At 45.8% G+C, this 268,989-nt stretch overlaps 1 protein-coding gene across 2 annotated transcripts; it reads right to left on the minus strand.

Annotated features, from left to right (window-relative positions):
* Nucleotides 1-23,792: 23,792 nt before the first annotated feature.
* On the minus strand, nucleotides 23,793-220,128 carry lasp1 (LIM and SH3 protein 1). 2 transcript variants are annotated; one of them, XR_010016496.1, is made up of 8 exons: nucleotides 219,829-220,128; nucleotides 179,367-179,461; nucleotides 146,831-146,915; nucleotides 100,263-100,370; nucleotides 54,480-54,591; nucleotides 41,759-41,853; nucleotides 29,597-29,729; nucleotides 23,793-24,303 (listed from the first exon to the last, which is right to left on the minus strand). XR_010016496.1 is itself a non-coding variant. In XM_063037182.1 (7 exons), the coding sequence occupies exons 1-7, from the start codon at nucleotides 219,895-219,897 to the stop codon at nucleotides 36,718-36,720; spliced, it is 738 nt and encodes a 245-aa protein (XP_062893252.1). In that variant the 5' UTR covers nucleotides 219,898-220,124; the 3' UTR covers nucleotides 34,701-36,717. The 2 variants fall into 2 exon arrangements, 1 of the variants encoding a protein (XP_062893252.1); XM_063037182.1 differs by lacking the exons at nucleotides 23,793-24,303; nucleotides 29,597-29,729 and adding an exon at nucleotides 34,701-36,891 and having other exon boundaries at nucleotides 219,829-220,124.
* Nucleotides 220,129-268,989: the final 48,861 nt, after the last annotated feature.

Raw genomic sequence — 268,989 nt, forward strand, 5'->3', positions numbered from 1 at the left:
CCAGTGCTGCAGTGCAGAAAAGTGAGATATGGTGCCCTCAAGTGGACAAAACAGGCAATGCCTCATTTGTCAACAGAGATCAGAGATGATATGAAAATCCACATCAGGATTTCCCTGTGAGATTCATCTTCAGGTCTCCTGGGAATAAAGCAAATGGACTTTGTCAGCAGCTCATTTCAGCTGCACCCCTTAACCTCACGTCATGTCCTCTGAATCTTTATTTGGACAAAACATTCTGCAGAGAAACTCCATGAAGGATGCAGAGGAGACAGGATCTCGCAGAACCTAGTAGCTACAGCATTCCACCTGAATGGTTTTGTTATATTCTCTCATGCGATGTAACCTTCAACTGCAAAGTCCTGGTTGTCTTTGACAAAGAGGTGGAGGGTTGAACCACCTTCTTCAACCACTACAATCCTTCTGGTGAATATTCAAAGTTCAAAGTAAATTGAGTACATACATGCCACCGTAAACAACCCTGAGATTCATTTCTTGCAGGTATTCACAGTAGATACAAAGAAAATACCACAGAATCAATGAAAAACTGGAAAGACTGGCCATCAACCAATGTACAAAAGAAAACAAACTATGCAAATACAGAAAGAAACATAATAAATAAATAAATGTACAATGTTCAAAGTACATTTATTATCAAGGTATGTATATACTGCCTTGAGATCCATCTCCTTACAGGCAGCCACAAAACAAAGAAATCCGACAGAACCCATTAAAACAGACTGCCAAATACACAACGTGCAAAAATAACAAATCATGCAAACAATAAAATGTAAGCAAATAACATTCAGAACTAAAGTTTACAAAAGTGAGTTTGCAGCCATGGAGCCAGTCATCACTGTAATAAATAACACTGAGAACATGAGTGGTAGAGTCCCTGAAAGTGACCCCATAGGTTGTGGGATCAGTTTACTGTTGGGGTGAGTGAAGTTATCCACACTGGTTCAGGAGCCTGATGGTTGAAGGGTAATAATAGGTCCTGAATCTGATGGTGTGGGACCTTGGACTCCCATACCTCTTTCCTGATGGCAGCAGTGAGAAGAAAGGTACTCTCCCAACCCCCTTCACCTGGTTTCTCCCTCTCTACAGTCTCCTCCCTCTGCTCCCACACTCCTCCCATCTGCCCACCATCTCGCCCTTATTTAGTTCCTCTACACTTTACTTTTCTATCATATTCCATCATCTGCTGCCCTTTGTTGTGTCTCCCAATCACTTTCCTGCCTCTGTTGCTATCTCCATCGCTCCCTCCCCCACCTGATCCCATCTGCCAATCAACCACTCCTCACCCAGATCCACCTATCACCTGCCAGCTCTTGATCCACCCTCCTCCTCTCCTCCTTATCCTGGCTAGATCCCCTCTATCTCCAGGAACAGGTATTCAGGTATTCAGCAACAGTTATTACTCTTCGACCATCAGGCTCCTGAACCATTGTGGATAACTTCAATCACCTCAACACTGAACTAACTTCTCTTTCAAGGACTCTACAACCTCATGTTGTCACTCATTCATTCATTCATTCATTTATTTATTTATTTCACCCAAGATGTGCCCTCTTCTCATTGCTACCTTCAGGGAGGAAGTACAGGAATTCGAAGACACACACTCAACACTTCAGGAACAGCTCCTTCCTTCCTGCCATCAGATTTCTGACTGGACAATGAACACTACCTCACTATTTATTTGCTCTCTTTTCGCACTGCTAAAATATATACTGTATAATATACCGCATATTTATAGGTTTTACGTAATGCACTGTACTGATGCCACAAAACAACAGATTTCACAACATACTAACAGCCAGAGGTCGTGGTACATATTGGTACCAGCAACATAGGTATGAAAAGGGAGGAGGTCCTGAAAACAGACCACAGGGAGTTAGGAAGGAAGTTGAGAAGCAGGACCTCAAAGGTAGTAATCTCGGGATCACTGCCTGTGCCACGTGACAGTGAGTATAGGAATAGAATGAGGTGGAGGATAAATGCGTGGCTGGAATTAGAGCAGGGGGCAGGGTTTCAGATTTCTGGATCATTGGGACCTTTTTTAGGGCAGGCGTAACCCGTACAAAAAGGACGGGTTGCACTTGAATCCGAAGGGGACCAATATCCTGGCAGGGAGGTTTGCTAAGGCTATTGGGGAGAGTTTAAACTAGAATTGCTGGGGGGTGGGAACTGAACTGAGGAGACGGAGGAAGGGGCTGTTGGCTCACAAATAGAGAAAGCTTGGAGACAGTGCAAGAGGGAGGATAGGCAGGTGATAGAGGACGGATACGCTCAGACCGATGGTTTGAGATGTGTCTATTTTAATGCAAGGAGTATCATGAACAAAGCAGATGAGCTTAGAGCGTGGAAGTACTTGGAGTTATGATGTTGTGGCCATTACAGAGACTTGGATGGTTCAGGGGCAGGAATGGTTACTTACAGTGCCAGGCCTTAGATGTTTCAGAAAGGACAGGGAGGGAGGCAAAAGAGTTGGGGGTGTGGCACTGCTGATCAGAGATAGTGTCATGGCTGCAGAAAGGGAGGAAGTTATGGAAGGATTGTCTACAGAGTCTCTGTGGGTGGAAGTTAGAAACAAGAAGGGGTCAATAACTCTATTGGGTGTTTTTTATAGACACCCAATAGTAACAGGGACATCGAGGAGCAGGTAGGGAGACAGATTCTGGAAAGGTGTAATAATAACAGGGTTGTCGTGGTGGGAGATTTTAATTTCTCAAATATTGATTGGCATCCCCCTAGAGCAAGGGGTTTAGATGGGATGGAGATTGTTAGATGTGTTCAGGAAGGTTTCCTGACACAATATGTAGATAAGCCTACAAGAGGAGAGGCTGTACTTGATCTGGTATTGGGAAATGAACCTGGTCAGGTGTCAGGTCTCTCAGTGGGAGAGCATTTTGGAGATGGTGATCACAATTCTATCTCCTTTACCACAGCATTGGAGGGGGATAGGAACAGACAAGTTAGGAAAGCATTTAATTGGAGGAAGGGGAAATATGAAGCTATCAGGCAGGAACTTGGAAGCTATAAATTGGGAACAGATATTCTCAGGGAAATGTACGACAGAAATGAGGCAAATGTTCAGGGGATATTTGCGTGCTGTTCTGCAAAGGTAACTTCCAATAAGACAGGAAAAGGATGGTAGGGTACAGGAACCACAGTGTACAAAGGCTATTGAAAATCTAGTCAAGAAGAAAAGAAAAGCTTACAAAAAGTTCAAAAACTAGGTAATGATAGAGAACTAGAAGATTATAAGGCTAGCAGGAAGGGGCTTCAGAATGAAATTAGGAGAGCCAGAAGGGACTATGAGAAGGCCTTGGCGAGCAAGATTAAGGAAAACCACAAGGATGTGACTAAACATAGAAAATAGGTGCAGGAGTAGGCCATTCGGCCCTTCAAGCAGGCACCGCCATTCAGTATGATCATGGCTGATCATTCAACTCAGAACCCTGCACCAGCCTTCCCTCCATACCCCTGATCCCTTTAGCCACAAGGGCCATATCTAACTCCCTCTTAAATATAGCCAATGAACTGGCCTCAACTGTTTCCTCTGGCAGAGAATTCCACAGATTCACCACTCTCTGTGTGAAGAAGTTTTTCCTAATCTCGGTCCTAAAAGGCTTCCCCTTTACCCTCAAACTGTGACTCCTCGTTCTGGGCTTCCCCAACTCTGGGAACAATCTTCCTGCATCTAGCCTGTCCAATCCCTTTCGGATTTTATACGTTTCAATAAGATCCCCCCTCAATCTTCTAAATTCCAGAGAGTATAAGCCTAGTCAATCCAGTCTTTCATCATATCAAAATCCTGCCATCCCAGGAATCAATCTGGTGAACCTTCTTTATACTCCCTCTGTGGCAAGAATGTCTTTGCTCAGATTAGGAGACCAAAACTGCACACAATACTCCAGGTGTGGTCTCACCAAGGCCTTGTACAACTGCAGTAGTACCTCCCTCTCCTGTACTCGAATCCTCTCGCTATAAATGCCAGCATACCATTTGCCTTTTTCACCGCCTGCTGTACCTGCATGCCCACTTTCAATGACTGGTGTATAATGACACCCAGGTCTCGTTGCACCTCCCCTTTTCCTAATCGGCCACCATTCAGATAATAATCTGTTTTCCTGTTTTTGCCACCAAAGTGGATAACCTCATATTTATCCACATTAAATTGCTTCTGCCATGAATTTGCCCACTCACTTAACCTATCCAAGTCACCCTGCATCCTCTTAGCATCCTCCTCACAGCTAACACTGCTGCCCAGCTTCATGTCATCCGCAAACTTGGAGATGCTGCATTTAATTCCCTCATCCAAGTCATTAATATATATTGTAAACAACTGGGGTCCCAGCACTGAGCCTTGCGGTACCCCACTAGTCACTGCCTGCCATTCTGAAAAGGTCCTGTTTATTCCCACTCTTTGCTTCCTGTCTGCCAACCAATTCTCTATCCACATCAATACCTTACCCCAATACCGTGTGCTTTAAGTTTGCACACTAATCTCCTGAGTGGGACCTTGTCAAAAGCCTTTTGAAAATCCAAATATACCACATCCACTGGTTCTCCCCTATCCACTCTACTAGTTACATCCTCAAAAAATTCTATGAGATTCGTCAGACATGATTTTCCTTTCACAAATCCATGCTGACTTTGTCCGATGATTTCACCGCTTTCCAAATGTGCTGTTATCACATCTTTGATAACTGACTCCAGCAGTTTCCCCACCACCGACGTTAGGCTAACCGGTCTGTAATTCCCCGGTTTCTCTCTCCCTCCTTTTTTAAAAAGTGGGGTTACATTAGCCACCCTCCAATCCTCAGGAACTAGTCCAGAATCTAACGAGTTTTGAAAAATTATCACTAATGCACCCATTATTTCTTGGGCTACTTCCTTAAGCACTCTGGGATGCAGACCATCTGGCCCTGGGGATTTATCTGCCTTTAATCACTTCAATTTACATAACACCACTTCCCTACTAACATGTATTTTGCTCAGTTCCTCCATCTCACTGGACCCTCTGTCCCCTACTATTTCCGGAAGATTATTTATGTCCTCCTTAGTGAAGACAGATCCAAAGTAGTTACTCAATTGGTCTGCCATGTCCTTGTTCCCCATAATCAATTCACCTGTTTCTGTCTGTAGGGGACCTACATTTGTCTTAACCAATCTTTTTCTTTTTAAACACATTGATGAAGGTAGAGTAGTAGATGTAATGTACTGTATATGGATTTCAGCAAGGCATTTCATAAGGTACCACATGCAAGGCTTATTGAGAAAGTAAGGAGGCATGGGATCCAAGGGGACCTTGCTTTGTGGATCTTGAATTGGCTTCCTCACAGAAGGCAAAGAGTGGTTGTAGATGGGTCATATTCTGCATGGAGGTCGGTGACCAGTGGTGTGCCTCAGGGATCTGTTCTGGGACCCCTTCTCTTCGTGATTTTTATGAATGACCTGGATGAGGAAGTGGAGGGTTGGGTTAGTAAATTTGCTGATGACACAAAGGTTGGGGGTGTTGTGGATAGTGTGGTGGGCTGTCAGGGGTTACAGCGGGACATTGATAGGATGCAAAACTGAGTTGAGAAGCAGCAGATGGAGTTCAACCCAGATAAGTGTGAGGTGGTTCATTTTGGTAGGTCAAATATGATAGAAACATAGAAACATAGAAAATAGGTGCAGAAGTAGGCCATTCGGCCCTTCGAGCCTGCACCGCCATTCAGTACGATCATGGCTGATCATCCAACTCAGAACCCTGCACCAGTCTTCCCTCCATACCCCCTGATCCCTTTAGCCACAATGCCATATCTAACTCCCTCTTAAATATAGCCAATGAACTGGCCTCAACTGTTCCCTGTGGCAGAGAATTCCACAGATTCACCACTCTCTGTGTGAAGAAGTTTTTCCTCATCTTGGTCCTAAAAGGCTTCCCCTTTATCCTCAAACTGCGACCCCTCGTTCTGGACTTCCCCAACATCGGGAACAATCTTCCTACATCTAGCCTGTCCAATCCCTTTAGAATTTTATAAGTTTCAATAAGATCCCCCCTCAATCTTCTAATTTCCAGAGAGTATAAGCCTAGTCGATCCAGTCTTTCTTCATATGAAAGTCCTGCCATCCCAGGAATCAATCTGGTGAACCTTCTTTGTACTCCCTCGGTGGCAAGAATGTCTTTGCTCAAATTAGGGGACCAAAACTGCACACAATACTCCAGGTGTGGTCTCACCAAGGCCTTGTACAACTGCAGTAGTACCTCCCTGCTCCTGTACTCAAATCCTCTCGCTATAAATGCCAGCATACCATTCACCTTTTTCACCGCCTGCTGTACCTGCATGCCCACTTTCAATGACTGGTGTATAATGACACCCAGGTCTCGTTGCACCTCCCCTTTTCCTAATCGGCCACCATTCAGATAATAATCTGTTTTCCTGTTCTTGCCACCAAAGTGGATAACCTCACATTTATCCACATTAAATCGCATCTGCCTTGAATTTGCCCACTCACCTAACCTATCCAAGTCACCCTGCATCCTCTTAGCATCCTCCTCACAGCTAATACTGCCACCCAGCTTCGTGTCATCCGCAAACTTGGAGATGCTGCATTTAATTCCCTGATCTAAGTCATTAATATATATTGTAAACAACTGGGGTCCCAGCTCTGAGCCTTGCAGTACCCCACTAGTCACTGCCTGCCATTCTGAAAAGGTCCCGTTTACTCCCACTCTTTGCTTCCTGTCTGCCAACCAATTCTCTATCCACATCAATACCTTACCCCCAATACTGTGTGCTTTAAGTTTGCACACTAATTTCCTGTGTGGGACCTTGTCAAAAGCTTTTTGAAAATCCAAATATGCCACATCCACTGGTTCTCCCCTATCCACTCTACTAGTTACATCCTCAAAAAATTCTATGAGATTCGTCAGACATGATTTTCCTTTCACAAATCCATGCTGACTTTGTCTGATGATTTCATCGCTTTCCAAATGTGCTGTTATCACATCTTTGATAACTGACTAGCATTTTCCCCACCACCAATGTCAGGCTAACCGGTCTATAATTCCCCGGTATCCCTCTCCCTCCTTTTTTAAAAAGCGGGGTTACATTAGCCACCCTCCAATCCTCAGGAACTAATCCAGAATCCAAAGAGTTTTGAAAAATTATCAGTAATGCATCTACTATTTCTTGGGCTACTTCCCTATTGGTGGCAGAATATAGTATTAATGGTAAAACCCTTGGCAGTGTGGAGGATCAAAGGGATCTTGGGGTCCGAGTCCATAGAACACTCAAAGCTGCTGTGCAGGTTGTCTCTGTGGTCAAGGAGGCATACGGTGCATTGGCCTTCATCAACCATGGGATAGAGTTTAAGAGCCGAGAAGTAATGTTACAGCTATATAAGACCCTGGTCAGACCCCACTGGGAGTACCATGCTCAATTCTGGTCACCTCACTACAGGAAGGATGTGGAAACCACAGAAAGGGTGCAGAGGAGATTTTCAAGGATGTTGCCTGGATTGGAGAGCATGCCTTGTGAAGATAGGTTGAGTGAACTTGGTCTTTTCTCCTTGGAGTGGCGGAGGATGAGAGGTGACCTGATAGAGGTGTATAAAATGATGAGAGGCATTGATTGTGTGGATAGTCAGAGGCTTTTTCCCAGGGTTGAAATGGCTAACACGAGAGGGCACAGTTTTAAGGTGCTTGGAAGTAGGTACAGAGGAGATGTCAGGGGTAAATTTTTTTATGCAGAGAGTGGTGAGTGCGTGGAATGGGCTGCTGGCGACGTTGGTGGAGGCTGATACAATAGGGTCTTTTAAGAGTCTCCTGAATAGATACATGGAGCTTAGAAAAATAGAGGGCTATGTGTAACCCTAGGTAATTTCTAAAGTAAGTACATGTTTGGCACAGCATTGTGGGTCGAAGGGCCTGTATTGTGCTGTAGGTTTTCTATGTTATATGTTCTATGTTCTATGTTCTATTAAACCTGATTCTGATTCTGATTCTAACCCACTGAGTTCCTCCAGCAGCTTTTTTTTATTTAAAAAGCTGTGCTGTAGGAACCTAATACTTCAGTCTGGTTTGAGATTTTAAATTATGACGGTTGTAACTCCATCATGTATGGTTCAGTGCATGGGCGTGAGAGAGAAAGAAAAAAAAGACAGAGACTCCTTTGAGAGTCCTGTGAAGAGAGCACAGCACTGCCAGACATGTTATTCTTTAAATGAGAAGTCAAACTGGGGCAAAGTTCAAAGTTCAAAGTAAATTTATTATCAAAGTAGATACACACCACTATATACAACACTGAAATTCATTGCCTTGCAAGCGTTCACAATAAATACAAGAAACACAATGGAATCAATGAAAGACCGCCTGCAACAGGATAGGCAGACAATCCATGTGCAAAAGACAATAGACTGCAAATACAAGAGGAAAGAAAAAATGTTAGGAATGAATATTGAGAACATGAGATAAAGAGTCTTTGAAAGAGTTGTGGGAACAGTGCAGTGATAGAATGAATGAAGCTGAGTGAAGTTATCCCCTCTGGGTTCAGAGCATGATGGTTGAGGGGTAGTAACTGTTCCTAAACCCGGTGGCATGGGTCCTGAAGCTCCTGTACGTCCTTCCTGATGGCATCAGCTAAAATAGGGCATGGTCTCAATGTTCGGGGTCCTTGATGATGGATGTCACTTTCCTGCTACAGTGCTCCATGTAGATGTGCTCAATGGTGGGAGGGCTTTACCCATGATTCTCTTAGACAAATGTAATAGATTTCATAGAATGAAATAAGAAAAAGTCTGTGGAATTTGTTGCCACAAGCAGCTGTGGAGGCCAAGTCATTGGGTGCAGAGATAGATAGATTCTTGATTAGTCAGGGCATCAAAGGGTTTGGGGAGAAGGCAGGGGAGTGGAGATGACTAGAAGAATTGGATCAGCCCATGATTGAATGGCAGAGCTGACTCAAATGGCCTACTTCTGCTCCTATATCTTATGGTGTTATGGTACTCATTTTCAAAATCAGTATGGCTTTGTGAGGGGCAGATCATGCCTCATGAGCCTGATTGCCACTTTACGGAAGAGACAAAACACATTGATGAAGGTCAAGCAGTGGATGTGGTGTATAGGGATTTTTGTATGGCATTTGATAAAGTTCCCCATGGTAGGCTCACTCAGAAATTCGGAAAGGAAAGTATCTTGGTAAACTTGGCTGCATGATTTCAGAATTGGCTTGCCCATAGAAGGTAGAGGGTGGTAGATAGAGTATATTCTGTCTGGAGGTCAATGACTGGTAGTGTTCGACAGTGATCTGTTTTAGACCACTGCTCTGACTTTTTTTTAAACGAAGGTTGGTGGAAGTGTAGATAGTGTAGCAGAGTGTTATAGGTTACAACAGGACATTGAAAGGATTCAAAGCTGGGCTAAGAAATGGCAGATGGAGTTCAATCCAGAGAAGTGTGAAGTGGTAAACTTTGGAAGGTTGAACTTGAAGGCAGAGTGCAGGGTTAATGGCAGGATTCTTAGCAGTGTGGAGGAACAGAGGGATCTTGGGTTTCAAATCCATAGATCCTCGAAGTTGCCACACAAGTTGATAAAACCATAAGACCATAAGATCATAAGATATAGGAGCAGAAGTAGGTCATTCGACCCATCGAGTTTGCTCTGCCATTCAATCATGGGCTGATCCAATTCTTCCAGTCATCCCCACTCCTCTGCCTTCTCCCCTTTGATGCCCTGGCTAATCAGGAACCTATCTATCTCTACCTTAAAAGCATTCAATGACTTGACCTCCACACCCACATGTGGCAACAAATTCCACAGATTTACCACCCTCTGACTAAAGTAATTTCTCCGCATCTCTGTTCTAACTGGACATCCTTCAATCCTGAAGTCATGCCCTCTTGCCCTGAACTCCCCTACCATGGGAAATAACTTCACCATATCTAATCTGTTCAGGCCTTTTAACATTTGATAATATTTGATGGAGTGGTTAAAAAAGTAAATAATGTGTTGGCCATAAATGGTCAGGGGATTGAGTTCAAAAGCCATGAGGTAATGTAGCAGCTCTATAAAACTCTGGTTATACCACACTTGGAATATTGTGTTTGGTTCTGGTTGTGTCATTATACATTTGGAAGGATGTGGATGCTTTAGAGAAGGTGCAGAGTAGATTTACCAGGATGTTGCCTGGACTAGAGAGCATGACTTATGAGGATAGGTTGAGCGAGCTAAGGGCTTTTCTCTTTGGAACGGAGGAGGATGAGAGGTGATTTGACAGAGGTGTATAAAATGATAAGATAAATAGATCAAGTGGATAGCCAGAGACCTTTTCCCAGGGCTGCAATAGCTAATACGGAGGACATAACTATAAGGCGATTGGGGGAGAACTTGGGGGATGTCAGAGGTAGTTTTCTTACACAGAGGGTGGTGGGTACTTGGAGTACACTACCTGGGATGGTGGTAGAAGCAGGTACATTAGGGTCATTTAACAGATTTTTACATAGGCACATGGATGAAAGAGAAATGGAGGGCTATGTGGAAGAGGAAAGCTAGGTTGATCTTGGAGTAGTGTCAAAGGTCAGTTCCAAAGAGTTTGCTGATGACACCACTGTCATAGGCTGAATTAAAGGTGGTGACGAATCAACATATAGGAGAGAGATTGGAAACATGTCTCGGTGGTGCCACAACAACAACCTCTCACTCAATGCCAGCAAGACCAAGGAGCTGATTATTGACTTCAGGAGGAGGAAATCAGAGGTCCAGGATTTAGTTCGCATTGGGGGATCAGAGGTGGAGAGGGTCAGCAACTTTAAATTCCTTGGTGTTATCATTTCAGAGGATCTGTCCTGGATCCAGTAAATGCCATTAGAAAGAAAGCATGGCAGCACCTTTACCGTCTAAGGAGTTTGCGAAGATTTGGCATGACATCTAAGACTTTGACAAGCTTCTGTAGATGTGTGGTGGAGAGTATATTGACTGGTTGCATCACAGCCTGGTAAGGAAACACCAATGCCCTTGAATAGAAAGGCCTACAAGAAGTAGTGGATATAGCCCAGTCCATCATGGGTAAAGCCCTCCCCACCCCCCCACCCCCACCACCACTCCATTGAGCACATACAGGAAAGCAGCAGCCACCTTCCTTACTACAGGGTTGAAAGGTTGTTTTTGGAGAAGGACAAAGATAGACCACTGAGCACATCTACATGGAGCATTGACACAGGAAAGCAGCATCCATCATCAGACCCTCATCACCCAGGCCAAGTTCTGTTCTGGCTGCTACCATCAGGAAGAAGGTACAGGAGCCTCAGGGTCTACTTCAGCAGGTTCAGGAACAGTTATTACCCTTCAGCCATCAGGCTCTTGAACCAGAGGGGATAACTTCACACCCCAACACTGAACTGCTCCTACAACCAATGGATTCACCTTCAATGACTCTTCATCTCATGTTCTCAATATTTATTGCTTATTTATTATTATTATTATTATTATTATTATTATTTTGCTGGAATGCCAACACCTTGGTCATCCAGGTGGATGCTCCTGATGATCATGAAGAAGAGTCATGCTTACCTGCAGGAGTGCTGGTGAGACTTACACTAGAAACATAGAAAACCTACAGCACAATACAGGCCCTTCGGCCCACTATGCTGTGCCGAACATGCACTTACTTTAGAAATTACCTAGGGTTACCCATAGCCCTCTATTTTTCTAAGCTCCATGTACCTATCCAGGAGTCTCTTAAAAAGTCCTGTTGCATTTGCCTCCACCACCGTCACCAGCAGCCCATTCCATGCAACCAGAGAAATCTTCAGCTGTGTAGGCAACCAGGATAATAATGATTATCAGGAACACCTCAAGAAGAGATGTTACCCTCAGAGGTGAGGTCCTGATTTCCCCTCTTTTTCCTGTGACAGTAGTGCCTAGTTTTCCGGGGGAAGTGGAAGAGAAAGTTTCCTAAATTGAGGAAGTCGACATCAAAGTCATGCAACTTTGGTGACTCACCAATGCCTGAGGAATGGAAAAGGAGATTAACCGTGAAGACGTTGGAACGCGAAGATGTCTTTTCTACTGACAAGTCTGATGTTGGTTGTTCCAAAAGTACTTGCCACACTATTAGAGTGACGGTGGACACCCCTTTCCAAGAGTTGCTTCAACAGTTATCATCCACGGAGGTTGAAGATGTCCAGCAGCACCTGCTTAAACTGAAGGAAGCTATGTTCAGTCATGGAGCAGGGGGACCTGAATTGCCGAAAGGTATGAGTGATAGACAGGAAGGGTCACAAGAGTGGTTGAAGCTGGAGAAGCTGAAGATGAGATAAGGAGGTCTCAGAGAGTCGGGAAACCCTTAGTTAGGCTGGCAGAGGATGCACCTGGGAAACAGAGTGTTATGTCCATTCCCACGGTGAGATATGTAACTTCTATTTACTAATGGATTGGGGGTCCTGAAATCACAAAATTCATTTGAATACTGTGTTATTAATAATGGTTTAATATGTTCCAAGTTCATAAGGACATGATTATTTTTGGTGGGAGGAGAGTGTAATGCCCTGGTTAAGATTTCTACTGCTATGCTGTGAGGTATTTTACTTACGCAAACGTGAGCAAATCTGCAGATGCTGGAATTTCAAGCAACACACATCAAAAAATGCTGGTGAACGCAGCAGGCCAGGCAGCATCTATAGGAAGAGGTACAGTTGACGTTTCAGGCCGAGACCCTTCGCTGGAGGACCTGCTGAGTTCCTCCAGCGTGTTGTGAGTGTTGCGTTCACCAGCATTTTTTGTGTGTGTTGCAAGTATTTTACTTTATCAGTTTTCTGTAAAAGCTGTGTCCTGCTGGTGAGAGTGTTTTGGCTTCAGCTAAAGATAAGGAGCCATGTTGTCCAATTTAGGAATGTTGTGTCAGCCAATCAGGATGGTGGAATTCTAGAGATTCTAGAGATAGCAGGGTAGAGAGAGATTTGTGACTGACAGTAGGCTGGTTCGGGGTCTTTCCCATGGGCGTTGCGGCAAGGACAGGAGGGAAGATGCCTCAGAATGTCGTGGGAAGGAGAGTACACATTGCAAGAAGTGCTTTGTGCTGTTGAGTGGCTCTAAGGAGGAAGGGCAATATCCCTGAGAGAGAGAGAGAGAGAAGGAGACAGTTTGCTTCAAATGGTTTTTGAAGGGAGTTCGAAAAGGCGGCAGGCGTTTTCACGCAGATCATGGGTCCAGCATGTGAGTAGGAGATACACCCCCAAATGCCCAGTTTCAGAAGATATGAGCTCCAACATTTATGTGCACATTTAGACTAGTTTAACTGGAATGGGCCCTGTTATTTCTTTTTCTTTTCTTTCTTTTAATAACTGTTTGATAAAGCTGAAAATGGTAAATATACTTTCTTTATAACTTTATGTGGTGTATGATTTGTTATTTCTTACCGACCAACAATTGTGTATGGGCAGTATTTATGCAGCATTCGCTCAAATCGAGGTTTCTTTAATCAGAACATCACAACGTTCCTGTTTGACTGAACTCCAAATTATAGCAACCCTAGACACGTATTGTTTGTGAAAGGTGGCATCCTCACCACTGAGTCACATAGCGTTAGCAGAGCCGGCTAACAGTCAGTGAGGGAGCTGCAGTTGTTTCTTTGTAGTTACTGTGAATGCCCACAAGAAAATTAATCTCAAGGCTGTATATGGTGACATATATGTACTTTAATAATAAATATACTTTGAATTTTGAACCTGCAATCACCTCAGGCCCCTGTCTCAGCATTCCCCTTCTCAGTCCTGATGCAGAGTCTCACCCCTCCATCAGATTGTTAGTGACAACTTGCATTATCTTTTTCTCCATTATTTGTATATGGAATGTAGCATCAAAGGTCAGGCCAGCATTTACTACTCATCCCTAATTATTCCTGAACTATGGCTGTTGAACTTCCAGTCAAGATGGTGCCTGCGTACAACGCTTCTTCGGTCGACATCTTCTGGATAGATCAGGAAACCATATATAAGCTCTGTTCAATGCAGATTGGCACTTCCATTGTACCCTGAATAATGGACTACCTGACTGGCAGACCACAGTGGTGTGGCTTCAAAGCTGTGTGTCAGACATGGCTATGAGCAGCACTGGAGCCCCACAGGAGAATGTATTGACTCCCTTCCTGTTTACCCTGTATACCTCGGACTTTAGATACAAGCCTGACTCATGTCATCTACAGGAATTCTCTGATGACTCAGCAATAGTTGGTGTTTAAAGGGAGGATGTGAGGATGAATACAGGCCCTGGTGAAGGACTTTGTCAAATGGTGCAAGCTGAATCATCTGCAGCTCAACATCAGTAAGACAAAGGAGATGGTGATGGACTTTAGGAAGACTAGATCTGCACTGCTCCCTGTTACTATTGATGGTGAGCACGTGGATGTGGTGAGGACCTACAAGTACCTGGGGGTGCACCTGGATGACAGACTTGAGTGAACCACCAACACAGAGGCTGTGTACAAGGAGGGTCAGAGTTGCCTCTACTTCCTGAGGAGACTGAGGTCCTTTAGAGTATGCAGGCCTCTCCTTCACATGTTCTACCAGTCTGTTGTCACCAGTACAATCTTCTATCCGGTGGTGTACTGGGGCAATGGCATCAACACAGGTGATAGCTGCAGACTCAATAAACTGATTAGAAAGGCTGGCTTTGTTATAGGAGTCAAACTGGACACACTGGAGGCTGTGGTAGAACAAAGAACCCAACAGAAAATCCTGGCAATTCTGGACAGTGCTTCTCACCCTCTGCATGCCGCCTTGTCTGAACAGAGGAGCACTTTTCGTAATAGACTGAGACAACTACACTGCTCCAAAGAGTGCTATATGAGGTCATTGTTACCCTTGGCCATTAGGCTCTAGGGAAGTGGGGAAGTGAAGTCCCCCTCCTGTTACACTGTTTGAGGTAATTTATTTTTTATTCTTTCTTTCACTTCTCTTCTAGTATTTGTATATTTATATATTTGTGCACTTGTAATGCTACTGTGATACTAATTTCCTTTAGGATCAATAAAGTATCTATCTATCTATCTATTTCATTTCTTTTATGTTTTTTACATTTGTTTTTCATCTTGGATGTGATTTGGGAACAGTTGGAGCCTGTGATTTGTGGTTTGGAGATCATTTGGGTGTTCCAACACTGCAATCTCTGAGAGGATTCCGGGAGACAAAGGCAGCGTGTGCAAACCTCATGCTGGGCAGGCTGCGAGCCGATGTTAGACTTCATTTTGCTGATTAAAGCTTCCATTGTTCACTGATTAAAGTGATGAGGGAGATTGAAACATCGAGGTGAATGAGGAAGATTGGAGATCGTTTGGGTGCTTAGCACTCAGCAATCTCTGACAGGATTCCGGGAGACAGAGGCATCTTGCGCGAATTTCATGGTGAGAAGGCTGTGGGATGGGGCGCAAGCCGTTGTTCGACTCCATTTCACTGTTTAAAGTTTCCAGTGTGCGCCAATTAATGCAACGAGGGAGATTGAAGCATCAAGGCGAGTGCAGAGGGTGAGTGCCAGCTGCCTATCTTTTGATCGCTGTGCTATGGAGAGGGAAAGGTCTGGCGCTGGGCCTGGAAAGTATTGCCCAGGTTTTTCTGCATTTTGGATGTAGACTTGAACTCTTGACTTTTTTTTCAGTCTTACAGTTTTCTTGTATTCTGTGTTTATCACCCAATCTTTCTTGTTTTTTATGCAGGAAGGGGGATTTGGGCGTTGATGTGCCTGTTCCATTTTGTTCATATTTTTATGCAGGACGAGGGATTTAAGGATTGATTATCTTCTCTTTTCTTTCTTGGTTTCATAGCTACCCTGAGAAGAAGAATTTCAAGTTGTATACTTTGATAATAAATAAAACTTTGAACCTTTAAAGAGAGCTGTGGAACTGGAGTCACAAACAGGCCCTATCTGAATTGGAACAGAAGACTCCTTTCCTTGAATGACATCAGTGAACCCATGATACATTGACAATCTAGTAGTTTTATGGACAACATTACTGATCCCAAAATTATTTATTTACCTGAAATATAATTCCACAGCAACTACATTCAGTAGCCACTTTATTAGGTACGTCCTGTATCTAATAATGTGGTCACTGAGTGTATGCTCGTGGTCATCTGCTGCTGTAGCCCAGGGGTCCCCAACCATTTGCGCACCATGCACCGGTTTAATATTGACAATATTCTTGAAGACCTCGCATGCTTTCAAGTTCAACAGTGGGCATGACAGGGAATGAGGAAAGGTGCAGATGACAGTTCATATCGCCAAATCATATCGTTTCCTCACAGCCTGGTAGCACGTGCTTTGCGCCCGGTGGTTGGGGACCACTGCTGTAGCCCATCCACTTCAAATTTTGACATGTTATGCATTCAGAGATGCTCTTCCACACACCACTGTGTGGTTATTTGAGTTACTGTCACCTTGAACTAATCTGGCTATTCTCCTCTGACCTTTCTCATTAACAAGGTGTTTTCACTCAGAGAACTGCCATTCACCTGGTGATTTTTTGTTTTTTGCATCGTTCTTTGTAAACTCTATAGACTGTTGTGTGTGAAAATCCCAAGAGATCAGCAGTTTTGAGATACTGAAATCATCCCACCTATGGTCAAAGTCACTTAGATCACATTTCTTCCCCATTCTGATGTTTGGTCTGAATAACAACTGAACCTCTTCTTCTTCTTCTTCTATTTCCAGCTGTTTAGACGCATCTCGGCGTATTACCGCCCTCCACAGGATGTATAATTAATTATAGAACTTCAAGGAACTCAATTTCTCGAATACAACCTCGTCTCACGTATAAACTGAATAATAGACTCTTCAATCAGATGTTGATTCTCTTGATAGCCAAACAAAGATTTAATAGAAAGCCAAAATAAATTTAAGCCAGATAGCCTCTTGAACAGCATGCTTCTTTCAATTTTGTGTTGATTTCAGCTCAGCAAAACATGCTGGACTGTCTCTGGACTACCACAGTCACATAATCCAGTAGGATGTTTTCCTATTATCTTTAAATAATAGTTTAGCCCACAATGCCCCAACCTAAGTCTTGTAAATGTCACCATATCTCTATGACTTAAAAGGTAACAGTCTGAGACCTTTTTAACTAGTGGGTGACTAGAAAAATAATGCCTGCCCCTTAATTCATTTTTCCAATCCTCCTGCCACTTCTTCGCGATACCTTTTTAAATCCTACTTCTCAATTCTGCTCTGCCTAGGGGAACTCTAATTTCTACTTGCCTGCTCTGTAAGGAAAACTTTGCAATGCCATCCACAATTTCATTTCCCTCCACCCCAGCATGCCCAGGTATCCATGAAAATCTAACTGCACAACCCATCTTCCCTACTCTAAACAACACTAAGAGAATCTCAATAACTATGTCAGGACGAGCTTTTGACTTACTCCCTTTTATAGACTCTAAGGCAGCAGCAGAATCCGAACAGATGATAACCCTACGTGGTCGAGAGTCTTCTATCCACCATAAGGCCCAGAGGATTGATAATAATTCTGTTGCAAAGACAGAAACACCATCTGAAACCCGGTGACCAATCTTAACTCCAAGTTGAGACACATACATCCCAAATCCTGCCCTACTGCTCTCTGGGTCCACTGAGCCATCACTAAAAATCTTCACAAGCACGAGGAATTCTGCAGATGCTGGAAATTCAAGCAACACACATAAAAGTTGCTGGTGAACGCAGCAGGCCAGGCAGCATCTCTAGGAAGAGGTACAGTTGACGTTTTGGGCCGAGACCCTTCGTCAGGACTAATCTTCAGATAAGATCCCCATTTATTATTTAAATATTAATTTGTGATCAACGCTGATGAAATTGCACTGCTTCCTTTAAGCTGAAAAGGGAGGAATAGGTCTACTTCTGGATCTGGAAAGAGCCAAAAAGGGGCGGGTGGCAAGCAAATTTGGTCAACTATGTCCTCCTCAGTGACTGAACCTCTTGATCATGTTTGCATGCTTTTATGCATTGAGTTGCTGCCTCATGGTTGGTTGATTAGATATTTACATTAATGAGCAGGCATACAGGTGTACCTAATAAAGTGGCCACTGAGTGTATGTTGGGATTCAAATCTTATCTCCCAGATAAATCATCCAGGTCTTTAGAAATTAGACCTTAATTTCGACATTACAGCAGGCTTCAAGTATCCATTAAGAAATCGGATGAAGTTCTCCATATGGAGTGAAGGGCCAACATAAAATGTGTCTTAACCTTCCTGGTCTCCACCTGTTATTTCTCTAACTTCTCCCAATTCTGATGAAAAGTCATAAGGACATACAGCATAGAGAAAGGGCCTTCCACTCACCTAATCTACACTGACCATCAGGCACCCATTGACACTAATCCAATGTATTTTATTCCCCATGGATTCCACCCAAGTTCCTGCAGAGGTGCTGTCACTCACCTACACACCAGAGGCAAAATACAGTACATCTTTGGGATGTAAGTGAAAATTGGAGCTCCCTGGGAAAGCACACACGAGGCTTTATTAGGCATTGTTCAGACTGTATTGTGAGCAGATTTGAGCCCCTAAGAAAGACTGTGCTAGCATTGGAGAAAGCTCTCGAGAATGATCCCAGGAATGAAAGGGTTAACATATGAGGAGTGTTTGCTGGCTCTGAGCCTGTACTCACTGAAGTTTAGAAGAATGAGAGGGGATCTCATTTAAACCTATCGAATAGTGAAAGACCTAGATAGAGTGGATGTGGAGAGGAGTGGGGGGAGTCTAGGACCAGAAGGCACAGCCTCAGAATGGAAGGAGCTCCCTTTAGAACAGAGATGAGGAGGAATTTCTTTAGCCAGAGGGTGGTGAATCTGTGGAATTTATTATCAGTCAACTATGGAGGCAAATTAATTGAGTATATTTAAAGCAGAGATTGATAGGTTCTTGATTAGTAAGGGTGTCAAAGGTTACGGGGAGAAGGCAGGAGAATGGGGTTGAGAGGGAAAATACATCAGCCATGATAGAGTGGTGTAACAGACTTGATGGGCCGAAAAGCCTAATTTTGTTACATAGAACATAGAAAACCTACAGCACAATACAGGCCCTTCGGCCCACAAAGTTGTGTGTTCTTGTGTCTTATAATCACAGGGAGAATGTGCAACCTGGTCCACAGAAGACTAGCAGCAGTTCTAATAATTGTATCGCCAAACAGTCCTTAAGCAGGCTTGTGCCACCTTACAGATATTACCCTACCTCCTGGGCATTTGTAGGTGGACAGTGATGATGACTTCCGGTCAAGATGATGCCTGCATACAACAAAGTTGCTGGTGAACGCAGCAGGCCAGGCAGCATCTCTAGGAAGAGGTATAGTCGACGTTTCAGGCCGAGACCCTTCGTCAGGACTAACTGAAGGAAGAGTTAGTAAGAGATTTGAAAGTGGGAGGGGGAGGGGGAGATCCAAAATGATAGGAGAAGACAGGAGGGGGAGGGATGGAGCCAAGAGCTGGACAGGTGATTGGCAAAGGGGATACGAGAGGATCATGGGACAGGAGGCCCAGGGAGAAAGAAAAGGGGGAGGTGGGGAAAAAACCCAGCGGATGGGCAAGGGGTATAGTCAGAGGGACAGAGGGAGAAAAAGGAGAGAGAAAGAAAGAATGTGTGTATATAAATAAATAACAGATGGGGTACGAGGGAGAGGTGGGGCATTAGCAGAAGTTTGAGTAGTCTATGTTCGTTCACCAGCAACTTTGATGTGTGTGGCTTGAATTTCCAGCATCTGCAGAATTCCTCATGTTTACCTGCATACAACGCTCCTTTGGTTGACATCTTCTGGATAGGTCATGAAACCATTTTTTTCACTTCTTTTATGTCTTTTACGTTTGTTTTTCATCTCGGATGTGATTCAGGACCTGTTGGAGCCTGTGATTTGCTGTTTGGAGATTATTTGGGTGTTCAGCGCACAGCAGTCTCCAAGAGGATTCCAGGAGACAGAGGCAGCGTGAGTGAAGCTTGTGACAAGAAGACTGCAGGATTTTTGACCCCATTATGGCTATTATAGCTTCCATTCTTTGCCGATTAAAGCAACAAGGGCAATTGAAACACCAAGCGAGTGCAGAGTTTGAAGATCGTTTGGGTGTTCCAACACTCCGCAGTCTCCGAGAGGATTCCAAGAGGCAGAGGCAGTGAGCGTGAACCTCATAGAGGGCAGGCTGCAGGATAGGACGCAAGCCGATGTTTGGCTCCATTTCACCAATTACAGCTCCCATTTTTCACCGATTAAAGCAACAAGGGAGATTAAAGCATCAAAGCGACTGCAGAGCATGAGCGCCAGCTACTTGCCTTTTGAGCAGTTGCTCTGTACCAGAGAGGGGAGAGCCTGCCACTGCACTCAGAGAGTGTCGCCCAGGTTTTTTCTACATTTTGGATGTGGACTTTGGACTATAGACTCTATTTTTCAGTCTTATGCTTTTTATATTGTGTTTTTTTGCCTGATCACGGGTTTTTTTGTGTAGAAAGAAGGATTTGGGGTTGATGTGCCGGATTCATTTTTGTTCATTTTTTTTGTGCAGGTGGAGGGATTTTGGGGTCATGTGCCTGATTCATTTTTGTTCGTTTTTTTGTGCGGGGAGGGGGATTTGGGGGTCGATGTGCCTGTTCTGTTTTTGTTCAGTTTTGTTTTGAGTGGGGAGGAGGGATTTGGTGGTTGATAATCGTGCTGCCTTTCTTTTCTTTCTTGGCTTCATGGTTACCCAAAGAATTGAAAAACTTCTGAGTTGTATACTTTGATAATAAGTTAACCTTTGAACCTTTGATGGCTATCAAAGCTTGCAGCAGGATCTGGACCATATGGAAAATGGGATGAAAAATGGCAGATGGAACTTAATGCAGACAAGCACAAGGTGTTGCACTTTGGGAGGACAAACCAAGATAGGACTTACACGGTGAGTGATAGGGCACTGAGGAGAAAAGTAGAACAGAGGGATGTGGGAATATAGATCCATAATTCCTTGAAAGTGGCATCACAGGGACAGAAAGAGAGCTTTTGGCACAATCAAAGTATTGATTTATGCAAGAGTGTCAAAGCTTTGACCAACAACCAACTGGGAGATTAGAAGCTTGAGAGCAGGGAATTTCACGCAGCTTGCTAATGGAGTAGAAAAAGCCAGCAACTTGAGGCAGTTTTTTTGGAGTTTTGACCAATCGCCGTTTAGGATTGTTTAGCAGGAGCAAATTTAAGGAAGGCAGGGGTAAGCGCAGAAGCCAATGTTGGAGTGGACAGAGTCAGAGTGGAGATATTGAGGCTTTAGCTTGAAAAGGCTTCAGTCAGAGAAGGCAAAAAAGCAGTAGGTAAAGGTTCCCTCCCCACCCCCCACCTTCTTTACATTTGATCAGTTCGGACAGTAGAGATGCCAGGCAGGATAGTGGAATGTTCCTCTTGCAGGATGTGGGGAGTCAGGGAGACCTCCAGTGTCCCTGACAACGACAACTGCGAGAAGTGTATTCAGCTGCAGCTTCTAATAATCCACAATAAGGAGTTGGAGCTGGAACTGGATGAACTCTGGATCATTCAGGAGGCTGAAGGGGTGATAGGACATGTAGAGAGGTAGTTACACCCAAGGTGCAGGTCACAGGAAACTGGGAGACAGTCAGGAAGGGGAAAGGGGTTAAGGAGCCAGTGCAGAGTTCCCCTGTGAACATCCCCCCTCAACAACACGTTTATCACTTTGGATACTGTCACGGGGAATGACCTAACAGAGGAAAGCCACAGCAGTCAGTTCCCTGGTACTGAGTGACTCAGAAAGGAAGGGGTGCGGGAAGAAGAGGCACACTGTGGTGATAGAGGATTTGTTAGTTAGAGGAACAGAAAGGAGGTTCTATGAGCAAGAATAAGATTTCTGGATGGTACGCTGCCTCCCTGGTGCCAGGGTCTGGGATATTTCAGGTTGAGTCCTCAGCATTTTGAAGTGGGAGGATGAGTAGCCAAAGGTTGTGGTCCATGTAGGTCCTGATGACATGGGTAGGATGAGTGACGAGGTTCTGCATAGGGCGTTCAGGGAGTTAGGTGCTAAGTTGAAGGGCAGGACCTCCAGGGTTGTGATCTCAAAATTGCTACCTGTTCCATGTTCTAGCAAGGCTAGAACTAGGAAAATTTACAGTTTAATATGTGGCTAAGGAGTTGGTGTAGGAGGGAGGGCATAAGATTTTTGGATCATTGGGTTCTCTTCCAGGGAGGGTGGGACCTGTACAGAAGGGACGGTGTACACCTGAACTGGAGGGGGACTAATATCCTAGTGACAATGTTTTTCAGTGACAATACATGCAAGAAGCATAGTTGGAAAGGCAGATTGGCTCAGGGATGGATCAACACCTGGAATTATGAGATTGTCGCCATTAGTGAGACTTGGTTGCAGGAGGGGCAGGACTGGCAGCTCAGTATTCCAGGTTCCATTGTTTTAGATGTGACAGAGCAGGAAGGATTAAAGGAGGAGGGTTGGCATTCAAGATGAGATAGTAAATTGTATTAGACATTGGCTTTGTGGGAGAAGCCAGAGAGTGGTAGTAGATGGTTGCCTCTCTGACTGGAGGCCTGTGACTAGTGGTGTGCTGGATCCTTTGTTCTTTGTCATCTATGTCAATGATCTGGATGGTAATGTGGTCAACTGGATCATCAAATTTGCAGATGACACCAAGGTTGGGTGTGTAGTGGACAGTGAGGAAGGCTATCATGACTTGCAGAGGGATCTGGACCAGCTGGAAAAAATGGGCTGAAAAATTGAAAAATGGCAGATGAGATTTGCTGCAGACAAGTGTGAGATGTTGCATTTTGGCTGGACCAACCAGGGTAGGCCTTACACAGCGAATGTTAGGGCACTGAGGAGTGCGGTAGAACAAAGGGATCTGGGAATGCAGGTCCATAATTCATTGAAAGTGGAATCACAGATAGATAGGATCATAAAGAAAGCCTTTGCTTCAGGAGTTGGGATGTTATATTGAAGTTGTATGAGACATTGGCGAGGCCTAATTTGGAGTATTGTGTGCAGTTTTGGTCAACAACCAACAGGAAAGATGTAAACAAGGTTGAAAGAGTCCAGAAAAAATTTACTGGGATGTTGCTGGGTCTGGAGGACCTGAGTTATAGGGAAAGATTGAATAGACCAGGACTTTATTCCTTGGAGCACAGGAGAATGAGGAGACATTCAATAGAAGTATACCAAATTATGAGTGGCATAGATAGGGTAAATGCAAGCAGGCTTTTTCCACAGAGGTTGGGGGAGACTAGAACTAGAGGTTATGGGTTAAGGGTGAAAGGTGAAATGTTTTAAGTTAACATTAGGGGGAATTTCTTCACTCAGAGGTTGTGTGAGTGTGGAATGAGCTGCCAGCGGAAGTGGTGGATGTGGATTCAATTTCAACATTTAAGAGAAATTGGATAGATACACAGAACGGAGGGGTATGGTCTGGGTGCAGTCAAATTAATAGTTTTGCATGGACTAGATGGCCCGAAAAGCCTGTTTCTGTATGAAAGTGAAATACCATAAGATATGGTCTTACCAAATTTGAGTCCCAAATCAGTGAGGATTGTATTGGGAGCAGCTAGCAAGTGTCGCCACACTTCCCGCAACAACATAGCAACACACCTCACTAACCATAACCCGTATGTTTTTTGGAATCTGGGAGGAAACCCACACAGTCAAGGGGAGAATGTACAAACTCCTTGCAGACAGCAGTGGGAATTGAACCCCGTCATATTATCTGTTATGCTACCATGCCACTTTAGATTAAATGAGACCAAGGAGGTTCATTTCTAACTCATTGATTAAGGTGGAATGGATTACAAGGGAAGTTCTGCACTTCTCCTGTGAAACTTTAATTTACACTTTCTCTTCACTACTAATTACACCATGGTGAAATATCTGCTGTACACAATTTTATTGTGATCTAACATTCTATTTGATCATAGATGTATCAGTGAAAGAACTACTTAAAAGGTGCAGTAATATGATGCATCTGAAAACCAGAATAACTTGAAACAACATCACTTTCTGAAGGAAAGAGATCATGGGATCAGTCTTGGGAATACACAGCTGTTCCTATTTGTCAGCAGTTTAAACACTTCATCCAAAGGCAAAGCTGTATCAACATTCAGAGGCATTCTGGCCAACATCACAGCACCTTCTGTAAAACTTGAGAGGGGATGAGCTTTTCTGTAAGACTCTGGGTGTCTGTCCACCTTCATGTCAGTGGACAGATGGAGCTTGGCAGTCTGTGGTGAGCACAACTCCAGCAAGGAGGCACATCTCAGGAAGATTTTCTTGTGTCCAACATGGGCCCTCCCATCTGTGCTGGATGCCAGCTGTGGAAAGAAATCCAGTATGACTAAATGACAGAGACCACTCAACTGTTTCAGATTTACTATAATTCTCATAGAAACAGCAGGAAATTCATCTTTGCAGTTTATTATTCTCTCAAGGATAATGAATGTACCATTAAGTATAAGAGGCATAGAATGAGTGGAAACATTTTCCCCAGGTGGAAATGGCTCATACTAGGGGGGCATAATTTTAAGGTGGTCGGAAGAAAGTATAGGAAAGATATCGGAGGCGGGTTATTTTTAAACACAGAGAGTGGTGAGTGTGTGGAACGCACTGCCAGGGGTGGTGGTAGACCAGACACATTAGAGACATTTAACAGACACTTAGGTAGGCACATGGGTGATAGAAAAATGATGGGGTATGTGGGGGGAAGAGATTAGATTGATCTTGGAGTAGGTTAAAGGGTCGGCACAACATTGGGAGCCACAGGCCTGTACTGTGCTGTATTGTTCAGGTATTGTACAGGTTAAGGAAATTATTACCCTTCAACCATCAGGCTCCTGAACCACTGAACACTGAACTGATTCCACAAACTATGGACTCACTTTCAAGGACTCTACAACTCAGGTTCTCAGTATTTACTATTTATTTATTGTTTTTTTTTCTTATTTGCAGTTTGTCTGGTTTTGCATATTGGCTATTTGTCGTCCTTGTAGTTTTTTAATGATTCTGTCGTATTCCTTTGTTCTACTGTGAGTGTCAGCAAGAAAATGATGACATACTGTGTACTACTACTTTGGTAATAAATTTACTTTGAACTTTGTTCTACATTTGATATATAGCATTAGAATTGTACCACATCTGCAGTTACCTCCTATAAGCTAACAACTGGATTCACACTCTGCTCATTTTGGTGTTACCACAAGATCAGTGGAATGAAGACTGGCCATTGAGTCACCCAGCACCTTGAAACAACCCACAGGAGGGGAGTATAAGTCATGAGAGGACATAATTCTAAGGTGATTGGAGGGGGAGGATATCACAGGTGCTCTTTTCACATAGAAAGTGGAAAGTTCATGAAATGCACTGCTAGGGGTAGTGGTGCTGGTGGTACATAGAACGTAGAAATCTACAGCACATTATAGGCCCTTCGGCCCATGTCGTTGTGCTGACCATGTAACCTAGAAACTGCCTAGAATTTCCCTAGCGCATTGCACTCTATTTTTCTAAGCTCCATGTACCTAGCTAAGTCTCTTAAAAGACCCTCTTGTATCCACCTCCACCACCATCGCTGACAGTGCATTCCACACAGCCACCACTCCCTGTGTGGAAAAACATACCCCTGACACCCCCTTGCACCTACTTCCACGCACCTTAAAACTCTGCCCCCTCGTGTTAGCCATTTCAGCCCTGGGAAAAAGCCTCTGACTATCCGCACGATCAATACGTCTCATCATCTTATACACCTCTATCAAATAACCTCTCATCCTCCGTCACTCCAGGGAGAAAAGGCTGAGTTCACTCAACCTATTCTCATAAGGCATGCTCCCCAATCCAGGTATTGAACTGAATTGGCTTTATTACTTACATCCTTCATATACACGAGGAGTAAAAATCTTTATGTTACATCTCTGTCTGAATGTGCAATGTGCAATTTATAGTAATTTATAATAAACAGCATGCACAACAGGACAGTCAATATAACAGAAATACAATTGTATCCGCATGAATTAATCGGTCTGATGGCCTGGTGGAAGAAGCTGTCCCGGAGCCTGTTGGTCCTGGTTTTTATGCTGCACTACCATTTCCCGGATGGTAGCAGCTGGAACAGTTTGTAGTTGGGGCAACTCGGGTCCCCAATGATCCTTCGGGCCCTTTTTAAACACCTGTCTTTGTAAATGTCCTGAATAGTGGGAAGTTCATTAACACCCTCAGATGTGCTGGGCTGTCCGCACCACTCTCTGCAGAGTCCTGCGATTGAGGGAAGTACAGTTCCCAGACTAGGCAGTGATGCAGCCAGTCAGGATGCTCTCAGTTGTGCCCCTGTAGAAAGTTCTTAGCATTTGGGGGCCCATACCAAACTTCTCCAACCATTGGAGGTGAAAGAGCCTCAGTTTCTGAGGTGAAAGATATATTAGGGACATTTAAGAAACTTAGATAGGCACATAGATGATAGAGAAATGGAGGGTTATGTAGGAGAGAAAGTTTAGACTGCTCTTAGAGAAGGATAAAAGGTCGGCACAATATTGCAGGCCAAAGGGCCTGTACCGTGCTATAATGTCCTATGTACTATAGGAGACATTTGTTAACCTTAGATTGGTTAATCCATTTAGGTGTGAGGAAGCAATGACAATAAATCTACTTCAAATAAAAACAACATAGTGGAAACACTCTGCAGTTCAGGTAGTATTTGTGGAGAGAGGAACAGTTAACTTTCCAGTCCTGATGAAGGGTCTCAGCCTGAAACGTTGAGTTTACTCTTTTCCATAGATGCTGCCTGGCCTGCTGAGTTCCTCCAGCATTTTGTGTGTGTTGCTCTGGATTTCCAGCATCTGCAGATTTTCTTGTGTTTGTAACTCTTCAGGTAAATGGAGGATGAGAGGAGGGAACTAAGGGGAAAGACTGGGATAGGGCAAAGGACAGGGGTGCATACATGACCAGAGAGCTGATAGCACAGGACTTCGCAGGCTGGTAAAGATGTTAGGAAGTCTAAAGAACAGAATGAGTAACAACTTTGGCAAGATGTCCAAAGGGTCTTTTGTACTCCTTACAATCTATTGGTTCCACATTCTCCTGCTAAAGGCTTTCTCAATTTAAATGGGAGGCCTCCCACTCTCCACCAAATCTCCAAATTATTTTAACAGCCCACCTAACTAATGCAAACAGTCTGATTAGACAATTGCCAGTTTACAAACTACTCAACTTATGGACACACCTACATAGAACTAGCTCCCATAATATTATTGAATTCAAATGTCCAACATACAGTACATTTGCTCATATCTATAACAGAACTAATTTCCTCTCTCCACTTCTAATAATTGTACTATCGTGTCAGTCTTATATGCTTTTGATGCGTTCGTTGCAAAAGTCAGAGTTATACAGCACAGAAACAGACACTTTGGTCCAATTCAGACCAGGAAGGGGCAGTGGTTAACATATAACACTATTACAGCACTAGCAACCTGGGATCAATTCTGCTGCCAGAAGGAGGTTGCATGCTCTCCTTGTGACCACGTGGGTTTCCTCCCACAGTCCAAAGATGTATGGGTCAGTAGGTTAATTGGTCACATGAATGTAACTGGCTTGTTGGGCTGGAAAGGCCTGTGACTGTGCTGTATCTCTAAATAAAAATAAAAGATACCCACCTAACTAGTCCTAGTTGCCTGCACTGGGCCCAAATCCCTCTAAATCTTTTCTGTCAGTGTACTTATCCAGATGACTTTTGCATGTTGTTATTATACCTACCTCAATCACTTCCTCTGGCAACTCAATCCATATACTCACCACCTCCTGTATGATGAAGTTGCACCTTAGGTTCCTTTTAAATCTTTAACCTCTCACCTTAAACATATGCCCTCTCATTTATATTTCTCCTCCCCTGGTAAAAACAGCAGTACTGCAGAGTGATGGAGATGCTGCCCGGCCTGCCGAGTTCCTCCAGCATTTTGTGTATGTTGCTCGGATTTCCAGCATCTGCAGATTCTCTCATTTGTGACTGGATTACTACTCTGTGGTCTCTTCCAGGGATGCCTACCCTGAAAAAGTTTAAATCTTCCCTTTGATTGGAATTCAGTGAAACCCTCTCACACTTCTCCCCCTCTGTAATCTCTGCCGCCTCCTATAGTCCTGCCAAACGGTGTCAGCCTGAAACATCGACTGTACTCTTTTCCACAGATGCTGCCTGGCCTGCTGAGTTCCTCCAGCGTTTTGTTTGTGTTGTTAGGAATTTATTCATGGTTATTATTCTGGATCACTCCTGCCTCCTAGAGGTGGTAGTGAACAGCATAAGGGAGAAGGTAAGAAAAGATATCAGTCTTCCTACTGACGCACACCAACCCAGAACCCTTCACCCACTCCCCCACCCTCCTCCCCCCAAAGCTTCCACGCAGGGGTGTCTGGGACCCCCAGATAGGAGAGGGATGAGTACGGCAGACAGAAGGTCTGGGATTTTCTAGATCAGTTCTAGAAAACTATTTTTCTTGTCAGTCAAATAGATGGTCCCATTCCTACAAACTGCACTTAGCTGTCAGGCTAGATGTTTGTGTTCAAATGTTTGCAACGCTACTTAATCTTAAAACTCTCTAGCTGACAAACCTGCAGGAACAGTGGTTCCAACACAAGTTATTTAGAAACTAAGTTGTCTGTCTGTCTGTCTGCATCTTGTTTTACGGCGGTTGGCATCCAGCTTAATGGTGCATTACTGCCACCCTCTGCTCCAGAATGTGCACTAGACATATATTCTAAATCCCTTCACCCAATCGCACACACACACAAACCTACACTTTACCCTCCCATCTTTGACCATCCCAGTACCCTATTCCTGTCTATCCGTCATATCCTATAAAAAAACCCCTGTACCGCTTAAAAACGTTAAAAATACCCAGACTTGTGCTCTCTCACCCATGCCCAGCAACCCTTCCAATGTGAATTCCTGCACCCCCAATTCCCTTAATTTAATTCTCATCATCTCTCTCTGTATCCCATACTTCCTGCAACACAAAACTACATGTTCTACTGACTCCTCTCCCTGACATTCCTCACACAATCCTGTCTGGTGTTTCCCTATCATTTTCAATGTTTTGTTTAATGCACGATGCCCCAGCCTTAACCTAGTCCACACAGTTTCCTCTCTTCTGTTTCCATTACCTACCCTAGTACCTGCAACACTCTTTTGTATTTGATATAAATGCCTCCCTTTCCCCTCCCTGTCCCATCTTTCTTGCCACATTCGGTTGACTTTTTCCCAGATTACACACTTAACCTCTGCTTTACTGATACTAATGTGCATTTCCACATTTTCTTTCTTTAACGCCCTCTTTGCCAACTCATCCACCCTCTCATTCCCCTTCACCCCTACATATGCTGGAACCCATAGAAATTTTACCTGACCTCCCTGATTTGCAATTCTTGTAACTAACTGAAGGACTTCATAAAGTACATCTTGCCCACTGTTTGTGTGAAAAGACCTTAAACTTGCTAGAACTGAGGATGAATCTGAACGTATCAATGCTTTGACTCGTCTGGCTTTCAAAGATGACCTAAAGAACTGACCAAGGGCTGAGAGACCCGCCTCCGCAGACAGGCTATTGGCTCTGGCGATAAAAATCTGACCTTTGAATTCGCAGCGTCGGTCATCGATTCCGGGTAGGATGAGTGACGTCCACGGAGCCAATATCATAAATTAATGCCTCTGGCATCAAAATCTTTAAACCCAGATCTGCAGTTCTATAGTAAATGGGTACCCCTGAAAAAAATAAACAATTCTAGGTTTATGTGGAATTCATTACCACACAACGACTGCGGGGACTGTCATTGGGTATATTTAAAGTAGAGGTTCATAGGTTTTTGATTATGCAGGGCATCAAGATGAAGGCAGGAGAATGGGGCTGAACGGTAAAATAAATCAGCCAGGATAAAATGGCGGAACGGACGATGGGCCGAATTGCCTAATTCTGCTTCTATGTCTCACGGCCATTTAAAGTACTCCCTTTGCAATAACGTGGGATAGTGCAAGCGTTTAATTGCATCGTTCGCCAGTAATGTTAACGCCGCTACTGAAAATGATGTGTTTGATACAAACCTCGTGGCGAATGCAATGACGGCCGACGCAGGAGCCAGCGCCCGCTACCCCGCATCTCTACTCCAGTGCCGCTCCCATCTCCTACAGGACGTAGATAATGTAGGAGAGAATTACCAGACTGACGATGGCAAACAACATCAGCAGGAAGACGTCCAGCATCGTAAACCGGCCGTAGCAGGATAGCGAGTGGAAAGGACACTGTGATGATTCGGCAACTGGTGTAGAACTGTGTGGTCCGGGGAAGCGGAGACGCACTGGAGAAAGTGAGACACCACGAGCATTCCAAGAGAAATGCACTTTACCACACTTGCATTTATATGGCGCCTCTCGGAATAGCTAGGCAAACATCTCAAGGTGTTTTACAGCTAATATTTTTTGTGAAGTGTATTTATTGTTATAATGCAATTAATTCGTGCGGAGCAAGTTGTCACGAACAGTGTCGTGTTTGTAACGTTGGTAACTGGATCAGTATTGTACTGAACTTATTTTTGAAGCAGGGTCTTTTATAAGCATTAGTAAGTCGGTTTCTTCTTGTACCGAGCTGCAGTGAAAAATTTGTTATAGAGTCACAGAGCGCTACAGCACAGAAACGGACCCTTCGGCCCATCTAGTCCGTGCTGAATTATTGTTACATACGCTTCATAGAGATAAATTCATTACAACAGTGCTTAGAGGTAGTACGAGGTAAAAACATCAGAATTCAGTGTAACATTTACAGCGAAAGGGCAGTGCAGGTAGCAGTAAGGTGCAAGGTCACGAAGAGGTAGATTGTGAGGTCAAGAGTCTACCTATTGTACGAGATAATTTTAATAGATACAGTGGACAGCCAGAGACTTTTTTTTGCCCAGGACGGAAATGGCTATTACAAGGGGGCATAATCTTAAGGTGATTGAAGGAAAGTATAAAGGGGATAATAGAGGTAGTGTTTTTTTAACACAAAGTATGGTAGGTGTGTGGAACCATAAGATTTAGGCCATTTGGCCCATCGGGTTTGCTCCAACATTTCAGCATGGCTACCCAATTTCCCTCTCAGCCCTAATTGCCCACCTTCTCCCCATATCCCTTTATGCATTACCAGGGCTGATGGTAGATGAGGGTCACTTATGAGACTCTTGGATAGGCATGTGCATGATAGAAAAATGGAGGGGTAAGTAGGAGGAAAGGGTTAGATTAATCTTAGAGTAGGTTAAAGGATCAGCCCAACGTTGTGGGCCAAAGGGCCTGTACTATAATGTTCTATGTTCTAAGAGATTTATTTAATAGACTTGCAGTTCTTGACCGTGGTGATGTGTGCTTTCAGGCTTTTGTATCTTTTGCCCAATGGGAAAGGGGAGAAGAATGCACAGGATGGGAGGGGATCTTTGATTATGTGAAAACAAAAGATTCTGTAGATGTTGGAATTCTTGAGCAACACACACAAAATGCTGGAAAGACTCTGAGGTCAAGCTGCATTTATGGAAAGGAATAAACAGTCCTGATAAAGGGTCTCGCCCCACAATATCAGCTGTTTATCCTCTCTCCATAGATGCTGCCTGACCTGCTGCATTTTGTGTTTATTGTTTGGAATAAGCCTGCAAGTGTATAACTGACCATAAGGTCTTCCACAGGAAGCTTAGCTAAATTAAACATTGGTCTATTAGAGAATGAGATTAGGGAATTAATTAACAGAAACAAGGAAATGGCAGAGACTTTGAACAAATAAATTTATGCATTACCACATTGTGATAAAAGCATTCCAACAATACAATGAGAGGGTAACAGTACTAGGCAAAATAATAGGTCATAAACTAAGCTGCAATGAGAACACTGAGAAGCTACAATGTAATGTTAAATATCTGGAATTGGAATGCAAGATAGAAAGATATAATTTGGCAGGCAGAGTTTTAAAAATGCACCAAAACAATGGTGGGAAATTGCAGATCTCTGAGATGGAAAGGGATTTGGCTGTTCTAAGGCATAATCAGAATCAGGCTTATTATCACTATTTTTATTTACTTTTTATTCAGAGATACTGTACAGCATGGCAATAGGCCTTTCCTACCGAAAGAGCCTACACTACACAATTACACCCAAGTTGTCAATTACCCTACTAACTCAGGTCTTTGGACTGTGGGCATATGTCATGAAATTTGTTGTTTTGTGACAGCAGTACAATGCAAGATGTAAAATTTACTGTTTCAAAACAAAATGAATAAATAGTGCAAAAGAGAAATTGAGGATTCATAGACTATTCAGAAATCTGTCGACGGAGGAGAAGAAGCTGTCCCTAAATCACTGAGTACGTGTCTTGAGGCTCCTGTGCCTCCTCCCTGATGGTGGTAATAAAAAGAGGGCGTTACCAGGCTGGTGAGGGTTTTTAATGAGGCATTGCCTTTTGAAGATGTCCTCAAAGGTTGGGAGGTTGTCCCTGTGATGGCGCTGGTGGCTGAGTCTACAACCCTCTGCAGCCGCTTGAAATCCTGTGCATTGCAGCCCTCGTAACTAGCAAGAGCTGCAACCAGCCAGAATGTTCTCCACTGTACAGCTGTAGAAATTTGCCAGAGCCTTCAGGATGTACCAAATCCCCTCAAAACTCATCATTAAGTATAACCTCCTTCATGATCGCATTATGTTGGGCCTGGTTTATAAATCAGGTTCAAGCAGTAAGCAGGAAAGCATAATGAACACTTTTGTTTATAGCGTGTGGAACTAAATAGAGTGAGGGAGATTGTTTTCATTTACAGGGGGTACTGATAAAAATACCTCTGGAGTACTGTGCTCAGTATTGGTATTATTTAAGGATGGATCTTAATTTGCTGAAGATAGTTTAGAGAAATTTTACTGGATTAATACTCAGAATGAGCAGCTTGTCTTAGACTGAGAGGGTTTGGTGTGTAATGACTGAAGTTATGAAGAATGACAGATGACTTGTTGAAACCTATAAGATCCAGAGCAGTCCTCACAGACGAATAGTGAAGAAGACACGTTTTCCTTGTGACCTTGTAGGTTTCCTCCAAGTGCTCTGGTTTTCTCCCACATCTCAATGGGCTGGTAGGTTAATTGGCCACTGCCTGTGTGTAGGTGGTTTATGGAATGAATCTGGGTGAAGTTGATGAGTGCTTATAAAACTGAGGCTTTATAAGGCAGTAGTCAGACTGCACTTGGAGTATTGTGAGCAGTTGTGGGCCCCTCATCTAAGAAGGGATGTGCATTGGAGAGGGTCCAGAGGAAATTTACAAGAATGATCCTAGGAATGAAAAGAGTTAATGTATCAGGAGCATTTGATGGCTCTGGGCCTGTGCTCACTGGAGTTTAGAAGAGGGGGGGGGTATCTCATTAAAACATATCAAATATTGAAAGGCCTCGATAGAGTGGATGTGGAGAGGTTGCTTCCAGTACTGGAGGCATTCTAAGACCAGAGGGACATCCCTTTATAATGGAGATGGGGAGGAATTCTTTAGCCAGAGGGTGGAGGATCTGTGGATTTCTTTGCCACAGACGGCTGTGGAGGCCAAGTCATTGGGTATATTCAAAGTGGAGTTTGATGGATTCTTGATTAGTAAGGGTGTCAGTGGTTACGGGGAGAAGGCAGAGATAATAAATCAGTCCTGATGGAATGGCAGAGCAGACTCAATGGGCTGAATGGCCATATTACGTTTCTATGGGGGGAGAAAAACATTCACCCCAGTTTTCTGCCCTACACACCAATAACCATCAAAAATAGATTATTCAGCTGCAATCTCATTGCTCATTAAACCTATGATGCTACTTTCAAGGAAGATTTTTCAAAACAATCTACAAGAAAGACAAAATTAAATAAATAAAATCCACATTGGTTCTCACCTTTAAGTTTATTGACAATTTGTCATGTAAAGATCATGCCAAAAAATACATTTTTCCTAAAAACTGCAAGCATGGTAATGAAGAATTCAGAAGAGCGAAAACATGCTTCATTTGATTCACAGATGTGCAGTATTTTATGCAGATAGCAGCACCCATTTTCCCCTCCCCTTCTTAATTTCCAAACTAACAACTGCCTTTGAAACATACTTAAGTTTTGTGATGGACTATGCAAAAGGTCATTTCTCAACCCAGGTTTACACAAGACAACTGGAGGCCATTTGCTTCACTGAGGAAAGTCCACTGATTGTAAGATACAACTTTTGTGGTGGTTGGGGAAGTGGGTACCGAGACGGACCTCTATTCTTCCACCCAAAGATGATCCAAAGGACTTCTCAGGAAAACAACACTTAAGGTCTCTCACCTATGGGATTAATTTGCCCAACACAACAGCATGTTTTGATGGAAAGGCAGCTTAGACATAACTGCTCCCTTTGTACAGAGTTGCATGTTAAATGAACAACTCAGAGACCTAAGTTAAGCTCAGGTGCTAACATTTCGCAGGTACACAGGGAAGCTCAATAGCATCCTTAGCAAAGCTAAGCTGAACTTGATAAAGCGCAACTTCAAAAAAACAAAAATTTCTAACCAATTAATTAGCAATTATAACTGCAGGTTTCAAATTAAACAGCATGCTAAGATGAAGCAGTTAATGTACTGATTCCATGGAATGTTAAGTCATTAATATTGGCACGCAGTGTCTGCACGTTTGTGCTTGTATACAAATCTTCAGTGGTCCAGTAGTATTGGTACCTGAATTTTAACATCACAGCTAGTTAGATAAGATTCTTGACAATTTCACAAGAGAAGTCAATTCCAGAAAAATGGAAATATGAGATCATAATCCAATCACTACAAAGCACAACTAAATATCAGTGCCTGGACCGGATTTGAGGCTAGTAGAATAAACACTGTTGCAATTCAGTAATTTATTGACTAAAGTACAGCTCTTTCATATTTATTCATTATAAACTGAAAATAAAACGTACACCACTTTGTGCCTTAAGAGGTTTTCAAAGTATGCAGAGTCATTTTCTGTAGATGAGGAATGCTGGTAGATCCAGTGTTGGACTGGATTTAATAAATGTTGTGCCAATGACCAACAGGAATGGTTCAGTTAATTTCTATAATTCCAGTCACCACAGTCACTGTTTGAATTAATGACTTCTTGATGTTTAAGAAAGTGTTTGTTGTTCCAAAGAACAGTCTGAACTTCTAAATGATCACTTAAATTGGAATAGTTAGCTAGGGACAGTTTTCATCACATGAGAAGGGACAAAGATTAGTAAAAAGATTCCAGGCCAGTTCCTAAGAGCCACTCAATGCCCAGACAGCATTCTGCTGTTTGTACAACTTTATAGAAAAAGACAAAAATTCCTCAGGAATTTTTTTTTCCCCCAGCATCAGGCTGTTTCACATTAGTTTCAATATTATATTAAAAGTTAACACACTCAAGAGTTTAGAAAGCTATGCAAATTAATCCCTGTAAAAGTCTTCCAGCTTTTCATCGAATTAAGTAGAGCTGTTAACTTAAGTCTTTGCAGGTTTCATTTCAATGACATAAAATGCTTATCCATTTTATGTACATTAGTTGGGTCTCATCTGCTTATGTGATTAAGCTTTGAAATAGTTCAAACCTAAAGGGAGAAGGAAGGCAGACAGCCACAAACTGTGCTTGACTGGGTTAAATATTCTTTTTACATGGATTTTACTGGAGTACTGATCTTATTATTAAATCTGAAATCTGCAGGGTATAGCGTTGCCAAACCAAAGCATGATTCCCACACCAACTCATAACACTGGAACATATTACTTCCATACCTCCTTCCTCCAATTTTAAAACTGACCCTATGTTGCTCTAGACTGACTTCTAGCACAGAAGCATGGTCACTATTGTACGTTATTACAAGGACTGAAGGACTGTTACAGAAGGGGATGGCAATGGCTGCCTTATCCACCAGCCTCCCCTGGAGAGTGGCTGAAGTCCTGTGGCAAACTCTGAAACAACTAGGATCTGATGATACTGATGAGGTATGGATGGCCGCAGGAATCCCTCTACTCTGACTTGCATTTCCTCATATTGCTTAAAGAAAAAAAATGGCAAGAGCATAAAACAATTTGATTGGACACAAAGGCTTGAGATTCCTGGGCCAATGAGAACTGGGTATTGATTTTCGTGAACTATTTGGCGAGAAATATTACTCCCAGAGCCAAGTGATGTCAATGCACTCACTAGGCTAACATCCAAAGAATGAAATGAGTAGAATTGAAGTGCCCTGACTGCTCAGGCAATCCAATCCTCACTGTGTCCAAACAGACACACTAGTTTACCCAGCCAGCAACAGAACGATCCTGGATGTTGCAGCAACTTGCAAGGTAATACTGATGTTACATTTCCCTGTATTGATGAGGGCTGCTTGGACACATCTGGCTATAGTAATCCAGAGACAAGAATTTCCTCTTCAGCATCTGCAAGGTGCAGTGATCAGAGCGGTCATTTAATAATTGGAGGAGTGAGGGGGGAGCAATACAGAGCATTAAATGGCTTTGCAAAATAATTATCTCTTATCCAATCTAGTTAAGCCAAAGAAAATTTGACTATATTCCAGCAACATGAAAAATAACAGAGAAAGCTATATTATGCATTTAGAATCACAATTTTAAATTTTTTAAAACCTAAATTTGTCATCAAATCATTGTTGGGATTCATACTGTTATTTTTTTTATATAATACAGAAAATCAAAGCATAAGCAGGCATCAATCTTGGCTCCGTTACACTGCTTCCACGTAGTTCGCTGGGAGCATGCCAGTGTCCCCTGTTCTCTCCACGGTACCATACATCCACCCTTCGTCAATCTGCTGAACATCAATGATCAAGTCGCCATCTTGGAATGAGATCTCATCATCGTCAGCTGCCGAGTAGTCATACACAGCTCGGAATCTCTTCTGCAAAGCAATAAAAGAGAATACACACAAAATGCTGGAGGAACTAGCAGGCCAGGCAGCATCTTTGGAAAAGAGTAAATAGTCAACATTTTGGGCCAAAACCCTTCATCAGGACTGGAAGAGAAGGGAAGAAGTCAGAATAAGAAGGTGGAGGGAGCAGGGAAGGGCGTGAAGTAAGGAGCTGGGAAGTTGATCGGTGAAAGAGATAAAGGATTGGAGAAGGGGGAATCTGATAGAAGAGGAGAAAAGGCCACGGAAGAAAGGGAAGGGGGATGGGCACCAGAGGGAGGTGTTTTTGTGGTGGACAGAGCATAGGTGCTCGGCAAAGTGGTCTTCCAATCTACATCAAGTCTCACTGATATACAGGAGACCACACCAGGAGCACCAGATACAGTAGATGATCCCAACAGACACACTAGTAAGGTGTTGCCTTATCTGGAGGGACTATTTGGGGCCCTGAATAGTTGTGAGGGAGGAGGTGTAGGGGCAAGTGTAGCACTTGTTCTGCTTACAAGGATAAGTGCCCGGAGGGAGATCAATGGGGAGGGACGAATGGACAAGGGAGTCACGTAGGGAGCGATCCCTGTGGAAAGCAGAAAGTGAAGGAGAGGGAAAGCTGTGCTTGGTGATGGGATCCTGTTGGAGATGGCGGAAGTTCTGAAGAACTACGTGCTAGATGTGGAGGCTTATGAGGTGGTAGGTGAGGACAAGAAGAACCCTATCCCTGGAGGGGTGGTGGGTGGATGGGATGAAAGCAGATGTGTGTGAAATGGAGGAGTTGTGGGTAAGGGCAGTGTTGATGGTGGAGGAAAGGAAGCCCCTTTCTTTGAAGAAGGATGACATAGAAGAGAATAAGTGCAGCCAAGAGTGTCTCTCTGTGTGCCCCTCTCTCTGGGTGTACCCCCCTCCTGAATGTGTTCTCTCCCCCCCACCCCTTCTCTTTCCCCTCTGGGCTCCCTCCCTCCCCTCCCCGTGGGTCTCTGCTGCACGGAAGTGTAGGCAGACATAGAAAAAGAAATCTGCCATAGAGCCCATGCCCAACATCATTGAGCCATATAGCACAGAAACAGGCCTGTCAGCCCAAGTGGTCCACGCTGACCAAGATACTATCCAAGCTGGTCCCACTTGTCCACTTTTGGCCCATGACTTTCTAAACCTTTCCAATCCATGTACTTGTCCAACTGTCCTTTAAAAGTTCTTATTACACCTGCCTCAACCACTTTCCTTGGCAGCTTATTTAACATACATACTGCCTTGACATTTAAAAAAAAGTTGCCTCTCAAGATCCCATTAAGTCTTTATTCTTTCTTGATTTCCCCAGTGCTGAGAAAAAGACTGAATGCATTCACTCTATTTATGCCCCTTGAGATCTCATACATCTCAAGGAATCAAGTCCTAGCCTGGCCAACCACCCCTATAACTCAATGCCTCAGTTACTGACAACATCCTTGTAAACCGTTTCTGCCCTCTTTCCAGTTTAATAATATCTTTCCTACAAGGTGCCCAAAATGGTCACAATACTCCAAATGCAACCTCACAAGCTTCCTGTATAATGGTACCATAACTTCCCAATTTTAATGCTCACTGAGAAGGCCAGCAAGTAAAAAGTCTTCTTCACCACCCTGTATACTTGTGACACCACTCTCAGGGAACAATGACCCTGAACTCTAAGATCCCTCTTTGTTCTACAACAACATTAGTACAAATTAAAAACAAAAGAGATTCTGAAGATGCTGGAAATCCAGAGCAACACACACAAAATGCTGGAAGAACTCAGCAGGTCAGGCAACATCTATGGAGAGGAACAGACAGTCAATATTTCAGGGCTGAAACCCCTCATCAGGACTGGAAAGGAGGGGGGAAGGAGGCAAAATAAGAAGGTGGAGGGAGGGGAAGAAGTACAAGCTAGAAGGTGATAGATGAAGCCAGGTGAGTGGGGAAGGGAGATGAAGTAATAAACTGGAAGGTGATAGGTGGAAAGGGTAAAGGGCTGGAAAAGAAGGCATCTGATAGTGGGAGGTGGTAGGCAGGCAAGGAGAAGATGTAAGAGGGGACCCAGAGTAGAGAACTGAAGAAGTGGGGGGTCATTTCCTCTACAGGGCTCTTCCCCAATCTTAATCTCCCTTCCCATCTGACATCATCCAGCCAATATCTTGGTCACACACTACTGAACACTTCACAGCTTTAAAGCCACCTGTTATAATACATCTGCTGTGCGTGATACTTAATGGCTCACAGTCTTCCAAAGTGGAAGACCCATTTAGTTAGGATTGATATCAATTTGAACAGGGAGTGTTAGAAGTTCAGAGGAGAATGTGATGTTGATTTCAAATGAAAATGAAAGAGAAGTAAAGGTAGTGTGGAGGGAAAAAGCTGGAACTGGTGCACCCAAGCATCAATAAACACACTCAATGAGTGTGGCAGGAAAACCAATATTCCTCCATTATGGTGAGAATAATTTTTAATGCAGTGATTGGATTAATTATTTACCTGGATTTTCAAGAAAGCACTTGAACATTTACAAAATAAAGGTATACAAAACTATAAGGGGTACAGATAGGGTAAGTGCAAGGAGGCTTTTTCCACTGAAGTTGGGTGAGACCAGAACTAGAGGTGATGGGTTAAGGGGGAAAGGTGAAATGTTTAAGGGGAACTTCTTCACTCACAGGGTGGTGAGAGTGTGGAACAAGCTGCTAGCAGAAGTTGTGGATGTGGGATTAATTTCAAATTTTAAGTTTGGACAAGTAAATGGATGGGAGGGGTATGAAGGGCTATGGTCCAGGTGTTAGTCAATGGGACTAAGCAAAATAACAGTTCAGCTCAAACTAAATGGGCCAAAGTGCCTGTTTCTGTGCTGTAGTCATCTATGACCTCACATTTTTCCACATGGTATTTCATCGGCTATGTCCTTGCCCATTCACCTACATATGTCTCACAGAAACTTCTCTGCATCCTTGCCACAGCCCACATTCCCACCTGACCACGACGTCAAATAAGGTCCTGTCTGACCTTTGCGTGCTTCACTGGTGACCTGGCCAACATTAATCCCACAACTAATCACTGGACAACAAAGATTTTGCTTCCTGAATACCTTTGGGTGTATCTTGTGGATTTTGGGCTGCTGATCATGAAAGACACCTTGAAATTTCCCTATCATGTGTCATTTTTTTAAAAATTGCCATATTTGTTGTCTCAATTCATAATTCAAGTCAATTAAAACGTTGCCCAGAATGCAAACTGAAATGTTTTCTATCTTGTTCAGGCCTACCTGGGCATGGTTAGGCAGGGTGGATGCTGCATGGCAGGGCAGGTTTTAGGAAGGCTGTAAAAGCATCACGCACTCACTGTTCTATGCATTGCGTTTGCATGTATATCAGTTTGCGATCACTTTGATGCGCATGCTCTATGCACATAGCAGCTTGTGTGTACTCATTATAATACAGTAATTGTATTTTCAAGAGTATTTGTGACAGCAAAATGTCTTGCCAATGTTGCAACAGCAGCAGCACTTTCTGTTATATTTGTGGCGAGTATACACTCAAGTCTCAAAGATGGAGCATGACTTCTCTTATTATGAAAGCCCATGACCTCTACTTAGGATGTAAAATTAGCGACCAAGACAAAGCCTGGGCTCCTCACTTCTGTTGCGCAACATGCACTGTTGATCTTAGAGCTTGGTTCACAGGATCTCGGAAGTCAATGCCGTTCACTGTACCGATGATATAACGAGAGCAGAAGGATCAAGTGACAGACCGCTACTTCAGCCTTGAGACCTGTGCTGCATGATGATAGTCTTCCAGTACTGAAGCCACCAGAGACATGGAGTCTAGAAGAGGCAGACGAAGATGCCATGATGCACAAGCCAGGAATGGAGAACGACACCGATGCTGATACAGACTTTGAGCCCTTTGTGTCAGGTAAGCATCAACTGATAACTCAGTCTGAGTTAAATGACCTGGTTCAAAGACTTGTGTTCATCAAAGGCAAGAGCAGAATTACTGGATTCAAAACTACAAGGATGGAATCTGCTGTCACCAGGCACAAAAATTCCATGAAGGATTTCAATATTTGACATGGATGTTTCCCAGATTATCTGATGCCAAGATTAAGGAAGGCATTTTTGTTGGTCCACAACTCACACAGGTCATCAATGACAGGCGATTCTGGTGGGACTAGAGAAAATCGCATGCAAGGCATCTCGAATGTTGTTGAAAATTTTTTTTTGCAACTACAGATTACCAAACTGTGTGCAGCTGGTTGATATGGTTCAAGCATACAAAAGCATGAAGTGCAACATGTAATTTTCTGCATTCCCATTTAGACTTCTTTCATGCGAATCTTGGCGCTGTCAGTGACGAGCATGGTGAAAAGTTTCACCAGGACATTGCGGTCATTGAGAAACAGTAACAGGGCAGATGGAATCCATCAATGCTGACTGATTATTGTTGGACACTTAAGCAAGAAGCCTCAGACACCAAGTACAAATGAAAATCATTAACAAAGTATATAGCTTAGTTGAACTATTGCAAAGCGTCAGCACCGTTATGCAATGAAATGTATTATATTCAATAAAAGTTAAATTTCTTGTTTCTCTAAATTTCTACGTGATATACAGTCTGAAATTATACTTGTGTTCAGCTTCGTGGTCTATCATAACCACACAAAAAAAATTCTGAGGAAGCAACACTTTTGAAAAAATTTGCTGTCCAGTGAATGAAACAGTCACTCAACTGCATCATTGCAGCATGGAGATTTGGCATTCCTGAAGCAATGCAAGGAGTGGGAGAAATGTGCAATCTTTCCTTCAGTGGCTTTATACTGCAGCTCTGGGGAAGCACTGAAGAGACAAAACTTGTTACACACTTACCCCAGTTGAAGGAGGAGGGGCATATGGTGCGGCAGCAGGCGGATTATAGACCTGGGTCGGGGGCTCCTGGTGTGAAGGTGCTTGTGGCTGGTAGCCTACAGAAAGAGAAAGAGTATTAAAGGCAAGTCAGGAACAATCTTGTCAATTTAACAAATTTTTGCATCAAAATAGCTATAATGTGCATTGGCTCTGAAAAGCGCCAAGGAGATTTACACGTTGCTAACTGTAGAGACTGCATTATGGAGAGAGGATAAAACAGTTGGGACTTCTCTCATTGTAGTGATGAAGACTGAGGGGTGATTATACGGAAGTGTACAAGATCACGATGGACATAGATACTGTAGGGTCAATGCACAAAGTCTTTTCCCCAGCGTTGGGGAATGAAGAACTAGAGGGCCTACAATAGGTTTAGGGTGAGATTTAATACGATGCTGAGAGGCAATTTTTTCACCAAGAGGATGGGTCAGTATTTGGAATAAGTTGCCTGCACAAACGGTTGAGGCAGGTACATTAATGACATCGAAAAGGTATTTGGACAGGTACATGGATAGAAAAGGTTGAGAGGAATATGGGCCAAGCAGTCTATATATATTTGCTAATCTTAAGTACAGTATATAAGTCCACACGTAACAGTTACTTGTACATTATATTTTATGGAATTGATTTATATTTGTGTTTTTATGCTTACTGTGTTTTTTTAATGCTGCATTGGATCCGGAGAAACAATCATTTTGTTCTCCATTGCACTCCTGTACTGAAGAATGAAAATAAACAATCTTGAATCTCCAAACAGAGGCAAATGGGACCAACTTAGATGGAAATCTTGGTTGGCATAGACCAGTTGGGCCGAAGGGCCTGCTTCCATTCAGTATAACTCTCTCTATGAAACCTTCTTTATGTCCTTTTGTGACATAAAACTTCCAGATGAAAACATCATCAGCATTTATTGCCCATCTCGTGCCCGACAGTGAGAGTAGGAATGCGATGAGGTGGAGGATAAATGCGTGGCTGAGGGATTGGAGCAGGGGGCAGGGATTCAAGTTTTTGGATCATTGGGACCTCTTTTGGCGCAGGTGTGACCTGTACAAAAAGGACGGGTTACACTTAAATCCTCGGGGGACCAATATCCTGGCAGGGAGATTAGCGGGGGCTACTGAGGTGACTTTAAACTAGAATGGTTGGGGGGTGGGAATCAAATTAAAGCGGCTAGGTGTGAGGAGGTTAGTTCACAACAGAGGGATGGGAACCAGTGCAGAGAGACAGAGGGGTGTAAAGTGAGCGTAGAAGCAAAAAGTACAAAGGGGAAAAGTAAAAGTGGCAGGCCGACAAATCCAGGGCAAGCATTAAAAAGGGCTAAGAGAGTTGTAAAAGAGTGCCTGAAGGCTTTATGTGTCAATGCAAGGAGCATTCGTAATAAGGTGGATGAATTGAAAGTGCAGATTGTTATTAATGATTATGATATAGTTGGGATCACAGAGACATGGCTCCAGGGTGACCAGGGATGGGAGCTCAACGTTCAGGGATATTCAATATTCAGGAGGGATAGACACGAAGGAAGGGGAGGTGGGGTGGCGTTGCTGGTTAAAAAAGAGATTAACGCAATAGAAAGGAAGGACATAAGCCGGGAAGATGTGGAATCGATATGGGTAGAGCTGCGTAACACTAAGGGGCAGAAGACGCTGGTGGGAGTTGTGTACAGGCCACCTAACAGTAGTAGTGAGGTCGGAGATGGTATTAAACAGGAAATTAGAAATGTGTGCAATAAAGGAACAGCAGTTATAATGGGTGACTTCAATCTACATGTAGACTGGGTGAACCAAATTGGTAAAGGTGCTGAGGAAGAGGATTTCTTGGAATGTATGCGGGATGGTTTTTTGAACCAACATGTCGAGGAACCGACTAGAGAGCAGGCTATTCTGGACTGGGTTTTGAGCAATGAGGAAGGGTTAATTAGCGATCTTGTCGTGAGAGGCCCCTTGGGTAAGAGTGACCATAATATGGTGGAATTCTTCATTAACATGGAGAGTGACGTAGTTAATTCAGAAACAAAGGTTCTGAACTTAAAGAGGGGTAACTTTGAAGGTATGAGACATGAATTAGCTAAGATAGACTGGCAAATGACACTTCAAGGATTGACGGTGGATATGCAATGGCAGGCATTTAAAGGTTGCATGGATGAACTACAACAATTGTTCATCCCAGTTTGGCAAAAGAATAAATCAAGGAAGGTAGTGCACCCGTGGCTGACAAGAGAAATTAGGGATAGTATCAATTCCAAAGAAGTAGCATACAAATTAGCCAGAGAAAGTGGCTCACCTGAGGACTGGGAGAAATTCAGAGTTCAGCAGAGGAGGACAAAGGGCTTAATTAGGAAGGGGAAAAAAGATTATGAGAGAAAACTGGCAGAGAACATAAAAACGGACTGTAAAAGCTTTTATAGATATGTAAAAAGGAAAAGACTGATAAAGACAAATGTAGGTCCCCTGCAAACAGAAACAGGTGAATTGATTATGGGGAGCAAGGACATGGCAGACCAATTGAATAATTACTTTGGTTCTGTCTTCACTAAGGAGGACATAAATAATCTTCCAGAAATAGTAAGGGACAGAGGGTCCAGTGAGATAGAGGAACTGAGCGAAATACATGTTAGTAGGGAAGTGGTGTTAGGTAAATTGAAGGGATTGAAGGCAGATAAATCCCCAGGGCCAGATGGTCTGCATCCCAGAGTGCTTAAGGAAGTGGCCCAAGAAATAGTGGATGCATTAGTGATAATTTTTCAAAACTCGTTAGATTCTGGACTAGTTCCTGAGGATTGGAGGGTGGCTAATGTAACCCCACTTTTTAAAAAAGGAGGGAGAGAGAAACCGGGGAATTATAGGCCGGTTAGCCTAACGTCGGTGGTGGGGAAACTGCTGGAGTCAGTTATCAAGGATGTGATAACAGCACATTTGGAAAGCGGTGAAATGATCGGACAAAGTCAGCATGGATTTGTGAAAGGAAAATCATGTCTGACGAATCTCAGAATTTTTTGAGGATGTAACTAGTAGAGTGGATAGGGGAGAACCAGTGGATGTGGTATATTTGGATTTTCAAAAGGCTTTTGACAAGGTCCCACATAGGAGATTAGTGTGCAAACTTAAAGCACACGGTATTGGGGGTAAGGTATTGGTGTGGGTGGAGAATTGGTTAGCAGACAGGAAGCAAAGAGTGGGAATAAACGGGACCTTTTCAGAATGGCAGGCGGTGACTAGTGGGGTACCGCAAGGCTCAGTGCTGGGACCCCAGTTGTTTACAATATATATTAATGACTTGGATGAGGGAATTAAATGCAGCATCTCCAAGTTTGCGGATGACACAAAGCTGGGTGGCAGTGTTAGCAGTGAGGAGGATGCTAAGAGGATGCAGGGTGACTTGGATAGGTTGGGTGAGTGGGCAAACTCATGGCAGATGCAATTTAATGTGGATAAATGTGAAGTTATCCACTTTGGTGGCAAAAATAGGAAAACAGATTATTATCTGAATGGTGGCCGATTAGGAAAAGGGGAGGTGCAACGAGACCTGGGTGTCATTATACACCAGTCATTGAAAGTGGGCATGCAGGTACAGCAGGCGGTGAAAAAGGCGAACGGTATGCTGGCATTTATAGTGAGAGGATTCGAGTACAGGAGCAGGGAGGTACTACTGCAGTTGTACAAGGCCTTGGTGAGACCACACCTGGAGTATTGTGTGCAGTTTTGGTCCCCTAATCTGAGGAAAGACATCTTTGCCATAGAGGGAGTACAAAGAAGGTTCACCAGATTGATTCCTGGGATGGCAGGTCTTTCATATGAAGAAAGACTGGATGAACTGGGCTTGTACTCGTTGGAATTTAGAAGATTGAGGGGGGATATGATTGAAACGTATAAGATCCTAAAGGGATTGGACAGGCTAGATGCAGGAAGATTGTTCCCGATGTTGGGGAGGTCTAGAACGAGGGGTCACAGTTTGAGGATAGAGGGGAAGCCTTTTAGGACCGAGGTTAGGAAAAACTTCTTCACACAGAGAGTGGTGAATCTGTGGAATTCTCTGCCACAGCAAACTGTTGAGGCCAGTTCATTAGCTATGTTTAAAAGGAAGTTAGATATGGCCCTTGTGGCTACAGGGGTCAGGGGGTATGGAGGGAAGGCTGGGTTCTGAGTTGGATGATCAGCCATGATCATAATAAATGGCGGTGCAGGCTCGAAGGGCCGAATGGCCTACTCCTGCACCTATTTTCTATGTTTCTATGTTTCTATCTCCAATCACCCTCGAGAAAATGGTGGTGAGTCCTCTTGGGCCGTTGTGGGCTGTGTGTGAAGGTGCAGTGCAGCTGGGGAGGGAGTTCCAGGATTCATACACAGAGACAATGAAGAACCAGCAATATACAACTCAGTGGCCACTTTATTAGGTACACCTGCTCGTTAATGCAAATATCTAATCAGCCAATCATGTGGCAGCAACTCAATGCATAAAAGCATACAGACCTGGTCAAGGGGTTCAGTTGTTGTTCGGACCAAACATCAGAATGGCAAAGAAATGTGATCTAAGTGACTCTGATCATGGAATGATCATTGGTGGCAGATGGGGTGGTTTGAGTATGTCAGAAACTACTGATCCCCTGGGATTTTCATGCACAACAGTCTCTAGAGTTTACAGAGAGTGGTGTGAAAAACAAAAAAAAATCCAGTGAGTGGCAATTCTGTGGGTCAAAATGACTTGATGATAAGAGAGGTGGGAGGAGAATGGCCAGACTGGTTCAAGCTGACAGGAAGGTGACAGTAACTCAAATAACCACATGGTACAACAGTGGTGTGCAGAAGAACATCTCTGAACACATTGAACCTTGAAGTGGATGGGCTACAGCAGCAGAAGATCATGAACATACAATCAGTGGCCAGGAGGTACCTAATGAAGTGGCCACTGAGCAACTTTCCTAGTCAGGATGGTATGAGATTCGAAGGGAATTTTGTACGAGTCCCCTTGAATCTGCTATCCTGTCCTTCATTGTGGTGTGCTGTGGGAGGTACTATCTTAGTAACCTCATCCAGTGCTCACTTGGTGGGAGATGATGAATATTCCTTCGTATGAAAATGTTTCACAAACTGTGCTTCCTGCATCACACCACAATGAGTAGATAAAATTTAGATCACCGAATTTCATGTTCTCAAGTGAACACAAAGGAGTGATCATTTGGCCCAGTGATTCTGTCCTTCCCTCTGGGCATTATAGGCATGGCATCGATGTATCATAAACACTACCTCACTTTTTGCACTACTTACTTATTTTTCTCTGTATTTCTTATTGTAACATTGTAAATTTTTATGCATTGCATTCTACTACTGCCGCAAAACAACAAATTTCATGACTTCAGTAAATTGTGTTAAATTATTGCCTCAAACAGTGAAGGGGCAAGCAATGGCGAGGTGAGTTCTAGGAATGAGCTGGGATGCTGTGATGCAGAATCGTTGCAGATGGAGTTCCGATGTCCATACAACTGGCCCAGGTGTGAGGTTGGATCGTCCTGGGCACCGAGCTGATTTGAAGAGCTTGAGAGCGTCTTCAGGCTAGGCAACAAAATCTGGGCCCAGAGCGAGTTGCTGGGCAGCATGTTCTAGGCCCGGATTCTTTTGCTGCAGCCAGGTCCTAGTGCAAGGTATGATTCACCGTTTAGACAATTTAAATGCTGGCCCAGATCGGAACCGAAAGTGATTTCACTTGCTCTCCATGATCTTCACTCCTCTCTCCAGGGTGTCAGAGCCTTTTACTGTTCCATTGTTAGGTCAATTTAAATGCCAGTCCAGATAGCTTGAACATACAGGGTGCCGGATCAGGACAAGAGCCAATTTCGCTCATTCTCTGCAATGCTCATCTCCATAGTGCTGAGGCTGTGAAGAATGCCCCAGCTGCTTTGCTCTGTATCCACTAATATGATGAACGGATAAGCAAGGCTTTGGGCCTACTCCAGGCTACCCCGGGGTTCAGATCTGAGGTCTCAATTTTGATTCCAAATGTTGTCATTCGCTTCAATTGTTTGCATGATTTGTATATTTTTCTTTCTTTTGCGCATACAGTGTTGGTCTTTTATTTTTATTCTTTTTTTCTTTAATTGGGTTTCTTGCTTTGCAGCTACCTGTGAGCTAGCAAATCTCAAGGTTATATAATTAATGCATGCTTTGATAATAAATGTACTTGAATCTTACAAACATAATTCTACTTCTGATTCGGATTCTCTAACAGTATTATACTTTATTGTTGCCAAACAATTGATACTAGAACGTACAATCATCACAGCGATATTTGATTCTGCACTTCCCGCTCCCTGGACTACACATATTAAATATTTAAAATATTAAAAATAGTAAAAATTAGTAAATATTAAAAATTTAAATTATAAATTATAAATAGAAAAATGGAAAGTAAGGTAGTCCAAAAAAACTGAGAGACAGGTCCGGATATTTGGAAGGTATGGCCCAGATCCGGGTCAGGATCCGTTCAGCAGTCTTATCACAGTTGGAAAGAAGCTGTTCCCAAATCTGGCCGTACAAGTCTTCAAGCTCCTGAGCCTTCTCCCGGAGGGAAGAGGGACGAAAAGTGTGTTGGCTGGGTGAGTCATGTCCTTGGTTATCCTGGCAGCACTGCTCTGACAGTGTGCGGTGTAAAGTGATTCCAAGGATGGAAGATTGGTTTGTGTGATGTGCTGTGCCGTGTTCACGATCTTCTGCAGCTTCTTTCGGTCTTGGACAGGACAACTTCCATACCAGGTTGTGATGCACCCTAGAAGAATGCTTTCTACGGTGCATCTATAAAAATTAGTGAGGGTTTTAGGGGACAGGCCAAATTTCTTTAGTTTTCTCAGGAAGTAAAGGCGCTGGTGGGCCTTCTTGGCAGTGGACTCTGCTTGGTTGGACCAAGTCAGGTCATTTGTGATATTGACCCCGAGGAACTTAAAGCTTTTGACCTGTTCCAATTGCGCACAACCGATGTAAATGGGGTCATGCGGTCCGCTACTCCTTCTGAGGTCAACAATCAATTCCAGCTCAAGCGCCCGATTTCAATTCTGTCACTGTCTGTAAGGAATTTTCACATTCTCCCCGTGACCACATGAATTTCCTCTGGGTGCCCCAGTTTCTTCCCACATTCCAAACATACAGGTTAGTGGGTTAATTGGACAGCACAGTCATTGGGCTGGAAAGGCTTGTTACCGTGCTGTATCTAAATAGAACCATAGAACATTACAGCACAGAAACAGGCCTTTTGGCCCTTCTTGGCTGTGCCAAACCATTTTTTTGCCTAGTCCCACTGTCCTGCACCTGAACCATATCCCTCCATATACCTCTCATCCATGTACCTGTCCAAGTTTTTCTTAAATGTTGAAAGTGAGCCCGCATTTACCAGTTCATCTGGCAGCTCACTCCACACTCCCACCACTCTCTGTGTGAAGAAGCCCCCCATAATGTTCCCTTTAAACTTTTCCCCCTTCACCCTTAACCCATGTCCTCTGGTTTTTTTCTCCCCTTGCCTCAGTGGAAAAAGCCTGCTTGCATTCGCTCTATCTATACCCATCATAATTTTATATACCTCTATCAAATCTCCCCCCATTCTTCTACGCTCCAGGGAATAAAGTCCTAACCTATTCAACCTTTCTCTGTAACTCAGTTTCTCAAGTTCCAGCAACATCCTTGTAAACCTTCTCTGCACTCTTTCAACCTTATTTATATCCTTCCTGTAACTTGGTGACCAAAACTGAACACAATACTCCAGATTCCTCCTGTGTACCCTGCAAACTTGCACAGTAACCAAACCAGCAAATTGGTGTCCATTGACCTTATTCATGCACAGGGCAGCAAAAAATTATGACAGAATAAACAGTTTGGAAAGAGGGAAAAACATTACAGATAAAGGTTAGCTTAATTTATCACACATACATTGAAATATCCAGTTTCAATCTACATGCTGCTGCCTGAATCAAAGGAGGCATACAGTCTAATAGCGAGTGACTGTCTTGGTCACTTTTCTTGTGATCGCAAGACCCTTTTGGACATTGATATTGTGTCAAAATGGTTGTTGTGATGCACCTAGTGTGGTAATGTAGTGGGTAGTGGTTGTCACTCTCACTTTCAGCTTCCAATGCTGACAAGCAGTCTTGCAAAAAGGAGAGCTGAATGTGTAAGTCTCTCCCTACCAGTAGACAGCCTCTCCAACAGCAAGCCTCGTAGTACCTTCTTGCTGGCGACACACAGAAACTGAACTCCTGAACTACAGAGGACGGCCCAGCACATGTAGCACACAAGCCCACCGATGTGCAGAAATGCCCTGGTGCTCATGAACCAGATCCCTAGCTGTGGGTAAACAGCCCCACTGCCTTGTGGGCAGCCTCAGGAGAGATGAAGACATCATTGGACATCATTGAACATCTTTCCAGCAGCTCCTTGAGCAATACATTGCTGCCAGACATATTGCTTCACAGCTTTCCTTTGGACTACGCTGGTGAGGCAGAGAGGGGGATCTTGACGACTGGACATCTCAGGATCTCCATACCTTCCCCCCAGGCTTGCGATGATGATTGTCGTCACCCATTGTCCTTTAAGACACTCGGATGCCAACCACCAATGTGGAATGCCGCAAGTTCAATTCACTGATTTATTGAAAGGGAGTAGGGCTGGACGGTGGAGGAGATTCATGGCCTCAATTGTAGCGAGGACTAGTCCCCAAGATGTGGTGTCACCTGTTTATAGCTGCAGGGGTGATGAGGAGCAGCATCCAGGCTGGGGACAGTGCTGCCCTCCCCCCCCACCCCGCCCACCCCCAGCAGAAGACAAGCTGTACTGTGGTCAACTGCAGATTTCTGCGGCATTCATGGCTCCAGTCTGGACTTTTTTTGCGTGCCTGTATCTTACTGATATCTTAGATGTGCTTGCTGTTGTATATGTGCTATGTGTGCTTTGTGCTGTGTTGCTACTGTGTTTTGTGCCTTGGCCCCAGAGTAACGCTATTTTGTTTGATGGTACTCATGTATGGTTGAATAACGATTAAACTTGAATTGAACATACAGTGGTGAAATGCGTTGTTTTGCATCAACAATCTACACAGTCCATGACATACTGGGGGAAGCCTGCATATGTCTCCATGTTTCCAGCACCAACATAACATGCCCACAACTTACTAACTCTAACCCATACAAAGGAAACGAGAGCACCTGCAGTCATAGGGAGAACATACAAACTCCTTATAGACAGCAGCAGGAATTAAACCCCAATTACTGGCACTGTAATAAGACCATAAGACATAGGAGGAAAATTAGGCCATTTGGCCCATTGAGTCTGTTCTGCCATTCCATCATGGCTGTCTTATTATCCCTCTCAACCCCATTCTCCTACCATCTCCCTGTAACCTTTGTGGCCCTGACTAATCAAGAAGCTATTAACATCCGATTTAAATATACTCAATGATTTAGCCTCCACAGCCATCCGTAGCAAAGAATTCCACAGATAGTGTTACACCAGGGGTTCCCAGCCTGGGGTCCATTAATGATTAATGATGGGGGTCCATGACATAATAAAGGTTGGGAACCCCTGCGTTACAGTAACCCTCATGCTCTCATGCAGTCCCACTTTAATGTAATTGTTCGTGGGACATAGACATCGCTGACTGACCTTAAATTGAGGAAGTAGTGAAAAGCCAATCACATTTGTAGGTTAGCAGTTCCTTATCAGGTCAGTGATTTACCATTCCTAAAGATCATTTGTAAACCAACTAGGTGTTGATAACAAACCACTAGTTTCATTGTCTACGAGTATTTCAGATTGACTTAATTACATTTAAATTTCCTGGCTGCCCGTAGTTGGATTAGAACTTTCACCATCATTTTCATATTCATCTGGATTTTCACTGGGTAATTTAACTTCTGTGGCACTGCACCCCAGTGGGAAAATGCAGAAGAAAAAGCTACAAAAGGGATAACGTTAACATTATCAGTATTTCATGTAATTCAGTACTAAGGGCAGAAGAAAGACAGAGTTACAAATCCTACGAGCCTTCCAGAGATCAGGATACACAAGGAGGAGGAAACCCATCTTCGAAACTGTGCAGCTGGATAAAGTAGTTCCTACGCTATGTTCCTAGGCTACATTGACGACTGCTTTGGTGCTGCTTCCTGCCACCATGCTGAGCTCGTCGACTTCCTCAACTTTGCCTCAAACTTCCACCCTGCCCTCAAATTTACCTGGTCCATTTCCGACACCTCCCTTCCCTTTCTCAATCTTTGTCTCTTTCTGGAGACACTTTATCTGCTGATATATTTTATAAACCCACTGATTCTCACAGCTACCTAGACTATACCTCTTCCCACCCTGTCACTTATAAAAATGACACCCCCTTCTCTCAATTCCTCCATTTCTGCCAAATCTGCTCTCAGGATGAGGCTTTTCATTCCAGAACAAAGGAGATCTCCTCCTCCTTCAAAGAAAGGGGCTTCCCTTCCTCCACCATCAACACTTCAGGTGACACTTCACCTGTGAGTCCGTTGGGGTCATCTACTGCATCTGGTGCTCCCTGTGTGGCCTCCTGTCTATCAGTGAGACCCTACGTAGATTGGGAGACCAGAAAAGGTGGGACTTCCTGGTGGCCACCCACTTCAGTTCTACTTCCCATTCCCATTCCAACATGTCAGCCACGGCCTCCTCTACTGTCGCGATAAGGCCACACTCAGGTTGGAGGAACAACGCCTTATATTCGTCTGGATAGCCTCCAACCTGATGGCATGAAGATCAATTTCTCAAACTTCTGGTAATTGTGCACCCCCCCCCTTCACCATTCCCCATTCTCTCTCTCATCTTATCTCCTTACCCGCCTATCATGTTCCTCTGGTGCTCCTCCCCTTTCCCTTTCTTCTGTCTTCTCCGATCAGATTTCCCCTTCTCTAGCCCTTTATCTCTTTCACCTATCAACTTTCCATCCCTTTACTTCACACCCTCCCCCTCTCCATTTCACCTATCACCTACCACCTTGTACTTCTTCCTCTCCTCCCCCTACCTTCTTACTCTGACTTCTCATCTTTTTTTCCCCCAGTCCTGATGAAGAGGCTCAGCCTGAAAATGTTGACAGTGTATTCTTTTCCATAGATGTTGCCTGGCCCGCCAAGTTCCTCCAGCTTGGATTTCCTGTATCTACAGATTTTCTCGTGTTTGTGATACAGTGAAATGTGTCATTTAAATCAAATTGAGAAGGATTCTGCTGGGCAAGTGTCGCCTCACTTCCACGCCAGCATAGCACATACGGAACTCACTAACCCTAATTTTATGTCTTTGGAATGTGGGATTAAACCAGAGCACCCAGAGGAATCCCACTCAGTCACAAGGAGAGCGTACAAAACTCCTTACAGACAGCAGTGCAAATTGAATCCCAATTGATAATTGCTGGCACTGTAAAGAATTATGTCTAACCACTACACTATTACATTGTCCAACATACACAGAGTTCTGTTCCTGTGGGTCATCTGTAATACAAACAGATCACAAGTCAGATATACAACCACAAACAAGACAGAGCAGTGTGGCAGCCCAGTGATTAGCGCAGTGCTTTACAGCAGCCTGCTGTAAACTTCAAAAAGGAAACACGGGAAGTGTGCTAGGCTGAAAGTAAGATTGAAACACAGGGCCCTGAGGCCCCCACTTACCCACCACTTTGCTCTCATTTTGCACTACTAACTCAAATTAAACTTTTTAATACATTTCTTATTGTATTGCACTGTACTGCTACCGCAAAACAACAAATTTCACAACATATCAGTGATAGGAAACCTGATTCTGATTATTTATTTCAAGGATTATGGGAAGAAGGCAAAGCCTTTCCCAGCTAAGATTTGGCACCAGAGACAAGTTACTTGACGAAACTGGAGAAGATGAGGTTGGTGTTGCGGAGATGGTTAGGGGAGAACTGATAGAATTGTTGAAAATTATCAAGGGTTCTAATGAGGTTCAAGGAGTCAAATGGATTTCACAGTCAAGTGGGCATGAACTTGAGCAGCAACACACACAAAATGCTAGAGGAACTCAGGTCAGGCAGCATCTATGGAGGGGAATAAGCAGTCGCCCTTTTGGCCAAGACCTTTCATCAGGACTGGAAGGAAGGAAGTAGAAGCCAGAATAAGTAGGTGGGGAGGAGAGGAAAGAGTACAAGCAAGCAGGTGATAGGTGAAGGGGAAGTGAGTGGATGGGGAGGGAGATGAAGTAAGAAGCTGGAAGGTGATAGGTAGAAGAGGTCAGGGGTTGAAGGAGGAGGAATCTGATAGGAAAGAACAGGAAGGAGGAGGTTTTACAAAGGGAGGTGACAGCCAGGTGATGAGAAGGGGGGAGAGGGTAACCAGAATGGGGAATGGAAAAAGAAAAAGAAGGGGGGGGGGGTAGTGAGGAGTACCCATTGGAAGTTAGAGAAATCAATGTTCATGCATTAGTCTGGAGGCCACTCAGCTGGAATCTAAGTGTTGCTCCTCCAGACCTGAGCTTGGCCTCATCGCGGTAGTCATGTCCTGACTAGCCACTGGGAGAAGTCTTCAAGCAAAGAACAGCCATTTCAAAAATGTCGATGAAAGTAGTGTGAGCTAAAAAAAATTGAAGCAAAGTCAGCAATCTTATTGGCTGGAAGGCATGAGATGGGCGACATCCGTCAGACACCTATAAATGGTATGGTACAGCAGTATCCTCACCTAGATTTGTCTCTGGCTGTGGCCTGTACTCCTGGGTGTCATGGGAGCTCCTCCGCTCAGCACTTACTGCAGAAATGCCTTTGCTCTTCTCAAACTCTTCATGATATTTCACCTGATGAGAGATCACAGGAACAACAATTATACAAAGCTCTTCTATTCAACAATCATGTTGACCAGTCTTGCATCACATCACTGCTCTCAAACCTCATGGTTGGTAGTGCTGTGGATAGTGTAGAAGGTTGCCAATGGTCTTAGGATGCAGAGATAAACTGAGAAGTGGCAGATGGAGTTTAATCCAGAAAAGTGTGAAGTGATTGACTTTGGAAGATTGAACTCGAATGCAGAATACAGAATTAATGGCAGGAGTGTGGAGGAACAGAGAGACGTTGTGGTCCACATCAATAGATCCCTAAGCAAGTGATAGAGTGGTTAAGAAGGAGTATGGTGTGTTGGCCTTCATGAGTTCAAGAGTCACAAGATAACGTTGCAGCTCTATAAAACCATGGTTAGACCACAGTTGGAATATTGTGTTTAGCTATGGACACCTCATTATAGGAAGGATGTGGAAGTTTTAGACCAGGGGTTCCTAACCTGGGGTCCATGGACCCCTTACTTAATGGTACTAGTCCGTGGCATAAGAAATGTTAGGAAGCCCTGTTTTAGAGGAGACTTACCAGGATGCCACCTGGATTGAAGAGCTGATGAGGAAAGGCTGACCAAGCCGACCGAGCTAGAACTTTTCCTTTAGGAGTGAAGTTGAATGACAGGTGACTTGATAGAAAGGTACAAGATGATAAAAGGCATAGATTGAATGTTACAGCCAGAGACCTTTTCCCAGGACAAAAACAGCCAATACAAGGGCACATGTTAAGGTGACTGTAGGGAAGTATATAGGGCATGTTAGAGGTAATTTTGTATTTTTTACACAGTGAGTGGTGCAATCCACTGTCAGGGGCAGTAGTAGAGGGAGATACATTAGGGACATTTAAGAGACCCTTAGATAAGCACATGAACAAAAGCAAAATGGAGGGCTATATGGCAGGGAAGGGTTAGATTGATCTCAGAGTAAGTTAAAGGATGGCTCAACATCATGGGCCGAAAGGCCTGTACTGTGCTGTACTGTTCTATGTTCTCAACAAAAGTCATGTACACGGATGTCTTATGAAGGACAAGCTGGGACGGAGCAGACAGGTTTAGGGGTGACCCAACAGAGGGGTTTAACAGATGTTAAATAGGAGGCTCACTTACTTGTAAAAAGATCCTAAATAACTAAAAGATGCAACAAGCTTGAGGGAGAAAGAGGAACATTGGTGACCTAAAGGAGTGACTGGTGGGAGGAGGCGCTTGTGGAGACACCAGCGTTAAGGGCAAATGTCCAGTGCCTGTGTAATTCTACATTCTGGTTTCCATCAGCTGTTTATAGACATCAGACTCAGGAAGGGTGATGACGGAAGCTGGATTACTTTCTCCCTTTTCCACAAGGTGGTGCTGTTGCAAGGAATACACCGTCACTTCTGTGTAAGGGCCGCACCCCAGATTCAAAAAGTTGCCAAGGAAACGCATAAAAGCTACGTGCATACCCTGTCAATTAACTATATATGCAGATGTTAACATACAGGCTCAGTACACACCACATGCATGTTGATTTTACAATTTCTCAACAGTGTTCACTCTTGCTGAATGACATTTCCACACAAGTTGACTGAAACAGCTTTCCCATTCACACTGCATCAACAGGTTTTTCAAATTTTAGAAATTGTATTTGTTTCCGTTATACAAACAGAAAAATAAAAATTGACAAAGTCTGCCTTTCATAAATGAGGGTGACACGGTAGCATAGCAGTTAGCCCAATGCTTTGCAGCACCAGTGACCCAGATTCAATTAACTGTCTGTATTTTCTCCCCGTGCTCCAATTTCCTCCCACTTTCCAAAGACGTAAAGGTTAGAAGCCAATTGGTCACATGGGTATAATTGGGTGGCACGGACTTGTTGAGCTGGAAGGGCCTGTAACAATGCTGTATCTCTAGGTAAAATAATAATAATAAGTAATACTCTTAAGCAACCTGCATAAAATACTGGAGGAACTCTCAAGTCATGCACCATCTGTGGAGGGGAATAAACAGCTGACATTTTGGGCTGAGACCCTTTATCAGGTCTGGAAAGGAAGAAGGTAGTAGGCAGAACGAGAAGGTGGGAGGAGTACAAGCTGGCACAATGGCACAGTACAACTGCTTTAGAGCTCCAGCGCTCACCAGTGTTTGATTCCCACCATTGTCTGGAGGGAGTTTGTATGTTCTCTCCATGGCCATGCAGGTTTCTTCCAGGTGCTCCAGTTTCCTCCCACATTCAAAAACGTACAGTTAAGAGTCAGTGAGCTATGGACATGCTCTGTTGGCGCCGGAAGTGTGGCAACACTTGTGGGCTGTTCCCAGCACAATCCCTGGACTGTGTTAGTCATTGATGCAAAATGACGCACTTCACTATATGTGATGTACAGGTGACAAATACAGCTAATCTTAAATTCTTATCTTGCTGATGGATTAGGCCAGGTGAAGGGGAAGGTGGGTTGGTGTGGGGGAATGAAGTGAGAAGCTAGAAGGTGATGTGAAAAAAGTAAAGGGCTGAAGAAAACAAAATCTAATAGGAAAGACAGTGCACCATAGAAGAGAAGGAGCAGGGGAAAAAGAGTGCTGGTTACCAAGTCTGTCTTTGTTGTACGTCAGCAATATTCCCTTAAAATGGGGCTATTTTCAGAGGGTATTTAAAATTTAGCATATTAGTAAAGCAGATATAGGGCAGCTGGAGTAAGTACAGTAGATCACCACCATCCAGATCATACTCTCTTTACTACCATCAGGAAGGAGGTACAAGCCTGAAGAAGCACACTCAATGTCTTAGGAACAAGTTCTTCCCCTCTGCCATCAGATTTATGAATGGACCATGAACTCATGAACACTACCTCACTATTTTACTCTCTTTTTGCAATTTAGATATATATTCTTATTGTCATATAGTAAATTTTATGTCTTGCACTGTACTGTCCGGAAAGCCATTAACGTCGCCAAGAGGCAATATCGAGCCAAGTTGGAAGCCCAGGCTAACCAGAGGGATGCCAGTAGACTATGGCAGCGTCTAAATGAGATGACTGGACGCAAAGAAAAGGCTGGGAATATCAATAACTGTGGCGCTTCTCTTCCTGACGAACTTAACGTATTCTACGCAAGATTCAACCAGAAGAGGAGCTCCCTCCAGATGAACCGGACCTGGTGGCATCGAGATTCATCGTCACTGAGGAGGACGTTAGAAGGGCCTTCCTGAAGATAAATCCAAGGAAGGCGATGGGTCCAGATGGCGTCCCAGGACGGGTTCTCCGGGTCTGTGCAAGCGAGCTAGCTGGAGTGTTTGCTGACATCTTCAACTGCTCCTTGCTTCAGTCTAAGATCCCCTGGTGTTTTAAGAAGGCAACGATAATCCCAGTGCTGAAGAAGAGCAAGGTGGCATGCCTGAATAACTATCGACCTGTGGCTCTGACATCAATTGCTATGAAGTGCTTTGAGAGATTGGTTATGGCACACATCAACCACAGCCTACCGGTCAACCTCGACGCTTTGCAATTCGCCTACTGGAACAACAGGTCAATGGCAGATGCCATCTCCCTGGCACTACATTCCTCCTTAGAACACCTGGAGAATAAAGACGCATACGTAAGGCTCCTTTTCATTGACTACAGCTCTGCCTTTAATACCATCATTCCAAATAAACTGATTCCTAAGCTCTAGAACCTGGGCCTTAGCACTCAGATCTGCAACTGGATCTTCAACTTCCTCACAGACAGGACCCAGGCTGTAAAAATAGGGGACAAGCTCTCCTCTACGATCACTCTGAGCACTGGTGCCCCACAAGGCTGTGTATTCAGCCCCTTGCTGTACCCACTGTACACCCATGATTGTGTAGCCAAGTTTCCATCAAACTCAATATATAAGTTTGCTGATGACACAACAAGTGTAGGCCGTATCTCGGGTAATGATGAGTTTGAGTACAGAGGGGAAATTAAGAACCTGGTGACATGGTGCAAAGACGATAACCTATCCCTCAATGTCAGCAAGACAAAGGAATTGGTTGTTGACTTCAGAAGGAGTAGCGGACCGCATGACCCGATTTACGTTGGTGGTGCGCAAGTGGAACAGGTCAAAAGCTTTAAGTTCCTCGGGGTCAATATCACAAATGACCTGACTTGGTCTAACCAAGCAGAGTTCATTGCCAAGAAGGCCCACCAGCGCCTTTACTTCCTGAGAAAACTAAAGAAATTTGGCCTGTCCCCTAAAACCCTCACTAATTTTTATAGATGCACCGTAGAAAGCATTCTTCTAGGGTGCATCACAACCTGGTATGGAAGTTGTCCTGTCCAAGACCAAAAGAAGCTGCAGAAGATCATGAACACGGCACAGCACATCACACAAACCAATCTTCCGTCCTTGGACTCACTTTACACCGCACACTGTCGGAGCAGTGCTGCCAGGATAATCAAGGACACGACCCACGCAGCCAACACACTTTTCGTCCCTCTTCCCTCCGGGAGAAGGCTCAGGAGCTTGAAGACTCGCACAGCCAGATTTGGGAACAGCTTCTTTCCAACTGTGATAAGACTGCTGAATGGACCCTGACCCGGATCTGGGCCGTACCCTCCAAATATCCGGACCTGCCTCTCAGTTTGTTTGCACTACCTTACTTTCCCTTTTCTATTTTCTATTTATGATTTATAATTTAAATTTTTTAATATTTACTATCGATTTGTACTCTAGGAAGCGGGAAGTGCAGAATTAAATATCGCTAAGATGATTGTACATTCTAGTATCAATTGTTTGGTGACAATAAAGTATAAGTACTGCTGCTGTAAAACAACAAATTTCACAACATATGTCCGTGGTAATAAACCTAATTCTGAGATTTCTTCCTCAAAAGCACTTCAGTGAGCCAGGTGGGGATTTACAATATTCTAGTAATTTCACAATCATCAGCCTTGGTATAATCTTTTTTATTCCAGACGTATTTAATCATTTAAATTTATATTCCTCACAAACTCACTTAGCCCCCATCTTCAAATCAATTGCCCTTATCTTTGCAAACTAGTACAGTAACTTAACGATTGCACCCCTATTTTAAGGTAGCAATTAGTGTAATGCTTTACAGTGCTAGCAACCCAGGTACAATGCCCGCTGCTGTCTGTAAGGAGTTTGTATGATCTCCCCATGACCGCATGGGTTTCCTCCGGGTGCTCCGGTTTCCTCCCACATTCCAAAGACATATGGATTAGTGTTAGTGAGTTGTGGGCATGTTATGTTGGCAATGGAAGCATGGTGACACTTGTGGGCTGCCCCCAACACATCTTCTCACTGTGTTGGTTGTTGATGCAAATGACTCATTTCATTCTGTGTTTTGATGTAGATGTGACAAATAATTTCTCTCAAAACTAAATTGTAATGTTTAATTGTGAGAGCTCTTGTGACATTACTAGGAGGCAGCTCGTCCTGGAGTTAGAGGATATCTGTGTGTGTGACGGTGAGAAAGGGCCTTATTTTTGCTGTTGTTGTCTTGTTTTGCAGTTATTGTTGTTGTGTTCTGTGTAGTTCTGCCGAACATCATGGGCATGATATGTGTGGTGACACTTGCGGACTGACCCTAGTACTCTCTTGGGTTTGTTGGTTGCTAACACAAACTGCACATTTACTGTACGTTTCCATGTACATGTGATAAATAAATCTGAATCCTGAATTCAGAATACGGAATTTGGAATACGGAATACGGATTACAACGAGGCCAAAATGAAAATGCTAGAGAAATTGAACAAGTCAGGCACCATGTGTGGAAAGAGAAACAGTTAACTTTTCAATTAAAGTCATAGAGCTGTACACCCCTTCAACATGAAACATTCCCTCCATAGTCTGCTGAGTGCTTCCAGTATATATTTTGTCCAGCTGTCCAACGCCTGCAGTTTGCGGTTGTGGTTGTTATTTTGAGTTGTTTGGATATTCAATAGGATGAGACAATCCAGCCCCTCAAGTTGTTAAAGAGTTAGGCTCTTCAACCCAGCTGGTTAATCCAACCACTGCCCAACTTTCATTTCCACCACTTATCCATATAATCCTTCATCCCCTCACCTAATAAAAAAAACATCAAAACAGCATCTACTGAGCGGAATAAACAGTCAATGTTTTGGGCTAAGACTCTTCATCAGGTCTCAGCCCAAAACGTTGACCGTTTGTTTCTCTCCATAGAATGCCTCTTCCAGCATTTTGTGTCTTGCCTTGAATTTCTAGTACCTTGTGTTTAAAAACCAATCTCTGAAATTTCTGTCATCATTTTTGGAGTGTTTCAATTTTCTACTAATCTGTATGTGAAGAATAATTCCTAGTATTGGTACATCATTAAGGCCCCCTTGTTTACAAACTCACCAGCTGAGGAAACAATTTTTTTTCCATCTACTGCAGCCAGTCCCAAATAGATTGGCATCTCTTCATCCTCCTCCTTCCTCTGAAGCATTCCTCAGAGCCACTCTGCATCCATACCTGCTCTATGGATGCAAAGATGGCAGATTCTACTGCAGGTCGCCAGTTTGAGATGTTGTGCTCTCCATTTCCTGAGTTACACTGGGCTACTGATCCAAGGTTCCTAACTCCCATCCTGAACACTCCTTTTCCATTTTGAGTGGTCACAACTCAGGATCATTCAGTTTTCCTAGGAGGCTCTCAGAACACACTGTTTCCTTTGGCTACCTGGTAATCTCTTTAGTTGGAATAAAACATCTGTTTTTCAGTATTGATCGTCTGTGAGTACAAACCTAATCTGTGTAATGAAATTATTTCACCCTTTTAGCCCCAGTTTCATCATGTTAATCTGCACTTAAATGCACTTGAAAGCCCATTTGTCTTCCTAAGTTGCTAGAACTTGTGTCAAATGTGTCCAACCATAGAAACAGATTTATTATCACCTGTTATGTTGTGAATTTGCTGTTTTGTGACAGCTGTAAAGTGCAATACATGAAAAGCATTCCAAGTTCAAAATAAATTTATTATCAAAGTGCATACATATCACCATATGCTACCGAGATTCATTTTCTTGCAGACATTCACAGTAGAACAGAGAAATACAATAGAATCAATGAAAAATGACACACTAAGACTAACAACCAATTAATGCACAAAAGACAACAAACTGTGCAAATACAGAAATAAATAATACTGAGAGGCCTTGAAAGTAAGTCCACAGGTTGTGGAAAAATACTATAAATTACAAAGTGACAAAAAAATGAATAAGTAAAAAAGCGAGCAAAAATAGTGAGATAATGTTCATGGTCCATTCAAATGTCATGGCAGAGTGGAAGAATTTGTTCCTAAAACATTCAGGTACCTGATGGTAGTAATGAGAAAAGCTCATGTCCTGGATACAACCACCCACCCTTCACATTCCAATCCTCTGAAGAAACTTTTCTGCTGAAATAGCCAGTGACAATTCAACACAGTTTTTCAGAAAATGCCATAATTTAGACTGGAAGACAGAATGTCATGGGGGGGGGGGTCAAAGTTGAAGAGAAAGGAAATGAGACGTTGCGATCCAAGGCAGACAGACAACTGCCCTATTGGAAAATAAAGAATTAACAGCAGTCATCTTGCATTGTGTTATTGCAGCACAGATGTTGGCAGCATTAACCAACAGATTAGATCAGTAGTGGGCAAGAGCGGAACACACACACAGCAGAAGATATAGCCTGTATTTGCTAGATAAGGCACTCAGAGCTTATAGCATACATCTTGATGAGTACATCATAAGAAATCGCAATTTTCCCCCTCTTCCAGACAATTTGTCCAGTGCAAATGTAAAATGAGGAGCAAGCTTTCTCTGCTGTGTTGAAAAAAAGATCAGCCTGAACAAGGAGCCAGTCATTTTATTTTCAAGTGTGTTATCTCCAACATCCCATGCATAGATTTAGTAAACAGTGCTTTATCAAAACACAAAGGCATGTCACATCCGTTAGTCTTGCGAGACCATGGATCTGCACCTGGGAGGTCTTCACTCTCCAGGGCACAGGCCTGTGCAAGGTTGTATGGAAGACCAGCAGTTGCCCATGCTGCAAGTCTCCCCTCTCCATGACACCAATGTTGTCCAAGGGAAGGGCATTAGGACCCATACAGCTTGGCACCAGTGTCATCGCAAAGCAATGTGTGGTTAAATGCCTTGCTCAAGGACACAACACGTTGCCTCAAACTCACAACCTTCAGGTCGCTAGTCCAATGCATTAACCACTTGGCCACGTGCCCACACGTCACACAGCACGTTAAAACCTTATACACTCAGTGGCCATTTTATTCGTACCTCCTGTAACTAATAAAGTGGCCACTGAGTGTATGTTTGCGGTCAACTGCTGCAGTTCGATGTACTGTGTGTTCAGAGATGCTCTTCTGCACACCACTGTTGTAACACGTAATTATTTCAGTTACTATCACCTTCCTATCAGCTTGAACCAGCTTGGCCATTCTCCTCTGACCTCCCTCATTTTCACCCACAGAAATGCCACTCATTGGATGTTTTTTTTGTTTTTCATACTATTCTCTGTAAACTCTAGAGACTGTTGTGCATGAAAATCCCAGGGGATCAGCAGTTTCTGAGATACTCAGACCACCCTGTCTGACACCAACAAGGTCAAAGTCACTTAGATCATATTTCTTCCCCATTCTGATGTTTGGTCTGAATAACAACTGAACCGCTTGACTATGTCTGTTTGTTATTATGCATTGAGTTTTTGCCACATGATTGGCTGATTAGATATTTGCATTAACGAGGTGTTCAGGTGTAGCTAATGAAGTGGCCACTGAGTGAAGTGCAGAGTACTTTATCAAAGCACGCATGTACATCACACAACATCCTGAAAGCTTATACATCATTCATGTGACAAAGTCTTTGGTCAAGACTATTTTCTGTCCCATGTTAATTGAAGATTGCAAAGTTGCATCAACAATGCTGGAATTTCAACCTAGGAAGGCAAGGAGAAAGTAGTTCAAGCTTCACCACTTCAATCATGAAGCATTAATAGTATTAGAATAACCAGCTGCTTTTTGTACCACCAAGCTCAATGCCAAAGCTGCCAGGTGTTTTAAGTTACCAGGAAGGACTGGTTAATAGTTTAAGAAAGCGTCCTACCTCCATATTGCAGCTTGGTCCTTGGGACAGATACAACTGTCAAGACTGGAGAAATAAAAATCGAAAAGGTGCAAGAAACCAGATTTAGGAATGGCGGCACAGCAGCATAATGCTATTACAGCATCAGTGATTGGGTTCAGTTCCCACCACTGTCTGTAAGGAGTTTGTGTGATCTCCCCATGACTGTGTAAGTTTTCTGTAGATGCTCTGGTTTCCTCCACATCCCAAAGACATACGGGTTAGGGTTAGTGAGTTGTGAGCATGCTATGTTGGCACCAGAAGTGTGATGACACTTACAGGCTGCCCTCAGCACATCCTCAGACTGTGTTGGCCGTTGACGCAAAATGAAACGTACAGTAAAATGTATCAATTTACATGTGACTAATACAGTTAATCTTTCATCATTAGTACTCAGAGGGTGACAGGGATGGAAGATTTTCATGGTGCTCCCAGGGAGAATGTGCAAACACAAGAAGAAACAGTGATCAGAAACAAGTCCAAGTTGCTAGTGAGAGAGCAGTGCCACTGTGCCCTACCCAGATCTCAAGCAGAAAGACCATGCCTACAGCAGCAGGTCACTGGCTGGGTATCCTGACAACACAAAGCCTTTCCACCAGCTCCTCCCACACGCAACACAATCTACCCACCTTCCAGGCACTGTTTCACTATCGACTATTTAACATTAGGTAGTTTGCCTCAGAACTGATCCTTCAGTTAATGATTCAAAAGAAAATTATCATTCAAAGAGCCTGCACTCTAGTGCCTCTGAGTAACTAACTAAAGTTATTCACTTATGGGTTTGCTGGCAACATCCTCCGTTTATTCATTAATCAATATCTCTAACACAAGTCAGACTGTAAGACAAATGAGCAGAATTGGGCCATTCGGCCCATTGAGTCTGCTCCGCCATTCCATCATGACTGATTTATTGTTCCTTTCAACTCAATTCCCCTGCCTTCTCCCCATAACCCTCAACACCCTGTGATCAAGCCTCCACTTTAAATATATCCAATAACTTGACCTCCACAGCCGCCTGTGGTTCACCATTCTCTGGCTGAGGAAATTCCTCCTCATCTCTGTTCTAAAGGGACATTATTGGGAAATTATTACAAAATGACTGCCAGAATAAAAGAGAAAGATTAGCTTTTATTAGTCACATGTACATTGAAACACATCATTTGCATCAACAACCAACACAGTCTGAGGATGTGCTGAGGGCAGCCCACAAGTGTCACCATGCTATCGGCATCAATATAGTATGCCCACAACTTACCAAACGTGTATGTCTTTGGGATGTGGGAGGAAACTGGAGCACCCAGAGGAATCCCATGTCGTCACAGGGAGAACGTACAAACTCCTTACAGACGGCGGCAAGGATTGAACCCTGATCACTGGCAGTAACCACTAAGCTACCATTCTACTGTTCCCAGCCAAACACACCAGAGAACTTTACAAATGCAACTGTTTCTTTGATACAGTCTAATCATAAAACACTACAGTACAGAAACAGACCTTTCAGCCCATCTAGTCTGTGCCAAACCATTAATTTGCCTGGTCCCATTGACCTGCACCCAGATCAAGTTGTGTGGCAACTTATCCTTGGTCTGGCCCTTTGCCAAACCTTCTCGCATTGTGCATCACTGAGGATCGTGCTGTTGGACTCAGCCAGGTAGGGGATATCTTGGACTTGTCCGAAGACCATATATAGCAGCAGGCTGGACACCACCCCACCCCCACCGCAAGGGAATGGAAGGGTCAAGCAAAAGAGGAGTGGTTAAAGACCTCCAAACAAGAAAGACAACAGGCAAATACAGTATCTCTCCAAGTTAAGAATGGTCTGCAAATTCTCCCATATATCTTAAAGTATTTTCAAGCTATTAATAATAAGGTTTCATGGCATACATTAATAACTGGATATTTTACATCTTCCATTAGCTTAATTAGGGGTTGCTTTCATTTTGTTGCATTCAAGTGTATTGTAGAGTGAAAAAGATGTAAGGTTTAGAGACCATAAGAAATAGGTCACTCAGCCCATCAACTCTGAACTGCCATTCCATCATGGCTGATTCCAAAGGCATACAGGTTAAGGCTAGTGAGCTGTGGACATGAAAAGTCGGTTAGCTATACATGATTAGCTTTATTTGTCACATGTACATCAGTGAAACATGCAATAAAGTGTGCCATTTACATCAAATTAAATCAGCAAGAGTTATGCCAGGTAGTCCAGAAGTGTCATTATGCTTCCGGCACCCAGATAGCATGTTCTCAACTCACCAACCCTAACTTGGAAGTCTTTGGAATAGGGAAGGAAACTGGAGCACCTAGGGAAGCCCATGCAGTCATGGGAAGAACATACAAACTCCTTGCAGGCTGCGGCAGGAATTGACCTTTGATCTTACCTCTGGTCTGCTGTAAAGCGTTGCACTAACTACTACTCTACCGTGCCAGAACCCTTACATAACCCAGGGACTACCTGTAAAGAACAACTTCCCTCCGCAAAATCCACACACTTCCCCTTGCTCTGTGTATTTTCTCCCACCTCGCCATTTACATGAGGTATATTTGACCCATTGAAACTAACTTAACTGCCATGCAACTTGGTTCCATGTCACAGGATGGCCAGCAGGTGGAAGCAGAGAGCCAATTCCAATAAGGCAAAGCGAAGGCTCTGCTCTAGTCCCAACCAGTCAGGTGCAAGTAGCATGACTTACCTTTCCTTCAGGCATGCGAAGGCTTGTGTAAGAGGAATTCCAACCATTTTAAAGCAAGCCTAGACTGTATGTCACAGCCAGAGCTGCACACTAGTGGCAAACTGGTCGTAAATAAAACAAAATACTGGCCTGTTCCTACTTCACCAACATTCCAGATGTTACTGCTTAATGTAATTCCATATGGGACACTTTTATTTCCAACTAAGGCTGATCATGAACAGTTCAGGTAAACAGGCTTCTCTTCAACCCTTCATCTGGTCATACTTCTCCTGTGAACTCAAGGGGCTACTTAGCAATCAGAATGCCTCAGTATATCACTGAATGCAGGAGCAGAACCTTCCACCCACAGAGTCTGTGCCAACCATGATGCCAAATTAAACTACATCTCTTCTGCTTGTATGTGACCCTTATTCCTCTATTCCCTGCATCTTCATGTATCTAATCGTAAACACAAGAGATTCTACAGATGCTGGAAATCCTGAGCAACACACACAAAAAGCTGGAGAAACTCAGCAGGTCAGGCAGCATCAATGGAGAGGAATAAATGGTCAACGTTTCAGGCAAAGACCCTTCATCAGCACTGAGAAGGAAGGGGAAAGAAGCCAGAATAAGAAGGTGGGGAGGGGGAAGAAGGAGTACAAGCTAGCAGGTCTCAGAGGGGGAGCAGTGAGAGAGGGTTTCACTGAACTTGCAAAGAGAAGATTTAGACTTCTTTAGCGTGAGCATACCACGAATAGTTGCAGTGGTGCAGCATAACATAAACACGAGATTCTCTAGATGCTGGAAATCCACAGTTAGACACACAAAATGTTAGAGAAACTCAGCAGGTCAGGTAACATCAATAGAGAGGAATAAACAGTCGACATATTTGGCGGAGACCCTTCATCAGGACTGAAAAGGAAGAGGGAAGATGTGTCTAACAACCTCATATCTGCTTCCACCACCACCCTGGCAGCCTGTTCCAAGCACCCACTGCTATGCAGGGGAAAAAAAATCTGTCCCAGACATCTTCTCATAAGACGTGGGAACTCACAAGTTCTGCCCTCCTGGCACAGACGAGGGTGGAGAGAGGATCCGCCCACTTACTCCCACCAATAAGAAAACTCAAGACTTAGTCATAGAAGACTCAGTCATAGATTTTAAGACTCTTAAAACTCTTTGAAGGGACTCTTAGATAGGTACATGGAACTTAGAAAAATAGAGAGCTGTGCAGTAGAGAAATTCTCAGCTGTAAGTGACATGGTTAGCACAACATTGTGGGCCAAAGAGTCTGTAATGTGCCGTAGATTTTCTATGTTCTATGGGTATAGCATGGAAATGGGCCCTTCAGCCCAAGTTATCCAAGTTGACCAAAATGGCCATCTACCATCCGTAGCTTAGCAGGGAGCGTAATGCTATCACAGTGCCAGCAATCACTGATCGGGGTTCAATTCCTGCCACTGCCTGTAAGGCGTTTGTACATTCTCCACGTGACCACGTGGGTTTCCCCCGGGGGCTCCAGTTTCAGCCCACATTCCAAAGACGTTTGGATTAATAAGGGCTAGTAAGTTATGGGTATGCTATGTTGTCGCCAGAAGTATGGCAGCATTTGTGGGCTGCTTCCAGCACCTCCATGAACAGTGTGGTTTTTGACACAAATGGTGCATTTCACTGTATGTTTCAATGTATGTGACAAATAAATCTAATCTTTATTTCCCCACTCTGGATGAAAAAGAACAACTGGTACAGATGTACAGAGTTATGGTGGCAATATTTTGTTCTGAATTACACTCATCAAAAAATGTAACTTATAACAAAATATTTCCACCTTACCCTTGTACTTCTTCCTCCCCCACACACCCTCTTCAGAGATGATGTACCCTAGACTACAAGCCAGACATATCTTAAGAATTTGAAAGCTTACTCACTCCGGATGCATTAACAGACACTGGGTACCAGTGGTAGCAGCAGTCATATTTGTCCATATTTAGAAATTAGTCACCAAAAATGCTCCAAAAATGTACTTGAATTTGTGCAGTTTTTCTTTCTGAATTACAGGAAGTTATTTGAAGAGAAAGGTTTTCTTAGAGTTCTATTATTAGTTCTTCTTTCTATCTGGTGTTTTTGACCTCAAACACAAGTCCGCCGACTATCTGGTGCTAAGGAAGAAGAACTAGGCATTGCACTTGCAAGATAATCAGATCCTGCAGTCTCAGATAGTGAGCTCTAATACTTCCTGCACTGACTTGGTTATGCAGTACAATTACTTGAGTAACTCAAAGTCGGCACCTTGAGCTCAAAGCTCTAAGTTCAATTTTTTATACAATTCTTTATACTTAAAATTGCTGAATGATGTTTTTTTGTTGCAGGTCACACCAGCACACCACAGCAAATTCCAAGTACAGTACACATAAACGTAAATGGCAAATAACGTTGATCCTTGGGCATTTACGAAGTCATAACGATAAACGCATGTTGCTAGCAACAGCTAATAAGCTTAGCAACATCAAGCATTTTAAGAGTAGCAAGAACACTTGTTTCCAAATAAGCTGTGTCCATCACTTGTTATGAGGCAGAAGTTATCCTTTTAACAATGCTAGATACTTAATAGCATCAGGGCGGCATTGTAGTGCAGTAGTTAGCATAAAACTTTACAGCACCAGCAATTGGAAGAATAGGGTTCAATTCTGGCCACTGTCTATAAGTAACTTGTATGTTCTCCCCATGACTAGGGAGTAGCAGTGAGCATTACATGTTACAGAAAAAGCAAATGGCAGATTATGATTCAATTCCCACCACTGGTTGGAAGGAGTTTATACGCTCTCCCCTTGATTGCATGGATTTCCTCCAGGTGCTCCAGTTTCCTCACACATTCCAAAAGATGTATGGGTTAGGGTTGACAGTTGTGGGCATGATATGTTGTTCCCAGAAACATGCAGAAACTTGTGGATATCCCCCAGCAGTGACAAATAGTTCTTATCCTAATCTAATCAACAGTAGGTCCAAAAAAAAAGACCTTTGCCACATAAGCACTACTATTTTTCAAGGAAAATAATCTAGGGGACAGTTTGAGATCCTGGATAGAAGGAAAAAAACACAGACAGGCAGAGAGAAAATAAGATAGTCAATGTGAAGAAGATAAGAACGAGAATAATGGTAGGGAAGGGGAGTGACCACAATGCCATTACTTTCGAAGTAAATATGCAAAAAGATAGTTCTGGTACTCGTGTTGAGATTCTAAATTGGAGAAAGGCCAATGTTGATGGGAATAGAAATGATCAGGTATGTGTTAGCATGTGTTTCTGCCAAGTGAAATTTTAATACAAAGCTTGTATGTGCTTGTCAGAATAATAGGTAAAGATAACAGGTGTAGGTATGGGCAGGTTGGAACAAATGAGGTGCTCATGGAGTATAGGCAATACAAGAGAACACTTAAGAAAGAAACCAGGAGGGCTAAACGTAGACATGACATTGCCCAGGCAGACAAGATGAAGGAGAGGCCTGTGACTAGTGGAATGCCACCAGGATCGGTACTGGGTCTATCGTTGTTTGTCATCTATATCAACGATCTAGATGATAATGTGGTTAATTGTATCAGCAAATTTACGGATAACACCAAGACTGGGGGCGTAGTAGACAGTGAGGAAGGCTATCGTGGCTAGCAACGGGATCTGCATCAGCTGGAAAAATGGGCTGAAAAATGGCAGATGGAATTTAATGCAGACAGTGTGAGGTGTTGCTCTTTGGTATGACCAACCAGAGTAGGCACTGAGGGGTGTGGTAGAACAAAGGATCTGGGAATATAGGTCCATAACTCACTGAAAGTGGTGTCACAGGTAGATAAGGTTGTAAAGAAAGCTTCTGGCACATTGGCCTTCATAAATCAATGTATTGAGTACAGGAGATAGGATGTTATGTTGAAGATTTATAAGATATTGGTGAGACCCAATTTGGAGCATTGTGTGCAGTTTTGGTCACCCACCTACAGGAAAAATAACAATAAGATTGAAAGACTACTAAAAAAATTACAAGGATGTTACTGGGTCTGGAGGATTGAGTTATAAAGAAAAAATGAATAGGTTAGGACTTAATTCCCTAGAATATAAAATAGAGGAGAGATTTGATAGAGGTATACAAAATTAAGAGGTGTATATACAAGGCAAATGCAAGCAGGCTTTTTCCACTGAGGTTTGGTGAGACTACAACTAGAGGTTAAGGGTGAAAGGTGAAAAGTTTAAGGGGTACATGAGGGTAAATTTCTTCACTCAGAGGGTCGTGAGAGTGTGGAACAAGCTGCCAGCACAAGTGGTGCATGCAAGCTCGATTTCAATGTTTAAGAGGAGTTTGGAGAAGTACATGGACAGTAGGGGTACGGACAGCTATGGTCCTGGAGCAGGTCAATGGGAGCAGACAGTTTAAATGGTTCAGCATGGACCAGATGGGCCTGTTTCTGTGATGAACTTTTCTATGACACTATGAAAGACTGAGTGAGTCATTAGTTGATATTTTGCTTAGAGAGGCAGCTTTACAGAAGTGTTGCAAAGATCAGAACATTTTGACCTAAGACCCTTCATAAGGACTGGAAAGGAGTGGGAAAGAAACCAGAGTAGGAAGGTGGGGCAGGGACAGAGTCCAAGCTGGCAGGTGATACAGGTAATGGGGAAGATGGGTAGTGATAAGTAGAGGTAAAGAACTGAAGGAGAAATCTGATGGAGATTAGAATGGACCATGGAAGAAAGAGGAGAAGGAGAGGGAGGGGAGGTGATGGGCAAGTGAGGGGAAGAGAAACAGTAAGATGGGAGCAAGAATGTGGAATGAAAAAAGAGAGAAGGAGGAGGCGGAGAAATGATCATGTTGGAGAAATCAGTGTTCATGGCATCAGGTTCAAGGCGGAATGAGATGTTGCTCCTCATCGTGGTAGTAGAGAAGGCCATGGACCAACATGTCAGAATGGGAATGAAGATTGGTATTAAAATGGTTGGCCACTGTGAAATCCTGTCTGTTGTGGCAAATGAAGAGAAGATGCTCCTGCTTTGGGATTAAGTACTTAATGCACATCTATCAAAGTTTGAAGTGAGGGACAGGGTGCTCAATCCATTAGAGATAGACTTAGTCTGGGAAACTCTGGGAAGAAGTCTATCCATCTTTAATATGCAACTTGTAGGATAATTTCAAGTGCCCTGATTCAGGTTGTTGATATTAAGAAAGCCCTATTAAACGAATCAATGCAACCAATTTCCCCAGAACCACAGAAAGAAAAGTAATTTGATTTGGCATGCTTTGGATAATTTTTTCCCTGGACACTTACAGCAGCAAGGAAGCAAAAGTAACCAAGACTGCCAGAAAGCCAGGTCCTGTCTGAACAATTAAAATGTCAGCTGGAGAGACTGACCTGGCTTGCCAAAACGATATTGGCTCTGTCCGCATTATCTGGTCCAGCACATATGGTTACAACTGTGCCAATCTCGCAACATGTGCTATTATTCAGACACAACACCCGAATGATGAATTGCCTTAAAACTTGCCATTCAGCAAAAACCAATAATCTTTTACGAATTGGTTCCATTTTATGGTCCCCAAAAGAATATTCAGTCCTGATGAAGTATCTCAGCCTGAAACATCGGCAGTCTATTCCTCTCCATCAGTACTTCCTGACTTGCTGAGTTTCTCCAGCATTTTGTGGGTTGTGTTACTTTGGATTTCAGAATCTCTTGTGTTTAGTCTAACAGTACTCTATTTCAGTGATCCATAAATGCTAGTGCACCAACTCACACCAAGCCTTGTTTAAACATTTACTATCCCATCATTGACATGAAAGGTGAAATGCTTAAGCATAACTTTTTCCACTCAGAGGTTGGAGTGAGTGTGGAATGAGCTGCCAGCTAGAAATGGTAGGGGTGGGTTCAATGGCAACATCTAAGAGAAGTTTGAGTAGGTACATAGATAAGAGAGGTCCAGATGGCTATGGTCCAGGTGCAAGTCAATAGGGCTGGGCAGTCAGTAAACCAAGCCAGCCTGGACTAGAGTGGAATAAAGGCCCTATTTCTATGCTGTATTACTCTATGACCTATCCTGTCTGTTGGTTTAAAAACTCTCAGATTTAAACATTTTATTCTGGTTTTTGGATCCCTCGTTAGCTTGTAATCCTCTCCAGACCTTCAAGATCTGATTGCTCTTTCACTGCTGGCCTCTGTCATCTTCAAGTCCTCTACTTTTGGTGACCATGTCTTGAATGGCCAATGCATTGACTCTGGAATTCTGAATGCTTCCTGAACATTTCTTCTCCTTTTAGATGATCTTCAGATCAACTTTTGACCAAGCTTCTGCTATATAGTCGGTTTCTCTTTATCACACGTTACACCCACACATGGTTGGTTGGGTATTTTCTCCTCTCCCTTTCACTCAAGTCAAGTATGTTGTTCTCCTAAGGGGTTGGTGGATCCTCAAGTAGGTGTAGAGGTGCAGTGTGGGCAAGAGTAAGTAGTGGCTGTGTTTAGTGGCTGGGGCTTTTGCTTGTTAAGTCTCTCCTCTTGCAGCTGCTGTTTGTTCTCTGAGGCACAGTGGCGGTCACTCTCATGTAACACAGCTCCTCTTGAACAGATTTCCTCCAGGTGTATCTACTGAGTGCAATACCTTCCCAGTTTGACAGCTTACGCCCAAAAAAATTCCGAAACATCTATCTGATAATAATCCCCAGCATATGTAGTTGGCCATCAAGGACATTACTGACTATGCGGGGGAAAACAGCATTGACTGTACCAGTGAACCTCCCTCTCTGACCCTCGAAACAACTTTTATGCAGTCTTTGAGGTATGCAGTACCATGCCGACCACGAAAGCTACCTCCCTCCCAGGTGAATAGGCACTGTCTGTAACAGAATAAGATGTGAAAAGTACTCTACAGAGACTCAACCCCTGTAAGGCAGCCGGGCCAGACCACATCCCAGGCTGAGTATCAGGGAGTGTGCACATCAGCCCACTGCCATCAACACTTCACTCATCCAGGCTACTGTCCCCACAGGCTTCAAATCAGCCACCATCATCCCCATAACACACAACTTGACACCTTCAGAACTAAATGAGTACCGCCCAGAGGCACTGACACCAATCATCATTAAGTGCTTAATGCCACATATCAAAAACTCCATTCCTGCCATTAAATAATCTTGAATCTTGAAGTCCTTTTACTCTGAGGTTGAGCCCCCGGTCCTAGACTATACGGAGTCATCCTCTCCAAGTCCACTCTCAATAGATTTCAATGAGATGTCCCATCTTATTTCTAAACCCCAGCGAGTACAGGCCCAATACCATCAAACGCTCCTCATACTTTAACCCTTTGATTCCCAGGATCATTAGCCACAATTTCGCATGGAAAACAAGCACAACTAACCGAATAGGTAAATCTATAAAGTAAATTAACTGTAACACAAATTTGTTTATCGTGACTTGGTTGTGCCATGTTCTCATCCCCTCTTTATCCTTCAAACGATTAAAGCTCCACTCCTCTTAACAGTCACTTTTGAGACTCATGGAACAACACAATTGTCGTATACAACTTCAACATAAGAACATAACATATTACAGGGCCAAGACCAATATGGGGCATGGAAACGTTATCTTGGCCGGCAAACAACCTCCAGTTGAGAAGCAGTTCAAAAAGTATGAAACCAAACATTATCTCACGTGCATAGATCATCACTGGGCAGCCATTCAGTTGTCTTCAATGTAATCCATGGTATCTTAGAAACCCAATAACAGCTTCCCAAATCCAAAGGTGATCACGATAGAGTCATAGAGTACTACAGCACAGAAACAGGCCCTTCAGCCCATCTAGTCCTTGCTGATCTGTTATTCCGCCTCGTCCCATTGATTTGCACCATAGATCTCCATACCCCTCTCACATACGTACCCATCTAAAACTCACTTAAATTTTGAAATCAAACCTGCATCCACCACTTGTGCTAGCCGCTCATTCCACCTCTCACCATTCTCTGAGTAAAGACATTTCCCCCCATGTCCCCCTTAAGCATTTCACTCAGTGGAAAACCTTTCAAACTCAGTGGAAAAAGCCTGCTTATCGATACTCCTCATAATTGTGCATACCTCCATTAAATCTCCTCTTATTCCCCTTATTCTCTTACACTCCAGGGAAAAAGTTCCTAACGACCTAACCTATTCAATCATCCCCTATAACTTGGGTTCTCAAGTCCCGGCAACATGGTTGTAAATTTTCTCTGTACTCTTTCAATCTTATTGGTATCTTTCCTGTTGGTAGATGACCAGAACTGCATACAATACTCCAAATTGGACTTCACCATCATCTTATACAACGTCAACATTACAACATAACATATTATAGGAGAGGGAACACTGATATTATGAGGAATATTACACAAAAGAGTTAAGTTTATCAAGAGTCTGAACCAACTATTGGAGCACTTTTGAAATAGCAACCATGACTATCATTCACTTTAGTCTTCTACTATGATCATGGTGGTCCTGCTTGGTGGATACAGCCCAGTCCATCACAGGCAAAACCATTGACCATATTTACATGGAGTGCTGCCACAAGACAGCAACATCCTTCATCAAGGAACCCTAACCCATTCAGGCCATGCTCTCTTCTCCCTACTACCATCAGGAGATACAGAATCCTTAGGCCCCACACCACCAGATTCAGGAACAGACATTACCCTACAACCACCAGGCTCCTGAACCATCCTAGATAACTTCAACTCGCCTCAACACTGTACTGATTCCACAATCTACAGACTCTCTTTCAAAGACTCCACAACTCTTGTTCTCAGTGTTATTTATTCATTGATTCATTTAGTTTATATTTGCACAATTTGTCTTCTTTTGCACATTGGGTTGATTGTCAGTCTTTGTGCATGTATAGCTTTCATAAATTCTACTGTATTTCTTTATTTTCTTTATTTTATTTCTTTAATGCCTGCAGGAAAATGAATCTTAGGGTAATGTAAGGTGACATATACATACTTTGATAATAAATTTGCTTTGACCTTGACTTCCGTATTTTTCATCCACCCACCACACTTTAGTAAGGAACCCAGGCTTTGCATTACACACCCACACCACTGCATCACCTCCTTAATTAAAGCCATAAGACACAGGAGCAGAATTAGGTTATTCGGCCCATCAAGTTTGCTCCACCATTCCATCATGGCTGATTTATTATCCCACTCAACCCATTCTCCTGCCTTCTCCTTGTAACCTCTGATGCCTTTACTAATCAAGAACCTAATCAACCTCCACTTTAAATATTCCTAATGACTTGGCCTCCACAGCCGTCCATAGGAATGAATTCCACAAATTTACCACCCTCTGGCAAAAGAAATTCCTCATCCCTGTTCTAAATGGACGTTCCTCTATCCTGAGGTTGTGCCCTCTGGTCCGACGCTCAGTCACTACAAGCTGCATTCAACCCTCATCCACCCTATATAGGTTTTTCAATATTCAACAGGTTTCATAGGTTTCAATGAGATCCCCCCTCATTCTTCTAAACTTCAGGGAGTACAGACCCAGAGCCATCAAATGCTCCTAATAAGTTAACCCTTTCATTGTATTTACCTTTCTCACTATATAGTGAACCTGCAAGTTAACTTGTAGGGAATCCTGCACAAGTACTCCCAAGCCCTTTGCATCTCTGATTTTTGAATTTTCATACCATTTGGAAAAGTTAGGCACATGTTGATATTAAGGGAGAGGAGGTATTGGAGTTGTTAAAATACATTAGGACGGATAAGTCCCCAGGGCCTGATGGAATATTCCCAAGGCTGTTCCATGAGGCGAAGGAAGAGATTTCTGAGTCTCTGGCTAGGATCTCTATGTCCTCGTTGTCCATGGGAATGGTACCGGAGGATTGGAGGGAGGTGAATGTTGTCCCCTTGTTCAAAAAAAATAGTAGGGATAGTCCGGGTAATTATAGACCAGTGAGCCTTACGTCTGTGGTGGGAAAGCTGTTGGAAAAGATTCTTAGAGATAGGATCTCTGGGCAGTTAGAGAATCATGGTCTGATCAGGGACAGTCAGTATGGCTTTGTGAAGGGCAGATCGTGTCTAACAAGCCTGATAGAGTTCTTTGAAGAGTTGACCAGGCACATAGATGAGGGTAGTGCAGTGGATGTGATCTATATGGATTTTAATAAGGCATTTGACAAGGTTCCACACAGTAGGCTTATTCAGAAAGTTAGAAGGCATGGGATCCAGGGAAGTTTGGCCAGGTGGATTCAGAATTGGCTTGCCTGCAGAAGGCAGAGGGTGGTGGTGGAGGGAGCACATTCAGATTGGAGGATTGTGACTAGTGGTGTCCCATAAGGATCGGTTCTGGGACCTCTACTTTTCGTGATTTTTATTAACGACCTGGATGTGGGGGTAGAAGGGTGGGTTGGCAAGTTTGCAGATGACACAAAGGTTGGTGGTGTTGTGGACAGTGTACAGGATTGTTGAAGATTGCAGAGAGACATTGATAGGATGCAGAAGTGGGCTGAGAAGAGGCAGATGGAGTTCAACCCAGAGAAGTGTGAGGTGGTACACTTTGGAAGGGTAAACTCCAAGGCAGAGTACAAAGTAAATGGCAGGATACTTGGTAGTGTGGAGGAGCAGAGGGATCTCGGGGTACATGTCCACAGATCCCTGAAAGTTGCCTCACAGGTGGCTAGGGTAGTTAAGAAAGCTTACGGGGTGTTAGCTTTCATAAGTCGAGGAACAGAGTTGAAGAGTTGATGTAATGATGCAGCTCTATAAAACTCTGGTTAGGCCACACTTGGAGTACTGTGTCCAGTTCTGGTCACCTCACTATAGGAAGGATGTGGAAGCATTGGAAAGGGTACAGAGGAGATTTACCAGGATGCTGCCTGGTTTAGAGACTATGCATTATGATCAGAGATTAAGGGAGCTAGGGCTTTACCCTTTGGAGAGAAGGAGGATGAGAGGAGACATGATAGAGCTGTACAAGATAATAAGAGGAGTAGATAGAGTAGATGCCTAGCGCCTCTTCCCCAGGGCACCACTGCTCAATACAAGAGGACATGGCTTTAAGGTAAGGGGTGGGAAGTTCAAGGGGGATATTAGAGGAAGGTTTTTTACTCAGAGTGGTTGGTGCGTGGAATGCACTGCCTGAGTCAGTGGTGGAGGCAGATACACTAGTGAAGTTTAAGAGACTACTAGACAGGTATATGGAGGAATTTAAGGTGGGGGGTTATATGGGAGGCAGGGTTTGAGGGTCAGCACAACATTGTGGGCCGAAGGGCCTGTAATGTGCTGTACTATTCTATGAAAAAAAAAGTCTGCAGATTCTAGAACCAACGATGCTGGTCAAACAGCATCTGTGGAGGCAAAGAGATGCAAGTCAACAGTTTGGTTGCGACACAGCATCAGGGCTGAAAGGAAAGAGGAAAGATTGCCCTATATTAGGAGTTAGAATTATGGTTTAAAACTTTCACAACCCAAGGACATCCAGAAATATTTTATAGCCAGTCAATTGCAATTACCATTGTAATAGACTACAGGAGTCATGCTGTGATTAGCAAGCTCCCACAAAGAGCAACATTGATGAAGGGTGGATAGCCCATTTTAATGGTGCTCATCGTGTAATAAAGAGTTAAACAGCATAGAAATAGGCCCTTCAGCCCATCGTCTATACTAGCCATCAAGCACTGTGTAACACTAATCCTGATTTACTCTCCCCACGTGTTCATTGATTCTATTGTATTTCTTTGTTCTGCTGTGAATGTCTGCAAGAAAATGAATCTCAGGGTTGTATATGGTGGCAGATACATACTTTAATAATAAATTTACTTTGAACTTTGAATGTTATTGCCAATGAATTACATCACAGAAACCAGCCTCCCATACCCCACCCGATGGACTCTGTCTACACTTCTCACTGCCTAAAGCAGCCAATATAATCAAAGACCTACACCTATGTAAGGCATTCGCTCTTCTCTCTTATCCCATTGATACAAAATCCAGAAGCACATAACACCAGGTTGAAGAACAGCTTCCAGCTCATTGTTCATCAGACTACTGAATGGTCTCCTAGGATGATAAAATGGACTCTTGACCGCACAATCTACCTCATTATAACCATTCACCTTATCATTTACTTTCTTTATAGCTATTACACTTTATTCTGCATTGTTATTGTTTTACCAATGCGCTGTGTAATGAACTCTTCACCTGCCTATCACCTCCCCTTGGTGTCCCTCCTCCTTCCCTTTCTCCCATTGTCCACTCTGCTCTCCTATCAGATTCCTCCTTCTTCAGCATTTTAACTTTCCCATCTATCCCCTCCCAGCTTCCTCCTCACCTAGTTTCACCTATCATCTGCCAGCATGTAGTCTTTCCCTCCTCCTATCTTCTTATTCTGGCCTTTTCACCTTCCTTTCCAGTCCAGATGAAAAAGCTACACATCTCCTGGATGTGGGAAGAAACTAATGCACTCAAGGGAACTGGACACATTCACAAGGAGAACCGTCCACACAATCTTCACTGGGGGTCAGGATTGCACTTGTGTCTAAGAGGCAACATCTCTTCCAGCTGTGCCACTGCAACCCCCACCTCCAGCACTTATCAAGAGGTAAATATTGGCCAGAATACAAGACGGATTTAGAAGAAACGTTTAACTCCTCCAACTGTAAAACCATACCCATTTTCCCTCATTCCATGAATATTGAGAAAGATTTGATAGAGATGCACAAGATGATAAAAGGAATAGATCAAGTGGACAGCCAGAGGATTTTCCCCAGGGTGGAAATGGCTAACACAAGGGGGCATAACTTTAAGATGTTGGGAGGTAAATATTGGCTAGGATGTCAGAGACAGGCTTTTTTTAAGCACTGAGTGGGATGGTGCATGGAACGGGCTGTCAGGAGAGTTGGTAGAGGCAGATACATTAGGGACATTTGACAGATTCTTTGATAGCCACATGAAGGACAGAAAAATGGAGGGCTATGTGGGAGGGAGGGTTAGATTAATCTGAAGGACATGTACTGTGCTGTATTGTTCTATGTTCTAAAGTGCCAATAAGGATAAATTTATATTTAAAATCCAAGCCAGATTGGAACACAGCCCAAATGATAAATCCCTAAGTAATAATTATAACTCCTGGGTCACATTGAGTCAAGATTGCCCTCTCAATTGTGTTAGACAATCATTTAATCTCAGCAGTTTGCAATTTCCAATATCGCCAGCATTTATCCAGTGTGCAGATGCACAAAGAGACAGATGTGTGAGACAGCAGATGCCGTAGTTGAAGCTAAATGCACCCATAAATTCAACACTTTTCTACCTGCAGCTCCTTCAAGGGCATCACCGGCCAATACACATGTGCCACGTGAAAAAAATCTCAATCGATCTCTCACACACAGTCCTGCTATCTGAAACCAGCTAATTAAGAGCACTGTGAAAGGGAGAGAGGTGGAAGAGATTGCTTTGCATTATAGTCTGTGCAACATTTAAGGTCAACAATTACACTGCGCCCCCCCCCCAACACGCAGCTGATATAAAACAAGAATTTACAGTTCAATGGGAAATAGTTAAAAGCACATCCTCTAGAATCTGCAGCAACTTAATGGAAACTGCTCAAAATTTAATAAGGATATAAAGTACTGTGCAAGTCTCAGGCACATATATCGGTAGGGTGCCTAAGACATTTGCACAGGACTGCAGTAATTTTATGTATTGCACAGTACTGCTGCCGCAAAAAAAAAACAAATTTCAAGACATATATGAGTGAAGATAAACCTGATTCTGATATGGGTCTCTATTGCGGACTGAGAGTGGGAAGGGGCTAGGGAGTGGGTTGGGAAAAGGGAGAGAGCGGAAACTTCAGAGAGACATTCAGTAATGATCAATAAACCAATTGTTTGGAATCAAAAGACCTTGCCTGATGTGTCAGCAGGGTGTGCCTGCACCTGCAACACCTACCACCCCCCGGCACACCTCCTCTACCACCGGTACAACACCCCTCCTGCAGCACTCTACCCCCTCGCCATTCCCAACATCCTATGCTCCTGCCAGATTTACAAACTCACTCTCCACTCCACGTTGACAAATACACACACTCACTATATATAAGTGTCGAAGACTTTTGCACAGTACTGTAGTAAGTGGCTGCTGTTTGCTGATCAGTTTTGTAGTTCCAGTGTACTGATACAAGGTCTCACTGAACACTATAGTTCTCAATGCAAGCAGAGATATCCTCGGTAATTAGTGGCGTAGGTGCAGAGCTGTTGGTGGCTTTTTACAGTAAGTGACTTACAACAAAGGCACTTTCAAAAAGGGGTTATAGAATGGAATGTACAGATCAACAAAATCCCAAAGTCAATGATATTAATTTATCTCAGTCCCTAAAGGGTTAATTGTTAGATTAAAAACTAATTACATTTGTAAACCACAGGCATAAGAGGATCTGCAGATGCTGGAAATCCTGAGTAACACATACGAAATGCTGAAGGAATTCAGCAGGCCAGGCAGCATCTATGGAAAAGAATAAATAGTCAACATTTTGGGCCGAGACCCTTCTTGTGTAGCCCTCTTCTCATTGCTACTATTGGGGAGGAAGTACAGGAGTCTGAAGATACACACTCAACATTTCAGGAACAGCTTCTTGCCCTCCACCATCAGATTTCTGAACAGTCCATGATCCCATGCCATTAGTCCTCTTTTGTACTACTTATTTTTTGGAGCTGAGAGTAATTTTTATGTTTTATATTGTACTGCTGACAGAAAACAACAAATTTCATGACATATACCATATCCACGATTTGAAACCTGATTCTGATTCTGGTGTAGCCAGAACGTGCAACATGTAGTCTTAGTGAATTTAAGCTAGTTCAGTGTGTAGCCATTGGTATGACGCTGAAAAACTGGCAGCACATTTATAGAGATAATTAGTAAGAGGACATGACAGCAGCTATATTTCAACAGGAGTTTGGGGAAACTCTCGCAGATTTCTATAGATGTACCATGGAGTACATTTTAACTGGTCGCATCACTGTCTGGTGTGGAGGAGCCACTGCACAGGATCGGCAAATCCTGCAGAAAGTTGTGAACTCCGTCAGCTCCATCATGCACACTGGCCTCCACAGCATCGAGGACATCCTCAAAGGGTGATGCCTCAAAAAGGCAGCATCCATCATTAAGGACCCCATCACCCAGGACATGCCCTCTTCTCATTGTTGCCATCAAGGATGAGGAACACACCTTGATGGAGCCTCAAGACACACATTCAATGCTTTAGGAACAGCTTCTTCCCCTGCGCTATCAGATTTCTCAATGGATAATACCTCACCTCAATACTCTGATGAAGGGTCTGGGCCTGAAACGTCGACAGTACGCTTTCCCGTAGATGCTGCCTGACCTGCTGAGTTCCTCCAGCATTTTGTGTGTGTTGCTCAGATTTTTGTTTGCGAAATTTAACCTTCCTCAATATTTGTTTTTGCTCACTTTTTGCACTACTTATTTTTTTAAATACATTACTTATTGTAATTCATAGATTTTTTATTATTATGTATTGCAAAACAACAAATTTTACAACATATGTCAGTGATATTAAACCTGATTCTGATTCTATATGTCTGGATAATCTGTGATATTGGTTGAGGGATCACGATAGCCAATGCAGTGAGTGATGGTCTTTGCTCTTCTTTGAGATTGTTGCAGTCGGTTGTGAGATTCTAATATTTCATCCAAATCAGAGAAACTCTTATTGTACAGCCCCTCACTCAGTGCTATAGCTTGGGCAAGGTTCTGGACTGGATTTGAACCCCCAGCATTGCAAATCAAATGCAACATTGCTAACTGCAAGTGTTGAGGAAGTAGAGATACTACAGATGCTGGAAATCTTGAGGGACTGACACACACACCCCAAAGTGGTGGAGGAATTCAATGGGTCAGGCAGCATCTATGGAGAGGCATAAAGAGTCGACATTTCAGGCTGAGACCCTCTGTCAGAACTGGAGAGAGGAAGGGAGAAGAGGCTAGAATGTGGGAGGAGGGGAAGGAGTAAAATCTGGCAGGTGAAGGGTGAGACCAGATGAGGAGGAAGGTGGTGGATGGGGAAGAGGAGGATAAAGTAATTAGCTGAGAGATGATACGTAGAAGAGGTTGAAAAAGAAGGAACCTGATAGGAGAGGACAATGGACCACGGGAGAAATAGGAGGTGGGCACCACAGGGAGGTGATGGGCAGGTTAGAGAAGGGATAGGAGGGGAATGGAAAAAGGGAGAAGGGGAGGGGGAAGTAATCAGCAGAAGTTTGAGAAATCAATGTTCACACCATCAGGCTGGAGACTACACAAATGGAGTATAATGTGTTTCTCCTCCAACCAGAGTGTGGGCTCATCGTGGCAGTAGAGGAGGCCATGGACCGACATGCCAAAATAGGAGCGTGAATGTGTTAAGAGAAGAAGAAATCCCTGCTGCCTGTCACTGCTTATTGAATGCTGCTGGTTTTATTTGTGGATACCGATGGGTTCAAACATCCTGCTCTAAATCCCTTTCCTGCTTCTCCTCCTCCAAATCCTGTAAACTCTGAAATGTCAAAAAAATAGGAATCCATATTTTAAATCACACCAAGGTTTATTCACTGTCTTCTACCTATTAAATACTTGCTCCCAATTTCAAATCCCTCCAACACATCACTCCAAGATCCTCCACCTTCCTCTCATGTTCCCCATTCCATGACTCCTCCTGTACCAGCCACCTAGAAGCAAGTGTTCAATCACTCTTAGGTCCTGAACTCGTGATTCAAGATTTAAATTTATTTATCACGTGTACATTGAAACTTAGTGTGAAATGCATTAACAATCAATATACAAGGGTGTGCTGGGAAGCCCACAAGAATCGCCACACATTCATATGTCCACAATGCCCACACTCGAGAATTCCTTCTCTAGAATCTTCAGCTAGCAAGTCGAGACCGGGTCCCGGAGCATTCCCTCCAGTTCCCACTCCCCCTATTACTGCCCTGTAACCTATTGTCTATCACGTGTACCATTCCCACAATGATTCTCCCCTACCATGCACTTACACAAAGGGCAATTTGCAGCACATAATTAATCTGCCAGAGGTGTTCAAGAAACTCTTACAGAGCACATGAATATCAGATTAACACACACAAAGTGGAAGAACTCAGCAGGTCAGGCAGAATCATCTATGGAAAGGAAAAAAGCCAACATTTCAGGCTGAGACCCTTCATCAGGACTGGAAAAGAAGAGGGAGGAAAGCAGAATAAGAAGATTGGGAGTGGAGGTGTACAAACTCAGAGGTGAGAGACAAGTGAAGCCATGTGAGAGAGACGGTAGGTGGGTGGGGGAAGAGTGATGGAGTAAGAAGCTCGGGGGCGATAGGCGGAAAAGATAAAGGGCTGGAGAAGAAATCTGATGAGAGGAGAGGGGACCAAGGGAGAAAGACAGGAAAAAGGACACCAGAGGGGGATGATAGGCAAGTAAGGAGAAGAGAAGTAGTGAAAGAGGAGCCAGAATATCAGAATCAGATTTATTATCACTGACATATGTCGTGAAGGTTGTTGCTTTGTGGCAGCAGTACTTGTGGTAAAAATTACTATACGTTACGATAAAAAATATATATACAAAATAAATAATACAGAAAGAGAGCAAAATAGTGAGGTCGTGTACATGGGTTCAATGTCCATTCAGAAATCTGATGGCAGAGGGGAATAAACTGTTCCTGAATTGTTGTGTATGCCTTCAGGCTTCTGTACCTCCTCCTGATTAGTAATGAGAAGAGGGCATGTTGTCATGGTGAGGGTCTTTAATGATGATTGCCGCTTTCTTGAGGCACTGCTTTTTGAAGGTACCCTCAGTGGGGAGGCTAGAGCCCATGATGTAGCTGGCTGAACATGTAGAGAATGAAGGAATATGAACTTTGTGTAAGCAGAGGGAATAGTTTGGTTAAGTGGTTAATTAGTCAGCACATCATTATGGGCCAAAGGGCCCATCTCAGCACTGTACTGTTCTATGTTCTATCTTTGGTACAGAGAAGGAATTCAGAGGACACACAGGGACCACAGAGAGAACTCACAAACACCACACAAACAACACCCAAACCCAAGTCACTTTATCCTTCAGATGCCTTGAAATGGTGGAATTAGCTTGTTAAATAAAAGTTCCTTTTTCCTTTTAGGCACATAATTTTTTCCAACCAACCAAACCTCTAACATAAGCGAAGGCAATTTTTTTCTCTATCAGCTTTAAATAGCAAATAAATCAATGCTGCTATCTTAATAACCTATGTATAATCTGTGTGTCCACAGCTGAATAAGATCTCCTTGAGGCTGGGGTTGCAAGGTGACTGCAGTCCTAGAAACCATACCAAATTGAGGTGGATCTTTGCACAGAATGCAGAGTTCAACCAGACAGCTCAAGAGAAGACACTGGATTTATCAGCAATATTTACAGAGTGAGCAGGAATTATTAAGTATTGAGAAAAACTGACAGAAACCAATGTTAATTTAAAAATCATTCCATGCTAGCCCACAAGATTATGGAAGGCATAGACAGAATAGATAACCATCATCTTCATTGCTAGGGAGATTGAATTCAAGAGCAGGGAGGTCATGCTGCAACTATACAGGGTACTTGGTGAGGCCGCACCTGGAGTACTGTGGGCAGTTCTGGTCTCCATATTTGAGGAAGGATATACTGGCTTTGGAGGCAGTGCAGAGGAGGTTCACCAGGTTGATTCCAGGGATGAAGGGGTTAACCTATGAGGAGAGAAGGAGTCGCCTGGGGCTATACTCTCTGGAGTTCAGAAGAATGAGAGGGGATCTTATTGAAACATATAAAATTTTGAAAGGGATAGATAAGATAGAAGTAGGAAAGTTGCTTCCATTGGTAGGTGAGACTAGAACTAGGGGATATTGCCTCAAGATTCAGGGGAGAAGATTTAGGACAGAGATGAGGAGAAACTGTTTTTCCCAGAGGAGAGTGGTGAATCTGTGGAATTCTCTGGCCAGGGAAGCAGTCGAGGTTTCCTCACTAAATGTATTTAAGATACAGTTAGATAGATTTTTACATAGCAAGGGAATTAAGGGTTATGGGGAAAAGGCAGGTAGATGGAGCTGAGTTTATGGACAGATCAGCCATGAACTTATTGAATGGCGGGGCAGGCTCGATGGGCCAGATGGCCTACTCCTGCTTTTATTTCTTATGTTCTTATCTTTATTTATAAACACAAGAGATTCTGCAGATGCTGGAAATCCAGAGTTAACAAACATGAAGTGCTGGAAGAATTCAGCAGGTCAGGCAGCATCTATAGAGGAATAACCGTTGACATTTCGGACCACGACGCTTCATCATCCATGTCTTTATTTTCCCAGGGCTGAAATGTCCAATGCCAGAGAACATGCATTTAAGGTGAGGGGGGATAATTTTAAAGAAAATGCACAAGGCAAGCTTTTGGAACAGCTTCTTCCCCTCCGCCATCAAATTTCTCAAAGGACAATAAACCCATGAACACTACATACATTTTGCTCTCTTTTTCCACTAATTATTTCTATTTTATATTTATTATTGTAATTACAGTATTTATGTATTGCACTGCAAAACAATAAATCTCATGTGTGTCAATGATTATAAACCTGATGCTGATTTTTTTTTTAAAAAACACAGTGAGTAGAGAATGCCTAGAATGAGCTGCCTGAGTTGGTGATGAGATTCAAGATGTTCTCAGATAGGTACATAAAAGTGTAGGAAATGGATGGAAAGATTATGGACATTGTGTTGGGTATTTAATGACTAATATAATTAGCTTAGCACAACATTGTGGGTGAAAATTATGGGTTGTTACATTTTCTATTCTGAGAGGAGTGAGGGGAATATGGACAGAATAAAAATGGGATTAATATAGGATTAGTGTAAATGGTCAGCGCAGGCTCAGTGAACAGAAGGGTTTGTTTCTGTACTGTTCTGCTGTGACTATTTTAGACCGCAAATCCAAACATTTTACACTTGTAAGCATTTTTGTAAACAAGAGAAAGGGGCGACACAATAGGGTACAACAGGTAGCACAGAGGTTAGCGTAACACTATTACAGCCCGGGTTCAATTCCACCGCTGCCTGTATGGAGTTTGCATGACTGCATAGGTTTTCTCCAAGGGCTCCGGTTTCTTCCCACAGTTAGTGTGTGAATCAGTCACATGATGCAATTGGGCTGGAAAGGCCTGTATCTATAAATAAATAAATAACCGAGGGTATGGTGAGCATGGAAGGACAGGCACAAACAAGCCCAAAGTCTCCCGGAAGGCCATTAATTCCTGTTGACTTCATTTTATTGCATTGAGGAAGCTGGCAGATTTACAGAGTTTCTGTTTCAAGTTAGCACACACAAAACCCTGGAGGAACTCAGCAGGTCAGGCAGCATCTAAGGAGAGGAATAGAGAATTGACGATTCAGGCAGAGACCCTCCATCGGGACTGGAAGGGAAAGGGGAAGAAGCCAGAATAAGGTGAGCGGAGGGGAGGGGAGGGAGTACAAGCCGGTAGGTGATATTTAAAGACAGGTGAGGGGGAATGTAGGTGAGTGGAGGAAGCGGGGGAATGAAGTCAGAAACTAGCAAATTTAGTAATCTGGTGTAATTTAGGTGCATCAGAATTAGCTTTGAAATTAGCACACCTATCACCTGCCAGCTTTTACTCCTTTCCCAGGTTCACTCATTGCCCAAGCAACAAAACTGCAAATGTTAGAAATGTGAAATAAAATAGAAAGTGTTGGAAATATTCAACATGGCAGACATCATCTGTGATTACATATAAAGTTCAATGTTTCTGTGCTTTGATCAGTAAAGATTAGTTTTATTTGTCACATGTACATCAAAACATGCAGTGAAATGCATCACTTCCAATGACCAATACCGTTCAGAATGTGCCGGGGACAGCCCACAAGTGTCACCACACTTCCAACACCAACATAGCACGCCCACAACTCACTAAGCCGAACCAGTACATCTTTGGAATGTGAGAGGAAACCTACAGTCACAGGGAGAACATACAAATTCCTTATAGGCCGCGGCAGAAAATGAACTGGATCACTGATACTATAAAGCATTATGCTAGCCAGTACACTATCATGCCATTTGTTACTTTAGAATTAAGGGTCTCCTTTATCTCCTCTGTTACAAGAAATTACCCATCAACAGTACTGTGCAAAAATCTTAGGCATACATACATAGTTACGGTGCCTAAAACTTTTACATAGTATTGTATTTGTCAACGTGGAGTGGAGAGAGAATTTGTAAATCTGGAGGGAACAAAGGATGTTGGGAATGGCAAGGGTGGAGCATCATGGGAGGGGTGTGGGACAGGTGGGAGAGGCGGAGTGCCGGGATGGGGAAGTGGTGCGGGTGCAGACACATCCAGCCCTGAGACACCAGGCAAGGTCATTTGATTCTAAATAATTGGTTTATTGATCATAACAGAATGTCTCTCTGGTGCTTCCTGCTCCCTCCCCTCTCTCTGCCCGCTTCCCACTCTCAATCCACAACAGAGACCCATAAAAGAATCAGGTTTATCATCACTTACATATGTCATGAAATTTGCTTTTTTTGTGGCAGCAGGCATTTACAGAAAAATGAAATACAATAGTATCTACAAAAATATACATAAACAATGACTGACAAGCAACCAATAGACAAATTGAGCAAATTAAAAAATAACACTGAGAACCTGATTTGTCAAGTCCTTGAAAGTGAGTCCACAAGTAGTGGAATCAGTTCAGAGTTGAGGTGAATGAAGTTATCCGCGCTCGTTCAGAAGCCCGATGGTTAAAGGATTATAACTGTTCCTGATCCTGGTGGTGTGGGACCCAAGGCTCCTGTGTCTCCTTTCTGATGGCAGCAGTGAGAACAGAGTGTGACCTATATCATGGGGGTCTTGGAAGATGGATGCTGCTTTCTTGTGGTAGCACTCCATGTAATTGCACTCAATGGTGGGGAGGGTTTCTCTGTAAGACTGGGATTTATCCACCACTTTCTGTAAACCTTTTCATTCTTGGGCATTGGTGTTTCCATAATCTCCACTGTGCATCTGTAGAAGTATTTATTTCAAGTTTGCAGCATCTGTGATTTTAATTGCTTTTTGTTTTAATCGTCCCAGCCCTCCTTTGAAAGATCTAATTCCCTGTTGGACATTCATGACAGAAGAGCAACCTTTCCCTCACTCAAATTACCTCCGCCTACTTTCTGCCTTTATGACAGATGGTAGATGGTGTTTGAAGTCAAAGTGAGCAACAGAAGGCAACTTTCCCTGAGTGCAGTTTGCGTGACTGAGAATGTGAATCTATCCAGGGATCAACCTAGAGATCATTCTTAAATTATCTCAAGTTTTGCATCTTAACTGGTCCCCAACAGTCTAGTTCATATTTTTGTCACTGTGTGTATTTGTGAATTTCATGTTTGTATTTCTTTTATTTCTTTTAGAGATATGGTACAGTGACAGCCCTTCAGGCCCAATGAGCCTGTGCTGCCAATGACACTAGTGTACTGTGGGAAGAATCCAGAGCACCCAGAGGAAATCCATACAGTCATGGGGAGAACATACAAACTCCTTACAGACAGCAGTGGGATTGAAGCAGGTTGCTGGTACTGTAGTAGCGCTACGCTATCATGCACCCTGTGTTGTAAATCACTCTGCCATATCTTGAAACAATATCTTGCTTTCATTTGGAGACATAGTGAAATGAAACTGAAGAGATTATTATACAGAGGGTCAATATAGATATTATGGACCGATCTAACTTTGTGCAGTAACTGTTCTATTAATTTGAAGAGACTGTTCACATTGAATCCTTTGATTCAATTAATAAGTAAATCACTATCTTCCTCCCTGTCTCATACCTCAGGCCTCCAATAAGTTATCAAACTTCTCTGCACTACTTCTAAGATTCAAACACTCTTCTTCCACCTCAGTCCCCGATAACGGAAGTAAACAAGATGGCGGACAGTGGAAGTTGTCACTCACCAGTGGGAGGACTTCAGTGCAGTAAGGGGAATAACGAAGGACAGTCGTTCAATAACCTTATCAGCATTGAGTGATATTGTTGCTCCAATGAATCCAGGTGTCTCTTAGATTGCATTAATGATCTTGTTCCTTGTTTGAATCAAATTGAATCAATAATGCAGACTCGGCTCAAGAACAGATTCTATCCCACTGTTATTACACTATTAAATAATTCCCTACTATGATAAGTTGGACTCTTTACCTCACAATCTACCTTGTTGTGACCTGGCACCAGGGTAATGTAGCAGTTAGCACAACACTATTACAGATTGGGGCGGAGTTCAGAGACATTGACTGTACAGAGTTTATATATCCTCCCTGTGAACGCGTAGATTTTCTCCAGGTGCTCCAATTTCCTCCCATAGTCCAAAGACTTACCAGTTGGAAGGTTAATTGGTCATTGCAAATTGGCCTGTGATTAGGCTCATATTTAATAGGTGGGTTGCTGAGAAACGTGGCTTGTTGGGCTGGAAGGGTCCTGTATCGCGCTGTATCTCTAAATAAATACTTCAACCTTTATTCTGCATTCTGTTATTGTTTTACCTTGTCCTATTTCAATGCACTGTTGTAGTGAAATAACCTGAATGGACAAGTTTTTCACTTCAGCTCGGTATATGTGACAATAATAAACCAATTTACTTCAAGGCTATACCAGTCATGACGCTTTTTGCCAGGTGTTTTACGTATTTGAATTACTCAACAAGGGCAATGACATCATCTGTACATGTATTACTGTACCAACTAGGCAAATATAGGCAGGATGAATCATAAACTGTTATGGAGTCATACAGCACTACAGCACAGATACAGACCCTTCAGCCCATCTCCTCCATCGAGTCTATTATTCTTCCTAATCCCACTGACCTGCCTCTGGACCACAGCCTCCATACCCCTCCCATCTACGTACTTATCCAAACTTCTCTTAAATGTTGAAATCTAACCTACATCCATTACTACTTCTGGCAGCTCGTTCCACACTCACCACCCTTAAACAATTCATCTTTCCCCCTTATCCCATGACTAGTTCTAGTCTCACCCAACTTCAGTGGAAAAAGCCTCCTTGCACTTACCCTATCTGTACCCCTTATAATTTTGTATACCTTTATTTGTATACCTTATTAATGTGAAAAAGACTAAGGAGCTGGTGGTAGACCTGAGGAGGGCTAAGGTACTGGTGACCCCTGTTTCCATCCAGGGGGGTCAGTGTGGACATGGTGGAGGATTACAAATACCTGGGGATACAAATTGACAATAAACTGGACTGGTCAAAGAACACTGAGGCTGTCTACAAGAAGGGTCAGAGCCGTCTCTATTTCCTGAGGAGACTGAGGTCCTTTAACATCTGCCGGACGATGCTGAGGATGTTTTATGAGTCTGTGGTGGCCAGTGCTATCATGTTTGCTGTTGTGTGCTGGGGCAGCAGGTTGAGGGTAGCAGACACCAACAGAATCAACAAACTCATTCGTAAGGCCAGTGATGTTGTGGGGATGGAACTGGACTCTCTGACGGTGGTGTCTGAAAAGAGGATGCTGTCCAAGTTGCATGCCATCTTGGTCAATGTCTCCCATCCACTACATAATATACTGGGTGGGCACAGGAGTACATTCAGCCAGAGACTCATTCCACCGAGATGCAGCACTGAGCATCATAGGAAGTCATTCTTGCCTGTGGCCATCAAACTTTACAACTCCTCCCCTGGAGGGGCAGACATCCTGAGCCAATAGGCTGGTCCTGGACTTATTTCATAATTTACTGGCATAATTTACATAGAAACATAGAAAATAGGTGCAGGAGTAGGCCATTCGGCCCTTCGAGCCTGCACCGCCATTTATTATGATCATGGCTGATCATCCAACTCAGAACCCCGCCCCAGCCTTCCCTCCATACCCCCTGACCCCTGTAGCCACAAGGGCCATATCTAACTCCCTCTTAAATATAGCCAATGAACTGGCCTCAACAGTTTCCTGTGGCAGAGAATTCCACAGATTCACCACTCTCTGTGTGAAGAAGTTTTTCCTAATCTCGGTCCTAAAAGGCTTCCCCTCTATCCTCAAACTGTGACCCCTCGTTCTGGACTTCCCCAACATCGGGAACAATCTTCCTGCATCTAGCCTGTCCATTCCCTTTAGGATCTTATACGTTTCAATCAGATACATATTACTATTTAACTATTTATGGTTCTATTACTATTTATTATTATGGAGCAACTGTAACGAAAACCAATTTCCCCCGGGATTAATAAAGTATGACTATGACTATTTTGTAAATGCTTTCTTGAAAATCCAGGTAAACAATTAATCCAATCACTGCATTAAAAATTACTCTCACCATAATACAGGAATATTGGATTTCCTGCCACACTCATTGAGTGTGTTTATTGATGTCTGGGTACACCAGTTCCATCTTTTTCTCTCCACACTTTACCTTTACTTCTCTTTCATTTTCATTTAAAATCAACATCACATTTTTCTCCGAACTTCTAACACTCCCTGTTCAAATTGATATTCTTCACTGAAAATTTGATTCTAACTTCCAATATCCCAAGATAGGGAAATGAAATTCTAAATTTTTGAATTACTTCATTCACTCATTCCCTTGCTCCCACAGATTAAAGGCGAGTTCCTTACAATAATTGTTCTGAATCTGTCTCCTTTCAGCCTCCGGTAAGCCTTGACATTTCACCTAGTTATTTACAGGTTGTTAATTATTGAGCACTGGGTTTGGAGCCTGCCACTAGTGGGAAGAGCGAACAATGCATTTACTTGGAGGCTGAGTCTCATTTCAAGCATGCACATGAAGTACAACATTTTTATTCGTCTTAAGGGAAATGGCAAAATGCAAGTCCAGACCAAGAAAAGAAAAAGCAAATTATTTGGCCCACAAGTTATGATTTACCTTATGTTACCTCCGCGCACTGCTGTAGGAATTGATCAGAGCCGGAGAGTGTGCAAGTCAAGATTAGCTCAGTTTCACATGGCTGGAATGTGCTGCTTGAAAGATCATAGAAACATAGAAAACCTACAGCACAATACAGGCCCTTTGGCTCACAATGCTGTGCCGAACATGTCCTTACATGAGAAATTACCTAGGGTTACCCATAGCCCTCTATTTTTCTGAACTCCATATACCTGTCCAGGAGTCTCTTAGAAGACCCTATCATATCCACCTCCACCACCATCACTGGCAGCCCATTCCACACACTCACCACTCTCTGCGTAAAAAACTTATCCCCGACATCTCCTCTGTACCTACTTCCAAAAACTTTAAAACTGCCCTCTTGTGCTAGCCATTCCAGCCCTGGGAAAAAGCCTCTGACTATCCACATGATCAATGCCTCTCATCATCTTATACACCTCTATCATGTCACCTCTCATCCTCTGTCGCTCCAAGGAAATAAAGCTGAGTTCACTCAACCTATTCTCATAAGGCACGCTCCCCAATCCAGCCAACATCCTTGTAAATCACCTCTGCACCCTTTCTATGGTTTCCACATCCTTCCTGTAGTGAGGTGACCAGAACTGAGCACAGTACTCCAAGTGAGGTCTGACCAGGGTCCTATATAGCTGCAACGTTACCTCTCGGCTCCGAAACTCAATCCCACGATTGATGAAGGCCAATACACCGTATGTTTTCTTAACCAGAGTCAACCTGCGCAGCAGCCATGAGTGTCCAATGGACTCGGAGCCCAAGATCCCTCTGATTCTCCACACTGCCAAGAGTCTTACCATTAATACTATATTCTGCCATCATATTTGACCTACCAAAATGAATCACCTCACACTTATCTGGGTTGAACTCCATCTGCCACTTCTCAGCCCAGTTTTGCATCCTATCAATGTCCCGTTGTAACCTCTGACAGCCCTCCACACCACCCACAACACCCCCAACCTTTGTGTCATCAGCAAATTTACTGACCCATCCCTCCACTTCCTCATCCAGGTCATTTATAACAATCACGAAGAGTAGGGGTCCCAGAACAGATCCCTAAGGCACACCACTGGTCATCGACCTCCATGCAGAATATGACCCATCCACAACCACTCTTTGCCTTCTTAGGGCAAACCAGCTCTGGATCCACAAAACAGTTTCCGCTTGGATCCCATGCCTCCTTACTTTCTTAATAAGCCTTGCATGGGGTACCTTATCAAATGCCTTGCTGAAATCCATATACACTACATCTACTGCTCTACCATCGATGTGTTTAGTCACATCCTCAAAAAATTCAATCAGGCTTGTAAGGCACGACCTGCCTTTCACAAAACCATGCTGACTATTCCTAATCATATTATGCCTTTCCAAATGTTCATAAATCCTGCCACTGAGGGTCTTCTACATCAACTTACCAACCACTGAAGCAAGACTCACTGGTGTATAATTTCCTGGGCTATCTCTACTCCCTTTCTTGAATAATGGAACAACATCTGCAACTTTCCAATCCTCTAAAACCTTTCCCGTGCCCATTGATGATGCAAAGATCATCGCCAGAGGCTCAGCAATCTCCTCTCTCACCTCCCACAGCAGCCTGGGGTACATCTTGTCCGGTCCTGGTGACTTATCCAACTTGATGTTTTCCAAAACCTCCTGCACATCCTCTTTCTTGGTATCTACAACATGCTCAAGCTTTTTGTCATCCCTACAATCGCTAAGATCATTTTCCGTAGTGAATACGGAAGCAAAGTACTCATTAAGTACTTCTGCTATCTCCTCCGGTTCCATACACACTTTTCCACTGTCACACTTGATTGGTTCTATTCTCTCATTCTCATGTCTTATCTTCTTGCTCTTCACATACTTGTAGAATGCCTTGATTTTCCTTAATCCTGTCCGCCAAGGCCTTCACATGGCCCCTTCTGACTCTCCTGATTTCTTTCTTGAGCTTCTTCCTGCTAGCCTTATAATCTTCTAGCTCTCTATCATTACCTAGCTTTTTGAACCTTTCGTAAGTTTTTCTTTTCTTCTTGACTAGATTTAAAACAGCCTTTGTACAGCATGGTTCCTGTACCCTACCATCCTTTCCCTGTCTCATTAGAACGTACCTATGTAGAACTCCACGCAAATATCCCCTGAACATTTGCCACATTTCTTCCATACGGTTTCCTGAAAACATCTGTTTCCAATTTATGCTTCCAAGTTCTTGCCTGATAGCCTCATATTTTCCCTTACGCCAATTAAACACTTTCCTAACTTGTCTGTTCCTATCCTTCTCCAACGCTATGGTAAAGGAGATAGAATTGTGATCATTATCTCCAAAATGCTCACCCACTGAGAGACCTGACACCTGACCAGGTTCATTTCCCAATACCAGATCAAGTACAGCCTCTCCTCTTGTAGGCTTATCTACACATCGTGTCAAGAAACCTTGAGCAGTGGAAGATTCAATATGTAAATAGGCTCATTACTGAAAAGAGGGGAAAATGAGCAGGGCTAGAGGGAAAGAGTGGGGAGCAAGTCCAATTGATCAGCTCATAAAGAGGTAGAAATGAGTTGCCTCCTTTGTGCCTTAAATTTTGAAGCTCTGCCAAAAAATCTGTCCTGGCCTAAACACGTTGGTCACAGCCAAGAAAGCTCACCAACACTTCTATTTCCTTGGGAGGCTAAAGAAATTCGGCGCATCCTCGTCAACATTTACCAATTTTTTAATCAATGCTCTACAGAAAGCATTCTTTCTAGATTCATCATGGCTTGGTATGACAAATGCTCTGCACGTGACTGCCAGAAACTGCTAAGTTGTAGACACAGCTCAGCAAATACAGAAACCAGCCTCTCCTCCATTTCTCAGTGCCTCGGTAAAGCAGTCAGCATAATCAAAGACCAACTCACCCCATTCTTTCTTCTCCCCTCTCTCATCAGGTAGAAGATACAGAAGCCTGAAAGCATGTACCACCAGGCTCAAGGGTAACTTCTATCCTACTGCTTTAAGATTCTTGAATGGACCTCTTGTACATTAAGATGGACCCTTGGCTTCATAATCTACCTCATAATGATCTTGCACTTAGTTGTTTACCTGCAGTGCACTTTTACACTTTATTCTGCATTGTTTGTTTATCTACTTAGAAATATAGCACGAAATAGCCCCTTCCGGCCCATCAAGCCGCACCATCCAGCAGTCCCAATTTAACCCTAACTAGATCATGGGACAATTAACCTACCCAGAACAACATCTTTGGACTATTGGAGGAAACTGGAGGAGCCAGAGAAAACCCACGCATTCCATGGAGTGGACACCGGGATTGAACATCGAACACAAAGAGCTGTAATAACCTAGCTCTAACTGCTATGTTACCATGGTGCCCATATGGTTATTCGAGCTCAATGTAATGATTGATCTGTATAAGCAATATACAAGACAAACTCTTCACTCTATCTTGGTACATGCGGCAATAATAATAAACTAATTCCAAACTATTCTCAACCAACTTTTAATAAATACCTCGCCACCTCTCTCTCATTGCACTTCCACCCTGCAGACAGTGCTCCTGAAAACACAGTACTCTGAAAGACTGTCATCAAACGAATAAGGTTCTGAGCTGGAAGGCAGCCAAATTTGAAGAAATGAGAAAGGATCTAAAAAGCGTGGATTGAGACAGGTTGTTCTCTGGCAAAGATGTGATTGGTAGGTGGGAAGCCTTCAAAGGGGAAATTTTGAGAGTGAAGAGTTTGTATGTTCCTGTCAGGATTAAAGGCAAATTGAATAGGAATAAGGAACCTTGGTTCTCAAGGGATATTGCAACTCTGATAAAGAAGAAGAGGGAGTTGTATGAAATGTATAGGAAACAGGGAGTAAATCAGGTGCTTGAGGAGTATAAGAAGTGCAAGAAAATACTTAAGAAATTAATCAGGAGGGCTAAAAGAAGACATGAGGTTGCCTTGGCAGTCAAAGTGAAGGATAATCCAAAGCGCTTTTACAGGTATATTAAGAGCAAAAGAATTGTAAGGGATAAAATTGGTCCTCTTGAAGATCAGAGTGGTCGGCTATGTGCGGAACCAAAGGAAATGGGGGAGATCTTAAATAGGTTTTTTGCGTCTGTATTTACTAAGGAAGCTGGCATGAAGTCTATGGAATTGAGGGAATCAAGTAGTGAGATCATGGAAACTGTACAGATTGAAAAGGAGGAGGTGCTTGCTGTCTTGAGGAAAATTAAAGTGGATAAATCCCCGGGACCTGACAGAGTGTTCCCTCTGACCTTGAAGGTGACTAGTGTTGAAATTGCGGGGCCCCTGGCAGAAATATTTAAAATGTCGCTGTCTACGGGTGAGGCGCCGGAGGATTGGAGAGTGGCTCATGTTGTTCCGTTGTTTAAAAAAGGATCGAAAAGTAATCCGGGAAATTATAGGCCAGTAAATTTAACGTCTGTAGTAGGTAAGTTATTGGAAGGAGTACTAAGAGACAGGATCTACAAGCATTTGGATAGACAGGGACTTATTAGGGAGAGTCAACATGGCTTTGTGCGTGATAGGTCATGTTTGACCAATCTGTTGGAGTTTTTCGAGGAGGTTACCAGGAAAGTGGATGAAGGCAAGGCAGTGGATATTATCTACATGGATCTCAGTAAGGCCTTTGACAAGGTCCCGCATGGGAGGTTAGTTAGGAAAATTCAGTCGCCAGGTATACATGGAGAGGTGGTAAATTGGATTAGACATTGGCTCAGTGGAAGAAGCCAAAGAGTGGTAGTAGAGAATTGCTTCTCCGAGTGGAGGCCTGTGACTAGTGGTGTGCCACAGGGATCAGTGCTGGGTCCATTGTTATTTGTCATCTATATCAATGATCTGGATGATAATGTGGTAAATTGGATCAGCAAGTTTGCTGATGATACAAAGATTGGAGGTGTAGTAGACAGTGAGGAAGGTTTTCATAGCCTGCAGAGGGACTTGGACCAACTGGAAAAATGGACTGCAAAATGGCAGATGGAGTTTAATACAGACAAGTGTGAGGTATTGCACGTTGGAAGGACAAACCAAGGTAGAACATACAGGGTTAATGGTAAGGCACTGAGGAGTGCAGTGGAACAGAGGAATCTGGGAATACAGATACAAAATTCCCTAAAAGTGGCGTCACAGGTAGATAGGGTCGTAAAGAGAGCTTTTGGTACATTGGCCTTTATTAATCAAAGTATTGAGTATAAGAGCTGGAATGTTATGATGAGGTTGTATAAGGCATTGGTGAGGCCGAATCTGGAGTATTGTGTTCAGTTTTGGTCACCAAATTACAGGAAGGATATAAATAAGGTTGAAAGAGTGCAGAGGAGGTTTAAGGATGTTGCCAGGACTTCAGAAACTCAGTTACAGAGAAAGGTTGAATAGGTTAGGACTTTATTTCCTGGAGCGTAGAAGAATGAGGGGAGATTTGATAGAGGTATATAAAATTATGATGGGTATAGATAGAGTGAATGCAAGCAGGCTTTTTCCACTGAGGCAAGGGGAGAAAAAAAAACCAGAGGACATGGGTTAAGGGTGAGGGGGGAAAAGTTTAAAGGGAACATTAAGGGGGGCTCTTCACACAGAGAGTGGTGGGAGTATGGAATGTGCTGCCAGACGAGGTGGTAAATGCAGGTTCTTTTTTAACATTTAAGAATAAATTGGACAGATACATGGATGGGAGGTGTATGGAGGGATATAGTCCGTGTGCAGGTCAGTGGGACTAGGCAGAAAATGGTTCGGCACAGCCAAGAAGGGCCAAAAGGCCTGTTTCTGTGCTGTAGTTTCTATGGTTTCTATGGAATGGGAACCTGCTGGACAAGTTGAGAGGAGAATTCTGCTGCCAGGCTACAGACATAAGACTCCATTGAATACAATGCTGTACACCTGTACTCACTGGAGTTTAGAAGGAAGGGAGAATCTCAACAAAACATACTGAATATTGAACCGCCTAAATGGAGTGGACATAGATAGGATGTTTCCAATAGTGGGAGAGTCTAGGAGCAGAGAGCACAGCCTCAGAATACAAGGACATGCCTTTAAGACAAAGACGAGGAGCAATTTAGCCTCTTGATGAGCAGATGGTGAATCTGTGGAATTTATTGCCACAGACAACTGTGAAAGCCAAGTCATTGGGTATATTGAAAGTTGAGGTTGATCAGTAAGGGCATCAACTGTTACAGGAAGAAGGCAAAAGAATGGGGTCAAGAGGGAAAACAAATCAGCCACGAATGAGCAAACTCGATGGGCCGAATAGCCTAATTCTGCTACGTCTTATGGTCTAATACAAATTGATCAATTCTGAGAGAGACAATGAGTTGCTTCCTCCTCTACCCTTGAATTGTGAAGCACTGCCAAAAAAATATATCCTCTCATTTAAAATTCCCCTCCAGTCTCTCATCGCATTTCCACCCTGCTGGACAGTGTTCCTGAAAACATGGTCATTTGAACTGTTGTATTAAACTAGCAGGAACCCGCTGGAGAAGTTGAGAAGGGGATTCTGCTGTTAAGAACACAGGCACAAGACTCCATCGAGTAAAATGCTGCAAGCAAACCAGTATTAACCAACAGTTCCAAACAGTCTTGCTTCTCTGTATCAGATCAGAAAACCCAGGAGTTGCCTTCTTTGGATCAAAGAAGAGCAAGAGGACATTTAGTAGGATAAACCTGATGCTGCCTGGCCTGCCATGTTCCACCAGCATTTTGTGTGTGTTGCTATTTCTTTATTTGATTTAGAGATACGGCACAGCAACAGGTCCTTCTGGCCCAACGAGCCCACCCATGTAACACATTAACCTACTAGCTAGCATGTCTTTGGACTGTGGGAGGAAACTGAAGCACCCAGAGGAAACTCGCATAGTCATGGGGGAACGTACAGAGAGTGGCAGAATTGAACCCAAGTCACTGGTGCTGTATTAGTGTTATGCTAACCGATACACTACCATGCTGCCCATATAGGATCAACACCCGATTAATTCAGAAGAAGCCTCTTTCTCTCACCAAGGGACAAGAACTTGCAACTCGCTACCACAGGGAGCATCTGCACGGAACAGCATTGTATATTTCTCAGCCATAACTGTAGCAAAGTTATGTTGAGTAGATAAGGAAGGTTTAAGTTATTCAGTCATTATTTAAGCTTTCGTTCACAGTGTAACCTCATCAATAAAACAGGAGATTCTGCAGATGCTGGAAATCCAGAGTAAAGCACACAAAATGCCAGAGGAACTTAGCAGCATCTATGAAGGGGAATAAACAGTCGACATTTCAGGCTGAGACCCTTCATCAGGACTTGGTCCAAAATATCGACTCTTTATACCTCTCCAGAGACGCTGTCTGACCAGCTGAGTTCCTCCAGCATTTTGTGCACACTATTCTGGATTTCCAGTATCTGCAGAATCCCTCATGTTTTCTCAAGGGACAAACAGTCAAACTTTCAGGGCAGGACCTCATCAAAGTTTGGCAAAAATCAGGCACTTTCAGGTACTTAAAAGAAAGATTTAAGGAAATCCATTGATCTTCCATTCCAATAAAAATGCATTTAAAGTGTCAGTGTTAATAATGATACCCACACAATCAAAATCAACCATTATCTTCATCATCCTAATAATTAAACTAATTCTCACTAACCACCAGGGGATTCATATGAAGCAGGCTTGGTCAGTAGTCTATGTTTGATAATTGCACTAATATCAGCGATGCATTTTCTTTATGAAATTCATTACCAGTATAAAAATGAACACAATTTTTTCCAATAGAATCTGGGGATTGTTTTTCTTCACTCCCTCCCCCACAACTCAGTTATTAAAACTAAACAATGCAAGCCCAGTAGATAAGAGGAAGCAGTGTGAATCCTAGTCCGTTCTGTGCTGTAAATTCTTCATCAAGAACACACAGAGATCCATCCATCTTAAGGTGATGAACATGACCTGTCCAGTGGATACTCACATTGCTGACAATTTCCTGGTTTTTCTTGATGCGTTCCAGTTCAGGGGTACTGGCCACTGCGCTGAATCCTTTCCCCTTGTTTTTCTCAAAATCTTCTTTGTATTGGACCTAAAAGGAGAAAAAAAAGTTTAAACAGTTTCCTAATGGAAGCTACAGCTGTGCTGAGATAGTTGCTTATAAGTTAGTAAGAGCCTATTCAGCCCAACTAGTTCATGCTAGCATTTGTCCTCCATACAGCCTCGACATAATCTATTTCATTTACCATAAAAGCAGGCCCAAGAGAACTTATTTACACTTAGTGGCCACTTTATTAGGTATACCAACACTCCTGCTTGTTAATGCAAATATCCAATCAGCCAATCATGTGGCAGCAACTCAATGCATATAAGCATGCAGATGTGGTCAAGAGGTTCAGTTGTTGTTCAGCCCAAACTTCAGAATGGGGAAGAAATGTGATCAAAGTAATTAACTGTGATTGATTGTTGCTGCCAGACAGAGTGGTTTGAGTATCTCATAAACTGATCTCCAGGGATTTTCACAACAGCCTCAAGAATTTACAGAGAATGGTGTGAAAAACAAAAAAACAAAAACACTAGTGAGCAGCAGTTCTGTGGGTGAAAACGATTTTCCCAGTAGATGAGAGCGAATCCTAGTCTGTTCTTCAGGCCCAACAAACCCACACTGCCCAATTACACCTGTGAGACCAATTAATCTGCCAACCCAAGTCTTTGGATTGTGGAAGGAAACCAGACCACTTAGAGGATGGAGAGGGTCTACAAACTCATTACAAGCAGCAGCACAATTGAACCCAGGTCACTGGTTCTGTTAAAGCATTATGATACACTAAACTACCGTAGCACCCCACTTTGTTGGGGTCTTTCTATATTCTGTATGTTGTCTGTACCTACGTGCCTGTGACGTTTCTGCAAGATTCTCCACTGTACCTGTACACATGACAATAAACTTGACTTGAAAGGTATTACCTTTCAGACTAATACAGGGTAATAAATGTGCTTAATAAAATCAGATTTGGTCAAATTCGCTGCTTGTTCACATCCTGCTGAATGTCATTATAAAGGATAAATAAGTACACCATTAATAAAACACTCATATTTGCATTTCAATACACAAATTGACTCTTTATTCCCTACCACTACTGACTTGAAGCTTACAGGATTGTAAATTAAATGTATTTCTTTCAAGGTATTTTCATTCCAAAATCTGGTCCACAGAAGGAGAGATTGACCTGCCCTCCTCTTCCCACCACATAAAGGCTTGATGACATCACTGGTTTCTACAGTCAGGATCCCAAAGACAGTGATTTCCCTACAACCAGGGCAACTACTGTACCAAGACTATTGCAGTTTCCTTTTTTTTGTTTGTCATCTTTCTAACAAGACTAAGGCCTCTAACATTTGCACCCCTTCCCACTTGCCCACCAAGCTTTGAAATAGTCACAAAGGTTACAGGATTTCAATGAAGTTAGAAACCAGAATTCTATTTATTTTCCCTTGCATTCATCTGGGCCACGAACTTCGGTGTAGAGGCATATGGGCTGAGTGACACCAATGAAAATCTCATTTTATAAATTAGAAAATAGTTAAAATAGAAAGGGGTACCTGTTAGATAAGCACATGGATGATAGAAGAATGGAGGGAAGGGTTAGATTGAATGGAGGGAAGCTCAGCACAACATCGTGGGCTGAAATGCCTCTAGTGTGTTGTAATGCTCTGTGTTCTAAATTAGTCAACTTTCAACACAACAATTTGTGGCAGCAGTGTAGTGCAGTGGTAAGCATAATGTTATTACAACACCAACAACCTGGGGTCAATTCTCGTCACGGTCTGTAAGGAGTTTGTACAGTCTCCCTGTGACCATGTGGGTTTCCTCCAGGTGCTCCTATTTCTTCCCACGTTCCAAAGACATGTGGGTTAGTCCACTAATTGGTCACATGGGAGTGTAATGGGCACCATGGGCTCATTGGGCCAGATCGTCCTGTTATGTGGTACAAGACACTTCAAAGAAGTGTTATCAAATAAAGTCATTCTTGCCTGGATGTAAAATAAAATTGCCATGGCATTATTTCAAACTAATGCAAGGGAGTCCTCAAAGTCCCAGCCAATGTTTATACTCAACCATCATCTTAAATAATGATTATGTAGTCTTAAATTATCAGTGGTTGGTGGGGCCTTGCAGTGTACAATTGGCAGCTAACATTTCCTGCTTTATAACAGCGTGCTTCAGAAGTAAATAATTGGCTGTAAAGTGTTTCGGGATGTCTAGTGCTGTGAAAGGTGCTAAATACAAGGCTGCCTTTCTTTCGTACTTCCCTGGATAATGGAAACTCTGTCAGGCCATATGCCGTCACTTGTTTGGCTGCCAGCACTGACTGCATTTATTCCTGGAGGTGTCAATGCATGACATCCCATTAGTCCATCTTCATACTCACTTGATTGGTCACCAATGCATCCACCCTACCACACCAATCAGAAAGCAGATTTCTCATGTCAGGGAACATCTATGAACAGGAATAAATAGTTGACCTTTCAGGCTGAGACCCTTGTAGTATAGCTGGTTCTGTATTTTTTGTAGTTGCGTTGTCTGTAAGCATGTATGGCGCTTCCTATGGTAGGGAAGTCCAAGACCAAAGGACACAGCCCCAGAACAGAGAGTTATCTATTTATAACAGAAATGAGGAGCAATTTATTTAGCCAGATGGTGGTGAATCTGTTGCCACAGATGGTCGTGGATGCCAAGTCATTGGGTCCATTTAAGCCAGAGGTTGACAGATTTTTCATTAGTCAGGACATGAAGGGTTACCTGGAAAAGGCAAGAGACTGAAGCTGAGAGGAAAATGGATCAGTCATGCTGACTAGACTTGATGGGCCAAACTGGCCTAACTGTGCTCATAAATTATATAGTCTTATGGCATCAAACCAACAAAGTCAAAGTGTCTCATAGGCTGTTATATTCAAGATTTCTCCCCCTTCTCTCTTTTACCATTCCCCATTCTGGTTACCCTCTCACCCCCTCTCTTCTGATCACCTGCCTATCACCTCCCTCTGGTGCCCCTCCGCCTTCCCTTTCTCCCACGGTCCACTCTCCTCTCCTATCAGATTCCTTCTTTTCCAACACTTCACCTCTTCCACCTATCACCTCCTATCTTCTTACTTCATCCCCCCCACCTAGTATTACGCATCACCTCCCAGCTTGTACTCCTTCCTCTCCCCCCACCTTCCTCTTCTGGCCTCTTCCACCTTCTTTTCCAGTCCCAGTTAAAGGTTTTGGCCTGAAAACTCAACTGTTTATTCCTGTCCATAGATGTGTTGTATCCTGCTTTGTTCCTCCAGCATTTTGTGTGTGTTCCTCTGGATTTCCAACATCTTCAGAATCTCTCGTGTTTATTATTTTCTGCACTCACTCCAGCTTAATGGCATTTTTCCTATAGCAAGGTGAGCTGAGCTGAAATTTCAGATAACTATGTACTTGTAGTCCAAAGTGCTTTCATTATTTCTTCTCTCTGCTGCAAGATTTAGATGTGACAACTAAAACTAATTCTCTCTTGCTATCAATTTGCAACAAAATATTCCCAACAATTATGCAACAAACATACTTACCTGTCCCAGTCACACCCCCTGGATGTTTAACGTGATTAAATGTTGCCAAATACTTTTTACAAAGATCTGGCAGCCTTTTTCATTTAAACATTTTTGTGAAGCACAGATCTTGAAAAGCAAAGTGGAATTTCCACAAGGAAAGCAGGAGAAACTCATTTGGAGAAATGGAGGAGGAATGCAGGAGAAATGCATTTGAAATTTCCTGATGAAGGGTCTCAGCCTGAAATGTCAACTGTTTACTCCTCTCCACAGATGCTGCCTGACCTGCTGTGCTCCTCCAGCATTTTATGTGTATATGTTGCTCAAGGTTTCCAGCATCTGCTAAATCTCATGTCTATGTATTTGAAAAATGGCACTGTGGCACTCCCTCAATACGGTCCCAAACTTGGTGCATAAATCACCCAGTGAGATGCAAACTCACAACTTTGACTCCAAGGCAAGGCAGAGTAAAGATACAGGAGATTCTACAGATGCTGGAAATCCAGAGTAACAAACACAAAATGCTGGAGGAACTCAGCAGGTCAGGCATCATCTATGGAGAGGGTTAAGCAGTTGATGTTTCAGGCTGAGACCCTTCATCAGGAACTTTGAAATGTGACTTTAAAATGACCAAGCCTGATGAAGGGCCTCGGCCTGAAATGTCAACTGTTTATTCCCCTCCATAGATTTTGTTTGACCTGCTGAGTTCCTCCAGCATTTTGTGCAGATTAGAGACTTTGTGTTAAAAGGAAACATTAGACCCCTATTTCCCAGTGCAGCAAAGTAGCAAACAGAGAACTCAGGAAAACATCCTGCCTGCTCAGATTGTTTCTGCAAAATAATGAGAGGCTTTTCTCTGTTAGTAACACCACATGCCCTGTTTCCTGATTTTCTTTATTGCAAAGTAACTCAGGTTCCAATCCAATTTGCATAAACATTGAAGCAAATCTCAAAAACTGGACAACATGCCGTAGGATCTGCCTTTCTACAAACGGTAATTCTTGAACTATAATGCAGCATAAAATAGTCATAGTCATACTTTATTGATCCTGGGGGAAATTGGTTTTCATTACAGTTGCTCCATAAATAATAAATAGCAATAAAACAATAAATAGTTAAATAGTAATATGTAAATTATGCCAGTAAATAAGTCCAGGACCAGCCTATTGGCTCAGGGTGTCTGACCCTCCAAGAGAGGAGTTGTAAAGTTTGATGGCCACAGGCAGGAATGACTCCCTATGACGCTCTGTGTTGCATCTCGGTGGAATGAATCTCTGGCTGAATGTACTCCTGTGCCCGCCCAGTACATTATGTAGTGGATGGGAGACATTGACCAAGATGGCATGCAACTTAGACAGCATCCTCTTTTCAGACACCAACGTGAGAGAGTCCAGTTCCATCCCCACAACATCACTGGCCTTATGAATGAGTTTGCTGATTCTGTTGGCATCTGCTACCCTCAGCCTGCTGCCCCAGCACACAACAGCAAACATGATAGCACTGGCCATCACAGACTCGTAGAACATCCTCAGCATCATCCGGCAGATGTTAAAGGACCTCAGTCTCCTCAGGAAATAGAGACGGCTCTGACCCTTCTTGTAGACAGCCTCAGTATTCTTTGAACAGTCCAGTTTATTGTCAATTCATATCCCCAGGTATTTGTAATCCTCCACCATGTCCACACTGACCCCCTGGATGGAAACAGGGGTCACCGGTACCTTAGCTCTCCTCAGGTCTACCACCAGCTCCTTAGTCTTTTTCACATTAAGCTGCAGATAATTCTGCTCACACCATGTGACAAAGTTTCCTACCGTAGCCCTGTACTCAGCCTCATCTCCCTTGTTGATGCATCCAGCTATGGCAGAGTCATCCGAAAACTTCTGAAGATGACAAGACTCTGTGCAGTAGTTGAAGTCCGAGGTGTAAATGGTGAAGAGAAAGGGAGACAAGACTGATCCATGGCTGATCTATTTCCACCTAAGCCCTATTCTCCTGCCTTCTCCCCATATCCCTTCATGTCCTGACTAATCAAGAATCTATTAGCCTCTGCCTTAAATCTACCAAATGACTTGGTCTTCAAAGCCACCCATGGCAATGAATTCCACATTGGTCATTAAGAGGGAAAAGATTAACTTGAAAGGAAGCTAGCAAATAATATCAAAGAGGATACTAAAAGCTTCTTCAAGTATATAAAGAGTAAAAGACAAGTGAGAGTAGATATAGGACCGATAGAAAATGATGCTGGAAAATTGTAATGGGAGATAAGGAGATGGCAGAGGAACTGAACGAGTATTTTGCATCAGTCTTCACTGAGGAAGACATCAGCAGTATATCGGACACTCAAGGATGGCAGGGAAGAGAAGTGTATGCAGTCACAATTACGACAGAGAAAGTACTCAGGAAGCTGAATAGTCTAAAGGTAGATAAATCTCCCGGACCAGATGGAATGCACCCGCGTGTTCAGAAGGAAGTAGCTATGGAGATTGCGGAGGCATTAGCGATGATCTTTCAAAAGTCAATAGATTCTGGCATGGTTCCGGAGGACTGGAAGATTGCAAATGTCACTCTGCTATTTAAGAAGGAGGCAAGGAAGCAAAAAGGAAATTATGGACCTGTTAGCTTGACATCTGTGGTTGGGAAGTTGTTGGAGTCGATTGTCAAGGATGGGCTTACAGAGTACCTGGAGGTATATGACAAGATAGGCAGAACTCAGCATGGTTTCCTTAAAGGAAAATCCTGCCTGACAAACGTATGGAATGAGTCTCTGGCTGAATGTACTCCTGTGCCCAACCAGTACATTATGTAGTGCAGCGGTCCCCAACCACCGGGCCGTGGACTGGTACCAGGCCGCAGAGCATGCGCTATCTGGCCGCGGGGAAGCGATATGATTTGGCGATATGATTCAGCTGTACCGTTCCTCATTCCCTGTCACGGCCACTGATCAGCCATTACGCATGCAAGGTCATGACCCGCGCGTCATCCGTGTCAGGGTGGGAAGGAGATCAACTCCTCGAGCTTGTAAATGACGACGGGGTGAAAAGTATGTTTGACATAACATCTCTGCCGGCATTTTGGATCAAACTCAAGGCTAAATATCCTGAGATAACTACGAAAGCACTGAAAACGTTGCTTTCATTTCCAACATTTTTCTGCGAAGCGGAGTTTTCTGCAATGAATGCAACGAAAACTAAATTGCGGAATAGACTGGACATAAGGAACCCCCTTCGAGTATCGCTGTCTCCCATCACCCCTCAATAGGACCATCTTGTTGCAGGAAAACAAGCCCAGGGCTCCCACTGATTCAGCGATATTGGTGTGTTGCAATGATTTTATATGTTCATACGGGGAAAATATGTGCTGTGTGTTTAATATCCAAATGTTACTTAAAATGTTATGATGCTATTGACTTATAAGTGACCCTATAACAATTACAGCACGGAAACAGGCTATCTTGGCCCTTCTAGTCCGTGCCGAACGCTACTCTCACCTAGTCCCACCGACCTGCACACAGCCCATAACCCTCCATTCCTTTCCTGTCCATATACCTATCCAATTTTTCTTTAAATGATAATATCGAACCTGCCTCTACCACTTCTACTGGAAGTTCGTTCAACACTTACTTCAAGCTCCCCTGTCCTCCCCTGATAATTGACTTATCACTGTATTCATGTGAGGAAAATATGCGCTGTGTGTTTAAAATTAAATTCGTTAGATAAGCCCTTTTAGAAACAAAATTGAGTGTATTACCCACTTATCGCCTATATTCCAGTAGTGATTAACACCCACCCCCACGAACAGAATTGCCAAAAAGGATTTGCTCGCGGGGGCGGGCAGGGCGGGAATCGGCAGGTCACGACGTGCATGCGCACTGGTGCCCGCGCAAGGCTTCATGGCCATTGTAGTCTTTTTTGGGTAAACAACGCATTTGACTGCTACTCTTGTCCGTTGGCAACCCCCCCCCCGCCCCCCCCCCCGGTCGGCCGGTCCACAAGAATATTGTCAATATTAAACCAGTCCGCAATGCAGAAAAGGTTGGGGACCTCTGATGTAGTGGATGGGACACATTGTCCAAGATGGCATGCAACTTAGACAGCATCCTCTTTTCAGACACCACTGTCAGAGAGTCCAGTTCCATCCCCACAACATCACTGGCCTTACGAATGAGTTTGTTGATTCTGTTGGTGTCTGCTACCCTCAGCCTGCTGCCCCAGCACACAACAGCAAACAAGATATCACTGGCCACTACAGACTCGTAGAACATCCTCAGCATCGTCCGGCAGATGTTAAAGGACCTCAGTCTCCTCAGGAAATAGAGACGGCTCTAACCCTTCTTGTAGACAGCCTCAGTGTTCTTTGACCAGTCCAGATTATTGTCAATTCGTATCCCCAGGTATTTGTAATCCTCCACCATGTCCACACTGACCCCCTGGATGGAAACAGGGGTCACCGGTACCTTAGCCCTCCTCAGGTCTACCACCAGCTCCTTAGTCTTTTTCACATTAAGCTGCAGATAATTCTGCTCACACCATGTGACAAAGTTTCCTACCGTAGCCCTGTACTCAGCCTCATCTCCCTTGCTGATGCATCCAACTATGGCAGAGTCATCAGAAAGCTTCTGAAGATGACAAGACTCTGTGCAGTAGTTCCTAAGCTTCTAATAAGAAGGTTAAGCTTTTGAATTCTACATGGGGACAATGGACAGGATGAAAACACGGTCTCTCTCTACAGCTTATTAAATTTCAACTGGGAGACTTAAAGCATCTAAAAATGATTTTTGCAGTGGCAAATTTAAGAGCCATTTTATGCAAAGTAAGAGCTTACAATTGATAAGAAAAATTAGTAACTAGTTCACAGCAAACCACAAAACGCTGGAGGAACTCAACAGGTCAAGCCGCATCTATGGAGGAGAATAAATAGTCAATATTTTAGGCCAAGACCCTTCATCAGGGCTGGAAAGGAAGGGGGAAGAAGCCAGAATAAAAAGGCGAGGGGAGAGGAAGGAGTACAAGCTAGCAGGTGATAGCTGAAGCCAGATAGGTGGGTGGAGGGGGTGGGGTAAGAAGAAAGAGAATCAATTAAGCTGGGAGGGGAAAGGTGGAAGATAAAGGGGTGAAGGAGGAGGAATCTGATAGATGAGGGCAAATGATGAGAGAAAGGGGAGGAGGAGCACTAGAGTGACGTGATGGGAAGGTGAAGAGAAAAGAATGGATAAGAGCAGAGCCAGAATTGGGAAATGAAAAAGGGAGAAGGTGGGAGGTGGTAGAAATTACCAGAAGTTCAAGAAATCAATGTTCATGCCTTCGGGTTAGAGACTACCCAGATGAAATAAGAGGTGTTGCTCCTCCAATCTGAGCGTGGCGTTATTGTGGCAGTAGAGGTGGCCATGAACTGACATGTTGGAATGGGAATGGGAAGTAGAATTAAAATGGGAGGCACAGTCAGTGGTCATTTAACCAATTGTTCTTTGAAAGCACTATCCCAGTTTTCCCTCTCCAATTAAAAATTCATTCTGTTTCTTTGGTGATGCTGATTGCAGGATGAATATTGGCTTGGAAGCCAAATGGGAAAAAATGCTTTTCACCTTAAATTGTGCCAAAAAATTTTTGAAGCCCTTCTCTTCAAGTAATAAGCACAATGTCTCAAATCTACAAGAGGGGGGGAATATAAGTCTGCATCAGAGCTATCTGGAAAGACTATCTCAATTAAATGCTAAATACTGGGGCACAGCCAAACCCTGACAAACTCCTGCTCAGAGCAGAGCGCATTACTAATTTCGACAGCTCGATAACTGTTTCGAGTAAACACCTCCCCAAGCCAACACTAAGGTCACATGCTAAATACTTGTTTTATTTGCTAATTATCAAAGTGAACACTCCAGAAATTGTTCAGGGCAGAGGCACATAAGTGCACAGTTAATCATTAGAGACTTCATTTTGGAATGCTGTAGAAAATGCAGACATCTTGAAAAGCAAATAAAAAACTGCAGGTGCAGGAAGCCTGAAACAACAGATAAAGAAATGTTGGAACCATTCAACATGCCAGACATGATCTGTGGAGTGAGAACAGGGCCAACAATTCAGGTCATCAACTACTTGTTTGCGGCAAGGAATTGACTTGTGGACTTCAGGAAGGGAAGTGGAGAGAACACACACCAGTCCTCATTGAGGGGTCAGAACTGGAAAGACTGAACAGTTTCAAGTTACTGGGTGTCAATATTTCTGAAGATCTATCCTGTGCCCAACATACTAATGCAATTATGAAGGCAGCACACAAGAAGCTATATTTCATTAGGAGTTTGAGGTGGTTTGGTATGTCTCCAAAGATTAGCAAATTTCTACATTTGTAATGTGGAGAACATTCTGACTCTGGCATGGAGGCACCAGTGCACGGGATCAGAAAATGTTGCAGAGGGTATAAACTCAGTCAGCTCCATCACAGCACTAGCCTCCCCACCATTGAGGAAAATCTAAATAGGCAATGCCTCAAGAAATCGGCATCCATCGTTAAGGACACTAGGACATGCCTTCTTCTCATTACTACCATCATCAGAGATAAGATACAGGAGACCAGGGATACACGCTCAGTGTTTTAAGAACAGCTTATTCCCATCTGCCAACAGATTTCTGAATGGTTCATGAACCCATGAACATTACCTCAACATTCTGATCTCTTTTTGCATTATTTATATATTATTGTAATTTATAGTAATATTTTATGTTTTACACTGCACTACTGCTGGAAAACTAATTTCACAGCACACGTCAGTGATAATAAAACTGATTCTGTTTCTGTGTCCTCAACCTAGACTTGAATAACATTGTGGCTGATGTCCAACCTTGGCACACCTTTCATGCACCAGCCTCATATCCCTCAGTTCCCCTCATATCCAATGACCTATTGGTCTCAGCATCAAGTCTCCACAGCCCTCTTGTGTAAATAACTTCACAGATTCACTACTCCTTCCTTAAAGAAATTTCTCCTCATCTGTCCTGAATGGCCAACCTTTTATATGGAAGTCCTGCTGGAAGGTGAAGGACACCCTCTGGTCTGCCATCACAGTGAGATGTTCACGAGGGAATGCTGCTGGCTAGGATATTCTAGGCTGCATGACTGTGTGCTGAGGGGTGCACTGAAGCTCTGTGCAGTCAATGCCAAGACCTTATAGGGAAGGGCAAAATTCTTTTGCTACTACACATGGAGGGGCCAAGTTAGGTAGATAAGCTTTATCTGTCACATGTACATCGAAACATTGAGTGAAATATGTCATTTGCGCCAAATAAAGTCAGTGAAGATTGCGTTGGGGGCAGCCCACAGGAATCACCAGGCCTCCGGAGCCAATGTAGCATGCCCACAACTTGCTAACTCTAACCTGTACGTCTTTGGAATGTGAAAGAAAGCTGGAGCACCTGGAAGAAACCCACAGTCACAGGGAGAACATATAAATTCTTAACAGGCACCAGCGGGAATTGAATCCTGATCTTTACAGCTGGCACTGGCAAGTGTTACACTACTCACTATGCAACCTTGCTGTCCATCAAACAGTTGACAGGGTGTATTGCCCAAGAGGCTGATGAATGGTAATGGTGTTATGGTTTAAAAATTGTAAGTTAACACTACTGAATGTATTGACCATGAACGTAGGTTTCTTATCTTCTTATTATGTTCTTAATATATTCTTATTATGAATTAAACATTTTTGAAATATAAAATTATTTTGGATCTGTGACCCCTGGTTCAAAACGAAATAAAGCTCACTCCTGCATCTACACAATCAAACCCAAAGCCCGTACTGCTTCCTGTTGCCATTGATGGCAAAGGACGTCGATGTGGCGAAGACCTACAAGTACCTGGGGGTGCACCTGGATGACAGACTTGAGTGAACCACCAACACAGAGGCTGTGTACAAGGAGGGTCAGAGTCGCATCTACTTCCTGAGGAGACTGAGATCCTTTAGAGTATGCAGGCCTCTCCTTCACATGTTCTACCAGTCTGTTGTTGCCAGTACAAACTTCTATCCGGTGGTGTGCTGGGGCAATGGCATCAACACAGGTGATGCTAACAGGCTCAATAAACTGATTAGAAAGGCTGGCTTTGTTATAGGAGTCAAACTGGACACACTGGAGGCTGTGGTAGAACAAAGAACCCAACAGAAATTCCTGGCGATTCTGGACAGTGTTTCTCACCCTCTGCATGCCGCCTTGTCTGAACAGAGGAGCACATTTAGACATAGACTAAGACAACTGCACTGTTCCAAAGAGCGCTATATGAGGTCATTGTTACCCTCGGCCGTGAGGCTCTATAATGAGTCAATCTATAGCCAGGGAAGTGACGACCCCCTCCTGTTAGACTGCTTGAGGTAACTTATTTAAATTCTTTCTTACTTCTCTTCTAATATTTGTATATCAGTGCACCTGTAATGCTACTGTGACACTGTAATTTCCTTTGGGATCAATAAAGTATGTGTATATTGCAGACACCAGCTACGCAGCAAACTGTCTTTTCCAAAAGTTCCCTTCTAAAAAGCACTACAGGCTATGAAAACAAAAAACCTCATGCCATTTTAAAAGTTTATGCCCCCAAGCAGTTAATCTGATTAACCAGTCTAGTTAGCCCTCCCCCACCGTTCCCCATTACCTCGGTCACTGCACTGTAAACACTTTCAACCACTTTTTACAATACTATTTACATTGGTATTTATGCACATTTTACTCCATATCCATACTTAACCTCTAACTTTATTTTTATATAATCCTTTCTTATAATTGGTGAATGCTTTTTTTTTGTTGCATGTCACACCCTGACCAATACACCACAGCAAACTCCCAATATATATAAATCTTTATGGCAAATATAGTTGATGATTCTTGATGAGCTTCAATAGGGTCACATCTTATTCAGTGTATCCCATTCCAGGGATCAGCTTGGTAACCTTCAGGATCACACCCAGACTCTATTATGAAAGGTTCTATATAAATGAAACAGTGGTTCAGACAACATCTGTGGTGGCAAATGGACAGTCAGTGTTTTGGGTTGAGACCTTTCATCTCTCCAGAAAGCAGCTCCTGACCCATAATACTAACCATTCATTTCATAGCCCAGATGCTGCCCTGACCTGTTGAGTTCCTCCATTCTATCTTGTTTGTTGCCCCAGATTCCACTGTCTGCACTCTCATGTGTCTACATAAATAAAGTTGTGCTTGCTGTGCATCGAGTCCCCACAGTGCTTGGAGACTGTTTTTGCAGGGTCTCATTTATGAAACTGACCACACATTTGGCTGCATGTCAGCAGTAAGTAAGATGTAGAACTCACAACAGTCACAATGAACAGCAGGGTGGCTTTGGGGAAGCTATTTAGGTCCACGAGGGAGGAAGGCAGGAAAATATAATGACAGACATGATGAGGTCAGGAGGGTGGCTCTTTTGTCAGAGAACAATGTCCTGCAGTGCTGAAATTGTTACATAATGAATAAGTTTTTACAAGAAATTCTGCAACTGATTTGGAAACCAAATGCTTTGCTCTGCTAATTTTAAGCATTCTATTTTCTAATGTAATGTGAATTAATATATGATAATAATACGTTTTACTAATATGATTATTGACTACAGGAGAAAGAAGCCAGAGATCCATGTGCCAGTCTTCATTATAGGATCACCAGTGAGGGGAGGGGGGTGGGGGTCAGTAACTTTCAATTGCTTGGTGTTGTGATATCAGAGGATCTGTCCTGGGACAAACATGTAAGTGACATTACAAAGAAGGCACAGCAGTGCCTCTGCTTTCTTAAAAGCTTGTGCAGATTCGGCATGTCAGCTAAAACTTTGACAAACCTCTCTAGATGCAGGGTGGAGAGTGTCCTGACTGGTTGTATCATGGCCTGGTATGAAAACACCAATGCCCTTGAAAGGAAAAGTCTACAGAGAGTGGTTGATACAGCTCGGTCCATCACAGGCAAAAACTTATCCACCATTGAACACATCTCCAAGAAGCGCTGTCGTAGGAAAGCAGCATCTATCATCAAAGACCTCCAACATCCAGGTCATTCTTGGTACTTGAATTGAATTGTCTTTATTACTTACATCCTTCATATACACGATGAGTAAAAATCTTTATGTTACATCTCCATCTAAATGTGCAATTTCTAGTAATTTATAATAAATAGTATTACAACAGAACAGTCAATATAACAGAAATACAGTTGTATCAGCGTGAATTAATCAGTCTGATGGCCTGGTGGAAGAAGCTGTCCCGGAGCCTGTTGGTCCTGGCTTTTCCAGATGGTAGCAGCTGGAACAGTTTGTGATTGGGGTGACTCGGGTCCCTAATCATCCTTCGGGCCCTTTTTACACACCTTTCTTTGTAAATGTCCTGAATCATGGGAAGTTCACAACTACAGATGCACTGGGCTGTCCGCACCACTCTCTGCAGAGTCCTGTGATTAAGGGAAGTACATGTCCCATATCAGGCAGTGATGCAGCCAGTCAGGATGCTCTCAATTGTGCCCCTGTAGAAAGTTCTTACGATTTGGGGATCCACACCAAACTTCTTCAGCTGTCTGAGGTGAAAGAGGTGCTGTTGTGCCTTTTTCACCACACAGCCGTTATGTACAGACCACGTGAGGTCCTCGGTTATGTGTATGCCATGGAACTTAAAGCTGTTCACCTTCTCAACCCCAGGTCCATTGATATCAATAGGCGTTAGCCAGTCTCCATTCCTCCTGTAGTCCACAACCAGCTCCTTTGCTTTTGTGACATTGAGGGAGAGGTTGTTTTCTTGACACCACTGTGTCAGGGTGATGACTACTTCTCTGTAGGTGGCACTGGCGTCCATTAGGCAGGTGGTACTGGAGTCTTAGGTCCCGCACCACAGGTTCAGGAACAGTTATTATCCCTCTCCCCCAGGCTCCTTATTATTTATTTAATATTGATATTTAAATTATTTGTACAATTTTTTTGCACATTGGTAGTTTGTCAGTCTTCATGCATAGATCTTCACAAATTCTATTGTATCTCCTTATTTTCCTGTAAATGCCTGATAGAAAATTAATCTAAAGGTATTGCAAGGGGACATATACATGGTTAGATAATAACTTTACTGTGAATTTAAAATATGACTTTGAATTTATTATATTCTTTCATGCAAAATTTATTCCAATCCCAAAATAACTCTGCTTCAGGAGGCTGACTCATCAACTGGCTCTAGTCAAACTGTCTGATTACATCACTGGTAGGAAACTAATGAAGATGGCATGCCAGAGGCTACATTTCACTAGCAGTTTGAGGAGATTTGGTATGTCCCCAAAGACTCTAGCAAATTTCAACAGGTAAATTGTGGACAGCATTCTGATTGGGTGCATCGCCGTCTGGTATGGAGGAGCCACTGCACAGTATCGTAAAAAGCTGCAGAGGGTTGTAAACTCAACCAGCTCCATTATGGGCACAAGCCTCCTCAGTATTTAGGACATGTTCAAAAGGCGATATGCCTTAAAAAGGCTGAATCCATCATTAAGGTCCCTCACCATCCCGGACATGCCTATTTCTCATTGCTACCATCAGGGAGGAGGTACAGGAGCCTGAAGGCACACACTCGGCATTTCAGGAACTGTTCCTTCCCCTCCACCATCAGATTTCTGAACAGAGCGTGAACTCATGAACACTACCTCTCTATTTTTACTCTCTTTTTGTACTACTTATGTAATTTTTATATCTATACTTATAATTTATAGAATATTTTATGTATTCTACTGTACTGCTGCCACAAAACAACACAATTCACAAAATATGTCAGTGATAATAAACCCGATTCTAATTCTGACTGCATCAGCGGACAAAATCGTTCCCAACAACGAATCAGGTACAGGACTCTATTGAAAGAAAGCCTTGGCACCAGAAATGTGATAGGTCTGTGAAAATGGAGATCTTTGGCCTGTAAAGAATGACCCAATTCAATGGGCGTCAACTGTATTTTACAATTTACCAATTATTTACATTGCCACAGAAATTTTGCTCAATGCGTGTTAAGCCAACACTAGAATTCACACAGTAATAAGTCTGAACATCAACGACATAACTCCTGAAATCTGTTCGGAACAGACTGCATTTTCACAATGAGATTATTCACACTGCCCAAGAGACTCAGATTTAAACAACAGTGTCTGCCACAGACAATTTAATCGTCACTTGTTACCCATTTGTATGTTAACTGGCAATTGGTCATCTCCACCATCAACCAGCCAATTGTTCTTGCATTTTAATAAAGCAGTCTAAACATTGAACAGACCAGTAATGCAAATAAGCAACTGCATTTAGGAATCAACGCACACGATGCACAAGAGATGAACTTAGGCTGGGCCCCCAGAACAAATTTCCCCTAAACCAGTCTCCTTGAATGGCATCTTAAAACAAAAGCTTTCTATTTAACAGGACCGACAACATGAGAACAAGAGACCAAGTAAGGCCTCCCATTCAACAAAATGGAATGGGTTTATTATTAATACAAGAGGTTCGGCAGACGCTGGAAATCCAGAGTGCTGGAGGAACTCAGCATCTATGGAAAGGAGTAAACAGTCGATGTTTCTGGCCGAGACCCTTCATCAGGACTCGAAAGGAAGGGGGAAGAAGGCAGAATAAGGCGGTGAGGAGAGGAGAACAAGCTAGAAGGTGATAGGTGGAAAAGGTAAAGGGCTGAGGAAGAAGGAATCTGATCAGAGAGGACAGTGGACCATGGGAGAAAGGGATGGAGGAGGGGCACCAGGGAGAGTTGTTAAGCTGGTAAGGAAAAGAGGAGAGGTCAGAGGAGCACCAGAGTAGGAATGGAAGAAGAGAGAAGGGGGAGGGGGGAAAGATCAACAGGTTAGAGAAATCAACGATCACATCATCAAGTTGGAGGCTACCCAGACAGACAGGATTGGAAACGAGAAAATCTGCAGATGCCTGAAATCCAAGCAACACACACAAAATGCTGGAGGAACACAGGAGGCCAGGCAGCATCTATGGAAAAAAGTGCAGTCGATGTTTTGGGCCAAGACCCTTCAACCTGCTGAGTTCATCCAGACAGAATTGGAAATGGTATACAAATAATTGTTTTTTATTGTGGCATGTAACGAGATACTGTGGCGACCCACTTTCTGGCACCCATGAACCGGCTCTCATGGCCCGCCTGGAGGGGCCTAACTGGGTGGACGAACTTCCCTGGGTCCTGCTCGGAATCCGCACGGCGCCCAAAGAGGATCTGCACACCTCGTCGGCCGAGTTGGTGTACGGCGCACCCCTGGTCGTCCCAGGAGAGTTCATACCAGCCCCAAGGGGGCAAGAGGAAGAACCCACAGCAGTCCTGGACAGATTACGTGAGAGGCTCGGTAACCTGGCCCCCATCCCCACTTCACAGCACGGACAGAGCCCAACCTGCGTACCCAAAGACCTGCAGAACTGTAAGTTTCTTTTTGTACGACAGGGTAGACACCGGGCACCGCTACAGCGGCCCTACGAGGGGTCGTTTAAGGTGATCAGGAACAACGGGTCCACGTTCGTGCTGGACATTGGGAGGAGAGAGGAGGTTTTCATGGTGGACCGACTCAAACCGGCCCATGTGGACTTGGCGCAGCCGGTCCAGGCTCAGGCACCGTGACGCAGGGGCAGACATCCCAAACAGAGGCCGATCCAGACTGTGGACATTGGGGGAGGTATCGCCGGTTCTCGGGGGAGGGAGGTTATATGGCGACCCACTTTCTAGCACACACGAACCGGCTCACAACAGCGCGCGCAGGCAGAGGGCCGGCAGCAAAAAGGGCGCCAGGCCATCTTCACCAGCAGGAGGAAAATCCCGTGCGTGGAAAGGGTCTGGGAATATGCATTCCCCACAGTAGTCCCGCCCAGGGAGGGTGGGAACGGGAAGGCTTTAAAGCAGGCCGCAAAGTTTGAATAAATCTCTTTCATCGCAACTCTAACTCACCGACTACATTTGGTTATTCTAGCACTGTGTGTAGCACACCGCTACAATACTGTGAAAAATATGTTTTGCATAGTTTACACAGATCAATTCATTACCTAGAGCATTGAGGTAGAACAAGTTTATTCTGCATTCTGTTATTGCTTTAACTTGTTCTACCTCAAGCTACAGAGAAAGTGCAATGTAGGTAAACAATAACGTACAAGATCATAACAGCCTAGTTTATGAGGTCAAGAATCAATCTTATCATACTAGGGAACTAATTAATAGTCATATAACAGTGAGACAGAAGCTGTCTTTGAGCATGGGGTATGTGCTGTCAGGCTTTGGTATGTTCTGCCCGATGGAAGAGGGGAGAAAAGAGAAGGCTGCAGGGTGGGTGGGGATCTTTGATTATGCTGGCTGTTCTACTGAGGCAGAGAGAAGATCATTTTATCCTAACTGAGTGGTAAGAATGTGGAATTTGCTCTCACAACAGGTGGATGAGGTGAAGTGTTGGATTGACTTGTCGGAAGGCTGGATACACATCGGAAGGAGTTGGTTTTTGATGGGATTATGCTAGTGAAGAGTGAAGGCAGGATCATGGAGAACCTAAATGTTGGCATAGACTGGTTGTGTCAAATGCCCTGCTTCTGTGCTGTATGTGCCATACCTTTTCATTTTGGAGTGGGGAGAGGGAAAGTAGTTGGCATAGGGAGAGTGGAGGAATTGTTGAGAGTGGAGGAGCATGATCGAATAGTGGTGCGGACACAATGGGCAGAATAGTTTTAATTCTGGTCTAATGTCTTATGGTCTTGTACCTTGGTGAGGATTATGTGGGATCTGTAGGCTCCCAATCCCAAACACACTTCCAGTCATCCATTACAGACTGATTGCACCATGGCCTGGTATGGAAGCAAAAATCCCCAAAAGCAGAAAAGCCTACAGAAAGTAGTGGGTACAGCCCAGTCCATCATAGGAAAAACCCTCCCACCATCAGGCTCCTGAACCAGTGTGCATAACTTCATTCACCTCAACACTGAACTGGTTCCACAACCTATGGACTCGCTTTCAAGGGCTTTTCAATTCATGTTCTCAGCATCATTTTATTTATTTATTGTTGTTGTTATTATTCATTGTCGTTTTGTATTTGCAGCTTGTCTTCATTTGTACATTGCTTTTTGTCAGTCTTTGTTCTACTGTGAATGCCTGCAAGAAATGAATCTTAGGAGAGTATATGGTGGCATATATGTACTTCAAACTTTGAAGATTGCCAGTAATATATTCCTCATCTTTTGATAATACAGTGATATTTGCCTGGAATGATTAGCCCAACAATACACAGATCTTCAACAAGATGATTCTTTAACTGAAACATCTGCAAAGCAGAGCGGTAAACTCTTTGCCACCAAAATCAACAAACAAGTGATTTCATTACAGACAACCCCACAAAAAAATTTTCTTCCTCTGCTGGGAGTGGAGAAGGGAGTAGGGTGAGAAAAGAAGGGGGGAAAAAAACTAACTGGCTTAACCCAGTGTAAATAAAACCATTTCAGATTTGATCAAACAATTCCTTTAGGGATTCCCAACAATCAAACTACTACATTCTAAACTCAACCCAGCTGTGAACATCATTTCCAACAACAGGGAGAAATAATATCAGTAACATTCTAATCCATCCCACTGAATAGTTTCCACAAGCTTGCTTTTACAGTGAATGCTAAATCCTTCACGGTTTCAAAAATCAGATTTTCTCTCTCTCTATAAATAGATGTCCTTGGAGGATGAGGAGAGATAAATCTCTCAACACAGCCCACAGAGTTGTTAAGATCACCAATGAAGACAAAGGTGCAAACTGATTAAAATTCAGCACATACTGTGGGCAACAAGTTTACCAACACCTCAGGCTCTTGAATGTGATTCTGCCAACCAGCTTTCTCTAACATACACACACAGGTGCGCACGCGGACGCGTCATTTCACATATTTAAAAAGCAATGGAGAGCAACACAGTGAAATGCTGGTAATGATGATGGAAATACAGAACAATGCACACAAAACACTGGAGGAACTCAGCAGGTCAAGTAGCATCTATGGAAGGGAATAAACAGTCGGTGATTCGGGCCAAGACCCTTCACCAGGACTGGAAAGGTAGGGGATGCAGAAACCAGAATAAGAAGGTGGGGAAGGGAAGGAGTACAAGCTGGCAGGTGATAGGTGAGACAAGTTGACAGGGAAGGTGGGTGGGTGGGTAGGGAAGGGCGAATGAAGTGAGAAGTTGGGAGGTGATAGGTGGAAGAGGTAAAGGGCTGAAGGAGTTAATCTGATAGACCATAGGAGTGGACAATGGGAGACAGGGAAGGAGGAAAGGCACTAGAGGATGGGCAGGTGAAAAGAAGTAGTAAGAGGGAAGTCAGAATGGGGAATGGAAACAGAGAGAAGAGGTAAGAAATTACCATAAAATGGAGAAATCAGTGTTCATGCCATCAGGTTGGAAGCTACCCAGATGGAATATGAGGTGTTCCTCCTCCAACCTGAAATTGGCCTCACCATGGCAGTAGAGGAGTTCACAGGCCGATATGTCACAATGGGAATGGGAATGGGAAGCTGAAATGTCTGGTGATCCAGCATGAACAGTCCTGCGTCCTCGCCCAACAACAGATGGGATTTCTCACTTTGAATGGTGACAACACTTGCTGGTCATTTCCTCTGACTGGTCACACATTAAGTGGAAATTAAAGGACTTTGTCCAGGACACTTGAGCTTTGAATGAGTTAAGAACTCTTTGCTCCGGGGATTCAAGTCTGGCTCATAATTAACACTAATTTAATCTCTCTTTAAATGCAGAAATAACATGGAGGGAACAAAGGGAAAGATAATGAAAAACAACCCCTCCAGTGGCAATTACAGAGTGCAATACAGAACGCAGACGAGGTCTCCATATCAGGAAGAATCTAAACACAAAAGCTCTCGGGATGTTAAATCTGGCTTCAGCAGTAAAGCTGCCTAGCCAGGATTCTACTGGTCAGGACCGAGCTATAGAGCATTTGATTTGGAACACAAGAGTTTCTGTAAATGCTAGAAATTTTGAGCAATGCACACAACATACTGGAGGAACTCAGGTAGCAGCAATGGAGAGGAATAAACAGTCAACATTTCAGACTGAGAGCCTTCATCAAGACTGGACAACCTTGTCCTAACGAAGGGTGTCAGTCTGGAACATCGGCTGTTTATTCCTCTCCACAGATGCTGTTTGAGTTGCCAACTCCCTCCAGCATTGTTTGTGTTGCACATATGCAGGGTTTTGAAGTCCTCCATGTATGACAATAATAAACACCTCATATTCATTGCAATGCTTTCCAGTATGCTACATATCTGAGGTTGCTTCACATGTGATATACAAAATTTCAAACATGTATCCAAAAATTTGATCATAGATTTTATCCTTCCTTTTAAGAAGAAAGAATAGTTGATAGAAGGAACACGAACACAGGACTCAACCAGCCAAAGGCAGAGTTGCTAACAGTGAAAGCAATTAAATCAGAAGTCAACAAAGAGGCATTGCAGTAGGTTCGAAGGAGGGTGAGACTATGAACAATGTCTACCACTCTGTTAACTTGATGATGGACCACGCCCCAATTGTGTTCATCCATCCCCTTCACAAGAGCAATTTTACAAGATAATTTCTTGATTTAATTGCAGAACACCCAGTGTAATTAGAAAATCCCATGAGCAAATGACTGAGAAGACTAACTGCCAACATGAGTGAGGTGTATCCAGAGACATCATCAGCTTTAGAACTCAGCACCCAATGCATGGCAGTATAGGAAGGAAGAATTGCTATATTCATGCAAAGCAGTATCTTTTGGGAGAAACTTTAAACTGCAGTTAACAGAGATCTTGTGACATTTGGCAGCATTTAGCATAAAACCATTACAGCATCAGCTGCCTGGGTTCAATCCCACTGCTGTCTGTAAGGAGTCTGTACGTTCTCCCCATGACCACATGGTTTCTCCTGAGTGTTCCAGTTTCCTCCCACATTCCAAAGACGTACGGCTTAATAGGTTAATCCATCAAATGGGTGTAATTGACCTGTGCAATCTTGTTGGGCTGAAGGTCCCATTACCATACTACATTTCTAAACAAATAACTAATACAACTTCAATACAAGAAACAGGAGGCAGATTAGACAATACAATGGATTGAATAAGATCATTAATAAATTTACTCAAGCCTACTCTTGTGCCTTGTCCCAAATTCCCGCTTATAAAAAGAGAATTTCTCCTCAACTCATCCTGAATTTTGAGGTTGTCCTCCAATTTCTAATGACAAAATGCAAATCAAGAAAATGAGTCTCAAGATGGTATATAAAAACAAATACGAGAAAATCTGCAGATGCTGGAAATTCAGGCAACACACACAAAATCTACCAGCATTTTGTGTGTGTTGTATAGAAACAAATATGTACTTTGATAATAAATCTACTTTGAACTTTGATTAGATTTACTTGGATCTTGTTGATTGAAGGAGCAGACTCCATCATCCACATGACAGCTCCTGCTCTTACTTTTTATAGCAACTACATTTTGCACAGCAGATTATACGAGCCACACAAAATTGGGCCATTCAACCCAGATGCTCTTATAAATTGACCTACATAAGAAAGAGAATTAGTCACTTACTGCCATCTCTGCCTTTCCATATAATCATAACTTTTTTTTAAGCTCAAAGCCACTTAATTGCTCCAATCCCATATCTCCTGATCTCAGCCTTAAATACACTTGGTGACAGATTCCTTTTGCTTGGAGAATTCCAAAGGTTTGCCATCCTTAGGCTAAAGAAATTTCTTCTCATTCCTGAATGACTGATCCCTTACCAAAGTTCAAAGTAAATTTATTATCGAAGTACGTATACGTTACCACATAACCCTGGGATTCATTTTCTTGCAGACATATACAGGAAAGAAACAAATAGAATTTACAAAAAACTACACACAAGCAAAGATGGACAAACAAACAATGTGCAAAAGGAGAAAAACTGCTCAAATAAAAAATACTGAAAACATCAAGTGTAAAGAGTTCATGAAAGTGAGTTTGTAAGTTGGACAATCAGTTCAAAGTTGAAGTGTGTGAAGTTATCTATGCCAGTTCAGGGGCCAGATGTCTGTTCTTGAACCTGGTGGTGTGGCACATATGGCTTCGTACCTCCTAGTCCAAAGTCGTGGTGAGAACAGAGCACTACCTGGATGGTGGGGGTTCTCGATGTTAGATACTACACTTTATCTTGTGACAGCACTTCTTGTAGATGTAAACAAATATTGCTTATTGTGAGACTGCGACCCCTGGTATTAGCGAGATTCTTCTAAAGCCAACAGATCACAGACAAACCTTGATCGCCCATCTTCTCCAAGCCATTCACCAATTAAGTATCTCAACAACTTAATGGTGACAAATTCATGGAGTCAGAGAGATACAGCATAGAAACAAGCTCATTGTGTCCACATCGACGATTAGGTGCCCATTTATATTAACTCCACATTAGTCCTGTTCTATCTATTCTCCCCAAAATCACATCAACTCCCTCTGATTCTACCACTCACCTACATGCACAGAATTAACCTACCAACTAGCATGTTTTTGGAATATGTGAGAAAAATGGGGTACCCATCCAATCAGACGGAGAAAATGCAAACTCCACACAGACAGCCCAAGACCAGGATGAACCAGCATCTCCAAACCTCTGAGGCAGTTGCTCTACAAGTTGTGCTTTGCAAGTTCTTTTTGAACTCCTTGTTGGTTTAGGATTTTGATTGCAAGAATCATCCCAGAAATGAAAGGGTTAACTTTTGAGGAGTGTCTGATGGCTCTGGGCCCGTACTTGCTGGAGCTTAGAAGAATAAGGGAGGATCTCTTGAAACCTGTCGAATATTGAAAGGCCTAGATAGAGTGAATATGGAGAGGACATTTTCAGTCATGGGGGGAGTCGAGGACCAGAGGGCACAGCATCGGAATACAAGGATACCCCGTTAGAACAGAGATGAAAGAGAATTTCTTTAGCCAGAAGGTGGTGAATCTGTGGAATGCATTGCTACAGGATGCTGTGGAGGCCAAGTCATTAGGTATATTTAAAGAAGAGATTGATAGGTACTTGATTAGTAAGGGTGTTAAAGGTTATGTGGAGAAGGCAGAAGAATGGAGTTGAGGGGGGAGAAAAATCAACCAATATGGAATGGGCGCAGACTAGATAGACCAAAAGGCTTACATGTGTTCTTGTCTTATGGTATTATTATCTATTGTCTCTCAGTGCCCAATATTACTTTCTAGATCCACCAATGGTCACATTGCCAACTTTCCCCATATCAGCACCTACAAGCCCACCCACCACTACCACCATTCCCATGAGACCACATACCAGATCCCTGTAACCACTTCCCACCTCTCTTTACATCCTGGCTTTAGTCGAATCCTTGCACTCAGCAACTCAGAAGTGTTGAACTTTGCAGCAATAAACCAACACCAGAAATAATCCCTGGCATCTTACACAATAAAGCATGTACAACCATAACACACAGGATTTTTTAAGACAATAAATGTTGGGATCTGGCTTTCAAAAAAATAAAAATTTTAGCCCTAGTTTCTGACTAATGCTCTTCAAAACAAAAATCAAAATGTTTCTACCAAAATAAACTAATGCAACCTACCATATCAATACTAAGGCTCAAATACTACCCACATGCTGCTCCCTTGCTGCTTTGCCTCACATTCCGACTTCTGACAAAATCTTTCAAGTTAAATTTGTCAGCTCTGCACCTCCACTATCTTCCAGGCAGTCTGTCTGTACCAGCACCACTTTATGTGGGTGTCAGCCGTAGGTAGCACAATTGCCTGAGTCAGAAGGTTCCAGTCACATTGCAGAGAAACTCACACGATGCTGCAGTCTATAGGAGCACCAAAGGTGCCAGGCTCCCAATTATAAGCACATTAATTTTTAGGCAACACACACAAATGCTCTTGAAACTATTAAACAAGAGCCCATGGCATAACAGCAATAATACTAGCATGGATAGAGGATTGGCTGACTGGCAGGAGGCAAATAGTGGCAATAAAGGGGGCCTTCTCAGGTTGGCTGCCGGTGACTAGTTGTGTGCCGTAGGGGGTCGGTGTTGCAACCACTTCTTTTCACGTTATATATCAATGATTTGGACGAAGGAATTGATTGCTTTGTAGATGATACAAAGATAGGTAGAAGTGCACTATCTGCAGAGGGACCGAGACAGATTGGGGCAATGTGCAAAGAAATGGCAGATGGAATACTATGTAGGGAAGTGTATGGCCACGCATGTTGGCAGAAGGAGTAAAAGTGAGAACTATTTTCTAAATGGGGAGAAAATTCAAAAATCAGAGGTGCAAAGGGACTTGGGAGTCCTTGTGCAGGATTCCCTAAATGTTAACTTGCAGGTTGAGTTGGTGGTAATGAAGGTAAATGCAATGTTAGCATTCATTTTGAGAGGACTAGAATACAACAGCTAGGATGTTTTGTTGAGGCTTTATAAGACATTGGTCAGACCACACAGCTTAGAGCTGCTTATCTAAGAAAAGATGTGATGATATTGGAGAGGGTCCAGAGGAGGTTTATGACAATGATCCCAGGAATGAATTGGTTAACATGTGATAAACGTTTGATTACTCAGGGCCTATACTCGCTGGAGTTTAGAAGAATGGGGGGGGGGGGAGGGATCTCATTGAAACCTGTTAGGTTGTTTCCTATAATGGGCAGTCTAAGGCCAGAGGACACAGCCTCAGAATTGAGGGACGTCCATTAAAAACAGAGATGAGGAAAAATACCTTCAGCCAGAGGGTGGTGAATCTGTGGAATTCATTGCCACAGAGGGCTGTGCAGGACAAGTCATTGGATATATTTAAAGCGGAAGTTGAGAGGTTCTTAATTAGTAAGGACGTCAAAGATTACAAAGAAAGGCAGGAGAATAAGATTGAGAGGGAAAATAAATCAGCCAAGACCAACTGGAAAAACAAACTTGATGGGCTGAATGGCTAATTCTGCTCCTATACCTTATGGTCTTAAAAAGCTGGAGGAACTCAGCAAGTGGGGGCATCAACTATGAAGGGAAATAAACAGTCAATATTTCGAGCCAAGACTGGAAAGGAAAAAAGCAGCCAGAATTAGAAGATGGGGGAGGGGAAGGAGTAGAATCTGGCAGGTGAGAAGTGGGTATGGCAGGAGAGATGAAGAAAGAAACTGGGAGGGGATAGGTGGAAGAGGTAAATGGCTGAAGAAGAGGGAATCTGACAGGAGAGGACAGTTGTACATGGATGAAAGGAGGAAGGAAACTAGAACAAGGCAATGGGCAGGTGAGAAGAGAAGGTTTAGCAAAAAAACTGGGAAAGCAAATGGTATGTTGGCTAAAGAGTTTGAATGCAAGATAGAGACATCTTGCTCCAATTAGAAAGCTGCACAGTGAGGCCAGGCTATACATAAAAAAATCATAAACACAAGAGATTCTGCAGGTGCTGGAAATCTTCAGCAACATGCACAAAATGCTGGTGGAACTCAGGCAGCACCTATGGAAGGGAAGAGACAGTCAATGTTTCAGGCTGAGACGCTTCACGAGGACAGGAAAGGAAGCACCCCATCACCTATCACTTGCCAGGTGACTCCTTCCCCTCCTCCCCAACTTTTCATTCTGGCTTCTGCCCCATCCTTTCCAATCCGGATGAAGGAGTTCAGCCCATTACATGGAACATTGAACACTACAGCACAGTACAGACCCTTCATCCCACAATGTTATATCAACCTGTTAACCTTCTCCAAGATCAATCTAACCTTTCCCTTCTACATAGCCCTTCATTTTTCTATCATCCTTATGACTATCAAAGAGTTTCTTTGATGTGCCAAATGTATCTGCCTCTACCGCCACCCCTCACCACTCTCTGTGTAAAGAACTTACCTCTGAAATCCTTTAACAATTCAGCAAAGTCATCAACCTTCATCAATTGAGGTTAGGAGCCGAGAGGTAATGTTACAGCTATATAGGACCCTGGTCAGACCCCACTTGGAGTACTGTGCTCAGTTCTGGTCACCTCACTGCAGAAAGATGTGGAAACTATAGAAACGGTGCAGAGGAGATTTACAAGGATGTTGCCTGGATTGGGAAGCATGCCTTATGAGAATAGGTTGAGTGAACTTGGCCTTTTCTCCTTGGAGCGACAGAGGATCAAAGGTGACCTGATAGAGGTGTATAAAATGATGAGAGCCATTGATTTTGTGGATAGTCAGAGGCTTTTTCCCAGGGCTGAAATGGCTAACATGAGAGGGCACAGTTTTAAGGTACTTGGAAGTAGGTACAGAGGAGATATCAGGGGTAAGGTTTTTTTTAAAAAGCGCAGAGAGTAGTGAAGGCATGGAATGGGCTGCCAGCGACAGGGGTGGAGGCGGATACGATAGGGTCTTTTAAGAGACTCCTGGATAGGTACACGGAGCTTAGAAAAATAGAGGGCTATGGGTAACCCTAGGTAATTTCTAAAGTAAGTACATGTTCGGCACAGCATTGTGGGCTGAAGGGCCTGTATTCTGCTGTAGATTTTCTATGTTTCTATCCCCCTTATACTTTCCTCCAATCACGTTAAAATTACATCCCCTGGTATTAGACATATCCACCCTGGGGAAGAGTCTCCGGCTGTCCACTCAATCTATGCCTCTTATCACATCAACTGTTTATTCCTCTCCATAGATGCTGCCAGATCTGCTGAGTTCCTCCAGCATTATTTATTTTATGTTATTTTATTTAGAGCTACGGAGCGGAAAAGGCCTCATTGTCCAACAATCCCTGATTTAACTCTAGCCTAATCACGGGTCAATTTATTTACTAACCGTTATGTCTTTGGACAGTGGGAGGAAACCAGAATACCTGGAGAAAACCCATGCAGTCAATAGGGAAAACATACAGAACCCTTACAGATGACATCAGAACTGAACTCCGAATTCTGATGCCTCAGGCAGTAATAGCATCGTGCTAACCGCTAAACTACTGTGGTATCAGATGTGTCAGGCTCCCAGTTATCTGTTAAAACAAATACTCCTACTATAGTTTTGGGTACACTTCAAAGACCCTGGTCAAAGAAAAGTTATAGAGTGCCAAATAATATTCAAACACTGAAATACCATCAGATCAGATTGGCCGAAACAGCTCCACAGCTGGTTGTAAGATCTTGCTGCACCCAAACTGGCTGCAGTGTTTTCTGTTTAATATGACTAAAAGTGCTTTTTTAAATTAATTTCTGATTTTGTCCCTGTTCCAGTGGTCAAAGGTGAATGAATTAGATTCAAGATGACCCCCACCACCCCCCAAGACTATAAGACATAAGAGTAGAATGAGACCATCCAGCCTATCAAATCTGCTATGCCATTCCATCATGGCTGATTTATTACTTCTCTCAACACCATTCTCCTGCCTTCTCTCCATACTTTACACTCCTACTAATCAAGAACCAATCAACTTCCACTTTAAATATATCCGGTAACCTGGTCTCCAAAGCCATCTGTGTTAATGAATTCCAGAGATTCATCACTCTCTGGCTAAAGAAATTCCTCCTGATTTCTGATCTAAAGAGACATTCTTGTATTCTGAACCTGTGCCCTCTGGTCCTAGACTCCCCATTGACCATGGTGGATTTGAAATATGGAAGAAAATGTCAAACTCAAATGGGTCAAGGGCAGTGGGTGCAGACAGATCAATTGCCTTTGTTCCTGCCATGTGCTTGGAGATGGAGGCTGCCATTTTGTGGAACTGTTTTACATCCTCCATTTTGTGAGATAAAGTTGCTTCACTTTCTGTGTTTTAAAGTAAATACAATGTTGCTTCAGATAATCTGCTGGACTGAAGATAATTTCAGAATAACAAGTTATTTGTACCGTGTTTTTGATACAATATAACATACAGGTTTGTGAATATTGGGATCGGTGACTGCCTGGAGTGATTTGAGCTGGTTACTGAAGGGAATAAGGAGCCATAAATTATTTACTGTCACTTGCTGGGAAGAGGGCAATAAATAGATGCTGGTCTGGAGCAGAGCCAATAAAAAGGTGGTAAATGTCAATCAGATGACCCACAGCCAACGACACTGGAATACAATATTTGAATTGGACTGGACACTTCGAGTGTGCTATCAGCAATAACTCTCTCAAGAGACCCATCATCGCAAGGAAGAACCCCCACACCAGGGGCTGGGAGAAGAAAGGACTGATCATCTGGCCCACAGAGATTCCCCATTCTGGTATATAAATTGGACAAGTGGTCTCAGTAAGTGTTGGTACAAAGGGAATAGCAGAATTCATGTTTTAAGCTGTTGGCCCAGGGTCAACATAGTTATGTTGTTGTTTGTGCAGAGACAATAAAGTGCAAACTTCCATTAATTACGAGCTGTGTAGTGAATTTCCTAACCTAGTTCCATTGACGAACGGTCAACACCGCCACTGCAGGAAGCATCCTCTCCACATCCACTCTAGAAACATAGAAAACCTACAGCACAATACAAGCCATTCAGCCCACAATGCTGGGCCGAACATGTATTACTTTAGAAATTACCTAGGATTACCCATAGCCCTCTATTTTTCTAAGCTCCACATACCTATCCAAGAGTCTCTTAAAAGACCCTATTGTGTCCGCCTCCACCACCATCACTGGCAGCCCATTCCGCATATTCACCACTCTCTGCGTAAAGAACTTAACCTTGACATCTCCTCTGTACCTACTTCTAAGCACCTTAAAACTGTGCCCTCTCATGTTAGCCATATCAGCCCTGGGAAAAAGCCCCTGACTATCCACATGATTAATGCCTCTCATCATCTTATACACCTCTATCAGGTCACCTCTCATCCTCCGCTGCTCCAAGGAGAAAAGGCCAAGTTCACTCAACCTATTCTCATAAGGCATGCTCCCCAATCCAGGCAACATCCTTGTAAATCTCCTCTGCACCCTTTCTGTGGTTTCCACATCCTTTCAATATTTCAATATTTGATAGGTTTCAATGAGATAACCCCCTCATTCATCTAAACTCCAGTGAGTACCACCCAGATCCATCAGCACATGACAAGTCTGGAATACCGAAGCCAGAAACAGGCAGAGAAAGGCAATTATTTCTGAACCTGTTTCACAGACGCACCCTAGTTAACCTTACTTCACAATTAATGTGCTAAAGGAGCAAGATTTTTAGATGAGACAAAAATCGCAGGAATTCTGGAAGGCTGCATATCACCACACCACAGAACGGAGAGATGATTGGTTAGTTTCTCAGACTGCAGTACAGTAAGTGTCCAATATTGATTTTTATTTTGATTTTCTTCAGAGATACAGCACAGTAACAGGCCCTTCTGGCCCAACGAGCTCACGCTGCCCAATTACACCCATGCGACCAAATAACCTTCTAACCGGGACGTCATTGGAATGCGGGAGGAAACAGGAGCCCCTAGAAAAAACACACTGTCACTGGGAGAACGTACAAACTTACAGACAGCAGCGGGAATTGAACGCAAGTCACTGGCATTGTGCTAACCGCTATGCTACCGTGCCACAGAAAGATTTTATCCCTTGAAATTTAACTATCCCCTATTCATTGCATTATTTCTATCCTGCAATTGTTGTAAGAGTTTACTGTGGTTTCTACTTGACTTCAAATGGAGACAAGTTAGGAAGCAACACACATCAAAGTTGCTGGTGAACACAGCAGGCCAGGCAGCATCTCTAGGAAGAGGTACGGTCGATGTTTCAGGCAGAGACCCTTCGTCAGGACTAACTGAAGGAAGAGCTAGTAAGAGATTTGAAAGTGGGAGGGGGAGGGGGAGATCCAAAATGACAGGAGAAGATGTGATAGCGAGTCTGAGTCAAAATGTGGTCGAAAAGTTGAACAGCTGGAGAAATTACAGATGGGGAGCAGTGAGAGATGGTTCTACTGAACTCCCGTCGTGTTTAAGTTTTTAAATTCACTACTGCGAAGCCTCTTCCGTGATGCTTACACTGAAGTTTAAACCTTCTCTTCGACGGGAGTCGAAGAGATTGGACAAAGAGATAAAGGAGAAGGGGGAATCTGATTACAGAGACAGAAGGCCGTAGAAGAAAGGGAAAGTGGGAGGAGCATCAGCTGGTGATAGGCAGGTAAGGAGATAATGTGAGAGAAGGAAATAGGAATGAGGAATGGTGAAGGGCAGGGGCAATTACTGTAAGTTAGAGAAATTGATATTCATGTCATCAGGTTGGAGACTACCCAGACAGAATACAAGGTCTTGCTCCTTCAACCTGTGTGTGGCCTCATCGCGGCAGTAGAGGAGGCCATGGATAGGCATATCAGAATGGGAATGGGAAGTAGAATTGAAATGGGTGGCCACTGGGAGATCCTGCTTTCTCTGGCTTGGTGGTGAAGGTGCTCTCAATCTACGTCAGCTCTCACCGATAAATAGGAGCACCGGATACAGTAGTTGACCCCAACAGACTGACAGGTGAAGAGTCACCTCACCTGGAAGGACTGTCTGGGGCCCTGAATGGTAGTGAGGGAGGTAGTGTAGGGGCAGGTGTGGCACTTGTTCCAACTGCAAGGATAAGTAAGCTCTCACCTTATCTCCCTGCCTACCCATCACCTCCCTCTGATGCTCCTCCCCCTTCCCTTTCTTCCATGGCCTTCTGTCCTCTCTGATCAGACTTCCCCTTCTCCAGCCCTTTATCTCTTTTACCTATCAACTTCCCAGCACTTTACTTCACCCCCTCCCCCTCTCAGTTTCACCCATCACCTTGTAGTTCTTTCTCTCCACTCCCTCCCTTCTTAATGTGACCTCATCTTTTTTTCCCCAGTCCTGATGAAGAGCTTCAGCCCAAAACGTTGACCGTTTACTCTTTTCAATAGATGCTGCCTGGCCTGCTGAGGTCCTCCAGCATTTTGTGTGTGTTGCTCTGGATTTCCAGCATCGGCAGGTTTTCTCATGTTTGTGATACATTGGATTGAGGCAGATGAGATAAACAAGATCACCTGTCTTCCCTATCAATAACAAGTGTTACCTGAGAGTAAGCCATAATGGTACATTCTCCCTCTGGGGGCTTGCAATTCCAAAGGCTCTGCAAAGCTTTTTCATCCACTGAAGTCCAATGCAATCTCTAACGCATCATTTAACTCATCGGAGAAGCAGAAAACATTGCACTGTAATATTGCAGAAACAGAGAAACATTCTGGATGGTCCCACCTTGCTAAATGCTTTTGCCTTGCTCCAGTATGCAATGTGCAAATGTTACTGGATTTATGATGAATACATGTGAAGGGGTGGGGTTAGAGCTGGCCACATTTCGGGCCATTTCTGGTGGCATGGTGTCAAAATCAGTTCCCAGACAGAGACAGGCAGGCAGGCAGATAGACAAAAAAAAAGGAGAAAACTATCTCAATTCCTTTGACAAATGAACTACTTCACATCGGTTCTGAGAAATTCTCTGCCTAGAATTTATCAGGAGCAGGGAAATATATTTCTGCATTCCTGTTGTGCTGAATGTTGCATTCCACTCAACCCCAAATTCCTTGCCTTCTTATGTTGCTGGGCTTGCGTAATAAAGTCACCAAACAGATAAAGCTAAGGTTTTAGTCTGAATAGTGCATCTCCTGTTAGATTCATTATTCACCCTCACTCCCTCCAACCCGGCAATCCTTCAATGTTCCTGATTTCCTTCAATTGTCCACTATTCTCACTGGATAGCTGTAATATAAATTGGTTTATTGCTGTTGTGTGTACCAAGGTACAGAGTAAAAACTTTGTACTACTTCAATTACTAATGTGACAGAACCCAGTATAAAGCGTTATGGTTACAGAGAAAGTTCAGTGCAGGCAGACAATATGATGCAAAACCACAACTAGGCAGATTATGAGGACAAGAGTCCATCTTATCATACTAGGGAACCATTCAATAGTACAATAACAAAGTAAAAACTGGCCTCAAGCCTTGTGGTAGTGCTCTCAGACTTTTGTATCTTCTGCTCAATGGAGGGTGGGGGAGGAGAAGAGAGAATGCCCAGCTACCTGGGATCCAGAAGCTGGAAATCACTCCCTAAACCTCTCCAACACCTGAATACCTTTCCGGAAGGACAGCTTTTTGCCCAACTTTCTGATTACTCATCCTGTTATCTCCTTACTGTCAAGTTTTCTTTGATACTGCTTCTCAAAGTTCGAAGTAAGTTGTGCTGGCAATGGAGACGGTCCAGAGGAGGTTCACAAGAATGACCCCAGGAATGAAAGGGTTAATGTAAGAGGAGGCTGAGATGGCTCTGGGCCTGTATTCGCTGGAGTTTAGAAGAATGAATCTCATTGAAACCTATTGAATAATGAAAGGCCTGGATAGAGTGGAAATGAAGAGAAAGTTTCCTATAACAGGGGAGTCTAGGGCCAGAGACCACAGCATCAGAATAGAAGGCCGTCCCTTTAGTACAGAGGTGAGGAGGAATTTCTTTTTGCTAGAGGGTGATGAATCTGTGGAATTTATTCCACAGAGGGCTGTAGAGGCCATGAGTAAACAACAGAGCAGACGCTATGGGCTGAATGGCCTATTCATTCTCCTAGATTTCATGCTTATAATAGTGTACAAACGTTTGTACAAGTCAGGAGCCAGGTTAACTGCAGCACAACCATGATGACACTTCCAATCATTTCAATGGCTGTTAAGCAGTTTGTGACTTTCTGAAAAAGCATTGTAAAAATTCAAGTCTTATTTTCTTTGTTCTCAAAGGCAAAGCTTCATTCGAGCAGATCAGGAGTGGAAACACTGGCTGATTTATTTTTTTTTCCCCAGTCCGTCAACATCACTTTTGGCATCCAGTCAAATAACCATGCTGGAGATAAGCCAACCATCCTGCCCTAACCTGGCCTGTCCACACATGTACTGAGCAGGCCTGTCAGTACTTGAAAGCAGCACTCTTCCCCCTAGCCTCTCTGCAACATTCATACATCTTATAACAGAACCAGAAACAGTTTGCTGCATCATGCATGAGGAGTGGAATTAGTTTGGTTACCATAGGAATCTCAGCCACAGGCTGAGACTTCATAAAAATAAATCATTGTGTGCTTAGTTTTTTGACCACAGGCAGTTTCCATAAAGGGAATGGAAGAAACCTTCTGAATCTTGTACTATGTTTCCATTACTCCTGCCCCAACTTTCCTCAGGTTAACCTTGCTTCCCTCCTTGTTTGCCACCCAATGTTCTATTTCTCCCAACACACAAGGCTACACAGAAAGTAATGGATATAGCCCACTCCATCAAAAGCAAAGCCCTCCCCCACCATTGACACAGTTACAAGGGGCACAGCCACAAGAAAGCAGCATTCCTCAAAGACCCCCCCACCGTCTAGGCCATGCCCTCTTCTCATTACCACCACCTGACAGGAGCCTTATATCCCACACCACCAGGTTCAGGAACCGTTATTCCCTATGACCATCAGGCTCATGAACCAACATGGATAACTTCACTCAGCTCAACACTGAACTGATTCCACAACCTATAGACTCACTTTCATGGATTATTTCCAACTCATGTTCTCAGTATTGTTTATTATTTGCACAATTTGTCTTATTTTGCACATTGGTTGTTTTCAGTTTTTTATTATTTATAGTTGTTCATAAATTTTATTTTATTTCCTTATTTTCCTGTAAAATGGCTGCAAGAAAGTAAATCTCTGGGTAGCATAGTATATGACGACATATGTTGGTTGTCCGCCGTGCCTGGCAATGACAGAAAACCTGTGCTGGAGAGTTTTTAAAAAGTGAAAAAACCATTGCACTGAGGCAATTCCATTCTTTCAACCTCAGGAATCTGGGTCCAGTGGTACGAATAGTTGTCACAACTGGGGTCTTCCTTGGTTGTAGTGGATAACCATGACGTCCTCTGTGCCTAGTCATGCCCTTCGCTCTCCACAAAGCATTGCAGAATCGTTGGATTTCACTGTTGGTCTTATTGCCCAGTTCACTGGAGCTGATGTTGCATGCTAGGACAGGCATGCCCCCATATGATGATATACTTTGATAATAAATTTACTTTGATTGTCCAGATTCCAATGTAGAGTTCTCAGTAATATTACTGTAATGTTAACTGTTAACTGCTAATTATAAAATGGCTCCTCTGAAGTGTAATAATGAAATGGTTTCTTTGCAATGTTAACTATGAGGTAATGTTCTCTGCAGCTGAAATGTTTGGGTTATAGTTATAGATAATGGAAGGAACTAACCAATGGAAGCTGTGTTATTCTATCTGTATGTGTGGGAACCTGGGTCAGTGCACGGGCTTTTCGGGAGCAGAACCAAAGAGGGAAGGACGTGCTGGTCGCACTCTGGTCGATCACCGTAGTTGGTCCCAAGCGGCGGGTCGAGGAGGTTGGAGGAGATCGCATAGTGGAAAGAAGACCCCGTTAATTGAGATGCAACAGTTGTGCATGAAGTGGTTGAACTCTGATTCGAAGTTTGGCACCTTTTACTTTCCTTTTATACTGTATCTCTATTAATTACATAGTTCCAGTAAGACCTATAAAGTGTAATCTGTAAATCGTATATTGTGTGCTGTCTGATATTTGATGTGTGAGTTTGTACCAGGTGGCATTACACAGCAACTACGCAAAAGTGAACCACGGTTTGGTGGGCACACGGGGTTTCCCCCAGATAAACATGAGCCAATAGCCCTGAGCGTTACACCAACATCTACAGTCAGGCTCTGCCACCACCAGAATACCACAAGGTGGCTGGATCCAAGTCTGCATCATTGATTGTCCCACTGTCAAACAGATTCTTGATCAGTAAGAGGGTCAAAGGGTATACGCAGCAGGCAAGAGAATGAGGTTGAGAGGTATAATGAAGCAGTCATGATTGAATAGTGAAGCATATTCAATGGGCTGAATGGCCTAATTCTGCTCCCACATCTTATGGTCTAATTCAGGAAGGTGCTTCGTCTTAAAGCGCCATCTATCCAGCGATCTAAATAAAGTGGATTCTCATTAATTGACCCATTGGTGAATTAGGGTAGCTGCTTATTTAGGCCAACTCTTAAAGAACAAAAACAAAAACTAATCGAGAAAATAGCCGGGATTTCCTTTATCTGAGATACTGTGCCACTTAGCTGGGACGGGGACTGTTGCTAAACAATTTCTAACTAGTGTCAGTCACATGCATTGGTGTAGCCGTTGGACACTACACTGTGCTTCGAGCGAACAGCTTTTCCAACTGTCAGCTGTTGGTGTTCAAAAAGCAGCGATTTTTGTCATGGGTAGTTGGAGTTCCTGCAATAAACCTGGGGCTCATGACAGAACTGATTCTGTGCATCTGCAATGTCCGTCAACTTGGACACGGTGGGAGGGTGCAGTCAGAACTCTGGCTACATAACACACAGAAGAGCTGAAAATGGTGTGAAAGGCGACTGTCTGCTGTAAGCCTTTGAAAAGGGAACTTGTTTTTCTACTGTGAAGTCCTGCAAGAAAATAATCTCAGGGTAGCATGTGGTGACATATATATACTTTAATAATAAATTTTTCTTTGAATTTTGAACTTACTTTTGCTTGAAACCAACACCTTATGCATTCCTCTCCACCCAATCTTCAACCCATTCACTGATAAGCAAACGACTATAGTCAATGAAAACACTGCTGCTCTACCCACCATCCTCCACATAATGCCACACATTGCACAATTCAGAATCCTGTCCGCCATCACTGGCTCCAGTTCAATGTGCAAATGCTGCTCAGTGAACTCACACCACCTCCCCAGAATAACCTTAAATTTTCACCAATTTCAGCTAACCACTACACAAATGTGCCACCCAAATTGGTGAAACTTTGAAGTTTAAACGTAACCATCTGATTAAGCAGAGATTCAGATTCAAACTCGTGACATTAATGGAAGTTTTGGCAATTGTAGACGGGATACAGAATGTGGACTCATGGTCACCCTTTGATCTGGCCTGGTGGAATCGTACTGTGAAATATCCTTCCCCCCAATTTCTTATTCTGGGGCCAGTTTGTCCTGCTCCCCCTATCCCCACCACCTTAATCTGCTACCTTACTGTACAGTCCTGATGTAATTCACCTTAACTCTCACGTTCTTCAGTTCTACACCTTCCAGGAATTATACCTCATCCTCTCTCCTTCCTTTCCTCCCTCTGGCTCAATGAGCCCGCACCATCTAATTAAAACCAATTAACCTGCTAATCTGTACATCCTTGGAATGCGGGAGGAAACCGGAGAAGATGGAGGAAACCAACACAGTTGCATAGAAAATGTACAAACTCCTTGCAGACACATGGCCTAAAATATTGACTGTTTATTCTCCTCCATAGATATTGCCTGAACTGCTGAGTTCCTCCAGTATTTTGTGCATGTTACTCAAGATTTCCAGCACCTGCAAAATTACTTGTGTTTAGGATTCCAACCCTTCAAAATAATGGATTGCTGTTTGAGAGACACTGATATGTGGGCTTACCAATTGTGGTTGGAGTTGGTCAAGTGACAGTGGTCATGTGACCTGTACAAATGTTCCTGCATCTAACTTCCAAACATTGGGTTTCTCTGTGCCTCTTGTGAGATTTGTTGATCCTGGTTTGCTGCCTGCAAGATCCTAGAAACAGGAGCAAAAAACAACAAACCGCTGGAGGAAATTGAAGGTGAGAGGGGGGAAGGAATGGATGGAAAGGGGGGGGAGGGAAGAGAGCAGGTGGGACGGAAAGGGGGGAGAGAGCGCGGGTGGGACAGAAAGAGGGGGGAGAGAGCGCGGGTGGGACGGAAAGAGGGGGGAGAGAGCGCGGGTGGGACGGAAAGAGGGGGGAGAGAGCGCGGGTGGGACGGAAAGGGGGGAGAGAGCGCGGGTGGGACGGAAAGGGGGGAGAGAGCGCAGGTGGGACGGAGAGAGGGGGGAGAGAGCGCGGGTGGGACGGAAAGGGGGGAGAGAGCGCGGGTGGGACGGAAAGGGGGGGAGAGCGCGGGTGGGACGGAAAGGGGGGGAGAGCGCGGGTGGGACGGAAAGGGGGGGAGAGCGCGGGTGGGACGGAAAGGGGGGGAGAGAGCAGGTGGGACGGAAAGGGGGGGGAGAGCAGGTGGGACGGAAAGGTGGGGAGAGCGCGGGTGGGACGGAAAGGTGGGGAGAGCGCGGGTGGGACGGAAAGGGGGGGAGAGCGGGTTTGACGGAGAAATGGATGGATGGTAAGGAGGAATGGATGGACAGGGGAGTGGGAGGGAGAGATGAATGGGAGGAGTGGAGGGTATCCCCTTTCTATTCCCTTGTGTGGAAGCAATATTGTAAGATCATAGACCTTCCATTAAAGATAAACAGGTGCAAAATAAAGTCCAAATTTAAATTACAAGCCACAATCCTAAAGCCCTGTACATGCTGATTCTGGTTTAGTCACCTGGAGACACAAGAAACAGTGGAATCTGAAGCAACAAGCAATCTGTGGGAGGAATTCAGCAGGTCAGGCAGCATCCTTGTGGGGAGAGGAACTGTTGATGTTTCAGGTCAAAATCCTGCATCAGGATCTGATGTGTTTCAGCCAAAACGTCAGTAGTTCCTCTCCCCCTCACAGATCTTGCTCAACCCATTGATTTCCTCCAGACGATTGAAGACACAAAGTACTACAGTTGGTACAGACTAGTACAAACAATCTGCTGGAGGAACTCAGTAGGTCAGGCAGCATCTATTGAGGGAAATGGACAGTCAACGTTTTGGATTGAGACCCTTCACCTGCACTGATTGAGTCCAGATGAAGGATCTCTACCCAAAACATCAGCTGTCCATTTCCCTTCATAGATGCTGCTTGACCGGCTGAGTCACAGGGTTATGCAGCACAGAAACAGGCCCTTTGGCCCAACTAGTCCATGTACTCCCCCAGTGTTGTATGTGTAACTCCAGTACATTGTTTGCAGCTCTTGTTTATTGGAAAACAGTCGGGGCACAGAGCCAGAGGGCACACATAACATAATCTAGTGGAAGAAATACAAAGAAGGGATGGAGGGCAGATGCTGATTTAATTATAGTGATGGGAACGGCAATATCTTTTGGGAACAGTAGCGTAGTAGTTAGCTTAATGCTCTACTGCACTAGCGACTCGGATTCAAATCCCACTACTCTAAGAAGCTTGTACACCCTCCTCATGACCACTTGGGTTTCCTCCAGGTGCTCCGGTTTTCTCCCACATCCCAAAGACATACAAGTTAATATGTTAGTTGGTCACATTGTTGTACTGGGCTGTGAGAGCTCGAAGGGCTCTGTTACCATGCTAAATTTAAAAATTACAATGCTTGAAGGTGTAGAAACCATAATATAAAAAGAGCATGTCCCCACTCCAACACCAGCAGTGCAGGCTGTCTACTCAAATAAATAAACTTCACAAAAAGGAAACCAGACCTTACCTGAAGAAACAGCTTCAAATAAGCTTTGAAATATTTTTAGCGTGTGAAAGACAGAATTAAAAGGAAACTGTGGTTTCTTTTTTGTGAAGATGATATTCCGTGTATGCAGTATCAGATCACACTTCAGGACAGGTGCAAGAGGAAACTAGTTAACCTACTAACTTCAGGACAGCTAATGTGACAATACACAGCTCTCACTTCAATGGCGCTTCCTTCAATATGTTCTCCCGTACAACTCCCGATAGTTAACGAGTAGGTCGCCACTTTGCCTAAAGCCCCTTATAAAGGCCACAAAGACAGCAGAAAAGGTGAAAGGGGAAATGAGAATAAATCAACACTTCCTTCCATCAGGACAGAATGAGCAAGTTGTGGCTTTTTTACCTCCAGAAAATATGATGAGAAGTGATGGACCATTTCACATTATGGAGTTTTTTTAGAAGAGGGTAGATACACACTCAGTGGCCATTTCATTACGTACTGCCTGTGTAATAAAGTGGCCAATGAGTGTATGTTCATGATCTTCTGCTGCTGTAGCCCGTCCACTTCAAGGTTTGACACGTTGCGCATTCAGAGATGCTCTTCTGCACACCGCTGTTGTAATATGGTCATTTGAGTTACTGTCACCTTCCTGTCAGCTTGAACAAGTCTGGCCATTCTCCTGACCATTATCAAGATATTTTTGTCCACAGATCTGCCACTCACTGGATTTTTTTTTTGTTTTTTTTGCACCGTTCTCAATCAACTCTAGAGATTGTGGTGCGTGAAAATCCCAGGAGATAAACAGTTTCTGAGATACTCAAACTGCCCATCTGGCATCAACATTCATTTCATGGTCAAAGTCGCCTAGATCACATTTTTTCCCCCATTCTGATGTTTGGTTTGAACAACAACTTGAACCTCTTGACCATGTCTGCATGCTTATATGCATTGAGTTGCTGCCACATGATTGGCTGATTGGATATTTGCATTAATGAGCAGGTGTATAGGTGTACCTAACTTCCAGACATTGCAAAACCAGGGTTCATTAAAACTAACACAAAAGATTCTGCAAATGCTGGAAATGTTGAGCAACACACACAAAATACGTCAGAAGCACAGTCAGTAAGGCAGCATCCATGGAAGGGAATAAACTGACGACAATGAGAGGCACGTTTTAAAAATAATTAGAGGAAACTAAATTCTTCACCCAGAGCATCAATAGAATGTGGAATCAGTAATCACCCTGTAAATGCCTACAAGAAAATGAATCTCAGATGTACTCTGATAATAAATTTACTTTGAATCTTGAATGGCTGATGTACTGATGTAGTTCCTTGCAGAACTTACCAATCTGTCAGCATCTTCGGACACTTGAATATGACGCAAGTGGAAGACAGAGGTTAGACCAGCTGGGAAAACACAAGGACATCCAGCAACCAGATAGAACAGCCAGAGTTGGCAACTCTAAGCTCTCTCATGACTCTTTAATTAAGATCTTCGCAAATTTGGCTGTGGATAACAAAGTGACTGAACCAGCAACAAAAGCAAGAACAACATTGAGACATAGGATATTACAGCACAATACTGGCCCTTTAACCTATTCTAACCTCAATCTAACTCTTCCTTCCATTTTTCTTTCATCTACGTGCCTATTTAAGAGTTTCTTAAATGTCCCTAACGTATCTGCCTCTACCACCACCCTTGGCACACGTTCCACACACCCACCATTCTATGTAAAAAAGAACTCTATAATGCCCCCCCACCCCCTCGTATTAACTATTGCCACCCTGGAAAAATGTCTCTGGCTGTCCACTTGATCTAAGTACACCTCTATCACCTTTCACCCTCCTTCGCTCAAACTATCCCCATAAGACATTCTCTCCAATCCTAGCAAATCTACTTTGCACCTCTGCAAAGCTTCCACATCCTTCCTATAATGAGGTGACCAGAACTGAACACAATTCTCCAAATGTGGTTTCTCTCCTCTCTCGCTTTTGCATATATCCATTTTCAATCAATTCTCAATTCCAATTTTAAAGTTGTTCCTCTTGATTTCTCCATCCATAGCTTTATTCTTCCTTATCCCTGTAATCCTCCAGCTCTTCAACCTTCCGAAGTATATCTGAACTCCTCTAGCTTTGGCATTTCATCATTCTAGATAATAATCACATCACCAATGGCAGCCACACTTTCAGAGAAAAGCCTTAGCTCGCTCAAGCTGTCTTCATAAGACATGCTCTCTAGCCCAGGCAGAGAGAGAGGGTCAGGATAAACCAGAGAATTGGGAGCAGACAAGAGGACAGCTAGGTGACCAATTGAGGGAAGTCTATCAGAGGGCAAATGGAGTGAAACAACTGGGTATCTGTGGCAGACACTGGGAAAAAAGGGTAAAGCACAATCCCACTGACTTTACCCTGCTGGATTGCTTAGGGCTGTGTTTGATTCTGGTATATCTCCAAGTCGAACCATCAGGCTCCTGAACCAGCATGGAGTACTTCACTCACCTCAACAGACACCAACAGAATCAACAAACTCATTCACAAGGCCAGTGATGTTGTGAGGATGGAACTGGACTCTCTCACGGTGGTGTCTGAAACGAGGATGCTGTCCAAGTTGCATGCCATCTTGGACAATGTCTCCCATCCACTACATAATGTACTGGTTGGGCACAGGAGTACATTCAGCCAGAGACTCATTCCACCGAGATGCAACACAGAGCGTCATAGGAAGTCATTCCTGCCTGTGGCCATCAAACTTTACAACTCCTCCCTTGGAGGGTCAGACACCCTGAGCCAGTAGGCTGGTCCTGGACTTATTTCCTGGCATAATTTACATATTACTATTTAATTATTTATGGTTTTATTACTATTTATCATTTATGGTGCAAGTGTAACGAAAAACAATTTCCCCCGGGATCAATAAAGTATGACTATGACTAACTCTGAACTGATTCCACAACCTACAGACGACTCACTTTCAAAGACTCTTTACAACTCATATTCTCAGTATTATTTACTTATCTTTTTGATTATTTGCATGATTTGTCTTTCTTTTGCACATCAGTTGTCAATCTTTATTAATCTCACAAAATGCTGAAGGAACGCCAAAGGTTAGGCAGCATCTACGGAAAGGAATAAAGAGTGGATGTTTCGGGCTGAGACCCTTCTCAGTCCTGAACCTTCATCAATCAATCCTGATGAAGGGTCTCAGCCTGAAATGTCCTCTTTCTATTCCCCTCCATAAATGTTGCCTGACCTGCTGAGTTCCTCCAGCATTTTGTGTGTGTGTTGCCCTAGATTTCCAGCATCTGCGGAATCTTTTGCGTTTAGTCATTATTTATGGCTTTTCATAAACCCTATTGTACATCTTTATTTTTCTGTAAATGTCTGCAAGAAAATGAATCTCAAGGTAGTATACAATTTACTCTGAACTTGCCCAAGAAAAGTTGACTACTCCGTGCTCTGTTTTCTCTTTCCTTCTCTCTCTCTTTCTCCCTCTGATACAATGCCTGTAAAAATTCAGCGAGGCCTAATCCTCTCAGGAGAACAAAAATATACTTTTTTTCAATTTTCCCTCCAAGGGAAAAAAGATATGCTCTCTGCAGGGTCAAATCACACCACATAGAGAAATAATCCTCTGCAGCTGAAAGGATGCTAATTTTGAAGAACTGGTGCATCAAAGTCTAAAAATAGCTAAGGTTGCGCTTTGAGCTCAGAATATCAGCGACTTCGAATGAGCATAGCAACCGTCACGTATCAGGCTGCAAAATCACTCTCCTCAACTGCGACTTCCAAATCAATGAGCAAGACATTGCTAGACAAAAGCAGAGGAAGTTGGCTCCATAGTCCCCTTTGAGTGAGACAGAAGAGACACAGTCTTCCCCACTAATCCTGGCAAACTGCATCCCCTACATAAACAAATCAGTTGATGAGGAAGCCAGTAACAGAGGAGATTATAATTTCTTCTTCTTCTTCCTCTTCTCCGTCTTGTTTTACGGTGGTTGGCACCCAGCTTAATGGTGCATTACCGCCACCAAATTATAATTTCTCCCAATGGCCTATTTGATATTATTCCTGTTTCAAGATATTAAAGATTAGCTTTATTTGTCACAGGTACATCGAAACATATAGTGAATGCATCATTTGAGTCAAATCAAATAAATAAGCAGGAATTAGTCCGCAAGTGTCACCACACATCTGGCACCAACGTAGCATGCCCACAATTTACTGATCTTAACCTGTACATCTTTGGAACATGAGGGGAAACCGGAGCACCCACAGGAAACCAGCAGAGTCACAGGAAAAATATACACCAGCAGTGTGAATTGAACCCTGATTGACGATCGCAGGCACTGTGAAGCAACATACTAACCGCTACACTACCATGCTACTGATATCCTAGCTACGCCTCCCAGCATGAAAGCTTTGTAGAACAAAAACTTTAAAAAAAATGTTAACTGCAACCAGTATTTGTTTGCGCTTCATGTTTTTACCTCCATCTATTAATATTATGTGGGCTACAGAATATGTTGTTCCAGCATCCACCTAATGGCTCATTGTGTTACTATTTACTGCAGATGCAATTACAGGGCGCCATGGCACTGCAGCGGTTAACATAACACTTTACAGCTCAAGGCATTGGTTTTCAGAACTCAACTGCACTGCTGTCTGAAGGGATTTTGTACATTTTCCTTGTGACCATGTGGTTTTCCTCTGGTGTTCCAGTTTCCTCCCACAGTCCAAAGATGTACCAGTTAGTAGGTTAATTGGTCATTATAAATTGTTCCCTGATTAGGCTGGGGGTAAATAGGTGGGTTATTGGGCGTGGCAGCTCATTGGGCTGGAAGAGCCTATTCCATGCTGTACCTCTAAATAATAAAATAAAATTATGCAGAATGAGCATAACTTGTGCATGAAATATTAGTAGAAAATTAGCAGTTACCTAGAGTCCCAGTAACCTGCTATGTATAAACTCACTGCGTTACTTCTAGGCACTCTCCCTTGTTCGAACTACACTCTAGGGATCAGAGGGAGATTAGCACTGGTTTAAAGCTGGTATGTGTGGCTCATTGAAAGGCAGTTAGTTCTAGGCTGTGATTACATTTCAAGTAAGCAATCAGGGGCTCGAGTCTATATTCAGTCACTGTGGACTTGTGCGTTGACTGGTATCTGTCGATAGCAGGCTGTCTGAGCACCTGCACGAAGAAGTAGATTTGCATTGATCATATCTCTTATCGATTCAATTACAGAGCTTTACAAATCCATGGATTAACAGAGCCAACTAAGTGCAAAATGTTCCTCAAATTCATTTAAGCTCGACACAAGAGACGGCAGACGCTTGAATATGGGGGGGGGGGGGAATATCAAAGAGTCTGCTGGAGGAACTCAGAACAACAGCATCTGCAGGAGAAATGGAATTGTCAATATTTTGGCACATGTATGATAGAACCCAAGTCATTTGGGTATATCTAAAGTGAAGGTCGATAGGTTCTTGATTAGTCAACGGTTATTGGGAGAAGACTGGAGAATGGAATTGAGAGGAATAATAAATCAGCCATAATGGAATAGTGGAGCAGACTCGATGGGCCAAAATGGTCTAAAAATGGAGACCTATGTAGAGGGAAGGGCTGGATTGATTTTAGAGCAGGTTACAGGGTTGGCACAACATTGTGGGCCAAACTCTATAGTGCTGTAGTGTTCTATGTTCAATTGTTCATGTGAAAACAGAGTCTCAACCCAAAATGTTAACAATTTCTTTCCACCCCACCCACAGGTGCTACTGAGTTCCTTCAGGGACAGTTTGTTGTTCTAGGTTCTGGTATCTACAGTCTCTGGTGCCTTCAGTACACTTGGCCCTTTACATTTCAAAGCCATCTCAATGCACTACCTACTGCATTTGGTTTGGAACAGCTCATAGTGAAAAGTGTTTGTTTTGGGAGTTGACAAGACAGACTGTGCATTTACACAATCCACTGTCATGTGCAGCTGTCCAACTTTAGAATATAGAACATTACAGCACAGTATAGGCTCTTTGACTCACAATAATGTGCCAACCTTTTAACCAACTTTAAGATCAATCCAGCCTTCTGTTTTTCTATCATCCTCAGAAGTCCCTAATGTATCTGCCTCTACCTTCACCCTGGCAAGGCGTTCCATACAAGCATAAAAAACCAACCTCCAATCAACTATACTTCCCTCCAATCAACTTAAAATTATGGCCCATAGTATTAGCTCCATTTCTGCTCTGGTCAAGTCCAAGGGACCCAATCCATCAGTAGAATCAGCTGCAAAAGACATCTTGCTGAACTAGATGGCTGTAACAGTGTGCACGTGGAGAAAGAGTTTAACAAGCTTGGATTCCAAGACTCCAAGTGCCAAAAAGCTGGCCATAGCACTATGGGTAGCCTCAGTTCCAGAAGGTTGTGGTGGGTTCATGCTCCACCACAGAGAGTTGAGCAGATCATTCTGCCAAGCTTTCACATAGCTTGGGAGACATTTGTATCAAGACATTATACAGCTGAAATATGAAGCTGAGGTCCCATCTATTCTCTCAAGTGGAAAAAGAAACCCACAGTGCTATTAGGGATTAAAACAGGAGCTGATTACAATTAATTACATCTCCACCATTAATCAGCATGTTGGAGACACAAAGGATGCTGGAAATCTGGAGTAACACACAAAGAGATAGCAACACACAATAAAATGCTAGAGGAACTCTAAGTCAGGTAGCATCTATGGAGGTGAATAAAGAATTGACATTCCGGGCTGAGACCCTTTATCATTTCTGATGTTTATCCAGGAGGGCTGCCCCCAACATCAGTAGGTGTGGGTTGCATTTCACTGTATGTTACAATGTACTTGTGGTTAAATAAATCTGAATAAACCTCCTGATAGTTTATTCCTCTCCATAGATGCTGCCCGACTCGCTGAGTTCCTCCAGCATTGTGTGTACGTTACTCAAGATTTCCAGCATCTGCGGAATCTTGTCTGTCCACATGAAGAAACAGCCTGTTAGCAAGATGTTGCAGCTTTGTACAAGCAGGCTGCTGCAACAGTGACTACACAACAAAGAAATGGCAAGGTCCTTTCTAATGTCATGAGAGCAACATGAACAGACTTAACACCTTGCTGCCTCCCAGCACACATTTACACCCTATCTGAATCCGTGCCCCCCCCACTACCCAACTCACAGACACACTCTCATGTTGCACTGCTCAATTTTCATCTTTTATTGCTGCTGTTTCACATATTTATATGACTGCTTGTTTTATTATAATAGTGTCAATAACATTATACTGTCTTACACAAATATGCACCTCACACTTTATGTCACCCTGTCAACCTTCAGGACATATCACTCAGGGACTTGTGTTAACATGACTGTATGTGCTAGATCATAACTAAATCTGCAGTGTGTGACTATATCTACTGTGAGAAATGCTGTTTCGTTGAGCTGTATACATATGTATGGTTAAATGACAATAAATTTAAACTTGAACACCTGTAAGTTAACAAGTTGTTTTTCCTTGCTGCCCAAACCCTTTGCAAAGCCCTTGATGCATGTAAGTTCCACCAATGCCTCTCAGAAATGGTGTGATGAGAAGGTAGCAGGGGACCCCATGCCTTGTTTGACACCACAGAGTGGAACTACTTACCTGACTCTGCAACTTGCTTTGTTTCTTCAGCCGCAGGTTTTCCGGGGTGTCTGCCACGGCAGTGAATGAAGATTTTGGGTAGTGCCTAGAGAAAAGAAGAGAAACAAACACCTTCAGTTTCTATGGTTACAGACATATTCCCACAAGGCCTTGCTTTATTATCAAAGCTAGCGACAGGAATTATGAAAGTGGGAGAACATTTCTTTTATTTGGGTAAAAAAAACACACCAGGATGATTTCACTCTAGAAATTAATACCTCAGACACACTTTGCAGGCATTCTTTCTGGATAGCTCCAACCTGACAGTATCAACATCAATTTCTCTAATTTTCTATTCCTCTCTCTCTTTTTCCACTCTCCATTATTCCTTTTTCTTTTCCTCACCTGTCCATTGCCTCCCTTCTGGTGCCCCTTTTCCTTCCCTTTCTCCCAAGATCAAAATATCCCTCAATAGTTTTCAGAAAAATTATTTCCATTACTACTGTGTGGCTAAGTACTTTCAAAATAAACCAGTTGGACAAAATGGAGGCATGACAACACTTGTGGGCTGCCCCCAACACATCCTCGACACAAACAATGCATTTCACTGTATGTTTCAATGGATCTGTAACAAATAAAGTTAATCTTCTCTTACCTTATCGTAACATTATTCCTCTTTATTATGGAGACTTTTCATACGCATTTCAGCTGGGTATGAAAATGAATCTCAGGGTAGTATATGGTAAAAATATATATACCTTGAGAATAAATTTACTTTGAACTTTGTTGTCTCAGTTCCGTCAGCCACTGCCCATCAGGACAAGGACTGTTAGGATAGGAAACAACTTAAATGAACTTTATGCTAAATATCACTCTTCTGGAATATATTTTGATTATTTGTTAATTTGTTTGTGGTAATATTACTTTATGTGTTATGTGTGAGTCATATGTTGTGCACCTTGGTCTATACTAGGGGTCGCCAACCCGTCAATCTTTGAGACTTTCCCAGTAGATCCCGAAGAAAAATCAAAAATAAATACACAATACTGTTGTAATGTGAGCATGATAAAAGTAAGTAATACTAATTAGGATAATGGTAATATAGCAATATTTTCACTAAAAAGCTGTTTGTAAAGAGAGATTGTTTCTGGGTTGCGGGGGTTTAGCTCCGTTCTTTCTGCCCGGTTGGCATGTGTGTAGTGCCCTCGCCATGCACTGCGTTTACAGCGTAGCCTGTGCTGCATCAACATGACCAATCAGATTCGGGATAAGAGTACTGACTGTCGCAAACATCAATATACGGCAGTGGTCCCCAACCTCCGGGCCGCGAAGCAGGCAGTGGTGCAGCGGTAGTCGGGATGCACACAGCACATTTTTAAGAAAAAAAGCCGAAATAAACAAGCTAATTAATTAGGTGCTGCCTGGCACGTAAATGTCGGCCTAGATCAGAGGCGATGCAATCGGCAATCGCTCATGATATTCTGACAGCGTAGCAGAGGCTCCACGAAAGAAGGCAAAAACATACAAATTCTATCCAGAATGGGAAGAGGAATTTCTATTTACCTTGGTGAAAGACAAGTATGTATGTATGTTGTGCCACCAAACACAAGCACTGACTAAAAGAGGGAATCTGGAGAGGCACCACAACACCAACCACCAGAAATTTAAAGACACCTACCCCCCAAAGAGTGCAATTCATGCCTGGAAAGTTGAGCTGAAATCGGGGTTGAAGGCCCAGCAATCGTTTTTCACAAAACATGCTGCTCAAAATAAGGCTGCTATTGAAGCATCATGTCGTGTAAGTCACCTTTTGGCTAAACACAAGAAACCTTTTACGGATGGCGACTTATTCAAGGAAGCAATGGTCATTACCGCAGAGACTGTTTTTAATGACTTTAAAAACAAAAATGGCATCACAACCGCAATACGTAATATACTGCTTGGCCCTGCAACAGTGACAAGGAGAATAGAGTCATCGTCAGAGGACGTAAATATTTTTCACTACAGTTCGATGAATCCCTGGATGTAATGAAAACAGCTCAGCTTGTTGTATTTATCAGAATGGCTTTCCAGGATTTTACAACAAAGGAGGACTTCCTCACTCTTTTGCAATTAAAGGAGAGAACGAGAGGTGAGGATATTTACAATGAGTTTTAAAAAAATATCCTTGAAAATGACATCCCCATTCATAAACTGGTGGCAATTACTACTGATGGGGCCAAGCAATGCACAGTGTGTGCATTGGTTTTATATCACTAAAAGTCAGTGCCTACTTTGGGTCAACTTATCTATGTGAAATTGCAATTTCACATATGAAAATTATTAAATCTAAGTACAGGAGTTGACTTACTAACAGACACCTCACTAGGGTTGCCAACTTTCTCACTCCCAAATAATGGACAAAAGTAGCAGTTAAATCCCGGGACATTTGTGTTTACCCCGAGAAAGACTACCATGACCATGAAGTCTTGCGCGGGCACCTGTGTGCGCATGCGTGTACGTGCCGATTTTTTTTAACCCCACGAATCGGTTTTGGCGTAACCTTCATTATTTCTACTTTATATAGGCTGTGTATTTATCATATCATTCCTGCTTTTACTATATGTTAGTGTTATTTTAGGTTTTATGTGTTATTTGGTATGATTTGGTAGGTTATTTTGTACGATTTGGTAGGTTATTTTTTTGGGTCTGGGAATGGTCAAAATTTTTCTCCATGTAAATTAATGGTAATTGCTTCTTCGGCATAAAGCATTTCAGCACGAAAGGTTTCATAGGAACGCTCTACCTTAGCGGGGGGGATACAGGACAGTTGGCAACGCTACACCTCACAGACTGTCTCAGACTGGCTATCTGTAGTTATGAGCCAAATTTCAGGGAACTAGCAGAAAGTATTCAGCCCCAGTCATCACACTGAGTGCAACAGTCAATTTTTATTCATTTATTTTTCGTGTTGAAATAAAATTAAATAATGAAACTTAGAATTAAAGGTGTGAAGTATTGTAATATTCTTAAAGAAAGACAGCTGTGGCCTGTTTGATATGCTAGTTAGTGTTTTCTTGTTTGAATTAATTTGAAAGTTTGACAAAAGTATTTTGTGTAATTCAAATACAATTCGCCCAAATAAAAGGTCTCAAATTGGAAATACAATCTGAGCTGTTTTTTCTCTAAACGATTTAGTAGGTAGATCTTACCTTTCACTGAGGTCGAGGTAGGGGATCTTGGGCTTAAGAAGGTTGGTGACCACTAGTCTAGAGGAAAGTTGTTTCATTTGGTGGGTTACATGTGTATGGCTGCATGACAATAAACTGAATTTGAACCTGACCTTACCCCCATTTAAAGGCAGGCAGATAAGAGGACCACATTCTTATGCAGCTTAATGTAAACGTCCTTAACAGGATTTAATAAGTGTTCAAGCAACATGTTTTTTTTATTAGAGTTACCAGAAAGAAATACAGAATGGAAAGCTAGGAGGAATGCTGGCTTGGTTTCCAATCCCAACTCCCCAGTGTACAAGCACACACATGCTCTTGCCCAAAGACATGAAGGCTAATTATGTAGTCTACAATTAAATTGGATAACTTGGCAGGAGGTGTCAGATCAAGTCACTTGCAACCAATGAACAAGACAGACTGCATGGCAACGAGATTAGCATTTTTAGAAATGTCAAGGTTAATAATGAACACAAAAGGTGCTCCAGATGTTGTAAATCCAGAGTAATATATATAAAATACTGGAACTCAGCAGGACAGGCAGCACTTAACAGGCAGCACAATAAACGGTTGATGTTTTGGGCAAACACCCTTCAGGGTAGCATGGCAGTTAGCGTGTCACTATCATAGCTCAGAGTTCCATTCCAGTCTTCTCTGTAAGGAGTTTGTATGACCTTCCAAATGAACAGATTTGTTTCCTCCGGATGCTCCTGTTTCCTCCCACAGTCCAAAGGCATACCGTTTAGTAAGTCAATTGTCCTGTGATTAGGTTAGGGTTAAGAACTGCAAGTGTGTTGCTGGGTGGTGCTGCTCATTGGGCCTGTTAATTCTGAACAAATAAAAACAATAAAATCAGGTCTGGAAAGGAAGGGAGCAGAATAATGAATTTTTCTGTGCTAGAAGTGGTTTAACAATATTGAAATTTATTATTATTTTCCAGTCACAACACATGGAGTTGAAAATGCACAGCTGGGATCAAATCACAGGGTCTGTGGTCATATGGGGGGTGGGGTCATTAAATTGGCAGCATCAGGATGCTGACTCTGACTGGATCTATTCCTGACGTTGCCTCTTCTCTCACACTTGTGTCCAGCCTGTCCTTGCTAGCACCAGGCCACCTTCCTGTGTGCATCAGCTAGATTATTTGTGGCAGTCAGTCAGTCAAACAGTCCCTCCTTTCTTGCAAATCAACAACAAATGTGCAATACTCTTTAAAGACATTAAAAACATTATTTTATTGCCTTTATTTTCTTTCAGCCGTGTCACAGATAATGATGTCTTAGCTCAAAGCCCTGGGAGCATCATGCAGGCTTGGCAACAGAGAGCAGAAAAACTCTCGTTTCATTTGCTAGCCTAATCCCAACTCCTTGCATCACTACTTGGTCTGGAGGCTCCAATGCACAGGATCAAGAGAGGCTGCAGAGCATTATAGACCCATCCTGTTCCATCACAGGCACAGCCCTCCCTACCATAGGGAACATCTGCAAAAGATGGGTGCCTCAAGAAAGCAGCGTGCATCATTACGGACCGTCACCATCTGGAGACATGCCCTCTTCTCATTACTACTAGGAAGAAGGTGGTACAGGAGCCTGAAGACACACACTCAATGATTCTTCGCCTTTACCATCAGATTTCTGAACGGTCCATGAACCCATGAAGACTCCTTATTATTCCTCTTTTGCATTACTTATTTATTGTAACAACAGGAGGAGGAAACTGGAAGTCCATGAGCTAGTCCTCACAAGTAGAGAGTGAGAGTGTCAGCAACTTTAAATTCTTTGGCGTTATCATTTCAGAGAATCTGCTCCAGAACAAAACATGCTGTAAGTGCCATTACAAAGAAGCCACAGCAGCACTTCTACTTTCTCAGAAGTCCGCATAGGTTCAGCATGCCACCAAAAACAATGACAAATGTTTATGGATACATAGTGAAGAGCATCTTAATAATTGTATCACAACCTGATATGAAAGAACAGAATTCTTTCCAAGAATGGAAAAGCCTACAAAAAGTTGTGGATATAGCCCAGTCCATCACAGGAAAAGTCCTCCCCACCATTGTGCATATCTAAATGGAGCACTGCCACAAGAAAGCAGCATCCATCAAAGACCCCCACCATTCATGTTTTCTTCTCGCCACTACCATCGGGAAGGAGGTACAGGAGCCTGAGGTCCCACACCACCAGGTTCAGAAACAGTTATTATACTACAACCATCAGGCTCATGAACCAAAGGGAATAACTTCACTCACCTGAACTCTGAACTGATTCCACAACCTATGGACTCACTTTCAAGGATTCCACAACTCATGTTCTCAGTATTATTTATTTATTTATTATTGGGGTTTTTTGGGGGGTATTTGTGCAGTTCGTCTTCATTTGCAACATTGGTTGTTTGTCAGTCATTGTGTGTAGTTTTTCATTGATTGTAATGTACTTCTTTGTTCTACTGTGAATGTCAACAAGAAAATGAATTTCAGGATAATATATGGTGAACTTTGAACATAAATTTACTTTGAACTTGGTATTCTATGTCTTGCAATGTTGCCAGAAACTAACAAATTCATGACATAAGTCAGTGATAAACCTGATTCTGATTCAGAGGCAAAATGTTCTCTACTGAGAAAAGAGAAACATAAACCAGAAGTAAACAACTGCAACAAAAAAAATGCATTGTCCTGAAATCAGTATAGTGAGCTAGGGATTCGTCTTTGGAGAGAACACTGAGCGGTGACTTGACAGAAGTGTAGAAGATGATAAGAAGGATAGATCTAGAGGACATCCAGGGACATTTTCCCAGGCGGAAATGGCTAATACAAGGGGGCAGAATTTTAGGGTAATTTTAGTCCTTCTGCTGACTCCCTGCTTCCTCAACACTACCTGCCCTTCCACCTATCTTCAAATCATCTACAAACTTAGCCACAACAACCATCAATTCCTTCATCCAAATCATTGACATATAATGTGAAAAGAAGCAGTCTCAATTCCAACCCCTGTGGAACATCACTAGTCACCAGAAGCCAACCAGAAAAGTCTCCCTTTATTCCCACTCTGCTTCCTGCCAGTCAACCAATTTTCTATCCATGCTAGCATCTTCCCTGTAATACCACGGGCACTGGTTAAGCAGCCTCATGTGTGGCACCTTATCAAAGGCCTTTTGAAAATTCAAGTAACAACATCCACTAACTCTTTGTCTATCCTGCTTGTTATTTCCTCAAATAATTCCAACAGATTTGTCAGGAAACATTTCCCCTTAAGGAAATCTTGGCTTACTTTATCATGTGCCCCCAAATACCCCAAAACCACATCCTTAATGATCAACTCCAATACACTGAAGTCAGACTAACTGGCTTACAATTTCCTTTCTTCAACCTCCTTCCTTTCTTGAAGATTGGAGTGACATTTGCAATTTTCCAGTCTTCCAGAACCATTCCAGAATTTAGTTATTCTTGAAAGATCATTACTAGTGCCTCCACAATCTCTGTGGCTACCTCTTTCAGAACCATTGGGTGCAGGCCAACTGGTCCAGATGACTTGTGTATCTTCAGACTTCTCAGTTTCCCAAGCACCACCTCCTTAGTTTAAGTACTGGATAAATCCAGGATCCCTTCTGAATGAGTAAGTCCCTGATAGTCACTCCTCAAATTGCATATGAACAACATGGTCACTATGGTGCACCATAGTATGCATCCTATCTGGATGCATCACAACTTCTCATGGCAACTGCTCTGCATGTGACCGCAAGAAACTGCACAGAGTTGTGTACACAGTTCAGTACATCAGTCTGAATCATCTCACCTTTCATTTTTCTAATCTCCAACAGCCCAACCCACTCAACTGTTCCTCAGAAAGCAGTTCTTTCACTCCAAAGTGTGGAAAATAGCATCTGGATCCCAATCTCTGTCTTTTTACCCTCCTTCAGAGACTGTTCACAGTAAGGGGGAGGAGTGGGACTAGTGATAGCTCTTTTAAAGTGCCAGCAATTGTGTGATGGGCCGAATGCTGTCTTACTGAGATGTGAAATTATGGCCAGGGCTTTTGGAAACTGAGTGATTCAGAATTCATTTGGTTAAAATGGATGCCAGAACAATCAAATCAGGTTTGGATTGACAAGTCAGCAATCTACAACTCAATTACATCTTTATCATCAAACCCAAAAACACATATATTGAAGTCACAAGAGATTCTACAGATGCTGGAAATCTTGAGCAATATACACAAAGTGCTGGAGGAACTCACGAGGTCAGGCAGCCTCTATGGTGCTGGAGTGGTTGAGTCCTGATAAAGTGTCTCGGCCCAAACTATTGAACGTTCATTTCCCTCCATGGATGTATAAATAACAATGAAGCTTAAACTCACCTGTAATTACCATTATTGCCAACATGTGTCATATGTAATTCTGATTGCCAAAAACAGCTGCTATTTTTAGGCTATACCACTTTAAGGATTGCATCAAAAGTCTAACGTCATCTGTGCTTCAAAATTCCTCAGTGTGGAATTTGCCAGAAGCGTTCCTGCTCTGGAACAAAGCCACATTAAGGAAATGCTACCCTGAGATGCCCATTTTTGTTTTAAAGAACAATCTACCTTGATTGTTAGTCTGAATTTCCAACTACTTTCCAGGTCTTAGAGATACAGAGTTTATCGATCTGACTGATCTTCGAGAGCATCTTTCAGGATTTCTCAATCTATCTATAATTTTCTGTCACAAAACGCCAATGAACTGAAATTTGAAAAAAAAAAGATGAAAATTGAAGCTCAATTTTTTAATGATTAAGAGGTGGAGGGTTACAAGACCAAGTTCTGTTCAGTTACTTAAGGTTCATTGAACGTCTCTTTGGGCCCCATACTTAAGAAGAGGTTGTGCTGGCATTGGAGAGGGTCCAGAGGAGGTTTACAAGAGTGATCCTGAGAAAGAAAGGGTTAAATGTATAAAAAGTGCTTGACGGCTCTGGGACTGTACTTGCAGGAATTTAGAAGAATGAGGGAGGATCTCATTGAAACCTAATTGAATACTGAAAGGCCTAAATAGTGGATGAGAAGAAGATGTTTTCAATAATGGGGGAGTCCAGGACTAGAGGGCACAGAATAGAAGGGATGAGGAGGATTTTCTTTTGCCAGAGGATAGTGTATCGCTAGAATTAATTGCCACAGACAGTTGTAGAGGCCAAGTCATTGGATATATTTAAAGCGGAGGTTGATAGGTTCTTGATCGGTCAGGGTGTCAAAGATTATAGGGAGAAGGCAGGAGAATGGGTTTGGGAGAAAAAAAAAATCAGCCATAATTGATTAGTTGAGTAGACCCAATAGGCCAAATAGCCTAAATCGCTTCTTACATGTTACTACAGCATTTATCTGAAGAAAAGCACAAAAAGTGGCACATCTTGATCAAAGAAGGGGCCTCTGTTGACTACTCTAGAGATTAGGAATTGGATGCTGCTGGGGATACAAAGGAAACAGACTCCAGTTAGTGGCTTATATTAATGTAAACTCATGGAGTGCTCCACAAGTTCTGGTCTCCAGATTGCAGACAGAACACATTAACAATTTACAAGATCAGCAGTAAGTCAAGACTGAACAGGCTGGGGCACACTGCTGTTGAACAGAGAGACACACGCTGCTCAAATAGACTGCTTTGTGCTACAAGTTTTATGAAGGCATATGGTATGTTTGCCCTTATTGTCAATGTATTGAGTCCAAATGTCAGGAAATAACGTTTCAGCTTTATAAAACTAGTTATGTTGCATCTGGAGTATTGCATATATTTCCAGTTGCTCCATTATAGGAAGGATGTTGAAGCTTTAGATAGGGTGCAGAAGAGGCTTATCAGGATGTTGTCTGGATTAGAGGGCATGGACAAACTTGGGTTATTTGTGCTGAAGCAGCAGAGGTTGAGGGGAGATCTGATAGAGGTTTATAAGATTATGAGAGGCGTAGATAGAGTAGACAGACAGCATCTTTTTCCCAGAAATGTCTAGTAGCAGAGGGTATGGATTTAATGTGAGATGGATAATTTCAAAAGAGAGGTAAGGGGCAAAGTTTTTTTAATACACAGAATGGTGGGTGCCTGGAATTCACTGCCTGGGGAGGTGGTAGAGGCAGATATATTAGGGACTTTTAAGAGACCTCTAGATAGGCACATGAATGTGAGGAAAATGGAAGGATATGGACATTGTGTAAACAGAAGACATTAGAGTAATTTGCCATTTGATTACTAATTTAATTGGTTCAGCACAACACTGTGGACCAAAGGGCTTGTTCCGGTGTTGTACTGTTCTATGTTCTATGTAATTGTACAAAGAGTTATAGGCCTGGAGAGAGGTGGTCATGGAGATAGGAAAGTACTTGGTAATGGAGCAATTTGAATTTGAGGATAAGAATTTCTAAATCAAAGTATTGCCATACCAGAAATTAATGCATGTCAGTATAGACATCAGAGAATCTGCAGCTGCAGGAAATTCAGAGCAACTCATACAAAATGCTGGGGGAACTCAGCAGGTTAGGCAGCATCTACAGAGGGAAATGAACAGATGTTTCAAGCTGAGACTACGATTTGAAAGGAAGGGGGAAGAAGCCAGAATAAGGAAGAGGGGGGAGGGGGAGGGGAAGGATTACAAGCCAGCAAGCGATAGCTGAGACTAGATGAGGGAGAGGTGGGTGGGGGAGAAGGGTTTGATGTGATAGATAGAAGTGGTAAAGGGCTGAAGAAAGAATCTGATAGAATATTGTTGAATATGTTGCTCCTCTAACCTGCATTTGGCCTCATCGTGGCAGTAAATGACTCCGCACACAGATACATCAGTGTAGGAATAGGAAGTCATTAGTGGCAGACAGATATAGATGAAGTAAATTCAGAAAATGTTGGAAATACTCAGTAGTCAGACAAAATTTATAGAAAGAGAAGTAGAATTAAAAGCAACACAGACAAAATGCTGGTGGAACTCAGCAGGCCAGGTAGCATCTATGGAAAAGAATACAGTCAATGTTTCGCGCCGAAACCCTTTGGCAGGAAGGGTCTGCTTCAGTCCTGCCGAAATCAAAATATGTGACATCCCCAAGTACCCACACTACACTGCATGCTCATTTTGTTTAAGGACCACAAAAGCTGTTAATTCAGACCAATGATTTAGAAACATCAAAATACAGTGAAAAGCATCATTTGTACCAACAACCTACACAGCCCTACGATATGCTGGGAGGCTTTGGCTCAACAGGCTTCGGCGAGAACCGGCAGAGGCCAGGGTAGGTTCCAGTAAGTATTTTGTCCAGATTGTTTAGAGTAGAGAGAATGCCAGGCAGGATGTTGGAATGCTCTTCTTGCAGGATGTGGGAAGTCAGGGAGCCCTCCAGTGTCCCTGACAATGACACCTGCAAGAAGTGCATCCAGCTGCAGCTCCTGACAAACCGTGTTAGGGAACTGGAGCAGGAGCTGGATGACCTGCGGATCATTCGGGAGAATGAGGAGATTATAGATAGTAGCTACAGGGAGGTAGTTACGCCAAAGGAGCAGAGGACAGGAAATTGGGTCACTGTCAGGTGAGGGAAGAGGAAAGGGCAGGCAGAGCAGGGTTCCCCTGTGGCCATTCCCCTCAACAACAAGTATACTGCATTGGATACTGTTGGGGGGGATGACTTACCTGGGACTAGCTGCAGTAGCCGGATCTCTGGCACTGAGTCTGGCTCTGCAGTGCAGAAGGGAGGGTGGAAAAAGAGGAGAGCGGTAGTGATAGGGGACTCGATAGATAGAGGTGCAGATAGGAGGTTCTGTGGTCGTGACAGAGAATCCAGGATGGTTTGTTGCCTCCTGGGTGCCAGGGTCAAGGATGTCTCTGATCGATTGCATGACATTCTGAAGTGGGAGGGTGATCAGCCAGATGTCGTGGTGCACATCGGTACCAATGACATAGCAAGGAAGAGTGAAGAGGTCCTGGACAGTGAGTAAAGAGAACTTGGTAGGAAGTTGAAAAGCAGGACCTCAAGGGTGGTAATCTCAGGATTGCTACCTGTGCTACGTGCCAGTGAGGGTAAGAATAGGATGCTCTGGAGGATGAACAAGTGGCTGAGGAACTGGTGTAGGGGGCAGGGTTTCAGATTTCAGGATCATTGGGGCCTCTTCTGGGGCAGGTGGGACCTGTACAAGAGAGACGGGTTACACTTGAACCACAGGGGGACCAATATCCTTTCAGGGAGGTTTGTTAGTGCTATTGGGGAGGCTTTAAACTAGATTTGCAGGGGGGTGGGAACCAGAGTGCCAGAGCTGACAGTGTGGCTGGGGTGAAAATAAATGATGTTGAAAGTTTAAGCAAATCCGCTGATAGAAAGGTTGTGAGTGGTGGTAAAAATCTTCTGAGGTGTATATATTTCAATGCTAGGAGTATTGCAGGGAAGGCGGATGAGTTGAGGGCGTGGATTGACACGTGGAATTATGATGTTGTAGCAATTAGTGAAACTTGGCTACAGGAGGGGCAGGACTGGCAGCTTAATATTCCAGGGTTCCGATGTTTCAGATGTGGTCAAGGCAGAGGAATGAAAGGTAGGGGAGTAGCATTGCTTGTCAGGGAAAATATTACAGCAGTGCTCAGGCAGGACAGATTAGAGGGCTTGTCTACTGAGTCCTTATGGGTGGAGCTGAGAACCAGGAAAGGTACGGCCACATTAGTGGGATTGTATTACAGACCACCCAATAGTCGACGAGACTTGGAAGAGCAAATCTGCAGAGAGATAGCAAGCAACTGCAGGAAACATAAAGTTGTGGTGGTAGGGGATTTTAATTTTCCATACATTGATTGGGTCTCCCATACTGTTAGGGGTCTAGATGGTTTAGAGTTTGTAAAATGTGTTCAGGAAAGTTTTCTAAATCAATATATAGAGGGACCAACTAGAGGGGATGCAATATTGGATCTCCTGTTAGGAAACGAGTTAGGGCAAGTGACAGAAGTCTGTGTAGGGGAGCACTTTGGTTCCAGTGATCATAACACCATTAGTTTCAATTTGATCATGGACAAGGATAGATCTGGTCCTAGGGTTGAGGTTCTGAACTGGAAGGCGGCCAAATTTGAAGAAATGAGAAAGGATCTAAAAAGCATGGATTGGGACAGGTTGTTCTCTGGCAAAGATGTGATTGGTAGGTGGGAAGCCTTCAAAGGGGAAATTTTGAGAGTGCAGAGTTTGTATGTTCCTGTCAGGATTAAAGGCAAATTGAATAGGAATAAGGAACCTTGGTTTTCAAGGGATATTGCAACTCTGATAAAGAAGAAGAGGGAGTTGTATGAAATGTATAGGAAACAGGAGGTAAATCAGGTGCTTGAGGAGTATAAGAAGTGCAAGAAAATACTTAAGAAAGATATCAGGAGGGCTAAAAGAAGGCATGAGGTTGCCTTGGCAGTCAAAGTGAAGGATAATCCAAAGAGCTTTTACAAGTATATTAAGAGCAAAAGGATTGTAAGGGATAAAATTGGTCCTCTTGAAGATCAGAGTGGTCGGCTTTGTGCGGAACCAAAGGAAATGGGGGAGATCTTAAATAGGTTTTTTGCGTCTGTATTTACTAAGGAAGCTGGCATGAAATCTATGGAATTGTGGGAATCAAGTAGTGAGACCATGGAAACTGCACAGATTGAAAAGGAGGAGGTGTTTGCTGTCTTGAGGAAAATTAAAGTGGATAAATCCCCGGGACCTGACAGAGTGTTCCCTCGGACCTTGAAGGAGACGAGTGTTGAAATTGCGGGGGCCCTGGCAGAAATATTTAAAATGTCGCTGTCTACGGGTGAAGTGCCGGAGGATTGGAGAGTGGCTCATGTTGTTCCATTGTTTAAAAAAGGATCGAAAAGTAATCCGGGAAATTATAGGCCGGTGAGTTTAACGTCAGTAGTAGGTAAGTTATTGGAGGGCGTACTAAGAGACAGAATCTACAAGCATTTGGATAGACAGGGGCTTATTAGGGAGAGTCAACATGGCTTTGTGCGTGGTAGGTCATGTTTGACCAATCTGTTGGAATTTTTCGAGGAGGTTACCAGGAAAGTGGATGAAGGGAAGGCAGTGGATATTGTCTACATGGACTTCAGTAAGGCCTTTGACAAGGTCCCGCATGGGAGGTTAGTTAGGAAAATTCAGTCGCTAGGTATACATGGAGAGGTGGTAAATTGGATTAGACATTGGCTTGATGGAAGAAGCCAGAGAGTGGTGGTAGAGAATTGCTTCTCTGAGTGGAGGCCTGTGACTAGTGGTGTGCCACAGGGATCAGTGCTGGGTCCATTGTTATTTGTCATCTATATCAATGATCTGGATGATACTGTGGCAAATTGGATCAGCAAGTTTGCTGATGATACAAAGATTGGAGGTGTAGTAGACAGTGAGGAAGGTTTTCAGAGCCTGCAGAGGGACTTGGACCAGCTGGAAAAATGGGCTGAAAAATGGCAGGTGGAGTTTAATACTGACAAGTGTGAGGTATTGCACGTTGGAAGGACAAACCAATGTAGAACATACAGGGTTAATGGTAAGGCACTGAGGAGTGCAGTGGAACAGAGGGATCTGGGAATACAGATACAAAATTCCCTAAAAGTGTCGTCACAGGTAGATAGGGTCGTAAAGAGAGCTTTTGGTACATTGGCCTTTATTAATCGAAGTATTGAGTATAAGAGCTGGAATGTTATGATGAGGTTGTATGAGGCATTGGTGAGGCCGAATCTGGAGTATTGTGTTCAGTTTTGGTCACCAAATTACAGGAAGGATATAAATAAGGTTGAAAGAGTGCAGAGGAGGTTTACAAGGATGTTGCCGAGACTTAAGAAACTCAGTTACAGAGAAAGGTTGAATAGGTTAGGACATTATTCCCTGGAGCGTAGAAGAATGAGGGGAGATTTGATAGAGGTATATAAAATTATGATGGGTATAGATAGAGTGAATGCAAGCAGGCTTTTTCCACTGAGGCAAGGGGAGAAAAAAAACCAGAGGACATGGGTTAAGGGTGAGGGGGGAAAAGTTTAAAGGGAACATTAAGGGGGGCTCTTCACACAGAGAGTGGTGGGAGTATGGAATGAGCTGCCAGATGAGGTGGTAAATGCGGGTTCTTTTTTAACATTTAAGAATAAATTGGACAGATACATGGATGGGAGGTGTATGGAGGGATATGGTCCGTGTGCAGGTCAGTGGGACTAGGCAGAAAATGGTTCGGCACAGCCAAGAAGGGCCAAAGGGCCTGTTTCTGTGCTGTAGTTTCTATGGTTCTATGGTAGTACATATGACAAATAAAGCTCATCTTATTTTATAATGTGAAAGACTGAGAAGCTAAAATTACCAGGCACAGAACAGTTATGAACTCTGGAAGGAGCACAAAATTATGAGGTGCTTAGATAGGGTAAATGCAAGCAGACATTTTTCCACTGAGGTTGGATGAGACTAGAACTAGAGGTCATAGGTTAAGGGGGAAAGGTGAAATGTTTAAGGGGAAGTTCTTCACTCAGTGGGTGATGAATGTGTGGAACAAGCTGCCAGGCTCAATTTCAACATACAAGAGAAATTTGGATAGGTACATGGATGGGAGGGGTATGAAGGGATATGGTCTGAATGCAGGTTGATGGGATAAAACAGAATAACAGTTTGGCATGGACTAGATGGGCTAAAGGGCCTGTTTCTGTGACAGTGTTCTAGGGCTCTATAACTTTAACTGTGGAACCCTAAACTTGGAATAGCTGACTATCGTGATCATTGAACTCATTGAGTATGCAAGGCAGTTGTGTGCCTAGTCAAAGACAGGATCCTGTACATCAAACTTGCACCAAGCTTTTCACTGTACCTCAGTACATGTGAAAACAATAAACCAATTCCAGAGGAATATATGTGCAGCACAGTAGTGTAGTGGTTAGTGGAACAATATTACAGCACCAGCGACCTGGGTTCAATTCTTGCCACTGTCTGTAAGGAGTGTGTACATTCTCGCCATGACCATGTGGGTTTCCTCTGGGTGCTCTGGTTTCCTCCCACAGTCTAAAGACGTACCGGTTAGTGGGTTAACTGGTCACAGGGGTGTAACTGGGAGGTTCAGGCTCATGGGTGGAAAGGCCTGTTACCATGCTGTATCTCTAAATAGAAAAATAAAATGGCAGCTTCTTTCTGATGCTCTCAAGGCAAGACTGCTGCATTAGAATTGTCCAGCCTTGAGGCTAATCTTATACCAGGACCTCCCACTTCTTTGCTCACCACAGGAAGTGTTTCTCTATTAAATGATGCAGTCAGGATCAAGTCAAACTGTTAGCAGCCGTTGCCCCAGTTTATGTTTTATAGGACACAATACTGGATGCAGCTTTCGAAGCTGGCACGAGTTTCTCCACAGTGGGAAGCACCTCACTGGCAGGAACTTCCCTCCCACCCTGCGTTAGTCAGACAAGATGACAGCACCAGCTTCCCACCTCTGCCAGCCACAGTCGTAGGAAGAAGTCAATTGGAGGGGGTTATGGAAATACAGAGGAATGGGGGGGGTGGCAGACAGGGAGAGAAAAGCATGGGGGGTGGGGTGGGGAAAGAGCGGCACAGAGGGAGTAGGGAGATGGGGAGAGAAAGAGGAGCATAGAAAGGAGGTGAAGGTCAGGGAAGAGAGAGGGTCAAGGGGGGATGATGGGCGAGGATAGACTGGTGCAGAGGAGAGTGAAGGGTGGGGAAAGAAAGGCACAGAGGGGTGGTGACAGACTGGGAGAGAGCATGCGGGTTGAGGAATGGGAAAAGAGGGGTAGAGGGGAGTGAGGGATCAGGAGAGAGAGGCATAAAGGAGGTAAGGGACAAGGAGAGAGAAACGCAGCTAGGGTAAGGCATGGGAAGAGAGGCATAGAAGGGGGGAGGGATGGGGAGAAAGAGGCACAGAGCAGGGGAGAGGGGCTGAAGGGTAGGGAAAGAAGTGTAAATGTGGGTGACGCTCAGAGACAGAGGCATAGAGAGATGGGGAAAGAGAAACAGAGCAGTTGAGGGGTGAGGAGAGAAAGAAAGACTGGGGTGGGACAGGGAGAGAGAAGCATGGGAGTTGAGGGCTGGGAACAGAGAAGTGTAGAAGGCTTGAGGGACAGGGGAGAGAGTGGCATGGAGAGATGGTGATGGATGGGGAAAGAGAAATGCAGAGGGGTGAGGGTTGGGGAGAGAGGGGGTGAGAGGGGCAAGGAGAAAGATAGAGCGGGAAAGACAGAAACATGGGGGTAAGGGAAGACAGATAGAGAGACGAGAGGCAGACGGAAAGCTTTTAGTGCATTTCTGATTGTAAACAGTACACCTAATTCTCACCTCACAGAGAACACTATGGTCAAATATAAAGCAGCAGTCATAAGCACAGACTCAGCCACACAGTAGATTGATCACTGCTGCTTAACTCCATGAACTTCAACAATCTCAGTGTGGCTTCAGAACACCATGTGCTGAATTTCAGGCTATCTTAAGAGATCAGGAATACTTTTGCAATAGAAAGAGATCCTTCCCAAATCCATTCACTGTTCCACGGAAACGGACCATTCATGGAAAAAAAAATCACCTACAGTCTTTTTAAGCAGGAATCACTTCACCTGATGAAACATCGACTCTTCATTCCCCTCCATAGATACTGCCTGACCTGCTGAGTTCCTCCAGCGTTTGGTGTGTATGTTACTCATCATTTCACTTCCCTCTCTCACTGATCTTATGACTGTTTGTCACTGGCCTAAATTCCCCTGTGTAGGTCACTGCCAAGCATTGTCTGTTGGCTTTTATGATTTTTGATAACTTTCTGTATCTACAGCGCATTAGATGAAATGGAAATTTTATTTTTTTTAATTTAGAGATACAACACGGCAACGGGTCCTTGCGGCCCAATGAGCCAGTGCTGCACAATTACACCATGTGACCAATTAACCTACTAACAAGTACGTCTTTGAGATGTGGGAGGAAACTGGAGCACCCGGAGGAAACACACGTGGTCACAGGGAAAATGTACAAACTCCTTACGGGAGGCGGTGGCAGTGGAATTGACCCTGGGTTGCTGGTGCTGTAATAGTGTTACACTAACCGCTGCACTACTTACTGTGTCACTCATTTACTTCCATCGAGTCTCACATCTGAAACCCATACACAATGAAGCTGGGTTCATACTGTGCACTGCACAAGCTCAGACACCAAAGACAATCCATTTTAGAGGTGATGGCAATTGCAAGACTACCCTATGTCAGAACAATTTGAATGTATCTTTATTTTCCTATAATCATAGTCATACTTTATTGATCCCGGGGGAAATTGGTTTTCGTTACAGTTGCACCATAAATAATAAATAGTAATAGAACCATAAATAGTAATATGTAAATTATGCCAGTAAATTATGAAATAAGTCCAGGACCAGCCTATTGGTTCAGGGTGTCTGACCCTCCGAGGGAGGAGTTGTAAAGTTTGATGGCCACAGGCAGGAATGACTTCCTATGACGCTCTGTGTTGCATCTCGGTGGAATGAGTCTCTGGCTGAATGTACTCCAGTGCCCACCCAGTACATTATGTAGTGGATGGGAGACATTGACCAAGATGGCATGCAACTTGGACAGCATCCTCTTTTCAGACACCACCGTCAGAGGGTCCAGTTCCATCCCCACAACATCACTGGCCTTATGAATGAGTTTGTTGATTCTGTTGGTGTCTGCCACCCTCAGCCTGCTGCCCCAGCACACAACAGCAAACATGATAGCACTGGCCACCACAGACTCGTAGAACATCCTCAGCATCGTCCGGCAGATGTTAAAGGACCTCAGTCTCCTCAGGAAATAGAGACAGCTCTGACCCTTCTTGTAGACAGCCTCAGTGTTCTTTGACCAGTCCAGTTTATTGTCAATTTGTATCCCCAGGTATTTGTAATCCTCCACCATGTCCACACTGACCCTCTGGATGGAAACAGGGGTCACCGGTACCTTAGCTCTCCTCAGGTCTACCACCAGCTCCTTAGTCTTTTTCACATTAAGCTGCAGATAATTCTGCTCACACCATGTGACAAAGTTTCCTACCATAGCCCTGTACTCAACCTCATCTCCCTTGCTGATGCATCCAACTATGGCAGAGTCATCCGAAAACTTTTGAAGATGACAAGACTCTGTGCAGTAGTTGAAGTCCGAGGTGTAAATGGTGAAGAGAAAGGGAGACAAGGCAGTCCTCTGTGGAGCCCCAGTGCTGCTGATCACTCTGTCGGACACACAGTGTTGCAAGCACACGTACTGTGGTCTGCCAGTCAGGTAATCAAGAATCCATGACACCAGGAAAGCATCCACCTGCATTGCTGTCAGCTTCTCCCCCAGCAGAGCAGGGCGGATGGTGTTGAACGCACTGGAGAAGTCAAAAAACATGACCCTCACAGTGCCTGCAGGAAAATGAATCTCAAGATAGTATATGGTGACATATAAATAATATAATTAATTACTTTGACTTATAGGCCATAACTATCGTAGTAGAATTAGACCATTTAGCCATGGCTGATTTATTATCTCTCTCAACCCCATTCTCCTGCCTTCGCCCCATAACCTTTGATGCTTGGACAAAACAAGAACCTATCAACCTCCACCTTAAATGTACCCCCTAACTCACAGCAGTCCATGGCAATGAATTCCACAGATAAACCATCCGCTGGCTAAAGAAATTCCTCTTCTCTGTTCTAAAGGGATGTTCTTGGATTCTGACGCTGTGTCCTCTGGCCCTATTGAGGTGTAAGGATGTGTGATGTTTTAGGCTGATATCCTACATCAGGAAACTATAAAACAGACAATGTGCCAGCCATTTTGTGCAGTGTTCTGGTAATGAGATGACACTGGGGGAATTCCTTAAATTTAAAAAAACATGCAAGGCCAACGAGACTAAACAGACCACAAATTACTGGAGAATTATCACATTACACTGTTTCAAGGACCAAGAAAAAGAAAAAAGATGTTTTTCAAATGACACATTAGCTCAATTAAAATTAACAATAAAATGTCTATCAACATGCAGTACGCTAAGTCCTGTAATTTAACACCAGTTACAATGTAATCTATTCTGTTGACAAAAAGAGTGACTCATAAGTTAGTAAATTTCTTTATTAAAAGAGAAAGAGAGGCAAATATGGAATCCGCTTTCTCATAGATTCACACATCGGGAGGGATGGGCCCGGTAATTGAGTGCCCACAGAGAGCTTCTTGCATGTGGTATCAGATTCAAATCAATCTGAAGTATGAATAAGCAAAGGAAACTATATCTTTCATGCCACCATGGAAATTGACCATGTCATTTCCTGTTTTGAAAGCAGACACAAAATAGAACTATTGTGGAAACAGCAAAGCTTGAACTTCAGTGACCAAATAAGGCAACTGTTCAGCACTTGTTCACCAATACCAAAGTGTCTCATGCAGTGTAATAAATGAGATTATCACTGCTCAATAGGAACACTAAACTGAAGGATTAGGAACAATAGAGATGTTTTGCACAAAAATCAAAACATTCTAGGTACTTCATTTTGAAGACACAAGAGTCTGCAGATGCTGGAATCTTGAACAAAAGCAACCAGCTAGAAGAACGCAACATTCAAAGTTTAAAGTAAACTTATTATCAAAGTACGCATATATCACTATATACTAAAATTCATTTACTTGCAGCATTTAGAGGAAAAAAACCAAATACAATCAAATTTACAAAAAAAAACATAAATAAAGACTAACAAACAACCAATGTGCAAAACACAACAAATTGGGCACTAGCCTCTCCAGCATTGAGGTCATCTTCAAAAGGCAATGCTTCAAAAAGGCAGCATCCATCATTAAGAACCCGCTCTTTACTCATTCACTACCATCAGGAAGGAGGTACAAGAGCCTGAAGACACACATTCAACATCTTAGGAACAGCTTCTTCCCCTCTGCCATCAGATTTATAAACGGACAACGAACCCATGAACAGTTCCTCACTATTTTATATATTGCAATGTAATGCTGCCACAAAACAACCAATTTCATGACATAAAACTTATTAGTGGGTCAAGTAGCATCTGTGGGAGGAAAGGAATTGTTGACTTCTCAGGTCAAAGCCCTGCATCAGGACATTTGAGGGAGGAGGTGCAAGTGCAGGCGTTACATCTACCTGGCAGGGGAAACGTTCCAAGGGTCAAGGTGGGATGGGTGTGGAGGGATGAGATGACCAGGGAGTCATGGAGGGAGCAGTCCCTGCGGAAGGAGGAAAGGGGCTGGAAGAAACGTAGAAACATAGAAAACCGACAGCATAATACAGGCCCTTTGGCCCACAATGATGTGCCGAACATGTACTTACTTTAAGAAATTACCCAGGGTTACCTATAGCCCTCTATTTTTCTAAGCTCCATGTACATATCCAGGAGTTTCTTAAAAGACCCCATCGTATCCGCCTCCACCACCGTAGCTGGCAGCCCATTCCACACGCTGTGTAAAAAAACTTACCCCTACATCACCTGTATACCTACTTCCAAGCGCCTTAAAACTGTGCCCTCTCATGTCAGCCATTTTAGCCCTGGGAAAAAAAAATTCTGACTAACCACATGATCAATGCCTCTCATCATCTTGTACACCTCTATCAGGTCACCTCTCATCCTTTGTCGCTCCAAGGAAAAAAGGTCGAGTTCACTCAACCGATTCTAATGATGCATGCACCCCAATCCAGGCAACATCCTTGTAAATCTCCTCTGCACCCTTTCTATAGCTTCCACATCCTTCCTGTAGTGAGGTGACCAGAACTGAACACAGTACTCCAAGTGGGGTCTGACCAGGGTCCTATAAAGCTGTAACATTACCTCTCGGCTCTTAAACTCAATCCCACGATTGATGAAGGCCAATGCACCGAATGCCTTCTTAACCACACAGTCAACCTGCGTAGCAGCTTTGAGAGTCTTATGGACATGGACCCCAAGATCCCTCTGATCCTCCACACTGCCAAGAGTCTTACCATTAATACTATATTCTGCCTTCATATTTGACCTACCAAAATGAACCACCTCACGCTTACCTGGGTTGAACTCCATCTGCCACTTCTCAGCCCAGTTTTGCATCCTATCAATGTCCCGCTGTAACCTCTGACACTATCCACACTATCCATAACACCCCCAACCTTTGTGTCATCAGCAAATTTACTAACCCATCCATCCTTCCACTTCCTCATCCAGGTCATTTATAAAAATCACGAAGAGTAGGGGTCCCAGAACAGATCCCTGAGGCACACCACTGGTCACTGACTTCCATGCAGAATATGACCCATCTACAACCACTCTTTTCCTTCTGTGAGCAAACCAGTTCTGGATCCACAAAGCAAGGTCCCCTTGGATCCCATGCCTCCTTACTTTCTCAATAAGCCTTGCATGGGGTACCTTATCAAATGTCTTGCTGAAATCCATATACACTACATCTACTGCTCTACTTTCATCAATGTGTTTAGTCACATCCTCAAAAAATTCAATTAGGCTCGTAAGGCATTTGACAAAGCCACGCTGACTATTCCTAATCATATTATGCCTCGCCAAATGTTCATAAATCTTGCCTCTCAGGATCTTTTCCATCAATTTACCAACCACTGAAGTAAGACTCACTGGTCTATAATTTCCTGGGCTATCTCTACTCCCTTTTTTGAATAAGGGAACAACATCCGCAACCCTCTAATCCTCCAGAACCTCTCCCGTCCTCATTGATGAGGCAAAGATCATCACCAGAGAAGTCCTGATGTAGGGTTTCCAGTGGAAACACAACGATTCCTGTCCTCCTGCAAATGCTGTTCGACCTGTTGAGTCCCTGCAGCTGAATGTTTATTTCATTTTGAAATTGCACCCCCCCCCACGCAGATTGTCCTTGTAGAGGAAATAGTACATCAGGTAACCTTCCAAAACACATACAGCTTTAGGACATTGGTGGAACCCAGTCAAATTCACACCAAATCTACAACACAAGTCTTTGAGTCTATAACTCTTAGAGTCATAGAGCACTTCAGCCTTTGGTCCATCTAGTCCATGCTGAACTGTTATTTGGCCTAGTCCTATCATTGCACACCAGGGCCACAACCTTCCACATCTCTCTCATCCATTGACTTTTCCAATCTTCTCTTAAATGTCCAAATGAAACCTGCATTTACCACTTCCTCTGGTAGCTTGTCCCACACTCGCACTGCCCTCTGACTGAAGAAGTTCCCCCATCAGGTTCCCCTTAAATATTTCAACTTTGTCCCTCAACCTATGACCTCTAGTTCTCACCTTGCCCATCCTCAGTGGAAAAAGCCTGCTTCCATTCGCCCTACCTATATGCCTCAATCTCATTTTCCCAGGGAGGAAATGGCTAATATGAGGGGACATAATTTTAAGTTGATTGAAGGATAGATTAAGGGGGATGTCAGAGGTATGTTCTTTACACAGAGAGTGATGGGTGGGTGGAGCATGCTGCTGGGATGGTGGTAGAGACAGATACATTAGGGACATTTAAGAGACTCAGACTGACACATGGATGAAAGAAAAATGGAGAGCTATATAGGAGAAAAGGGTTAGATTGATCTTGGAGTAAGTTAAATGATCGGCACAACATAGTGTGCTGAAGAACCTGTACCGTACTGTAATGTTCTCAGTCGAGAGGAGTGAGGAAGAACCCCTAGTTTATCACAGGTTGAAGAAGGGCATGCTCAGTAACTAACACAGACTGCTAGTTAGGCAACACAATTTTAAAGTTCTCAAACCTCTGTATTGTCTTCTCTGCTGACCAGAACCTCTTCAACCGCTAGCAACATTCAAAGATCTCTCTGCATTTCCCCAATCTTTTCCTCTTGTTTATCTGTGATTTTAATCATTCCATCACTACCATCATCAAGGCCCTCCAAAAACCCACATCCTCCTTAATATCTCCTATAGCGGGGGTGTCTAGGACCAGAGGGCACAGCCTCAGAATAGAAGGACATCCCTTTAGAAAAGAGATGAGGAGGAGTTTCTTTAGCCAGAGGGTGGAGGCCAAGTCATTGGGTATATTTAAAGCACAGGGTGATAGGTTCTTGATTAGTAAGGGTGACAGAGGTTAAAAGTGAGAAGGCAGGAGAATGGGTTTGAGGGGGAAAATAAATCAGCCATGATAAAATGGCAGAGTAGAATCAATGGGCTGAGTGACCTAATTCTGCTCCTGTGTCTCATGGTCTAAATTCTATCACTTTGACCAAACTTTAGGGCATTGCACTAACTCCTGCTTTTGTGCCCTGATGTCAAACTTTGATTATCAGTCATCTTGGGAAGGGTCTCAAGAAACTTTGCAACATCAAAGAGCATGACAAAGGAGATTCTGCGGATGCTGCAAGTCCACAGCAAAACACACACACACACACACACACACACACACACACAAAATGACAGAGAAACTCAGGGTCCCAATGAAAGGTCTGGGCCTGATACATCAACTGTTTATTCCTCTCCATAGATGCTGCCTAACCTGCTGAGTTCCTCCAGTATTTCGTGTGTGTTGCTAAGTATCCTAATAACTTGGGCTCTTTATTAAAAGTCTGCAGACAGGAGGACATCATTCGGCTATACTGTTCCAACAACAGTGTAGAAAGCCCTTAGTTGTAACAACAGACTGGAAACTCTGATGCCTGTACTAATTAAGGAAACGCATTGCAGTTAACACAAGGACCAAGGGTCTCCATTTCAGTAATAAAGCCCCTCAGATTCCTTGGTAAATTAACTGAAGCACATTAGGTTTCTCCCAAGCCAGTTATAAATAGAAACAGGCGCCTCAGGCAAAATCCTTAGATGCCTTCATTGTTCTAGAATTGGTCTCATTCCATATGACAGGAAAGCCTACTGCAGTGATGTGGCATTTTCATTTTCCCACACTACTCTTACCATATGTTGCAGGGACAGTGAGCCAGGGAACTGAAGCTCAGCTAAACACAAAAAACGTTCCTGTGTCATGGATCATGTCCTCTGGGATCCTGACCTAGACCATCAGTTACTCTCTTGCACAAGGAGCCAACCCAATTCACAGTCAGCAATAAAGTTGAAGGGTAGATTTACTGAGCACAATTCACAGTGCTGACAGTCAAGGAACTCGCTCCAGGAATTAGGTCAGCTACAGCTCGAAGGCAGAACCTAGATACTAAAGTTCAGTGCATCTAAATTGTTCTGTCTGGTTACACACAAGTTTATAATTTGCATTTAGACTGCACCTAACATGACTTCATCCAGAAATCTTTCTCAGGAAATGAGCCACTTTTAAAATATGGTCATTGTTATAACGAAGTAGATTTGCAAGGAGAAAATGTACAGTAGTGTAGTGGTTAGCAAAGCACTTTACAGCACCAGTGAACCAGGTTCATTTGCCTGTAAAGAGCTTGTACGTTCTCCCCATGTCCACGTGAGTTTCCTCTGGGTGCACCAGTTTCCTCCCACAATCCAAAGACGTAGTGGTTAGTAGGTTAATTGGTCATATTGATAAGCATTCTACAAATTCCCCCTCTTGGGAACCAGCACCAACCTGATTTTCCCAGTCTACCTCCATGACTATCATAACATTGCCCTTTTGACATGCATTTTCTATCTCCGATTGTAATTTGTAGACCACATCTTCACTACTGTTTGGGGGTTCTATATTTAATTCTCCTCAGGGTCTTTTTACCATTGCAGTTCCTTAGCTCTATCCACAATGATTCAACACCTTTTGACCCTTTGGTAAGGATTTGATTTTCATTTTTTACCAATAGAGCCAGCCACTCCTTCTGCCTATCTGCCTGTCCTTTCTATACACTGTGTGTCCTTGGACATTAAGCTCCTAGCTATAATCTTCTTTCAGTCATGATTCAGTGATGCCTACAACATCATAAATGCCAATCTATAACTGTGCTACAAGTTCATCTACTTTATTCCATATACTGCACGTACTCATATACAAAACCTTCACTCCTGTATTCATCACCCTTTTCGATTTTGTCCACCTTTTACATTGCAACCTATCCTGCTGACTGCAATTTTGCCCTATCATTTGCCTCTCCTCGCTAGCAGTCTCACTACACATTGACCCTGTTTGTAAACAAACTACCTCGTCCTCTGGCCTATCACTGTGGTTCCCATTCCCCTGCCAAATTAGTTTCTATACTGTATCTCTCTATAACTCTCTGAATATTTACACCTTGAAGTTTCAGGGATCACTGACGAAGTTTAAATTCATGTTCATATTTACTCAAGCTACGTTATTTGTATCTTGTAAATCGGTTGATCCATTGCTCAATCTCAAATTCACATTGGGATAATAAGCAACATAGATCGAGTGGATAGCCAGAGACCTTTCCCAGGGTAAAAATAAAAATTACATATATATATATCTCCAAACGTAATTACATTATTTATATTATTTTATGTACTTCACTATACTGCTGCCACAAAATTACAAATTTCACATCATACTGTACATTAGTGATATTAAACCTGATTTTGATTCTGCAAGACAGGTAATGTCCATATTAGAACAAGAACTTGGTCAAGAGGCTAAGAATTAAGAAGTGATAGAAGACAAGGTAGCAAGGTATTAGCACAATGCCAAGTTTAGGATGAGTAACTAAAAAATGTTAGTTCAAATCTCACTCCAGGGAATCAAAGTGTCATCCATAGGTCACTTAGTAGAGCTCCAGAGCCTTCAGCACACGACCTTGGTTGATCTTCCAGCCCAAAACCAAACAGAAGCTACACTGATGCTAGTGCTAGTTTTTCGATAAATGATCAAACCAAGACTCCATCCACCCGTAGGTGTATTTAAAGATCCAATGATATCATTTTGATTAAGATAGTGATGATAACCTTAGCATCATGGCCAATATTTACTCCTCAAAAAAACTTTTTTTTTTAAATCTGCTGATTCTGAGAGCCAGCTCTAACTTATTGACAGCCTTTCCTACTTTAAGTACTTCTGTCAGCAAGAATTTAGAAACATCCTGAAGTCACAAATAAAACCATAAGATCATAAGGCATTGGAACAGAATGAGGCCATTCGGACCACTAAGTCCACTCTGCCATTCCATCGTGGTTGATTTACTACCCCTCTCAACCCCATTCTCTTGCCTTCTCCCCATAACCTTTGAGGCCCCAACTAATCAAGAACTTATCAACCTCCACTTTAAATATACCCAATGACTTGGCCTCCGCAGTCATCTGTGGCAATGAATTCCATAGATTCACTATCCTCTGCATCTCTGTTCTAAAGGGACATCTTTTTATTCTGAGTCTGAGATCTCTATTCCTTGACTCACCCAGTATAGGAAACATCCTCTCCACATCTACTTTAACTAGGTCTTTCACTAATCAAAAGGTTTCAATGAGATCCCCTGCTCATTGTTCTAAACTCCAGCAAGTACAGGCCCAGGGCCATCAAACACTCTGCATACATTAACCCTTTTATTTCCAGGATCATTCTCATGAACCTGCTCTGGACTCTCTCAATGCCTTTCTTTGATAACAGGCCCAAAACTGCTCGCAATACTTCAAGTGCAGTCTGACCAATGACATTAGCATTACATCCTTGCTTTTATATTCTCGTCTAAATGTTAACCCTATCAAATCCTAACCACAACTGAATTGCACATAGTATTTGCAATTTGGGCCAGATTTGGGAACAGCTTCTTTCCAACTGTGATAAGACTGCTGAACGGATCCTGACCCAGATCTGGGCTGTACCCTCCAAATATCCGGACCTGCCTCTCGATTTTTTTGCACTACCTTACTTTCCATTTTTCTATTTTCTATTTATGATTTATAATTTAAATTTTTAATATTTACTATCGATTTGTAATCCAGGGAGCAGGAAGCGCAGAATTAAATATCGCTGTGATGATTGTACATTCTAGTATCAATTGTTTGGTGACAATAAAGTATAAGTATTCATAAGTATCACATTACAGTGCCTGTGAATACAATATGCTTATATGCTAAACCAAGGTCTTATCTGTCCATCGACATTAACACAAAAACTCCATGGACCAAGGGTAGAAGACTTGCTTTGTACTCTGGAGTATATTTCTCCTTTAGACAACAGCATGAGAATAAAGACAGCCTAGTCATGCACCTTATTGCTGTTTGTTGTTCACATCAGTAAAGCCATTTACTGGCTAGGAAGGGCTTTGGGATATCCAGAAAGATGCTATCTAAACAAGAGATCCCATTACCCTGCTTATGAACTTTTTGTCCCAATCCATTAGGTAAGAGGCTGCGCAGCAAACTCAGCTTCCCCAAGCCATCAGGCTGATCAATACCTCCACCCATTAACACACCCCAACATCCCCCACTGCCACTGCATACACATCACCTGACGTCACCTTACGGACATACAACCAGTCTATGTACATAAGCACAAGAGCAGAATTAGGCCATTTGGCCCATCGAGTCTGGTTCACCATTCCATTCTGACTGATTGATTATCCCCCAACCTCATTCACCTGCCTCCTCCCTGTAACCTTTGATGAACTTATAAATCAACAACCTATTAACTTCTGCTTTAAATATACAATGACTTGGTCTCCACAGCTGTCTGTGGCAATGAAATGGTGTTGTTGCTTTCTCTTGCCATGGTGTTGACAGTTGTACTGAGTAGCTTTATCTGCATCTGGAGTGAACCCAAGCTTCAGAAAAAAAAAACCGCGAGTAAAGTTCTTTAAGTATCTGATTTCCTCCAGAAGCGCGAAAGATACGAAGAGGGGGCGGAAAAGGAGAAAATATTGTTGATCTCATAGAAGGATAATTGTAGCTTTGTGTTTGATATAGAGACTTAAAAGATTAGTACTTCCATGTTCTTCCTCCCAACAGTACTAATTATTCAGTTGTGGGTGAGTTGTCATATCTGAATTTTTTTTTTAGGTACATGTTGAAATTCTTTAACATGAATATTCCTTCCCCTGTGCACAGAACAGTTTAATGAGCACCTCGCGAGACAGGCTCTAGGAAATGTGCTGAACAGAGGTATCTTTTACATTGTGCTCAGTTTCCTGGTTTCTTCTGCCAGGTACTAAAATAGCTGCCAACCTTGGCAAATCCAAGGGGAAGAATGAAGATTCAAGACTGTTTATTGTCATTATTCAGTAGACGAGTGTAAAGAAAAATAAAATGATTATTACTCCAGATCCAATGCAGCAAAATAAAACACAATAATCATAAAAAAAACAAGAAAAAAAACAAAAACACAACAATATAATTATAAAAGCTATCTCAATGGAACCTAACAAATATTGAAAGGCTTAGATAGAGTGGATGTAGATAGGACGCTCCTATAATGGGGGAGTCTAAGACTAGAGAGCACAGCCTCAAAATAGAAAGATATCCATTTAGTACAGAGATGAAGAGGAATTTCTTTAGCCACAGGGTGGTGAATCTGTGGAATTCATTGCCACAGACTCCATGGTCTAAATGGCTTAATTCTGCTTCAGTGTCATATGATCTTGTCATTCCATCCCTCAACTCTGAACATTCACTCCCTCCATCAACACTCCATCATCCATGTTCAAGGACTTATCTGTGGATCTGAATGAATACACCATGGTTGTCACAAGCTTCATTATAACAGTTGTAGACAGGTTTATCCCCACAAAATCATTCAGACTCTTCCCCAAACAATAATCCTGAGATTCTGAATCTGTCAAGGGCTAGATCATTGGCATTCAAGTTTGGTGATCAAGAAAGTTACAAGAGGTCCAGTTATGATCCGGAATGATATCTCATGGGCGTAGTGGCAATTCCAGACTGAACTTGACTCAATGAAGAATGCTTGACAGTTATGGCAGAGTTTGAATACTATCACCTCTTATAAAGTTAAATCAAGCAACAAAGGCAACAACAGGGTTCACCTAGGTGAGTTCAATGCCTTCCATGCTCACTTTAACCATCAAAACATGGAGGAACCATCACAAACTTAGATGAACCTATGATTTCAGTCTCTTTGGCTTTGCAGAGGTCATACCTGGAACTCTTGTATGTAATTCGGTCGCCAGACCTGAAAGCCACTGATTCATAGATGTCATGGTGTATTTAAGGCTTTTGGTTACAGAAGGCCAGGTGGAAAGTTTAAGGGGAACATGAGGAGAAACTTCCTCACAGACAGTAGTGAGAGTGTGGAATAAGCTGCCAGCACAAGTGGTGCATGCGAACTCGATTTCAACTTTTAAGAGATGCTTGGATAGGTACATGGATGATAGAGGTGTGGGAGGCTATGGTTCCAGTGCAGGTCACTGGGAGTAGACAGTTTAAAAGATTCAGCATGGGCTAGATGGGCTAAAGGGCCTGTTTCTGTGCTGTATTTTTCTATGACTCTATGAGACTCTGAATGATTTGGCGGGGACACGCTCATCTACAACTGTTTATTTATAAAGTGCATGAAAACTATTCATTGTGATCCTCTGATGAATTGTTGAACACAGCCCAGTCTACTGTCTCAACGCAATCCCATAGTTGCTCCTCAGCCTCCCACGACCACTTCCTTGTTGTCCTTATCTCGGGATAATTTTTACATTTTGCACAATTTGTCTTCTTTTGCACAATGATTGTTTGTCAGTCTTTATTTCTGTAAGACTGATAAACGAGTATTGATCCAATTAGTGAAGTAAGTTCATAAAGGACTAGACAGCTTGTTCCCGTGCCTGATTTTGCTTTCTTAATTATACTTTACATATTCCTGTTCAATCTGCCTCAAGCAGACACTCTGTTCCAGATCACAGTAGCTCCCCGCTTGGAAAATATGCAGAGATTAAAAAGGCATCCGTTAGTCTTGCGAGACCGTGGATCTGCGCCTGGACAGTCTTCACTCTCCAGGGCACAGGCCTGGGCAAGGTTGTATGGAAGACCAGCAGTTGCCCGTGCTGCAAGTCTCCCCTCTCCACGAGACCGATGTTGTCCAAGGGAAGGGCATTAGGACCCATACAGCTTGGCACCAGTGTTGTTGCAGAGCAATGTGTGATTAAGTGCCTTGCTGAAGGACACAACATGTTCTCTCAGCTGGGGCTCGAACTCACAACCTTCAGGTAACTAGTCCAATGCCTTAACCACTTGGCCACTTGCAAAGATTACACGGTAACAATCAGGTTACAGATGCAATTAAAACAAAACATCAAATACCAAACAGGATAAGGGAAGAAAATTAGTCAGGGAAAACCAAAAAAAGGGTGGGGGGGGGAACGGGGAAAGAGAGAGTTGCTGAGATGAACGTGAAATCAAAATAAAAACTAAACAAGGTAAGCATCAATAAATAAAAAGCTGGAAATCTGAAACAAAAGCAGAGTAAGTGCTGGAAAAACTCAGCAGATCAGGAAGCATGCATTATATTCTTTTTTAAAAAAAAGGAAAGACCATAAACAAGAGATTCTGCAGATGCTGGAAATTCAGAACAACACACACAAAGTGCTGGAGGAACTCAGCAGGTGAGACAGCATCTGTGGAGGAGAATAATTAGTTGATATTTCAGGCCAAGATCTTTCATCAGGACTGGAAGGGAAGGGGGAAGAAGCCAGAATAATAAGGTGGAGGGGGGGGGGAGAGGGGGAGAGAAGAATGAAGCAGGAAGCTGGGAGGTGATAGGTGGAAAAGGCTGAACAAAGAAGGAATCTGATAGGAGAGGAGAATGGACCATGGAAGAGCACCAGAAAGAGGTGATAGGCAGGTGAGAAGAGAAGGGATGGGAGGGAAGCCAGAATGGGGAATGAAAAGGTGAGAAGGGGGAAGGAGGAGAAATTACTGGACGTTAGAGAAATAAATGCTTATGTTGTCAGGTTGGCCGGTACCCAGACAGAATAAAAGATGTTGCTCCTCCAACCCGAAAATGGCCTCATCGTGGCAGTAGTGGCGGCCACAGACTGACATGTCAGAATGGGAATGGGAAAACAAATTAAAATGAGTAATCACGGTGAATAAACAAATCAAGTCTCAAAGCATTCAGTGCAAAACCTGAGGTACCTCACCAGTTACCAAAGCCACTATATTCAGTGAGGTTAACAAAGCAACGATTTCCTTTCAGGAATCTCGGTTGCTTAATATAGGCAATTGTATGGGATTAGAATGATTTGCATTTACACAATTGACCAGAAACTGAACTGGAGTAGCCCTACACACAATGTGGCACTGTTCACTAGTGAGCCAGAAGAGAACACAAAGGAACTAAGTCTGGGAGGGAACCTCAAATCAATGCCCACAGTGAAGCTCAGTAAAATTTGCTAATCCTGACAACACAAAGAGGATCAGCAGCCTTTCCTTCCTTCCAGACTTTGCTACTAACTAGTACGCTAGCGTAGCAGTTCGTGCCAGGTTTTACAGCACCAGTGCTCAACGATTAGATTAGATTAGCTTTGTCACACGTACATTGAAACTCGTTGTTCTGTGTCAATGACCAACACAGTCCAAAGATTGTTCCAGAGGCAGTCAGCAAATGTCGCATGCTTCCAGCAACAACATAGCATGCCCACTCAGCCTAATCCGTACATCCTAGACATGTGGGAGGAAACCAGAGTACCCAGAGGAAACCCACACAGTCATGGGGAGAAGATACAAGCACCTAACAGACAGTGAGGGGAATTGAACCCCAATCAGTGATTGCTGGCACTGTAAAGTGCTGCACTAACCTCTGCACTACCATGTCTGTGCAAAAGTCTACTGTATATAGAGGTCGGGTGCCTCAAACTTTTGCACAGTACTGTAGTTTTATGTATTGCACTGTACTGCTGCAAAAAATAAGAAAATTTCATGATGTGTGAGTGATGATAAACCTGATTCTGAAATGGGTCTCTATTGTGGACTGAGAGTGGGAAGGGGGCATCATGGTTAGGAAAAGGGGAAGGGAGAGGGGAGGGAGTGGGAAGCACCACAGAGACATTCTGTAATGATTAATAAACCAATTGTTTGGAATCAAATAACCTTGCCTGGTCTCTCAGGTTGGGGTGTGTCTACCCCTGCCCCTGGCACTCTTTCTCTGCCACCTGCCCCACTGCCCCAAATACAGTACTGTATGTTGGTGCTGGAAGTGTGGCGACACTTGTGGGCTGCCCTCAGCACATCTTCGGACCATATCGGTCATTGACACAAATAACACACATGATCCAATATCTCGATGTATATGTGGCAAATGAAGCTAATCTCTAAAAGATCTCTAACCCAAGCCAAACAGTTGATGAGTTCAGGCTTTGATCTTATACCTACTAAACCCACACCTGATATCTTCACCAATCCCCAACGTTCCTGCACAAAAGCAAGAGAGACTCATTGAGCTAAACTAATAGAACCATGCCAAGTGTCATCCCCTCCCAGCTACAGTGAAGAAAAACTGTCCAGGGTCACCACCAGGTTTCAGATGAGGTAACTAAACTAATTCACCAACAGGACCAAAGGTGTACCAAAGTACTCACGCATTGCAATAGGGCTTCTTATCGTATCCTTTGTAATTCTTCATGTTTAGAGTCATTTTGCAGGTTTCACATTGGAAGCATGCTTTATGCCAGTACTACAAAAGAAAATAGGGAAATATTGTTAATTACCATTGTAGGAAAGCAAAATAATAAAGTATTTTACCACCTCCCTTTTTTTCATCTTATTCATGAAAGCTTATGGGGAGAAGACAGGAGAATGGGATTGAAAGGGAAATGGATCAAACATGATGGAATGGAGGAGCAGAATGACCTAATTCTGTTCCTATGTTTTGTTGTCTTATTCAAGATCATGGCAAATGCCTCCTTAGTTTGTCAGTTTTACTGCTGGAATTTCCTATCACATGATCTCCCACCCTCTCTCCCCACCACTCCTTCCTTCAGTGGGGGGGGGGGTAATTACAATTGTTGATCAGATTAACTGCCTGGGTGAAGGAACTTTTCAGATGGTGTTAAGTTCTAAATGCTTTCTACCCTGTATGGAAACTACAAGAAATTATTACAAGCACATTGGACTGAAAAGCCCCTTATCTGGCTTGCAGCATTCTAGAACTGCATAAAAATGCAAGATTCCATACTCTATATACACTCAGTACCCATTTTGTACCCAACAAAGTGTCTGTTCATCGTCTTCTATTGCTGTAGCCCATCCAGCCCAAGGTTCAACAGGTCATGTGTCTTCTGCACATCACTGTTATAGCATATGGTTACTTGAGTTATTGTCACTTTCCTGTCAGCTTGAACCACTCTGCCCATTCTCCTCTGATCTCTCTCATTAATAAAGCATTTTCACCCACAGAGCTACCACTCACTGGATTTCTTTTTGTTTTTCGCACCATTCTCTGTAAATTCTGGAAACTGTTGTGCATGAAAACCCCAGGAAATCGGCAGTTTCTAAAATACTCAGTCCACCCCATCTGGCACCAACAATCATTCCACAGTCAAAGTCACTTGGATCACATTTCTTCTCCATTCTGAAGTTTGGTTTGAAAAACAATTGACCATATCTGCATTGAGTTGCTGCCACATGATTGGCAAATCAAGTTCAAAGTGCAAAGTAAATTTATTATCAAAGTACATATATGTCACCATATAGAACCCTGAGATTCATTTTACCACCTGAGATGTCAACAAAATAGAGAGTACAGAAGAGATTTACTAGAATGTTACCTGGGTTTCAACACCTAAGTAACAGAGAAAGGTTGAACAAGTTAGGTCTTATTCTTTGGAGCCTAGAAGGTTGAGGGGGGGAACTTGATAGAAGTATTTAAAATTATGAGTGGGATATATAGAGTTGACGTGGATAGGCTTTTTCCATTGAGAGTGGGGGAGATTCAAACGAGAGGACATGAGTTGAGAGTTAAGGGGCAAAAGTTTAGGGGTAACATGAAGGGGAACTTCTTTACTCAGAGAGTGGTAGCTGTGTGGAACGAGCTTCCAGCAGAAGTGGTTGAGGCAGGTTCGATATTGTCATTTAAAGTTAAATTGGATAGATATATGGACAGGAAAGGAATGGAGGGTTAGGGGCTGAGTGCAGGTCAGTGGAACTAGGTGAGAGTAAGAGTTCGGCATGAACTAGAAGGGCCGAGATGGCCCGTTTCCGTGCTGTAATTGTTATATGGTTATATTTTCTTACAAGCATACACAGTAAATCCAAGAAACACAATAGAATCAATGAAAGACCGCATCCAACAAGATGGACAACCAGTGTGTAAAAGACAACAAACTGTGCAAATACAAAAGAAAAAAAATAAATAAATAAGCAATAAATATCAAGAACATCAGATGGAGTCCTTGAAAATGAGCCCATAGATTGTGGGAATATTTGCATATTAACAAACAGGTGTAAAAGGCACCTAATAAAGTGGCTACCGAGTGTAGAGTGGCCAATGTTGTTATCAACTTCCTGCAAAACCCCTCAAACAAAATACAAAGCCATTGATCAGTATGCACTCCAAGACAATTTCAGCTGTAGACCAGGCTGTGAGCTGTATATAAACACATGGATATGCAAATTTTATATACGCACGCACTATCCACAGCCTTGGGCCTTCACCTGTGGTTTGACAAGGCACAGATAACCAGGCAACACAGAAACCACATTAGTACAAGAGTTAGCAAGGAGTGGTGTGAGGCAGGAGGAAGAGTTTAGCACTGACCAGTTCCCTCAAGAAATCACTCAGGCTGTGGCCAGAGTACTCCTACTTTTGTCACTGGTGCCCAGCCAAGGAAAGTCACTAAACTGCATTTCACAATTGCCGTATAGAATTACAACACAGAGGCATGCTCTATAATACAACTGGACCCATGCCACTGTTTATGCGCCACGTTAACCTCCCCCATACTATTTGATCTAACTCTAAAAGCACACATCTTAGCTAAACACACATTTACAGAACAACTTCTAAAACAGTAAAATGTACTTGTTAAGTACTGTGGGCCACAGTCAAACTAAAACGTGACAAGTTGATGTTGTATTATTATTGTCACATGTACCAAGATACAGTGAAAAGCTTGTCTTGTATTATGTTTATACAAAACAAACCATCACACAGTGCATTGAGCTCGAATAAGGTAAAACAATAACAATGCGGAATAAAGTATAAGAGCTACCAAAAAGAGTTCAGTGCAGGTAAATGATGAAGTGCAAGATCATAGCAAGGTAGATTGTGAGGCTAAGAGTCCATCTCATTGTACAGGAGATCCATTTAAGAGTTCACTAACAGTGAGATAGAAGCTGTCCTTGGGCTTAGTGGTACGTGCTTTCAAGCTTTCAGGCCCAATGGGAGAGGGGAGAAGACAGAATGTGCATGGTGCATGGGGTCTTTGATTATGCTGCCTGCTTTACTGAGGCAGCAACAAGTATAGACAGAGTCTATAGAGGAGAGGCTGGTTCCTGTGATGTGCTGACCTGTGGTCACATGCAAAGCAGTTGCCATACCAAGCCATTATACACCCAGACAGAATACTTTCTATAAACACGGGAAAATCTGCAGATGCTGTAAATCCAAAGCAACACACACAAAGTGCTGGAGAATCTCAGCAGGCCAGGCAGCATCTACCCGGTGCTCCCGGTGAGATGCAACATAGATTGGGAGACCACTTTGCCAAGCATGTTCACTCCATCCACCAGAAAAAGCAAGATCCCCTGGCAGCCATCCATTTCAATTCTATTTCCTATTCCTATTCCAACGTCAGTCCATGGCCTCCTCTACTGCCGTGAGTAGCCTCTAACCTGATGGCATGAACATTGACTTCTCTAACTTGCGGTAATGCCCCCCCCCCTTCACCATTCCCTATTTTTTCTTTCTCTCTCTCACACACACACACACACACACACACCTCCTTGCCTGCCCATCACCTCCCTCTGGTGCTCCTCCCTCTTCCCCTTCTTCCATAGCCTTGTGTCCTCTCCTATCAGATTCCCTTTCTCCAGCCTTTTATCGCTTTTACCTATCAACTTCACACCTCTAACTTCACCCTCCTCCCCCTCTCCCGGTTTCACCTATCACCCACCACCTTGTACTTCTTCCACCCCTCCCCCCACCTTCTTACTCCGACTTCTCCCCTTTTGTCCTGAAGAAGGGTCTCAGTGCAAAATGTCGACTGTTTACTCTTTTCCATAGATGCTGCCTGGCCTGATGAGTTCCTCCAGCATTTTGAGAATGCTTTCTACAATGCACCAATAAAAATTGTTAAAAGTTGATGGAGACATGCCAAATTTCGCCTCCTGAGGAAGCAGAGGCATTGGTGAGCTTTTTGACCGTGACATCAACGTGGTTGCACTAGGGTGACGCTGGTGGTGTTTACACCGAGGAACTTGAAGCTCTCAACACTATTTAGTTGATAACCTATTCATATTGTTAAGAAGGGATGGAATGCTTGCATTATACAAGTTGCATTTCACACAATCATCAAAGGTCACATTGTCTTTGTACACAGGCAGAAATTGTGGCACATAGATCTTTCCATCAGAAATTTAGTACAATAACTGGACCCTGAGTGCAAGAATCCCATTTAATATATGACTCATTATATTACTTCTAGTAAAGCTGAAGTTGTTGGTCACAGAGTCATACAGCATGGAAACAGGCCCTTCAGCCCACTGGTTCATGCTGACCAAGATTCCCCATCTAAGCTAGTCCCACTTGTCCAAGCTTGGTCCACATCCCCTGGTTTCTGTGCCATCACACTCTTCTGCATTTAGATCCTGTGCCTCAGAGGATCAAGAGCATGTCATTATTGCCTTGGATATAATTGTGGAATTAAACATCATTAGCATAATAATGTCACCCATTGTTATGTAAACATATTATGCACGCTGATCAATGTCCATTGTGAATTATGTTAAAGATTAATGCTATCACAACACACTATCAAATATCAACTGGTATAAGTGGTTTATTTTGTAGTTAATGAAAGATAAACTGGGTAACCATTAATGCACTCAACAGCCACTTTAATAGGTCTTCTGCTGCCATAGCCCATCCACTTCCACACGTTGAGATGCTGCTCTGCACACCACTGTTGTAACGCGTGATTATTTGAGTTAATTTTACCTTCCTATCAGCTTGAACTAGTCTGGCCATTCTCCTCTGACCTCTGTCATTATCAAGGCATTTTCGCCCACAGAACTGCCACTCACTGGATTGCTTTTTTGTTGTCCGCATCATCCTCTGTAAACTCTGGAAACTGTTGTGAGTGAAAATCCCAGGAGATCAGCAGTTTCTGAGATACTCAAACCACCCCGTCTGGCACCAACAATTATTCCACTGTCAAAATCACTTAAGAGTCAAAATCACTTAGATCACATTTCTTCTCCATTCTGATGATTTGCCTGAACAATAGCTGAACCTCTTGACCACATTTGCATGCTTTTATGCATTGAGATGCTGCCACATGATTGGCTGATAATGCAAATATCTAAATAAGCAAGTGCATAGGTGTACCTAATAAAGTGGCCACTGAGTGTAGTTTATGATTCACTTTGATGATAGAAAATATATAGATATGTCAAATCGTCCCTGTTGGTATACAAAACCATACTCTATCACATAATAACCCCAAATCCAAACAATTTGAATTTATAAACCAAATCAATTCACAAAAATCTTATCAAGTAAAATCCAATAACAGGCCATAAGCCTCTTGAATCAGCATGGAATCTCACACGTCAATGCTGAACTGACTTCCATGGACCCTGCAACTCAAGTTCTCAGGATTATTTATTTACTTATTTTATTATAGGCATCTGTTAGTCTCATGATACTATGGATTTGCGCCTTGGAAAGTTTCCAGGGCGCAGGATTCCAGCAGTTGCCCATATTGCAAGTCTCCCCTCTCTACGCCACCGATGTTGTCCAAGGGAAGGGCATTAGGACCCATACAGCTTGGCACCGGTGTCGTCGCAGAGCAATGTGTGGTTAACTGCCTTGCTCAAGGACACACGCACTGCCTCAGCCAAGGCTCGAACTAGCGACCTTCAAATCACTAGACGAACGCCTTAACCACTTGGCTATGCGCCAACACTTAGTTTATTATGTACACAATTTGTCTTCTTTCACACATTGTTTGCTTGTCACTTTTTTGTTATTTATAGTTTTTCATAAAACCTACTGTATTTCTTTATTTTCCTGTGAATCTCTTCAGAAATGAACCTCAAGGTAGTATATGGTGACATAAGCGCACTAAGAAATTTACTTTGAACTTTAAACTATCCCCAGGCATATGTGCATCACTGCAATACAGCAGAACCTGGTCTCCAGTTAGCCTGGTCTTCCTTGCTATTGGGCCAATATCTCACTCTCTCAAGCTCCTTTTAGCTGGCGTGCAGCTGCTACTGAATATCAGAAGAACTCACACAGAATCATCTTTCACTTCTCAGTGCTGGAGACTTTCTACAGGACCAGAGCCAAACACAGTTTATGCTCACACACTGCTTCTAATTTGGGCTGTCACACTCAGGATTTGGTGCGAGGTACAGCATTCACCACACTGAAGTTGTTGGGGGGGGGAGAGGGGGGAGAGAAATGATTTGCATTGATAGACTGCCTTTCTCATTTTTCTCAGGACACTTTGCAAGACCCTGTGTCAGTTTCTCTGGAGGTCAGAGGCCCAATGGCTACAAGCCTAGGCCAGGTAATGGAGATTGGAGGCTCGATGTCTATGACTCAGAGAGTCTGAGGCCAAGGACTGGAGGCCCGCAGGCAGTCTATCCTAGGATCGGAGGCTTGTGTGTGTGAGTGGATGGGTGGGTGGCTGGGAGGGAAGAGGCATATCTTGCAGTTGTTGTTTTGATGCTGCTTGTATTGTTCTACTGAACATTGTGGACATGTTATATTTGAGACAGAATGGGTGGCAACACTTGTGGACCACCCCCTGCCCCTCCTTGGATGTGTTGGTCGTTGATGTAAGCAACACATTTCTCTCAGGAACAGGCTTTTCATTCCAGAACGAAGGAGGTGTCCTCCTTTTTTAAAGAAAGGGACTTCCCTTCTTCCACCATCAACACTGCCCTGAACTGCATCTCTTCCATTTCACACACATCTGCTCTCACCCCATCCCCCCGCCACCCCACCAGGGATAAGGTTCCTCTTGTCCTCACCTATCACCCCACCAGCCTCCGCGTCCAGCACATAATTCTCTGAAACTTCCACCATCTCCAACCAGATCCCAGCACCAAGCACCTCTTTCCCTCCCTCCACTTACTGCTTTCTGCAGGGATTGCACCCTTCGCCGATCCTTTGTCCATTCGTCCGTCCCTCCCTCCTGGTACTTATCCTTGCAAGCGGAATAAGTGCTACACCTGCCCCTACACCTCCTCCCTCACTACCATTCAGGGCCCTAAACAGTCCTTCCAGGTGAGGCGACACTTCACCTGTGAGTCTGTTGGGGTCATATACTGTGTCCGGTGCTCCTGATGTGGCCTCCTGTCTATCCCTGAGACCCAAAGTAGATTGGAAGACTGCTTCACCAAGCACCTATGCTCCATCTGCCAGAAAAAGTGGGATCTCCCAATGGGCACCCAATTCAATTCCACTTCCCATTCCAACATGTCAGTCCACGGCCTCCTCTACTGCTGCGATGAGGCCACATTGGAGGAGCAACAATCCTATAGTCCATCTGGGTAGCTTCCAACCTGAGGACATGAACATAGATTTCTCAAACTTCAGTCATTGTTCCCCACTTCCCCGTTCCCGTTTCCCTCTCTCACCTCATCTCCTTACCCACCCATCACCTCCCTTTGGTGCTCCTCTCCCTTCTTTCTTCCATGGTCTTCTGTCCTCTCCTATCAGATTCCCCCTTCTCCAGTCCTTTATCTCTTTCACCAATCAACTTCCCAGCTCTTTACTTCCCCCCTTCCCCTCTCCTGGCTCCACCTACCACTTTGTACTTCTTCCTCCCCTCCCCCCACCTTCTTGCTCTAACTTCATCTTTTCTTCCCCAGTTCTGATGAAGGGTATTGACCCAAAATGTCGACTGTTTACTCTTTTCCATAGATGCTGTTTGGCCTGTTGAATTCCTCCAGCATTTTGTGTGTGTTGCTTGAACACATTTCTCTGTATGTTTTGATGTGCATGTCATATATAAATGAATCTGAATTGCAGTATTGCTTAAATATTAATCTGGTAATTCACTTGCCTGGCAGCACCTAGTCAATAGCCTGTATTCCTTGCCAGCAAACAAAGACTCCTTGCATCTCTGGGCCTATATTCACAGACTGCTAGATCACTGCCAGCAGCTGAAGGGTGATATTTAATTAAAGATAGAGAGAAATTCTGAAATGGAAAACATCTTATATAAAGGTAACCAGTTTGCTTACTGATAGAGTGCAGAAAAGATTAACTACGATTTTAAGTGAACAACACAGATAATGCTAGAGGAACTGAATAGGACAGGTAGCTTTTGTGGAGGGAAATGTAGAAATGACAATTTGAGTGAAGACCCCTCAGCTGGCCTTAAGATATTGCCTGAAATAAAGGCTATACTGAAGAGCAGAGGTCAGATAGGCTGGGGTTATTCTCTCTGGAATGTAGGAGATTGAGGGGCAGCCTAATCGATGTTTATAAAATTATGAGGGGTATAGGTAGTCAGAGTTATTTTCCCCAGGACAGGAGAGTTTAGAACAAGAATGTAAAGGATTGAGGTGAGAGGGGAGAGATTTAAAAGGGATCTGAAGAGGTAAGTTTTTCCACAGAAAGCAGTGGTTATGTGGAATGAACTGCCAGAGAAGGTGGTGGAGACAGATGCAACTGCAGTGTTTATTCAGGACTCATGTTTTATTTTGTCACGTGTACATCAAAACACACAGTGAAATGTGTCATGTGTGTTAACAACCAACACACCCAACCATGCACTGGGGGCAGCTCATAAGCATTGTCAGGACAGAACTCCAGTCTCTAGCAGACATAGATTCAGACCTGCAGACATTGGGCTTCAACCTCCCCAATGGACTCAGAGATTCACAGACTTAGCTCCGGCAATTAATTCTCAACATCCGGACATCCAATTCGAATCCCAGGTCTCAGTCCTTGGCATTGATCCCAGAAAATGCCTATCATTGAACACTAGGCCTCCAACTCCAGACTCTCCAATGACAGGACCCCCAAAACTATGCCTCAAAGTCCAGTCTTATCGATTTGTGAACCCAGGGGTACATGGATAGGAAAGGTGAAGAGGTACAGAGGTCTAACAAAGGCAAATCGGATGACCAAAGATAGGCATGGATGAGGTGAACCAAAAGGGACCCCATTTCTGTTCTGTAATATCCTATGTACCGATCCAGCCTGATGATAACATCTTATCTTCTCTGCCTTCTGGTATGGCTGCAATAAACAAATGAATGAGCAATAATTTCCTAACAATAGATGAAGTTAAAACTGAAATATTTTCGGTTGGCCCCAAAGCCAAAACAGATATACTTCTTGATAAACTTGGTTCCCCTTGTAAAATCAGAAGTAACAAGCCTCGACTCAGATTTGAATTTTTAATCCCACATAAAGAAAGTAACCAAAGCAGCAATTCTACACTTTACAAATGTTGCAAAGGTACGCCTATTTCTGTCATGTAATGAAGCTGAAAAACTAATTCATGCCTTTATATTGAATGGACTGTATTGCAATTTTTAACTGGCCTTCCAAAGCAATCTATTGACAAACTTCAACTCATTCAGAATGTGACTGTTATATTTTCTCCAAAACATAAAAACTTACTACTTAAGTGAGGCACACATGTATCACGTGGTGGTGTGATGACACATGCCATTTATGTACTTTTACACATAACCTGCAATGCATTATTTGAATGAACAAGAATGCTTAATAAATTGATTTATTTACAATATTATTCAAATATCACTGAAATATTAAACACACTACAGCCACTGCTAGACTTTTAACCAAAACCAGGATGAGGTAACATATTACTCCCGGCCTAGCTACTCTGCATTGGCTTCATGTATCCTTTAAAATTGAATTTAAAGTTCCCTTATTTGTTTTTAAAGCTCTTAATGGTATGGGACTGGAGTATATCGCAGAATAGTTTTATAATCCTGCTTGAGCTCTCAGGTCTTCTTTCACCGGTCTCTAAAATTTAAACAATCTCCCAACTATGCTCCTAAACAGTGGAATTCAATACTAAAACTATAAAGGATGCAGGCTCAGCTGACACTTTTAAATGACTCAAAATCTAGCTATTTAACCTTGTTTTTAACTAACATCTTTTTGCCTTATGTTCAAGTTTATTTATTTTATTTTCATATTTGTACTGTATCCCATTGTAAAGCACTTTGAACGACATCATCTGTATGAAAAGAGCTCTATAAATAAAGTTACAGTATTATTATGTAAATTTAACTTTGGCAGGAAGAGATGGAATAGACAAAGGTCCAAAGGCCCAGAGATGTAAGAAAACAAAAAGGTTGAAGGCTCTCAGAGAGAAAGAAAAGATCAGCTTCTTTCAGCATCATCTCCTCCCCTTCAGGGAAGGCAGCCAAACACATCATGTGCTGAATAAAATGAACACTTGGCATTAAAGTGAGAACATCCTAGTTGGCTGCAGCAATAAGCATCCAAAGTTACTAACAGGGCCAAGAGTACGCATCCCATGCTCAGAGCCTCATGTGTCTGCCAAGAACAATATTACAACAGAACAAGAAAATTCCTTTCCAGTTGGACACTGACAATTAACACAACATCCTTCTCCACATGGGGTGCATGAAGTATTTTGCATGGATGCATTTGAGGAGGATGAAGAGGGTGGTGGGAGGTAGAGAACAGATAAACTGAGATACAGTCATAGAACTCTACAACACAGAAACAGACCTGTTGGCTCATCCTGTCCGTGCCGAACTGTTATTCTGCCTAGTCTCATCAACCTGCACCAGGACTAGAACCTTCCCTACTCCTCCCATACATGTAATTATCCAAAATTCTTCTAAGTGTTGAAATCAAACCCACTTCCAGCACTTCTCCTGGCAGCTCATTCCGCACTCTCACCACCCTCTGAGTGAAGTTCCCCCTCATGTTTCCCTTAAACATTTCACCTTTAACCTACAAACTCTAGTTGTAGCCTCATCCAACCGCAATGGAAAAAGTCTGCTTGCATTTACACAATATATACCACTCATAATTTTGTATACCTTCATCATATCTCGCCTCATTCTCCTACGCTCCAGGGAATAAAATCCTCACCTATTCAACCTTTCCCCATAACTCAGGTCCTCGTCCTGGCAACAAGACGTGAGGAAAATCATGTAGAGCAGAATGTTTCCTTATTCATTCACAGAATACAGCCATCTCTGGAAAAGGCTCAGAATGCAAACCCAGAACTGATAGTTAGGTGGGTCTGGAGTCATATTAGGGCTAACCTCACAATAAATACAAAGAAACACAATAGAATTAATGAAAAAACCACTCATGAAAAAACCAATCACGAAACAGACAAACAACCAATGTGCAAAAGACAACATACTGTGCAAATACAACAAGAGCTAATAAAAACAAAGTGCATGCTTTCTTCCTAATTGCACTTGCATGCTTGGCCCAGGACAGGTCATCCGAGATAACACTGAGGAATTTAAAGTTGATCCCCCAATGAGGACTGGTTTCCTCCCCTGTAATAGTTAATTATCAGCTCCTTGGCCATGCCAACTTTCAGTGAGGTTGTTGTTATAGCACCACTCAGCCAGATTTTTAACCTGCCTGCTATATATACTGATTCGTCACCACCTTTGATTCAGCCAACAACAGTGGTGCTGTCAGCAAACTCAAAAATGGCATTGGAACTGTGCTTAGCCTCAAAGTCTAAGTCTAAAGTGAGTAGAGCAAAAGGCTAAGTACACAGCCTTGAAAGGCCTGGATTGAGTGGATGTGGAGAGGATGTTACCATCAGTAAGGAGGGGGTTTAGGATCTGAAGACATAGCCTCAAAATAAAGGTGACGTCCTGAGATGAGGAATTTCTTCAGCCGAAGGGTGGTGAATCTGTTGAATTTGTTGCCACAGATGGTTGTAGAGGCCAAGTCACATTGTGTATTTAAGGCAGAGATTAATAGGTTCTTGATTGACAAGGGGGTTAAGGGTTATGAGGAAAAGGCAAGACAAGGGCAACATAGTAGTATAGAGGTTAGAGTAACATGAATACACTACCTGGCAAGAAGCAAACAGGATCTTCAGCCCATTGTGTCTACACTGACTAACAAGTCATCTCCAGATTTACATCTCAAAAGCTCAAGGTAAATTTATTATCAAAGTATGTATCCCACATACAACCCTGAGATTCACTTTCTCGTGCCAAAAAGGAAATAAAGAAATATAACAGAATCCATGAAAAACCATACATAACAAAGGCAGAGTCCCTGAAAGTGAGCCTCTTATCGTTGCTTCCAGAAGCTCATTAAGGATTCATCACAGCAGGTTGGGTTTGTTATTTCTGGAAACATTATTTGGCTTCCTTTTGGTACGCCTTTGACTCTTTCTCAGTAATAACAACTCACCGATCCAAGACCCTTGCTCTAGGCAACATACATACACCTTGTTGCCAAATGGATCCAAGAGGTTTGAAGGTTTAAAGACAGCAACAAGGGTGAAGACTACAAAACTATTAGAATGGAATTGATGTCCTTGGTAAGCATGATTGAGGAGAAACAAGAAATTTGAAACTCATCAGAGAGGCACATTGGCATAGCGGTTGGCGCAATCGCTTTACAACACCAGCGATCACCGATAGGGGTTCAATTGCCACCGCTGGCTGGAAGAAGTTTGCATGTTCTCTCCATGTATGCACAGGTTTCCTCCAGTTGCTCTGATTCCCTCACACATTCCAAAGATGTATGGGCTAGGGCGAGCAAGCTGTGGGCACAATAACACTTGCAGGCTGCCCCCAGCACAATCACAGAACTGGGTAGATTAGTGGTGTCAAACAACACATTTCACTGTATGTTTCAATGTACATGTGATAAATAAAGTTAATCTTGCTTTAGGAGCAAGAGGGGAGCTAGGGAAATGGTAGGTCCACTCTAAGGAAGGAAGGAATAAGCCAGGGGAAATTAGTCAGGCTAATTTGTATTATTATTCACTGAGGATATGGGTGATGGTGAGAAGAAGGGGGTTGTTGATATTAAGGAGCCAGTGATATCAAGCATCTTAAAAAAAACATATAGGTGGGCACCAGGGTTTGATGGAATCTATACTTGGATGCTGAATGAAGCAAGAGAGGAGAATGCTGGGTCCTTGTCAGATCATTGCATCCTCTTTAGCCAGAAGACTGGAAAATAGCGAATTTCATTTCTCATAAACTTGTTGGCTAGTGAGCCATACATCAGTGGTAGGGAAATTATTGGAGAAGATTTGGAAAAGCTTGTACTACTCTATTTTACAAACTTGATCAAGTTTTTCTGAGGAAGTTATGAAGATGACTCGTGGCTACAAGCTAATTATTGTACAAACATCCCCTTACCAGCAGCTAACTCAGGAGAGGGCATCAAATAGGGACCTTTTTCAGGACATGACCTTTAGATGCAGTGTCAAGGGCGTCAATCTAAATGCGAGTTCCATTAGGACAATGAAAAATGAAAATATCATTCAGCCATTCTTTATTCTAAAATTATACCTGTATCTGCAAAGTCTAATAATGGACAAATTCTTGAACAGGAAATAGGTATCACTACTGTGGTTAAATTGCATTTCCTTTCCAGGTAAGGCGCAAAAGAAACCTCAATTGGTTAGAGCTAGTATAATTCAGAAATAACCAAAAAAAATTCCATTTAATCTGCTTTTTGTGTCAGCAGTCATCCAGGATGTCAACTGAGTTATTCTGGGAAAATTCAACAGCATGTCAAAATACACTCAGTGGCTATTTTATTAGGTACACCTGCTCATTAATGCAAATATCTAAACAGCCAATCATGTGACAGCAACTCGGAGCATAAAGGCAGGCAAACATGGTCAAGAAGCTCAATTGTTATTCAGAGCAAACATCAGAATAGGGAAGAAATGTGATCAAAGTGACTTTGACCATGGAATGATTGTTGGTGCCAGAAGGGGTGGCTTGCATATCTCAGAAACTGCTGATCTGGGATTTTCACACAGAATAGCCTCTAAAGCTCACAGAGAATGAGGAGAAAAATAATAAACATCTAGTGAGCAGCAGTTGTGGGTGAAAATGCCTTGTTAATGAGAGAGGTCAGAGGAGAATGGCCAGACTGGTTCAAGCTGACAGGAAGGCAACAGTTAACTCAAATAACAACACGTTACAACAGTGATGTACAGAAGATCATCTCTGAATTCACAACATGTCGAACTTTGAAGTGGATGGGCTTACAGCAGAAGAAGACCACAGACATATACTCTGTGGCCTCTTAAGTAGCTACTGAGTGTAAGCATTTCTCAGTTCCTCTCACACGTGCAAGCACACACACGCACTTTTCAGAACATGCTTCCAAATGGAGTAGTTGCATAGCAATAAAGTTATTGGCCGGAGTTCAGAGTTCAAAGGTGGATATCCCACCACAGCATCTGTAGAATTTAAATTTCAAAAGTTACAGGGCAAATTTTGTTCTTATAATGAATGACTGATATTCACAATCATTGATAGTGGAGCTAGTGAAATCGCATACAAATCACTACAGTACATTAAAGAAATACTTAATCAGTCAATTAGATAGGCAAGGCATATAAATACATTGCGCAAGTGGGACTGGTATAGATCTGCATGGACATGAAGAGCTAAGGGACCTGCTCCTCTGACTCCAAGAATTGAATAGATCTGGGAAGACCTGGCCTCATTTCCAGGGACCAGGAAACAGGAAACTACTACACTGTAATCAGAAGCCCAACTTGTTCCTAAATGCTTTTCTGCAAAGCATACAAGACCATAAGACATCAGAACAGAATTAGGCCATAAAGCCCATCAACCCTGCTCTACCATTCCATTACGGCCGATTTATTATCCCTCTCAACCCCATTCTCCTGCCTTCTCCTGCCTTTGACGCCCTGACCAATCAATAACCTATCAACCTTCACTTTAAATACATCCAGTGACTTGGCCTCCACAGATTTCTGTGGCAATGAATTCCAAAGATTCATCACCCTCAGGCTGAAGAAAGTACTCCTTATCTCTGTTCTAAGGGATGTCCTTCTATTCCAAGGCTGTGCCCTCTGGTCCTAGGTTCTCCCACTGAATGAAGCATCCTCTCCATGTCTATTCTATCTAGGCCTTCCAATATTTGGTAGGTTTCAATGAGAATGGGAAGGATAGGTAGAAGGTAATAGATAAAACCAGGTGAATAGGAAAGGTAAAGGGCTAGAGAGAAAAGAATCTGACAGGAGCAGAGAGTGGACCACAGGAAAAAGAAAAGGAGGAGGGGACTGAGGGGAGGTGATAGGCAGGTGAAGAGAGGTAAGAGGCCAGAGTGGAGAATAGAAGAAGTGGGGAGCAGGACAGGGAGGGAAATTTCTTTTAACTGGAAGGAGAAATCGATATTCATGCCATCAGGTTGGAGGCTACCCAGACAGAATACGAAGTGTTACTCCTCTGTTGAGGGTGGCCTCATCCTAGCACAAAAGGAGGCCTCGGAATGACATGTCAGAGCAGGTATGGGAATTGGAGTTACATTTGGCCACCGGGAAGTTCCGCTGAAAATGTAAATGAATACTCCTGATCAGTTGCTTCAAACTGCTCCATGCAATCAATCATCAAGCATAGTTCCAAAATGGCAAAAATAGCAACTTATTGAAGGGATGGGAAAGATTGTAATGGAAAATTACATAAAAATAAATTCAAAAATATCTTAACTCTGATTAACTTGAAATTAAATCTGAATTGCAAGGAAGAAGAAAATTATACCTCTAGGGATCAAGTGACTGATGGACAGATTCAATGAACACCAAACATCAGAGAGCTGTATAATTGAAAACAATCACAGGTTCTGTAATTATACAAGGATCAGAGTTGTAAGCAGGCCAAGATCACCACCAGCACGTAAGCACACACAAGAATGTATTCATGGAGATCCAAAAGCCAGATGTTGGAAATTTGATATAAAATCTGAAAATGCTGGATATATTCAGCCAGGTCAGGGAGCATCTGTGGCAGGAGAAACAGAGCTCATGTTTCATAACAGTGACCGTTCAGGTTAATTTGCAGATAGAGTTGGTGGTGAGGAAGGCAAATGCAATGCTTGATTTCATTTCGAGAGGACTAGAATATAAATGCAAGGATATAATGCTGAGGCTTTATAAGGCATTGGTCAGACTGCACTTGGAGTATTGTGAGCCCCTTATCTAAGAAAAGATGTGCTGGCATTAGAGAGGGCCCAGAGGACGTTCACCAGAATGATTCTGGGAAAGAAAGGGTTAACGTATGAGAAGCTTTTGTTGCCTCTGGGCTTGTTCTCACTGGAGTTTAGAAGAATGAAGGGGGGGAAATCTTATTGAAATCTATCAAATATCGAAAGGCCTAGAGAGAGTGGACTTGGAGAGAATATTTCCTATAGCGGGGATAGGGAGTCTAGAACCAGAGGGCACAGTTTCTGAATAGAAGGATGCCCCTTTCAAACAGAGATAAGGAGGAATTTCTTTACCCAATCTGTGGAATGCATTGCCATCAGATGGCCAAGGAGACCAGGCTTAATTAGAGTGGAAGGTGATAGGTTCCTTATTAGTAAGGGTGTCATAGGCTACGGAGGCAGGAGAATGTGGTTGAGAAGGATAATAATTCAGCCATGATGGAATGGTGCAAGAAAGGCCTAATTCTGCTCCTACATCTTATGGACATATGGTAATCAAACTAAAATATTAACTCAGCTTTTACCTGACCTTCAGAATATCTGCAGCATTTCAATATATCCACTGGTCTTTGGGCAATGGCTGGTTTAATAGTTCCCTCAAGGCCATAGCCCAAATCTTCCGAAGCTCTCCTTTCCATGGGGTACGTCCTTTCCTGGATTAAATCAGCCTCAAGTTTTTTTATTAGGTACCTCCTGTACCTAAAAAAAAATGGCCACTGAGTGTATGTTTGTGGTCTTCTGCTGCTACAGCCAGAACACTTCAAGGTTCGACATGTTGTGCGCTCAAAGATGTCCTTCTGTACACCACTATATTTGAATTACTGTCACCTTCCTGTCAGTTTGAACTATTCTGGCCATTCTCCTCTGACCCCTCTCAAATTTGCTCACAGAACTGCCATCCACTGGATTTTTTGTTTTGTTTTGTTTTTCTCACATTCTCTATGAACTCTAGAAACTGTTGTGTGTGAAAATCCCAGGCGATCAGCAGTTTCTGAGATATGCAAACCACCCCATCTGACACCAACAATCATGGTCAAAAGTGCTTAGATCACATTTCTTCCCCATTCTGATGCTTGGTCTGAACAACAACTAAACCTCTTGACCATTTCTATATGCTTTTACACAATTGAGTTGCTGCCACATGATTGGCTGATTAAATATTTATATTAACAAGCAGGTGGTCCTATTAAAGTGGCTACTGAGTGTATGTCATATATACCCTGTAATACTCAGCCGCACCCTGGTACACTGCTTCCACATGTAGACTAAACTAGCTGAGGGAATCCGGCAAGCCTCATACCCCAGAGAAATAGAGACATGCCCATCTTAGCATGCGAAGTCAGCTCCAGTAGACTGGGCAGATGGGCAACAGTCAGAAAGGTGGTTCTGCAACTCTTCGTGAAGAGCAAAAGGCAGGACAAAGCACACACAAAGTCATGGTCATCCACAGCAACCAAGGAAGACACAAGATGTGACAACTACTCATACCACTAGATCTGAACTTCTGAGGTCAGAAGAGTGGAAATGCCCCACTGCAATGGATTTTCCACCTTAAATCTCTGCTGCACAGGTTTCTTCATGGAATTCACATCATAGAAGGACAGCAGAAATCTGTCACCATCAGACATGGTGACAACTGTCAATCATTCCTAAGTATTGTCTTTACCCCAGTTGGAGGTGTGAGTGCAAACAACAGATGCATAATCTAAAATCAAGGTGGTTTACACATGTATGCTTAGTCGCCACTTTATTAGGTACTAGAAGTTGACTTTCACCCAGTGATTGTAACACGTAGTTATTTTGAGTTACCGTTCCCTTCTTGTCAGCTTAAACCAGTCTGGCCATTCTGCTCTGATCTCTCTCATTAACAAGGCGTTTTCACTCACAGAATGGTCAGTCACTGGATGTTTTTAGTTTCTCACACCATTCTCCATAAACTAGAAGAGACTGTTGTGTGTGAAAATACCAGATCAGCAGTTTCTGAGATACTTAAACTACCCTGTCTGGCACCAACAATCATTCCATGCTCAAAGTGAATTTGATCACATTTCTTCCCCATTCTGATGTTCAGTCTAAACAACAACTGGACCCTTTGACCATGTCTGCATGTTTTTATGCATTGAGTAGCTGCCACATGATTGGCTGATTAGATGTCTGCATTAACAAGGTGTACAGGTGTGCCACTGAATGGAGGTAGACAGGTTTTCCCACATGGCAATCAGAAGAGCAAGCATTATTTCTTCACATCTCAATGTTACCAAGATCAGTGGTAACAGAACTGCCATTGACCTAGCCAAAAATGAGAGCTTAACTGAAGGCTAAATAGTCAGTGATCCTCACCAAATGAATCATTGGGTGGAAGTCAACAGACCATTTCTCCATTTTTCTGCCACTAATGACAGCATTAAATGACAAATATCCCACAACAATCCACATGGAATATATCCAATCATTACACCTGTGTTTGGAGAAAGTGGTCAATTATTATTTTCTTTGGAAGACACAGACATTATGGGGAAGTGGGATGTATCTAGGTTTACATAGAAAATGAGACTTAGGAAATGCGGAATGTTAGGCTAGGAGGAAGTGTACATAGTTGTGTGGGAACTTAAATCCCACAAGGGTATGCATACCACTTGGAGTCAGAGCAATATAGCATGGCCCAATTAGTCCATACCCACCAAAGTGCCTACCTAAGCTAAGCAATCGTAAGTGTATTATCGAAGTACGTACAATACATGTACTACTTTGACATTCATTTTGAAAGCTTAAATTTCAAAGTAAATTTATTAACGAAGTATGTATTTGCTACCAGATACTACCTTGAGATTTATTTTCTCGCAGGCATTCGTAGTAGAAAAAATGTAATAGAATCAATGAAAATCTACACACAGTAAAATACTAACAAGCAACCTGTGAACAAAAGACAAATTGTGCAAATATAAAACTAGATAAATAATGCTGAGAACATGAATTATAGCATCCTTGAAAGTGGGTTTATAGATTTTGCTAATATCCTTAAACTACCTAAGCTAGTCTCATTTGCTAACCATTAGCCCATACCCTTCTAAACCTTTCCGATCACTTACTTATCTAGCCATCCTTGCAAAATACTGAGGTTTGACTCAAGCAGATGCCATGTTGATATGTGGCAGATCTGCATGCACACATCTGAAATCTATCTTTTTTAGGTGATCGTTGACAAAAGGTACTTGCTCCGTCTGTGTGTCACTGAGGAGTCTGGTCTATTTGTGACTATAGACCTACCAATATACACTCACTGGCCATATTAGGAACACTTGCTTGTTAATGCTAATATCTAATCAGCCAATTATGTGGCAAAAACTGTTGATCTATTGAGATTTTTATGTACAACAGTGTCTAAAGTGTACAGAGAATGGTGTGATAAACAAAAAAAAAGTGAGTGGCAGTTCTGTGGGTGAAGATGCCTTGTTAATGAGAAAGGTCAGAGGAAAATGGCCAGAGTGGTTCAAGTTGACAGGAAGGTGGAAGGTGACAGTAAATCAAATAACCACGTGTTACAACAGTAGTGTGCAGAAGGGTATCTCTGAACACACATCAAACCTGAAGTGGATAAACTACACCAACTTACACTCAGTGGCCACTTTATTAGGTATAGGAGATACTTCATAAAATGGCCACTGAGCGCAGTTGACTCCCAATTGCCCTGAAGTGACCCAACAAGTCACTCAGTTCAGAAGGCATTAGGACAGAAAATTAATGCCAACCTTCCCAGTGCCCACATTTAACAAATAAATGAATAACAAATTAAAAATTAGCACCAGTATGCAACCTCTCAATCCATAACACAGCACAGGTACTAAATAGATTGTTGTGCTTGTAACGTATTTCAGAATCAAAATTATCTTTCCATTCTGATGAACCTGGCAGCATGGGTGAAATATGCTGCAATTCCGGATGAATGTACACTGTGATGGAGTGTCAGTTTTTAGCAGCAGGAATAATTTATATTTTTACTTGGAGATAAAGCAAAATAACAGGCCGCAGGACTGCAAACATTTATTGGCGAAAATCCAGTAACAGACCATCTGGAATATATCCTATCTCTACACCTGCGTTTCGGAGAAGTGGTCATTTGGAGGAAGTGGTCAATTTTGTTTCCCTTTGGAAGACACAGAACATTAAGGGGGCAGTGGGATATAAACTTACAAACAGCGGTGAGAATTGAACCCTGATCACCGCCAATGTAAAGTGTTACAACCAACTGTTATATTATCCTGCCACCTCAAAAATAAAAATGCAATAGCATCAGTGAAAATTTGAGAAGGGGTATAACGTTTCAAATGCAACCTTTCACCAGATTTTGGAATTGTTACAAACATTGTGTCCAAAAACATTAATCTATGATTCTTCCACCTGGAATTAGAGACTTGCAATAGAATTCTATCTGTGGTGCTTAAATATTAAGTACTGCTAGAATGCAGACAAAATCCAATACGAAAAGAAATCTTTCTGAAAGAAAAAGAAAATAACTTCACAAAGTGTACGCTCAGTGATTTAAAGAGAACTAGCCAGACCAAGAACCGATGGACTGGAGAAGGATCTCGGCCCGAAACATTGACTGTTTACTCTTTTCTATAGATGCTGCCTGGCCTGCTGCATTCCTCCAGCATTTTGTGTGTGATACCATATACAATATTCTTGCAGGCACCCACTAAACAAAGAATCACAACAGGATCCATGAGAAACCACAAAGAATGACACACATCCAATGTGAAAGAGGACAAGCCATGCAAATAGTAAAAAAAAACAAGTAAACAAATAACACTGAGAACATGAGCCACAGGGTCTCTGAAGGCTGCAGAGTCAGTTCAGTGCTGAGGCGAGTGAAGCCAGTCCAGGAGCCTGACGGCTGCTCATGAACCTGGCAGTTGAGCAGCATATCATAAACACAGACCGGAAATCCTGAGCAATAAGCACAAAATGCTGAAGGAAATGCCTTTTAAATGCTGTAATTGTACCCACCTCTACCACCCCGTTCAATATACCCACAACCTTCCATTTGAAATACTTGCTCAGATCTCTAAATATTTCCTTTCTCATCCTAAACCTATGCCCTCTACTTATACATGTCCATACTTTGGAAAACACACCTTACCCCTGCCCCACGTGATCCTATAAGTACCCATGAGGTCTTCCTCAGCCTCCTTCTCTCCAAGGAAAGTAGTCCCAGTCTATCCAATTGCTCCTCATAACTCAAGCCCTCCAATCCAAGCATCATTCCTGTAAATCTTTTCTGCACCCTGTCACATTTTTTCTACAGTGTGGTGGCCAGAACCGCACATAATATTCCAAGTGTGGCCAAACTGTAACTCAACAGCACACCACCTGCATTCAATGCCTCAGCTAACAAAGGCAAGCATACCCATGTGCTAACACATTCAGGGAAATATGTACTTGCACTCCAAGAACCCTCTATTCAATACGTTCAATTGTCTCTCTCTTGGCCTGGTTTAACTTCCCAAAATGTATAACTTCACACCGAGCAAGTTGAATTACATTAGCCATTCCTTTACCTGATTTTTCAGTTGATCTAGATCCTGCTACAAACTTGGATAGCTTTCACTGTTCACTGGACCACACTGTATTACCTGCAAATTTACTAAATATACCACATCTTAGACATCTGTACACTTACTAAATGTAGCACGAACATTCTCTTCTAATTCATTAATATTTGACCACCAGTGAAGGACTGAGCATGATCCGTGCAGACTTCTGCTGGTTACAGAACTCCAGTCTGAAACACAACCCCCAACAACCACCCTCCTGCTGAGGAAATATAAATTGATGACAGCTTCTATTCACTTTTTTCCCTGACAGGACTATAAAATCCTTTAAATCCATTGGAGAAGAGAGAAGAGATGGGACTACAGTTCAACATAATAAGATGAGCTTTATTTGTCACATGTACCTCAAAACAAATAGTGAAATGCCTCATTTGCATCAAGGATGTACTGGGAACACCCCGATTCCAGCGCCAACACAGCATGTTCACAACTTACTAGCCTGAACCTGTACGTCTTTGGGATGTGGGAGGAAATCAAAGGAAACCCATGCAGTCATGGGGAGAACATATGAACTCCTTACACACAGCAGCAGGTATTGAGCTATGATGTATTTGAATCTTTGACTCAATAAGTCAACGACCCATTTAATTAGATTCAGTAATAATTTCCTCAGATTCCCATCAACTCCCATAATGAAACTTTACCACAAGAGGAAACCTACAAAGGCCTATTGGTCTGCCAACTTGCTTTGAAATGTGCAAGAAAGCCAGGGCACCCGAAGTTAGTCATATGGTCCGAGAGAACATGAAGACTCCACACACACAGTACCGAGGTCAGGATTGAACCCAGGTCTCTGGAGCTGTAAGACTCTACCAGCTGTGCCACCACGCCACCCAAGACCCCTCTGAAAGATAGCACTCCCAAAAGCGAAGCATTCCCTCAGTATTGAGGTCAGCTCAATTTTGGTTCTGGTCTGGGATCTCTACCCAGTGATCCACAACAGCATACAATATTGACCTATTTAGCTTGCTCTGAAGGACTAGATTACAAGTGTTAAGGAACTTGACTGAGGCATGTGGTGCAGAAACATTCAAAATGCTGGAGGAACTCTGACTTATTGGGTAATGTTTCTGTTAACCACAAGAGATTCTACAGATGTTGGAAATCCAGAGTAACACATACAAAATGCTGGAGGAACTCAGCAGGTCAGACAGCATCTATGGAAGAGTCGCCATTTCAAGCCGAGACCCTTCATCAGAAACGATGAAGAGTCCTGATTAAAGTCTCAGCTTGAAATGTCGACTGTTTATTCCACAGAACATTAGAATGAGCAAGAGTTCTCTGTTGCTCCAAGTGCTTTAATGAACTCGGTAATCCAGGCACTGAAATAAACACACATCCTCAGCCAAGTTAAACTTCCTGCAGCTGATGATGGAAGATTGTCAACAGGGACTGTGAGATAAACCTTGAGGAAGGATGCACTGACCAGCAAGGCAAAAAAGAATTTCTGACAGAGTCACATGGCAGTGGCGAGACACGGAGATATTTTGTGGAAACAAACAAACAAAACTATTATATCCTAATATATTTTTTCTGGATTACGATAACTGCAGTTCTAATTCTTAGACTGTAATTTCCCATCGGGAGTTGTGCTTTTGAACTGTCAATTTTGCAGTATCTGAAGGATTCAGCGGACTGGACTTCCAAGAATGCAGGTATGGCAACTTCGGCCATTGCTGGAGCAGACCTGGGGCAGAATTGAGACTTCGGGATGATTGAAGTGGCAGGGCCCGGCCCTGAGAGTGGAAAATAAACTGATGTATGGCCAATTTAAGCGCTGAGCCAGGTTAAAAAAGATCGAGGCATTGAGGCTCACTACTCCATGAGGCTTTACTCACCTCAGCACTAAACTGGCTCTGTGGCTGTAGACATACTTTCAGGGACTCTGTGGTTCCTGTTCTGTGAGTTAAGACCGTAAGATATAGGAGCAGAATTAGGCCATGTGGCCCATTGAGTTTGCTCCACCACTTCATCATGGCTGATCCTTTTCCCTCTTAGCCCCAGTCTCCTGCCTTCTCCCCATAACCCTTTATGTCCTGACTAATCAAGAATCTATCAACCTCTGCCTTAAATACACTCAATGACTTGGCCTCCACAGCCGCCTGCGGCAACAAATTACACAGATTCACCACCCACTGGCTAAAGAGATTCCTCCTCATCTCTGTTCTAAATGGACGTCCCTCTATTCTGAAGCTGTGCCTTCTGGTCATATAAAACTCTGGCTAGGCCTCATCTGGATTTACATTTCTGGTTGCCCCACTATAGGAAGGATGTTGAGGTTTTGGAGAGGGTGCAGAATTGACTTACCAGGATGCTGCCTGGTTTAGAGGGTATGTGCTACCATGAGAGGCTGGATAAACTTGGTTTGTTGTCTCTGGAGCGCCAGAGGCTGAGGGGAGATCTGATAGAGATTTATAAGATTATGAGAGACATAGAAAGAGTGGACAGGGAACATCTGTTTCCCAGGGTTTAGATGTCTTATACCAATGGGCATGCATCGAATGTGAGAGGGGGTAGGCTCAAGGGGGATGTGAGGGGTAAGTTTTTTTTTACTGAGAGAGTAGTGGATGCCTGGAATGCGCTGCCTGGTATACTGTAGAGGCAAATACATTAGAGGCTTTTAATAGACGTTTGGACAGGCACATGGATGTAAGGAAGATGGAGGGATAGGGATATTGTATACTGCAGGTAGAAGGATTAGTGTTTGGGTTTGTTTGTTTGTTTTTAACACACATTGGGTGTTTGGTGGTGTTTTTGTCATTTGGTAAATATTCTACCTGATGCTCAGCAAACTATTTGCACAGAGCCATAGAAAATTAATAGCAGCAGAGAAGGAACCCATTTGGTACTCTACCAAGATAAGGTTTTACAACCATTCATCACAGTTCCTGATGACAGCTTTTTTTATTCCAGATGTAATTACTTGAATCTACAATCCCCAGCTACTTAAGAGAGATTCAGTCTTGTGTCTCCAGATGAGTAGGGTAGAACCCTTCAAGTTCCTGAGTGTCTATCCTAGACCCAACACATTGATGCAATTATGAAGGAGCACAGCAGCCACTATATTTAATTATGAGTTCGAGGAGATTTGGGATGTCACTAAAAACTCTAGCAAATTTCTACAGACATACTGTGTAGACCATTTTGGTTGGTTGCACCACCACCTGGTATGGAGGGGCCACTGCACAGGAATGGAAAATGCCAACTCCATTGTAGGCACTAGACTCCCCAGCATCGAGGACATCTTCAATAGACAATGCCTCAAGAATGTGGCATCCATCATTGAGGACACTCACCATCCAGGACATGCCCTCTTCTAATTACTACCATCAGGGAGAAGATACAGGAGCCTGAAGATGCAGCACTCAATGTTTAGGAACAGCTTCTTCCTTTCCATCATCAGATATCTGAATTGTCCATGAACCACTACCTCACTAGATGGGGGTGGGGGAGACGGGGGGGGGGGGAGAGAAAACGAGAACAAAAGGGGCTTGCTTTGCTGTTGTTTTAATTTGTTTTTGTTGTTGTTGCTGCTGCTTGTGTTGTTGTGGTGAGCATTGTGAACATGCTATTTTGGCACCAGAACAAGTGGCGACACTTGTGGGCTGCTCCCCAGCACATCTCAGGTGTATTGGTTGTTAATACAAATGACACATTTCAGTATGTTTCAATGAACATGTAATAAATAAATCTTAATCTCAATTATTGTACACTTCTTCAACTTTGATCATTGCCATCATTCAAACTTTACTCAATTTATATAGAACATAGATCACTACAGCACAGCACAGGCTATTCAACCCAAGATGTTGTGCCCACTCTTGAACCTACTCCAAGATCAATCTAACCTTTCCCTTCTACATGACCCTCCATTTTAGCGACTCTATTACAGCTCGGGATGTTGGAGTTCAGTTTAATCCCGGTGTCCTCTGTAAGGAGTTTGGACATCCTGCCCATGGGTTGGGTGGGTTTCTTCCCACAGTCCAAAGACATACCGGTTAGTAGGTTAATTGGTCATCGTAAATTGTCCTGTCATTAGGCTAATGTTAAATCAGGGGATACTGGTCGCATGACTTGCAAGGTTGGAGGGGCCTGTTCCAAGCAATATATCTAAATAAATAAAAATAAAAATTTGTGCCCATCTAAGAGTTCCTTAAATGCCCTTAATGTATCTGCCTCTACCACCATCCTTGGCAGGGCATTCCACACACCCCCCTCAGTCTGTGTAAAAAAGCCTACCTCTGACATTCTCCTGATACTTTCCTCCAATCACCTTCAAACCTTGCCCCCCCCACCTTGTATTAGCTATTTTTGCCCAGGGCAAAAGGAAGATTTAGCATCTTGCTCTGCAACTGGTACAGTATTCCCTCAGTGCTCTGGCACATCAGCCTTCTTACATGCTCAAACGGAACTTGAACCCGCAACATCTCAACAACAAGGCAAGAATGCTTCCCCTGAACAACATTATAGACTGCACCATTAGTGAATGCACCTCGGTCAAAGGTCCCGATTTTCAATAAACACTGGCTTAAGCAACTGGCTCTCTGCACGACACGGCATATCTAGCACCCAACTAAACAGTAAAACAACTCATGGAGCAATGAGACTGCCCTTGCCCAGCAGACAGGAAACAGTCAGTGCAACAGCCACATACCCATACGGAACAGAGAGTCCCATTGAGAATCACAAGAGGCAAATTGTTCCCTGGCTGACAATAGTTAATTATGTCTCAGGCCAGCCCAATACTTCAATTAGACATTTAGTATTTGTGGCAGAAAGATCTGAAAGAGATACCATTTTCTGAAGGACACTTAAGCTGTACAGACATCTTGTAAATTATTAACTTTAGAACTGAAAAGTAAACTCAAAATAGAGTTGGTGAGAGAAGTTGAATCTGAACGTGCTCACTCCTGCGTGGAAGTAATGACAAATTTAGCACAGAAGCCCGCCCTTAAGCCCTGCAGAGTCTGTGCCAAGTATCAATACCTATTTCAAAGCTCAAAATAAATTTATTATCAAAATATCTACACCATATACAACTTTGGGATTGCTAGCAGCTGCAAAACAAAGAAACACAATAGAATTGATGAAAAGCCACAAAGACCAACAAACATCCAATGTGTGAAAAACCAAATCGTGCAAACGATTTAAAAAAATGAATAAATAATACAGTACCCAGAATATGAATCGGAGTCCCCAAAAGTGAGTCCACAGCCACAGAGCTATGGCAAGTGAAGCCAGTCCAGGAGCCTGATGGCTACAGGCCACAGCTGTCAAGTCAGCTCAGCACCAAGGCGAGTGAAGCATAAATCCTATCCCCAAACCACTTCATTTTCCTCACATTTCCATCAAACCCTCCCTCCACACCTACAAACTTGGGGCAATTTTACAGTGGTCAAGTAACCCACAAGCCTGTGTGTGTTTTGGAGTCTGGGAGGAACATAGAAAAGTATGGAACCTCTCAGCCCACAATATGGTGCCGACTGATATAAACCTACTCAGAATCAGAATCCGGTTTATAATCACTGACATGTTGTGAAATTTGTTTTGTAGCAGCAGTACATTGAAAATTTTCTATAAGTAATATAAAATAGATAAGTAGTGCAAAAAAAGAGGGACAGTTGTGTAGCAGTTAGTGGAACACTATTCCAGCATCAGCAACCCAGGGGTTTAAAGATTAGTATTATTTGTCACATGTACACTGAAGCATCAAAACAGAGTGAAAATTTTTTTGAGTCAACAACCAACACAATCCAAGAAGCTGGGGGCAGCCTGCAAGTGTCTCCATGCTTTCAGTGTGCCCACAACTTGTACATCCTTTGGAATGTGGGAGAAAACAACATGGTCACGGAGAGAACTTACAAACTTCTTAAAGACAGTATCAGGAATTGAACCCTGATCTTACAGCTGGCACTGTTAAGCGTAGCGCTAACTGGTACGTTGTGCCAGCCGGCCTCCATCTGTAAGAACTTTATACATTCTCCCCATGACTACGTGGATTCCATCCCACAGTCCAAAGACATGCAATTGCCTCGTTGTGTGTATCTCTAAATAAAAGCACATTGAAAGCCTACCACAAAGTGATAACATACTCGTGGAATATATAGGAAGAGATGAATTAGGTTACACAGACCATTTCTATGCCATAGCATGCCCTAATTCCATGTAAAAAATAATTTAACAAGACATCAGTCAATAGTCAATCAATCTGACCTTTACAGCACAGTGAAGGAGTTTATACGCTTTTATGATTGTGCATTGTAAGCTGTTTCAGGACACTACCTTTCTCTCACCACACTCACAAGCCAATCTTCAGAGGCTCTGCCTTGAAAATTCACCCAGCTGGCCCCCCCTCCCCCAACATCCTTTGTTCCAGAACTACTTTTGGCACTGCTTCAGCTCAAAGTTGGTCAGCCAACTCTCATCATTTAATCTACTTAAATCATGTCCTTTGTCCCAGTGCCAAGCTTCAGCACAATAAAAACTGGGTTTCTGTCCTACTATAGGGAGGAAGAAGGCAGACATAGCAACGCAAACATTGAAATCCAACCCAACAACCCTGAACATCAGATCAGAGTGAAAATCAGGCGGCAAAGAGAAGGAAAGCAAAGGTTTCATGTCCAAGATCCTTCATCATCTAAAGATGGTAAGATAAACTGTAGGTTAGGGTGTGGGTGAGTGTGAGTGTGATTGGGTGAAGAGATTTAGAATGTACGTCTATTGCACACTCCGGAGCAGAAGGTGGCAGTAATGCACCAGTAAGCTGGGTGCCAACCGCTGTAAAACAAGACGGAGAGAGAGAGATCCTTCATCAGAACCATGGTCATGTTCTACCCAAGGAATTAACACAAAGGTGTCAATTCTGTTCTCTGTCCACAGATGGTTCCTGGCCTGGTGTCAGAAAAAGCCACAGAGCCAGTTCAAACATGGGCACAGGCCTCCCCACCAACAAGGACATCTTCAAAAGGCAATGCCTCAAGCCAACATCCATCATTAAGGGCCTTCACCACCCAAGACATGCCCTCTTCTCATTTCTACCTTCAGGGAGGAGGTAGAGGAGCCTGAAGATACACACAGTCTGAATGACCCATGAGCACTACCTCCCTAATTTGCTCTCCTTTTGCACTACTCATTTATATTTCCTATTGTAAGTTCAAATATGCGTTCTGATGTATTGCAATGTAATGCAGCTGCAAAACAACGGATTTCATGATATACATCAGTGATAATAAACCTAATTTCTTTCTGCTCTTGGTAGACCCTCACCATCCAGGCCATGCTCTCTTCACTGCTGCCTTCAGAAAGGATGTACAGGAGCCTTACTTTGCACACCACCAGGTTCAGGAACAGTTATTACCCTTCAACCATGTTTTTTTGGTCTTCTTTTGTATATCTTTGTATCTACTGTGAATGCCTGCAAGACAATGAATCTCAAGGTACTAAAGAATGACGTATACATACTTTGATAATATATTCACTTTGAATTTACTGAGATCTTTGAACTTTGAAGAGGTTGGGGACACAGAGCAGCTCAGGTAGTCTCTAACCATGGTTAGGCAATGTTTCCCTCTTCTCTCACGCCTCGTACAAGAAGGGCACAGCTCTGATGAAAGTATTATGAATATGTAAATAAACCTCTTTGCAAAGCCAAGAGAGGCACACTTCAAACCAGCCTACAGGCAAGTTCTCCATTTGAAAAGATGTTTAGGCTCACAAACATCGCCATTCAGATGAGCTACTTGTGAGGACAGAATCAGTGACCTGAGCACAAGCCTGGAATTTTAGGGGAAAGAGCAAAGGAAATTATGTTTGAAGGGACCTTGGTGTTGAAATGCCCTTATCCAAACAATACAGCTATTGCAACACAATCCTGGCTGTTCAGACGTTGCCCTGTGCTCTGGAGCATTCCAAATGAATGATTCTGAAATGCTTTTCAACACAGTTTAAAACAGTTTTTTCCACAGTGTAGACATTTACTCAAAGTCTTCATCCAAAGTTATTAAGGTAGTGGTCACTCCATAGAAAAAACTAGAAACCATTCAGTCCCTCAGACTATTCAGGGACATTGATATCAAGTCAAAATCAAACTCCAAGTAAGTTTATTAACGAAGTATATATACACACTCAATGGCCACTTTATTATGTACACCTGCTCGTTAATGCAAATATTTAATCAGCCAATCATGTGCCAGCAACTCAATGCATAAAAGCAGCCAGATATGGTGAAGAGGTTATGTTCTAAGTGACTTTGTCAGTGGAATGATTGTTGGTGCCAGATGAGCAGTTTGATAGCTCAGAAAATGCTGATCTACCGAGATTTTCACAAAGTGTCCAGAGAATGGAGCAATAAACAAAAAAAATCTAGTGAGCAGCAGCTCTGTGCCTTGTTAATGAGAGTCAGAGGAGAACGGCTAGACTGGTTCATGCTGACAGGAAGGTGACAGTAACTCAAATAACCACACATTACTACAGTGGTGTGCAGAAGAGCATCTCTGAACACACAACACATCAAACCTTGAAGTGAATAGGTCACAGCAGCAGCAGATCATGCCAGATTCCACTCCTGTATAGAATAAAGTGATCACTGAGTGTATGCCACCATATGCTACCTTGAGATTCATTTCATTTCAAGGTGATTGACTCATGGATACAGACTTGCTTTCTCTCTCATATTCTTCAATACCAGAATTATCAAAACTTCAACCTCAAATTTCCAACTAACAATTGAGCAACGATAATTATAAAAGAGGAAATAGAGTGAGGTTCTAATCCTTTGGGCTCTGGGTGCCCCCAAGGAGCTATTTACTTCCTCCTAGATAACAGTTTCTCACAGTGACAGTCAACCCCAATTCTGTTCTTTATCTGATATCCGTCTTCACCTCCCCCAGTTCTTCCCCTCCTCCCTTCCTCCTCACACTCTCTTCCACATGAGTAATTTAGCAAGCAATTAGAACAGGAACTTTTGCCAATGTTCCTCATTGATGTTCCGCAGTTAGAATCCAAGCTGTGTTTCAAGTCTCGCTCCAAGAGACAAACTGAAAGGAAAATTTAAGTTAGCTACACCAGTAGATGTAGAGGGAGTGTCTCACTGTTGGATCAGACATTAACTCACTCTACTACAGCGGTTCCTGACCTTTTTTATGCCACGGAGCCCTACCACTAAACAAAGGGTCCGTGGACCCCAGGTTGGGAACCCCTGATCTATAAGCTCTCACTTGGGTACTGAATATTTCTCAAGGGCAATGAGTCACAGAAAAACAAAGGATTTCAAGTTCAAGTTTATTGTCATTCAACCATACATATGCCAACAGCAAAACCAAACAGCATTCCTCTGGGGCCAAAGTACAAATCACACACACACACAGGTGCAGTCACACATGGCACATATAGTTATGATCCAGCACATACAGTCACAAAACAATATTAACACAAGTCCAAGTGACCTGGCCTGAAGATTGGTGGGCTCACGTATAGGACAAGGTGCATGTTTCTGTAAGACAGTATAATGTTACTAATCTGTTGGGCTCTGAGTGTCCCCAAGGAGCCATTCAAACCAAACATCAGAATAGGGAAGAAATGTGATCTACTTCAGTGACTTGGACTGTGGAATAATTGTGGGGTGGTTTGAGTATCTCAGAAACTGCAGATCTCCTGCGATTTTCCACAGACAATAGTCTCTAGCAGTTACAGAAAATGGTGTGAAAAACAAAAAAACCTTCTGATGCACTTCTGCAGGTAACCCAGAGGAAACGCACACAGTCACTGGAGGTCATACAGACAGCAGCAGGAATTGACCTCTGATTGCTGCTGCTTTGAGGTGTTATGCTTACCACTGAGTTGCCATTGGTCACACCGGTGTAATTAGGTGGCATGAGTCCATTACTGTGCTGTATCAGTAAATGCAAATATAAACAATTTAAATACTGGTTGGAGGAATGAAGAGGAGACTCTCTTCAGCATTTCTTTAGCCAGGGGGTGGTGAATCTGTGGAATTAATTGTCATAGATGGCTTTGGAGGCCAAGTCATTGGGCATATTTAAAGGAAAGATTAATAGGTTCATTAAGGGCACCAAAGGCAAACATAGAGAAGGCAGGGGAATGGGATTGATAGGGAAAATACATCAGACATTATCAAATTGGTGGAGCAGACTCAATGGGTCAAATGGGCTACTAGTGTCATAGTTATAGAACACTACAGTACCAAAACAGGTCCTTCAGCCTATCTAGTCAATCCAAATTATTAAATCTTCTAGTATCATCAGTCTGTACCTGGACCACAGCCCTCTGTACCCCTCCCATCCATGTACTTAACTAAATTTCTCTTAAATGTGAACCTGCATTGACCATATTCACTGGTAGCTCACTCCATATGCTCACCACCCTCTGAGTGAAGTTGTTCCCCATCATGTTCTCGTTGAACATTTCATCTTTCATCCTTAATCCATGACCTCTTGCTCTAGTCTCACCTAAGTTCAATTAAAAAAAGCTTGTTTACGTTTACCCTAGCCTAGGCATACAGGCTTTTTCCAGTGAGGATGGGTGAGTGTTCTGGTGTCTTATGGTCCCTGCATGCAATACCTCTCTGAAAGTCCCTGGAACAGTCCCTCAATGCTGTCAACGTTCATTACATGCACAGGTTGCTGTGCCTTGCAACCATTTCCATCTAACTTAAAGGCAGCTATATGCCCTCCAAGACACCACCACTGATGAATACCTCTTTTTTTTAAAAAAAGGTTTTCTCCTGGGGAGGAAGTTCTGTAGCTCATAGTTCACTTCCTGGAATTTGACTGCATAATAAAATCAGGTTACCAAGTATGATTTTGGGTAATACAGTACGTGTGACTTGTCATTACTTCCAGGGATGAAATATACTGCCAACAAGTCGCCTGTACTCACCCAAAAACATCCCTAATAAGTTAAAGAATTTGAAATCCCCACCCACCTACATTCTCCCTCAACAAGGATCGAGAATCAACTATATTCACTATATACATTTACATGTATTAGGAATTTGCTGTGGTGCATTGATCAGGGTATGACATCCATCAAAAAAAATTCAAAAATTATAAAGAATAAAGAATTATATCAAATATAAAGTTAGAAGTTAAAGTTCGGATATGAAGTACATATTTATTTTTTAACCCTTTGTTATTTTGTAGAATCACATTGGTTAGGTCACCAAAGGTTTTCAACCCTCCAACTCTATGCTGGGTTATTTTATCGGCCTTCACACCAGTACCATTCCCCAATCAGAATCAGATTTATCAGACTTGGATATCACCACTTTCCCAAATGAACTTGGGAACAGCGAGCTTTCTGTCGTAGGATATATCATTCTCCAGGGCAGAAAGGCTAGATTAATATCCACCCTATGGAACCCTTCACACCTCCCCCAGTTTCTCATGATCTACAATTTCCGAAACCTAGTTGTCGTCACTGGTCGTCACGGTAACCAGTCTTCATCTAACACTACGGAAACACTTTGAATCTGTTAATTACTCCATCACTGTTAATAGGTTATTGCACTGCATAATTTGCTGCTGCTTTGATTTCTGTATTACAGCAGTGATTATGCCTTGCAAAAGTTATCCACCCGTTGTGGAGTGGTTTGGAACCTGATAAAATTTTAAAAGATATTTGATATCTAGTTGTGTTTAACAGCTGGAGCAATACCTACTGGATTCAAAAATAAGGATAAAGATTAATTTGCCACATGTACATCAAAATATACAGTAAAATGTATTATTTTCATCAGGTGTGTGGTGGGGGCAGCCCACAACTCACTAACCATATGTCTTTGGAAAGTGGGAGGAAACCAGAGCACCTGGAGGAAACCCACCCAGTCATGGGGAGAATGTACAAGCTCCTTATAGGCAGCAGCGGGAATCGATCCCTGATTTTACAGAATGGTGCTGTAAAGCGATTGCACCAAGCACTATGCTATCATGGTGCCCCACCATTTATCTATGGGGAAATTGATGAGCCTTTGCACATGCAGACTTACAAAAACAAAATGCCTCACAGAAACATTATCAGACAGAACTTCTCACACAATGGGTCAGATAACAAGAACCTGTTCATTTAATCTGGTTTTAAGTGGAATCTTGGAGATATCAACGAGTTTAGATCAGGAATTTCAGAGCTTGGAATTCAAGGCAGCTTCATTGGTGGGAAAATTAAATCGGAAAATAGCTGTGAGGCCAGATGTGGGTCATAGGGCTTCAGATAGGAAGGAGCAAGTCACCTGCTTCCAATGGAGAGAATTTTAAATGAAGGACAGTGGAATAGAGTCATGGAAACAGACCCTTCAGCCCAACACCCAGTGAGCTAGTCCCATCGGCCTGTGTTTGCCCATGACCCTCTAAACCTTCCCTATCAATGTACTTATCTACTCAGTCATGATTTCTGGCAGCTCATTCCAAATATGTACCACTGTTTGAATGAAGAAGCTGCCCCAATGTCCCTTACAAATCTCTCACCTCTGATCTTGTTTTTAAACACCTCCTCCCAGGGAGAAAGAAAATGTACCCTTTCTACGCCCCCCATGATTACATATACCTATATCAGGTCACCACCTAATCTCCTACGTTCCAGGGAATAAAGTTCTAGAGTACACACCTCTCCTTGTGACTCAGCCCCCCCCCCCCCACAAAAGTCCAGGCAACATTCTGGTAAATCCTTTCTACAGTCTTTCTAGTTTAATAGGGTAACACAGTAGTCTAGTGGTTAATGCAATGTCTTACAACACTAGTGATCAGCATTCAGTTCCCACCGCTGTCTGTAAGGAGTTTGTCACAATGGGTTTTCTTCAGGTTCTCTGGTTTCCTCACACGTTCCAAAGACGTATGGATTAGGGTTAGTAAATTGTGGGAATGCAATTTTGGCACCAGAAGCTTGGCAACACTTGCGGGCTGTCCCCAGCACTTCCTCAGAGCATGTCGGTTGGTAACAAGCAAATGCTTTCACTATATGTTTCAATGTTGTGACAAAGCTAATCTTTACTTCCAGCTGACCAAAACTGTACACATTTCTCCCAGCGCAGCTTCACCAACTGCATTGTCACAGCTCCTATACTCAATGGCTTGATTAAAGGCCAGCATACCAAACGTCTTCTTCACCATTCTATCTACCTGTGACACCGCTCAGCGAACTAGGCACATGCACTTCTAGGTCCGTTGTTCCATAATGTTCCCCATGGCCCTATCATTCACTGTACAAACCCTATGCTGTTTGGATCTCCCAAAATACAACACCTCACATTTATCTGAATCAAAAGTTCTTTGCTAATCCTCAGCCCACGTACCTAGCTAGAATTAGTCTGTACTAACAGTTTTGAAATATCAATGGCTTTCAAGTATTTGCTGCCACCTACAAGCACCTGACAGGCAGTGGGTGGGGTGGTTGAACAAAGGGTATTTGTAATAGTCAACCCACCAAGCCAAACCCAAGTTCAAGTTCAGTCTATCGTTAAGCAACCACACACATGTATACCGCCAAACAAAACAATGTTCCTCCGGACTAAGATGCACAACACAGTACATATAACACACACAACACATAAAGTAATATTATCACAAATAAATTAACAAATAATAAGATGCATATACAAGTTAAAAAGTAAACAGTCATAACTTTAAAAACTAATAAAGTAAATAACACTACATGATGAGACCTGGGTGGTGGCAGAGAGTTCAGTAGTCGCACAGCCTGGGGGAAGAAGCTGTTTCCATCCTAACAGTTCTTGTTGCAGTATGGTACCACCTATCTGATGGTAGGGTGTTAAAGAGGAACCGGGGAACTCTAATCAAACAAAACCAACATAACCAAGATTAATCAGTTCTGATGTAAGGTCTTGCCTGAAATATCGACTTTTTATTTCTCTCCGTAGATGCTGCCTGATCTGCTGAGTTCCTCTAGTATTTTTTGTGTGTTACTCTGGATTCCCAGCATCTGCACAATCTTGTACTTAAAATCAGTTTATTTATTTAGAGTAACAGGCCCTTCTGGCCCAATAAGCCCACTCCATCCAATTACAGCCACGTGGCCACACGTCTTTGCAATCATGTTAACCCTGTTTCATTAATTCCATCCAACACAATGCTGGATTGCTTGCTGCTGAGTTAATCAGGTCACTTTGCCACCCCCCAATTTGACCCACAACTTTCAATTAATTACCATCCACACCAGCTGAATTGCAAATACAACATTGTCTGTTTATTATTGTATGTAGTCAGTCCAAATTCCAATAATGATAAGGAACGCCTTTGTGTGAATGAAGGTCCAAGAATCACTGCATAAGAAAAGACTTGCCTTTCATTCAGCACATCTCACAACCACTGGTCACTCGCAAGCATTGGATACTTATTGTAATATTTCTGAGATGTGGTTGTTGTTATAAGCAGAGAAGACATGGCATGCAATTGGGGCTGGAATACAAGGACACAGGAAGAAAACAGAACATAGAACAATACAGCACACGATGTTGGCCCACAATGGTGTGCCAACATTTTAAGATCAATCAAATCCTTCCCTCCCCCACAGCCCTCCACTTTTCTATCATCCATGTCCCTATCTAAGAGTCTTAAATGTCCCTGATGTATCTACTTCTACCACCACCACTGGCAGCACATTCCATGCACTTGCAACTATGTAAAAAAAAACCTCCCTCCTATATTCCCCTTTATACTTTCCTCCTACCATCTTAAAACTACAACCTCACGTTAAGGATTTCTGCCCTGGGGAAAGGTCTCTGGTTGTCCATTGGATCTATGCCTCTACCATTTTGTACACCTCTATTAAGTCATCTCACATACTCCTTTTCTCCAAGGAGAAAAGCCCTAGCTCACATAACCTTCCCTCATAAGACATGCTGGTAAACCAGGCAGCATCCCAGTAAACCTGCTCTGTGCCCTCCCTATAATGAGGTGACCAGAACTGAACACAAGGACCCTCACCATCCAGGCTATGCTTTCTTATAGCTACTACAATCAGGAAGGAGGTACAGGAGCCTCAGGTCCCACACCACCAGGTTCAGGACAGTTATTACCCTTCTGCCATCAGGCTCCTGAACCAGAGTGGATAACTTCATTCACCCCAACTCTGCACTGATTCCACCATCCACAGACTCACTTTTAAAGACTCTACGACTCATGTTCTCAGTTTGTCTTTTCAACATTGGCTGTTTGTTAATCTTTATGTATAGTTTTTTCCCATAAACTTTTTTATTTCTTTATTTTCCTGTAAATGCCTGCAAAAAATGAATCTCAAGGTAGTATACGATGACATGTACATTCAGTTCCACCACCCATAGACTCATATTCAAGGACTCTACAACTCATATTCTTAGTTTTATTCACTTATTTCTGTATTTATTATTATTTACACAGCTTGCCTTCTTATGCATATTGGTTGTTCATCCATCTTTATGTGTATTGATTCTATCATATTTTTCTTCTACTGTGAATGCTGGCAAGAAAATGAATCTCTGTAGTATATGGTGAGACACAAGATATGTGCTTTAATAACGCATTTAATTTGAACTTTGAACATTCTAACTGAACTGCCTGTACTTACCATTGAGTTCACATAGTATATAACAAGAGAGAATTGGCTTTCACAAGGGTGACACGGTAGCACAGCAGCTAGCATAACGCAACTACAGTGCCAGCAATGCGAGTACAATTCTTTCTGCTGTCTGTAAGGAGTTTGTACGTTCTCCACAATGACCGTGTGGGTTTCCTCCAAGTACTCCAGTTCCTGCCCACCTTCCAAAGACGTACAGGTCAGTAGGTTAATTGGTCATATTGGTAATTGGACAGCACAGGCTTATTGGCCAGAAGGACCTGTTAACATGCTGTATCTCTAAGTAAAATAAAATTTCAACTTAGACTACTACAAACCATCAATGCAACAGCAGGCTGGTGGCTCCTTTCTGGTTTGATGAGAATCAGCTGTTTCCTTTCCACTTTGCAGCTCTTAGTTTGGAATGTTGATGCAATTCTGAAATAAGTCTAGATTCCCAGGGCTCAAGACTGTGAACCTAATGTATTGTAAACAAAAGCATAGAGCCCCACAATGGCCAACACGTACAAGATGTGGTGTTGCAAAAATCCATGGTAACAAGACAATTAAAAGCATCGGATGTACAACAGGTTCAGGGACAGTTACTACCCCTCAACTACCAGGCTCTTGAACCAAAAGGAGATAACTACACACAACTTCATTTACCTCATCACTGAAATGTTCCAACAACCTATGGACTCACTTTCAAGGACTCTTCATCTCATGTTCTTGATATTTATTGTTTATTATTCTTTCTTTTTTATTTGCACAATTTGTTGTCTTTTGCACACCCGTTGAATGCCCAAGTTGGTCTGGTCTTTCACTGATCCTACTATGGACTTATATCTACAGGAAAATGAATCTCAGGGTTGTATATGATGACAAATATGTACTTTGACAATAAATTTACTGGACTGTGCTGGATTAGTTTCAGTTGCAATGGGCTCTTTATTAAAGGCAAGAAAAGCTGCAATCACTCCACATTATTTTTCTACTTACTATTGATGTCCAGAATATCATTTTCTCATTATTTGCACAATTTGTCTACTTTCGTACATTAGTTGTTTGCCCAACTTTGTTAATGTACTTTTTCTTAAATTCTATTTTCCCTAAACTCTACTTGTATTTATTGCATTTACAAGGGGAGTGCATAATGTTAAGATCATTGGAGGAAAGTATAGGGAAGGGTGCCAGAGGTCAGTTCTTTACACAGAGAGTGATGGGTGCATGGAACACCCAAGACCATAAGACATAGTAGCAGAATTGGGACATTCAGGTGATTGAGTCCATTCTATCATGGCAGATACATTAGGGACATTTAAGAGACTCTTAAACAGGCACATGGATGATAGAAAAATGGAGGGTTATGCAGGAAAGAAGGGTTAGATTAATCTTATAGTAGGTTTAAAGGTGGGCACAACATTGTTTGAAGGGCCTATACTGTGCTGTAATATTCTATGTTCTATTTCTTTATTTTACTGTAAATACCTGTGAGAAAATGAATCTCAAAGTAGTATATGGCAACATAAAACACAAACTGGACAAACTCAACTGGTTAGGCAACATCTATGGAGAGGAACAGTCGACGTTTTGTTCCAAGAACCTTCTGAAGGGTCCTGAAGAGGGTCTCAGCTCAAATCATCGACTGTTTACTTTATTCCATAGATGCTGCCTGACCTACTGAGTTTCTCCAGCATTTTGTGTGTATTGTTCTGGATTTCCAGCAGCTGCAGAATCTCTTGTGTTTGTGGTAACATATACATACATTGGTAATAAAATTTTACTTTGACTATTTTAATAAACATGTCAGGATGATCACACTTCACCAGAATGGGAAGAGTACTTCCAACACTTAAGTGTCCTGTACATTTGGGAGTTTAGAAGAACGAGGGGGAATCTCAATGAAACATGTCAAATATTGAAAAGCCTAGATGGAGTGGATGCGGAGAGATTGTTTCCAATAGTGGGGGAGTGTAGGACCATAGGGCACAGCCTTAGAATAAAAGGATGCCACTTTAGAACATAGGTAAGGAGGAATTTATTTAGCCAGAGGGCAGTAAATCTGTGGAAATCATTATCACAGGTGGCTGTGAAGGCCAGTTTATTGGGGATGTTTAAGGGCATCAAAGGTTACAGGGAGGAGGAGGATAATGGGGTTGAGAAGGATAATAATTCAGCCATAGTTGAATGGCAGAGCAGACTCAATAGGCTACATACCCTAATTTGCTCCTAGGTCTTATGGGAAATTTGCAGTTTCCCTATGGAGTGCACCTCCACAGTTCGGTAATCCATTTACTGTACACTCACTGCGAGGCCAAACTCATGCATAAGGAATGGTCACTTTAAGTATTACAACACTGCTGACATCTGCCAAGTGAACGTAGGGAACAGCGGGACAATAGGTGCCTGGACGCTGGTGGGTGGGTGGGTGTGTGTGGGGATGGGGGGGGGTTTAAAATAAGTATTTTGTAAAAAAAATGGATTCCCAGTCTTTACAGGATCTTTGTACAGTAAACCAGAAACACAAGTTAAAATTTCTCAATAAATCCTCCACCTCTGAGGAAAAAAAAGCTAAATAATGAAGGTTTTTGAATTAATATACTGTTCCATTTACAGTATCTGAACTTTAATCTAGCCAAAATTTTCAAGGAGTTCGAAAAAGTTATAAAGTCTGTTCCTGACTTTCGTCTCAAAATATTCCTTTAACCGAAAATAAGCCCTTTGAAACTAAGTATTTCTCTTTTGTCTTAAAGAAAGGTGAAGTGCTCTGCTTATCTTTTTAAAAAAACGTTTTGGTATCGGGCTTTACGCAGGCCCTCAAAAACAATCTGAACTTTTTATTTTAAAAACTCTTTCAGATCCGCTTTTAAAGCGTAACGTTCGATAAATGGACCCACGCCCTCCAAGCAGCCTTATCTCGAAAAAAACGTTCAATTTTTGCAACGCCCTACTGACCTGTATTGATTTTTAAGATTTAAATGAAACACGTCTGAAATAATTTATATCAAAAATGACGATTTAATTCCCAAACGAACGAGACACGCAGTTAGTAAAGCCTTGTAAGGGAGGGAGCCTTGAATACTTTCTTGAAAAATAAATACTTTTATAAAACCACTTTTAAAAAAAGGTCTTCAGATCTTCACGTATGGAAATTGATTTTACTTTGGGTCCGAAAAAGAAAAAGGGTGGGTTGATATACTTCCGCCTTCTTGGCGCCTTCAACGGTGAGAAGGTCCGAAATAAAACGAGTGAGAAAAAGAAGCGGAAATCATGACAGGCTTTCGCTACAGTTTTCCACAGGGAAATACCGAGTTACAGTTGGTTATGGTGTCTGTCGGGCTACAGTTTCCTCATATAACTGCCAGGTTCTAGTTTACTACAATGAAACTGTCGAGCTATAGTTCGTTACAGCGAAACTGACTAGCTATAATGTAGCTGAGCAAGTAGACCCCCGGAGCATGCGACCATCGTGTCGATTCAGCTCACCTTGTCCAGGCAGTTGACTTTTTCGGTCGGATAGACGATTTTTTTACATCTAGCGCACGGAGGATTCATTTTACAGGCTTTTTTTTTTGTTTGTTGCCTCTCCCGCTTTCTAGCTGCAGTTCGGTCTTTCCAAATGTCTGAATATTTCCCACTTCTTTTTCTCTCTCGCTCCCTCAGTCTGATTACCTCCTTCCGCTTCTATGTGAAGCAGTTTTCTCTCTGATCTAATGAGGGAATAAACAGGAGGGGCCCCTGCGAACGAGCCCTGAAGAAATTGCACGTCGAAAAAGGGTTGGGTCTGGCTGGCTGGCTGGCTGGCGGGGGTTGCTGGTGAGAGATTCTGAAGGAGCGCGCACGCTGTTGGAAGACGTACACGCTCAGAAAACGGAAGAGGACTGGTAGGCAGGCGACAATACTGCAAGACGGTAGAAACAATCCCGAACGAATTGTGCTCGGCTTATGTGTGTCATTTTTGTTTGAAGATGATGTCAGCTAAAGTAACTTTTATTTATTAAAATGCATAAAGGAACGTTGTCATGTTAGCAACCACAGGTGTGTTCAAAGACCGAGGCTGCACTGGAAACGAAAGTATTTTTTTTATATTTATTCGTGTATCAAAATGTAGGTGTTGCTGGCTAAGTGAATAATCATTATCGGACGCTAGCTATTCTTAAGAAAGCGGTATTGAACCACATACTTTAACCTTTGTAAAGACACTACCACAAAAAGGCAGCGTCCGTCATTAAGGAGCCTCGCCATCAAAGACATGCCCTTTTCTCATTGCTACCATCAGGGAGGAGGACGCACACTCAACGTTTTAGAAACAGTTTCTTCCCCTCCACCATTAGCTTTCTGAACGGTCTATAAACCCACGAACACTACCTCACTATTTTTGCACTACTTATTTTTTTCGTATATATATTTCTTAACTGTAAGAGTATTTTGGTCTTACACCGTACTGCCGCCGCAAAACAACAATTTCACGACATATGTCATAATAAATCATTTTCAAATTCGGAGAGCTGTACAGCACAGAAACAGGCCTTACGACCCAGCACGTTACCAATGTGTACTATCCTCATTTGCCGACAACCGGTGCTGGGGAACTCCTACAACGCTCATGGGTAAGGGGTTCTAAGACTTTGAACCAGCGGCCAAGAAGGAACAAACATATTTCCAACGCGTGAGTGTAAGGAAGTTACAGGTGCTGGTGTGGGATGGTCAAAAGGGAAGTTTTGTTTTGACAAAACACGTAGGTTAGGGCTCGTGATTCCTTCTTCTTGTGTTGTTTTATGGCGGTTGGCAAACCAGCGTTAAGGTGCATTACCGCCACCTGCTAGACTGGAGTGTGGATCGTTGGAAAAACAGGAGAAGGGAAAAGAATTGCATTCCCTAAATTCTATATAATAAACCTGAGTCTCTCGTGATTCCTGACCTCCGAAGTATATTATAGCTATTGCGTCATTAATGATTTGCCTTCGCCTCCGTGGACCTTAAACTCTGTAATTAATTTCCTAATCCCAAGTCACTCCCTCCTTTAAAAAGTGCTTTTAAAGCCAGCCTCGTTGACTGAACCCCTCTAACCTCTCTTAAATGGATCTGTCAAATTTCCCCTTTGATAACTGTGGCCTGTTTACACAACTATTAATAAAAACGCTGGAGACGGGAACTAAGTTTCATGGTACCTTACTGGTAGAGTCCGAACTTGACACACACATACAGATCAATACGCGCCTAATAGCACATGCAACGACGTGTTGCTAAAACATAAAGTAGTCCCTTATTATACTGTAGGCTATACGGTACACTCCCCTTTTATTTTAATAGTGCATCAACTTTTTTTAACTGGGGAACTGTGCTAAACAAATACGCTTACCCTTAACATACAAATGCCTACCATTTGTTTACAAATTAAAACAAGCCTTTTTTTCACTTTTGGTCTAAGATCCATTTAGAACTCAAGTCTCTGGGGGGTGGGGGGGGGGGTTCCCTGCCTCTCCGGGTAATGTCTGTCCTGAAACGTTTGCTTTGGGGAATGAGTCTCCACAGGTACATCAGGTGGGTCATCAGCACCGATGACAGCTTATCTGTAGATGAGGCTGATGTGGTCACATCAGGAGTGTTTCCTTCTATGTCAGGGGAGTCCAGGCAAGGTATTGTTGTGTTTTTCATCTGAGCAACCAGGATTTGGTCTACATGACGTCTCTATACGTTCTCTCCCACCTCCACTGTATACATCAGTGGCCCATCTATGGCAGAAATTGTACCCAGTTGCCACTTTTCAGTCTGGTAATCCCGTGCAAGAACTGACTGTCCCACACTGAAGCTCCGTCTTGACTTAGCATTCAAGTGTTCGAACTGTCTGTTCTCCACATCACGCCATACATCTGGTTTGAGAAGATCCATGCGGGACCTCAGGTTCCTGTTCAGAAACATCATCGCTGGAGTCTGATTAGTGGTTGCATGTACTGCATTACGATAGGCAAGGAGGAAGTTGTCTATCTTGTGTTGCAGTGGTCGATTTTCACTGTCCATTGCCTTGGTGGCTTTATTGAACGACTGCACAAATCTTTCTGCCAAGCCATTTGTGGATGGATGGTAAGGGGCAGATGTAAAGTGCTTGATTCCATTGTTCTTTACAAAACTTTGGAATTCTTCAGAGACAAATTGTCGTCCATTGTCTGTGCAGATTTGTTTTGGTATGCCATTCCTGGCGAACATGGTCCTCAGAACTATAATGGTCTTTTCCGATGTGGTTGTCTTCATTTTGATGACCTCTGGCCATTTGGAATGTGCATTGATGGAGATTAAAAAGATAGAGTCCATGAATGGTCCAGCAAAGTTAATGTGCACCTGTTGCCATGGTGATGAGGCCCACTCCAACAGATGGAGAGGGGCTTGTGGTGGTGTGTTCTGGATCTTTTGACATCCAGAGCAGTTCTTGGTCAAGTCCTCGATCTGTTTATTGATTCCAGGCCACCACATATAGGCACGGGCAAGACTTTTCATCTTCACAGTACCTAGGTGCCCCTTGTGCAGTTCCTCCAGCACTCTGATGCGTAGCTTGGGAGGAATCACAACTCGTGGACCACACATTAGTGTTCCCCGACACACTGACAACTGCTCCTTCCTCGCTGAGAAGGCTAGAAACAGTGTGTTACCCCGCGCTGGCCATCCCTTTACCGTGATGTCATACACTTTTGACAACATAGGGTCATTGTGTGTTTCCCTTTCAATGAGGCTGTTTGTCACTGGTAATTGTTCAACTGTTGTTGTGTGAAAGACCTATGCTGAATCCATTTGTGTAGTTATCTCTGAAGTCAGCAATGGTAAACGTGACAAACCATCTGTGTTGCCATGTTGCTTGGGTCCCCTTGTGTTCAATGTCATACATGTGACTTCCTAAGAACAAACACCATCGCTGCAGCCTTTGCGCTGTCATCACTGGAACTCCTTTCGTTGGGTTGAAGATTGACACGAGAGGCTGATGGTCAGTCAACAGGGTAAACTTTTGACCATCCAGGTAGTGGCTGAATTTCTTGACTCCCCACACGAGGCTTAGGGCCTCTCTGTCAATCTGTGCGTAGTTGTGTTCAGCTGAAGTTAGCTTTCTTGAGGCAAAGGCTATTGGTCTTTCTGAGCCATCTGGAAACTTGTGTGATAACACAGCTCCTATCCTATGGAGCAAGGCTTCACAAGCTAGTCGGATAGGTAAGGAGGGATCAAAGTGTGCGAGTACCCCTTCTGAAGTTATGAGTCTTTTAGTTTCTTGAAACACCTTCTCACAGCTCTCAATCCACTTCCATTGTGTCCCTGCCTGTAATAGTGCATTTAGTGGGTGTAGGACTGTGGATAGGTTAGGCAAGAACTTGTGGTAGTAGTTCACTAGACCAAGATATGCTCTCAGCTGAGACACATTTTCAGGTGGTGGTGCCTTAAACACCGCTTCTATCTTGTTTTGAGACATGTGTAGACCATCCTTGTTGATCACATGCCCACACTATGAGATTTCCTTTTTGAAAAACTCACATCTCTGTCGATTAGCTCTGAGCCCATGTTCTCGTAACCTGGTGAGCACTTGTTCAAGGTTAGAAAGATGTTTGTCACCATCATTGCCGGTGACAATGATGTCATCCAGGTAACACTGGGTCCCTGGAATCCTCTGCAGGACCTGGTCCATTGCCCTTTGCCAGACTGCAGGCACTGATGCTATCCCAAACACCAACCTGTTGTACTGGTAAAGTCCTTTGTGTGTATTTATTGTCAGGTATTTATTGGATACTTCATTGATTTCCATTTGAAGATAAGCCTGGGCCAAATCGATTTTTGTGAAATGTTCCCCTCCTGACAGGGAAGCAAAGATGTCCTCAATACGAGGTAGGGGATACTATACTGTGCGGAGAACCGGGTTAACAGTCAGTTTAAGGTCACCACATATGCGCACCTTGCTTTGTTTCCCTGGTTTTGTGTTGGAAGTTTTCTTCATCACTGGAACAATAGGCGTGACCCATTCACTCCAATCCACCTTTGACAGGACCCGAGTCTGCTCCAGATTTTTCAGCTCTGCCTCTACTGTAGGATGGATTACATATGGCACTGACCTGGCTTTGTGAAATTTTGGAAATGCACTTTCCTCAATCTCAATCTTTGCCTTCATACCCTGAAGTGTTCCTATTCTTTTCATGAACACTTCCTCAGAGTCAGCAAGTATTTGTGACAGACTCTCAGATGTAGCCTTGCTGCCCTCCTTTGCTGACACATCCGATGCCTTGACGGTGAGCCAATCCAACTGGATTTTCCTGAGCCATTCACATCACAGCAACGGTGGTCCTCCATTTTTCAGTACATAGAGGTTCAGCTGCTGTGTTTTGTCTCTGTAGGGTTCACTTTAATTTTACCTCTGGGACGTACTCTGTCCTTTATAAGTCTTTAGCAATCATTTAGTTTGTTTCAGAGGTATGTGAGAAAACAGTCATTTGTAGTCGTTTACAGAGATCACTGTTAAAGCTGAGCCTGTGTCCAACTCCATTTTCAGTCTCACACCTGCCACTTGTGAAGTGATCCATATTACTCTTCGATCATCTGAGTCTTTCACGCTGTGAAGTTGCAGGCAAGACAATTCACTTTTGTCTGAGTCGTTTTCATCAGAACTGCTTTCTTTCATTTTGTGTACATTGTTGTGTTTTCCTTTCTGGGGTTTCTTGTTTCTCTGTATTTTGTCCTTTTTCTGCTGTTTACTAGCTTTGCATATTCTGCCAATGTGGCCCTGTTTGCCACAGTTTCTGCATTCTTTGTCTTTAAACCAACAGTCATCAGAGTCATGTGACATGTTCCCACAACGGTAACATTTCTTTCCTTCATTTCTGTTTAGTGACATTTTATTTGTAGCATATTCCAGAGATTTTTGTTGTATCTCTGAAGCACCCTGTGCTGCTGTTTCCAATGATATTGCAACGTTCAGCGCCTTCTCTAATGTAAGGTCTTTTTCACACAGGAGCTTCTTTTGTGTGGTTTCACAGTACATGCCACACATTAACCTGTCCCTCAATGCGTCTGATAGACCTGCTCCAAATTGACAATGTTCTGATAATTTGATGGTTCTTTACTGGTAGAGTCTGAACTTGACACACACGTACAGATCAATACACGCCTAATAGCGCATGCAGCAATGTGTTACTAAAACATAAAGTAGTCCCTTATTATAATGTAGGCTATACGGTACAATAACATTCCCGTGAAATATCTGGCAGTGTTTTCCTATTTTACCGCCGACACTATGTTGTTTGGGAACTCCCAGTTGCCAGACATTATAATTCCACTTCCCACTCTCACGCCAATGTGTCTGTCTACGGCCTCATCCACTGCCAAATTGAGGCAAAATGCAGATAAGAACAGCACTTCATACTCCACTTTGGTAGTCTCCAACCTGATGGCATGAATATAGATTTCTCCAACTTCTGTCAACCTCTCATCTCTGTCCCTTTTTTTTTACCTTATCCGACCATTTCCATCATCCCATCTCTTTCCTCTTCCATGCCCTCTAGATCTGTCCATCATCCACAGATTCTTCTCTCTGGTTGCCCTCCTTCCCTTTATCTTGGCTTATCTTCTTAAATGTTCTTATGATCCTCTCCTGTTAGATTCTTCAACCTTTTGTCACTCCCAGCAGAAAGCTCGAATCTATTTACATTGAGAGGTACAGCATGGTTACCGGCCCAGCGAGCCCCTGCGCTGTCCAATTGTGCCCATGTGACCAATTAACCTACTCACCCACTCTTTGGATTGCGGGAGGAAACCAGTGCACCTGGAGGAAATCCATGGCGTCATGGGGAGAACATCCAAACTCCTTACAGATAGTAGCAGGAATTGAACATGGGTTACTGGAGCTGTAATAGTGTTACACTAACCACTACGCTACTGTGTCACACCACTTGTTCTACTTTTCCCTACCTTTTTCATGCTGTCCATCCCCTCTCTTTCTTTCTAAGCTCGATGAAGGGACTCGACGTGAAATGCTGACTTGTCTCATTTCTGTCCGTAGATGCTGTCTGATCCGCTGAGTTCCTCCGACATTTTGTGTTTTGCTTGGATTTCCAGCATCTGCAGAATCTCTTGCATTTCTGATCCTGGGTTTGTTCACTAATGAAGCAAGATAATAAAAGTTGCCTTTGGACAACTTTGAGGACAGATTTTTAAAAAATAAGGTTAAATGAAATAAAGTCTAAATTTAAGTAGCAGTCAGTTATATTTGGGCCTTGAGACAGAAGTCATGAGTATTTAATCTGAGTAACAACAACTTGAATATACAAACTCTCCACATACTTCCGTCTTTCTCATGGGGAGAGCATCCAAAATCCTTACAGACAGTAGGTGAACTGAACCCAAGTCAGTGGCACAACAAAAGTGTTAAGCTAACTGATATGATACCATGTCACCCAACTGCACAGTACTGTAGCAGAGCCAAAACCGGGGTTCAATTCCCACCATAAGGGGTTTGTACATTCTCCCTTTGAACACGTAAGTTTCCACCCACATTCCAAAGACATATGAGTTAGTAGCTTAATTGGTCACGTGGGTGTAATTGGGCACCATGGGCTCAAGGGACTGGAAGGATCTGTTACAGTGCTGTATCTCTAAATAAAAATTTAAAATAAAATAATTGACCCACTATCTTCCAAATAAAAAATAAATGTGAAATAAAAGCAGTGAATGCTGGAAATATTCAACAGGTCAGGCAGCATCTGTGGAAAGAGGAACAAAGTTAACACTTCAGGTCAAAGCCCCTTGGTCAGACCTGATGTTAAAGTCAGGTAGATATATATCACCATATATATCATAGACATAGACATAGAATAGTACAGCACAGTACAGGCCCTTCGGCCCACAATGTTGTGCCGACCCTCAAACCCTGCCTCCCATATAAGCCCCCACCTTAAATTCCTCCATATACCTGTCCAGTAGTCTCTTAAACTTCACTAGTGTATCTGCCTCCACCACTGACTCAGGCAGTGCATTCTATGCACGAACCACTCTCTGAGTGAAAAACCGTCCTCTAATATCCCTCTTGAACTTCCCACCCCTTACCTTAAAGCCATGTCCTCTTGTATTGAGCAGTGATGCCCTGGGGAAGAGGCGCTGGCTCTCCACTCTATCTATTCATCTTATTATCTTGTACACCTCTATCATGTCTCCTCTCATCTGCCTTATCTCCAAAGAGTAAAGCCCTAGCTCCCTTAATCACTGATCATAATCCATACTCTCGAAACCAGGCAGAATCCTGGTAAATCTCTTCTGTACCCTTTCCAATGCTTCCACATCCTTCCTATAGTGAGGTGACCAGAACTGGACACAGTACTCCAAGTATGGCCTAACCAGAGTTTTATAGAGCTGCATCATTACAGCGCGACTCTTAAACTCTATCCCTCGACTTATGAAAGCTAACACCCCATAAGCTTTCTTAACTACCCTATCCACCTGTGAGGCAACTTTCAGGGATCTGTGGACATGTACGCCGAGATCTCTCTGCTCCTCCACACTACCAAGTATCCTGCCATTTACTTTGTACTCTGCCTTGGAGTTTGTTCTTCCAAAGTGTACCACCTCACACTTCTCCAGGTTGAACTCCATCTGCCACTTCTCAGCCTACTTCTGCATCCTATCAATGTCTCTCTGCAATCTTTGACAATCCTCTACACTATCTACAACACCACCAACCTTTGTGTCATCTGCAAACTTGCCAACCTACCCTTCTACCCCCACATCCAGGTCGTTAATAAAAATCACGAAAAGTAGAGGTCCCAGAACAGATCCTTGTGGGACACCACTAGTCACAATCCTCCAATCTGAATGTACTCCCTCCACCACCACCCTCTGCTTTCTGCAGGCAAGCCAATTCTGAATTCACCTGGCCAAACTTCCCTGGATCCCATGCCTTCTAACTTTCTGAATAAGCCTACCGTGTGGAACCTTGTCAAATGCCTTACTAAAATCCATATAGATCACATCCACTGCACTACCCTCATCTATATGCCTGGTCACCTCCTCAAAGAATTCTATCAGGCTTGTTAGACACGATCTGCCCTTCACAAAGCCATGCTGACTGTCCCCGATCAGACCATGATTCTCTAACTGCCCAGAGATCCTATCTCTAAGAATCTTTTCCAACAGCTTTCCCACCACAGACGTAAGGCTCACTGGTCTATAATTACCCGGACTAACCCTACTACCTTTTTTGAACAAGGGGACAACATTTGCCCCCCTCCAATCCTCCGGTACCATTCCCGTGGACAACGAGGGCATAAAGGTCCTAGCCAGAGGCTCAGCAATCTCTTCCCTCGCCTCATGGAGCAGCCTGGGGAATATTCCATCAGGCCCCAGGGACTTATCCATCCTAATGTATTTTAACAACTCCAACACCTCCTCTCCCTTAATATCAACATGCTCCAGAACATCAACCTCACTCATATTGTCCTCATCATCATCAAGTTCCCTCTCATTGGTGAATACCGAAGAGAAGTATTCATTGAGGACCTCGTTCACTTCCACAGCCTCCAGGCACATCTTCCCACTTTTATCTCTAATCGGTCCTACCTTCACTCCTGTCATCCTTTTTTTCTTCACATAATTGAAGAATGCCTTGGGGTTTTCCTTTACCTTACTCGCCAAGGCCTTCTCATGCCCCCTTCTTGCTCTTCTCAGCCCCTTCTTAAGCTCCTTTCTTGCTTCCCTATATTCCTCAATAGACCCACCTGATCCTCGCTTCCTAAACCTCATGTATGCTGCCTTCTTCCACCTGACTAGATTTTCCACCTCACTTGTCACCCATGGTTCCTTCACCCTACCATTCTTTATCTTCCTCACTGGGACAAATTTATCCCTAACATCCCGCAAGAGATCTCCAAACATCGACCACATGTCCATAGTACATTTCCCTGCAAAAACATCATCCCAATTCATACCCCAAGTTCTAGCCTTATAGCCTCATAATTTGCCTTTCCCCAATTAAAAATTTTCCTGTCTTCTCTGATTCTATCCTTTTCCATGATAATGCTAAAGGCCAGGGAGCGGTGGTCACTGTCCCCCAGATGCTCACCCACTGAGAGATCTGTGACCTGACCCGGTTCATTACCCAGTACTAGATCTAGTATGGCATTCCCCCTGGTCAGCCTGTCCACATACTGTGACAGGAATCCGCCCTGGACACACTTAACAAATTCTGCCCCATCTAAACCCTTGGAACTAATCAGGTGCCAATCAATATTAGGGAAGTTAAAGTCACCCATGATAACAACCCTGTTATTTTTGCACCTTTCCAAAATCTGCCTCCCAATCTGCTCCTCTGTATCTCTGCTGCTACCAGGGGGCCTATAGAATACCCCCAGTAGAGTAACTGCTCCCTTCCTGTTCCTGACTTCCACCCATATTGACTCAAAAGAGGATCCTGCTTCATTACCCACCCTTTCTGTAGCTGTAATAGTATCCCTGACCAGTAATGCCACCCCTCCTCCCCTTTTTCCACCCTCTCTATCCCTTGAAAGCACTGAAATCCAGGAATATTGAGAATCCCTTCCTGCCCTGGTCCCAGCCAAGTCTCTGTAATGGCCACTACATCATATCACTGAGATTTGTTTTCTTGTGAGCATTCCCCGTAAATACAAAGAAACACAACAGAGTCAATGAAAAACTGCACACAAAGACGGACAAACAATGTAGAAAAGACAACAAATTGTGCAAATATTTAAAAATAACAAAATAATAATCAATAAGTAATATTAAGAACACTTGTTTATAGGTTTGCAGAGATTCAGCATGACATCAAAAACTTTGACGAACTTCTATAGATGTGTCATGGAAAGTGTACTGAATGACTGCATTACAGCCTGGTATGGAAACACCAATGCCTTTGAACAGAAACTCCTACAAAAGGCAGTGGTTCAGCCCAGTACATCACGGGGAACACCCTCCCAACCATTGAGAACATCTACATGAAATGCTGTCGTAGAAAAGCAGCATCCATCATCAAAGATCCTCACCACCCAGACCATGCTGTTTTCTCCCTGCTACCACCAGGTAGAAGGTACAGGTGTCTCACAACTCACACCACCTGGTTCAAGAACAGTTATTATTCCTCAACCACCAGGCTCTTGAATAAAAGGGGATATCTACACTCACTTGCCTATCCATTGAGATGTTCCCACAACCAATGATCTCACTTTAAGGACTCTTTATCTCATGTTCTTGTTATTTATTGCTATTCATTTATATTTGTATTTACATAGTTTGCTGTCATCTGTATTCTGGTTAATCTTTCACTGATCCTTTTATAGTTACTATTCTCTTGTTTTGCTGAGTATGCCCGCAGGAAAATAAATCTCAGGGTCGTATGTGGTTACATATATGTATTCTGATAATAAATTTTACTTTGAACTTCGAACATGAGTTGTAGAGTCTTTGAAAGTGAGGCCATGGGTTGTGGAATCAGTTCATTGTTGGAGTGAGTGAAGTTACCCACTCTGGTTCAAGAGACAGAAGGGTAGTAATGGCTCCTGAACCTGGTGGTGTGGATCCTAAGGCTCCTTTTCATGGCACCAGTGAGAAGAGAGCATGGGCTGGGTGATTGGGTTCCCTGATGATGGATGCTGCTTTTCTGTGGCAGTGCTCCTTATAGATGGTGGGGAGGGCTTTACCTGTGGTGGACTGGGCCATATCCACTACTTTAAGTAGGCCTTTCCAGGCCATGATGCAATCTCTCAAGATACTCTCCACCACACATCTATGGAAGTTTGTCAAAGTTTTAGGTGACTTGCAACACAACAATACAACTATAAATACTGCAGTGAGCACAAAATAACAGAACAGCACAAAAATTGTAATGCACTGTGAAGTAGTGCAAAAATAAAAGTAAAAGTGACAATAACAAGACTAATAACAGGTGGAATTACAAGTCCAAGAACATGGCATCCTCACTGGGGAATGAAATGTGAAAGAGGTGATTGGTTCAGACATCCGACAGCAGCGGGGAAGAAATTGTTGTTGAGTTTAGTTGTCTGGGTTTTCCTGCTTCCGTATATCCTCTCAGAAATCAAGGTCAATTTTAATTGTCATTCATCCATGCATATGTATATAGCTAAATGAGATGTTGTTCCTCTGGGGCCAAGGTGCAAAACACAGTACACACAGCACACAGCATATGCTGTATAGTTACAACAGCACAGCTTTTTCATCTTAAGCTCATCACCCCTGCTGGGTCAGGGCCGCCAACAGCAGCTCACCAGAATCCTTGGTCCTGGGCCGTTAGAAGGCTGATCGGCCCTATGGATTCCCCTTTCACCACACGACTTCATACATCAGTGAAGATCCTTCCTCTCCCAGACATGAGGTGTTTAGAGATTCTGTTGGCATTTCTGCAGCTCTGGGTTTTCATTGGATGGGGTTGCCAGCCCATGCCCAACCCTCCTCCTTTCACAGCTAGGCTTAGGACTATCCATGGTGAAGTGACAAATTGCACATACAGTCACAAACTTGAGGCGAGGCTGGAGACTTGAGAGGAGAGGCAGAAAACTTGAAGCGAGGCGAGGCTGGAAACTTGAAGCGAGGCGAGGCTGGAAACTTGAAGTGAGGCGAGGATGGAAAGTTGAAGCGAGGCGAGGATGGAAAGTTGAAGCGAGGCGAGGCAAGGCTGGACTCTGGAGACTTGAGGCGAGGCGAGCCTGGAGACTTGAGGTGAGGCTGGAGACGAGGCGAGGCGAGGCTGGAGACTTGAGGTGAGGCTGGAGGCGAGGCGAGGCTGGAGACTTGAGGCGAGGTGAGGCTGGAGACTTGAGGCGAGGTGAGGCTGGAGGCTGGAGACTTGAGGTGAGGCTGGAGGCGAGGTGAGGCTGGAGGCTGGAGACTTGAGGCGAGGCTGGAGGCTGGAGACTTGTGAGGCGAGGCTGGAGATTTGAGCCGAGGCGAGGCTGGAGACTTGAGCCGAGGCGAGGCTGGAGGCTGGAGACTTGAGGCGAGGCGAGGCTGGAGGCTGGAGACTTGTGAGGCGAGGCTGGAGATTTGAGCCGAGGCGAGGCTGGAGACTTGAGCCGAGGTGAGGCTGGAGGCTGGAGACTTGAGGCGAGGCGAGGCTGGAGGCTGGAGACGCGAGGCGAGGCTGGAGGCTGGAGACTTGAGGCGAGGCTGGAGGCTGGAGACTTGTGAGGCGAGGCTGGAGACGAGGCGAGGTGAGGCTGGAGGCTGGAGACATGAGGCGAGGTGAGGCTGGAGACGTGAGGCGAGGTGAGGCTGGAGACTTGAGGCGAGGTGAGACTGGAGACTTGAGGCGAGGCGAGGTGAGCCTGGAGACTTGAGGCGAGGTGAGGCTGGAGACTTGAGGCGAGGTGAGGCTGGAGGCTGGAGACTTGAGGCGAGGTGAGGCTGGAGACTTGAGGCGAGGCTGGAGGCTGGAGACTTGAGGTGAGGCTGGAGGCTGGAGACGTGAGGCGAGGTGAGGCTGGAGACTTGAGGCGAGGTGAGGCTGGAGACTTGAGGCGAGGTGAGGCTGGAGGCTGGAGACGTGAGGCGAGGTGAGGCTGGAGACTTGAGGCGAGGTGAGGCTGGAGACATGAGGCGAGGTGAGGCTAGAGACTTGAGGCGAGGTGAGGCTGGAGACTTGAGGCGAGGTGAGGATGGAGACTTGAGGCGAGGTGAGGATGGAGACTTGAGGCGAGGTGAGGCTGGAGACGTGAGGCGAGGTGAGGATGGAGACTTGAGGCGAGGTGAGGCTGGAGGCTGGAGACTTGAGGCGAGGTGAGGCTGGAGACTTGAGGCGAGGTGAGCCTGGAGACTTGAGGCGAGGCTGGAGGCTGGAGACGTGAGGCGAGGTGAGGCTGGAGACTTGAGGCGAGGTGAGGCTAGAGACTTGAGGCGAGGTGAGGCTGGAGACGTGAGGCGAGGTGAGGCTGGAGACTTGAGGCGAGGTGAGGCTGGAGGCTGGAGACCTGAGGCGAGGTGAGGATGGAGACTTGAGGCGAGGTGAGGCTGGAGGCTGGAGACTTGAGGCGAGGTGAGGCTGGAGACTTGAGGCGAGGTGAGCCTGGAGACTTGAGGCGAGGCTGGAGGCTGGAGACGTGAGGCGAGGTGAGGCTGGAGACTTGAGGCGAGGTGAGGCTAGAGACTTGAGGCGAGGTGAGGCTGGAGACTTGAGGCGAGGTGAGGCTGGAGACTTGAGGCGAGGTGAGGCTGGAGGCTGGAGACCTGAGGTGAGGTGAGGATGGAGACTTGAGGCGAGGTGAGGCTGGAGGCTGGAGACTTGAGGCGAGGTGAGGCTGGAGACTTGAGGCGAGGTGAGCCTGGAGACTTGAGGCGAGGCTGGAGGCTGGAGACGTGAGGCGAGGTGAGGCTGGAGACTTGAGGCGAGGTGAGGCTAGAGACTTGAGGCGAGGTGAGGCTGGAGACGTGAGGCGAGGTGAGGCTGGAGACTTGAGGCGAGGTGAGGCTGGAGGCTGGAGACTTGAGGCGAGGTGAGGCTGGAGACTTGAGGCGAGGTGAGGCTGGAGACTTGAGGCGAGGCGAGGCTGGAGACCTGAGGTGAGGCTGGAGGCTGGAGACTTGAGGCGAGGCTGGAGACTTGAGGCGAGGCGAGGCTGGAGACTTGAGGCGAGGTGAGGCTAGAGACTTGAGGCGAGGCTGGAGACTTGAGGCGAGGTGAGGCTGGAGACTTGAGGCGAGGTGAGGCTGGAGACTTGAGGTGAGGTGAGCCTGGAGACTTGAGGCGAGACTGGAGACCTGAGGTGAGGCTGGAGGCTGGAGACTTGAGGCGAGGCTGGAGACTTGAGGCGAGGCTGGAGGCTGGAGACTTGAGGCGAGGTGAGGCTGGAGGCTGGAGACTTGAGGCGAGGTGAGGCTGGAGGCTGGAGACTTGAGGCGAGGTGAGGCTGGAGACGTGAGGCGAGGTGAGGCTGGAGGCTAGAGACTTGAGGCGAGGTGAGGCTGGAGGCTGGAGACTTGAGGCGAGGTGAGGCTGGAGACGTGAGGCGAGGTGAGGCTGGAGACTTGAGGCGAGGTGAGGCTGGAGACGTGAGGCGAGGTGAGGCTGGAGACTTGAGGCGAGGTGAGGCTGGAGACCTGAGGCGAGGTGAGGCTGGAGACTTGAGGCGAGGTGAGGCTGGAGGCTGGAGACTTGAGGCGAGGTGAGGCTGGAGACTTGAGGCGAGGTGAGGCTGGAGACGTGAGGCGAGGTGAGGCTGGAGACTTGAGGCGAGGTGAGGCTGGAGGCTGGAGACGTGAGGCGAGGTGAGGCTAGAGACTTGAGGCGAGGTGAGGCTGGAGACTTGAGGCGAGGTGAGGCTGGAGGCTGGAGACGTGAGGCGAGGTGAGGCTAGAGACTTGAGGCGAGGTGAGGCTAGAGACTTGAGGCGAGGTGAGGCTGGAGACTTGAGGCGAAGTGAGGCTAGAGACTTGAGGCTAGGCGAGGTGAGCCTGGAGACTTGAGGCGAGGCTGGAGGCTGGAGACGTGAGGCGAGGTGAGGCTGGAGACTTGAGGCGAGGTGAGGCTGGAGACTTGAGGCGAAGTGAGGCTAGAGACTTGAGGCTAGGCGAGGTGAGCCTGGAGACTTGAGGCGAGGCTGGAGACTTGAGGCGAGGTGAGGCTGGAGACTTGAGGCGAGGTGAGGCTGGAGACTTGAGGCGAGGTGAGGCTGGAGGCTGGAGACTTGAGGCGAGGTGAGGCTGGAGACGTGAGGCGAGGTGAGGCTGGAGGCTAGAGACTTGAGGCGAGGTGAGGCTGGAGGCTGGAGACTTGAGGCGAGGTGAGGCTGGAGACGTGAGGCGAGGTGAGGCTGGAGACGTGAGGCGAGGTGAGGCTGGAGACTTGAGGCGAGGTGAGCCTGGAGACTTGAGGCGAGGTGAGGCTGGAGACGTGAGGCGAGGTGAGGCTGGAGACGTGAGGCGAGGTGAGGCTGGAGACTTGAGGCGAGGTGAGGCTGGAGACGTGAGGCGAGGTGAGGCTGGAGACTTGAGGCGAGGTGAGGCTAGAGACTTGAGGCGAGGTGAGGCTGGAGACCTGAGGTGAGGCTGGAGGCTGGAGACTTGAGGCGAGGTGAGGCTGGAGGCTGGAGACTTGAGGCGAGGTGAGGCTGGAGACTTGAGGCGAGGCTGGAGGCTGGAGACTTGAGGCGAGGTGAGCCTGGAGACTTGAGGCGAGGTGAGGCTGGAGACGTGAGGCGAGGTGAGGCTGGAGACTTGAGGCGAGGTGAGGCTGGAGACTTGAGGTGAGGCTGGAGGCTGGAGACGTGAGGCGAGGTGAGGCTAGAGACTTGAGGCGAGGTGAGGCTGGAGACTTGAGGCGAAGTGAGGCTAGAGACGTGAGGCGAGGTGAGGCTGGAGACTTGAGGCTAGGCGAGGTGAGCCTGGAGACTTGAGGCGAGGCTGGAGGCTGGAGACGTGAGGCGAGGTGAGGCTGGAGACTTGAGGCGAGGTGAGGCTGGAGACTTGAGGCGAGGCGAGGCTGGAGGCTGGAGACTTGAGGCGAGGTGAGGCTGGAGACTTGAGGCGAGGTGAGGCTGGAGGCTGGAGACTTGAGGCGAGGTGAGGCTGGAGACTTGAGGCGAGGCTGGAGGCTGGAGACTTGAGGTGAGGCTGGAGGCTGGAGACGTGAGGCGAGGTGAGGCTGGAGACGTGAGGCGAGGTGAGGCTAGAGACTTGAGGCGAGGTCAGGCTGGAGACTTGAGGCGAGGCTGGAGGCTGGAGACTTGAGGCGAGGTAAGGCTGGAGACGTGAGGCGAGGCTGGAGGCTGGAGACTTGAGGCGAGGTGAGCCTGGAGACTTGAGGCGAGGTGAGGCTGGAGACGTGAGGCGAGGTGAGGCTGGAGGCTGGAGACTTGAGGCGAGGTGAGGCTGGAGGCTGGAGACTTGAGGCGAGGTGAGGCTGGAGACTTGAGGTGAGGCTGGAGACTTGAGGCGAGGCGAGTCTGGAGACTTGAGGCGAGGTGAGGCTGGAGACTTGAGGCGAGGTGAGGCTGGAGGCTGGAGACTTGAGGTGAGGCGAGGCTGGAGGCTGGAGACGTGAGGCGAGGTGAGGTGAGGCTGGAGACTTGAGGCGAGGTGAGGCTGGAGACTTGAGGTGAGGCGAGGCTGGAGGCTGGAGACGTGAGGCGAGGTGAGACTGGAGGCTGGAGACTTGAGGTGAGGCTGGAGACGTGAGGCGAGGTGAGACTGGAGGCTGGAGACTTGAGGCGAGTTGAGGCTGGAGACGTGAGGCGAGGTGAGGCTGGAGACGTGAGGCGAGGTGAGGCTGGAGACTTGAGGCGAGGTGAGCCTGGAGACTTGAGGCGAGGTGAGGCTGGAGACTTGAGGCTAGGCGAGGTGAGGCTGGAGACTTGAGGCGAGGCTGGAGGCTGGAGACTTGAGGCGAGGTGAGGCTGGAGACTTGAGGCGAGGTGAGGCTGGAGACTTGAGGCGAGGTGAGCCTGGAGACGAGGCGAGGCTGGAGGCTGGAGACGTGAGGCGAGGTGAGGCTGGAGACGTGAGGCGAGGTGAGCCTGGAGACGTGAGGCGAGGTGAGGCTGGAGACTTGAGGCGAGGTGAGGCTAGAGACTTGAGGCGAGGTGAGGCTAGAGACTTGAGGCGAGGTAAGGCTGGAGACTCGAGGCGAGGTGAGGCTGGAGGCTGGAGACTTGAGGCGAGGCTGGAGGCTGGAGACTTGAGGCGAGGTGAGACTGGAGGCTGGAGACTTGAGGCGAGGTGAGGCTGGAGACTTGAGGCGAGGTGAGGCTGGAGACTTGAGGCGAGGTGAGGCTGGAGACGTGAGGCGAGGTGAGGCTGGAGACTTGAGGCGAGGTGAGGCTAGAGACTTGAGGCGAGGTGAGGCTGGAGACTTGAGGCGAGGTGAGGCTAGAGACGTGAGGCGAGGTGAGGCTGGAGACTTGAGGCGAGGTGAGGCTAGAGACTTGAGGCGAGGCTGGAGGCTGGAGACTTGAGGTGAGCCTGGAGACGTGAGGCGAGGTGAGGCTGGAGACTTGAGGCGAGGTGAGGCTGGAGACTTGAGGCGAGGTGAGGCTGGAGACTTGAGGCGAGGTGAGGCTAGAGACTTGAGGCGAGGTGAGGCTGGAGACTTGAGGCGAGGTGAGGCTAGAGACTTGAGGCGAGGTGAGGCTGGAGACGTGAGGCGAGGTGAGGCTGGAGACTTGAGGCGAGGTGAGGCTAGAGACTTGAGGCGAGGTGAGGCTCGAGACGTGAGGCGAGGTGAGGCTGGAGACTTGAGGCGAGGTGAGGCTGGAGGCTGGAGACTTGAGGCGAGGTGAGGCTGTAGACGTGAGGCGAGGTGAGGCTGGAGACTTGAGGCGAGGTGAGGCTGGAGACTTGAGGCGAGGTGAGGCTAGAGACTTGAGGCGAGGCTGGAGGCTGGAGACTTGAGGTGAGCCTGGAGACGTGAGGCGAGGTGAGGCTGGAGACTTGAGGCGAGGTGAGGCTGGAGACTTGAGGCGAGGTGAGGCTGGAGACTTGAGGCGAGGTGAGGCTAGAGACTTGAGGCGAGGTGAGGCTGGAGACGTGAGGCGAGGTGAGGCTAGAGACTTGAGGCGAGGTGAGGCTGGAGACCTGAGGTGAGGCTGGAGGCTGGAGACTTGAGGCGAGGTGAGGCTGGAGGCTGGAGACTTGAGGCGAGGTGAGGCTGGAGACTTGAGGCGTGGCTGGAGGCTGGAGACTTGAGGCGAGGTGAGCCTGGAGACTTGAGGCGAGGTGAGGCTGGAGACGTGAGGCGAGGTGAGGCTGGAGACTTGAGGCGAGGTGAGGCTGGAGACTTGAGGTGAGGCTGGAGGCTGGAGACGTGAGGCGAGGTGAGGCTAGAGACTTGAGGCGAGGTGAGGCTGGAGACTTGAGGCGAAGTGAGGCTAGAGACGTGAGGCGAGGTGAGGCTGGAGACTTGAGGCTAGGCGAGGTGAGCCTGGAGACTTGAGGCGAGGCTGGAGGCTGGAGACGTGAGGCGAGGTGAGGCTGGAGACTTGAGGCGAGGTGAGGCTGGAGACGCGAGGCGAGGCGAGGCTGGAGGCTGGAGACTTGAGGCGAGGTGAGGCTGGAGACTTGAGGCGAGGTGAGGCTGGAGGCTGGAGACTTGAGGCGAGGTGAGGCTGGAGACTTGAGGCGAGGCTGGAGGCTGGAGACTTGAGGTGAGGCTGGAGGCTGGAGACGTGAGGCGAGGTGAGGCTGGAGACGTGAGGCGAGGTGAGGCTAGAGACTTGAGGCGAGGTCAGGCTGGAGACTTGAGGCGAGGCTGGAGGCTGGAGACTTGAGGCGAGGTATGGCTGGAGACGTGAGGCGAGGCTGGAGGCTGGAGACTTGAGGCGAGGTGAGCCTGGAGACTTGAGGTGAGGTGAGGCTGGAGACGTGAGGCGAGGTGAGGCTGGAGGCTGGAGACGTGAGGCGAGGTGAGGCTGGAGGCTGCAGACTTGAGGCGAGGTGAGGCTGGAGACTTGAGGCGAGGTGAGGCTGGAGACTTGAGGTGAGGCTGGAGACTTGAGGCGAGGCGAGTCTGGAGACTTGAGGCGAGGTGAGGCTGGAGACTTGAGGCGAGGTGAGGCTGGAGGCTGGAGACTTGAGGTGAGGCGAGGCTGGAGGCTGGAGACGTGAGGCGAGGTGAGGTGAGGCTGGAGACTTGAGGCGAGGTGAGGCTGGAGACTTGAGGTGAGGCGAGGCTGGAGGCTGGAGACGTGAGGCGAGGTGAGACTGGAGGCTGGAGACTTGAGGTGAGGCTGGAGACGTGAGGCGAGGTGAGACTGGAGGCTGGAGACTTGAGGCGAGTTGAGGCTGGAGACGTGAGGCGAGGTGAGGCTGGAGACGTGAGGCGAGGTGAGGCTGGAGACTTGAGGCGAGGTGAGCCTGGAGACTTGAGGCGAGGTGAGGCTGGAGACTTGAGGCTAGGCGAGGTGAGGCTGGAGACTTGAGGCTGGAGGCTGGAGACTTGAGGCGAGGTGAGGCTGGAGACTTGAGGCGAGGTGAGGCTGGAGACTTGAGGCGAGGTGAGCCTGGAGACGAGGCGAGGCTGGAGGCTGGAGACGTGAGGCGAGGTGAGGCTGGAGACGTGAGGCGAGGTGAGCCTGGAGACGTGAGGCGAGGTGAGGCTGGAGACTTGAGGCGAGGTGAGGCTAGAGACTTGAGGCGAGGTGAGGCTAGAGACTTGAGGCGAGGTAAGGCTGGAGACTCGAGGCGAGGTGAGGCTGGAGGCTGGAGACTTGAGGCGAGGCTGGAGGCTGGAGACTTGAGGCGAGGTGAGACTGGAGGCTGGAGACTTGAGGCGAGGTGAGGCTGGAGACTTGAGGCGAGGTGAGGCTGGAGACTTGAGGCGAGGTGAGGCTGGAGACGTGAGGCGAGGTGAGGCTGGAGACTTGAGGCGAGGTGAGGCTAGAGACTTGAGGCGAGGTGAGGCTGGAGACTTGAGGCGAGGTGAGGCTAGAGACGTGAGGCGAGGTGAGGCTGGAGACTTGAGGCGAGGTGAGGCTAGAGACTTGAGGCGAGGCTGGAGGCTGGAGACTTGAGGTGAGCCTGGAGACGTGAGGCGAGGTGAGGCTGGAGACTTGAGGCGAGGTGAGGCTGGAGACTTGAGGCGAGGTGAGGCTGGAGACTTGAGGCGAGGTGAGGCTCGAGACTTGAGGCGAGGTGAGGCTGGAGACTTGAGGCGAGGTGAGGCTAGAGACTTGAGGCGAGGTGAGGCTGGAGACGTGAGGCGAGGTGAGGCTGGAGACTTGAGGCGAGGTGAGGCTGGAGACTTGAGGCGAGGTGAGGCTGGAGACGTGAGGCGAGGTGAGGCTGGAGACTTGAGGCGAGGTGAGGCTGGAGGCTGGAGACTTGAGGCGAGGTGAGGCTGGAGACGTGAGGCGAGGTGAGGCTGGAGACTTGAGGCGAGGTGAGGCTGGAGAGTTGAGGCGAGGTGAGGCTGGAGACGTGAGGCGAGGTGAGGCTAGAGACTTGAGGCGAGGCTGGAGGCTGGAGACTTGAGGCGAGGTGAGGCTGGAGACTTGAGGCGAGGCTGGAGCCTGGAGACTTGAGGCGAGGTGAGGCTGGAGACTTGAGGCGAGGTGAGGCTGGAGACTTGAGGCGAGGTGAGGATGGAGACGTGAGGCGAGGTGAGGCTGGAGACTTGAGGCGAGGTGAGGCTGGAGACGTGAGGCGAGGTGAGGCTGGAGACTTGAGGCGAGGTGAGGCTGGAGACGTGAGGCGAGGTGAGGCTGGAGACTTGAGGCGAGGTGAGGCTGGAGACTTGAGGCGAGGCGAGGCTGGAGACTTGAGGCGAGGTGAGGCTGGAGACTTGAGGCGAGGTGAGCCTGGAGACTTGAGGCGAGGTGAGGCTAGAGACTTGAGGCGAGGCTGGAGGCTGGAGACTTGAGGCGAGGTGAGGCTGGAGGCTGGAGACTTGAGGCGAGGTGAGGCTGGAGACTTGAGGCGAGGCTGGAGGCTGGAGACTTGAGGCGAGGTGAGCCTGGAGACTTGAGGCGAGGTGAGGCTGGAGACGTGAGGCGAGGTGAGGCTGGAGGCTGGAGACTTGAGGCGAGGTGAGGCTGGAGGCTGGAGACTTGAGGCGAGGTGAGGCTAGAGACTTGAGGCGAGGTGAGGATGGAGACTTGAGGCGAGGTGAGGATGGAGACTTGAGGCGAGGTGAGGCTGGAGACTTGAGGCGAGGTGAGGCTGGAGACGTGAGGCGAGGCTGGAGGCTGGAGACGTGAGGCGAGGCGAGGCTGGAGACTTGAGGCGAGGTGAGGCTGGAGACTTGAGGCGAGGTGAGGCTGGAGACTTGAGGCGAGGTGAGGCTGGAGGCTGGAGACTTGAGGCGAGGTGAGGCTAGAGACTTGAGGCGAGGCTGGAGGCTGGAGACTTGAGGCGTGGTGAGGCTGGAGGCTGGAGACTTGAGGCGAGGTGAGGCTGGAGACTTGAGGCGAGGCTGGAGGCTGGAGACTTGAGGCGAGGTGAGCCTGGAGACTTGAGGCGAGGTGAGGCTGGAGACGTGAGGCGAGGTGAGGCTGGAGGCTGGAGACTTGAGGCGAGGTGAGGCTGGAGGCTGGAGACTTGAGGCGAGGTGAGGCTAGAGACTTGAGGCGAGGTGAGGATGGAGACTTGAGGCGAGGTGAGGCTGGAGACCTGAGGCGAGGTGAGGCTGGAGACTTGAGGCGAGGTGAGGCTGGAGGCTGGAGACGTGAGGCGAGGTGAGGCTGGAGGCTGGAGACTTGAGGCGAGGTGAGGCTAGAGACTTGAGGCGAGGTGAGGCTGGAGACTTGAGGCGAGGTGAGCCTGGAGACTTGAGGCGAGGCGAGGCTGGAGACTTGAGGCGAGGTGAGGCTGGAGACGTGAGGCGAGGTGAGGCTGGAGACTTGAGGCGAGGCTGGAGGCTGGAGACTTGAGGCGAGGTGAGGCTGGAGACGTGAGGCGAGGTGAGGCTGGAGACTTGAGGCGAGGTGAGGCTGGAGACTTGAGGTGAGGCTGGAGGCTGGAGACGTGAGGCGAGGTGAGGATGGAGACTTGAGGCGAGGTGAGGATGGAGACTTGAGGCGAGGTGAGGCTGGAGACTTGAGGCGAGGTGAGGCTGGAGCCTGGAGACGTGAGGCGAGGTGAGGCTGGAGACTTGAGGCGAGGCTGGAGGCTGGCGACGTGAGGCGAGGTGAGGCTGGAGACTTGAGGCGAGGTGAGGCTAGAGACTTGAGGCGAGGTGAGGCTGGAGACTTGAGGCGAGGTGAGGCTAGAGACTTGAGGCGAGGTGAGGCTGGAGACTTGAGGCGAGGCTGGAGGCTGGAGACTTGAGGCGAGGTGAGGCTGGAGACTTGAGGCGAGGTGAGGCTGGAGACGTGAGGCGAGGTGAGGCTGGAGACGTGAGGCGAGGTGAGGCTGGAGACGTGAGGCGAGGTGAGGCTGGAGACGTGAGGCGAGGTGAGGCTGGAGACTTGAGGCGAGGTGCGGCTGGAGGCTGGAGACTTGAGGCGAGGTGAGCCTGGAGACTTGAGGCGAGGCTGGAGGCTGGAGGCTGGAGACTTGAGGCGAGGTGAGGCTGGAGACTTGAGGCGAGGCTGGAGACTTGAGGCGAGGTGAGCCTGGAGACTTGAGGCGAGGTGAGGCTGGAGACGTGAGGCGAGGTGAGGCTGGAGGCTGGAGACTTGAGGCGAGGTGAGGCTAGAGACTTGAGGCGAGGTGAGGATGGAGACTTGAGGCGAGGTGAGGCTGGAGACTTGAGGCGAGGTGAGGCTGGAGGCTGGAGACTTGAGGCGAGGTGAGGCTGGAGACTTGAGGTGAGCCTGGAGACTTGAGACGAGGTGAGGCTGGAGACTTGAGACGAGGTGAGCCTGGAGACTTGAGGCGAGGTGAGGCTGGAGACGTGAGGCGAGGTGAGGCTGGAGACTTGAGGCGAGGTGAGGCTGGAGACTTGAGGCGAGGCGAGGCTGGAGACGTGAGGCGAGGTGAGGCTGGAGACGTGAGGCGAGGTGAGGCTGGAGACTTGAGGCGAGGCGAGGTGAGGCTGGAGACGTGAGGCGAGGTGAGGCTGGAGACGTGAGGCGAGGTGAGGCTGGAGACTTGAGGCGAGGTGAGGCTGGAGACTTGAGGCGAGGCGAGGCTGGAGACGTGAGGCGAGGTGAGGCTGGAGACTTGAGGCGAGGTGAGGCTGGAGACTTGAGGCGAGGTGAGGATGGAGACTTGAGGTGAGGCTGGAGGCTAGAGACTTGAGGCGAGGTGAGGCTGGAGACTTGAGGCGAGGTGAGCCTGGAGACGTGAGGCGAGGTGAGGCTGGAGACTTGAGGCGAGGTGAGGCTAGAGACTTGAGGCGAGGCTGGAGACTAGAGGTGAGGTGAGGCTGGAGGCTGGAGACTTGAGGCGAGGTGAGGCTGGAGACGTGAGGCGAGGTGAGCCTGGAGACTTGAGGTGAGGTGAGGCTGGAGGCTGGAGACTTGAGGTGAGGTGAGGCTGGAGGCTGGAGACTTGAGGCGAGGTGAGGCTGGAGACTTGAGGCGAGGCTGGAGGCTGGAGACTTGAGGCGAGGTGAGGCTGGAGACGTGAGGCGAGGTGAGCCTGGAGACGTGAGGCGAGGTGAGGCTGGAGACGTGAGGCGAGGTGAGGCTGGAGACTTGAGGCGAGGTGAGGCTGGAGACTTGAGGCGAGGTGAGGCTAGAGACTTGAGGCGAGGCTGGAGACTAGAGGTGAGGTGAGGCTGGAGGCTGGAGACTTGAGGCGAGGTGAGGCTGGAGACGTGAGGCGAGGTGAGCCTGGAGACTTGAGGTGAGGTGAGGCTGGAGGCTGGAGACTTGAGGTGAGGTGAGGCTGGAGGCTGGAGACTTGAGGCGAGGTGAGGCTGGAGACGTGAGGCGAGGCGAGGCTGGAGACTTGAGGTGAGGTGAGGCTGGAGGCTGGAGACTTGATCCTCGGCGAGGCTGGAGACTTGAGGCGAGGCGAGGCTGGAGGCTGGAGACTTGAGGCGAGGCTGGAGACTTGAGGCGAGGCTTGAGACTAGAGGTGAGGCTGGAGGCTGGAGACTTGAGGCGAGGTGAGCCTGGAGACTTGAGGCGAGGCTGGAGACCTGAGGTGAGGCTGGAGGCTGGAGACTTGAGGCGAGGTGAGGCTGGAGGCTGGAGACTTGAGGTGAGGCTGGAGGCTGGAGACGTGAGGCGAGGTGAGCCTGGAGACTTGAGGCGAGGTGAGGCTGGAGACTTGAGGCGAGGCTGGAGACTTGAGGTGAGGCTGGAGGCTGGAGACGTGAGGCGAGGTGAGCCTGGAGACTTGAGGCGAGGTGAGGATGGAGACTTGAGGTGAGGTGAGGCTGGAGACTTGAGGCGAGGTGAGGCTGGAGGCTGGAGACTTGAGGCGAGGTGAGGATGGAGACTTGAGGCGAGGTGAGGCTGGAGGCTGGAGACTTGAGGCGAGGTGAGCCTGGAGACTTGAGGCGAGGCGAGGCTGGAGACCTGAGGTGAGGCTGGAGGCTGGAGACTTGAGGCGAGGCTGGAGACTTGAGGCGAGGTGAGGCTGGAGCCTGGAGACGTGAGGCGAGGTGAGGCTGGAGACTTGAGGCGAGGCTGGAGGCTGGCGACTTGAGGCGAGGTGAGGCTGGAGACTTGAGGCGAGGTGAGGCTAGAGACTTGAGGCGAGGTGAGGCTGGAGACTTGAGGCGAGGTGAGGCTAGAGACTTGAGGCGAGGTGAGGCTGGAGACTTGAGGCGAGGCTGGAGGCTGGAGACTTGAGGCGAGGTGAGGCTGGAGACTTGAGGCGAGGTGAGGCTGGAGACGTGAGGCGAGGTGAGGCTGGAGACTTGAGGCGAGGTGAGGCTGGAGACGTGAGGCGAGGTGAGGCTGGAGACGTGAGGCGAGGTGAGGCTGGAGACTTGAGGCGAGGTGAGGCTGGAGGCTGGAGACTTGAGGCGAGGTGAGCCTGGAGACTTGAGGCGAGGCTGGAGGCTGGAGGCTGGAGACTTGAGGCGAGGTGAGGCTGGAGACTTGAGGCGAGGCTGGAGGCTGGAGACTTGAGGCGAGGCTGGAGGCTGGAGACTTGAGGCGAGGTGAGCCTGGAGACTTGAGGCGAGGTGAGGCTGGAGACGTGAGGCGAGGTGAGGCTGGAGGCTGGAGACTTGAGGCGAGGTGAGGCTAGAGACTTGAGGCGAGGTGAGGATGGAGACTTGAGGCGAGGTGAGGCTGGAGACTTGAGGCGAGGTGAGGCTGGAGGCTGGAGACTTGAGGCGAGGTGAGGCTGGAGACTTGAGGTGAGCCTGGAGACTTGAGACGAGGTGAGGCTGGAGACTTGAGACGAGGTGAGCCTGGAGACTTGAGGCGAGGTGAGGCTGGAGACGTGAGGCGAGGTGAGGCTGGAGACTTGAGGCGAGGTGAGGCTGGAGACTTGAGGCGAGGCGAGGCTGGAGACGTGAGGCGAGGTGAGGCTGGAGACGTGAGGCGAGGTGAGGCTGGAGACTTGAGGCGAGGCGAGGTGAGGCTGGAGACGTGAGGCGAGGTGAGGCTGGAGACTTGAGGCGAGGTGAGGCTGGAGACTTGAGGCGAGGCGAGGCTGGAGACGTGAGGCGAGGTGAGGCTGGAGACTTGAGGCGAGGTGAGGCTGGAGACTTGAGGCGAGGTGAGGATGGAGACTTGAGGTGAGGCTGGAGGCTAGAGACTTGAGGCGAGGTGAGGCTGGAGACTTGAGGCGAGGTGAGCCTGGAGACGTGAGGCGAGGTGAGGCTGGAGACTTGAGGCGAGGTGAGGCTAGAGACTTGAGGCGAGGCTGGAGACTAGAGGTGAGGTGAGGCTGGAGGCTGGAGACTTGAGGCGAGGTGAGGCTGGAGACGTGAGGCGAGGTGAGCCTGGAGACTTGAGGTGAGGTGAGGCTGGAGGCTGGAGACTTGAGGTGAGGTGAGGCTGGAGGCTGGAGACTTGAGGCGAGGTGAGGCTGGAGACTTGAGGCGAGGCTGGAGGCTGGAGACTTGAGGCGAGGTGAGGCTGGAGACGTGAGGCGAGGTGAGCCTGGAGACGTGAGGCGAGGTGAGGCTGGAGACGTGAGGCGAGGTGAGGCTGGAGACTTGAGGCGAGGTGAGGCTAGAGACTTGAGGCGAGGCTGGAGACTAGAGGTGAGGTGAGGCTGGAGGCTGGAGACTTGAGGCGAGGTGAGGCTGGAGACGTGAGGCGAGGTGAGCCTGGAGACTTGAGGTGAGGTGAGGCTGGAGGCTGGAGACTTGAGGTGAGGTGAGGCTGGAGGCTGGAGACTTGAGGCGAGGTGAGGCTGGAGACGTGAGGCGAGGCGAGGCTGGAGACTTGAGGTGAGGTGAGGCTGGAGGCTGGAGACTTGATCCTCGGCGAGGCTGGAGACTTGAGGCGAGGCGAGGCTGGAGGCTGGAGACTTGAGGCGAGGCTGGAGACTTGAGGCGAGGCTTGAGACTAGAGGTGAGGCTGGAGGCTGGAGACTTGAGGCGAGGTGAGCCTGGAGACTTGAGGCGAGGCTGGAGACCTGAGGTGAGGCTGGAGGCTGGAGACTTGAGGTGAGGCTGGAGGCTGGAGACGTGAGGCGAGGTGAGCCTGGAGACTTGAGGCGAGGTGAGGCTGGAGACTTGAGGCGAGGCTGGAGACTTGAGGTGAGGCTGGAGGCTGGAGACGTGAGGCGAGGTGAGCCTGGAGACTTGAGGCGAGGTGAGGATGGAGACTTGAGGTGAGGTGAGGCTGGAGACTTGAGGCGAGGTGAGGCTGGAGGCTGGAGACTTGAGGCGAGGTGAGGCTGGAGACTTGAGGCGAGGTGAGCCTGGAGACTTGAGGCGAGGCGAGGCTGGAGACCTGAGGTGAGGCTGGAGGCTGGAGACTTGAGGCGAGGCTGGAGGCTGGAGGCTGGAGACTTGAGGCGAGGTGAGGCTGGAGGCTGGAGACGTGAGGCGAGGTGAGGCTGGAGACTTGAGGCGAGGTGAGGCTGGAGACTTGAGGTGAGGCTGGAGGCTGGAGACGTGAGGCGAGGTGAGGCTGGAGGCTGGAGACTTGAGGTGAGGCTGGAGGCTGCAGACTTGAGGCGAGGCGAGGCTGGAGACTTGAGGCGAGGTGAGGCTGGAGACTTGAGGCGAGGTGAGCCTGGAGACTTGAGGCGAGGTGAGGCTGGAGACGTGAGGCGAGGTGAGGCTGGAGACGTGAGGCGAGGTGAGGCTGGAGACTTGAGGCGAGGTGAGGCTGGAGACTTGAGGCGAGGTGAGGCTGGAGACGTGAGGCGAGGTGAGGCTGGAGACTTGAGGCGAGGTGAGGCTGGAGACGTGAGGCGAGGTGAGGCTGGAGACTTGAGGCGAGGTGAGGCTGGAGACTTGAGGCGAGATGAGGCTGGAGGCTAGAGACTTGAGGTGAGGCGAGGCTGGAGGCTGGAGACGTGAGGCGAAGTGAGGTGAGGCTAGAGACTTGAGGCGAGGTGAGGCTGGAGACTTGAGGCGAGGTGAGGCTGGAGACTTGATGCGAGGCGAAGCTGGAGGCTGGGGACTTGAGGCGAGGCCCGAGGCTGGAGACCTGAGGCGAGGCGAGGTTGGAGACTTGAGGCGAGGCGAGGCTGGAGACTGGAAACTTGAGGCGAGGCAAGGTGAGATTGGAGACTTGAGCGTAGGCGAGGCTGGAGGCTGTAGATTTGAGCCGAGGCGAGGCTGGAGGCTGGAGACTTGAGGCGAGGTGAGGCTGGAGGCTGGAGACTTGAGGCGAGGCTGGAGACGTGAGGCGAGGTGAGGCTGGAGACTTGAGGCGAGGTGAGGCTGGAGACTTGAGGCGAGGTGAGGCTGGAGACGTGAGGCGAGGTGAGGCTGGAGACTTGAGGCGAGGTGAGGCTGGAGACTTGAGGCGAGGTGAGGCTGGAGACTTGAGGCGAGATGAGGCTGGAGGCTAGAGACTTGAGGTGAGGCGAGGCTGGAGGCTGGAGACGTGAGGCGAAGTGAGGTGAGGCTAGAGACTTGAGGCGAGGTGAGGCTGGAGACTTGAGGCGAGGTGAGGCTGGAGACTTGATGCGAGGCGAAGCTGGAGGCTGGGGACTTGAGGCGAGGCCCGAGGCTGGAGACCTGAGGCGAGGCGAGGTTGGAGACTTGAGGCGAGGCGAGGCTGGAGACTGGAAACTTGAGGCGAGGCAAGGTGAGATTGGAGACTTGAGCGTAGGCGAGGCTGGAGGCTGTAGATTTGAGCCGAGGCGAGGCTGGAGGCTGGAGACTTGAGGCGAGGTGAGGCTGGAGGCTGGAGACTTGAGGCGAGGCTGGAGACTTGAGGCGAGGTGAGGCTGGAGACTTGAGGTGAGGTGAGGCTGGAGACTTGAGGCGAGGTGAGGATGGAGACTTGAGGTGAGGCGAGGCTGGAAACTTGAGGCTAGGCGAGGCGAGTCTGGAGACTTGAGGCGAGGGTGGAGACTTGAGCGTAGGCGAGGCTGGAGACTTGAGGCGAGGCGAGGTTGGAGACTTGAGCGTAGGCGAGGCTGGAGACTTGAGTGTAGGCGAGGCTGGAGGCTGTAGATTTGAGCCAAGGCGAGGCTGGAGACTTGATCCTTGGCGAGGCTGGAGGCTGGAGACTTCAGGCGAGGCGAGGCTGGAGACTGGAGACTTGAGGCGAGGCGAGGCTGGAGACTGGAGACTTGAGGCGAGGCGAGGCTGGAGACTGGAGAGTTGAGGCGAGGCGAGGCTGGAGACTTGAGGTGAGGCTTCAGACTACAGGTGAGGCTGGAGGCTGGAGACTTGAGGCGAGGCAAAGCTGGAGGCTGGGGACTTGAGGCGAGGCGAGGCTGGAGGCTGGGGGTTTGAGGCGAGGCGAGGCTGGAGATTTGAGGCGAGGCGAGGCTGGAGATTTGAGGCGAGGCGAGGCTGGAGATTTGAGGCTAGGCGAGGCGTGGCTGGAGACTTGATGCGAGGCGAGGCTGGAGGCTGGGGACTTGAGGCGAGGCTGGAGGCTGTAGATTTGAGCCGAGGCGAGGCTGGAGGCTGGAGACTTGAGGTGAGGCTGGAGGCTGGAGACTTGAGGCGAGGCGAGGCTGGAGGCTGGAGACTTGAGGTGAGGCTGGAGGCTGGAGACTTGAGGCGAGGCTGGAGACTTGAGGCGAGGCGAGGCTGGAGACTTGAGGCAAGGCTTGTGACTAGAGGCGAGGCTGGAGGCTGGAGACTAGAGGTGAGGCGAGGCTGGAGGCTGGGGACTTGAGGCGAGGCGAGGCTGGAGGCTGGAGACTTGAGGCGAGGCTGGAGGCTGGAGACTTGAGGTGAGGCTGGAGGCTGGAGACTTGAGGCGAGGCAAGGCTGGAGGCTGGAGACTTGAGCGTAGGCAAGGCTGGAGGCTGTAGATTTGAGCCAAGGCGAGGCTGGAGACTTGATCCTGGGTGAGGCTGGAGACTGGAGACTTGAGGCGAGGCGAGGCTGGAGGCTGGAGACTTGAGGCGAGGCGAGGCTGGAGACTTGAGGCGAGGCTTCAGACTAGAGGTGAGGCTGGAGGCTGGAGACTAGAGGCGAGGCGAGGCTGGAGGCTGGGGACTTGAGGCGACGCGAGGCTGGAGGCTGGGGACTTGAGGCGAGGCGAGGCTGGAGGCTGGGGGTTTGAGGCGAGGCGAGGCTGGAGATTTGAGGCGAGGCGAGGCGTGGCTGGAGACTTGATGCGAGGCGAGGCTGGAGGCTGGGGACTTGAGGCGAGGCTGGAGGCTGGAGACCTGAGGCGAGGCAAGGCTGGAGACTTGAGGCGAGGCGAGGCTGGAGACTTGAGCGAAGGGGAGGCAGGAGACTTGAGCGTAGGCGAGGCTGGAGACTGTAGATTTGAGCCGAGGTGAGGCTGGAGACTTAATCCTAGGTGAGGCTGGAGGCTGGAGACTTGAGGCGAGGCGAGGCTGGAGGCTGGAGACTTGAGGCGAGGTGAGGCTGGAGGCTGGAGACTTGAGCGTAGGCAAGGCTGGAGGCTGTAGATTTGAGCCAAGGCGAGGCTGGAGACTTGATCCTGGGTGAGGCTGGAGACTGGAGACTTGAGGCGAGGCAAGGTTGGAGGCTGGAGACTTGAGGCGAGGCGAGGCTGGAGACTTGAGGCGAGGCTTCAGACTAGAGGTGAGGCTGGAGGCTGGAGACTAGAGGCGAGGCGAGGCTGGAGGCTGGGGACTTGAGGCGAGGCGAGGCTGGAGGCTGGGGACTTGAGGCGAGGCTGGAGGCTGGGGGTTTGATGCGAGGCGAGGCTGGAGATTTGAGGCGAGGCGAGGCGTGGCTGGAGACTTGATGCGAGGCGAGGCTGTAGGCTTGGGACTTGAGGCGAGGCTGGAGGCTGGAGACCTGAGGCGAGGCAAGGCTGGAGACTTGAGGTGAGGCGAGGCTGGAGGCTGGAAACGAGGCGAGGCGAGGTGAGATTGGAGACTTCAGCGTAGGCGAGGCTGGAGGCTTTAGAGTTGAGCCGAGGCGAGGCTGGTGGCTGGAGACTTGAGGCGAGGCGAGGCTGCAGGCTGGAGACTTGAGGCGAGGCGAGGCTGCAGACTTGAGGTGAGGTGAAGCTGGAGACTTGAGGCGAGGCTGGAGGCTGGAGACTTCAGGTGAGGCGAAGCTGGAGGCTGGAGACTTGAAGCGAGGTGAGGCTGGAGGCTGGAGACTTGAGGCGAGGCGAAGCTGGAGACTTGAGGCGAGGCGAGGCTGGAGGCTGGAGACTTGAGGCGAGGTGAGGCTGGAGGCTGGAGACTTGAGGCGAGGTTGGAGACTTGAGCGTAGGCGAGGCTGGAGACTTGAGGCGAGGCGAGGTTGGAGACTTGAGCGTAGGCGAGGCTGGAGGCTGTAGATTTGAGCCGAGGCGAGGCTGGAGGCTGGAGACTTGAGGCGAGGTGAGGCTGGAGGCTGGAGACTTGAGGTGAGGCGAGGCTGGAGGCTTGAGGCGAGGCGAGGCTGGAGGCTGGAGACTTGAGGCGAGGCTGGAGACTTGAGGCGAGGTGAGGCTGGAGACTTGAGGTGAGGTGAGGCTGGAGACTTGAGGCGAGGTGAGGCTGGAGGCTGGAGACTTGAGGCGAGGTGAGCCTGGAGACTTGAGGCGAGGCGAGGCTGGAGACTTGAGGTGAGGCGAGGCTGGAGACTTGAGGCTAGGCGAGGCGAGTCTGGACACTTGAGGCGAGGCTGGAGACTTGAGCGTAGGCGAGGCTGGAGACTTGAGGCGAGGCGAGGTTGGAGACTTGAGCGTAGGCGAGGCTGGAGACTTGAGTGTAGGCGAGGCTGGAGACTTGAGTGTAGGCGAGGCTGGAGGCTGTAGATTTGAGCCAAGGCGAGGCTGGAGACTTGATCCTAGGCGAGGCTGGAGGCTGGAGACTTCAGGCGAGGCGAGGCTGGAGACTGGAGACTTGAGGCGAGGCGAGGCGAGGCTGGAGACTGGAGACTTGAGGCGAGGCGAGGCTGGAGACTGGAGAGTTGAGGCGAGGCGAGGCTGGAGGCTGGGGGTTTGAGGCGAGGCGAGGCTGGAGATTTGAGGCGAGGCGAGGCTGGAGATTTGAGGCTAGGCGAGGCGTGGCTGGAGACTTGATGCGAGGCGAGGCTGGAGACTTCAGGCGAGGCGAGGCTGGAGACTTGAGCGTAGGCGAGGCTGGAACTTGAGCGTAGGCGAGGCTGGAACTTGAGTGTAGCCGAGGCTGGAGGCTGTAGATTTGAGGTGAGGCGAGGCTGAAGGCTGGATACTTGAGGCGAGGCGAGGCTGGAGGCTGGAGACTTGAGGCGAGGTGAGCCTGGAGACTTGAGGCGAGGTGAGGCTGGAGAATAGAGGTGATGTGAGGCTGGAGACTTGAGGCGAGGCTGGAGGCTGGAGACTTGAGGCGAGGCTGAAGACTTGAGGCAAGGCTTGTGACTAGAGGCGAGGCTGGAGGCTGGAGACGAGAGATGAGGCGAGGCTGGAGGCTGGGGACTTGAGGCGAGGCGAGGCTGGAGGCTGGAGACTTGAGGCGAGGCTTGAGACTAGAGGCGAGGCTGGAGGCTGGAGACTAGAGATGAGGCGAGGCTGGAGGCTGGGGTTTGAGGCGAGGCGAGGCTGGAGATTTGAGGCGAGGCGAGGCTGGAGGCTGGAGACTTGATGCGAGGCGAAGCTGGAGGCTGGGGACTTGATGCGAGGCTGGAGGCTGGAGACCTGAGGCGAGGCGAGGTTGGAGACTTGAGGCGAGGCGAGGCTGGAGACTGGAAACTTGAGGCGAGGCAAGGCGAGATTGGAGACTTGAGCGTAGGCGAGGCTGGAGGCTGTAGATTTGAGCCGAGGCGAGGCTGGAGGCTGGAGACTTGAGGCGAGGCTGGAGACTTGAGGCGAGGTGAGGCTGGAGACTTGAGGCGAGGTGAGGCTGGAGACTTGAGGTGAGGTGAGGCTGGAGACTTGAGGCGAGGTGAGGGAGGAGGCTGGAGACTTGAGGCGAGGTGAGCCTCGAGACTTGAGGCGATGCGAGGCTGGAGACTTGAGGCGAGGCGAGGCTGGAGACTTGAGGCGAGGCGAGGCTGGAGATTTGAGGCGAGGCGAGGCTGGAGGCTGGAGACTTGATGCGAGGCGAAGCTGGAGGCTGGGGACTTGATGCGAGGCTGGAGGCTGGAGACCTGAGGCGAGGCGAGGTTGGAGACTTGAGGCGAGGCGAGGCTGGAGACTGGAAACTTGAGGCGAGGCAAGGCGAGATTGGAGACTTGAGCGTAGGCGAGGCTGGAGGCTGTAGATTTGAGCCGAGGCGAGGCTGGAGGCTGGAGACTTGAGGCGAGGCTGGAGACTTGAGGCGAGGTGAGGCTGGAGACTTGAGGCGAGGTGAGGCTGGAGACTTGAGGTGAGGTGAGGCTGGAGACTTGAGGCGAGGTGAGGGAGGAGGCTGGAGACTTGAGGCGAGGTGAGCCTCGAGACTTGAGGCGATGCGAGGCTGGAGACTTGAGGCGAGGCGAGGCTGGAGACTTGAGGCGAGGCGAGGCTGGAGACTTGAGGCTTGGCGAGGCGAGTCTGGAGACTTGAGGCGAGGCTGGAGACTTGAGCGTAGGCGAGGCTGGAGACTTGAGGCGAGGCGAGGTTGGAGACTTGAGCGTAGGCGAGGCTGGAGACTTGAGTGTAGGCGAGGCTGGAGGCTGTAGATTTGAGCCAAGGCGAGGCTGGAGACTTGATCCTAGGCGAGGCTGGAGGCTGGAGACTTCAGGCGAGGCGAGGCTGGAGACTGGAGACTTGAGGCGAGGCGAGGCGAGGCTGGAGACTGGAGACTTGAGGCGAGGCGAGGCTGGAGACTGGAGAGTTGAGGCGAGGCGAGGCTGGAGACTTGAGGTGAGGCTTCAGACTACAGGTGAGGCTGGAGGCTGGAGACTTGAGGCGAGGCGAAGCTGGAGGCTGGGGACTTGAGGCGAGGCTGGAGGCTGGGGGTTTGAGGCGAGGCGAGGCTGGAGATTTGAGGCGAGGCGAGGCTGGAGATTTGAGGCTAGGCGAGGCGTGGCTGGAGACTTGATGCGAGGCGAGGCTGGAGGCTGGGGACTTGAGGTGAGGCTGGAGGCTGGAGACCTGAGGCGAGGCGAGGCTGGAGACTTGAGGCTAGGCGAGGCGAGTCTGGAGACTTGAGGCGAGGCAAGGTGAGATTGGAGACTTGAGCGTAGGCGAGGCTGGAGGCTGTAGATTTGAGCCGAGGCGAGGCTGGAGGCTGGAGACTTGAGGCGAGGTGAGGCTGGAGGCTGGAGACTTGAGGCGAGGCTGGAGACTTGAGGCGAGGTGAGGCTGGAGACTTGAGGTGAGGTGAGGCTGGAGACTTGAGGCGAGGTGAGGATGGAGACTTGAGTTGAGGTGAGGCTGGAGACTTGAGGCGAGGTGAGGCTGGAGACTTGAGGCGAGGCGAGGCTGGAGACTTGAGGTGAGGCGAGGCTGGAGACTTGAGGCTAGGCGAGGCGAGTCTGGAGACTTGAGGCGAGGCTGGAGACTTGAGCGTAGGCGAGGCTGGAGACTTGAGGCGAGGCGAGGTTGGAGACTTGAGCGTAGGCGAGGCTGGAGACTTGAGTGTAGGCGAGGCTGGAGACTTGAGGCGAGGTGAGGCTGGAGGCTGGAGACTTGAGGCGAGGCTGGAGACTTGAGGCGAGGTGAGGCTGGAGACTTGAGGTGAGGTGAGGCTGGAGACTTGAGGCGAGGTGAGGATGGAGACTTGAGTTGAGGTGAGGCTGGAGACTTGAGGCGAGGTGAGGCTGGAGACTTGAGGCGAGGCGAGGCTGGAGACTTGAGGTGAGGCGAGGCTGGAGACTTGAGGCTAGGCGAGGCGAGTCTGGAGACTTGAGGCGAGGCTGGAGACTTGAGCGTAGGCGAGGCTGGAGACTTGAGGCGAGGCGAGGTTGGAGACTTGAGCGTAGGCGAGGCTGGAGACTTGAGTGTAGGCGAGGCTGGAGGCTGTAGATTTGAGCCAAGGCGAGGCTGGAGACTTGATCCTAGGCGAGGCTGGAGGCTGGAGACTTCAGGCGAGGCGAGACTGGAGACTTGAGGCGAGGCGAGGCGAGGCTGGAGACTGGAGACTTGAGGCGAGGCGAGGCTGGAGACTGGAGAGTTGAGGCGAGGCGAGGCTGGAGACTTGAGGTGAGGCTTCAGACTACAGGTGAGGCTGGAGGCTGGAGACTTGAGGCGAGGCGAAGCTGGAGGCTGGGGACTTGAGGCGAGGCTGGAGGCTGGGGGTTTGAGGCGAGGCGAGGCTGGAGATTTGAGGCGAGGCGAGGCTGGAGATTTGAGGCTAGGCGAGGCGTGGCTGGAGACTTGATGCGAGGCGAGGCTGGAGGCTGGGGACTTGAGGCGAGGCTGGAGGCTGTAGATTTGAGCCGAGGCGAGGCTGGAGGCTGGAGACTTGAGGCGAGGCTGGAGGCTGGAGACTTGAGGCGAGGCGAGGCTGGAGGCTGGAGACTTGAGGCGAGGTGAGGCTGGAGGCTGGAGACTTGAGGCGAGGCTGGAGACTTGAGGCGAGGCGAGGCTGGAGACTTGAGGTAAGGCTTGTGACTAGAGGCGAGGCTGGAGGCTGGAGACTAGAGGTGAGGCGAGGCTGGAGGCTGGGGACTTGAGGCGAGGCTGGAGGCTGGGGACTTGAGCGAAGGGGAGGCAGGAGACTTGAGCGTAGGCGAGGCTGGAGACTGTAGATTTGAGCCGAGGTGAGGCTGGAGACTTAATCCGAGGTGAGGCTCAAGGCTGGAGACTTGAGGCGAGGCAAGGCTGGAGGCTGGAGACTTGAGGCGAGGTGAGGCTGGAGGCTGGAGACTTGAGCGTAGGCAAGGCTGGAGGCTGTAGATTTGAGCCAAGGCGAGGCTGGAGACTTGATCCTGGGTGAGGCTGGAGACTGGAGACTTGAGGCGAGGCGAGGCTGGAGGCTGGAGACTTGAGGCGAGGCGAGGCTGGAGACTTGAGGCGAGGCTTCAGACTAGAGGTGAGGCTGGAGGCTGGAGACTAGAGGCGAGGCGAGGCTGGAGGCTGGGGACTTGAGGCGAGGCGAGGCTGGAGGCTGGGGACTTGAGGCGAGGCGAGGCTGGAGGCTGGGGGTTTGAGGCGAGGCGAGGCTGGAGATTTGAGGCGAGGCGAGGCGTGGCTGGAGACTTGATGCGAGGCGAGGCTGGAGGCTGGGGACTTGAGGCGAGGCTGGAGGCTGGAGACCTGAGGCGAGGCAAGGCTGGAGACTTGAGGTGAGGCGAGGCTGGAGGCTGGAGACTTGAGGCGAGGTGAGGCTGGAGGCTGGAGACTTGAGGCGAGGCGAAGCTGGAGACTTGAGGCGAGGCGAGGCTGGAGGCTGGAGACTTGAGGCGAGGTTGGAGACTTGAGCATAGGCGAGGCTGGAGACTTGAGCGTAGGCGAGGCTGGAACTTGAGCGTAGGCGAGGCTGGAACTTGAGTGTAGCCGAGGCTGGAGGCTGTAGATTTGAGGTGAGGCGAGGCTGAAGGCTGGATACTTGAGGCGAGGCGAGGCTGGAGGCTGGAGACTTGAGGCGAGGTGAGCCTGGAGACTTGAGGCGAGGTGAGGCTGGAGAATAGAGGTGAGGTGAGGCTGGAGACTTGAGGCGAGGCGAGTCTGGAGGCTGGAGACTTGAGGCAAGGCTTGTGACTAGAGGCGAGGCGGGAGGCTGGAGACGAGAGATGAGGCGAGGCTGGAGGCTGGGGACTTGAGGTGAGGCGAGGCTGGAGGCTGGAGACTTGAGGCGAGGCTGGAGACTTGAGGCGAGGCTTGAGACTAGAGGCGAGGCTGGAGGCTGGAGACTAGAGATGAGGCGAGGCTGGAGGCTGGGGACTTGAGGCGAGGCGAGGCTGGAGGCTGGGGACTTGAGGCGAGGCTGGAGGCTGGGGGTTTGAGGCGAGGCGAGGCTGGAGATTTGAGGCGAGGCGAGGCTGGAGGCTGGAGACTTGATGCGAGGCGAAGCTGGAGGCTGGGGACTTGATGCGAGGCTGGAGGCTGGAGACCTGAGGCGAGGTGAGGCTGGAGACGTGAGGCGAGGTGAGGCTGGAGGCTGGAGACTTCAGGCGAGGCGAGGCTGGAGACTGGAGACTTGAGGCGAGGCGAGGCTGGAGACTGGAGAGTTGAGGCGAGGCGAGGCTGGAGACTTGAGGTGAGGCTTCAGACTACAGGTGAGGCTGGAGGCTGGAGACTTGAGGCGAGGCGAAGCTGGAGGCTGGGGACTTGAGGCGAGGCTGGAGGCTGGGGGTTTGAGGCGAGGCGAGGCTGGAGATTTGAGGCGAGGCGAGGCTGGAGATTTGAGGCTAGGCGAGGCGTGGCTGGAGACTTGATGCGAGGCGAGGCTGGAGGCTGGGGACTTGAGGCGAGGCTGGAGGCTGGAGACCTGAGGCGAGGCGAGGCTGGAGACTTGAGGCTAGGCGAGGCGAGTCTGGAGACTTGAGGCGAGGCTGGAAACTTGAGCGTAGGCGAGGCTGGAGACTTGAGGCGAGGCGAGGTTGGAGACTTGAGCGTAGGCGAGGCTGGAGACTTGAGTGTAGGCGAGGCTGGAGGCTGTAGATTTGAGCCAAGGCGAGGCTGGAGACTTGATCCTAGGCGAGGCTGGAGGCTGGAGACTTCAGGCGAGGCGAGACTGGAGACTTGAGGCGAGGCGAGGCGAGGCTGGAGACTGGAGACTTGAGGCGAGGCGAGGCTGGAGACTGGAGAGTTGAGGCGAGGCGAGGCTGGAGACTTGAGGTGAGGCTTCAGACTACAGGTGAGGCTGGAGGCTGGAGACTTGAGGCGAGGCGAAGCTGGAGGCTGGGGACTTGAGGCGAGGCGAGGCTGGAGGCTGGGGGTTTGAGGCGAGGCGAGGCTGGAGATTTGAGGCGAGGCTGGAGATTTGAGGCTAGGCGAGGCGTGGCTGGAGACTTGATGCGAGGCGAGGCTGGAGGCTGGGGACTTGAGGCGAGGCTGGAGGCTGTAGATTTGAGCCGAGGCGAGGCTGGAGGCTGGAGACTTGAGGCGAGGCTGGAGGCAGGAGACTTGAGGCGAGGCGAGGCTGGAGGCTGGAGACTTGAGGTGAGGCTGGAGGCTGGAGACTTGAGGCGAGGCGAGGCTGGAGACTTGAGGTAAGGCTTGTGACTAGAGGCGAGGCTGGAGGATGGAGACTAGAGGTGAGGCGAGGCTGGAGGCTGGGGACTTGAGGCGAGGCGAGGCTGGAGGCTGGGGACTTGAGCGAAGGGGAGGCAGGAGACTTGAGCGTAGGCGAGGCTGGAGACTGTAGATTTGAGCCGAGGTGAGGCTGGAGACTTAATCCGAGGTGAGGCTCGAGGCTGGAGACTTGAGGCGAGGCAAGGCTGGAGGCTGGAGACTTGAGGCGAGGTGAGGCTGGAGGCTGGAGACTTGAGCGTAGGCAAGGCTGGAGGCTGTAGATTTGAGCCAAGGCGAGGCTGGAGACTTGATCCTGGGTGAGGCTGGAGACTGGAGACTTGAGGCGAGGCGAGGCTGGAGGCTGGAGACTTGAGGCGAGGCTGGAGACTTGAGGCGAGGCTTCAGACTAGAGGTGAGGCTGGAGGCTGGAGACTAGAGGCGAGGCGAGGCTGGAGGCTGGGGACTTGAGGCGAGGCGAGGCTGGAGGCTGGGGACTTGAGGCGAGGCGAGGCTGGAGGCTGGGGACTTGAGGCGAGGCGAGGCTGGAGGCTGGGGGTTTGAGGCGAGGCGAGGCTGGAGATTTGAGGCGAGGCGAGGCGTGGCTGGAGACTTGATGCGAGGCGAGGCTGGAGGCTGGGGACTTGAGGCGAGGCTGGAGGCTGGAGACCTGAGGCGAGGCAAGGCTGGAGACTTGAGGTGAGGCGAGGCTGGAGGCTGGGGACTTGAGGCGAGGCTGGAGGCTGGAGACCTGAGGCGAGGCAAGGCTGGAGACTTGAGGTGAGGCGAGGCTGGAGGCTGGAAACGAGGCGAGGCGAGGTGAGATTGGAGACTTCAGCGTAGGCGAGGCTGGAGGCTTTAGAGTTGAGCCGAGGCGAGGCTGGTGGCTGGAGACTTGAGGCGAGGCGAGGCTGCAGGCTGGAGACTTGAGGCGAGGCGAGGCTGCAGACTTGAGGTGAGGCGAAGCTGGAGACTTGAGGCGAGGCTAGGCTGGAGACTTGAGGTGAGGCGAAGCTGGAGGCTGGAGACTTGAAGCGAGATGAGCCTGGAGACTTGAGGCGAGGCTGGAGGCTGGAGACTTCAGGTGAGGCGAAGCTGGAGGCTGGAGACTTGAGGCGAGGTGAGGCTGGAGGCTGGAGACTTGAGGCGAGGCGAAGCTGGAGACTTGAGGCGAGGAGAGGCTGGAGGCTGGAGACTTGAGGTGAGGCGAAGCTGGAGGCTGGAGACTTGAGGCGAGGTGAGGCTGGAGGCTGGAGACTTGAGGCGAGGCGAAGCTGGAGACTTGAGGCGAGGCGAGGCTGGAGGCTGGAGACTTGAGGCGAGGTGAGGCTGGAGGCTGGAGACTTGAGGCGAGGTTGGAGACTTGAGCGTAGGCGAGGCTGGAGACTTGAGGCGAGGCGAGGTTGGAGACTTGAGCGTAGGCGAGGCTGGAGACTTGAGTGTAGGCGAGGCTGGAGGCTGTAGATTTGAGCCGAGGCGAGGCTGGAGGCTGGAGACTTGAGGCGAGGTGAGGCTGGAGGCTGGAGACTTGAGGTGAGGCGAGGCTGGAGGCTTGAGGCGAGGCGAGGCTGGAGGCTGGAGACTTGAGGCGAGGTGAGGCTGGAGACTGGAGACTTGAGGCGAGGTGAGCCTGGAGACTTGAGGCGAGGCTGGAGACTTGAGGTGAGGCGAGGCTGGAGACTTGAGGCTAGGCGAGGCGAGTCTGGAGACTTGAGGCGAGGCTGGAGACTTGAGCGTAGGCGAGGCTGGAGACTTGAGGCGAGGCGAGGTTGGAGACTTGAGCGTAGGCGAGGCTGGAGACTTGAGTGTAGGCGAGGCTGGAGGCTGTAGATTTGAGCCAAGGCGAGGCTGGAGACTTGATCCTAGGCGAGGCTGGAGGCTGGAGACTTCAGGCGAGGCGAGGCTGGAGACTGGAGACTTGAGGCGAGGCGAGGCTGGAGACTGGAGAGTTGAGGCGAGGCGAGGCTGGAGGCTGGGGGTTTGAGGCGAGGCGAGGCTGGAGATTTGAGGCGAGGCGAGGCTGGAGATTTGAGGCTAGGCGAGGCGTGGCTGGAGACTTGATGCGAGGCGAGGCTGGAGACTTGAGGCGAGGCGAGGCTGGAGACTTGAGCGTAGGCGAGGCTGGAACTTGAGCGTAGGCGAGGCTGGAACTTGAGTGTAGCCGAGGCTGGAGGCTGTAGATTTGAGGTGAGGCGAGGCTGAAGGCTGGATACTTGAGGCGAGGCGAGGCTGGAGGCTGGAGACTTGAGGCGAGGTTGGAGACTTGAGCGTAGGCGAGGCTGGAGACTTGAGGCGAGGCAAGGTTGGAGACTTGAGCGTAGGCGAGGCTGGAGACTTGAGTGTAGGCGAGGCTGGAGGCTGTAGATTTGAGCCGAGGCGAGGCTGGAGGCTGGAGACTTGAGGCGAGGTGAGGCTGGAGGCTGGAGACTTGAGGTGAGGCGAGGCTGGAGGCTTGAGGCGAGGCGAGGCTGGAGGCTGGAGACTTGAGGCGAGGCTGGAGACTTGAGGCGAGGTGAGGCTGGAGACTTGAGGTGAGGTGAGGCTGGAGACTTGAGGCGAGGTGAGGCTGGAGGCTGGAGACTTCAGGCGAGGTGAGCCTGGAGACTTGAGGCGAGGCGAGGCTGGAGACTTGAGGTGAGGCGAGGCTGGAGACTTGAGGCTAGGCGAGGCGAGTCTGGAGACTTGAGGCGAGGCTGGAGACTTGAGCGTAGGCGAGGCTGGAGACTTGAGGCGAGGCGAGGTTGGAGACTTGAGCGTAGGCGAGGCTGGAGACTTGATCCTAGGCGAGGCTGGAGGCTGGAGACTTCAGGCGAGGCGAGGCTGGAGACTGGAGACTTGAGGCGAGGCGAGGCTGGAGACTGGAGAGTTGAGGCTAGGCGAGGCTGGAGGCTGGGGGTTTGAGGCGAGGCGAGGCTGGAGATTTGAGGCGAGGCGAGGCTGGAGATTTGAGGCTAGGCGAGGCGTGGCTGGAGACTTGATGCGAGGCGAGGCTGGAGACTTGAGGCGAGGCTGGAGACTTGAGCGTAGGCGAGGCTGGAACTTGAGCGTAGGCGAGGCTGGAACTTGAGTGTAGCCGAGGCTGGAGGCTGTAGATTTGAGGTGAGGCGAGGCTGAAGGCTGGATACTTGAGGCGAGGCGAGGCTGGAGGCTGGAGACTTGAGGCGAGGCTGCAGGCTGGAGACTTGAGGCGAGGCGAGGCTGGAGGCTGGAGACTTGAGGCGAGGTGAGCCTGGAGACTTGAGGCGAGGTGAGGCTGGAGAATAGAGGTGAGGTGAGGCTGGAGACTTGAGGCGAGGCGAGGCTGGAGGCTGGAGACTTGAGGCGAGACTGGAGACTTGAGGCAAGGCTTGTGACTTGAAGCGAGGCTGGAGACTAGCGGCGAGGCGAGGCTGGAGGCTGGAGACTTGAGGCGAGGCGAGGCTGGAGACTTGAGGCGAGGCTTGAGACTAGAGGCGAGGCTGGAGGCTGGAGACTAGAGGTGAGGCGAGGCTGGGGACTTGAGGCGAGGCGAGGCTGGAGGCTGGGGACTTGAGGCGAGGCGAGGCTGGAGGCTGGGGGTTTGAGGCGAGGCGAGGCTGGAGATTTGAGGCGAGGCGAGGCTGGAGGCTGGAGAATTGATGCGAGGCGAAGCTGGAGGCTGGGGACTTGATGCGAGGCTGGAGGCTGGAGACCTGAGGCGAGGCGAGGTTGGAGACTTGAGGCGAGGCGAGGCTGGAGACTGGAAACTTGAGGCGAGGCAAGGCGAGATTGGAGACTTGAGCGTAGGCGAGGCTGGAGGCTGTAGATTTGAGCCGAGGCGAGGCTGGAAGCTGGGGACTTGAGACGAAGCTGGATGCTGGAGACGAGGCAAGGCGAGGCTGCTGGCTGGAGACGAGGCAAGGCGAGGCTGGAGGCTGGAGACTTGAGGCTAGTTGAGGCTGGAGGCTGGAGCCTTGAGGCGAGGCTGGAGGCTGGAGACGAGTCTGGAGGCTGGAGACTTGAGGCGAGGCTGGAAGCTGGGGACGAGGCGAGGCTGGAGGCTGGAGACTTGAGGCGAGGCTGGAGGCTGGAGACTTGAGGCGAGGCGAGGCTGGAGGCTGGGGACTTGAGACGAGGCTGGATGCTGGAGACGAGGCAAGGCGAGGCTGGAGGCTGGAAACTTGAGGCGAGGCGAGGCTGGAGACTTGAGGCGAGGCGAGGCTGGAGACTTGAGCGTAGGCGAGGCTGGAGACTTGAGCGTAGGCGAGGCTGGAGACTTGAGGCGAGGCGAGGCTGGAGGCTGGAGACTTGAGGCGAGGCGAGGCTGGAGACTGGAGACTTGAGGCGAGGCTAAAGGATGGAGACTTGAGGCGAGGCTGGAGACTTGAGGCGAGGAGAGGCGAGGCTGGAGACTTGAGGCGAGGCTGGAGGCTGGAGACTTGAGGTGAGGCGGGAGGCTGGAGACTTGAGGTGAGGCGGGAGGCTGGAAGTTGGGGACTTGAGGCGAGGCTGGAGGCTGGAGGCTTGAGGTGAGGCGAGGCTGGAGGCTTGAGGCGAGGCGAGGCTGGAGATCTGAGGCGAGGCGAGGCTGGAGGCTGGAGACTTGAGGCGAGGCGAGGCTGGAGGCTGGAGACTTGAGGCAAGGCGAGGCTGGAGGCTGGAGACTTGAGGTGAGGCGGGAGGCTGGAGACTTGAGGTGAGGCGGGAGGCTGGAAGTTGGGGACTTGAGGCGAGGCTGGAGGCTGGAGACTTGAGGTGAGGGGAGGCTGGAGGCTTGAGGCGAGGCGAGGCTGGAGACGAGGCGAGGCGAGGCTGGAGGCTGGAGATCTGAGGCGAGGCGAGGCTGGAGGCTGGAGACTTGAGGCGAGGCTGGAGGCTGGAGACTTGAGGCGAGGTGAGCCTGGAGACTTGAGGCGAGGCGAGGTTGGAGACTTGAGCGTAGGCGAGGCTGGAGACTTGAGCGTAGGCGAGGCTGGAGACTTAATCCTAGGTGAGGCTCGAGGCTGGAGACTTGAGGCGAGACTGGAGGCTGGAGACTTGAGGCGAGGCTGGAGGTTGGAGGCTGGAGACTTGAGGCGAGGCGAGGCTGGAGGCTGGAGACTTGAGGTGAGGTGAGGCTGGAGGCTGGAGACTTGAGGCGAGGCGAGGCTGGAGGCTGGAGACTTGAGGCGAGGTGAGCCTGGAGACTTGAGGCGAGGCTGGAGGCTGGAGACTTGAGCCGAGGCGAGGCTGGAGGCTGGAGACTTGACCCTAGGCGAGGCTGGAGGCTGGAGACTTGAGGCGAGGCGAGGCGAGGCTGGAGGCTGGAGACTTGCGGTGAGGCGAAGCTGGAGGCTGGAGACTTGAGGCGAGGCGAGGCTGGATGCTGGAGACTTGAAGCGAGGCGAGGCGAGGCTGGAGGCTGGAGACTTGAGGCCTGGCGAGGCTGGAGGCTGGAGACCTGAGGCGAGGCAAGGCTGGAGGCTGGAGACTTGAGGCGAGGCGAGGCTGGAGACTTGAGCGAAGGGGAGGCAGGAGACTTGAGCGTAGGCGAGGCTGGAGACTGTAGATTTGAGCCGAGGTGAGGCTGGAGACTTAATCCTAGGTGAGGCTGGAGGCTGGAGACTTGAGGCGAGGCTGGAGGCTGGAGACTTGAGGCGAGGCTGGAGGCTGGAGGCTGGAGACTTGAGGCGAGGCTGGAGGCTGGAGACTTGAGGCGAGGTTGGAGGCTGGAGACTTGAGGCGAGCCTGGAGGCTGGAGACTTGAGGCGAGGTGAGGCTGGAGGCTGGAGACTTGAGGCGAGGCTGGAGGCTGGAGACTTGAGGCGAGGCTGGAGGCTGGAGACTTGAGGCGAGGCTGGAGGCTGGAGACTTGAGGCGAGGCGAGGCTGGAGGCTGGAGACTTGAGGCGAGGCTGGAGGCTGGAGACTTGAGGCGAGGCTGGAGGCTGGAGACTTGAGGCGAGGCGAGGCTGGAGGCTGGAGACTTGAGGCGAGGCGAGGCTGGAGGCTGGAGACTTGAGGCGAGGCTGGAGGCTGGAGACTTGAGGCGAGGCGAGGCTGGAGACTTGAGGCGAGGCGAGGCTGGAGGCTGGAGACTTGAGGCGAGGCGAGGCTGGAGGCTGGAGACTTGAGGCGAGGCGAGGCTGGAGACTGGAGAGTTGAGGCGAGGCTGGAGGCTGGAGACTTGAGGCGAGGCGAGGCTGGAGACTTGAGGCGAGGCGAGGCTGGAGACTTGAGGCGAGGCGAGGCTGGAGGCTGGAGACTTGAGGCGAGGCTGGAGGCTGGAGACTTGAGGCGAGGCGAGGCTGGAGACTTGAGACGAGGCGAGGCTGGAGACTTGAGGTGAGGCTGGAGGCTGGAGACTTGAGGCGAGGCGAGGCTGGAGGCTGGAGACTTGAGGCGAGGCGAGGCTGGAGGCTGAGGAGGCGAGGCTGGAGATTGAGGCGAGAGGCTGGAGACTTGAGGCGAGGCGAGGCTGGAGACTTGAGGTGAGGCGAGGGAGGCTGGAGACTTGAGGCGAGGCGAGGCTGGAGGCTGGAGACTTGAGGCTGGAGACTGGCGAGGCGAGGCTGGAGACTGAGGGAGGCTGGAGGCTGGAGACTTGAGGCGAGGCGAGGCTGGAGACTTGATTGGAGGCTGGAGTTGAGGCGAGGCTGGAGAATTGAGTCTGGAGGTTGGAGACTTGAGGTGAGGCGAGGCTGGATGCTGGAAATTTGAGGCAGAGGCGAGGCTGGAGGCTGGAGACTTGAAGGCGAGGCTGGAGCTGGAGGCGAGGCTGGAGGCTGGAGACCTGAGGCGAGGCGAGGCTGGAGACTTGAGACTGAGGCGAGGCGAGGCGAGGCTGGAGACTTGATCCTAGGTGAGGCTCGAGGCTGGAGACTTGAGGCGAGACTGGAGGCTGGAGACTTGAGGCGAGGCTGGAGGCTGGAGACCTGAGGCGAGGCGAGGCTGGAGGCTGGAGACTTGAGGCGAGGCGAGGCTGGAGACTTGAGCGAAGGGGAGGCAGGAGACTTGAGCGTAGGCGAGGCTGGAGACTGTAGATTTGAGCCGAGGTGAGGCTGGAGACTTAATCCTAGGTGAGGCTGGAGGCTGGAGACTTGAGGCGAGGCGAGGCTGGAGGCTGGAGGCTGGAGACTTGAGGCGAGGCTGGAGGCTGGAGACTTGAGGCGAGGCTGGAGGCTGGAGGCTGGAGACTTGAGGCGAGGCTGGAGGCTGGAGACTTGAGGCGAGGCTGGAGGCTGGAGACTTGAGGCGAGGCGAGGCTGGAGGCTGGAGACTTGAGGCGAGGCTGGAGACTTGAGGCGAGGCTGGAGACTTGAGGTGAGGCTGGAGGCTGGAGACTTGAGGCGAGGCGACGCTGGAGGCTGGAGACTTGAGGCGAGGCGAGGCTGGAGGCTGGAGACTTGAGGCGAGGCGAGGCTGGAGGCTGGAGACTTGAAGCGAGGCGAGGCGAGGCTGGAGGCTGGAGACTTGAGGCGAGGCTGGAGGCTGGAGACTTGAGGCCTGGCGAGGCTGGAGGCTGGAGACCTGAGGCGAGGCTGGAGGCTGGAGACTTGAGGCGAGGCGAGGCTGGAGACTTGAGCGAAGGGGAGGCAGGAGACTTGAGCGTAGGCGAGGCTGGAGACTGTAGATTTGAGCCGAGGTGAGGCTGGAGACTTAATCCTAGGTGAGGCTGGAGGCTGGAGACTTGAGGCGAGGCGAGGCTGGAGGCTGGAGGCTGGAGACTTGAGGCGAGGCTGGAGGCTGGAGACTTGAGGCGAGGCTGGAGGCTGGAGGCTGGAGACTTGAGGCGAGGCTGGAGGCTGGAGACTTGAGGCGAGGTTGGAGGCTGGAGACTTGAGGCGAGGCGAGCCTGGAGGCTGGAGACTTGAGGCGAGGCGTGGCTGGAGGGTGCAGACTTGAGGCGAGGCTGAAGGCTGGAGACTTCAAGCGAGGCTGGAGGCTGGAGACGAGTCTGGAGGCTGGAGACTTGAGGCGAGGCTGGAGGCTGGGGACTTGAGGCGAGGCTGGAGGCTGGAGACTTGAGGCGAGGCGAGGCTGGAGGCTGGAGACTTGAGGCGAGGCGAGGCGAGTCCGGAAGCTGGAGACTTGAGACGAGGCTGGAGGCTGGAGACGAGGCAAGGCGAGGCTGGAGGCTGCAGACCTGAGGCGAGGCTGGAGGCTGGAGCCTTGAGGCGAGGCTGGAGGCTGGAGACTGGAGACTTGAGGCGAGGCTGAAGGCTGGAGACTTGAGGCGAGGCGAGGCTGGAGGCTGGAGACTTGAGGCGAGGCTGGAGGCTGGAGACTGGAGACTTGAGGCGAGGCGAGGCTGGAGACTTGAGGCAAGGCGAGGCGAGGCTGGGACTGAAGGCTGGAAACTTGAGGCGAGGCGAGTCTGGAGACTTGAGGCGAGGCTGGAGACTTGAGCGTAGGCGAGGCTGGAGACTTGAGCGTAGGCGAGGCTGGAGGCTGTAGATTTGAGCCGAGGTGAGGCTGGAGACTGAGGCGAGGCGAGGCTGGAGACTTGAGGTGAGGCTGGAGGCTGGAGAATTGAGGCGAGGCGACGCTGGAGGCTGGAGACTTGAGGCAAGGCGTGGCTGGAGGCTGGAGGTTGAGTGGAGGCGAGGCTGGAGAATTGAGGCGAGGCGAGTCTGGAGGTTGGAGACTTGAGGTGAGGCGAGGCTGGATGCTGGAGCCTTGAGGCAAGGCGAGGCTGGAGGCCGGAGACGAGTCTGGAGGCTGGAGACTTGAGGCGAGGCTGGAGGCTGGGGACTTGAGGCGAGGCGAGGCTGGAGACTTGAGCGTAGGCGAGGCTGGAGACTTAATCCTAGGTGAGGCTCGAGGCTGGAGACTTGAGGCGAGGCTGGAGGCTGGAGACTTGAGGCGAGGCGAGGCTGGAGGCTGGTGACTTGAGGCGAGGCTGGAGGCTGGAGACTTGAGGCGAGGCGAGGCTGGAGGCTGGGGACTTGAGACGAGGCTGAATGCTGGAGCGAGTCTGGAGGCTGGAGACTTGAGGCGAGGCTGGAGGCTGGGGACTTGAGGCGAGGCTGGAGGCTGGGGACTTGAGGCGAGGCGAGGCTGGAGACTTGAGGCGAGGCTGGAGGCTGGGGACTTGAGACGAGGCTGGATGCTGGAGACGAGGCAAGGCGAGGCTGGAGGCTGGAGACCTGAGGCGAGGCTGGAGGCTGGAGAATTGAGGCGAGGCGAGGCTGGAGACTTGAGGCGAGGCGATGCTGAAGGCTGGAAACTTGAGGCGAGGCTGGAGACTTGAGGCGAGGCGAGGCTGGAGACTTGAGCGTAGGCGAGGCTGGAGGCTGGAGACAAGTCTGGAGGCCGGAGACTTGAGTCGAGGCTGGAGGCTGGGGAGTTGAGGCGAGGCTGGAGGCTGGAGACTTGAGGCGAGGCGAGGCTGGAGGCTGGGGACTTGAGACGAGGCTGGATGCTGGAGACGAGGCAAGGCGAGGCTGGAGGCTGGAGACCTGAGGCAAGGCGAGGCTGGAGACTTGAGCGTAGGCGAGGCTGGAGACTTAATCCTAGGTGAGGCTCGAGGCTGGAGACTTGAGGCGAGGCGAGGCTGGAGGCTGGAGACTTGAGGCGAGGTTGGAGGCTGGAGACTTGAGGCGAGGCGAGGCTGGAGGCTGGAGACTTGAGGTCGAGTCTGGAGGCTGGAGACTTGAGTCGAGGCTGGAGGCTGGGGAGTTGAGGCGAGGCTGGAGGCTGGAGACTTGAGGCGAGGCGAGGCTGGAGGCTGGGGACTTGAGACGAGGCTGGATGCTGGAGACGAGGCAAGGCGAGGCTGGAGGCTGGAGACGAGGCAAGGCGAGGCTGGAGACCTGAGGCGAGGCGAGGCTGGAGACTTGAGGCGAGGCTGGAGACTTGAGGTGAGGCGAGGCTGGAGACTTGAGGCGAGGCGAGGCTGGATGCTGGAAACTTGAGGCGAGGTGAGGCAGGAGACTTGAGGCGAGGCGAGGCTGGAGACTTGAGGCTAGTTGAGGCTGGAGGCTGGAGCCTTGAGGCGAGGCGAGGCTGGAGACGAGTCTGGAGGCTGGAGACTTGAGTCGAGGCTGGAAGCTGGGGATGAGGCGAGGCTGGAGGCTGGAGGCTGGAGACTTGAGGCGAGGCTGGAGGCTGGAGACTTGAGGCGAGGTTGGAGGCTGGAGACTTGAGGCGAGGCGAGCCTGGAGGCTGGAAACTTGAGGCGAGGTGAGGCTGGAGACTTGAGGCGAGGCGAGGCTGGAGACTTGAGCGTTGGAGGCCGGAGACGAGTCTGGAGGCTGGAGACTTGAGGCGAGGCTGGAGGCTGGGGACTTGAGGCGAGGCTGGAGACTTGAGGCGAGGCGTAGGCGAGGCTGGAGACTTGAGGCGAGGCGAGGCTGGAGGCTGGAGACTTGAGGCTAGTTGAGGCTGGAGGCTGGAGCCGAGGCAAGGCGAGGCTGGAGGCTGCAGACCTGAGGCGAGGCTGGAGGCTGGAGAATTGAGGCGAGGCGAGGCTGGAGGCTGGGGACGAGGCGAGGCTGGAGGCTGGAGACTTGAGGCGAGGCTGGAGGCTGGAGACTTGAGGCGAGGCGAGGCTGGAGGCTGCGGACTTGAGACGAGGCTGGATGCTGGAGACGAGGCAAGGCGAGGCTGGAGACTGGAAACTTGAGGCGAGGCTGGAGACTTGAGGCGAGGCGAGGCTGGAGACTTGAGCGTATGCGAGGCTGGAGACTTGAGCGTAGGCGAGGCTGGAGACTTGAGGCGAGGCGAGGCTGGAGGCTGGAGACTTGAGGCGAGGCGAGGCTGGAGGCTGGAGACTGGAGACTTGAGGCGAGGCTAAAGGATGGAGACTTGAGGCGAGGCTGGAGACTTGAGGCGAGGAGAGGCGAGGCTGGAGACTTGAGGCGAGGCTGGAGGCTGGAGACTTGAGGTGAGGCGGGAGGCTGGAGACTTGAGGTGAGGCGGGAGGCTGGAAGTTGGGGACTTGAGGCGAGGCTGGAGGCTGGAGGCTTGAGGCGAGGCGAGGCTGGAGACAACGCGAGGCTGGAGGCTGGAGATCTGAGGCGAGGCGAGGCTGGAGGCTGGAGACTTGAGGCGAGGCGAGCCTGGAGGCTGGAGACTTGAGGCAAGGCTGGAGGCTGGAGACTTGAGGCGAGGCTGAAGGATGGAGACTTGAGGCGAGGCGAGGCTGGAGACTTGAGGGGAGGCGAGGCGAGGCTGGAGGCTGGAGACTTGAGGTGAGGCTGGAGGCTGGAGACTTGAGGTGAGGCGAGGCTGGAAGTTGGGGACTTGAGGCGAGGCTGGAGGCTGGAGACCTGAGGTGAGGGGAGGCTGGAAGCTTGAGGCGAGGCGAGGCTGGAGACTTGAGGCGAGACTGGAGACTTGAGGCAAGGCTTGTGACTTGAAGCGAGGCTGGAGACTAGAGGCGAGGCGAGGCTGGAGACTTGATCCTAGGCGAGGCTGGAGGCTGGAGACTTGAGGCGAGGTTGGAGGCTGGAGACTTGAGGCGAGGCGAGGTTGGAGGCTGGAGACTTGAGGCGAGGCGAGGCTGGAGGCTGGAGACTTGAGGCGAGGTGAGGCTGGAGGCTGGAGACTTGAGGCGAGGCGAGGCTGGAGGCTGGAGACTTGAGGCGAGGTGAGCCTGGAGACTTGAGGCGAGGCTGGAGGCTGGAGACTTGAGCCGAGGCGAGGCTGGAGGCTGGAGACTTGACCCTAGGCGAGGCTGGAGGCTGGAGACTTGAGTAGAGGCGAGGCTGGAGGCTGGAGACTTGAGGCAAGGCGAGGCTGGAGGCTGGAGACTTGAGGCGAGGCGAGGCTGGAGGCTGGAGACTTGAGACGAGGCGAGG

This window comes from Mobula hypostoma, chromosome X1, assembly GCF_963921235.1.
Source record: "Mobula hypostoma chromosome X1, sMobHyp1.1, whole genome shotgun sequence".
NCBI lineage: Eukaryota > Metazoa > Chordata > Chondrichthyes > Myliobatiformes > Myliobatidae > Mobula > Mobula hypostoma.

What these genes read in the sequence shown, in the direction of transcription:
- lasp1 (XM_063037182.1), bottom strand. Translation starts at nt 219,897, where the DNA reads ATGAATCCTCCGTGCGCTAGATGTAAAAAAATCGTCTATCCGACCGAA. An exon ending in AAGAAGCCCTATTGCAATGC is followed by an intron (nt 146,916 to 179,366) that starts GTGAGTACTTTG and finishes TCTTTTCTCTAG; the next exon opens with GCACTACCCAAAATCTTCAT. An exon ending in ACCAGGAAATTGTCAGCAAT is followed by an intron (nt 54,592 to 100,262) that starts GTGAGTATCCAC and finishes ATCTCTCATCAG; the next exon opens with GTGAAATATCATGAAGAGTT.